The 262,732-nt window shown below is 40.4% G+C and overlaps 34 protein-coding genes across 39 annotated transcripts; 23 read left to right on the forward strand and 11 right to left on the reverse strand.

Moving 5' to 3' along the window:
- Nucleotides 1–2,772: 2,772 nt before the first annotated feature.
- LOC145890579 (uncharacterized) lies at nucleotides 2,773–3,599 on the forward strand. Its single transcript, XM_082981693.1, has one exon. The coding sequence runs from the start codon at nucleotides 2,912–2,914 to the stop codon at nucleotides 3,461–3,463; it is 552 nt and encodes a 183-aa protein (XP_082837819.1). The 5' UTR covers nucleotides 2,773–2,911; the 3' UTR covers nucleotides 3,464–3,599.
- Nucleotides 3,558–4,463, forward strand: LOC145890578 (uncharacterized). Its single transcript, XM_082981692.1, has one exon. The coding sequence runs from the start codon at nucleotides 3,677–3,679 to the stop codon at nucleotides 4,256–4,258; it is 582 nt and encodes a 193-aa protein (XP_082837818.1). The 5' UTR covers nucleotides 3,558–3,676; the 3' UTR covers nucleotides 4,259–4,463.
- LOC145890568 (acyl-CoA dehydrogenase family member 11-like) lies at nucleotides 4,463–10,319 on the forward strand. The gene is made up of 13 exons (XM_082981681.1): nucleotides 4,463–4,608; nucleotides 4,665–4,795; nucleotides 5,145–5,377; nucleotides 5,532–5,687; nucleotides 6,075–6,154; nucleotides 6,486–6,612; nucleotides 6,665–6,845; nucleotides 7,131–7,318; nucleotides 7,879–8,032; nucleotides 8,376–8,546; nucleotides 8,960–9,091; nucleotides 9,377–9,522; nucleotides 10,077–10,319. Exons 1-13 carry the CDS (start codon nucleotides 4,494–4,496, stop codon nucleotides 10,186–10,188), a joined length of 1,926 nt encoding a protein of 641 aa, XP_082837807.1. The 5' UTR covers nucleotides 4,463–4,493; the 3' UTR covers nucleotides 10,189–10,319.
- A 778-nt stretch (nucleotides 10,320–11,097) lies between these two features.
- Nucleotides 11,098–42,369, reverse strand: LOC145890563 (cytospin-A-like). Of its 4 annotated transcripts, XM_082981671.1 has the most exons (20): nucleotides 42,170–42,369; nucleotides 41,769–41,837; nucleotides 36,980–37,138; nucleotides 36,688–36,781; nucleotides 35,969–36,185; nucleotides 22,177–22,285; nucleotides 21,942–22,097; nucleotides 21,417–21,556; nucleotides 20,491–20,634; nucleotides 16,373–16,624; nucleotides 15,888–16,055; nucleotides 15,505–15,624; nucleotides 13,934–14,128; nucleotides 13,725–13,854; nucleotides 13,292–13,497; nucleotides 12,802–13,213; nucleotides 12,621–12,722; nucleotides 12,244–12,452; nucleotides 11,899–12,060; nucleotides 11,098–11,674 (listed from the first exon to the last, which is right to left on the reverse strand). In XM_082981671.1, exons 1-20 carry the CDS (start codon nucleotides 42,321–42,323, stop codon nucleotides 11,525–11,527), a joined length of 3,348 nt encoding a protein of 1,115 aa, XP_082837797.1. In that variant the 5' UTR covers nucleotides 42,324–42,369; the 3' UTR covers nucleotides 11,098–11,524. The 4 variants fall into 4 exon arrangements, with proteins under 4 accessions (XP_082837797.1, XP_082837799.1, XP_082837798.1 ...); XM_082981673.1 differs by lacking the exons at nucleotides 41,769–41,837; nucleotides 42,170–42,369 and adding an exon at nucleotides 40,711–40,883; XM_082981672.1 differs by lacking the exons at nucleotides 41,769–41,837; nucleotides 42,170–42,369 and adding an exon at nucleotides 38,727–39,164.
- A 1,551-nt stretch (nucleotides 42,370–43,920) lies between these two features.
- On the reverse strand, nucleotides 43,921–45,252 carry LOC145890575 (U5 small nuclear ribonucleoprotein 40 kDa protein-like). The gene has a single exon (XM_082981688.1). The coding sequence runs from the start codon at nucleotides 45,189–45,191 to the stop codon at nucleotides 44,154–44,156; it is 1,038 nt and encodes a 345-aa protein (XP_082837814.1). The 5' UTR covers nucleotides 45,192–45,252; the 3' UTR covers nucleotides 43,921–44,153.
- A 2,313-nt stretch (nucleotides 45,253–47,565) lies between these two features.
- On the forward strand, nucleotides 47,566–49,184 carry LOC145890574 (zinc finger and BTB domain-containing protein 44-like). Its single transcript, XM_082981687.1, has one exon. The coding sequence runs from the start codon at nucleotides 47,642–47,644 to the stop codon at nucleotides 48,731–48,733; it is 1,092 nt and encodes a 363-aa protein (XP_082837813.1). The 5' UTR covers nucleotides 47,566–47,641; the 3' UTR covers nucleotides 48,734–49,184.
- Nucleotides 49,185–49,742: 558 nt separating this feature from the next.
- Nucleotides 49,743–54,776, reverse strand: LOC145890570 (GTP-binding protein 2-like). The gene is made up of 10 exons (XM_082981682.1): nucleotides 54,506–54,776; nucleotides 54,101–54,312; nucleotides 53,926–54,037; nucleotides 53,609–53,806; nucleotides 53,159–53,333; nucleotides 52,752–52,968; nucleotides 52,486–52,627; nucleotides 51,792–52,022; nucleotides 51,254–51,424; nucleotides 49,743–50,946 (listed from the first exon to the last, which is right to left on the reverse strand). The coding sequence occupies exons 1-10, from the start codon at nucleotides 54,605–54,607 to the stop codon at nucleotides 50,659–50,661; spliced, it is 1,848 nt and encodes a 615-aa protein (XP_082837808.1). The 5' UTR covers nucleotides 54,608–54,776; the 3' UTR covers nucleotides 49,743–50,658.
- A 1,513-nt stretch (nucleotides 54,777–56,289) lies between these two features.
- Nucleotides 56,290–63,221, reverse strand: LOC145890566 (uncharacterized). Its single transcript, XM_082981679.1, has 17 exons — nucleotides 63,005–63,221; nucleotides 62,747–62,846; nucleotides 62,430–62,585; nucleotides 62,229–62,337; nucleotides 62,012–62,136; nucleotides 61,564–61,810; nucleotides 61,043–61,105; nucleotides 60,363–60,454; nucleotides 60,210–60,297; nucleotides 59,429–59,685; nucleotides 59,164–59,299; nucleotides 58,654–58,820; nucleotides 58,388–58,521; nucleotides 57,857–58,020; nucleotides 57,405–57,537; nucleotides 57,034–57,159; nucleotides 56,290–56,762 (listed from the first exon to the last, which is right to left on the reverse strand). Exons 1-17 carry the CDS (start codon nucleotides 63,175–63,177, stop codon nucleotides 56,525–56,527), a joined length of 2,508 nt encoding a protein of 835 aa, XP_082837805.1. The 5' UTR covers nucleotides 63,178–63,221; the 3' UTR covers nucleotides 56,290–56,524.
- Nucleotides 63,222–69,235: 6,014 nt separating this feature from the next.
- LOC145890581 (histone H3.3-like type 1) lies at nucleotides 69,236–71,278 on the reverse strand. Its single transcript, XM_082981694.1, has 5 exons — nucleotides 71,154–71,278; nucleotides 70,862–70,915; nucleotides 70,450–70,557; nucleotides 70,066–70,160; nucleotides 69,236–69,442 (listed from the first exon to the last, which is right to left on the reverse strand). The coding sequence occupies exons 1-5, from the start codon at nucleotides 71,206–71,208 to the stop codon at nucleotides 69,236–69,238; spliced, it is 519 nt and encodes a 172-aa protein (XP_082837820.1). The 5' UTR covers nucleotides 71,209–71,278.
- A 14,012-nt stretch (nucleotides 71,279–85,290) lies between these two features.
- On the forward strand, nucleotides 85,291–86,270 carry LOC145890583 (uncharacterized). The gene has a single exon (XM_082981696.1). The coding sequence runs from the start codon at nucleotides 85,389–85,391 to the stop codon at nucleotides 85,713–85,715; it is 327 nt and encodes a 108-aa protein (XP_082837822.1). The 5' UTR covers nucleotides 85,291–85,388; the 3' UTR covers nucleotides 85,716–86,270.
- Nucleotides 86,271–89,258: 2,988 nt separating this feature from the next.
- On the forward strand, nucleotides 89,259–89,585 carry LOC145890000 (uncharacterized). Its single transcript, XM_082981047.1, has one exon. It carries the CDS (start codon nucleotides 89,259–89,261, stop codon nucleotides 89,583–89,585), a length of 327 nt encoding a protein of 108 aa, XP_082837173.1.
- Nucleotides 89,586–91,478: 1,893 nt separating this feature from the next.
- On the forward strand, nucleotides 91,479–104,672 carry LOC145890567 (gephyrin-like). The gene is made up of 17 exons (XM_082981680.1): nucleotides 91,479–91,610; nucleotides 91,843–91,921; nucleotides 92,214–92,271; nucleotides 92,685–92,872; nucleotides 93,679–93,745; nucleotides 93,967–94,179; nucleotides 94,396–94,590; nucleotides 95,591–95,654; nucleotides 96,088–96,225; nucleotides 98,463–98,555; nucleotides 98,785–98,966; nucleotides 99,522–99,734; nucleotides 100,831–100,999; nucleotides 101,377–101,491; nucleotides 101,766–101,830; nucleotides 102,589–102,692; nucleotides 102,917–104,672. Exons 1-17 carry the CDS (start codon nucleotides 91,496–91,498, stop codon nucleotides 103,145–103,147), a joined length of 2,289 nt encoding a protein of 762 aa, XP_082837806.1. The 5' UTR covers nucleotides 91,479–91,495; the 3' UTR covers nucleotides 103,148–104,672.
- Nucleotides 104,673–105,599: 927 nt separating this feature from the next.
- LOC145890565 (uncharacterized) lies at nucleotides 105,600–120,039 on the forward strand. Of its 2 annotated transcripts, none has more exons than XM_082981678.1 (20): nucleotides 105,600–105,785; nucleotides 106,284–106,442; nucleotides 106,508–106,753; nucleotides 107,182–107,349; nucleotides 107,577–107,752; nucleotides 108,219–108,335; nucleotides 109,227–109,332; nucleotides 109,931–110,074; nucleotides 115,338–115,496; nucleotides 115,666–115,741; nucleotides 115,970–116,131; nucleotides 116,468–116,582; nucleotides 116,855–117,067; nucleotides 117,468–117,713; nucleotides 118,167–118,256; nucleotides 118,386–118,495; nucleotides 118,791–118,923; nucleotides 119,060–119,176; nucleotides 119,294–119,388; nucleotides 119,541–120,039. In XM_082981678.1, the coding sequence occupies exons 1-20, from the start codon at nucleotides 105,692–105,694 to the stop codon at nucleotides 119,698–119,700; spliced, it is 2,886 nt and encodes a 961-aa protein (XP_082837804.1). In that variant the 5' UTR covers nucleotides 105,600–105,691; the 3' UTR covers nucleotides 119,701–120,039. The 2 variants fall into 2 exon arrangements, with proteins under 2 accessions (XP_082837804.1, XP_082837803.1); XM_082981677.1 differs by having other exon boundaries at nucleotides 106,508–106,756; nucleotides 109,227–109,323; nucleotides 109,919–110,074; nucleotides 119,541–120,035.
- On the reverse strand, nucleotides 111,457–114,823 carry LOC145888899 (choline transporter-like protein 1). The gene is made up of 3 exons (XM_082979770.1): nucleotides 114,278–114,823; nucleotides 112,283–114,055; nucleotides 111,457–111,936 (listed from the first exon to the last, which is right to left on the reverse strand). Exons 1-3 carry the CDS (start codon nucleotides 114,821–114,823, stop codon nucleotides 111,457–111,459), a joined length of 2,799 nt encoding a protein of 932 aa, XP_082835896.1.
- A 9-nt stretch (nucleotides 120,040–120,048) lies between the features above and the next one.
- On the forward strand, nucleotides 120,049–121,454 carry LOC145890577 (uncharacterized). 2 transcript variants are annotated; one of them, XM_082981691.1, is made up of 5 exons: nucleotides 120,123–120,286; nucleotides 120,348–120,400; nucleotides 120,625–120,769; nucleotides 120,830–120,939; nucleotides 121,011–121,453. In XM_082981691.1, exons 1-5 carry the CDS (start codon nucleotides 120,268–120,270, stop codon nucleotides 121,269–121,271), a joined length of 588 nt encoding a protein of 195 aa, XP_082837817.1. In that variant the 5' UTR covers nucleotides 120,123–120,267; the 3' UTR covers nucleotides 121,272–121,453. The 2 variants fall into 2 exon arrangements, with proteins under 2 accessions (XP_082837816.1, XP_082837817.1); XM_082981690.1 differs by having other exon boundaries at nucleotides 120,049–120,400; nucleotides 121,011–121,454.
- Nucleotides 121,455–121,480: 26 nt separating this feature from the next.
- Nucleotides 121,481–124,680, reverse strand: LOC145890573 (uncharacterized). Its single transcript, XM_082981686.1, has 9 exons — nucleotides 124,562–124,680; nucleotides 124,335–124,475; nucleotides 123,681–123,805; nucleotides 123,244–123,453; nucleotides 122,882–123,119; nucleotides 122,541–122,690; nucleotides 122,148–122,278; nucleotides 121,833–121,916; nucleotides 121,481–121,754 (listed from the first exon to the last, which is right to left on the reverse strand). Exons 1-9 carry the CDS (start codon nucleotides 124,629–124,631, stop codon nucleotides 121,689–121,691), a joined length of 1,215 nt encoding a protein of 404 aa, XP_082837812.1. The 5' UTR covers nucleotides 124,632–124,680; the 3' UTR covers nucleotides 121,481–121,688.
- A 4,173-nt stretch (nucleotides 124,681–128,853) lies between these two features.
- Nucleotides 128,854–131,101, reverse strand: LOC145890001 (adhesion G-protein coupled receptor D1-like). The gene is made up of 4 exons (XM_082981048.1): nucleotides 130,307–131,101; nucleotides 129,798–130,029; nucleotides 129,085–129,594; nucleotides 128,854–129,008 (listed from the first exon to the last, which is right to left on the reverse strand). Exons 1-4 carry the CDS (start codon nucleotides 131,099–131,101, stop codon nucleotides 128,854–128,856), a joined length of 1,692 nt encoding a protein of 563 aa, XP_082837174.1.
- Nucleotides 131,102–141,957: 10,856 nt separating this feature from the next.
- Nucleotides 141,958–145,207, forward strand: LOC145889751 (adhesion G protein-coupled receptor E2-like). Its single transcript, XM_082980772.1, has 4 exons — nucleotides 141,958–142,480; nucleotides 142,824–143,055; nucleotides 143,735–144,244; nucleotides 144,591–145,207. Exons 1-4 carry the CDS (start codon nucleotides 142,031–142,033, stop codon nucleotides 144,782–144,784), a joined length of 1,386 nt encoding a protein of 461 aa, XP_082836898.1. The 5' UTR covers nucleotides 141,958–142,030; the 3' UTR covers nucleotides 144,785–145,207.
- An 821-nt stretch (nucleotides 145,208–146,028) lies between these two features.
- On the reverse strand, nucleotides 146,029–148,593 carry LOC145889860 (coagulation factor XIII B chain-like). The gene is made up of 6 exons (XM_082980907.1): nucleotides 148,438–148,593; nucleotides 147,948–148,118; nucleotides 147,707–147,829; nucleotides 146,694–146,879; nucleotides 146,305–146,491; nucleotides 146,029–146,130 (listed from the first exon to the last, which is right to left on the reverse strand). Exons 4-6 carry the CDS (start codon nucleotides 146,737–146,739, stop codon nucleotides 146,100–146,102), a joined length of 264 nt encoding a protein of 87 aa, XP_082837033.1. The 5' UTR covers nucleotides 146,740–146,879; nucleotides 147,707–147,829; nucleotides 147,948–148,118; nucleotides 148,438–148,593; the 3' UTR covers nucleotides 146,029–146,099.
- A 908-nt stretch (nucleotides 148,594–149,501) lies between these two features.
- Nucleotides 149,502–152,315, reverse strand: LOC145889589 (sushi, von Willebrand factor type A, EGF and pentraxin domain-containing protein 1-like). The gene is made up of 7 exons (XM_082980567.1): nucleotides 152,207–152,315; nucleotides 151,966–152,136; nucleotides 151,690–151,815; nucleotides 151,145–151,330; nucleotides 150,398–150,580; nucleotides 149,859–150,033; nucleotides 149,502–149,665 (listed from the first exon to the last, which is right to left on the reverse strand). The coding sequence occupies exons 1-7, from the start codon at nucleotides 152,295–152,297 to the stop codon at nucleotides 149,611–149,613; spliced, it is 987 nt and encodes a 328-aa protein (XP_082836693.1). The 5' UTR covers nucleotides 152,298–152,315; the 3' UTR covers nucleotides 149,502–149,610.
- Nucleotides 152,316–153,166: 851 nt separating this feature from the next.
- On the reverse strand, nucleotides 153,167–156,094 carry LOC145889588 (E-selectin-like). Its single transcript, XM_082980566.1, has 7 exons — nucleotides 155,986–156,094; nucleotides 155,607–155,780; nucleotides 155,319–155,441; nucleotides 154,785–154,970; nucleotides 153,953–154,135; nucleotides 153,535–153,709; nucleotides 153,167–153,300 (listed from the first exon to the last, which is right to left on the reverse strand). The coding sequence occupies exons 1-7, from the start codon at nucleotides 156,074–156,076 to the stop codon at nucleotides 153,243–153,245; spliced, it is 990 nt and encodes a 329-aa protein (XP_082836692.1). The 5' UTR covers nucleotides 156,077–156,094; the 3' UTR covers nucleotides 153,167–153,242.
- Nucleotides 156,095–158,616: 2,522 nt separating this feature from the next.
- LOC145890002 (sodium-coupled monocarboxylate transporter 1-like) lies at nucleotides 158,617–163,574 on the forward strand. The gene is made up of 11 exons (XM_082981049.1): nucleotides 158,617–158,821; nucleotides 159,026–159,165; nucleotides 159,227–159,344; nucleotides 159,973–160,195; nucleotides 160,452–160,592; nucleotides 160,850–161,068; nucleotides 161,467–161,569; nucleotides 162,194–162,355; nucleotides 162,426–162,594; nucleotides 162,957–163,100; nucleotides 163,372–163,574. Exons 1-11 carry the CDS (start codon nucleotides 158,617–158,619, stop codon nucleotides 163,572–163,574), a joined length of 1,827 nt encoding a protein of 608 aa, XP_082837175.1.
- Nucleotides 163,575–163,990: 416 nt separating this feature from the next.
- LOC145890003 (uncharacterized) lies at nucleotides 163,991–168,352 on the forward strand. The gene is made up of 9 exons (XM_082981050.1): nucleotides 163,991–164,072; nucleotides 164,465–164,539; nucleotides 164,599–164,655; nucleotides 164,876–164,941; nucleotides 165,004–165,312; nucleotides 165,871–166,622; nucleotides 166,891–167,122; nucleotides 167,261–167,776; nucleotides 168,129–168,352. The coding sequence occupies exons 1-9, from the start codon at nucleotides 163,991–163,993 to the stop codon at nucleotides 168,350–168,352; spliced, it is 2,313 nt and encodes a 770-aa protein (XP_082837176.1).
- A 9,202-nt stretch (nucleotides 168,353–177,554) lies between these two features.
- Nucleotides 177,555–180,050, forward strand: LOC145890004 (adhesion G protein-coupled receptor D2-like). Its single transcript, XM_082981051.1, has 5 exons — nucleotides 177,555–177,671; nucleotides 178,451–178,682; nucleotides 178,909–179,433; nucleotides 179,631–179,813; nucleotides 180,007–180,050. Exons 1-5 carry the CDS (start codon nucleotides 177,555–177,557, stop codon nucleotides 180,048–180,050), a joined length of 1,101 nt encoding a protein of 366 aa, XP_082837177.1.
- Nucleotides 180,051–181,501: 1,451 nt separating this feature from the next.
- LOC145888748 (uncharacterized) lies at nucleotides 181,502–188,732 on the forward strand. The gene is made up of 16 exons (XM_082979576.1): nucleotides 181,502–181,760; nucleotides 181,912–182,056; nucleotides 182,127–182,297; nucleotides 182,786–182,965; nucleotides 183,473–183,588; nucleotides 183,759–183,847; nucleotides 184,043–184,087; nucleotides 185,101–185,148; nucleotides 185,217–185,246; nucleotides 185,512–185,538; nucleotides 185,765–185,818; nucleotides 186,221–186,316; nucleotides 186,381–186,410; nucleotides 186,623–186,704; nucleotides 186,761–186,871; nucleotides 186,950–188,732. The coding sequence occupies exons 1-16, from the start codon at nucleotides 181,610–181,612 to the stop codon at nucleotides 187,444–187,446; spliced, it is 1,872 nt and encodes a 623-aa protein (XP_082835702.1). The 5' UTR covers nucleotides 181,502–181,609; the 3' UTR covers nucleotides 187,447–188,732.
- Nucleotides 188,733–189,797: 1,065 nt separating this feature from the next.
- On the forward strand, nucleotides 189,798–193,045 carry LOC145889554 (uncharacterized). Its single transcript, XM_082980532.1, has 7 exons — nucleotides 189,798–189,989; nucleotides 190,918–191,037; nucleotides 191,434–191,573; nucleotides 191,723–191,823; nucleotides 191,884–191,959; nucleotides 192,041–192,181; nucleotides 192,242–193,045. Exons 1-7 carry the CDS (start codon nucleotides 189,817–189,819, stop codon nucleotides 192,532–192,534), a joined length of 1,044 nt encoding a protein of 347 aa, XP_082836658.1. The 5' UTR covers nucleotides 189,798–189,816; the 3' UTR covers nucleotides 192,535–193,045.
- Nucleotides 193,046–195,375: 2,330 nt separating this feature from the next.
- Nucleotides 195,376–199,909, forward strand: LOC145889210 (uncharacterized). The gene is made up of 11 exons (XM_082980110.1): nucleotides 195,376–195,486; nucleotides 195,560–195,627; nucleotides 195,700–195,816; nucleotides 195,877–195,944; nucleotides 196,019–196,143; nucleotides 197,047–197,131; nucleotides 197,194–197,301; nucleotides 197,510–197,655; nucleotides 197,826–197,889; nucleotides 198,173–198,283; nucleotides 198,748–199,909. Exons 1-11 carry the CDS (start codon nucleotides 195,460–195,462, stop codon nucleotides 198,936–198,938), a joined length of 1,110 nt encoding a protein of 369 aa, XP_082836236.1. The 5' UTR covers nucleotides 195,376–195,459; the 3' UTR covers nucleotides 198,939–199,909.
- Nucleotides 199,910–201,454: 1,545 nt separating this feature from the next.
- LOC145889023 (uncharacterized) lies at nucleotides 201,455–204,294 on the forward strand. Its single transcript, XM_082979896.1, has 11 exons — nucleotides 201,455–201,567; nucleotides 201,651–201,727; nucleotides 201,813–201,929; nucleotides 201,987–202,063; nucleotides 202,130–202,182; nucleotides 202,240–202,309; nucleotides 202,378–202,485; nucleotides 202,670–202,815; nucleotides 203,252–203,315; nucleotides 203,371–203,481; nucleotides 203,552–204,294. Exons 1-11 carry the CDS (start codon nucleotides 201,538–201,540, stop codon nucleotides 203,737–203,739), a joined length of 1,041 nt encoding a protein of 346 aa, XP_082836022.1. The 5' UTR covers nucleotides 201,455–201,537; the 3' UTR covers nucleotides 203,740–204,294.
- On the forward strand, nucleotides 204,249–206,886 carry LOC145889020 (beta-1,3-galactosyltransferase 5-like). Its single transcript, XM_082979894.1, has 5 exons — nucleotides 204,249–204,441; nucleotides 204,703–204,874; nucleotides 205,153–205,274; nucleotides 205,451–205,697; nucleotides 205,937–206,886. The coding sequence occupies exons 1-5, from the start codon at nucleotides 204,249–204,251 to the stop codon at nucleotides 206,487–206,489; spliced, it is 1,287 nt and encodes a 428-aa protein (XP_082836020.1). The 3' UTR covers nucleotides 206,490–206,886.
- A 907-nt stretch (nucleotides 206,887–207,793) lies between these two features.
- LOC145889024 (beta-1,3-galactosyltransferase 5-like) lies at nucleotides 207,794–209,419 on the forward strand. The gene is made up of 4 exons (XM_082979897.1): nucleotides 207,794–208,036; nucleotides 208,104–208,261; nucleotides 208,434–208,680; nucleotides 208,765–209,419. The coding sequence occupies exons 1-4, from the start codon at nucleotides 207,999–208,001 to the stop codon at nucleotides 209,333–209,335; spliced, it is 1,014 nt and encodes a 337-aa protein (XP_082836023.1). The 5' UTR covers nucleotides 207,794–207,998; the 3' UTR covers nucleotides 209,336–209,419.
- A 2,707-nt stretch (nucleotides 209,420–212,126) lies between these two features.
- Nucleotides 212,127–218,554, forward strand: LOC145889022 (beta-1,4-mannosylglycolipid beta-1,3-N-acetylglucosaminyltransferase brn-like). The gene is made up of 5 exons (XM_082979895.1): nucleotides 212,127–212,408; nucleotides 212,484–212,612; nucleotides 216,045–216,169; nucleotides 216,543–216,768; nucleotides 217,259–218,554. The coding sequence occupies exons 1-5, from the start codon at nucleotides 212,386–212,388 to the stop codon at nucleotides 217,821–217,823; spliced, it is 1,068 nt and encodes a 355-aa protein (XP_082836021.1). The 5' UTR covers nucleotides 212,127–212,385; the 3' UTR covers nucleotides 217,824–218,554.
- A 2,914-nt stretch (nucleotides 218,555–221,468) lies between these two features.
- LOC145889286 (beta-1,3-galactosyltransferase 5-like) lies at nucleotides 221,469–224,344 on the forward strand. Its single transcript, XM_082980220.1, has 4 exons — nucleotides 221,469–221,611; nucleotides 221,795–221,952; nucleotides 223,023–223,245; nucleotides 223,359–224,344. Exons 1-4 carry the CDS (start codon nucleotides 221,517–221,519, stop codon nucleotides 223,921–223,923), a joined length of 1,041 nt encoding a protein of 346 aa, XP_082836346.1. The 5' UTR covers nucleotides 221,469–221,516; the 3' UTR covers nucleotides 223,924–224,344.
- LOC145890005 (beta-1,4-mannosylglycolipid beta-1,3-N-acetylglucosaminyltransferase brn-like) lies at nucleotides 224,057–225,489 on the forward strand. Its single transcript, XM_082981052.1, has 2 exons — nucleotides 224,057–224,061; nucleotides 224,925–225,489. The coding sequence occupies exons 1-2, from the start codon at nucleotides 224,057–224,059 to the stop codon at nucleotides 225,487–225,489; spliced, it is 570 nt and encodes a 189-aa protein (XP_082837178.1).
- A 7,909-nt stretch (nucleotides 225,490–233,398) lies between these two features.
- Nucleotides 233,399–237,967, forward strand: LOC145889553 (beta-1,3-galactosyltransferase 5-like). The gene is made up of 4 exons (XM_082980531.1): nucleotides 233,399–233,533; nucleotides 235,393–235,550; nucleotides 236,099–236,321; nucleotides 236,912–237,967. Exons 1-4 carry the CDS (start codon nucleotides 233,439–233,441, stop codon nucleotides 237,474–237,476), a joined length of 1,041 nt encoding a protein of 346 aa, XP_082836657.1. The 5' UTR covers nucleotides 233,399–233,438; the 3' UTR covers nucleotides 237,477–237,967.
- Nucleotides 237,968–262,732: the final 24,765 nt, after the last annotated feature.

Genomic DNA, 262,732 nt, shown 5'->3' on the forward strand with positions numbered 1-262,732 from the left:
ATCCTGACGGTTTGTTGCCGCCGTATTGAATAGAGCATAATCACCATCGCTGTTTGCATACAAAAATAAGGTGCGTTTAGTAGGTGCATCGTGCGCCACTGTCCTTCTCGTAAAGCTCTATTGTCACGTTGCAAGTCAATTCGACGCTTTCTAAAGTGCATTAGGCGCACTTTCTATGCAGTGAACGCCTTCATTTCTGCTACAGCGCAAATTTTGTTCGATGCCACAGCTTAGTGGTCGCAATTGAACGCTGTAGAAGTCGGGGAAGGACTTTCTAAGGCGAGTTGCGACGTAATTACAACGTTGACGATGCCGTCTTCCTCATGATAGCGAATAAGTCGTTTTTACTCGCCCCCAATTAGCGAAATTTCGATAGAAGTCCCTAGGCTGGTTACCATTGTAGGGAGTGGCGCGAAGCCTAAATGGGAGGTTGCCGTATCCTGACAACGCATCAGAGCGTCAAAAATCGAACAATTAAGTTTCGCCGATCAGGAGGTCTTAACACTGCCCCAGCCGCAAGCACGAAAACACGATGTGACGTCATCGCGGTCCCCCTTGTCTCAGAAGCGAACACGTCGCCATATCCTCCGTCATGCCTTGGGTTGAGGCTCACACACATATGCAGATCGCATTTTCGATCCGTTTGATAAAAGGCGATGTGTTTGCGCGCACGTGCGAGAAAAAAGGTGTTGTCATCACCGGATGGCATAGGACTTAACTACAGGTTTTTTCTCCTATCTTATGTTACTATTTTGTAAACCGACTTAAAACTGGCTTTCTTTGTAACAGTAGCGTACAGTCCCATTAACCAGGCTGTTTAAGTTTATCTGTTTTTTGAATCCCGCAACGAATATTTGTCGATCGATGTAAGTTGAAGACACAATTTTTTAGAAATAATTAGACAGATTTTTGCGTTTGGAATGAACCAGATTTTCTGCCACATTTTTATACATGTCGTTTAAATATCGTGGGAATGTCTAAGATGTTTTACAAAAAACAATTATCAGGTTGCTTTGATTATTAAGTGTCCACACAGATTTCCATAATTCACCCTCCTAAGAGTTTACGCCTTCACTTTGTCAACACAAACCTCTTGCACATTCCGACTTAACCGAGTCAAGTCAACACCTGAACGTGTGCAAGATCACGAGCTCAGATTTCGCTGCTTTAATTAGTTTCCTTTGTGCAGTCGCATTGTATCAGAAGGCAGGTATAGCCTGGGGGCTTCAAGCCATCTTATGGCGGATGTTGCTGCTTGGATGGATCACCAACGGCTAAAGTTTTACAAGTTCTTACTTTATATGATTTCTATGTTGTTGTCTTGTTCCTGTGACTGACACTCTCTTATAGTTTGCTAGCAGATAAATTTGGCAGACAAACAAAATATCGAAGGATAAAATGAAATAAACATTGCTAATTGGCTAATATCATATAGCACTTTGACCATACGTAATACACCTGCTGTTGGTAACTCCACGAAAAAAAAAACAACTTTACCTAAAACCACTTTTGTATTTTGTAACCCTCAATGGGCTTTTAATTAAACATGCTTGAATGCTGATAAGAAGATATATGCTACATAAATTTAATCAACAGTTTCAACAAATTAGTCTAAATATTATTTGTTTTTCAATAAATGCGCACAAAGCGAAATCCTAAAAATCTCAATTAACTTCACTGTTCAAAGACACGCCTCCAACCTGTTCAAGCTTAAATAAGTTTCGACTCCTAACTGTTGGCTCCGCGGAGGAAACACCCACAACAACGACCTAATTTTAACCAATCACAAATCGCCGTTCGCATGCCCACGGGCGATCAAATAACGCCATGAAAAAGGAGGAACAAGTAATTCGCATATTTGTTATTTCGCGGTAAAACTGACGTATGAAGAATGCGGATCGCCGCCGTGGCGGTTATGCACAGGAAATATGTGAGACCTTTTGTTAGAACCATGTACAAAGTAATTAGTTACCTCATCAAAAATGTATATCGTTTCCTTGAACTGTGAATTCAAGGACAAAAAACGAATGGATAAAATTATTTTAACCACAAACATTCGAATCAGCGCGTGGCATGACTTTTCTTCCGTGACATACAAACTGATAGCTTGAACATTAACTTTTATATTTTCGTAACGTAAATGCTATTGCGGAACGGGAACGAGGACCAAACTTTTAATTGGGAGCGAATAAATTATGTAAACGCATCCTTAAGATATATATTGACCGGTTGTTTAGCTTATAAATAAATGAGATTGCCCTGGTTTCACCAAACATAAATGATCCACTTTATCATGGTAATTGTACCTTTGCATCTTTTAATCGCTGTAATTTCTGTCACCTAATTCCTAAATCAATGGTATCAGTAACAAAGTGTCTGGGTTTGTCTTCTTTTGCTTAACTTTAGAACTTTAGAAACGCTAAACTCCTCACAGTTAGGCCTCGTTAACACGAACTAACTTGCTGGCTACTTGGTTTTGTAATTCACAGAAAGAGTTCACAAGGTTTTGAATTTTGACCTTTCACACAAACCACTTTGTTGTAGTTTATCCTTACATGAACTTTGTAGTTAAATATGGTTGGGGAGTAAAAAATATAATTTGCAAATGTTGAGTCAAAGTAACTCACATGTGACAACAAACGCCATAGAAATCATAATGATACATATATTTAAAACAGTAATAACAAAAGAGGAACTTCCTAAACAAAGAAGTTTAACTTTATATTTGTTTTTGTAAAACCCACAACCTTTTGTCGTTTGGTTGAATCTGTATATGTGTTTGCTAAAATATGTTTTGTTTTAAGTGTACGTAATAACGTAAATTCTTTGTTAAAAAGGAAAAAAAGTCTCTCCTAAATCCGTAATAGTGCTTGAATGAATTTTCATTGCAAATTGCCCTCAAAAGTGAATAATGGCAAACAATGAAAATGTGCATGGAAGACCCTCAGGAGACGCATCGACCTCCAGTTCCATGGGCGCTCATTCAATCCAACGGATGATCCAACGTCCTGAAGGTGATGCATCGACCACCAGTTCATCAGGTGACGTAGAAAGGCAAGTGGAGGAATCACTGCAAGTTGTCCAAGGTTCTGGGGAGGGTCGACCAGTTGAGGCTCAGGCCAATTACGCAGGAAGAACATATGCATCACCTGGTCCATCTGTGGAGCAATCTCCACTTCCACCAAATCGACCGGTTGATGAAATGCATTTGAACCTTGTTGCCTCTGAATGTGGGAAACCTCTTTTGAATGCCCTTTTAGCAACAACAAACTTATCTGAACTAGAACTTCAAGAATGTAGGAGTATTAAAAATAGAGAGTTGAGCTGTTCGAAGCTGCTGGAATATTGGAAGAATCAAGGAGACAATGCAAAATCATTTTCGGACCTTATTAATTTGTTACAACAGACTCAATGTGATAATGTGCCCTCCCTTGTACGGCGCCTTAATGATATCAGAGTTTAGGGTTTGCCATATATTCTGTATGCAAGTTGTGTGAATTCAAACAAATCAGTTATTGTTTTTATGTCATAAATGGTTCTTGTCTTACAAAATACAAATGTTGTTAATGTCAAGATTTTGTCTGCATTGTTTTGAATTTGTACAGGTGCTTCATCAAAGGAACATCTGTAGGTATTTTCCCAAATCCGGTTTTGCCACTTAGTTGTACTTTTGTAAATGTCACAAAAGCATGGAATGCCAAGTGGAGATGACTCCAGTAGCACACGTGCTGTAGTTCCTGCTACAACACCCCATGCACCGGCAGGTGACCTTACCTCAACAAGTGGTGAAAGTTCATGCAAGTCTCAAGTTACTGAAAACACACAGCTGGTTGCTGGGCCTGCTGAAACACCAGTAAACAAAGCATCTGCATTCACAAACTCCAGGGAGTTTGAGGAAGGAAGCAGCGGGGTGACTGTCCCTGAACCAGAGCCACATTTAGTGGTATGTGACCTACACAGGTCTATCGTGGCCTCAAACACATGGAAAGACTTCAACAAACTGCTTTTGGAACAGTTAGGTTCAACTTTTGCTGATAAACAAAAGCAGCAATGCAAAGGTATCAGTGCAAGACCAGCACAATGTGCAAAGATTCTGGAGATTTGGACCTTACAAGCCTCTCCCCTCACTCCAAGGTTGGTCACTGATTTAATCATTCTGCTCGAAAACCTGAAACTTCAGTTACCAGCAGAAAAGCAGTGTAAGATTGATGAAACAGTGGAAAAACTTCGTTTGACTATTTCGGAGTCAGGGTCTTAAACACAAAGATTATTAGTATATACTGGTTGGTAAAGATGTTTTTAATAAAGTGATATGCAAGAAGTGTAAATCACAGCCACTTTCATGTAGTATATAATGTGTTTTATCATTTATGTTTTTGTGTGCTAGATTATGCTATGTATTGTGGCCATGCACTTTTGAGTGTGAATCCTGTTTGATTTTTATTGCAATTTGTCAATTTTAGTTTGGTAAAAATGATTCAAAACTTATTGCCATGAAGTTGCAAAAATTTGCTGCTCATCTGTCTGTGGCAAGAAAAAACTATGCAAGTTTGCTACTAAGGGCCTCATCCAGCCAAGTTCCTGCCAGTGAACAACCTCAGACTAATGGTAAGTTGTTGCTGATAGCTAATTGCAAGAAAATTAATCAAAAAAACATTGCCCAGGAGAATACACTGCTCCAGTATACCAACATGCAAAATGTGGAGTTTTTAATCAAGAGTCACCCAGGCTGCATAATCCCTACTTGCACGACTCTCTGCTCAAGTCTTATCTGAGGCGATGGATTCCCGAAAAGGTCTTACAAGGAAATTGCTGATTTGCAACTGAATTTAAAAATTGTATCAAGACTAATAACTGTTGCACTATGCTTTTCTTTGTGGTCAATGTTATGTAAAACATGTTTATGTACTTTCTGTGAGCTACAGACAGATGGCCACTGTTTTGGCCTACGTTCGTGTGCCTCTTTTAGACCAAGCTGCAATGTGAGAAAGGCCTCTGTTGCCATCTGTCTGCATCTAACAGAGATCATTTTATTGGCTCCATTTTGCTTATGGCTGGTGTACGTTTCCATTGTTTAGTTATGTGCATCTGTAAATTATAAATTGTCCATGTTTATAGGACAATTTTTTTTTTTAATTTAACAGTACCACAAGGACATGGAACAAGATCTGTCACGATTTGGTGACGACATTGTGGCCAACATCGACCGAATGGGTCGTCACATCGAATGCCACCCTCCAGCACTGACACAGTTCGATGCTTGGGGAAACCGAATTGATCAGGTGACTACATGTGACGAATGGAAAAACATGAAAAGCATTGCTGCCACTGAGGGACTTATTGCCAACGGTTATGAGCGGAAATATGGTGAATGGAGGTATGTTAGGTGACTTCCATTTGTGTAGCCACACTAATGCAGACATACAATGATTTCTTTTCTCAGGATGATTTAGTCAGGTTACAAAGAGAGTGTAGAACAATTGGATGAAGTTTCCACTAGCCTGACAAAATTTTGTATTGTGGTTTTGCAGTCGACTGTTTCAAATGGCAAAGTTGTATCTTTTTTCACCATCTTCGGGTATGTATTCCTGCCCCTTAGCAATGGTGGATGGTGCAGCGAAAGTGTTGGAAAACTGCTGTAAGGACCCCAGCATTCAACCTGATGACAGACTTGTTACTGCATTTAAGTAAGTTAAGAGTATAGAAAATCATTAACACCCTGACTTTTTTGGAATCACCATTTTGATTTTATAAGGTATGCTGAAAGCACTACTTCTGTATTCAAAATTACTTATGAATAGTGATTGACGATCAGCATCAGTTTGATCTTTTATTTTGAAATCTCACAGAAATATTAGTTTTAGCATAATGGCATCATCAGTTTTTGTGGTAAAATAAATAGACCACCTAGCAAGAACATTCTGATTCCTGTTGTCTGAATGACATTTTTCAGTTTGTAACAAACGACGAATATGTTACCCAGCCTTTTGTTGGCTGTAAAGATAACAGGAGATTCCGATAATACAAACTTTCATTTTTCTGTTGTGTGTTTAAATGTATAGATGTATTTTAAGGCATCTGACAAGTCGAGATCCTCAACAGTTTTGGACATCTGGACAGTGGATGACTGAAAAGGGTGGAGGCTCAGATGTTGGTGAGTCAAGGGTGGCTGTACTTATTCCCCCTGTTTCATGCTTTTCGATTTTCATGCTTTATGTTAAGTGACTCAGGTTGCCCCCTTTTTAATTTGGGTTTGCATTAACGCCATATACAAGAACTTGCATAAGTACGAGGTTTGTGTGTGGATAGGTTTATACATACATTTCTTTTTAAAAGGTGGAATTTATGACATTAATTGCTTAAAAATTACCCAAAATGCTACCATTGGTGTGGAAACTTGTTTAGTTTTACAGCCTAGAGTTCTGTGGTGTACACATAAATTAACAAAGACTGATTTTTTTCCACTCACACTGTAAACCTTGCAGCCAGTGGCACTGATACCGTCGCCTACAAGCAGACTGACGGGAGCTTTAAACTCCACGGCTACAAATGGTTTACATCGGCAACTGACGCCGACATAGCTCTTACCTTGGCAAGAATCGTTGATGAAACGCAAGTTATTTCATTTCTAAATTTTCGCGTTTATGACGTCACTTTCTTTCAGAGGTCACGTGGCTCCCGGCAGCAAGGGTCTGTCCCTTTTTTATTTGGAAACCCGTGATCCCGCTAACGCGGATTCTTCCTCGGGGTTGAATGGGATTCAGATCCAGCGTTTAAAGGACAAGCTTGGCACGAGGCAGTTGCCGACCGGAGAACTTCTTTTGGACGGAACAGTGGCGCATTTAGTAAGCTATACCAGTAGGGATTTCCAAACTAGGGCTCTCACGGGGAATTTTACGGGTCGCAAGGAGTTCAGCAATGACGTCACACAAACTACAACTTATAATTGTATTATTTTACAAACTGCTCCTCCAGACCCTTGCGCTAGGCCACTATCATAGGGTCGTAATTTTTTTTTTTATTGGTTCATTAAAGTTTCCATTGAATAAGCATCTAAAAATGGGACGATTGTCAAACAAGTCGCGGAAAATTTTACTGTGTGAACCCAACATTATACTTTTTATGTACAGGTGGGACAGCCGTCGTCTGGTGTCCGACTCATTTCTGGTATGCTGACTTTAACTCGAATTCACAACTCTATGTCTTCAGCGTCATCTATGCGACGCCTTTTGTTGCTGTCCAGGGATTACGCAACTAAGAGAAAGGTGTTTGGAGCTTTGCTGAAAGACCACCCCCTGCATGTTCAGACCATGGCCAGGTAAAACTGTTTAAAGAACTTGATCATAGATTCTTATATATTTCTGGCAGTTCAATAACACTCAAAACCCAAGAAATCGTGCCGGGTGATATAAGATGACAGTATCGCCATGAAGATTCGTTGGAAAACGGCCCAAAACATCATGTAAAATTTTTTTTTCGGCCGGGGTAGTTTTTCAAATTAATTAAAATTTTAGTTTTACACTTAATGGTATGAACAAAATTTGGTTAATTCAGGTCAGGTATTAAACCTATACACGGTGCTTGAAGTTACGTTCGGCCTATCTATGTACAGCCATAAGTATCGCTCGGCAAGTTTCTGTTACGTTAAAAAATACGTTACGCAAAATCTACCGTGTTATTAAGCTGGTGGTTAATTTAAACAGCACTGCTCTTCAAGCATAAACTAACGTATATACCTTATTTTTCCGAAACTTCGTCTGCCGTACTGCAAGACTTCATCAGGGTTTATGCATTAAGAGCAGCCCTGTTTATATTGTAGTATGCCCGGCAGCAAACTTAGCATAATACTGATGTTTAATTTTCAATCTCTACATGTAGATGGGATATGGAAAGCAGGGCGGCTTTTCTTCTCACATTTGAGGTCGTTCGGTTGCTCGGAATCACCGAAGCGACATCTGGTGGTGGAAGCGATGAAGAAAAGGACCTACTGCGTCTAATCACTCCCCTATGCAAACTGTATACAGCAAAACAGGTGGACATTTTTGATAGTTAGCTTGATTTGAACCCCTGAATATTATGTAAATTTTATGATGATGTCACACAACTCCCGTGCTATAGTATGAATAATAACGTACTGCAGAATAATGTTTTTGTGTTGACTGTTGAAAAGAGTACATATATTATATGATCTATTAAAACCAAAAGATTTTTTTATAAAAATTACAGTGGGTTTGTCTTTGTGGGGTTTTGAGTAAAATATGCCTTAAATAGTTAACTAACCAATGCGATCGCGTTACCGTAAAATTTCAATTGCTTTCTTCAAGTATAGTTATTTGATTCGTTTGACGTACAACATTATAATGTTTCTTAATCAGGCGGTTGCTGCGGCCTCTGAGGGTTTGGAAAGCTTTGGTGGCGCTGGTTATTTGGAAGATACCGGCCTCCCAACATTTCTACGCGACGCTCAGGTGTTAAGTATATGGGAGGGAACAACTAATGTTCTGTCGCTCGACACACTACGAGCTATCGCCAAATCCAGGGGACAGGTGTGATGTGTTTAAGATGAAATTTTGTATGTATACGGAAACAATGCCTTTCTAAATTTCAAGACCAGTTTCATAGTCGATAAATTGGTTGTATGAAAAATCTTCTACAAAAAGCGTTATCGCAGCATTTTTTTCAGTGGTGTTTTTGTAACGTTCATAATCTTGAATATTGACTGGAATCAATGTAAAAAGGGGAAAATCTCGCAGAAGCAGTAGCACCGATAATGGTCACTTGTCACTGCTAGGTGGAATTGTCATTGCCCTGGTTAGTTAGCCGGCATCACCACACTAGCTTAACTGATGAGGCTTAATAGGCCGAAAATGCGTTATCAAAGTAGGATATGTTTTTCAAACACATATTTACCGTTTGTTGACAGAAAAACACAACTAACTTTGTCCGTTTGTCCGTACAGGTGCTCAATTCGTTTTTCGAATCGGTGAACCGCAGACTGAGCGAAGTGAGCGAAACGGGAAGGAAAGATCTTCGTAACGCAACAGCGAAAGTTCACATTGCATCTGGTGACCTTCGTGCCTTCATTAGTCAGGTAAACATTAACCAAAAATGCTGTCAGTTCCAACTTGCAAAATATTTTGAGATCACCCCACAACACCCTGTTGTTATTTAGACCAACGGAATATTTAATTGCTGTCACAAAATAGTTAAGTAAATTTCTTGAAAGCTGACATGACTTCAAGCCCATTCAAACCGTGTTGTGGCATTACATCTACTACGTCGCCCTCGTAGTATAGTCCCCGTATTGCAGCTATATTACACATTCAACGAAGTAGTCGAATTTACCAAACGTTGAACGTATCTCCACGCAACGCAGACCTCGTCGTCCGAAGAATCAGATACAATGTTCGTGGCTGCGCGTGATTTCTCATACAGCATGGCGAGGATTTTCGCAGCGGTATTGATGCTGGAACAGGCAGCTTGGAATGGAGCTACCGACGCCGATGCGCACGCGGCTGTCATGTAAGTCCGAAGGATTCTATTTACAATGCAATAAATAAACGTACTGTTGTCCTCCTGTGTCTGTTTACGATGGAGCTTCCTCAACCATTCTATTCTGCCAGAGCACTTGAACGGCAAAAATGTGCCGGTGCGCCACCTTTTTGACTCAATTATCACAAGAATACTGCTTAATATTAGAATTATGGTTCGCCTGACACAACTGCAGTGACCCACAAATATCTGGCAACTTTTTCCTGCGTAATGCAGTGTTTTTCTTTTCAAAAATAAGGTTCACAAATCCCTTTAGGTTCACGAATATTTTTTAACATTTTTCAGTGAAATGAGCTTTGCCAGCTTAGCCAGCTTAGCTGTACGTTCCTAATTAAGTGTGGTAAATTCTCTGCGAAGAAATTACCTTTGGGTTTCAGATATTGGAGGGGAAACGTTTGGAGTTGGTGTGAAAAATGAAATTAAAATCTGTGAAAAATGTCTTTTTTTAGCACTGATGATCAACTAAGTAGTGTTTAAAACGCCTGCTTCAACATGACTACCATATTAGCTTTCCCAATTTGCAGGTGGTGTTCGCAAGATCTCTGTCCAGTCGCCACCCAATTCAGAGCGAGTGCTTACACGTCTAAATCAACCAAACTCGAATATGAGATGGTGTTTGGGGAAGTGAAAAAATGAACTCGCCGCCTCAAGCAATTATTTATACCTATTTTTTGTGCTTCAATTGAAATACGATTTATTTGGTTTCTGATTTTTAAGCAAGCGTAATTGCGGATCGTGTTTCCTGCAATACATTCATGTTGCCCGTATGTTTTTGAAGAGGATACGTTTATTTCAGTCAACCGAACCTGCTTGAGGGACGCCCTGGCACATGGCTCCCAACCTTTTTGCAGCCACAAACCCGTTTCATAAAATTATTGGGTCTGTATAGACCCCCAAGTATAATTTATACCGGGCGTTCTTATGATGATGTGAAAGGAGTTGTTCATTAATTTGAATAAAACAAATGGTGATCAGAAACCACAACTTAACAAAACGGTTGAACAAAATGTAAACTTGAATTCAAATGAGGTTCTCTTGCCTATTCACGGACTCGAAAGAAAATGCATTGTTTTCTCGTATGTTAGCGGAGATAACCTTAATAAGTGATTAAATTTATTGAATTTAAGTTTCTTACAACTATTTGTGACACACCAGTCGTTGAATTCTTACCGAAACGGCCTTACCCACAAGAACCATCTCATGAACGCCTTGTGATTGGGAATCACAACCTTAGGTATATTTGAAATAATTTTCTCTTGTTTGCAAAAAGTAAGCATGTTGCAGTTGCTATAACATCGTATAAAACCTACATAATTTTGTCAGCATCGCAGCTGTTGATAACTTGGGTTAGATTGAAGGACTGAACTCGTTAAATTCGGTTTATCCAAGCAACCTTTCAAACTCCGGGCGTTAGTTTACAAGTTACGTCAAAACATTTATTAGTTTTGCGTGCCATATTGTCACGAATATCACCTCCCGTGTAAGGGGTTCTTATCTTAGGGTTTTATAAATAAAAACTGTCTGTCAATTAAACACTCTTATGCATAAGCGCCGCACGTACAGTTTATTAATAAAAGGATTCCAATAAGGAGGCGGCAAAATTTCACTTGCGAAAAAAGCAAATTGAGCGTAGAAGCGAGGCAGCGTACGACCGAAAAAGTACGATTGCTGTTGGCGATTGAGAGAAAGTCCAGTTAAGAGTATTCACAGTGGGATTTTAGAGCTCCGTAAGAGCCTGGATTTAAACGGTGAGAAAGTTGAAAATAAGTTCTGAATCCAGTAGATTGGGTTTTCGAGTGTTTGCGTCTAGGCGTGTATAGAAATTGGCGATAACTGATAAAACTTTGTGATCATCGGTTTTGTTTCGAAGGAAAAACAAAAGAAATAGCTGCAAAACGACAGATACACCAGCGCGATATAGAACCAATACAATATATCTCGTCTTTTCCACACCGGCAAGAACTTCGCACTTTCACGTCTCGAAATATTTGTAAATCTGTGTGACGTACGTCATGACGCGTTGCCAGTCTGGTCGCTCCTTGGCGGAAAGTTCGTCGGAGGTTAAGGTTGGCTCGATTCCCACGCTCTCTGCTGCCGCAAACGCCAAGCGGAAGTTTTTAGCCTGCGGGGGAAAAGAAACAATTTACCACATGAAATTTGCAAAACGTATCAGGTGAATCCTATATTCAATATGAATTCTTGAGATTACGCTTGACTTTGAAAACTCTTTGGGTTATTTCAGCGTCTCCCTGCCCATACATTCACAACCGTAAGCTCGGTATTTCCTCAAATATTTCAAATTATGTGGGGCAAAATAAACGAATGAATGAAATGAAAATGAATTACCTGTAGCTGCGAGCGTGCTTTCTCATCAGAAGCTGTGATGAACGTCTGTTGCAGGGAGTCGTACGGAATGTGGGCTGGTAGATAGGAATGCAGAAGGGCACAAAACGCCAAACCGTCGGACCAACTACTGCTGAAGTTGGTGATATCGATGCCGTTGTAATTCTGCAAAAAAACAGGTTGATTAAAATAACGAGTGTTTCGAGGGTCATTTTTTAAACAAAATGGATACAGCGAGACAAAATGATTGTCTATCTTTCAGGTTACACGCGAAATTTTGGGTTTACTGTCAAGAGTTTTACTCAAGAGTTTAACTTTATCTCCGCCACCTAATTACTTTAAACTTACTTGTGTTTTTTCCTGGCACCACTTGAGGAGGGCGTTCCTCTTCGAACCTCCGTATCGCCTCGCCAGCGACACCAAGGGGTCGCCAACCGGGGTGGAGGTGACGTGGGGGCGGTGTTTACCGGTAGCAGGGGTCACCGGAGTACTGGGGGGAATTGAGGAATTGGGATGGCGTGGTCCTGGGGTTGATGGACCCAAACGGTCTAGAATTCCTTCGAAAAAAGAATTACTTTGTTTACAGCCTTGTTTTGCTATCGGAGATGAAAAAGGTTGAAGCCAAACTATATCTTTATATCAGGACAGGGATTGTTAACTACGTGCAATGATTATCTCTTGTGAAATTTGCACACATTTTTAATATAGCGGGAAGGTTTGCTTACCGGGCATGGGAGCTTTTCTCCCGTCAGTCGAGGTTTTCCTCTGTTCTTGCGAAGAGTTGCGACGAAGCAACGTTGAGAGTTGTGATAGGTCGGTGCCGGCCACTGCAAAACGCACAAATTCACGATTACTCGTCATATCCTTCACCACGCAATCTACAGCCTACAAAGCAACTAAACCTACCTCCACGGTTGCTGTCCGGTGTACCGGGCTTGCTGCTGGCCGCCGAGTCGCCGTTCGAACTCGTCTGCAGTTTGGTGGCGAACGAGGCCGAGGGAGGGGTGCCACCTTGCGACATGGACGTCGTGATAGCGCTCATCGATTGGTGGCGCTGCATCGGGCTTACAGTAGCAGTGATGGGGCTCGAACCGCCCCGTACTGGGACTTGGGCAAGTTTTGGGGCTTGGGTCTTGACTGGACTAAACGGCGCGGCACCCAGGTCTGCCGGGACGCTGTTGGAGGGGACCAGTGGCGGTTGCACGCGGGTGGGTGATGAAGGGGCTTCCCCGGGAGTTGGAGTGGACGCCTGGCTGTCGAAGGACTTGATGAGGCTCTGGACTCCGGGTGAAGTTTCACCTGTGCGTCGTTTGTAACTCTGCGAAAATCGACGAGGTCGTGAATAAAGCGCATGAAAGCGAATTAATGTTAATTACACATCGAGCCTGACGCTTACCTCGCGAAGTACGGCGATGTTGTTTTCAACCGTGTTGCGTCCCACGCCCTGGCGGAGAGCGGCGGCCTCCAATATGGCAGCGGATGATGCGGACACAGATGACACCCGTCTCCTCCTCAACTGTTCGTTCTCCACGCGGAGTTTGGTAACGGTTTCGTCGAGAGATTGGTTGTCCTCCCGCAGCCTTGCGACTTCGGCTTGGGTTTCTGTGCATAGAAGATTACGTTAGACACAAGCAAGAGTCTCATTATATTGCCATCATATAGTCTCATTAGATGCATTTACAACAGTTCGGAGAAGCATTTTGTTTTGACCAGGTACTGTTCACCTACTTTCCTCATCAACTCAATGGTTTATATGAAGAAATCAAGTTATTGCTGCATGTGTATTCACGTCCATGCAAAACTACGCTACAATGATACGAAGATCTCACCAGCTTTCATGTCATTGGCAATCATGACAGCCATCTGAAGGTCAGCCTGGAACTGCTTCCATTCCTCAGTTTGTGTTCGTTGTTCTTTTTTCAGCTGCTGTATCTCCTTTTCCAGACGGAATCGCTCCTCCTACACAGGAAACGGAACATTCAATCCATATTTCTTTTTAAATCTTTCGCGAATTAATATTTCCAGAGTGGAAACGTACCTTGAGCCCCGATATCTGGTTGTTAAGTTGCTGGATGATATGGTTGTCGTGTTTCTTAACAGCGATGTGTTGTTCCACCGAGTCTTCCATCACAAACAGCGTTTCGTTCATCTCATCCAAGTTGGCTTGTTTAAGTCGCAAATCCTCTTGAAGGCGGTCGATTAAGTCCGAAAGTTCAGAAAGGTCTTTCTTCGACTGTAAAAAAATTGCCAATGTTTAGTTGTCATGTCATAGTTATATTGTGTCGAGTTTGCCACAAACAGGACTAACGACAGTGGAACCGCTTGTTCTGCTCCATTTTAGTTACGACCACCACTGATTGTTGTACTGACAAAAAAATCTGCTCGTAATAGTGTTGTAATATTGTTTTGCTATTGCCGAGCGTTGAGAAAATGGTGCAGAACACCTGGATCAAGTGATTAAAACGCTTACGCAAGGTTTTATCAATAAACCACCGCGACTATACTTTATCTGCTGAGATTGCGGAAATGACATAATTTAACTACGCACGGCTATGACGTCGTATATAGCGCAGGCGTAGTGAAACATACTTTATAACGCACGGTATATCTTTAATAAAAACCGTTATCGGCAATTTATGACTTCTAATTTCTGTGATCAAGGTATTGCGTCATTGCTTAAGGGAGCAGTTATGACGTTCGTACCAACACATTAGACCATTTCTTATTTCTATGTTCGTAAGCCGGTGATTAAAATTACCATTTTTTGATTTTCAATAGTAGGCGCGCTGTTCTAAATAAAAACGTCACCAAATTTTAAGACTACGCATTTATGCAATTAAAATAACCATTCACTATAAATTTATGGTAATCAAAACACGAATTTAGCAGCTTTGCTAAAATTAAAGTAAAGCATAATAGCAGTAAGCACATTATACTGCTTGGCCTTATTTCGGAAAAGCTTCAAAACGAGCTCGTTTATAAATACCACCCGGAAATCACACATTCGCAAAACCGCTTTGGCAGCAAAAACAAAGGGCGATACTCAAGATTCTTAAACGGTACTTTGCCCTTCTTCGAAATATCCTTATGGACCTGAATCATGGGTGGCGGCCCGCCTATTTTCGGATCGCCCCGTGACCAAAATTCAGTCACCAGGTCGTGTTGGAGAATATGTTCCCATGTGCGTGTCAAGTTTTTTACACAAACCAACGCAAAAAGCGACTCGTGACTTACACAGGGAATATGGGCTCCAAAGCATTGGGAGTTAATTTAAATATAATCTGTCTGGGCGACAAAGATGCCAAGCTAGCAAACTGCTCGGCTTTCCAATGCCAAAGGCGAGGCGATTTAAGTTGACGAACAATCTAATGACTTCATAAACATCTTTCGGAACGTGGACCGTTTGGTTATTTGGGGAAAATTTAAAACGCCGTGCGCAAGATTGCCTTCTTTTTCACATGGCGGTTGCAAATATGAATAGAATATATTTTTTGTTCAACAATTCAGCAGACCAAAATATATTTTGCCCGTTCCACTTCCACAATATGTCTATTTTAATGTATGAAGTGAGTGAAGCAAGTGTTTAAAGCAATCAAGATTACCACTTACCCGTGCGTTAGTTGCTTCTAGTTCTTCCTCTAATTCGGCGACCCTAGCATCAAACTTCTCATTCTCGTGCTGGCACTGAACAAGGTCGTCCTCCATCCTTAGGAAGTTGTCTTCCAACTCCTTCATAACAACAACAGATAAATGTTGTGACCTTGTTATGCTGTTCAGCCTAGTATCGCTGCTATAGCTTCGCTTTAATTGTTGCCCTTATGAGCATGGTATTTCAACGTGTAGCATTTAATTTACGTCTAAAAAAAATTAAATTTACGATTCTATTACGACACAGGCCCTTTGGACGTCAGCAACATGTACACGATATAATACAACAACATATATATATCAACACTCTATGATGTTTCATGACAAAAACGTTTTGCTCGTACCTGTTTTTCGTTCTGCAGAGCGTCCATCAGTTCGAGCATGTTCTTGGCGGAGTCCTCGCCCTGTAAGGATCCGGTGATGCTGATGATTCGCTGCCTCTCCTTGCGCAACTCTTCTTCGAGCTTTTGGATCGCGTCGTTGTGTTCTTCTTCCATGCATGCCTTGGTTTCCTGTGAGAGGATGCAGGTTTGCGTTAAAACAACACGAAAACTGGAACAAACATGCGTATTTACATGCTTTATAAATTAGAGATTAAAAACTAGGCTTCTCATAAAGACCCAAAACGACTGTATTCAGTTACAACAAGTGTTTAATTCTCAGGAGAAGGACAATTGGCCAGCTTATTAACACACAACAACAGATAAAAAACAAAACGGCAACGAAAACTATTGTTTGTTCTGCATTTATACCCAATGACAAGCGGTGTGAGGCCCAAATCTTTCATACCGAACATTATTCTAGCCAGTTTATTATCCCAACCCCCTACCTTTAAGCGCTTTTCCAAGATAGATCTCTCGGTATTAGATTGCGACAGTTCCCGTTCCAGATGACGCAGTCGCTCCTTGAGGGCATCACTGAGCTCCTGGGACTTCTTGCGCTCCTCCTCTGATACGCGGAGCTCCTTGTTCATGGACTCCTGGATCTGGATGAGCTGCTCGCGCTCGTTGAGCAAGTGTACGTACTGTTCCTTAAGATCACTGTGGTTCGTGTCGTCGTTCAGGTGGTCCGACACCAAGGCCTGTGAAAATAAAGAGTTGTTTACCATGAGTTTGTGTTGTTCATAATCGCCTAAACGTTGCTTTTAGGCGTAATGAGGATAATAGATTCCCGATGTTATAAACTTTTATGCATCTTCGAAAATTCAGTTCGTTGTTTTACATTTTTTCAGAGCTATGGTATTTTGGTTCAGATCGACTCACTTTCTGTGAGGTGGAGACATGCAATGGGCTTTGCAGCACCGTTCCTTCAGTTAGTATCATCGCAGCAAAAGAATCAGGAAGAGTTACACAAGCCTAAGTCTCTAAGCAACCCACACACAAAAAATACATTTATAACATTTCGTTTCGAAATCGTCTCTTACATCTGCATTGCAATTTTGCAACTGTAACAACTGGCAGCCTGTTGCACGACTAAGTACCTGCAACAATGTCGACAAACACAGTAATCGTTGCTCGCGCAAACTTCGACCGTTTAATGAGATTTAATGAGCTTGGGTCAGCAAACGGAAGGTCGCGACAAACAACACAGGTTGTGGAATGTCACTGGACACTCAACCCGTTGGCGTATCTTTGGCGCAAATAAGCTAGCATACAGACTAACGAACCACTGACCTTCCAAGAGCACCTTTTCACCGTTAACATGATTTACAATCTACGTGAACTGGTCGCATTGGACTGCTACATAAAATTTGCCATACGTTGGTTAAAAAAATATTGAGACTTTTGGTAGCACCAAATAAGCTGAAAGGGCACCTGCGCCCAATGTTTGCGCTTGCGCAAAGTAATTTTCCACTTGACGTTATCTTATAGGGCAAACAAGCAATAAGAACCGATGTTGCGTCCGGTCGGCACAAAATCACGCCTTTGGCGCGTGACTAGTGGAGCGCAGTGCGCAAAAACACTCAAGTTGCTGCTGCCTAGGAAGCTACATGTCAAGAGTTAACCATTAACTCACACGCCGAGAGATAATGCCACGCTTGTGAAACACTCTCCAGTTATGGGAAGAACAACGACCGGGCATTAGACCAAACGTTTACTCTTGTGACGTAGTATCTGAGTACGTCGACCCACTACTGGTTGTCCCGGGCCACCAAATATGCATAGAATACTGGCGGATGCGGATTAAGCCACCCACGTTTTAATATGCGGTGCATGTAAATTAACACACAAAAAACAGGCACACTGAGTGCAGATACGCGATTTTATACTCTGGAGGATTTTGGTGAAATTACCAAAGGTTGCGCTGCGGCTGCACTGCATGCAGGTAGCTGGATATTTTCTTGCTGGATGTTTGCAGCAACAGCAACAGCAGCAGGAAGAGCCGATCGATCGAGCTGTTGCAGTGAACACTGGCCCGATCGATCGAGCTTCAAGTTTGCGAGATTGCACGGGAAATAATTGCGCAGCGCACGTTTTTAACCTGATGAAAACCCCATTTGGCAACCTGCAGCGTCGCGTGATTAAACCGCGGTGTTCTGGCTTACCCAACAACCTTGGCTCATGACCCTGGGCAATTTATGTACTAAACACAATTTGGTGAATACAAGACCACCGAAGACCTTTATTAGTTGTATGGGTGACCTAAGGTTCGTTTTTATGCTATAATTTTGATAAAACATGTCTTAATCGCGCTTAATGTGCTTCAACAGTTTAACAACAGCCCAGTTATTCCAAAATCCTAACTACATGAGACGGTTTGACGTTGCCAGAAATAATTTCCACATTTGCATCGAAACAATACTGCCCATGAATTAACGTAATAAACAGGTCCACTTAGTTCGTCGCTGTTTAGGCTTCTACACCACGCCTGTCAACATCTTGCGCAACGCATTGAACGATTTCACCAAATAAACTTCCACCGGGCTTTCACTCTGTCGCAAGAAAGTTGGCAGGGCCGGTAGTGTAGCCATGACAATCCCTGGACAACTGCCCGATTCTGCGCCAGTTCGTGAAATGTCATTCCAATGTACTCCGCGAACCCCTTGCTGGACGCTAAGTCGTCTGCGGGGGTCAAACCGGTTCGTTTCCACTTACTCGGTCTTAATCCACGAAAACAACGAACAACGCTTGTATTGTTTTGCTGCAAGTGGACGACCCGGTTAGCCCAGCTTGGGAATTCCACGATCTATACTTACTGTAAACAACATCGGCGACGGGGCAACTCCTGTCACTACACGTTTGCTTTAACTGAGGCCGAGCGCGGAGCCGGCTTTTGTCGCTTGCGCTAACTCGCTTTGGCGAAGTAGGGTTGCTGCTGTAAGCTGCGCTTAACTGAATACGCTTTCAGTTTTTAACGCATCACATCACACAAGATTATTAATTTATATCATTCGCTGCAAAATTCGAAACATAGAGGTCTGTGCTGAAAACGTAATGTTCAACTTTGCGTAGCATCTGTTTACAAGATTGCAGGCGAGTAACAAGTAGAGATAATCCGTTGTGAAGCTCAAACTTCGATAAACAACAACATGAGCAATCACGCTAGGTTTCGAAACGCTCGCTTTGACGGCTTTCCTCTCTACCAAAAACAACAACGCGTACCAAGCCCGCACGGATTGCCTAATGACTCAACAGCGGGGGCGAGAGCGATACATAATTCCCAGCGCGAGAGAAAAAGAAAAAAGGGAACGCGTTCACCGCGAGAGAGAGCGACCAGTCATTGGCCGGTGTCTCAGCGCACGCTTCGTTCAATAAATAATGGTAGGCGTCTTGTGTCGGCTCGGGGTTGACCAAATGGCCGTATCTACGTCAAGAGCCTGGGAAAGCGGCCTGAGAACGGTCCTTGCTTGGTGAGTAATGCCTCACTCCCCACCTGCAGTCCCTGCACTGGCAGGAAACGAGCTGATGTGACGTTTTTCACACTGCGCTTGCGTTCGCGCGAAACATTTACTCGCTTGTTTGTGTTTTTGATGAGTAATATACACTTTGTGGTCGCTGTCAATGCATTGCCATGTAAAGCGTGCTTCTGCGGAGGTACTATGCTTCTTGGATGCATGCGGGCAACTTATTTCATAGAAACGCACGATCTCGTACCCATGTATAGGCGAATGAACCTATCTGATACACGGTGTTAAGTGGAAATGCAGACGAGGTTAAGGAGTACGCCGGCCGGCCTCATTTTACATTAATGCACTCAATCGTTACCAGGCAACTACTGTATACAATGCCGTAAAATTCGAAGTATAACTTCAAAGTAACAATGTGGAGTGCATTAACTCACTCTATAAAAATATAACGCACGTGGAGCGGTTGACCTTGCGGGCAATCTCGATTCAAAGCGAAAGACCATAAACCACGCAAAGTGAACTAGTAATAAAATGTGTGCACTCGCAACGTGGCAATTGCGCAACGCAAGCGCACTTTATGTTCTCTCGTTAAAAATCTATTCCGAGCGTCGGCGCCATTGTTTGTTTAACAGTTTGGCGAATGCATTACGGATGGGGATAAATCACGTCAGGCTGGGCAGGGTTGATGTATGGCTTTGTAGTGGGACATCAGGACACTTACTACACGTAAATAGCATATGGGGTGAAGCTGCGTTTAAAAGTGTGTAGCATTAATAGATCAACGTGTGACACGAGCCTTTTAGAGTCAAGAATAATACCAACTCATAAACGGATGTTTACAAAAGCAAATATTTTTTTCAAATTTCGCCTTTAGAACAGTGCAGTTAAAGACGTTGTTTGTGAGGCAAACTTCCAGGTAATGATGTCATGCCAACGTGTTTCCTCAATCAACCCACAACGACCCGAACTTACCACAGCTGCGAACGCGCAACACACTAAACTCAACGCTGAAAGATGGATTGACAAGTCGGACGCAACCGACCCGTAATACGTCGTGCCAGCATGAACGAATGACCAGATATATGGAAACTGTGACTTACTCTTAAATGTTCGGACTCGGCAGCTTGTTCGGACAACTTCTTCTCGGCGATGGCGAGTTTTTCGAGCAAATAGTCCTTTTCCTTCTGCAGGCGGTCGTTGTCGATCGTCAGCTCGGGGACCGACTTCTGCAGGTCTGTCAGCTCCTTTAACAATTAACCCGAAACGTTTACTTCTGTTGTGTAATTTATTTAACTTCTAGTATCTTTATAAAGAGGCTAAATATGATTAAGGGTGTTTGCTTTGTAACTGCAGAGCATGCGGCGTTTTTAAAACGAATGGAATTCAAATTTCCATGTAAAAATACTGTGCATGCTAGAAAATCTATTCCTCATAAGATGCGAATTTAAGGCTATGAACAGAATGCAAAGCGTGAATGTCGTTGCACACGGCGACATTAAGCCATGTGGATGAATAACCTATCCGAAACCAAAACGCATTGTGCTGTGAGGTCATGACATTCTATTTCTGGAAGAACAAAATGCCAGGCTCACATGCGAGAATCAAAACATTTCCGGATGATTTCACATTATCTGATGTACGTCTGGTATTGTTATTTGTCAACACATTATTCCACAAGAAAAGTTACCGCTATATCCGTACAACGAATGCGCAGGAATATTGTTAAATGAATGGTGCACTATGCAGCTATTTTAGGTTGATTTTTAAATTTTTGATTCGGGTGTTATGGGAGCAATATAACAGGAGAGACGAAGAAGATTACCTAATAAGTGTTTTTTTCTTGTTATAAAGGGTTGCAAATACATGACAAAATTAAATTCAAAGATATTAAATGATTTGAAATGCTTCAGCTCCATTCAATGCAATTATTCATTTCTTCAGTGTCCAGTCTTCGCGAACGGCGTTGCTTACAAAACACACAGGGTGCTGCGTACTGAATGTGACGAAATACACAGGGTGTATGTACCTGCACGGTGGCCTCCAACTCCTCGTTGGTGCTGATGTGACTCTCCTCCATTCGATGGATGCGCTCGGTGAGGCAAGCAACCGTGACCGACGAAGACTCGCTCACGCAACCCTCTGACGTTTTATCATCGGACCGTGACGCTGATGAGTTTGAAAGACAACAAGTTGATTTTCGGGCGGAAGACTTGCATTTTGCGGCCGGTTTGAAAATCGGGAGAATCGCGCGGCCCGAGGCGGAATTTGCGGCATTTTTTGCGAGCCGAGCGGTTAAGTCACGGCATTATTTCTAAAGCGTGGGGTTTTGTGCGTGGGCAGGGTTGCGCGTACAGAAGACAATAGCTGACACCCTTCTTATTACCCAAAATCCCTTCTGTGAGATACGAGACTGACTCAAGGATTTATCGGGTTTACAAATCAGCAACAATTTTACCACGGTTACAAAACGCAACTTGTATCAGGTTTAGTCCGCCCCTGTACAAAACGGGCTATTGCTTTCACACATGCATACCAACGCCATGACAATCACCTGCGTGTATGTATGAGACAGACCCATCGTCCAGCAGATTCTCGGTGGAGGTGGATCGCGACACTGATGTGGATTGCAGAGCGTCGCCGCTGGTTCCAGACGCGAGGTCGTCCAATGAAGAACTGAGACCGTCGTCGTTCGAGAGGGTGTCGATGTCTGTTAGATTATACATGTAAATTGGTTTTATTGTTTGCAACATTCGTTGTTACTTAATGCAACATTCGTTGTTACTTACCCTGGGCGAATTTATTCTGTCGACTAAGCAAAAGCGACTTGTCTGTGTCTTTCTGCTTCATGGTGATCATCATAACGTCCATCTGTTCACGCAGTTTTGTGTTCTCATCCTAGAAAAAAACATTTAAACATTAAAAAAACGCATATCCCTAAGTATCATATCAGAGAAAAGTCAGTGCAACGCGCAATCGCAATATCTGCAACAGATTGCGAGGCGATGGATAGACTGGAGATAAACTCAAAGCCACCGCGGGAAGTCTTATCGCGACGTGAAGAGCCCAATCGAGGGCGACCGTCAATCTTCTCGGCGGCCAGAGCAAATATTTGTTCGGCTCTGGAGCTTCCGAATGTCACGACAATCTCTCCACACATGTCAGGAACGTGGTATCGTTGTGCAAACGGTATTTGTATGCGACATGCCTTAGCACTAAATCGAGTTTGCTTTGCAAGGCGTTGGCGTATATTTTTTCTGCGCCCAATCATATATCGCCTGATAGATACCCGACCCTTTTCTGTCATATACCATTGCCCTTAGTCACGATGCTTCACTTAAACCTGTTGAATTAGCAACAGCGTGCCTCAAAGATGCACAGACCATATCAAAAGCAGGCGCCGTGCCGAAACCACCTTTGATTTTAATCCCATTCAGATTATAAGCTGTTGCCAGTGGAACTGTTAACGCTCCTTGACCTCGACCAGAACCAACATCGGCCGACTGGAGACGTGACGCTGTGCATACGTACCTTGATATCAAGTACCACTGGATCGCCTTTGAGAGACAAATTTCCATCAGAGTGGTGGTCAACGGCCACAAGGTGCTTCATGGCTTTGATGCCGCGATGAATTATGCAAACGCGGAGAGAATACTTAATGTGTACAGGAGATATGTTTGTATCCCTATAGCTTATGTGCGGAAAATCTGCTGAAAACAAGCGAACATGTTCTGAATATTTTTGAAATACTGTTTGAAATAAAGTGGAACAAATAACTGATACTGCTGCTGAACACTTTGACTGTTCGACTTTTCAATACGACAAAAACACACATAATGAGATACCCTTTCACTATTCATTCATTGTAAGCTACGGTCCTGCATCTAATTTCCTGCATTTAGACAAAGCAACGAAACATTTTGCGCGAATGCTTCCACACTCAAGCACGGCGATCCATTTTACCTCCACCGACCGCAAGCCCCGGGGTCTAATAATAAATCTTGTGCGCTGCGCAACGACGCCGTTCAATGCCAGGCAGAAAGGTGCGCGGCCTTCTTCGGCAAGCGCATAAGTCACAGTCCGCTACACACGCGCGGCGATGCGAGTCCGCCCGGACGGGCAACATCCGATCGGCTACGACAGCTATTGACACCAATGGTGTTGTCTTGTCGCCCGTACACAGGTGTGAAAAGCGACGGGACAAATGGGACCCAGCGGTGGATGTCACTCGTGAATGTAAGACATGTTTTGATAGCGGTGCGAGCGTTTTTCCATCTGGGATCTCGCTACGAAAGAACTGGAGCGATAAGACGCAAGCGGGCGATACGGGCCAGCGCATTGTTTATTTACGACCCAGAGTAATTGCTCGACCAAAGAGCAATTCGCAAAAATTAGGCTCGCGATTCTCGCGCGATTTCCAATCTTCCCAGCATGTTGGTATTCATTTTCTTGGATTGCCCGTCTTACTAAAACTTGGACCAGGCCCATGAGTTGCAAATCAGGTCTCCCGCGAAAGAAAATATCACGACATAACTTCCCATTATGCAAACATTACCAACGTTTGTGCTGCACTGGCCGTGTTGCGTACAAAACACAGGCCGACCACAGGGTAGCGGACAAGCTCGCAATTATACGCGGCTTACGGCGAGGCCGTTAATTAACGCAGGTAATTGTTCGGGCAACGACGATACGCTAGAGCGACAAATTACAGGCGACCCTGTAAGGAGCTTAGCAGCGTTTGCAGACTGAATTCCACGAAGCTTGGAGCTATGGTAACCAGTGCGAGATTACCGATCTATTCTCGGGGCCTCGCGTCTGTTTAAACGGACACAGGGAACCCGGCAATTCCGGGCGCCAACCGGTTTAGAATGCCTCCGGTTGGAATCGACAAATAACGGGTTCCAGGGATTCTTGGGGAACGCCTAATGGTCTGTTTGACTGCGCCCACAGAAGGAGAAATGCGAAACCCTATTTTACCAAACACCATCTGGGTTGAAGGCTTCCGTCGAACCTCATTTACTTTCCTTATTTCGGACTGTTTACAAACAAAATCCCTGTTAAGATCGTCTAAATGTCTTCTTGTAACTGCATCTGATCAATTACTATCCAAAACTAGCATCTGTTCAAACTAGCCTGGGTGATCTACGCAGAAAACGATGCGCGCCAGTGCTGGGCGACAGGCATGACACACAAGCCTGTCGATCAGCTATATCTTTATTCAAATATGTCAGGTTTTTAGGTCAATTCAGAGACAGACGCGTATGTAAAGGCCATCAAGACGCGCATGAAGACTGTATCTAAACTCGACAGGCCGGCCTATATATGAGTAACTACTACAACACTGTCTGTACGGTTCACTAACACAAGGTTTAGGTTGCGTAAGCCACAATGAAATAGTTGTATTTAAAAGGAACTCCTAAAAACGCAACGTCATATTACGAGAGCGCATGACGTCACACTCGAATATCGCAAGATTTCGACATGACCATGACAAGATGACTGACATGTTTACTCCGGGTCCGTCACAGTAACAAGTGCCTGTGTATTGGACATATTTAGCTGTAGGCTATTTTAAGTTCACCAGGGATATGAGAAATGGTTGGTGAAATTTTTTGCGCCCTGTGACCACGTGCACTTCTCATTACTACAACAGTAAAAAGACAACATCGACGTATGCTGACAACGTGGTGTTTAGTGGAACAAGATTTCCCGACAGAACATTAGTGTTTTGATCGTTTGGTTTTTGCCTCTTGAGTGTTTTAACGCACGATATTGATGCACAAGTGACAATGGTTCAAGCATTAGGTGGATTAAAATCGCATGACCTTTTTCAAACAAAGCTTGTCGACTCCTAACCGGTGTGACAGCAACATAACATGCCCTTTCTGCCTATTTCACAAAGTTACCTTTTATCAGTAAAGCCACAAAATCCCAAAAACTGAAAGTCGTTGCCTGCCTTCACTTCGCTGCGACATAGCGCCCGTACTAAAATAGCTCGCTAAAACCGTTCCAGGCTCCATCGTTAAACTGAACAACACCTGTCGTTTCAACGACGTTCTCACTGACGATCCATGCTCCACAACAACGTTCCAAGTGGTTACAGTGTTTGTAGATTATCAGTGATAATTGATTGGATCGCGTTTGATGTCCATCAATTTCGACTGATCCCAGAGTGCCTATGGAGGCTTTTGTTACTTAAACCCCCGCGCCAACGCGTTGGTATCGTAACCTTTGCGATCGATCTTGTCAGGCAGCATGAGTACGTGGCGATATGGCGGCTCCCACGCGGTTCGACACTTACTGTTGTTCTTTGGCATCAGCTTATCGTCAAACTGAGCTCACTGCAATAAATACTCACGCATTTCGGATGTTTGTTTAAAAAAAGTATAACCTCTTTCACTATAAGTCAAGAATCTGCAATACTGAGGGCATTATGAACTTGTAACCAAAGCATGCTACTTCTGGTAGTTGAGCATCATTGGGAATTGTTTAAATGCTGCTCTCTCCACTATAGAGAAACCCTACCTACTGGCATGATCTTCATCAAACCTTCACATGTTCGGCTCCAGTAAGGGAACAAAAAAATATAAAGGTATTAACGACAATACGAACCCTAATCTACGTCGGCTATCGTTCACAATAGAGCGAAAGCTGAAGGTCGTAGTTACGAGCTAGATAACCGCTCGTCAAACTTACGACGCCCAAGACGACGATTCAAGTTGCAACAATTGCAGCCGATAAAGAATGCCAACACCAGCGCAAGGGTTATTTTATTGCCTTTGTGACGCGTTCGCTCCAGCGACGACGGCAACTGATATGTTACACAATGGCACGATTTTGAGCAGCAGTATCATGCAGACGATATTATCTATTTCTATCTGGCCTGGCGCTGGCGAATACGTTTAGGTGTAAATTATTTAAAAGGTGAACTATTTTTGTTTCACATATTTGCCTGGTGGGATTTCAAACAAAAAACTGTTCTGTGGGAGACCACGCCTTGTAAACAAGAAAACATCATTTAAAATCTACCAAAATTGTGCATGCCAAGTCAACGATCAGTTACAAACCAGATAACAAAAGAGTTTGCAATTTCATATTTAATGACGCTTGGAAACTATTGATTTAGCCAAACGCGCGAATGTAAAAAGACGGCCAACTTTGGCCAAGAACAATAGACTTATTGTGGGTAAGCTCCATCATTCCAAAACAATCTTCCTTATCTTTCCAAAATCAACAACTCGAAATACTGCCGAACACACGTCCAAAATATCACAAAGCCCTCTTTCTGTTTCCACAAGACCGCTAAGCGTGGAACTGAAGTAGCGGCGCGGGAAACAGCTACTCGGGCGTTCGCGAGTCGGTTAGTTTGCTCAGGAATCGCGCGAGGTGAAGTTCTCCCTTCTCTGCAACGTAACGACTGATCTGGCGTCGCTCAATACACACCTTACGCAAACTGACTTGTTAAACCGTTATTGCGCACTCGTACGAGGCGCCGGTAGTCTATAAAACTATTGACAGGCGTCGACAGCGAGCGTCCTTACATGGCGATTTTAAAAATGGTCATGGGTTTGTTTTTCCCGCTATAGTAGCGACGCCTTGCAGGTGACGACACTAGTACGTTCAAGTGAGGTTCGAACGATCGCCTGACAGCTTCCTGCCAAGCTCCTCTTGCCAATTTCACACCTGCGCCCATTGAGTCGCTTCCAATGACTGTCGTAAGACTTCGGTCTTGCGAATCTTGGAAGCGACCTGCGAGGTTGTCTGCAATGCCAACTTAAAGCCGGAAATGTCCTTGAATGACTTGAGGTTCAGTAAAAGGTGCGATGCACCCACGAACTAAGTTTATCGGACGGTTTTCTAATCACTTAATGCTTGCTTAGTCACACCATTTAACTAATAACACAAACTGAAACCCCCAAACCCGTTCTGATTTGACGTGGCAAAGTAACAGTAACACAAACGCACAAAAGTAAGAATTAGTTAACGGTGATCCCACGCCATACAGCCGGCCACCCACACAACTAAAACAGTCATCGTTGGAACAGCACACAGGCGTACAATTACGATAAGCGCTCAGGTATTCGGCAGTTAACTGCTACCACAAGTACAACGTCCGCTTCGACTCGGGCTAATCGCCACAAATTGACCCCAATTTTGGCAGGATCGTGGTATTGAGCCGATCGCCGGCCACTGAACGACAGGGCACGACATGACGTAATCGGCTCGTGGTGGACGCGGTCGCGCTTGAGCGAGCAGCGGAATTTATCTGGCGACAATAATTTTTAGGCTGACGCGTTTGTGGCAACAATTAAAAGCGTCCGTGCGGTGATTTGTAGCGTAGATCAAACGCAGTTTAATGACAAGCAAAATACCTCCACTGGTCAGTGCACCATTAACGTAGTCGTTTTCGTATTACGCCACTGTCCGCCAATGGCGAGTCACACAAAGCGGCTGTTTCCGCGTGTGTCGGGAATACAGTGGAGTTTATGACGACCGAGACAGAAAAACAGATGGCGGGACCAAAACCTTCTGAAAAATTTTAAGGGTTTCCCATGTACGTCACTGCAGCACGTTACACATTGTCCCAGACTTTTGTCGCGCCTACTCACGAAAAGGTAAGACTATACTTATTTTTTAAATAACTACAGCCGATGTTATTGCACGCCTTAACCAACGACTGCGGGATATCGATTTAGCATGTACTTTGTACATTACGCCGATGTCAACACTTCAAATTCATAAATTGATCCACTTAAAAACGCACAGGGCACTGTAAGAACGGGACAGACTAACCCTGAAAGGAAACAACATGTAGCATGTTTGTCTCACGACGAATTAAATCCACTTTTTACGTCCACATGCCTTGACAAGGGTCACTGTCACACAACATATAAAAAGTTTCTCCTGTTTTCGACCCAACCGCGGCATTTCCGTTATTCGGATGCGGTCACTCCCTAAACGAGCAGAGAATGGGGCGGGGGTGACGATCCTTGGCGCGTCTGCGACCAAATACTAAGGAAAAGGGGCGTTTATGCCGATGAATGCATAAACCGATAGAAAACAAATGCCTTTCCGTTCGTTCATACCTCTCTTACTGCTATTGGCAATTCACAACAACACGCAATACTTTCCGCAAGGCATTACGCACAGGCAGAGAGCATATTCATAGTCTCAGTACTGTCTCATCGCAAAGTACATACTAGGCCTGAAAACCACGTCGCGTTACTAACTCGGCAAAGCACGCGAGATGATATGGGTTCACACCATAACGCACATAATCCTCACGACGAATGCTCACTGCGTCGTCCGTATTTCGCAACCCATTTCGCGACGCAATAATTCACAAACGCGCGACAGGCGCTGACGTGGGATCGATGACGTCAGTTAGGGCGTCCGAGTGAATGGCAAGAATATGGCTTCCGCAGCTGAACGCGAAAACGACATTCGCGTTCCTTGCACTTGCGTTCATATCGATTGAGAAGCTCTGGGACCCTTGACATGCCGAGTGTGCGTTTCACCTGCTTCGCTGCGCTGCCAAAGGTCGGTGAAAAGGCAGCTGACGTGCGACAGGATTAAATTTAGACGAGGCCCAGTGCTGACCGACTAACTATTGACAGGGAAGCAATATGAGCAGCTTGATGAGGAATTGCTTAAGCTGCAAACCTGTCCTTGTGGCAGCATGCGTTTGGGGTTATTTTGATTGAACGCATCGCAGCCCCTATGGTGACGCATTCGAGGCGTTACAGCAACAAATTGCAAACAAACCATTTGTCATCTTCGGCCATTATGAGATTGCCGTGCCTACCACTGTGCAATAAACGGGCGCGTGAATTTGAGTTTCAAAATTCCGTATGTAAATGCACATATATTTAAAGAAAGCAATCTTACAGACACAGTATAGAGAATATTCTGCATAACGAAATGAACAAAATGTCGCGGAGACGGCGAATTTAAAACGCACCTAACGAAAGTTTTATTACAAATTGTTGAAAGTCATTTATGTTTAAGTTCAAGATAGCCCTGACCGAAATAACTCTTATAGTCACCAACTTCCATACAAAAGCACGAAACCTCAAGGCTTAAACATCCAGAGACAAAGCACAAAAACTGTCCTACAACCTTCGGCACACACGGTCAGTGCCCATTTAAACAGGACAAATCCAAACCACAAAAACGCAGCCGCTTTCATCTGAGCCTCGCCCTCTACAAACTGAGAGCTGAACAAACAGAAATGGAGCTGTTTGGTGCGGGGCAATGCCCTTCTGGGCCAAAAGATCTCCGACTCGTCGTAAAAAACGGCGGACGCAGTGAAATCAACGTCGGACGATCGTAAACCGCAGGGCTGAAGCCCGGACGACCGGCCCTAAACGATCAGGGATGTTGAACTGGTTTGAGGCCACGAGTGGCATTTCTCATCGTTCGTTGCAAACTCACGGGACCGTGCGACCTTATTGAGTTTACAGTTTAAGTTCATTAGTTTCCTCCAACAACAAGATTTCTTTTAAATGTAAGAAACAATTGCGATCGTTTCTGAGCAGACTTGAGAGAACTGAATGATACAGGAACGGGGTTTGGAAATCTTTATTCTGATGAAAATTCCTTTTAAAAGCCATTAAAAGGCTCCTTGTGGGTTGGGTTATTTGTAACATGCTGCGATCAACAATTTCTAATAACCTGCAATATTTGCACGTCGATCAGTATTTTACAAAGAAATGTGTTGGAGTTTACGCCAATCACGCTCATCAAACATTAAACCTGGCTGCACCCACACCAGTATAATGAGACATCGCTACAACTGCAATCACCTTGTCCTATCTACTACAGTCTGAATGAATCCGTACTACGCGGCTAAGACGTCGTTCCGATTTGTTTCAGGTTGATTGTTTATAAATTCGGGATCGTTTAGAAGTGATGCCAACAGAAACAAACCGGTTTGGGCGTTCAGGTGAGTGATCGATCGAAAGCAATTGATGGCGATGCAAACAAAACAAATGCGTTCATTGGTGGTGAAAGATATTAAGCGCGAACAGTTTCACATATAGGGAAGCGATAAGCTCCTTGCTGTGTACATAGGAGACTTTTTTATCTTTGTTAATTTGTCTTTGGCAAGGCGCCATGGACATGCAGTGGAAAATTTCTGCTCGAGAGAAAAGATAACACATGTGTTTATGTTTTTAGGCAAAATGTTAATAATTCGAGTCAAGCAACTTGTGAATACATAGATCTGAACATACACCACATTAATTACTGTTTTGTGACAAGTCAAGATAATCCTGATCAATACTGTTTGCGCCACTCTTAGTTTTTGAAAACTAAACGGTGTTTTGAGTTGGGGATAATGGTTTTACTGATTACAGTAAACGACGCCAACTTTGCAATTCAAACGCTATGCAAAGATCCCGTATTCCAAACCTTCTTTAGTTGTCTGAAAAAGATCAAACCTTTTACACTCAAAAGAACACAACAAATTCAAGCGCGCAAAACAATCGACCTTGGCGATCGTGGGTCACGACCCAAGTATGGCGGAGGAACAACAGCTCGCTGGGTCTTGCACACGGCGACAACAACACAATTACGATCGTTGGGCACTTTACCGAGCCAGACCTGTAATCTGAGACCGTGATAGAGCAGTGACGTCACAAGAAAATTTGACACCGGTATTGTGGCGTTGGGTCGTTGACTCGAGCTGACGTAAGCGAATTGGCGATTGTGGTGGTAGATATCGTTGACAGACTGGTCGGGACGAAATTTGAGGTTTGTTCAATGCCCGGTTTGGTGCCTCGGCGGCCAAAAAACAGAGGTGCGCGTTTTTTTAATTTACGGCCTTGGCGACCCGCACTACCTTGCAAACAAGTTGCGTAGTGCGGCTAAAAATAGAGCGTTGAGCTGACCTGCGATGCCTCATGCACCTAAGGCTGATAAGCTGACGTTTGCCGCTGACCCGCCCTGCCTAATCTTGCCCTTCTGCCGTGAGCTTGTATTACAAAAAACAATGCTTCGTTTCTATGGACTGTTTGCATTCTTTCAAGCCCAAACGCCGCTGAACCGAAAACACTGAAGTAAACAAGTTGGGGGAGTGGGCGGCTTGCTTTCATTCCTACTACACAAAAGGGTTTTGCGGACGGCAAGAATAGATTTGATGGAGCGCGCATGACTGCGGGGATGAACTTGAGTGACAGCTTAATCCCATCCTATTGTCCATGCTGCAAAGCCGCTTGCGAGCGCTGCACAGGAGGCAGAAAATCGATTGCGCCGGGAAGCAATGCCTTGACTAAACCCAATAATCCGCGGCGCACACAGCGTTGTCCGTTGCACGTTAAAATCGAAGGCCTGTCAAGCACTGAAGGCATTTCCTACAGGAACATGGGTGCAAGGCCAAATAGGGAATCATCCATTACCGAGATACAGGCAACAACACGGGTTGCCTGGAAATACTAGTTCGCCAAACAGTCGTTCGCGGCGTCCTACGACGGCAATAGGACGGTTCGCAAAGGGGTTGCGGCATCTTCGGCTTCCGCTACACAGTTTTTCCTTAAATAGTTTGATGGTGTTTGCAAAATTGGGTTGTTGCCATAAAAGGTTTCATGTTAGGTCACAAAAATGCGCATCGAAAAATCACTTCGGCAGCTGGTGCTATTAGCCACGAGTGTTTACGTTTTGCCTCACGGAGCGTGAACGATAATAATTCCAGCTCTCCGCTAGAAGCGAACAACTCTATACACCTTGGAATCTCTATTCTACCCAAAAAGGCTTATTGTTGAAGCAGCAACACACACAAAAATAGACTGATATCTTCTGGCAAAGCGATGCTACTTCAGTATTGCAACTTAATCTGGGTATAACAACAATAGAAGTATGATTTCATTATCACTCCATAACTAAAAAATGTATCCACAACCTTTCACCGAAAAACTCTAATTGCAGACTTAAACTATACCAAATAACGCCAATCAACTGACACGATCTTGCATCACAATCAACGCAAAAGTCCCTAGAGTTGATATCTTACACGTTATGGTGTTCCTAGCGTCTGGTTGTGAGTTTGAGTTTGGGGAAAGTTTCTATAAATACGTGGATGCGTTTAAAGACGCCCAGTGGCGCTGCCAAGGAGAGGCAATGATCAGGCAAATATTTGCCTCACGCGAACAGCCTGGAAGCATTCATGATCACGCAACGTGGTGTAAATGCTGCGGGAGAAATGAGGTTATACGATGCAGTCAGATGATCATTGTAGTAATTACGCAAGAAACGCCAAAGTGGACACGAAATGAAAACATGAATTTCCGAGATGATTTGTGTTTGTGTTACATGGAAATATCCCATAAATTTCCCGACGCCCGAATTAAATGGTTATACGTGTGATGGATAACGGTAAGTTGTATGTTCAAGTAGTACATGGTTTCTTTGTAATTTTAATATGCAAGTATATCCAAGTAGCATACATATGTAATTCCAACCTCTAGAAACAATTGCATCATCTTAAAAACAGAATTAATAACTTTGAGGGTTCTTATATTTTCAGTGAAGGGAATCAAAGCGGCGAAGCAAAGTAACAGCCAAGCATGATTTGATGATTTTTCTCGAACGTGATATGAAATCTCCAAAAAAGGCAACTTCGCCTCATGAAAACAATTCTTGATCGTGACAAGCAGCTCACGACCACAAACGTAATCTCGACAAGCCTTTATCATACGACTCGTGACTGGTGTTACGGCGGTTTGAAATCGGCCAAAACAACATCATCATTGTTTTCGCTCAGCACGAGTGGGCATCGAAATAGCGGCCCAAGAACTTCACACACAATTAACGTGAGGGCCCGACCCGAGGGGAACAACAAAAAAGAGCACCTGTAAAACTTTGATCGCCTGTAAAGGACTTGTTTTGAAGGTAATTGGCGAAGACGAGGCGTCGAGATCACACGGCCGGGAGAAACTGCCCGATTCAATTTCCCCAGTGACGTGTGTTACGTCATACGATTTTGCGCGCGAAAAACAATGGACTTCGTTGCGGGTTAATTTGGTAACAATGGAAAGGCAGATCAGGTGATCATGGAATGAACGGCGAAGGTTTCTTCTTGCCGCCCGCGGGCTTCGTCGTTTTCTGTTGCGAATTATTTCAGGAAAATGCAATCGAAATCTGTTGCGAGTCCACGGGAGTCTAAATTAGGACCGCGAACTTTGAACAGATACGGGTCGGAAAATTTCGAAACCGCCCGGTACGCTGATGGGATTATTTTTTTAAATAAATGAATGTTTAGGCAACACATGTGTAGCAATATAGATTGTGACAACGAAGTCCACTTTGGTTGCCGGGTTCCCAAAAAAATGTTCTGTTCCCAAAACCATGTCAGTAACTGTTTCATGGGTCGAAAAGCAACCAAAGGAATTGCACATACAGCATACATTGACGTCTTCATTAAATCACATCAGTTCTAGCCTTAAGTTTAATGGTTGCGAAAAACCCAAATGCGTCACATAACAGCCATGCGGTCATTGGGCAAAAAGGAAATTGTTTGGCAATTTCAAATGCACCGGAAGTATTTAATATTATAAAGATGCAACCCGATGCGTCAGCGCCCCTGGTATTTTTACCCTGAAATCAAATGACATAATTTGACACGAACAACGCCCAGCCAATTTCCGTCACAAACATCGCACAGTGTTGTCACGGAAGTTGTACTATTTTCTGGCGTTGTTTTTGGTGCATTTGTACCGAGGAGAAAACCTGGCCGTTTCGTTATTTCGTGTTTTCAGTCACGATTTTAATGGGTGACAACCGTTTATTCGGCAACCTTAGCACATGTTAAAAGTATAAAAGCCGTGACTCGCGAAACCTTGATGTGTTTTGACGCACAAAGTTGTCGAAAATAGCACCACGATGACCAACGAATTGGAACAAAACAAGTACTACATTGGAGATCAAACCACGAAGGCACCCAAAGAACTTTCGACGAAGTGAAACTACGTCAACAACGCGTAACCCAACTTTTACCAGCTGTTATGAGTTGTAACTCGTAGCGGCAAAGGAGGTCGTCTAAACGGGACTGACGCCTAAAACTCCCTCGAGGAATAACAAGGTTAAACCAGCAAGGCGTGAGAAACGCGTGTCGGGTTACTCGGGGTCAGCGACCTCTGCAGGGACGAGGTCATGCCGGTTCACTTTTCCAGAAACATCAAGGACTGCATGACGCAGCAACGCATATATGCTTGTGGTGGGAATTCTTCGAGACGTTGTGTGATTTCATTCCGTTTCGAAGGAATCTTATGGTATTAATGGATGTGCAGCGGATGTATGTAATGCGTTTGTTGCCATGTTTGCGGGGCAATAGAAGCTGAATAATGATGAATGAAACGTGTTTCCGGGCTGATTTGGTAAAAAGGATTGCTGCGACATGCTTAAACTGATCTATCCTTAACAAGTCAAAAGTCAAAGCCAGTGGGATTCGGAATCGTGCAAAAACTAAACTACTGAAATCTTGTAACATTCTTTTCCTATTTTCACAGAAAGATGCACCTTTCTAAACCACACAACGCTACAAGGCACCATTGCAGAAAAAATAATGCAGTAGCAAATGAGCCAACAACCATAAGAGAGCAGCATGTTAAGTTTCCTTTATATAGGCCTGTTGAAGTATATCAGTTGGTTATGCCAGAGTGTTTAATACAGAAACAGACGACAACGCTGATATTTATGGTAATTCACTCTTCAAGGCATCCAAATATCCAATAAACTATTTGACCATGTATGTAGAGTTGTAGTGCATACCAGCCGGTGACAAGCTTTAATTAAGATATCGATGTGAGACAAGCTGCTGATTAAACAAGACCGATAACAGATAAGTGGTTGCACAAATACCTCCAATGCATGAGGTGGCAACCAATCATATCAGATGTCAACAAATCCCAGGCGACCTCTGCGCTATGTTAGCGCTGCATTGGGGATAAGTGGTTAGTCAAGGTAGACAAATCCACTGCCATGCAAGACAAACAATTCAAACTAAATTAAGTCGTAACACAAACACGCTGCGTGTAATTCTGTTGTGCCTGTGCTAATAGGCGTTGCAGTCCCGATAAGGTTGTTTGCACAGGCCGGATATTACACGAAAAACAAAGAGGTGATTTAATAAGGTCTTGCGTAGGCGGCCGGTAACAACTAACCGCGCTTCATTGATATCGTTGGTGTTATAAGCAAGCTTTATTAAACGTCAATCATGCAGATCCGGTTTAGGGGTTCAGGCTTAAATAAATGTAAACAATTTAGAATCGAAAGCTCGTTGGCTGCCTCGTGAGTGCAAAGATTCCGAAACTGACGATTAAGTAACTTTGAACGCCAAAGCAAACGCAACTCGTTTCGTCGAATGTGATATCACTACCTGTATCATTGAGTGTGTTGTCTATTTACCTTTTAAACTGCAAGTGCGAGTTCTCTACTACACATTATAACTCGAGTAGTTCGAATTAAAAGAATCTTATATAAAATACGATATTACGACACAGATACGAAAGTGGCCCAATTCGATAGCGGACTAGATTCCAACAGACACAAAAACTTCCGCAAAATTAGATTCATATCGTCACAAACCTGAAGCCTCGACAATTCCACCTCAACATCGCCTATCGACCCGGGGTTATCCTCGCCGGAGTTGTCGTCCCCGGAGAGTTTGACGAGCGAACTGAAGGAGGGGGCGTGTGAGGTGGACGGTTTAGGCGAGGAAGTCGCGACGGCCGAGAAATCGTCCCCCTCTTGCTGTTGCCGCTTCAGGAGGTGCATCATCTGATCCAGTTTCGACTTGAGCGAGCTGCGAATTAGAATAAGTGTAAGTGTTACGTTGATTTGAAGATAAAACCTCATTTTTTTCTAATTTTTAAAAAACCCAAAAGTGAATGGTTTGAAAACACCAGAAACCACCGCAAGTAGCAAACAGGGATTATTTGATTCATGGCGTAAAAGCCACAGACACTGTAGTAAACAATGTCAGTTATTGTATTCTTGTATACGAATGAAGCATCAGACAATAGCACGTACAAATTAAAACTGCCCATTGGGAAATACAACCGTGGTTATATAAGGAACGCGGCTAATCACATTCCTATACAATCAACGTTGGAATGTTTCACAGGGTGCGAAATGATACGATACAGGGTACATGTCACACCTCCCCAACAAGATAAAAATAATTTAACACTTATATTAGATTTGAAATAACTGTCGCGGTTTGCGATTGGAACGCCGAAGGTTCAAAGGTCCATACTCCGGTAGTTTTGTCAGATAAATCAGAGCATTTGTTATAGTTCCTATACCTTATTTCCGAGTCTTTTGCCTTGGCCAACGACATCAGGTCTTTTATTTTGCTCTCTAGCGCCACCTTGTCGACGTCTGATTTTCCCTTCGAGCCTGAAGTATTCAATCAATCCTTGCATTAATATTACAAGCCCAAGACAAAACAAACGCGTGCCCATTTCAATAAAACACTAAATATGTGTAAAAACTAAAAACTTTTGCGAAAATGAACAACAGAAAAATGGTTTGTTACGTTCAGGGTTTACCTACTTTTGTCTAGGTTTTAAACAGAATTTAACAAGCATTGTATACCTGAGGCATCTTTTTGCCTTCTGCTGACCGAAGCTGAGGAGCTGCGAGAACTACTAGTGGAAGTTTTGCTTTTTTCCCGCGTTTTCTCACCCGCCTTCGACGTGTCCTTTGTCGCCCCCATGCGGCGAGTGGTTGTCGTCGTACTGGTGGTGCCCGAACCTAAATGACAGAACACAATACAATATAGTTTATATTTATTTTCACTTGGAAATACGTAAACTTGGTGTAAAATAATTGGCAGACACGAAGGTTTTATTGCAAGTACATTTTTTTTTGTATATTTTATTAGATATATATTTTTTTTTTATTAGAGGAGCCAGCATTTTTGCAAAAGTCAAAGTTAAACTGATAACAGAAATAGAAAATTAGCGAATAAATTGCGGTTTTTGCCGCTTTTACCAAACCATAAAAATTTTTGTGTATTGTGATGTAATAAAACGGGTCAATAAAATGCATAAACGGATTAATCTTCGCTAAAAAAAACTTGGGTGGGGAAAATGGATCGCTTTATTCGCCGCGATACGTGAAAAGTTCTCTAAACAAAACAGAAACAACTGAAATCATGACAACAGCACCAGTGAGAGCTTCAAATGCTAACTTTCACCGCACAGTCGGGTTACAACCGCCCACACACTAATCACCCCACGGCGCCAAGTTGCACAACACTCCCATCATAAAGTATTAATCTCTAATACGGGTTGTATGACCGCATATCATGGTAACCACCATTACTTAATTATAGAGAACTGCTCGTAGTAAATCGTATGTGACTGACAGCAAGGTTAGGAGAAAATGAAAGTCGGGTGGCATGTTTATGAAGACCGAGGACAGCGCCATGCTGATGTCTCGCAGCGGCGCTGAAAACACAGCACATGGTGTTGGGATGAATCATATTGGCTGTTAACCTCACTGCAGGCGATCGTGGAAGATTTATTAGATCAATGTTGGCTGTGAAGACAGCGAATTAGCCATAAATGGACTAAAGCATCTTTCACATGAAACCTAACAGTGTACAACTGTTTACGTAGTATTTTGCTGAGGTATAGGTTTAATTGCAACGCTCTAGCCGCGAATTAGGTTTCGGAGTAGAGCTCTACAAATCCTCTGGCCGATTTTTCCTCATAGCAACTGAGCGCATAGTACGATCTGCAGCAGTTTCCTGTACACGCCGTTGTCAATTGTTCCGACTTTTAGCAGAACGCACATGTCAGTCTGCGAAGTAGGATGGGCGCCTTAGTACAGCTATGCGCTCCTCACAAACAAGCACCGTCCAAACATTGGATGATAAGGGTTGTGGGAAAACACGTTCACCAACACTGCACCTTTTCATACCAAGGGGACACAAAGCCAGCTTGTTCAACCCCAGCCCTTTCATAGGAGAAAAATAAATTCGACTGTTTTTAAATACGTAACAACAGTAGCACATTGTTAATTTGTCAACATCATATATTGTAATCTGCAACGGCCATGCAAGCAACTGAAAGATTTCAGAAATATTGCCTTGTTGCAATCTTGGATACGTTTTTTTGGCGGCAGTACTTTTTCCGGGTTAGCGAGAAATTATCGACAAGGTTTACATTTTTAGGACAATATCCCAAATTTTCGGGAAATTTTGAAACGAAAGCAACATAGCTGCACAGAAATATGTTATAGTTTGACGTTGCTAAGAATAGACACAGAAGAAACACATGCGCACGAAATTTGGTTGAAAAACAACCAACCTCAAAGGGAAGAATACTTCACTTACTTAAGGTTTTTGGTGAAAAGCATCTTTTGAACATTATGATATCGTCCGGTGGAACAAGGCCGAGAAAATGAGGACAAACCCGCAGGCCGGAGGGCAAATATTTCGCGCAAGCCGAGATAAAAAAGCGTGCTTCAATCAAATTCTAAACAAACATTTGCTTGACGAGCTAAAGAGTTCAAGATGTCGATCACGATCGTGCTGCCCTCATCGGATTTCTCAGATTAAGTTGCCTTTCGCGTTTAAGTTCACCGATAACAATCGTCTTCACAGGTTAAGGTTACTGCTGGGGCAATGTGGTCAGATTAGTTGTTTAAAAGTCTTTACATAACCTAAAATTTAACTTTCGTGCCTTGCGATACTCAACAATGCAATCGCTCGCCCTCGCATATCTAATATAAACCTTTAGTTTAAGCCTATAAACCTTGGCTTTGATGCTTTGCCAACGCTAAACGTGCCTAAATTCTCAGGCATCAGGCCAGACACCTCGGCTGGTAGCGCTTTAAACACTCATGCGACGCTCCTGTACTCAGCCACGTGCAAGTGCCCAGTGGAGAGGCCAAAAACAATCGGGCGATTTTGTTTTTTCCATCACGGCGTGGCGACAAGCGCTTGCTCTCTTTCTCTCAATGCGGTCGGCGGTGAAGCATCCCCGGGCGCCTTCTATATACCGTATATGCCAAACTTTTGGCGTCGACGATGCCTGTACGCAATTGCGTGCCCACGCACCACATTGTATGTAAAAGGCCCCTTCCAGCTAAACCAATGACAGATTCCGAAACGCTGTCCATGCCCAACTACAGGGCGACTTTGAGATCGGGTTTGCAAAACATTTCACATTATCAGACCTTAAGAAATTCTAAACAACGGTGGGACTGTGCTTGGTAGGCCGTGACCGTCTTTAGCCTAATCTAGAAAACTAAACACGGCTTAGCCGGAGGTTCAACAATGTTTTTTTATCGCTACGTAGGCGAACTCTTCGATGCATTTGCGCAGAACCGATGACGTACGTAGACAAGCGCCGTTGGTGTCGACACGAAGATCAAAGGCAGATCTGAGGTATTCGAGGGCGGAGTGCTGTTTTGCAATACGTTGTGCGGGAGGCAGACGGTGTTGTTTTCGCAAAGATGAAAGAAAAGTCATTCTGGATTAGGTTTCACCGCAAGAGGCGTGCTGTTGCTGTTTTCAATTTAAATGCTACAGAATAACTGCGGACCCACGTAAGGTGTCTGGAAAGTGTTTCGGCACCAGTACTTACAACCGGTATTTACATAATCCGTTAATAGCGCGGCCACACACAATTAAACAAGCCGCGAAACCTCAAACGCAAACACATGAAAGTACGCAAAGGCTAAAAACTGAACGCGCTTCATATTTTCTCTCGCAAGTGAAATCATACTGGGCTTTATTCATCCTGGAATGAAAGTTCTTTCTTAGATAAAAAATTCTCAAAATGTTCAGAACAAAATAGGAAATTTTTCCACGCAGCAAGTTCCACACAACTTATAACCGACCGTAAACAAATCGTATTGCCGAGCATCAGCCACATAATATGTGCAAACAAGACAGTTATTACGCCATTTAGGGCATGCCGACAGCGTCACGATACCCATCCTCGCACAACCAAAACACAGCCGGTTACACAGGTTTCAAAAGAGCAGTATTGGCCCCCAAGGCCCAACACTGCGCTCGCCTAGGCGTACGCCCACAATATGCTGTTAGATCTAATATTCCATGTTCTGGCGTTTTAATCCATTTAAAATGAACTAAAATTCTACAGACGATGGCAAATGAATAGTTGCAAGTCAAAATATCAACAACCGTTAGCTTAAAAGCAATTGGAAGACAAAATGTTACAACGTGTAGCAGTGGTGATTGATATACAAAAGACAGTTTCACGTGTTTGGACGCAAAATAAAGCAAATGCGCCTCAAAAGCTGCCTTCGACATATCTGGTTCCAACATGTACACAAAACCAGCAACTTACGTCAAGGCGTTCTTCGATCTCTCGCAGGTGGAATTTTCGTCGAGGAAAACTTTACCTAACAAGCGTAAATCCAAAAAATAACGTACGGGTAGCCTCCAAAATTTCCCTTTGACAGTTTCCGTCTGCAGCCACTCTTGTGCAAAACTTGTATCCGTCTCAAGTAAGTTAAGCAAGCATTAAAGTGTTGCTACTTGTCCTATAGTGCGGCAACTGGTCGCCTGCATCCGCCTCGAAAGGTGAAAGGCTGAGCATATACGTTACGTGACGCCAACACAGGAAGCAATGAGCTCACCGCTTGTTCAAAAGGCCCTAGACACATAGTCGGAAAATATCGTACTCCCTCAAATAACGAAGCAGCAATACACAGCGGTCTGTGTCCGGATATGATACTTTTTGTACCCTAAATGTTTATACGATTTGTACGCATTACCTGAACTACACTTTTCTCACAGCTGACGTCCTTGGTAATAACATAAGCAGTCGGCCCAGGGCCAACCATGTCTAAATTTCTTTAGCCCAGTCTCTTTTCTTGGTCCCATACATCACTAGCCGTCGTGTGGGTGGGCATGCTTATAAATCATTCCTGTAGTTCGCCTGTCTGGCTCAGCAAACAAGTTGTTCGACTAACCTTTGCTGCGTTAAAGCCAAATTTCGCCACCCTGATTGCAGACGAAGGCAATCAGAAACATCCCATACAGTAAACCACTGCCTTGTGGCGACGTGCCACGGGTGTTGGCGAAAGCAGATCTCCTAACAATGCCGTCTTGAGAACCACGACGCGCAGATGTCGTTGGGACTCGGCGCAGCGTGATTGCCATTCAGACCGAGGGTGTCCGAAAGCCGTGGGTCGAATACAATTACGAGGCTTGCCCTTTGTTCACGCAAATTAAATTTGGCTCACAGGGTAATCACTGTTACACTGAGATGGCACGTTTTGAACAGCGATTGTAATTAAGTGCACGATGATTGGGGCTGTGAAAGAATCTCAGCACTGTTGGCTCAAACATATCACTTTGCTACAGACAAAAATTCAATACAAAGGATAAAAATGTTATTACCTGGTGTGTATTTGCTTCGAGTTGGACGTTCCTTTGATTTGGTCAAGTCTTCCTGGCTTTGACTGCGAGCTTCAAAATATACAATAACTGAAAATTTATATTACTGTACTAGTTTCCCACACGTTTAGTGTTGATTCAAATCTTACCAACTTTGCAATGTCAAATCAGTGGCTTTTTTGTGAAATGGGATCTATAGAAAGATCAGGTGGTATTTCGATTCAGATGTTGTTCGAACATAGTGTCACTAATAAGTACCCAAAGGCAGTAAAGAGACTAAAATTTTCCACAATATATATGATGCTGGTTTGGGTGCTACACCAACGATAAGGTGGGTTTTGTGGCAACTAGTATCATTGTACAACAACACACACGATTACATAATCTTAGGTTTGCAAACAAACCTGAACTTGAGAGTGATGAACCTGTTGTCGAAGTATGATTGCTATTACGCAAAGGCCTTGATGTAGCTTTTATCCCAGAACTGCCAGATGAAGACTTTGAAGCCATGGATGAACTACCACCACCTTGCTGATTTCTTCTCGTTGCACTATACATAACTGGTTATGTTATTTGATACCAGTTTACTATGCTTTTTCCTTGCAACACTGGGAGCAAAAAAATAAGCAATGAAAAACAAAGCACAGATATCGCTGGCTGCAATTGCACTGCAAACATATAAAGGAACACAAGTCTCATATTTTTTTAAAACAAAAATCTAATTTTTACGACACACAATTAATTCACCAAACAAAATTGACAAATTTTATGTGGGCTTACATTCGTATTTAAACTGTAGGCTAATATACAATCAAAACAGCATACAGGCTACAAACTTTCTATTTTCTAGGACTTTCTATGGGTCAAAGCCAACACTTTGTCACGTTTCAGTCAGTTTTAAGTTAGGAAATAATGGATGGACATAATTTTTACCGAAATACAATAAACCTAAAAGACACCTACTCTACAAAAGTTTTAAGGTGCCATGTCCACATTCATTTTAGGATTACCTCAAAATTCAAACTAGTAAGTTAAAGTTGTATTCTCTTTCAAAAGACATTACAATAAGCTAACTTTTTACTGCCTTTGTTCCCAATTTCAACTTAACTTGAAGCTATTCACTAATCTGTATCTGTACAAAATTTAACTTTTAGGAAGATGAGCGCAAAGTTATAACCTATTAATTTGGAAATAAAATAAAATAAAGACGTTCGATTTTCTCACAAACAATAAAACGCTACCCTTTCGCTTTTAGAAAAATTCTGGCCAACATATTAATGTGATGAAATCTGCTTCTTCTTAAGATATCTTTATTTTTTGGTACAAAAGTTTGCATGTAAACAGAAGTTTTTAAGGGATCTTTCGACTCGGCGTGTGTCTTTTTGGGTCATGAGTGTAAAATTCGACGGAGAATTGAAAATGCTTTAAAGCTTTACTATGGACTCTAAAACTTCTCACGTAATTATTTAATTCGTTTGGTGTTATACCGGCAACTTTTGTAGAAGATAATGAAAATTGTATGTTATCGATTTTTACAGATCCGCTAGGTGTCTTGGTGCGCTATTATAAACAATACTAATATTAAGCACGGTTTTTCAAGGATTGTCTAATTGAAGGTTCATCATGTATGTCCGCTAGCCTTTCCTTCTGATCTGCCAAGAGTTTGTGGCTACTATCCACATACCAGTATCCCAAAACTTGTTCATTGCCGATGGTTTATCTGTTTTAGCTACTTTGCGTTTCCTCTAAGAGTGAACTTTAAATACCAAAGCACATTGGCATAGGCACCTCACTGATGAAACCGTAGATAGACGTTTAGGAGTCGGGCACTAATACGACCTGGTGCAGACAACACTAGCAAAATTAGGTTCTTCGCCTTCAGCGTGTGTAGACCCGACGTAGCAAACGAGGTATTTCACGGTTTTATGATTGCTTTGTCAATGGTGAGATGTTCCTTGCCGAAATTTGACATTACGTGTACGCTTGTTTCTTGTGGCGCACATATACAAAGACTTCTTTGGAAGATGTCGTTTACAACATATTTGCAAAACTAAACCTTAAGTTGCATAGTACTTGTAACATGAAACTGCCTTTACATCAATTTCAACACAAAATATCATATCAGTTTATTTATAGTCAAGAAATATTTGTTCAGAGTACAAAAAATGCATTTTAAGCAGAACAGAACTTTTAACCAAGTACAAAATTTGACAAGTAAACATGGATTTAATATGTCAAACTAATGACACCAACAGAAAGGTTACAGGTATGTTTGGTCACACATTCATTGCCAGCCTCGCCTGCTTTCAAACTCTGCACTTATTTCAAGTACAAAAAGTGATTTACTATTCAAAAAATCGTTTTCCTTCACATTGGTTCGTGAAACTGTCATTTGCTCAGCTCACCCAAGTATATTTGCTTGTCACTGGAGCAAGACATAAGTATAGGCTGGTTTGGATGAAATTGAACATCATTAACTGAACCATTGTGACCGGGAAGCTTGTACAAAATGTGTTGGTTTGGCACATCCCAAACTACCACATTTCTGTCAGCTGATCCACAAGTTACTTTTGAGTCATCTGGTGACCAACTGCACTTTAACAAATTCTTTTCGAAGTTGTGCTGGTGACCGGCAAAAACTTTAATGCACCTTTCCTGTGGAGCATAAGGTCTAATATCCCACACTCTCAGAGTGCAATCCATGGAGTTTGACAAAACATATGAACCATCGCTGTTGATGGCCAGACCAGTGATTGTGTCAGCATGACCACTTAACTGAAAGTTTGTCTTGCCTGTCCGAATATCAAAGATCTTGACATCATTGTCAATGCCACCAGTTATAACATTTGCACCAGTGTCATCAAAACACACAGCAGTGACCTGATATGTCATCTGAAGGGTTTTGATTGGTCCCCGATAGCGGGTATCCCAAATTTTCACTGTACAATCATCACTGGCCGAAGCCACCAACTGATCTCCACGTCTGGTCGAAGAACACGCATTTACAATTGCATTGTGTCCTTTCATGCGTTTTATTCTTTCTCCTGTCTCAGAATCAAACATTCCGACAGTTTTGTCGGTACTGGCAGTGAATATGTTGCTTCCGTCGGTGCTAAACTGCAAGTCCAGAATTGATCCATTGTGTCCACCCTTGATCACATGATAGTTTTCACATTCCCCAAACACCATCCAGAAATAAATCATTCGATCATGACCTGCTGAAGCCAAAATATTGCCTTCTGGATGAAACTTGGCACTGTAAACGTCCCCATCATGCCCTGATAGAAGCATTATAGGGGCAAGGAGGTTTGAAGTCCTTGGCCTTTGTCCAGATTCGTCGTAAGGTGTTACAGCATAGTTGTTTTGATTTCCTGCTGGAACAACAGCTCCATAGTTTGAAGAATGTGGCTGTACTGCCATTGACATGATGACAGGTCACTGATTACACTACTTCTGTAAAACCCATAGACTATATAGATTACAATATTATGTGATAGAGATTTGAACAAAAAAAAGTGATAAGCAAAGTGGAGCCAATAATATGAATTGTGTAAACTGCAGACAGGTGGTCTGAAATAGGGTTCCTCTATTTCCCGGATTTTTTACTTCCCGGGATCCCGACAAAAAATTGGCATTTTTTTTGTGCGTAATTGCATTATTTAAATGACTAAAATTTGTCTATTTCAACCGCAAACATTTAATTTAGCAAGTTCACATCAAGTAATATCACATTCGCCAAGGTTAAGCTACAAAACGTAAAAAAAATAAACAGAATTTTTGTACCGCTAGGTTGCGCCCTAAAAAATTTTTACGTTGTGCTTACAAATGCGTACCAACGTCGTTTTTAGTGTAAGTTTCCGCCATAAAAACTGATTGAAAAACACAAAACAGGGTCATCATTTTGGTTCATATGATCCAAAAAAGGAAAATTTATTCACTTCTTAATCTATTTTGCTTTGTTGCCATATTCCCGGGAAGTGAAATCAAAATTCCCGGGATTCGGGAACGGAATATTGTCGAGAAATCCCGGGAATTTCCCGTCGAGGCATTCCCGGGAAGGAACCCTAGTCTGAAAGTCATACCAGCTGCACTGAATCACTGATGAGACCTATTAGGTCGAAACAGTGGCCATCTGTCTGCAGCTTACATAAAAAAGTGAATTTAAACACTAGCTAGGTTATAATATTGTAAACATACGTGCTTTTTAGCATAAATCATCATGTCATTTTAGTTGAATGTTAAAGTTCAGTAGGCTATCTAAAATGAAATTTATGTAATTAAATCAAAAGGAATTCTTGTTTTGAGTGAAAAACACAAGTTTACACGTATAACATATTTCAAATTGTATGTTGGAATTGAACCAAACAAATTAACAAATCATATACAAGTTTTGAACAACACAAATTTTTACGACCGCAATACTTTATAAAGAGACAAGAAACACTTGAGATTTTGGTTAACCTACAGCTACGGTTTCTCCAAATATACAGGATTAGGTAGGCAAGGTTTAACATTATGTCCACTTAAGCCAAACTCTTAACTCTGATTCCTAACCACTCTTGATTGAAAGAAATCGGTCAATGAACAAGTTGGAAAGTGGGCCACGATACCTTTTCATCATTCGTTTCGAAACAATAGCCCATAAAGTTCATGCATCATTGCACATAATTTTTAAATCTGAAACAGTGACATTTTGGCATTTGTCGACCTCATTTTTCTCTTACTACAATGACATATTATTCATTACACCAAAACAAATGTCTCTCACCGATCCGTACTTCAGTAACCTGCTTTGTTTCAAAATACCAATGTAGATTTTGTTAAAAACATACCATCGGGTAAGTTTGTTTAATCATCCGTAAAATATTTTATTTGTCTGTAGCAGTGTTTCCCAAATATTTTTGTTCGCGTTTGATCAATAACCACCAAAACGCCAGAAACGTCAGGTAAACATATGAGGTTTTTTACACCACAATCATTCTGGCAGAATCAAATTACAGGGATGAGCAAGCAGTTCGAACCTCAAAAAACATTTAAACAAAATTTTTCGCAGCTGTATCAATCAAAAAAATCGCGAATTAAAAAAATCGCCTGGTTTTGCGATTTAGCACAATGGCGGCATACGAAAAACCTCCCTAATACAAAGAATTCTGCTCGGCGTTCTTGTAATAGGTGACAACATTGACCAATATCAAGAGAACGGAAATTTAATGCTCTACAACATGCAATTAACAAATTTGAAATTAAGGTGCCGGATGATCTTCAAATCGCCCATTGAACGCGACCCGCTTTTCGCGAATCAGCATAATGGCGCAATGTCGGCATGCGAAAAACTTCCCTAATTAAACCAATTCTGCTGGGCGTTCTTGTAATAGGTGCCAATATTGATCAACCAATTCAATTCAATTCATTTTATTTCTCGCAAACGTCAGCGAATACGCACAACAACTTGCAGCAATCATTTCGACTGGTGACGTGACGACCAATTTAAATTTATTTGACACAAGACCAGTTGATACACTAGTCAATAAAATAAGAGTCTTTCATATTCTGTGCAAATGTTATATAGTGGTTTACTCAGCGATTATAATGCAGTCTTGCTAGGATGGCAGATCCCAGTTAAAGGCATTTAACTGAGAGTAAATTGTATGTAGCTTTTTGCAATGTGTTTTTGCTCTTTAGTAATTTGAAAATGTAAATATTTATCGGTCCAACCACATAAGTTAATGGTTTTGAAATAGCAAACCTGTGTAGGCTCTGCTACTTGTTATTCACCTTATATTCTTTCTGATATAGGTGCATTGCCTTCAGGGTTGTGTCAAAGGTCTTTGTGTTTTGGGGGGGTTTGCTACATAGTACTGCATATACATGAAATCATGAAAGTTGATGACTACCCAACAGAATTGCTGAAAAACCTTAGGCACCAGGCAGTTCAGGAAAAATTTTGTGACATTGAAGTTGTTGTTGATGATCAAGTTTTTCATGGACATAAGATAATTCTGTCCTCAGCAAGTTCCCAGCTGCAAGCTTTAATTGAATCAACAGATGAAAAACATTCCACCACAAAGTCCAAACTGCAGCTTTCTGGAATATCAGCAGTTGGATTTGGAGCCCTGTTCGATTTTATGTACTCTGGAGAAATCAACCTTAACGACACAAACATTCATGATGTGTCCATGTCTGCCATGGTACTTGGTGTGCACAGTGCTTTGGAGGCCTGCACAATGTTCCAGAGACAAAAACTAACTGCATGTAACCTTGCCTCAAAATCCTTTGCCATTGCATCCACAGAAAAATCAAAAGATTTGTCCCAGTGTTCAGCAAGTGAGAAGAGCTTCTGTCAGCTGAATGAAGCTAAGCAGGAGGTGATAGAAGTTAGCAATGATGCCCTTTCTCCCGAGAGTTCTGAACTGCAAATAAGTCCACCTCCAGTTTCACGTTCCCCATCATTTTCAGACTCATCAATGCCAAAAGACTCTAGCGGCATTACCATGCAGTTATTTGGCCAACCAGGTCAAACAGAACCACAAATATCATCAAGTTTTTCATTGGGTGCGGACAGTGAACCACTAGATCAATCAAATAACGATCAACAGCTAGAAACTGATGCTGATCAGTCAGTTGTTGATGCGTACCCTTCTTTGCCACTGATAGATGACTCAATTGACTTTGAATATACGAAGGAAAGGGATTCTACTGGAGTAGTTTGGAGATGCAAGCATTGCCAAAAAACCTTCAGGACCCTGTCCTATTTAAAGAACAATCATATACCTTTGCACACTGGAACGAAATACTGGTGCAAGCACTGTAAGAGACCTTTTTCCACAAAAACAAGTTTACACAATCACGTCAAACTGCACCTGGCCAAGCAGGGTTTCGAACCATTTAAATGCAGAATATGTCAAAAAAGTTTTGCATCATTAAAATTATGCCAACAACATCAAAACACACACTTTAATAACACTTAGGCTAATGTTTCAAGGACATGTTGTGGTGTAACTTTGGGTTTAAAAACTTGAGTTTGTAAATTCCTGTACATTTGTAAATGTTTTATTGTCAAACTGACCCATATTTGTGTGTATTTTTTTTTTATGTTTTAGTAATGTGTAGTAGGCTACTCCACCAAACAATGCAAAATGCATCATTCCTAAGTATCTTGTGGGATCCTTGTCCAGTTTTATTAAAATTATTTTAGTGAACCCACTTTTTGGGAATTTCTGCAAACAGACATAGTTCAGCAACATAAATTTCTGCTTACCATTCGTGGAACATTTTATTTCACGTTTTTACATAAATATTTGTATTACATTTGTCATCAGGGTTTTACATTTGGTACATGCTATTGTTTTACTTTCTAGTTTTAAAACCCAAGTTTGGGATATCAATGGTGTTTATAAGAACAATGTTTTGTGTTTCTGTTGTCACTCCATGCTTTTAACTCTTTGTACTATGTGTCTTACATCAGCAATACAAACATGACAATCTTTGTTAATGATGTTCGGAGTAGTAGAAAGATCAGAAAACCTAACCTGCAGCTTGTTGTCTTAATTTTTTTCATGCCACTGGCCTACACTGCGTTTTCACCTCTAAAACATGTTTGTCAGAGTATCAGCTAGTAGCTGTTGGTCTTTTTTGCAAAAATATTACACTATTATTGCATTGGTGTTTTTGCCTTTAGTTTTGTTTTTGCTATCAGTTCAGTTACCAAACAGATCCGTTTGGCCATAGTGCGCTCCACAGTGGTTCGTCTCTGTTCTTTGGTACTCAGTATAAGGTACCCAACAGATCGACGTTGACCGCAACGGTACCACAAAGTGGAATTTAGTTTGCCTGCTAGCACAGTGCCACTGCAACAGCTGCACTGATGAGACCTTAAAGGTGGAAACAGTGCATGTACACACCCTGTCTGTCTGCAGCTCGCCTATTACACTATTATTGTAGAGCATTGGACATCTTTTCAGTGTGACAATATTCTCCTTGGCCACTTTTTATTCACATCTCGTCAAAGACGGCAACACAACAAAAATATCTTTTACTAATACGTAAAGCCAGGGCAGTGAAAATGCATTGCTAACAAATAGCAAATTACATTCATTTCACATGCAATGAAGGTCAATTTAACAAAACAAAGTGAAGAAGTACACACAACAGAGGGTGACTTTACACTAAGTTTTTCACAGTAGAAACTAACTACAAATGTACAAACCACACATACTAAAACAACTTTACAAACATGTACGTACAACAAAAAAACATACACAACTACTGTGGACAAGTTTTGTTTAAAACAACAACATCTCAACCAACATTACCCTATGGATGTACTTGTGGCAAACAACTATATACAACAGTTCAAAAATAAAATTCTTTTTATGTGCAGGTTTTTACACAAAGCAGAATCCACCTGCAAGTTCCATTATCTGCAGTAAAATTATCTAAAATCAGAGCACAGAAAAACAAACACAGAGAAAAAAAATTGTCGTAAACTTGTCATATTTACATGGTTACAATTGTTTTCCTGTTTCTTTTGGAATTTACCTGGGCAGTTCAGTAGACTTATGTATGTTTTTTTCCTAATTTTAGGTGCAAATTTGGATCTTTTTAAATGAAATCAATGCATACATCACAAAATAACAGTGATTTCTATGAAATGCAAGTAAGTCATTTGTGCTGTAACACAAACTACAATAATATACCAATTGCCACAACAAAGATATTTTGGTTGACATTAGTCATAGTCATGCTTGTAGTTAACAGAAACAGAAATTATTTGCAATTTACAACTCTAAAAGCATGTAACAAGTTGACTAAATCGATGCCCCAAACAATTTACAAAGGTTAAAAATACAAGATATTCAAAGTTTACAACTGTGCAAAATATAACAAACTCTTTTCAACGCTCAATGTGTTGACGCTTGGGAGAAAACGGCTGCGTAGGAGAATCCTCCGAACTGGAGGACGAGCTTGGGCTGGAAAAGGAACCCGAGCTGCCATTGCGTCGTCTGTTCTTGTAGCCTAGCGAGCGGTAGTCGGCAGAACTGAACGGTATTACCTTGGTGACCTGGCCGATGCCCTTGGTGGAACGCTCCCGAAAGATCAAGGTCGCACCAGTTCTGATGTACTCCGGAGAGCAGACGAAGCAGAAAGTGACCCGGGCTTGCTCGTTCAAACGCAGTGATTCCTACCGTCATAATGCGTTTAGCGATTTCACAATGTTAAGAAAGTTTTTTTTGCCCCCAAGGCATAGATTTCAAATGATGTCATGTCAATGTTTACCAACAGGTACGTGTAGTTTTCTAGTTTAAAATTTCAGGTCTATTGCAATATCAACAGCTACGTTACATCTAGGTCGCTGTGACGTGCTAGTCACAGTGTGTGTAGCCTGAAATCGCATCAGTCGCAAGGCGTAGTAAACATGACATCACCAAAAAACAAGCACCGCTACCAACGCAAACGCGGCAAAGTGACAAACGATGCAAGCCACATACCTCATCATTGTGAATGCTCTCCACCACAGCAGTTCTACGTACATTGCCTACGTGTACAGTACACTGAAATCCCACGGACAGTGCGTTCGTCGGATGGTAAAGCAGGTATGCTGTGGCCTGAAAGCGTAGGCAGCAGCCAGGCTGCAAGCTTTCACTCACTATCACCATACCCTGCGAGTTTAGAAAGGTTAAAAGGAGGTGGCATTGATACGTATTTCATGTTATTATGTGTATGAGAGTTGTGTACCTACCACAACACATAATACGCACGTGCACATAATGAATAAACTTAGCTTGATTTTGCGAGGCAATATGTAAATTAGGCTATATATGGCAACATTTTCGACGTTATTATTACCAGCAAAAAAGGCCATTTTACCGCCACCAAGCACCGCGTCCAAAGGTTTATTAAAGTTTAATCAGCACAAATGGATTTGATCCTGCGTTCCAGGGATCAGTTTCAAAAGACTCAAAAACATATGATACACAAACAACGTGACAGAAAGCACAAAATAGGGCTATCAGGTTACGCCCTGACCTTTCTGATGCGATCTTTGTCCACTTCGTCGAGAGACAAGGATGCTGCTTGGCCTGCGCGCACGACTCGACACGGCGCACGGTTTCTTTGTATTGTTGTGACCCGCACCGGCAAATATCGTCCCTCTGTGGTGGGCCCAATCAATAGTTTGTCCCTTTCGGCAAGGGTGCCGTGGTACAAGGTACCGCCCACAACGGCGCCGACTTCAGGTACTGAAAATACTTCGTCCACCTGTGCAAAGAATTGGTTTTAAATGATATTTTGTGGGTAGTTTGGGAAGGGGTAACATGGTTCATGCAAATGCACATGACCCTGTAGCAGCATGTAATGGAATTATGTGCTGTCTTTTTGTGTAACTCAACTGTTCATTGATTGTTTGAAGTATTTGTCAATCAGGGCCATTGTTTGCATTAAAGTAACAAACTGCTGAAGTGGCAGTAAGTAGGACAAAACACAAACATAAACATCTCTGTGTTTATGCAAAGTCTGGCAGCTAGCATAAAATGTGATCAGCTATCATGACAGGAAATTACCACTGGGTACACCCTCAGTAACATCATAAACTACACAAGTTACATTGTTAAAATTTGACTACATTTAAATTTTATACCCTCAAAGCAAGAATCTTTTAAAAAGTGGCAGTGATAAATCCTTGTAAAAATTCGGATTGATAAGTTATTTAAGAAGGCATTACTTGAAATTCAGCAGGCTTTTGCATTAACTTTTCTTGCTCGCGGACATTTTTCTGTGGCATAAGAACATTGAAAAATGTTGTCAGCAGAGGAAGATTTTTTCTGGAGACGCTGGACACTTTGAACAGTGGTACAACCTTGTTGCTGGAATAAAACAATTTTAACCTTTCAAACAATAATGTCCACACAAGCAACAAGATGGGACTTAACAAGATGTTTGTCGACAGTTGTTTTGTCAACTGATTTAATTCACTCACAAAAAACATACTTTTCCCCAGCCATGGCTGCTGCAGCTGTGTAAGCATCGTCCTCCGATCTGACTCGAAATGGAACTTTCCCACAAACAGCAGAGGTGAGAAGCTGCTCAAGTTGTCGACAAGCACGTTCAGACACCGACTCTGGGCAGAGGTCGATCTTTGTTACTACGGCAATCAGAGGCACACCCAAGGCCATGGCAAGTCCAAGGTGCTCTCTGGTTGTTCCAGCTTCACAAAAAAAAACAACATTTTTAAAGCAAAGCGAACTAGAATATATATTAGCATTTTGATTTGAGACAAAACAAAAATCTAATGTTATAATGAAAACATTAAAATACATTCCACCCCTATTATGATTAACAAAGAAGGTCATTTATTATGCCAACAATGGCACTTACAATGTTGTATAGGATCTTACCTACACCACGGTTTGCGCTAACAACAATCACTGCAAAGTCAGGGTGATGTGAGGTCAATCCAAATATAGTTGTCTTCAGGTACTTGTGGTGACCAGCCAAATCAATAAACGTAATGATTTTGGATGCTGAAGAACAAATATCCTCTGCAGTTCGTGATTCACTGTAGTTGATAACCTACACAATCAACAAATTTTGGGTTATTTTTCAAAATCAGTTGTTTAATTGTTTTAACACAAGAAACTTCAGTTTAAATTTCAGATTACCGTTTTACATAATGACAAACAAATTGTGACAGTACACCAGTACAACAACAGTTACATTGTGTCAACTCATAAATTATGAATGATTCATGTTCCACTAGTAGCTATAGAGCATACCAAAATATGTTTAGATTTACAATCAAAAAATTTTAGGACAAAAACATGCTTTTGAAATGCAAGCACTCTTACATTTCCTTTGCTGTCAAAGCCAAGAATTTCATGGCTAATGCAAGAGGTCCTCCCAGACTGTATTTCATGCAAGTGGCGAAATAAATTGAGACGGGCCCGACCCCTTCCATTGTCCTGCTCTCCGTGAGTTAGAACTCCCAGAAGGGTGGACTTTCCTGCATCGGCATTGCCCAGGACAGAAATCCGTATGTCCAAAAACTACAGAAAACATTGTTTTATTGTATACATAAATAGTTTAGTTTACCAGCACGACACCAGTACAAAAACAATAACACAGATTTAAATCACAAATTGTCAAATTTCAGGGGTATTGTAACCTGTTGGTCGTCTGGCACTTTCCTGACCAGAATTTCAGCAATCTGCTTTCTAGTACCCAAAGCCTCAGAACTCACTTCACGTTTTCTTAGTACAGTCAAGTCAGCCCCAATTCTGTGTACATTATACAAGCATAGTTTTGACAAAAGATCAGGCAAAAAAATACTTTTCAGTTACTTTTGAGACATGCTCTCCAGTGTGGTCATGGTTGATTCCATTTCGCTGTCGGTGAGGCCACTACAAACGCCATTGTCTTCAACACCAATCTTGTAAATGGCCTCACCTTGGCCTTCTTGCAGTCGCCACTTCATTTGGGTGACAAGGTGTTCCAAACGTGAAGCAGTTGGGTTGATCAACTTCAGCTTGTACTCAATGTTGCCCTCCTCTTCCTGGTAGAAGACAAAACTGTGTTTTTAAGAAAAAATCAAACATATATTGTCAACTCTGAAAACAAACTTATATATACTTGTTGCAAATTGGTTTAAACAGTCAAAATATATATCTATGTATATTTCATAAATATTGTATTTTGAAACAATACACAAATGTTTACTGTTTTTGATTTTCTGACAATGGGTGTACCTCTGGAGGAAGGTTGTTTAAATCCAAGTTAAGCATTTTTTTCGTCTTTTTAATTCTTGTTATATTACAATTGGCATCCACTAAATTAGAATTCTCTGCCATATTTCTGTACAGAAACTAAGCCTTTTGCTTAGTTATTTGACTTTCAGTTCATTGTCCTTAATAACATCTTCTCTTTTTGTGTTCTTTAGTGCTGGATAGCCATTGGCAGCTTTACTTGTTTCTAAATCAGTGTGTATGTGGTTCCATTGCTGAAAGGATTTAAACATTAAAAATCATTTCAATAAAAGTCCTGTTTATACCATTACTACGTTGTACCGGTATGCAGTTTTAGAAAGTATTTTTTAACAACATTGTTAACTTAACAACGTCCACAGCAGTGAACTTGGCTTGCTGCCAAACATTTTTGTTTCTCGACATCTCAATTGTCTGTGATGGCTTGACAAAAAATGCAGGTTTATTCGAATTTATTCAACTGAGCAACATTGCAACTAACTGTTTTATCCAATATCGGAACAATGTTTAAGCAACCGCAGCCTCCGAACAAAACCAGCTGATTGTAAATTGTAAACAATGAGCAACTGCGCACCGTAGCGGCTATCGAACACGTATATATGACGTCGAAGGGTCAGAGGTCATTCTCTGGCGCAATCTGAAATTTGAAATTTCTTCTGCACAGTCTCTTATTGCATCATGCTTAAACCGAAAGTATGTGTGAGCGATAGCTTGTGTGTACGAAAGTGATTAAATTGAATTGTGTCATCGCCCAAATAAAAATCTGCCTCTGTGCCGGTGGTTTCACCAGACCCAATGAGATAAGGGTGCAGTCGGTTAGGAGCCCTATAGGGCCTGTACGAGTCCTAATGAACATTATTGTTTGCTTTGTGAGGAATTTCCGCCTCAAAAGGCCTTGGGTTTCGCTTGCGGTTGATAGTTTGTTGCTGATATGAGTTGTGACCCGAATACAGCCCAGGGATCAACTATTACATTTGCATGATGCAACATTGCGAGAAAAGAATTCCTTTGTGCGACACAAAGATACCAGACGATCACAAAGGAAATAGAAGATCACAAAGGATATCGTGCCTTGCGTCCGGCTGCATTGGGTGCTTTGTGGTCAAATACACTGCCCCAGGTTTTATCCAACTTGTACCACGGACCGTTAACTTAGGCAGGGAGGAACTAACTGACGGGACAACGAACGACCCCTATAATGTATCTAAGTTTTAGAATTGCATGCTTTAGGTTTCGAAATATCCAATCTAAAGTTTTTATTAAAATAAACACGCCAAATCGTTTTAGGTTTTTTGTGGCGGTGTTGGAATTACAAAAACTCTTACACGTTCAAAATATGTTGTTCCCACAAATAAACTTGAGTTCGCTACTCTGTTGCCACGGACGTTTAGCTCGGTTTCCGTCGAGAAACGGAATAAAAATTTGTGTCCCAATCTCTGATCGACACTTTGGGACAGAGAAAGAATTTATTTTAGACAAGATCAGCCACAGTGCCGCAACACTACAGGAGTATTAAAACATTTCGAAATCCTAAACATTTCCGAAAATCGACCAATTTCCGCTTGTTTGAAACAGTTTCATTTTCGAGGATAAAAAAACAGATTCGAAAATTTTCCGGGAAATATTTGTCTGGCAATTGTGACCTGTGGATGTTTTTTTTGTGCGTATTTTCCCAATCAGACGATTTTCAGCAAATGAACCACGTTTTGATCAAGCTTGGAAAAGTACAGTAATGATGTTCAGCAAATAAACCATACACGAAATCCGTATCAGTATTCGATGCAAAATTTATTATACACAAACAAACCATTAGACATTGTAGTAAGATAGGAGAGAATCACACAAAAAGCAACAACGAAGTGACCTGACACAAACCTTTCTATATACGCTTTGCTAGAGTTGCAATAAAAGCCTCATAATTTCACAATTTTATAATGTGTACAATTACAATGCGCAAGGCAGTGTTAATTTCTGCAACGCCAAAAACCAAGAAAGGGTCAGCTTTTAGCGGTTGCCATGCAACCCCAACAAGCGGAATTGCCGATTTTGATCAGTGAGAGTGTCAATTTGGTGACAGAGTGAGCGGACTTTTTCTTGCTGGGCCTCCACCTCATTCGCATAACGATCCTTTTCGTCGTTTACCTGGTGGAGGCGACGCCGCAGAGCGATTTCCACGTCGTCCCTTTCGTCTCTCGTGCAAGCTTGCCGCTTGAGGGCGTCGATGTTTTCGCGAAGACATTTGCTGCAAAAGGATCAACATTCAAAATTGAGTACTTTGCTAAAAAAAACTAGATGCCTGAAGGCTAAAACGAACAACAGATCCTCAAAAGATGCCCCCTTAACCTTACTAACATATTATGGAAAGACAACTTATGATAATACAATTTCTGCTGATTAGCATTCGCCTGAATGGAAATTAATACATTGATCTATTTGCCGAGTAAACGGTTTGCTGTTAATAAACTTAAGTATGTGACTATTTATTTGGGTTCAATAGTGCTCATTAGGCTTACTTGACAACTTTCATTTCTGTTAACTCATCTTGGTATTTGGAAGCCACTGCCTTCGAGGTTGAAAGAATCTTCCGCGTTAAAGTCTGGAGGTCGGAAACCCGAGTGAAAAGTGTTTCCTGCGGAATCCTGAAGAAAACTTACGACTTAAAGCAAAGTTTTTTTCACACGAAAAACATGGGTTTGCACATGACAATAATTTGTTTAAATTTTTAACTTTTGCTTTGGGATTGCTTCCAGTCAACCATACAACTTTAATAGATTCCAAACCGTTTATTTTTATTTCCACACAAAATACCTATAGATCGCAGTACTCTTAATTACTTTAGACAATAATAACTTGTGGGGGGAGAATAAGACCGTTTTGTACTCACAGACTGCCATCGTCAGGGCTGTCAACTGCTGTCGCGTTTTTGGCGCGAAGTGCGGACACAACCAGAGACTTTGAAGGTGTTTTAAGTGCAATTTCAACGGATCTTTGATGGTCAACTTGCTGGTTCGCTGATCCTAGTAAATAAATACATCAAGGTTGACTCTGAAGACCCAAAGGGTAAAATAATTCATTCACGTACACTATCAATCGCGTTTGTTTGACCGTATTTAGAAGTAGTGCCTTAAACCTAAGCAAAGTGGAGCCAATACTTGCAATAAAGCTTGATTGGGTCCTGAACAACAAACAATTTTAGGACCACTCTTGGAAAACGTTTTTCAACATTTTACATAAAAAAATCGTCCTATTTTGAAGCAATGGCGCACCAAATGTGCATAGATCAATTAATGATCATAATAATACTATAATGGTGGATATATAACACTCGTTTCCTACCTTCTATACGTTCGCACAACTGCCCGAGAAAACACTCCATGTCCTTGATTACGTCCCGTATTTTTACTTCGCAATCTACAACTTCTTGTTGTTGTTCCAGTATTTGGAGACGGCAAGTGTTCGTCGTCATATCCAATTCGCCCTGAAGGTCACAACATTCTTGTCTGTAAGGAAAGGTGGAATATATGGTTTTTCTCTCTTCCAAATATGTTTTGTGCAATTGTAACAAAACACGACAAAATTGCCTAACGCGAGTCGATCGTCTTCTCAGATGATGCATTCGCGTTTAAGATATGGGCATCGCACTGATATACGAATATTGCACATCTGCACCCAACAACAAGGTATTACAGTATGCTGGGAAAGAATTACTTTCCAGAATTAGTTTAATGTTCCTTTTTTTACTACAGCAGGATTCGAACCCAGGATGACCAGAGCAAGAATCCCGATCAGGTTTTTATATTCAGGAGCTTGACCGAAGTCGACAACTGCCCGCCCAGTTTAATGTTTCGTTTGATACAAAAATCTTACTTGCTAAGTTTAAGGTCGCCTGTGAGCGATAGTATCTGTTTTTGACTTTCGTCGGTCTTGAACTGAAGTTTTTGCATGTGTTCTGTTGTGTTCTTTAGTGCGTCCTCCGTCTTCTCGAGAATCTCTTCCAAAACCTGTTTAACAACATGGCTGTAATTCCACGAAAACACATCGCCGTACACCTATATAACAACTACCTTTGCTTGTACAAATGAATGGAGCTTTTCGTTATCGTGTTTAAAACATTAACTGGAGTTCGTTCTAACCTTCTTTTCGTTGGCAAACTCCGCTTGTTCGAATTCGCGCTCTTCGGCACTTCGCGAAATCGCTTCCTGGAGGTCCTCTTTTTCCGTGCATTCCCTTACGTACCCCTCCCGTATCTTGTTGCGGTCGGCTGATATCAACTCACAGTTGCGTCGGAGACTTATAATTTCTACAAACAAAAGTGCACTTAACATGTGAGTTTGTTTGGGAACAACATTTAGAGTTTCTAAATGCCCCAATTACAAGTGGTCATTTATGAGTAATGCAGTTTTTTTGTTGTAAACTAGACAGACATAGTCGTTTCCGCATTGTGGTAACATTGTAGGAAATCGGTTTGTTTCGCATGAAACTAAGCAACAGGCCAATTTGTTTGTAAAGTTTAAGACCAGATTCACTGTATAACTGTTTTTCTTACGATATAATTTATCACTATTTTTCTAATCATCAACGTTTAAACTAGATTTGAAGCGCGATTAAAATACAAGAAGAACACTTTAACAGTTTCACAATACCAGCAGACATCTGGTCGTTACATTCGACCAAGGTCTTAAGCTTGGTTGAAATTTCATCGTGGTCTGAAACTTTTTGCTGAAGTGACGAGACGAGTTCTTTTTGAGCTTGGTGGATTACCTTCAACTGCTTTAGCTCCTGTAAGACAAATGCGAGCAAGTATAAATATATCCTGTGTGTTTACATTTGGATTAGTTAACTATTGGCAAGATGACCATTGAGCAATAGTGGCAAGTTACTTTTATCTGATTATTCCCTTAAATTTACCCCATTTTCCTTGCTTTCCCTGGCATTCAAATCAGCTTCTCGTATCTGCAAGCGTTCCGCACATTCCCTTATTTCCTCAAACTTCTCGGTAATCGCCGCCTGCACTTTTACTACTTTCTCCATACTGTTTATCGCGGCTGGTTGAATTAGCTTGTATTGTTCCAATTCTGCCTCAATCACCCTTAATCTTGCGGATAGTCGCTTATAATGGGGTTCGTATGCATCCACAATTTGCGGTGAAGTTTTTGGGGAGCATCCTGTTCAACACGAGTAATAAATTTAGTTTATCAACAAAATATTTATTTCATTGCTGAAATATTGCCTAAAGGTTACAATTTTTTTCTGGCGTAATTTATTACAGGTAATTTCTGTGTTTTTTTTTTGAAAATACTGAATGGGTAAATTTACCAGCAGATTTTTTTTTTCTACAAGTGGTCAATTGAAATATTTGTTTGCAAACAAAAGAAGAAATGTAACTTGTTCGGTAATTTCTTTGTGAACTATAGTTATTGTACAATCGGTTACTTTCGCAGTATGAGAGGCGTTGAGTGGAAAATAAGTGCTTGAAATTTACAAAATAGTAGTCAACCCATTAGAAAGCGGAGGCACCAGTGAATGTTTCGCGCAACAAAACACCACCAGAAAGCTGCGATCATACGGACGTGAACTAGCGATATATTTCAAGTTAAATTATTGTTTTTTATATTCACCAAGTTAAGCTCCCCCTGAAATATGGCAAAAAATCACTGCAATACAGTTCAACAAGCCTGTAGTTTCTTACCTCTTGGGATTGAACTAGTTGGAGTTGAAGGAATGTTGCTCTTTTTCGGTATCTCCTGTCGTTCGCGCGGCGTATTTGGTAACGTAAACTGCATCACAGAAGCAGCAGTTCGTACAGTGCGAAAGTATGCGGTAGATCATTGACGCGGCTTACCGTTAGTGCCGATGACACATGTTCCCGTATGACGCGCAGTTGATCGTCGATCGTAAGAAGAGCGCTATTTACAACTTCATCGGTATGCGCATCTTCGGAATGTGTAAATGCAAAGACAAATGCTTTTAAGTGATAGCAATAGGAAATGTCTCAGAATGCGTTGGTACGATAATTATAACAGTGTTAAGAACATGGGTTTCCAAACTTTTTGGCCCGCGGATTCCTGTTTGTAAATTTATTTTTTCTCGAATTCAATCTTATGTCACTTATATTTTTTGCCCAATCGATGTGAAAGGTGTTGTGTAACAAAAAATTAAAAACATAACAAACTGGATTTTCGAATGGAAAAGCTCACGAAAACAGGTGAAACGTTTTTATCACATCGTCACCCACCCTAGTTTAAAAACTCCTTTTATGATAATGCTCATCTCGCTGGGCACACAAACAAGCATATGAACAGTCATAACCTTACGTCTTACGATTTATCCATTGCATTTGCAGATATTGCTAATACCCAATTGACATCACAACTAACACTTTAACAATTTTATTGAACTAAGCAACACGTACTGTACAAAAAAATTGAAACCAAGAAAGAAAACAGTCATTTATCTGATGCTGCAACGACAGTTATATCCACTGGCACGGTTAATTCTAGTAAAAAATGTTACAGGGCTGACCTGTTTGGCTTGCTTTATCAAGTGTTGCTAATGGCGAGGCGCGGGTACCAGTCGTTGCAGCATCTGTCAGATACATTTTTGCAATTAGTTTAACTCAATACGTTGGAAGCATGCATATAGTCGTAAGCAGGCAGGTTTGAACTTGGCTTGGAAATTTGGGACAAAATATTATGTACCGCAAAAATAATTGGATTGTGCACATATTTATGTATTTTGATACAATATCTGCCCAACTGCTGTTTATCGTGATAATGAAACAAGTACGAATTATATTTGGCCAACGTTGTTTGCAGAACGTCTATATAGACACTGCATCGAAAATAGCCTTTCGTTTATCTGTAATGTTCCAAAGACGTTGATGAATGGAAAAAAAAGGCACATTACTTTTGTTTGGGCATAAGTTTCTGAAAACTAATCATGTTAAATAACGAGAAGAGCCATTAATGAGCAGATGATTTCGCGTTCCTTGAAACGTTTGCAAAGTACCAGGTCCAACTGCAAGTCTACTTTCGAAATCTAACCTTCGCAGTTAAAAAATTTAGTCGAGGGTTCTTCTTTCTTGGGAGAAGGCTCAGACCCAGCAGCGTTGGCCTCTGCGGTTTCTTCCTCAAAGTCGAGGGTCTTTTTCAGACTCGAGGTGTTTTCAGTTGCGGTTTTCAGAAAACGGCCATGCATGAAGTTGCCTGAAGACGGAGTTGCCGGCTTGCGTCTCTCTTTACTGCATGGCGTTTTTGTGCGTTCTATGATGCTTCGAACAGGACTGTTGACCTGCAAAAAACATTGGGCTCTTTGGAATATATGAGACAGTTTAGTACATTTGATTGTTATGTAAACAGTGGTTATAAACAGACCATAATGCAAGTTTTAAAACCTGTTTAGAAACAAAAGACTATTACAGAAAAGAAAAATCTTTTTTAAATACAAGACAGTTAAAGATCACAAACTTTGTGCTTTCAACATTACGGCTACCTTAAAAAATCCAGCATCAAATGACAGGGGGAACTCAAGATCCTTCTTTGCTGCTGCCTTGGCAGCTGCCAATCGCTTTCGAGCTTGTTCACGTCTTTCCTGAGCTGCTTGACCTACCACTGACTCTGAATATTAAAAAAACACATCCAGATTGAAACTTAGAATAGCTATTGTTCCATGATTATTATGTCTACACAATTTAACAAGGAAATAATACTTTTCTTCACAAGTTTTCTCTTCTTTGGAACAGGTGGAAGAGTGACTGATTTCCAATCGTGTTTCTTTCGTGATTCCAAATCGACAAACTTTTTGTTAACATCCTCAACCTATCCATAAAACAAATGTAAGAAATGTAATAGTAGTTTTGCACATAAATATTTGTGTATATAATTAAAAACACAAAAGCCAACAGCTATACCTGAAAAAATATCATATCCCAAAATCCTTGTAAGTCCTGGTAGGTCACAGGCTTTTCACTGGTGCCAAACTCACAGTTGTTGACAAGTCCATTGAACTGGGAAAACCTCTCCTTCATGACCAATCGAGCTTGCCCAATTGTTGTGCGTATGTCACCCTGAAAAACAAGTATAATAAATGTTTTAAAATTAACTCAATAAACAAGAATCTTTATGGCTATGAAGATATCTTTCACTGAAGACATTTTTAAACAATGGAGTTTTTTATACAAACAATTTGGTTACAAGAAGTTAGGAACATTAAAATGTGTATACACACCATTATTTGATCAGCTTCTGAAATACTTTCGGGAAGTTGGTACTGCTCCCAAATGTTGCAAATCGAAGTAAGTTCATTAGTTGTTTCCTTCACCATATTCCTGTTAACAACACAATAAATATTTTATTTACAATATAACTCAATATACTGTTAAACTCAACATCTTAGGGACAAACTGAGATGATGAACATCAGTCAATAAAGAAAACAAAACAACATAAAACCACATTCATAAATTTTTTTTTTTACATTGTTGCACCTAAAATACTGGACATCATGCTGTGGGGGTGTCTCTTGCTTGGGTGACTTAGCCACACTTGGCGACACACATGTGGTAGCTTCAGATGACATTCTTTTGGAAGCAATCACATCTTTGCGGAGAGGCTGGTTGACATCATGTTCCATCAACGGAACACGAACTGGGGTGGACATAATTCTCTCTCAGCCAATTTCACAGAAATAGACGATAAAGCTTTGACCTTGAGGTAAAATACACTACATGTTGGTAAAGACGAAGGAAAATATTTAACTAATCTAAATAAAATCTCTGTTGAGATCTGATTTCGGATCAATAAATATGGTTAGGATAGGTGCGTCAGCTTAATATGTAGATCACAATCAGCCAAATTAGGTTCATACCAGTCAACATCTGCTAACAAGAGCATAATATGCCAAACAATTTTAACATGATAAGAAACAAAACAGGCAACCGCACGGCATTATAATTTTTACTAAACTTCAACTTTCCACTATTGTCATCCTGGCAGACTCCGAATATGTTTCATCGAAAAAAGAGTTCCGCATCAATGATCACCATTTCACGAGATGGTTTATAAGATACAAACGTGTTTGTTCTGCCTATAAATCACAGTACGTCTAATTATTTCAAGCAAAATCAAACTGGACGGTTAGTACACACAAATTAATGCCAGCAAATCCCACATTTCTCATCGGAATGTCTACAAACATCATCGATTTTACGTATTTCACTAAGGGGGGTATACGTCACATTCAACCGCGTGCCAAACTACTTTCCGCCCCCTATAATTTTTTTTAAATCTCTGTGTCTGTCAAGTATCTTGGTGCTGATTAACGAGAAAGTAATTAAAATCGGTACAAATCCCAGGTATTCCATCAGATGACTTCAAACACAGGCGATTTTGCGTGTTTGCTAAGTGGGGGTACGTCACATTCAATCGCGTGCCAAACTACTTTCCGCCCCCTATAATTTTTTTTAAATCTATGAGTCTGTCAAGTATCTAGTGCTGATTAACGGGAAAGTAATTAAAATCGGTACAAATCCCAGGTATTCCATCAGAATGACTTCAAACACAGGCGATTATGCGTGTTTTGCTTGGGGGTGTACGTCACATTCAACCGCGTGCCAAACTACTTTCCGCCCCCTATAATTTTTTTTAAATCTCCGCATCTGTCAAGTATGTAGTGCTGATTAACGGGAAAGTAATTAAAATCGGTACAAATCCCAGGTATTCCATCAGATGACTTCAAACACAGGCGATTTTGCGTGTTTTGCTAGGGGGGGTACGTCACATTCAACCGCGTGCCAAACTACTTTCCGCCCCCTATAATTTTTTTTAAATCTCTGCATCTGTCAAGTATCTAGTGCTGATTAACGGGAAAGTAATTAAAATCGGTACAAATCCCAGGTATTCCATCAGAATGACTTCAAACACAGGCGATTTTGCGTGTTTTGCTAGGGGGTATACGTCACATTCAACCGCGTGCCAAACTACTTTCCGCCCCCTATAATTTTTTTGAAATCTCTGCATCTGTCAAGTATCTAGTGCTGATTAACGGGAAAGTAATTAAAATCGGTACAAATCCCAGGTATTCCATCAGAATGCCTTCAAACACAGGCGATTTTGCGTGTTTAGCTAGGGGAGGTACGTCACATTCAACCGCGTGCCAAACTACTTTCCGCCCCCTATAATTTTTTTTAAATCTCTGTGTCTGTCAAGTATCTAGTGCTAATTAACGGGAAAGTAATTAAAATCGGTACAAATCCCAGGTATTCCATCAGAATGACTTCAAACACAGGCGATTTTGCGTGTTTTGCTAGGGGGGGTACGTCACATTCAACCGCGTGACAAACTACTTTCCGCCCCCTATAATTTTTTTAAATCTCTGCATCTGTCAAGTATCTAGTGCTGATTAACGGGAAAGTAATTAAAATCGGTACAAATCCCAGGTATTCCATCAGAATGACTTCAAACACAGGCGATTTTGCGTGTTTTGCTAGGGGGTATACGTCACATTCAACCGCGTGCCAAACTACTTTCCGCCCCCTATAATTTTTTTTAAATCTCTGCATCTGTCAAGTATCTAGTGCTGATTAACGGGAAAGTAATTAAAATCGGTACAAATCCCAGGTATTCCATCAGAATGCCTTCAAACACAGGCGATTTTGCGTGTTTAGCTAGGGGAGGTACGTCACATTCAACCGCGTGCCAAACTACTTTCCGCCCCCTATAATTTTTTTTAAATCTCTGCATCTGTCAAGTATCTAGTGCTGATTAACGGGAAAGTAATTAAAATCGGTACAAATCCCAGGTATTCCATCAGATGACTTCAAACACAGGCGATTTTGCGTGTTTTGCTTGGGGGGGTACGTCACATTCAACCGCGTGCCAAACTACTTTCCGCCCCCTATAATTTTTTTTAAATCTCTGCATCTGTCAAGTATCTAGTGCTGATTAACGGGAAAGTAATTAAAATCGGTACAAATCCCAGGTATTCCATCAGAATGATTTCTGTTTCAGTTATACGCAGGTTTTTCCCCCCTTGGCGTGAACGTGATTCATTCGTTTCTTAAAAACGTAATGCATTTGTATGGTGTTAAACCATTTAGTTGCAGAATTATTTACCTACCTAAATTGATGATCGTTAGCAATTTTTTTGTGTGTTGTACGTCAGGGATAACATATTCAAGGAAAAATCTCCACGTTTTTTTTCGAAAACTTAATGAAATCTTTTCGTTCGCCCACACTGTCTCAAATCTTTTTCTCGAATTTATTTTATTAGGGGCTTCTGGCAAAGACATATTTAGGCTTTTGACGTTGAAGTCGTGCTTTTTATTTCGCGGTTAAGGGTCTTATGGTGTAGTTTGTGTGCGTTAATTCTATTTATATGAGAACATTACAGATTCAAGGCGACTTGATTTGGTATGGCTGGCACTTTTTCGCAAATCTATTATATTTTGTTGGTGTTGCAGAGCAATTACGTTTTCCGTAATTTCTCCAGCATGCTGCTTTATCAAATAAACATGCACTCACAAGCAACTGCAAAGTTTTCTTGACGTATAAATATTATCAGCACAAATGCTAATAACAGCGCTAAATTTCAATGTAAACAACGTAAGTTTCCTCAATATACAACGAATTAAAAAGAAATGCCCATTGAAATCTTCGAACAAGATTACATTCAACAAATCTGTCACGTCTGACAATTTGCCACAAAACAGCTAGAAAATACGTATTTCCGCCTGTCGTTATATGGTTAATACTTGTAGTACAAGGATGAATGTCCACTTAACTCTACGAATAGAATTGAAAAAAAAATGGCGGAGAGAGTAAAATAGTTGATACTCGTTCATTAAACAAGTAGAAGGTTTGATATTATGTTTTATGGCAAGCCCGTTTAGTTTAAACAATATTTATATCGAAACAAACGCCCATGAAAAGGTGATTTCCGCACGGTAATTAACGTCTGACGTAGCATCGAAACTTAAGTGAAAGATCTGCTTTTCAGTTCCAAAAATATACATTCGACGAGCATATTAATTTATGTGTAAAAGAGAAATATAGGCAGTGGGCAATAATCCCTTTAACTACATTTTCATGTGTACAAAAAGCAGCATAAAATTTGTGTCAATTAGTGCACACATTGGAGGCAAACACAAGGAATACACAATTTTCTTCATAAACCCAAAATCTTACATCTTCAGTGAAATAGGGATACTCTACCACAATCATTCTGATGGAATACCTGAGATTTGTACCGATTTTAATTACTTTCCCGTTAATCAGCACTAGATACTTGACAGATACAGAGATTTAAAAAAAATTATAGGGGGCGGAAAGTAGTTTGGCACGCGGTTGAATGTGACGTACCCCCCCTAGCTAAACACGCAAAATCGCCTGTGTTTGAAGTCATTCTGATGGAATACCTGGGATTTGTACCGATTTTAATTACTTTCCCGTTAATCAGCACTAGATACTTGACAGATGCAGACATTTAAAAAAAATTATAGGGGGCGGAAAGTAGTTTGGCACGCGGTTGAATGTGACGTACCCCCCCAAGCTAAACACGCAAAATCGCCTGTGTTTGAAGTCATTCTGATGGAATACCTGGGATTTGTACTGATTTTAATTACTTTCCCGTTAATCAGCACTAGATACTTGACAGATGCAGATATTTAAAAAAAATTATAGGGGGCGGAAAGTAGTTTGGCACGCGGTTGAATGTGACGTACCCCCCCCTAGCAAAACACGCAAAATCGCCTGTGTTTGAAGTCATTCTGATGGAATACCTGGGATTTGTACTGATTTTAATTACTTTCCCGTTAATCAGCACTAGATACTTGACAGATGCAGAGATTTAAAAAAAATTATAGGGGGCGGAAAGTAGTTTGGCACGCGGTTGAATGTGACGTACCCCCCCTAGCTAAACACGCAAAATCGCCTGTGTTTGAAGTCATTCTGATGGAATACCTGGGATTTGTACCGATTTTAATTACTTTCCCGTTAATCAGCACTAGATACTTGACAGATGCAGAGATTTAAAAAAAATTATAGGGGGCGGAAAGTAGTTTGGCACGCGGTTGAATGTGACGTACCCCCCCTAGCAAAACACGCAAAATCGCCTGTGTTTGAAGTCATTCTGATGGAATACCTGGGATTTGTACCGATTTTAATTACTTTCCCGTTAATTAGCACTAGATACTTGACAGATGCAGAGATTAAAAAAAAATTATAGGGGGCGGAAAGTAGTTTGGCACGCGGTTGAATGTGACGTACCTCCCCTAGCTAAACACGCAAAATCGCCTGTGTTTGAAGGCATTCTGATGGAATACCTGGGATTTGTACCGATTTTAATTACTTTCCCGTTAATCAGCACTAGATACTTGACAGATGCAGAGATTTAAAAAAAATTATAGGGGGCGGAAAGTAGTTTGGCACGCGGTTGAATGTGACGTACCCCCCCTAGCAAAACACGCAAAATCGCCTGTGTTTGAAGTCATTCTGATGGAATACCTGGGATTTGTACCGATTTTAATTACTTTACCGTTAATTAGCACTAGATACTTGACAGATGCAGAGATTTAAAAAAAATTATAGGGGGCGGAAAGTAGTTTGGCACGCGGTTGAATGTGACGTACCCCCCCTAGCTAAACACGCAAAATCGCCTGTGTTTGAAGTCATTCTGATGGAATACCTGGGATTTGTACCGATTTTAATTACTTTCCCGTTAATCAGCACTAGATACTTGACAGATGCAGAGATTTAAAAAAAATTATAGGGGGCGGAAAGTAGTTTGTCACGCGGTTGAATGTGACGTACCCCCCCTAGCAAAACACGCAAAATCGCCTGTGTTTGAAGCCATTCTGAAATCAAATGTGGGATTTGCTGCCAGTAATTTGAGTGTACTAACCGTTCAGTTTGATTTTGGTTGAAATAATTAGACGTACCGTGATTTATAGGCAGAACAAACACGTTTGTATCTTATGAACCATCTCGTGAAATGGTGATCATTGATGCGGAACTCTTTTTTCGATGAAACATATTCGGAGTCTGCCAGGATGACAATAGTAACTTTCCCTCCAAAATTGCAAAACTTCTGTCCGGCTGTACAGAACCATAACCAAGCGCAGCTTCGGACGTAAAACAATTGATTTTGTCCCAACAATTTTTTAACGCACAGTTTTTCTGATGGCAACCGATGTATAAAGGCCATGTGACCAAGGCATGTGCTAGACTTTATCTGAAGAGTTTTTGTAGAACAAGGGATTCAAAAAGGTTTTTAAGAAGAGCAATATGCCCGATAGATCAATTCCATCTCAAAGCAAAATACTTTGCCCAATCTTGGGCTTTGGTCTTCTGCAAATCATCGTTGCTAATTTCTGTTTTCAATCCTGGAAAAATATTTTGCAAATTTATTCTGCTTAACGGCCTTCAACTACCTATCATTTTTGGATGATGATTGCTTTTTTGTCGCATCAAACTTTGTTAGTTATTTTTTTTTTGCGTGTTTGTTAAAACTCTTGAGCATGAACAAACTTTATAAAAACGTTTATTTTCAACAACGAAGCAAGTATGTTTGTAACAGTAAAAACATGTAAGATGACGTTTAATGGCATAAATCTCCAACATGATCGCGCCGCCGACGTGACTAAAAACGACGAATAAAAACCATGAGGTCTCCAACAGCGCGAAATATCCATGCCGACAATATCAAGATATCGACATATTCTTCAATTTATGCCATGGTTTCCTCGTATCCTTCGAACAAACTGCATGTCCTTTTCCATTACAGTAACGCGCCGCGCAAAAATGGCCGCCAGGTTGCAGTCTTCCAGAAAACGAACCAGGTAGGCTTCGCTCGCTTCCTGCAAGGCTTGGATGGCGTTGCTCTGCCAGTATGTGATATTAGGATTTAGCCGGTGTTGGATCTCGCGGACCTGCTCTTGGAAAAATGTATATATGGGGGATTAGGATTGAAACAGTAGATGTCACCACATATAGCATTGACGTTTTTTGCCCAAACGCGCTATTTATGTTCGGTTGAGGAAATTGAATAAAATTCGCCGATGGGACTTTGGTTGCATTACCACGTGTCAAAACACACGTTAAACTAAGTAAAAGTGCGGAGATAAAGTGAAGTTGCTTTTAATGTCCATTTTTACTTGAAGGACAAATGAGCTCATTTTTACGAAATAAACATTTTTCTCGCAAGACGTTTTCCGCTGTGCCAACGTGGATTAGGTTCATCTGGCAAAAAATCCCTGTTTTCGCTTTTGTGCTCTTTGCCAGTATTGCGTGTGTTGTATCCTGACGAAATTCTGCCGTTCTGTGACCGAAATGTCGATCGCAATGATTATCACTTTTTACCAGAAGAGCTCAATTGACATTATTTTGCTCTGTGTTATTAACTATAGGAAACAGAGTAATGACCAAAATTTCCAAATTTCTAATCTTGGTGTATAGACATATTATATTGAAGTGTTAAATCTGAGATATAAAAATGAAACCCTTCGTACGTAATTGATATGGAAATTAGCTCAGTCTGTGGGTTTCTACTTACCAATCTACCAAACGGTTGCTTACGTATACAAAGCTTCGTCGACCGTTGAAGTTGCCGGATTTCCCCTAATGCTTTTGAAGGACGGTAACGTTTTCCTGTTGGGTACAAACTTACTTTAAAGAAAGAAAACTTCTCATGGATATTATGCACTACAATAGGAAACTAAATTCAAAGACCAAGGCATATATTTTTATAACACTCTTCTAAAGATTAAGGTACTTTACTACCAAAAAAAGGCAGCGAACATGGGGACTGTAATGCAGATATTAATTAGTACAATCCAAAATCTCTACACAATCCAACAGCTCTACACAACCTTTCTCTTCTATCCTAACAGTAAATAACTTAGTTCTTTACATTTATTATGCTCATGTATTTTCATACTTTCTTTTGTTTGTTCTGTGATTATCTTTCTTGGGGTTGCACTTTTTCGCCTTCCGAAACCAGTTTTGGAAGCTTGTTTAGTTTTCTTAGGGGTCTGCGATGACGGGCCTATTTTTGGAAAATTTTTGTCACTTATCAGTAATTATATACTTCATAAGGAAGCAATCTTATTTTTTATTCTACTTCACAGAAGATAAATTACGCCACCACAGGCTACTTTAAGAATCAACTATATACTTTTTTTGTGTGAAAATTTTTCCAATATATTGGTAGCTTACTCATAAATTCGACGTTATCACATAAGTGTATATGTAGGTTTCACCGAAACAACAAACTTTAATCCAGGATCACCAAATACTTCATCATTCTGACTTTAATGCAAAACATATACACAACCATTTGGCTAAAATACCTGGCTGTTCTTCATCTGATGAAGGTTCAATGTCTGAAGAAGACTCTTCAGCACCTTTGAAATAAATATACAGCATTTATACACATGATTTTTTTGTAAAGGGCAACAAAATTACCCAATTATATGGCGAGGTATTATATAGCTTTTTTATAGCAAAAATTTATTATTAAAATTGCTTCGTAGACAATATATGCTGTTTTAAAGAAATAATTTAGTGTAGTGAAATACATATCATAAATGATTACCATAAAAGATGTCTTACTGTGCCTATACACAGAAGCTTCCTACTAACCTTGAGATTGTGAAACCTGTTTTTTCTGTTTTGTTGCTTGATGGTGTCGCGGCATGATGGAAAGTATGTATGTAAACACAAATTTTTTTTATAAAACTGAAGCATAATATAAAAACAGAAAATCTAGAAAACCAAAAACAATTTTTTTTTTGTAAAGTGATGTTTTTCAATAGTATTTGTTAATTATCATATACAAAAAATGTAACAAAGAAACTTATTGTAAATTATGGATAAAAGCAAGAATTAAATGAATTTGATAAGAGTCAGCTTGGAAAGTTAATGCAATTTGTGCAGAGTATTTCTTTAGCCAACCATAATCTAGAATGGAAAGTTTGCAATATGCTTTTTTTTTGCAAAATATTTTTTCAGCGAACGTTGGTTGTACCAACAAACGCTTTTATATGTTAATGCATTAGCTAACTGTATTTGTGTAAATTGCTGATAAAATTGCAAATATTTCTTATCCTCCACATAAGTAATAATTACATGGACTGGTCAAAAATCATCCAGAACTTATATTGGAACTGGAAGGGCAAAGGATATAGCCTATATTATAGACTACTACTGCTGTCACCTATTTGTAAAACCAGTGTCCAAGTAGTTTTTTCTCTTAAGACCAAAACTAATTCAAGTTTTTTCTAGTAGATTTCTTTCCAACTTAACTGCCCAAATAAATTTTGCCTTTGTGTATATTATGTTCTATATAAAAGGAAATGCCATATAATCCACATTTATATAACATGCGGTGAATACTAATACAGGTACAAGTATGCTTTAACATAAACACGTAAAACAACTTTTCCTAAAGTTCTGTTCATGGTTAAAAAAAGACGCGTTAAAGTTTTTTGTTGCAAAGATAAATACTACACTCTCATCCGAACAAACTAACAATTTCTAACTTTGCGTTTTGCTTAGACTTGAAATTTCCCGCCAATTTTGTTCGATATAATCCGTTCTACTAGAGTATTTAAAGACGATTTAAATCTGCTCACTTTCTTTACAAAACCAACAACGTATTAGACTTTAACATTTAGTTTTTACAAGCAATTTTGTGCGAAATATTCTTATGGTGGTTATGCTAAAAAGAAATAACAACAAAGGATAAATATTTGAAAGCCCGAAAGGAAATTTTACGGTGTCAATATTGAATCAAATATATCAGATAAATCAACAAATTATTTAGTTTCAGTATCCTCCCTGTACAATGATTTGATGCTTTACCACCGAACGACGCCCTACATATGTTAAAACCAATCGAGTTAGAAACGTTCATGTTACCATAAAACAAAACCCACTATTGTGTAAGCTGCAGACAGATGGCCACTGTTTCGACCTCAAAGGTCTACCCCACTAAGTTATGACCAAGTTAAAACGTTGCAATAATCTTCCCTATTAAGCAATATATGGATACAGTATTTTATAGTTTCTCTACACCAGTGTTTCTCTAACATTTTTTCCTAATTTACAACACAACTGTCAAGCAAAATATACGATTTCCCCTTAAATTGTCGCTTTTAAGTTCAACATCGCCACAACCATTGCCCAAGGACTCCATAAACATGATTAGAAGTTTTACGTAAAACTCAAGTCAGCCAATTGTAATTTTATGGAGCCTCATTTTTCTGAGGAACCTACTTTGGGAATCGATGTTGTATTCCTATAGTCTTTAATAGGTAGGCTAGCTAAATTGTTGGCTACATGCTTTAACAGCAAAATGCCACGATTAGGGGTAGCTGAATATTTGTAGACAGTGTGGGCGACTTATGTTAGATATGCCCTAAATACTTCAAACGACTTCCGCACTGTATAAGCACACATCTGGCGTTCATGACTTTATTTGCTTGTGAATGACGTAAGCATGTTTGCCATGTAGTTTTTACATGTCGAAACTTGAAAATCTTGTCTTGCCAAGTTGATCAAGTGGCAGAAGGCCTGCTGTGCGGTAATTTTTCGCCACATGTTTCGTCCTGATAAGTTGGATTTCGAGAAACAACTGAGGGAAGATAATTGCACAACTGTGTTTACGAGTCAACCCACGCACTTCGGCAAATATTTTCTCAAACAAATACCTTTTTAATGATTTACCACGCTAGAAATACGTTTCTATCAATAAGTTAAGCCCGAATAGATCTCAGTGTACGTACAGGATTACCACAATAAGGCACCGTGCACAATCCTCGACCGCTTGTGTGTCAGCTAGGTTGACCAAATTTGGAGGTCAAATGGTTTCAGGACGTTACAATGATGACCATTTTTAGTTAATATCAGCAAATCACAATGTGTTAGTGTTACACAAAGTAATATTTAAAGTTCAGCTCATTTGGGCCAAGCCACGCTTTCCATTGTTCCTAATGTAGAATACCTAAATCTCTGACATGTCAGGAAAAATCATAACGTACAACCCTAAGATATGTAAAAGCGTACCAACAAAAGCCTGCATCTATATTTTTGTACCAAAACGGGGGTTGTGGCAGCAAAGAATGTCTCAAACTTTACGACGCGCCATCAGTTTCAGCACGCGAATATGAAAGTTATGCATCCATGGCAACCACCAACTTAACATATTTAAAAAGACTTAAGGTTACTGAAGGTAACTGAAACTGTTTACCAAGAAAACAATAAATGTTGACCTGGTTAGTCATATTTAAGGTGCGTTATTTGCTCCAATAAAAGCGTGCACAATTCTCTTAACCTATATACACGCTCGTTATAGGCTGTTCGAAAACGACGTGTTTTCCTACAGTCACTGAACGATAGAATGGTAGTTTTTATTTCAACCAATTAAGAAAATAGTATACATACTTCTCTGGCGATCACATTGAAAAAAAACAACATCGGTATTATTGTAAATATTGCATTGCAAGTCATTAGCTACAACTCTTATACAGCCCAATTATAGTGGATATAAACTGCTAAACAACACGGTCAAATTAGCGCCTTTTCAAGACGACGAAATCACGTGATTAAGCCGTTGTGGTATAATTAGATTTAAATGTTGATGGGTATGGATTTTGATGGCATTGTTTCTATCAATTCAGAAACAACGCCCAGATGTGTCCGAAACGTTATACACGCGCAATGGACTGTCCGCTTGCTGCAGCTCCCTCCGAAAGCTCCCGGTTCATTTGAATGATAGTGCAGAAGGGACAGAACCAACTGACGAAGAAATCCCCAATCGAACCACCGTCAATTCCCTGCTTGGCTCGCACTTTTCCACGAACCAAACAGACTGGAATGCAAGCCGCAACAAAGATCAGCGCCCCACATAGACAGCAACTGTCCCCGACCATTCCGGCTGTATCTCCAAGTACTAAGCATGGACAGAAGTAGGCCTTGATACAGAGACCACAGTTACCAAAGCAGCCGAAGAGTCCGTACTGAAAATCGCCCATTTTTCTGTTGGTAAATTGCTTTGGAACCGAATAAAAAGTTTGTGCAACAAACAGTTAAACAGCTTATTTATCTGCAATAAAAAATAAACTAATAAAAAAAAACTAATAAATGTTTGGAGCGAAATTCATATGAAACTTTTCTTGTCAGTAAACCGCTCAGTATATTAAACCTTTTTTTTAACTAAGAAATGCATGCTAGAACCAAAACTCAACGTGGAGATAAGTCGCGTTCGTTACTAATTTACCCGTCTGAGGCCACTTGAAATACTAAAACTAACAACAAATAATTGGAAATGTGTGCTCAACTCAAAACTTATATGTGAAGAGTGGTATTGCTCCTGGCTACTATTTACCACTTGAAATATTTTGAATTACCTGCATAATGACTAACAGCCACTAACCTAACTTTCAAAAGGACTTCAATAAATAGGACTAATGCTTAATATTGAGTTCATGTTTTTAGTAGGACGAAACGCAGGTAAAGTATATGTGTAACAACCTCTACCCACACGCACAGATACAGCGGGTTTCCTGTGCGCTTGTTCAAACCCTGGATGTGTAAGTCTGACATGATACATTAATCACACCAATTTGGCGCATCTAGATAGTTCGAGACCTTACAATGTATACTTTGTTTGACACTTCACGTATCCTAACATAAAGTTTAATAATGCTAAACTTATTTGAAAGCATCACGCATAAGATAGAAGGTGACTTAAATTGTGTCATTTAAATACGCAATAAAAAAAGATTTTATTTTACAATCATACCAAGCTGACCAGAAGAACGAACGCATGCAAATCGCATTTCGAGCGTTAACATGTACAATTCCATTCAAAGGCACTCTTTCCTCAGACTATTCAAAATTCTATGGCTAACTTCCTTGTGTCAGACGCAAGAGGCTAACATCAGTGGTATACCCAGGGCACGGCAGGGAAAAGGTGCCTTTCATGTTCTGTGGTTACAACGCAGCAGGTATATGTTTATCTGAAACACACGCCTGTACCGCCCTCTGCTGATTAAAAACGAAAGGCGACGTCAAAAATAAGTTTGTAGAAGGTATTGGGAATAACAAAGGTGCGACAAAAAACCCTGTGTGTTAATATTAGCTTTACGACGTTGGACATATATGTGCGTCCATTTATCATATTTAAACCGCTTTGATTATGCTTCAATACGGTTATTGCGATATTTGGGCAAAGTTTCTTTGTTTAAACCTGTTTCTTTCTTGCCTGTGTTTTTGATACACAGTGCAAATACGGCCCTGTGGTTTTAACTTTTGCTTGCACACATTGTTTCCACTATGTTTGGTTTGCGGCGGGTTTATACACCTAGCTTGGTAACCAATGGTTCATGCTGGTGGCTGTATAGTCACCACAAAGTGTAAGTCTTGCAGACTATTTATCTGACAAGATCAATGTACGTCGCACCAGCTGTACTGATGAGACCTATTAGATCGAAACAGTGGCCCTTTCTGCGCTCGCGGTACGTTGTCAGAAGAAAATTGAGCTGTGTATTTTTTATATCTTCGGTATGACGCTTTCTCTGATAAAACAGACCCGGCATGCTTTTGTGTCCACTGCTTTTGTGTGCAAAAGCGGTCCTATTCATACAGTTATACGGATATATGCAAGGTTTATTTTAACGAATGATCGGAATAATTACCGTGTTTTTGCCGTTCAAGTGGTCATCGGCGAAGAGTGTGCTTATCATTGTATTATTGCAAAAAAAATTCCCGCGTTTTAAACGTATGTTTTTCTACTTCTGTGACAAACACTTGGGCGTTGCTGTGTGTTTTAGCAGTGCTTTAACACGCATAGTGATCCCAGTTCCAATTTATTCGGACGGCAGGATCCGAAAAAGTTATAATTAATTCTCCCCAGTCAAACTTTATCCAAGTCGTATCACTGAATCATTACTGGCGACAACTGCTATCTGTGATCTTTCCTAGTTTGTCATGAATAAGGCGTTATCACTGATTGTCGGTAATGAACATCGGAAGTTCATCATAACGTTGACACGCATATGACAAGTAAACTATCTTTTGTGATTTATTCCCAAAATATATCACAAGCCTTGTGGTAAGCTGACGAAATATGGGATAAATCTCGTAATATATAGTATTGACTGTTTGGCTGCGCAAACTTTATCTTTTGGGGGATTCGTTTCATTGGAGTAATGACGAATTTAGGCAATTCCTGACCATTTAATTCCATGCTCTTACTTATATTATGGGTCGTAGGGTTTGGACAATATAATATATTTAGGCCTTTCGTTCTCTCTGGGTACTGCACTCAAGGCATTGTAAAATAATAGAATGTATGCAATACATTGCACTACCAATTGTGCATTTTTGGCCATGGTGTCTCCATATGCAGCGCAAAGTTCCGATCGCCACAGACATTAGCGGCCGAATAAAGATGCTTCCCAACAAATGCACAACAATTCCTTTGTTCGCTATTGATATAACCGTGTGCGACGATTGCGATCATGAGTGCGACGGGGAGAATTCATACCGAAACATTTGTAAATGTAACAATCCAAATATTGGCACCACAAGACTGGAGTTTGTCGATTAAGCCGATTCTCATTTCCTTGTGAATAGATCAAAACACTACTTTCGATTCCCTACTGGGTCCACACATTATATCAGATAAGAAAGAACGGAAGGCAACCAACCAGTCGCATAGAACAGTGCCGCACAAAAAATAGCTTTGTCGCGCAACAGCTTAAGCAGTTCGAGGTACGTGGCATGGGAAGTTTCGATACAGAGACCAAAACCACAGGCCACATGACATTATCTTATGTCATATTTGTTTCTTGATATAACATCCAACATACACGACTGGCGACTGTAGGCCACTCTTTTGTTTTGTTTTCCAATAACAGCCGCGAAACCAGTCCAAAAGAGTTTAAGCGGCCTGCAACCGGATGTACAGCAGAGGCGGGTTATTTAACTGTCGCCAGTGCGTTTTAGTAACTGTTGTTTTCGGGTAATGGGCAGCATTGGTCAAGCGCCCGACCCATATGCTTAGAAGAAAACCTCATTAGTGTCCAGCATATCCTGGGTTCAAACCCCCCAAAAAAGTTAAAAAAAACTGTTGTTTTCATAATCCTCGTTTCGCAACCACTTAGCAGTACAGTGAAAACACCTTCAATTACAACCCTACAAGAACAAAGTTTCGAGGCACGCTCGTTGCGTATATTGCCACGCAAACACTTTGTCGGCCACTCCCACGCAACACAGCCACTAGAGGCGCAAATGCGCACCAATGACGCAAAACCAGCCAGTCAGAACTCTGCAAATACGACGCGATTGGTTCATAAAATTTCTCTGTGCGTGCTCGTAAAATTGATTGGTTGGCATCTCTGATATTCCTTACGTACATGTGAGTATACGCAGGATCCATATTGCTGTTGCTGGAAAGTATAATTTAGAGGCATTTCCGACAACATTGGTCTGCTGTCATGCAAGTGCGCACATTTTGCAAGAGGTCTTGGAATTTTAATTTCGACAAGAAGTCCATCTTACATCAATATGGTAATTGCTCACAAATACCGTTTGTCAATTTGACATGTTAAGAAAGTTGTTTTTGTTGATTACACGAAAATTACACTCTTGTAAATCAACGAATACAATTCACAACATCAGCAGCGACTGCCGCGTAGCTTTGTCAACAGATCAAATCGATAGAGCCACACCAACTCAGCCATTTCATGTGTAGGCTTTTCGCATTTTTTCGCCGCCAATCGTTGCATCAAACTGGCGCACCGCGTTATTGTTTTAGGAAATTCCCATAGACTCCAGGCACTCTGCGAAACTGTATTGTTCCTACAGGATATTAGCTAGCCTTTCGCTGTCTTTAAAGAAATATGATTTCAAACGGTTAATTTGCATTGCAGGCTTGGAGATAATGGTAAGCGGCACCTCACATCGTAACTTATCTCTTGGGTTTGCCAGGTGTCAATACCGAACATTGGAACTTTCACTTTCTCACAGAACGAAATTTTTTCACAGTTTATTTTCCTGACATGATGTTTCAAAAACCGATAATTCAATTCAATTCAGTTTATTTACATCATAATCCGAGAAAATAAAATGCGGAACAGTAAAACACAATAAATGATCCAGTTGGGATTAGATGAAGGGACGGTAGAAACCTCAATTGGTTATTTGAAACCGCCCCTGGGTTGTTACATGTGACAACTTGAATACGGGTAAACCAATTAAAATGACAAGCGTAAAGTTAGTTTATATGTACAAGGCAACGAAATTAAATGAACTCATGGATCTCCGTTTTTTATTTCTAATCAGTTTGTTGATTACACTCGAGTCATCGACATTCCCTGCGTGCCAGGACCGCCTTCCACCACCTCTCTGTGCATTTGTATGACCGAGCACATGGCACAGCACCAGCTTGAGAACAGATCTCCAACAGCACTTCCTTCAATCCCCTTCTGAGCCCGCACCTTGCCTCTCACAATACAGATCGGGATGCATCCAAGGAATACTACTGCAAGACCGCACATCACACAGCTCTCTCCGACCGCTTCAGCAGTTTGTCCAAGCACGAGGCATGGGCAAAAGTATGTTTTGCAACAGAGACCACAGTTGTCAAAGCAGCCGAAAAGTCCATAGCGAAACTCTCCCATTTTCAAAATTTCGACAAAGAGTATTTATTTGTAGATGTGTTAAAAAGCCTGAAAAAGATCATAAAAGTAAAAATGTATGACGGGAACAAAAACAAATAGGTTTAAAACTATGTTAAAACAAATTAATCCTCGACAATTAACCTTACAGCTGAACATATTACGTTAGGGTTATTCTAACTGCGTAATAAGCTTGGTATTTTTTAAACTTAGAATCCAACTCTTTTTAAGAACTAAAGTACACAAGCGGTGGCTGTATTCATAAACTAACAACGTAGCAGTTATAAAGTGTATTCCTTTCCACAAACCCACGCATCTGCCATATCCTTTGAAAAAAAACCTGGGTGGAAAGAGGATACGAAACCTCAGCACGCAAGCGGGAAGTTGGCAAATCATATTCGCTATTGTGTATGCAACTATGCCTATCTACTATGTTGCGGTTTTGGAAACTACCCTTTGTATATTAAGACGTTAGGATAGAGTGGTATTTGTAAACTGGGCGGTGGACGAATACAAACAATAAACAAATCTCCTGACTTCCTCTATATTGCTTATATAAGTGGAGGCGTTGAGTGCGGCAACCAGATTTCCAAAACAGGATGTTCCAACTATTTCCCTAACTGATCCGAGTCGTAGAGAGAGGTGATGTATTTAAAAGTGTTATTCGCATGAACTATGCCTGTTTCGATTCAATAATCACGCAACATAAGCAACAGCAAGTAAACGTCGAACACACCTAGGTTTTCCACCACACATTACACACTGTACACTAACCAGTCAAAGTAAAACCGAATGACGCCGTTAATTTAGGCTCTCCTTATCCACAACTTTCTTGGAGTCAAAAATTTTATGGTTGTGTGAAGTCAATGGTTAACTAAAAGACAATATTGTAACACATTACGAACCTAAAAACCCTTTGTCGTCGCAAACCCTTTGTCGTAAATGATCATTATTTAGTACAACGACAGAGGAATGGGTGTGTGCGCAATATTTCCAGTTTCGGAGTGCAGAGTAATATTTTTTTCTTATTTCGAAACTATACATTTTATGTAACACAGTACTTGTTGGTTGATTTGCGTGTGATCAAGGTACTGTTTTTCTTTGTGGTCTTTCTGTCAAGGACTGGTTCCCAGAAATTCGAATTGCTTGTCAATCTCCATACATATTTATCACAAAATCGCGAAATCAGTTATAACTGTATCAATGTAAGCCTGATTTAAAAAAAATCTAGCAAAAATGTAGTACACATTACTAGCACCACTGCTTAAACCTATTTGTATTGTATTTTTATCCCTTTGGAATAGTGCCGTCGTTAAACTGTTTTTCTCGTAAGTACACCCATGGATTACCTCGTCACGACCGCAGTGCGTATTTTGCCAAGAACCCATTGTTTAGCTACCATGGCCTGTGACGTTTACGCAGATATTTTTTTGGGCAACCAGCGAGAACAAATCCACGACGAAGACTTCAATATATAAGAAAATGGCATTTACTTTCAACCTTCTGAATAACTGAACCCGGGTTACGCAGGCCTCGAATATTTGACCGATTTGTTCTGCGTTTAAGAAAAATGGGTTTTAATGGAAAGCCACTAAAAAGTAACCACTGTGACAACTCCAAACAAACAAGACTTTTCTAATTCGGGCCCCACATTTTGTGCCCCCCAGATAACAAAACAACATCTGTTTTTGTTTTTTTGTTCGGTGGATGGACCTCTTCCATGAGGGTTGGTTTGAGTTGTCCTCTCGATGCCCCGTGATCGATGAAAGCAGGCACGCGGTTGGTGTAGCTCCATCACTATAAGGACCTGACCGACGTCACAGATAAGGCTCGGTGACGTCATTTTGTTATCGGCCACACACCACTAGAGGCGGAAAACGCGCAGTAAACGACGCAAAACGCAAAAATACACTTATAATGATTTGCTCACCAACCGCGTCATTCAAACTGATGATGGCATAAGTTCTTGCCGAAACGTTGTTTCAAACATGACAATGTTAATGACAGTATGGGCCAGTATTTTTGTTCTCAGAATTATCTGTTAATTGTATTGAAAACACTGCTGCTCTGAAGTACATCACCAGAATTATCTTTTCAAATTGAAAACGCAATTGGCGTTTTATGGAAAAGGTTTTTAGTTATTGTATAATTACGATAAATACCTGTAATTGCTTTTATCCTGAGCATAGTATGATCAGAGTTGTCACCAACCTTGGTGCTTTGAAATGTATCGTTGTAACCTGTCAAATATTAGTATTTTATTTATTTAATTTATTTGCAGACGCTTGGTGGCGCCCTGGAGGCTTCTTGTGTACGACTAGTAACATCGGGCAGGGCTCTCGAGCCACGTACCAAGTACAAACCCTGATAGGGCTTCTTGCCTAAGATAACCAAGGTTTGAATACCGGTGCGAAAAAAAACAGTAGTTGAAATAAATTGCTGAGCATGCAACTCGAACAATATAAATGAATTGTTGTTGCGAAAACCAAAGGAGGTTAAAAACGTGCAACGTTTTTTGTGGTACTGTTCTTATCGTGTACTGCTGAATATTTAATCTTTCTCTAACACTGTATCCAGACATTTACGCAGAACAACATGTCCTTGCAATAGAAGTACACTTACCTATTTTCAGTATATTAGGGAGTTACCAAAGTTGTGCGTTACGTTTTGACAACATCACAACGCCCCTGCTTTTTGGGTTGTTTAGTCATATACGGTTGAGTTGGACCGAACAATGTTGCTTTGAGCAAACAAGGCATTCGCTGCGCCAACAACATGACATCACAAAAGACGTCAGGCTTTTTTCCAAATTCCGCCCAAACTGTTGACGCGTAAAATTAATAAGAAACCATTGCTTAGCAACAAGGAATTGTGTGACACGCTTGAACGGACGAGCACGGCCGGGGAAACAGCAGCAGCGCTGGATTGGCGACTTTAGTTTGGTGTTGGTGGACAAGAAAAGAACCGCTCGTGTTTTGTTGTTCACACGCGCATTCAGGTGTATTTTGCCAATTGTTCCCAGCGACCGTAACCACATCCCCACGCACACTGGAAACTCGCCGAGCTACAAAACAGGAGAAAGAAACTTCTTTTGTGTTGAAAAAGTCCAACTAGGCCACAACGGTCCTCACAAACACAGCTTAAGAAAAGCTTTGAAAGGACTACTTTCAAAATATTTACTTTCGGGGTAGAATTTCGTACGAGGATGGAATACGTGTTTGATCTAGAAACAAAGGTCCATTTTAATAGTGCTTAACAAAACAGTTCATTTGTGATTTTGAAGATGCTTTACGTTGACCTGATCAAATACATTTCTTTTGTAGCGTGTGTGTTCAAAAATTAATGTGATAAAAAAAGTGGATACACAAGCACCTATAATCCAATACTACATAACTTGAATTCAGCTGCTATACTAAATATGTCGCGCCATCACCATATCTTCCTTACAGTAAACCACGGACAGTTAAAATTTTAATTTTTTGTAATTTAAACGCAATTCAAAAATATTTTTGTGTATTGTCAGTAGAGCTTTGTGGTTATTAACTGGAAACTAAACCTTTGTAGTTATTTAGCGAAACTGCAAAAAAAACTTCCACGCGCAAGGACATACTGACGTACATCCTACGCCGACCGGTAATCTCCAAGACGTGACCTAAGTGGTAGAAATCGTGATTTCAAAATGCTGAAATGCGATCGCGTCGTCGGATGTGGTTCGTTTGCTGGATTTCGCGTGCTTTGCGTCAACACAACGTTGCACATCCTTGTCAAAGAACAGGAAACTGTGTACGGCTTGGGGAAGCGTACAGACCACAAGGCTGGGCGTATGGAATTGTTGAGGCCTCTGATTGGAAATGATGTTTTGATTGTCAGTACAATAAAACCACCGTATGGTCTGCAGTAAGCGTACTCCCGCAGCTTAAACCGTATTGGAGTTTATAGCTGTTCTGAGCCACGGCGGCCGCGATGCGTGGGCGAATACGTAAAACCGCTTTTAAAACAGGAGAGAAAGAGAGTGAGCAAGGTCACAACCGTGATGAAGTCCAGGCATATAGCAACATCTATGGATACGAAGCATCCATTCGTCATCAGCAGCAAAGCGTTCAAGCGAATAAAACCAGCTAACGTGCAATGATAAAAGCGAATTAATCCTTCCAAAAAAATGACGAAAAATTATTTTTTGACCACGGGAGCGTTTCTGTTAAAAATCGCAGTTATTTTTAAATATGGCGTTTAAAACAGTCATGCGTTTCTGTTGAAATGATCTCAAGCAAAGCTTTCCAGGAAATTGTGTCGCGGGTTTTCCAAAGTAATAACGTTGTTTATCCAATTTCATTAAAGATAAGTCATATCATCCCCACTGGGCGATTGCCACTTCCCGGTTCGCTGTTTAAGTCTTCGCCCTTTTGCCCCCAATTCCTCGCGTATCGCTTGTGGTGTGAGTAAAACGAATGGTATTTAAGTCGCTTGAGTCGAAACTTTCTGGTTCAACCGCAAATTTTTCAGCTTTTCGCAACCGCGCCGCTCTCCCTTTGCGCCGATTTGATGAAAATTGTTCACTCTTTTTGGGCGCCTCGGGCTTTCTCTCTTCAAGTTTTTCGGAGCTGGCGTGATGGAATGTGAACCGAGCGTTGCTAGGAGCCCGCCAAGTGCGAAGAGTATTCCCTGTTTCTTTGAGACAGCGCGCCGTGGCCTGTTTGGTGCCGGCAAGAGAACAAAAAACTAAAGTTAAACTTGAGCGGAGTGGAACATCTCGTGTTGCGATAGGATAGTTTATAAACAGTCAGATCTTACACAGGGGGTGGAACCGCTGGTGCGCGACTGCCAAATGCAACCACTTGAACGGTTTGGAAAAGAGCGAGGGAGAAGCTCTCTCGCCTGCTTCAAATCCGGCGATGACGTACTCGTCCGAGTCAACGCCCTTACAGCAGTGCGGTACCCGAGCTAGAATGGTTCAAAAAAACACAGGTTGCTGTTTTTGTCCATAAATGCTTGCAACGCGGTGCACTGTAAGAGCTTAGAAGTGAAAAAATGTTTTTTGCAATGTTTGTGTATTTACGAGGAGCTTTGTATAAATAGTCAGTGAATTAGTTGTTTATTTTGTTGCGAACCACATATTCCACTTCGACGCCTCATATATACATTTGGACAATTTTTTTGAAAAAAGTATAGCATAAATATTCGCCGAAGTTGCAACATAATTAAGTACTTTATGATCTTTTATAATGTGAAAGTAGAAAACTGAGTTTTACATGGAAAAAATATTGTAATAGATTAATAGATTGCCATCGTTTTAGAGTAGTAGTTAGGGGGGTGTGTACAGCGGATAGCACACTATATCATATTTTAATTACAAGCGGATGTCATCCAGGCAGGGTGCATGAGTCACGGAGGTCTGTCGAAATAATTGTGCCTGTTCGTTACAGCACTAGGTATTAATATATACACAACACAACCATTTGCCGTTGTCAGCGGTAATGTAAGGTCGTGGCTGGCCTCAGGCTGTGAAAAAAACAGATTTTAGAACACTGCTGCTGGAATGGAACTGTACGTTGGCCAGTAGCCACGAACGATTTCGCAAGATCCACAGACAAAATAACGACTTGAAGAGGTTTTCTCAACTAATGAGGGGATCTTGGGCGAACTGATAGGTTGAAAAAGCTGCAGTTTTAAAACTACAGCCAGCTTTTATACAAAAGCGACTACTTACCGGATGTTTTTGTTGTTTTGGCGGCGGGGAAAGGTGTTGATTGATTACAAACTTAACCCGGAAGTCTATGCTCAGAAAACGTCTCTGCGTACGTAAAAGTCTGTTTACATGTTTGCGTTGCAAGCAGTCGCATTTTTTTTCTGTCACTGTAAACATTTATTTTATCTGTTGGCAAGCGAGGTAAAACTGCAACGCAAACTCAGTTAAAACAGTGAAAACTGAAGAATCAAAAAGTAAAGTATTAAAGAACTAATTGTGAACCTTACGTAGTTCTAAAACGAAAAACGCAAATGACACGCACATTCGCGTAATTTGGGACTTACAATTGGCTTACATTTGACATATAGTATACTAACGTGTCAGGTGCGTTTTGTTAACGCTTCTGTTTTCCAATGCTTTAAAAATATCACATATGTCGTTTACAGGTTTAAGAGATTGTATAATTTGTCCCTAACACAGTGTTGTAACCAATATCCATACATCAGCATGGGAGAATTCAAGCACGGTCTGTTCGGTTGCTTTGACAACTGCACCCTCTGTATCATCACCTACTTCGTGCCCTGCTACACCCTTGGCCAAACCGCCGAATCTGTGGGCGAGTCTTGTATGCTGTGCGGCTTGGCGTACATCTTCACCGGATGCATTGCTGGAGGAATAATCCGTGGCAAGGTGCGAGCTCAGAAAGGAATTGAGGGATCAGGACTTGGTGATTTCTGTATCCACTTGTGGTGCCCTCTGTGTGCTGTTATCCAGGATCGCCAAGAGACTCTGGATGGGGCTGGGGTTGCTGGGGAGTCCATAGCCCGCGTCTAGGCCACCCATAGTGGTATTGAACGAAATGTGTATCGCTAACGTTTACTCGTACATACTTTCTAACGCTTCGACATGATGTTACTGAACGTATTTGAACCAACTCACCCTATCGTAACTAACCATAACAGTCCAGATTAATGACCTGTTTGGTTCACACCCATTTGGCTTATATGCATGTCAACATCAACGTTTGTCAACTGATAGAATATGAACGTAGTCTGCCTGTGTATCTGTGTAATGCTTTGTAGGCAAACAAGTTTTTTGTGTAGCCCAGAAATTTTCACCAACTTTTGCGCATGTGTTTATCGTGTTTCAATATTGCAGAACAACTAAATTTCCGTGAAGTACCATCACGTCAGGTGTCACAAACTTCATATGTAAATACAACACTTACCTAAAAGCAACATATAGTCAGTATGCTCATGATGTATTTTGTTCCAAGAATTAACCCTGTTTTTGTTTCGGAAATTTTTTTTCAAACTCAAAAAGTTATTTTTCCTAATTGATGTGTTTACCAAGCGAAACTGGATAATAAAAAAACAGAATAACAACTGATAGCAACTCAGATTTTCGTATACGAACAAGCAATTGAGAGGCTTTATGCATTGCAGCTTTGCTTCATGATTCTAGATGTTTTCCTATCAACGTTTGCAGTCGATGTGGCTAGGTTTGATTTTTTAAACAGTTGCTCTGTCCAGGCGGACTGTATTGCAAAACATGCCAGAGGCATTTCTTATCAAGCGAAAAAGAATGTGTTTATTGGTTCGCGTTAAGTTCAACTGAAAGTAGCGGATGACTGGTCAGTGGTAAGTGCCATAACACAACCTTCGCATTAGCGACTATTCGTGACTTAACACATTTTGCGTGAGTCGTTTTGCAAAAGCCTGTCAAATTTAGGCTGTTGTTGACATGTGGCCTACAGTATTTAAGCGGATATAGGTACAATAGGTATCAGCCTATAAAAAAAACCTTAACTACTTTTATGTGCGGGAGAGCGTTCGATTTTTACTGCTATTGCTTTGAGTTGTGTTTGTACAGAGGCGCTCTACACATCGGTCCCATACGTAATTACAGTGGATGAGTAAGATAAGACACCGGTTCCTTTGTATGAAACCCCCGAGGGCTTACAAATTACCGCATGAATAAGCACCGTAAAGACCGAGGGAAGAAACAGATAAAGGCAAGGGTGTTGGTTTACAAATAACAGCACCCGTCGTTGCTGCATTCGCACTGCACTATTGCAACGCATTTATGGCTGTAAATTATGAAAACCATTAACATTGTGGTGTCATATTTCCTGTGACGGCAATAACGATGCACAAAACAATCAACAGCGTTACGCAGATTCAATCGTAGTTTGTTACTGTAGCTCAATAGCATCATCTACCGGATAAAGGTGAAGTTTGCATTCCGCACTGCGTTTCTGTGCATGTAAGGTATAAACGTTCTGTGGCACGCAGTCACGTAAGTGCGTAGATGAACATCTGTCATACTTATTCATTTTAATCGTACGCATCAAAATTTTCCATCTTCCTACACAAATTGTTTGTCGCTAATGTGTTGAAAAGTTGCATTTAACGCCTGAGGAAACTATTATAGGCACACAGAAAATTTATGGTGCCGACAACAGCAGAATGCTTGTGTATAGATGATGAAATTACCGGACAAATGAAACTCTACTCCGCCACACCCCGTTTCAGAAAAATAAACGAATTCTACACGTCGGAGTGGGTTATACCCAATAAAGAAATGTGAAACCAACGGAAGTCGGTATGGGAAACATGTAAACACATGTAACCGCGTGAAAAAATACCATAGCAATCCTGTTCATTTTTATGAAATATCATAAACATTCTCCAGTTTAACCCTATTGGTTCGTGCTGTGTAGCGCCGTTGAAATTAACACCGAGGATCTCTTTGAATTTCTACTCTTTCAGTTTCAATTGTTTATTGCTGTGATGATTCCACCACTCACCTTTAGAACACATTTAGTGAAACGTTTATGTCTAAGGGGAGAATCAGTCGCTTTCTATACAAGACAAATATTTCAGTTTTTCCGGTGTCTCATCCAATGCTCTTTTGTAAAAAATTTTAGCATTGGATATAATTGTACTAAGATTTGCGCTTCGTTTTGCGAGCGGTGTCCTGATAAAACAAATATATATACCAGCCGGGCATAAAACAAATTGTGTAAGCTGCAGACAGATGGCCACTGTTTCGACCTAAAAGGTCTCATCAGTGCAGCTGGTGTGACTTTCAGACGACTTTGCTGACCAAACGGCCAAGCAAAGACTTCCACTTTGTGGTGACTATGCAATCATCGTCATCCGTTGGGTACCAAAAAAGGTGCAACCTTACGGAGAAAACAAGGTGGAAACACTATGGCCAAGCAAAGCTCAACCAATAGTGCCGTTTCATATTATTGGCTCCACTTTGCTTATCTTATTGATTGGAATTATGTTCGACTCCAAAAAAGGTCAACATCTTGCAACCGTAATTCATACAATGTCCTCCAAAATCAGCTTCAAAATGCAACGTGCTCATTTATTGGTCCTAATCGTAACAACCCCGCCTGTATGAAGATACTCTTAAATGCATTAAAAGTGCCCCCCACCGCGGGTACACTCCTTTCGTGGGCGCTCCTGAAATTACTTTTTACGTGCATTGCATAATGTAGCGATATCCCTTTGCAGACCAATACAGCGTATTTCCTATGTGTTGTTTTGTAAATTGGTTTAGGTCACACCACAACTATTACTGATTGGATGGTCAACCTGGCGGCTAGTTGGTAAAAAATTTTAGGCCCTATAGTGGCAAGGCGGGACGTAGAAAATGTGAGACCCAATTTGAATAAGTGTATGGGAGAAGAAGTACTTTGTTCATATTTCTATGTACTACAGGGCAACTACACTTTACCTCTGCAATAATTATTCCTAGAGTAATACATGTTTACAATGTACTAGTTGGTAAACTGCGGTCGTTGAAAAGGGTGAGGTCCAATTTGGTGAACGTGACGAAATATGGAAAAAATGGCCCGGCCTATTGAAATGCATATGTAGATCGTGAAAAGTGTTATGCATAACTTTTCCCTCTGCAGTGTGGCATTAGAGTTGTAGGTCGCAATAATTTTGCATACAACATTTCAAATCTCTATACATCTACTGACAGTCTGCAGTGTTACACCCTTGTAACAAAGGAGAGCTGTTCACGATATTGTATACTGTCGTGTGATTGATCGTTGATAATTTGATCAATTCTGAGTTGGCATCGGAAGTTCGTGGTTCGCAGAGTGTCCTTTATGACGTCACAGGGATTGCATTATTGACCATCGTCGACGTTCTGTATTTTACCAAACAGTACAGAAAGAGGTTTCGATGATAGCACATACAGTTTACTGTGTCTAGGCTTTAAGCAGCTTGGTGATGCGCTCAAGGGATTGCTTTGATTTAGGCTGTGATTAGTACACAAACATAAACAAATAAAAAACAAAAGGTTTAAACGGGTTCTCGTTGTTTAACAGCTTAGAGACGTAAGACAAATACTATGGCTGATTTTAAATTTCCTCTATTCGGATGCTTCGAAAACCTGACTCTATGCGTGGTCAGTTACTTCGTCCCGTGCTACACAGTGGGTAAAACCGCGGAAGCAGTTGGGGAATCTTGTATGACCTGCGGCGTGGCGTACGCTTTCACTGGTTGCATTGCGGGTGGAATCGTTCGCGGAAAAGTGCGCGCTCAGTACGGAATTGCGGGAAGCGAGATGAGCGACTTCTGCGTTCACTGTTGGTGTCCGTTCTGCGCCGTTATCCAGGATCGCCAACAAACGTTGGAGGGAACCTCGTCAGTCGGGGCGTCGATGTCAAGAGTTTAGACTCCACAGCGAACCCAAATATTGTAATCAGTGAAGTTATCGTACTGCACAAATTTCGTGATATATTAAATACCTTATAGCTCATTTGTATTGTTATTTGGTGATATTTATTATAGTGTGTTTTGCTCAGTTCCATTTTCATTTTCGCGGAATCTTTATTCGATGTTGTTGGTAACTTCATTACAAACTGCATCGCTAGAAACGACCATTTGGCGCGCTGTTCCGAATGTAAGCTATCGTCTTGATGTCATACTTGCATGTATAGAGAAGAGAACGTTCTTTGAATGTCAACAATGACGCCACGTTTCAATGCACTATCTCTCAACAGATTTTGATGTCATTTGAATGCATGCCACGAAATTATATCATGTTAGTCGCGCATGATTTGCATGTACGTTTTTCGCAATTTAAGACCGTAGGGTCGCGCCCTTTTAAAAAGTTTAGTAATAATTGTAACAAAACGCACAAATAAAGTGGCAAGGTCCGAGAATGATACCTTTAGGGCAAGTGCTAGCGAGCACAATTACGCCAGTTACAATTACAGGTTATTTTCTTTGGGTAATAAAGTTAATGTGAAAAAAAGCACATATTGGGCTCCAAAAATCTCTTGTGGTGCAGTATCTTTGTAAGTGTTGTTCTCTTCGTTGACTTCCGCATGGTGTCAACAATGAGTAAAGTGGCACAAAACGTTTCAGATCAATGATTCAATCACCAGAAAATAGCAACAATTTGCACAAAGCTATTTTTTTCAAATTTATAACAAACAATAAATAAATATACAGGAATATCATATCGTCGTTTTGTTTGGAGAATAAATACGGTAACACTCCCCAAAGTACCAGCTTGGAACGGGTGTGCTTGAATAAAATCTACACGATTGGCCTATGTACAGTTAGAGATGTGTCGGATCGAATCCTATGTAGCGTCTTGGACGTGCGCAGAATTTTCCGATTCGTCCGAACAGTATGGATATTATTAATACATGTCCGAAACTAAATATTGACATAACAGCGAATCCCGATATTAGCTGCAAATCGTAATTGCGAATTTAACAACGTTGTCAAGGGACTGCACGAAACAAACACTGGCAAATTCAGCATTTGATAAAAAAAACTGAGGTAACTATTATGTCGCTACAGCTAAAATACAAAGGCCGTTACCGGCATTTGTAGTGAAAAAAGTTTACTCTTACGTCATAAAATGTTGCTGTTTTCCCACATGACTGGGTATAGCTACCACTTACGTAACTAAAAAGCTACCTCAAATGACAAATAACCATTTCCTTGAACACTTGGTAGGCTAAAACTAAACCCAAACTTCAGGCCAACGTTTTTCTTTCCATGCTCGCGACTTTTTTTCTGCGAAACATCGGCGCCGTTTTGTGGAACGCACCCTGCGGGTATTTGCAGTCATTGCCGATGCGTGGAGCAGCTTTGTCAAGGCAAAATTCGGTCGTTTCGCCTTGCGGTAAATTCATGAAAGATATGATTTGTGATGGGCTAAAGTCGACTGTTTAAAGATTCTAGGATTCTCTTGTTTGAATGTGTATTTTAATTTTAGCAAAACAGTGCCATTTGGAATTAAATTGTTTGAACAAAATGTTTTGAATTGAAGTCAGTGTGTTTTCAACAATAGAAAAACGGTTTTCATCTACATAGGTAGTGTCATTTATTTTGTTTGTAGTGTTTTTCTGAGGATTTTCAGAATGCACAAATCTTCATATTTTTATGAGCAGTTTTTACCCATTACAACCTATAAGCTAGGCTGCAACTTGTAGCGAACACAGTGTATATTAATATGAAAAAAGTTATCTTGCAAACACTGAATGTAATTTTCTAAAAAAAACAATCAAAATATCTTACTTAAAGAATATAATGCACTTCATTTAGAGATTATCAAATAGTCACAAAATGAGTGATGCTAGTTACTGGTTGAAGCTTGCAAAATTGGACCAGGGTACATTGGGCACTTCGTTGGCTATTGATGAAAAAAAGCAGGCAGTGATTTTCGTTGGAATTTTAACAGGTGAAAATTCTTGAGCATAAGCTATTGGTGTGGTATTGGCGAAGAACATTTAAATCATCTAAAATTTGGTTTATGTTCAGTGAATTTAACTTACAAGCAATGACCATAATTGTTTTGCATTAATCAATGTTAAAACTACTGAAACTAGATTAGATGACGATAAAGTTAGAATTGACAGCAGTCGGTAAAATTACTAAAAATCATTTCAAATCCATTTGTGTTCTATGTTTAGTGAGTACTGCATGTGCAGAGGGCCTTTCCAATGATGTCACTGGACAACAACTCCAAAACAGAATTTCAAATTTGTCTGGGTGGGTTGCCAAGCTTTTACAAATATGTGCTAATGTAATGGGTCCTGATCAGAGCACAGTGGCACTGCTAATTTACAATGACCTTGAAGCTGCTTTCTACCTGTCATTTATTATGTACTTCCAACATATTAAAAAAGTTTGTCTTTTTAATTTCAATATGTGTGTGTGTACTTGTTGTCCAACTGCATTTCTGTGCTGCTATGTTTCACATATTAATCTGATTAACATTGTATAAATATTTGAGAACTGGTTGCTATTGCCTAAATGTTCTTAACATATTCTCTTGGTTTAGATTTCGGGTTATCATTAAAGTCAGAAAAGTGGTTAAGGACAGCATCACTGAAATAAAGGTAAGAATGGTTTTTCATTACCAAATTTTCGAAGGTCTTGTATTTTTTTTTTTATTGTGCTTTGACCATGGTGATTCACATATATGTCTAAAACAAAAATATCAAATGGGAAGATTGTCCACCAGGACAGTTGAGACAAGGAACCTATCGCCAGTATGATGTTGCAAAATCTTGTTTGCGTTGAAATTAAACAGATGACCCAGAGGCTGGTCAAAGTAGTGATTTACTGCTCTGTATTTTTGGTTTCTATAAAAAATACTGCTGGCCTGAAAAAAAAAAAACATACCGTACCTTCTAAGCAAAATTCCTTGAAATAGCTTGCTGTATTGGGAATGTTGACTATGTTGCCTTTGTCAACTGCTCTAAGATAGTTTTCTTTGTCAGTGTGTTAAACAAAAAAATCCTTCCTTCAGAACACTTTATGCGATTGGACTGAATCGTTGGGATTGGATCTGATTCTCACTGCCGGCGGGTCTGGCTTTGCACCAGGTGACGTCACTCCTGAAGCAACAAAATCGGTTATCGAAAAGGAGGCGCCCGGTTTTACTGTAGCGTTGGTCGGCGGAGCTCTGAAATTGAATCCAGTGGCGATGCTTTTTCGGTAAGCAAGCTGGGTGTATACTTTTATGCCATTAGACGAGCACGCCCCTGCTTAGTGCGTCCTATGCGCACCGCTTCCTTTGCAGCATCTTCTCAGCCGTGTTGAATGAGGACCCTTCATCGAGAAGAAAATGGTTTCCAAACGTTCCACCGGCTGTCGGCTTACCGCAGTTCGGCGACGCGCTTACGTATCGGTAATACTGTTTATACTCGAATACAGAAATACAGAGCAGGCCAAGTTGTGCGCTAACGATAATTCGCGGTCTTTTAAGGAAGCGGTGCCTGTAAAGCTTGTGGAATTGTGTACCATAATACTATGTTAACGTAAAGTTAAGAATATCAGATATTGTTACTGAACATACGTTAGAAATGTCCAATTTAATATTCAAACATGCTGACTTTATGCGTATATTACAGACCAGACCAGCCAGGTCTAACCTTTACTAACCTGTTTAGTAATGTAGCAGGAAAATGAATAGAACACATTTCTCGAGCGTAAACTAAGGTACAGTAGCAATAAAAGAAGTTATTACATTTCGGGGCTGTCGTCTTGGAGTATTGGTACGAAACGCGATAAATTGACATCCTTGTTGTTTTTCCACTCAGCGTTTTTCTTTGATGATAAATATTTGCGCATTTTTAGTACCTGCAGGACTGTGCATGGTGTGCAGTTTACAAAGCATTAACCAAACTTTTAATCCACGAAATAACGTGTGAACTTCATGCCCCCGCACTCAAAACATTCCGTGCGACTGATCGAACTCTTTTTGTCAACATGGCTTGATAATGGCGCTGTTGTTTTCCCAGGGGAATATGTGGAATACGCCGCAACGTGGTTATTCTCAACTTGCCAGATGGTGCCCAGGCGTCTTGTGTAAGTTGCACATACCTACGATATCACAGAATTATATCCAGGCGACATTGCAAATCCGTCTATCGCCCTTTTATGCATTGCCAAAAGTCTGCGCTTATTACTCTTTGCAACTTCACAAAAAAAGTTTTTGTACTAAAAAAAACCTATACACACCCCTACACAACGGTTATTGGTTGATTAAAAAAGTCAGCACTTAACTAAAACATTCCTTCGAAACCAAGGACTTGCTCAACATTGCAATGCCCGTCTTGCCCTTTGCCATCCGACAACTTAAGACAGGCGGTAACCTACCAACCCCAGGTCTACAACCAAACCCTATCCCAACCATTCAAGGCCCGACACCAGTTCCCACCGCAACATCGACGCCTTTTCAGCCGGTCCACGCGGCTGCACCAGCTCATCACGCCGGCCTTGCACCAACCGCACTTGACGCCGTAAGTGACAAAATTTTGTTTTACTCCGAAGTTTTTTCACCCTACATTATGCCAAAAAAGGTCTTTAAGACAGTCAGACTATTTACAATAAAAGGTTGGGATACGGAATAAAAAAACAGCTAATATGCTTTGCTCATCTTCGGTGCTGTGCACTAAGGTGATACTTGTACATGAGCTTATAAGGCCCAAATTTGCACACTTTTTTCTGGCATTCAGCACGCGCCAACTCCTCACCATGCGCCGCCACCATCAGTAGACCACCATGCGGCACCATCCGCAGACCATCACGGACCTGTGGACACAGACCCACATCACGCAGCGGAAAGTGGTACCAGTCTTCTATCGCAGGTGGATCTAGACATGTTGGAAAGCGCCGAGATTGACAACGAAGTACAACTACCAAGTGAATCGGTATGGACGCGTTGTGTTGACGTTTAACGCGTACAAAGGATAGGAACGGGGTATTGACGGTGTAGACCGCCTTGGTTTCAATTTAGTGGCCAGCAGGGTTGTGTAAACTGGCTCGTTTGGCGTCCAAATGTCTGTTGCTGTTGTTTTTACGCCGTTTGCTCAAGGTTGCATGCACCTTAAATCGATGCGACCTCAATTTAATGAAGTTAAGTGCTGTCGTTTGGAATACTCGTGCGCAGACGCGACTTTAAGCGATCGAGATCTAGGACTTGGCGCGCAGAACTATTTTGTGCAGTATTCGATACGTTTGCTTTTGTTTCGCTTCGTAAGTTTATGTATCAGAAGCCATGTTTGAGGAGCCGGTAAGTTTATGTGATTTCTACGTTTGCTAACCACGTTTTAATTGCTAACCGTAAATGTAAACAGTTTTGTTGTGATAATTATTTTGGCCTAAACTAAATTGTTTGATGACAAGCAATGTGGAGCCAATAATATGAATTGTGTATAAGCTGCAGACAGACGACTTTGCTGACCAAACGGCAAAGTCGTCTTATAGTCACACCAGCTGCACTGATGAGACCTTATAGGTCGAAACAGTGGCCATCTGTCTGCAGCTTATACACAATAAATTGTTTTAGTCTGTGAAATTGAAGGGGAACGAATTATGTTAATATTGTCCAAAATGTAATATGGTTACCATGCGTTTGATCTAAATGTTCGGGGTGGTGTGGATAGTTTAAGATCTTTGACAAAGGTTTTTGGTGTAAATTTTGCTGAAAAATCATTGCTTAGGATAAGAAAGCTTAATGGTAATATATAGAAGCTCAGACTGTTTCTCGGAAAAGTCACATTAACCAACACGAAACCGCAAAATGGGCAGAAAATTTAGGTCGTTTTGTCGGGGACTTTGTAACCAACAAAATCCAGTATCGTAGTATAACAACAACGAAGAACTCACTGAATGTATGTTTTTTTCAAATATTACTACTGTTTATTGCAGCTTCGCATCGTGGGGTCACGACCGGCGAGCAGAGGCACGTTGGCAGATAGTGGAGTGAGCAGTGGTGAGACAATTTGTTTTGTTTTGTAAGATTACCCCCTTGGGCATGATCTACTGCAGGGTTTACGAAACGTTTTGGGGCGCAGAACACTATTTGTGCACATATTTTTTCTCGGACATCCAATTTAATGACACGTTGATTATCACAACCAGTGTGAAACGTAATAGAAAGAACAAACAGTAAATAACGCAGCGACTTGGATTTGTGATCGAAAAAGCTTACTAAGTAAAAAAAAAATGTCATAATATCACAGACCCCAGCATTATATGGAAAAGCCATGATCTACTGTCTCGCAGTGACCTTTTCCGTGTTTCACTTAATTATAACTTGAAAACGACCGGTGCATTTTGATTTATACATGCCCTTTCTTGGACTAGACCCCATAATATTATAAACATGGCGTGGTTTACTTTAACTCGTGCGTTTTACATGACAGGAATTGAATTAAATGACGTCACAAGGTTGACTCGGCGCCCGCGTGTTTCGCCTTACCCGCCTGCTACTGTCGATAAAGCCTACTCAACTATCATCGCCAACAGCAACGCGCTTCCAATCACCACAAAGTTCTTCAAGGGTGAGACAGTTTTCATTTCATGCATTTCGCGACGAAAACTATGTGACAACCCATGGTGTGCGAATGCCAGTGTTTTCTTTAACTTTAACTGATATCTTTAGTTTTATTAGCAATATCCTTTGCATCCCCACCGTAGTTTGTACTTCAACCTACTGAAATCCAACAATGAATTGTAACTCATTGTTTCGTATCGCGCGTGTTTACCATTGTCTACTGGATTTTGTATCGACGAAAATTGTGTTAATTTTCAACCATGCTTCTCCGCCTGAATTATATCGCGCACCGTTCACAATTGTTGCGAACAACCTACCTTTTATTGCAAAAGAAATTATGGCACAGATAACTATATTTAAGCCTTGTTGTGGTCGGGGACCGCACGGAACATGAGTGTATATGATTTCTAAATATTTTCAACTTGTTAGTGATAGGTTAGTTTGTCCGCACCAAACATTTTTCGCGTATCACCGGTTGGGAGCCCCTGATTTAAACGCATAAAATCATTGGTAAACGAAAACAAACATGTCCATCATAGCCTGCTAGATAAGATCAACGCGAAAGAAACGACAGACTTTATCCTAATTCCCTGTGCGTCACAAGCAAATTCCATCATGGATTGTTTACCAGCCGTGTTTGATGTTTGTGGAAAATCTACTTCACCTGCAGTTCCTGAGAAAGGTTTTCTACTGCTGTTGTTTTAGTTGGTTGACCATCGTTTACAAACCAGGGAATGCCGACCATTTAAAAACTGTTGGTGTGTTTCTTAACTCGTTGAGGTATTTGCCACGACAGTGAAACTGCCAATTTCAGTACCTGTTATGTTTGCGATATCTGGATTCCAGGCCAAGTTTTCGACCCCGGTCATACTTGTTAACTTTAGGCAAAAAACGAAACCAAACTTCTTTTACACGCAATAAAGACAATAATGCTTTATAGTGAGCTGCATACAGGGCCACTGTTCCGACCTGAAAGGTCTCATTAGTGCAGCTTTGGTGTGACTTACAACGATCTTGTCAGCTAAATACCTGGCCAGACTCTCTTTGTTTGAGAAATAAATCGCGCATGTCCATTGTGCATATTGCATTTCGTGTAGTTCGAGGTAACGGGTAACTTGTAAGACAAAGGCATTGAACCCGAAATCCACACGTTTGAAACAATGTTGCGGGATGTTGAATAAATACCCACGTAAGGTCTTAACTCTTAACCCTTTTAAAAAACAAAACGTGATTCTTGGTCCTTAAACCGAACAACGACAGTCTATACCATGGAGGTGTTACCGAAGCCTGCACCCAAACCCCTCTGCGGTTTGGAGGTTCGGTTTTGTTGGTTCTACTGCCGCTTTAAAACAAAACCACGAGGTGGCAACGGGTGTTATTGCTCTGTTTATTGAGTTTGATTCCATTAAAATCGACAGCGAAACGGTTTCGGGTTTTCAGCTATTAGATTAAACGCCAAGGGGTTTCGTGAAATAAGCGTAAAAACAAGCGTAAAAAGGGTTTCTTATCGATTACATGGTCCCTGCACATCTGGCAATTGTTTATATAGCGGACATTGGCAACAAATTGTTGAAAGCTTTTCAATTCCATGACATTTGCAGAAACGCTCCAAATCTGTCGCAGAAAAGGCTTAATTTTTCAACCCGATTCACACAGGCACTTAGCTTTCGCAGTAATTTTTGGCCTGCACGCTGCAGTAAGGTGGGTGTCGGAATTCGACTTGAAGTCGTTCCATGAATCCAGCTTCGGGCGAAGGTTCCAGCGACCGCAACTTGTCGGTAGTAGCCCGGGGCGTGCTTCACATTTCGCAAACATCGCCATATATATATATATACACACGCACGCGCGTTATTTGCCCGTAGCCTAGAGCTGTTTTCTTAGTTTTCTCCTATGCTCGTTGGTTTTGGTTCCTTCGTGAATTTAGACCTTAAGGAGTTTTTGTATTTGCAGTATTTGTGGTTAGCGCGTGGATCGTAACCAACGCCAAAAAGATGCGTTTTTATTGGTACATGAACGATTCAAAGCCACCGATTTCCAAATACAGCGCAGACAACACTTGCCAATAAGTGTTGAAGAAAATTTAAACTGCTGTGTATTTTCGCCGGTACTTCATCGTGTGCGCAAGATTCTGATTGGCAAAAGTTCCTGATCTTGCAAACATGAACCCACAATCGCCATAACATGAATATACACAACTCTATACAATAGGTTAAATTGTACATGTTGTTTTTTTATTTGCGACAGACGCTATTGACTTCGTGGTTGCTGAAGATGTGAAAGCCGGTAGTTCGGTGCCGCCTTGCGCAACTGCAATTAACGATGGCTACGCTGTCATTGGTAAGTATATACGCGAATTCCAGTCGCAGTATCTCACAAGTTATTAAAATGCTTAAATCCATATGAAGGCCTCTATGGCTCTATCACCATGTTGTTATCGCCCCGACGAATTAACAAGTTCACGTGATCAAAAATCCCTCCAGTGGTTCCGTTAAAGTGCCGATGTTGACCAAGCAAAATGGTGCGTCCCAATTAAATTAGGCTTTTATTCCCATACTGTCTTTTTCAGCCGCGGACATGCCCGGCGACGTTGAGGTTATCGGCGGTGCTTCACTTGGAAAGAAACTTTGCCCAGTTCCCTACGTAACCCTCGGCAAAGCTGTTCGTATCACGACTGGCGCACCGATGCCTGCTGGTGCCGACGCTGTTATTCTGGTTGAGCAGACGGTCATTTTGTCTGAGTCTAACGACGTAAGCCTTTGTTACATCACAACCATAGAATGTTAAATTCTTTTTTAAACATCCTGTTCCGTGAAATGCCTAATGGACCAATAAACCTCGTTTGACCTTCTTACGCGAGGTGCCTTGCTGCAATAAAACTAGCTGACGAACATGTGGGCGTGAATGCCGAGCGCTATCGGACAATTGCGGACTTTGTCGATGTTCAATGTGCTTAATTGTTCTGTATCGTTATACGTATGTTCATTTGCGCAAATTTATGTTTTGTTTTCAAACGGATACCAGGTATTTTTTGAAGGCATACGTATTTTGTCAACTAAATAATCGATACGTATGGACTAATGAATTTGATAGTTGCCTGATTTGGGGGTGGTACACAGGATGTTCCTGTAGTCATTTTTAGCATTTTCTCTCTAAATTTGATAGTTAAGGAAAAAAGGAAGTGTATTGACATAGAAGACACTGGCGTGTTTATAATGGTGTAAACGTCATTCTCCGCAATCCCGCCACTGTCCCATCCCTCCCTGCATCGCTCGCCCAAAACCACAACATGTGTATTTTCCACAGGGACAGACCGAGCTACGTATCCGTTGTAGGGATTCGACAAGTCCCGGAAAACACATCAGACAGGAAGGAAGCGACATCAAGGCTCAAGAGGTCGTCATTCGTGCTGGTACCAAACTTGACCACACGGCCATTGGTCTTCTGCCTACTGTAGACGTCTGCACTGTACGTGTTCACCGCTTGCCCGTGGTCGCCGTGCTTTCTATTGGGACAGAGGTAGGCGTTCACATTGGTTTTTCTCTTGGGTATTGTTGTGTGGGGGTCACATCCAGCTAGTTTAATTCTTCTACGTCAAAGGTTAAAATAATCCCAATCAACTTAAGTGTAGTGGCCTCGAGTGTGTTTAGTTAAGTGCAAAAGAGTGCCCAAGGCTCCCGACCTCTGCTTGGTTCCAGCACTGGGCGTAGCGACGCACGGTTACATGTCAACCACTTCTCATACATGTTTTTTTCGAAACATGAAGCACAGTTAATAAGACAGTGAAAATCTCCACAATATATAGGCGGTCTCAAATATAATCCCAAGACCAAAAACAATATTGGCAATTAGTCGCGTGCACCTGCTAACTGCACGCAAATAAACAATAAAACACCTTCTGTTCGTACGCAATTACCTGGTGAGAGTGCTAAAATCATCGAGGACGCGTTGACGGAGAATTTCGGGGCAGCAGGCAATTATCGGCAAAACAAGTCTGTCCTTCCATACACATCAGAAAAATTCCTAATTGACCGAAAATTTAACATCCAAAATCGATTTTTGTGGCAGCAAGACGTAAAAAAAAAATACCTGCTCTTTTCACTAGGCACGTGCTTTTCTTTTGTTCCCATTTGCAGTGGAACTTAAACTAAGCACTGCTTACGTAAGGTGTGACTGATTCACGGAATTTCGTTTAGTTTCGTAAGCATCACGTGCACATCGCGAAACAGAAGTCGTTTTTTCGTTCTTTTAACTCAATTTTCCGCTCGTTAAACCTATAATATGGAAATATACACGGCGCTGGTGTTGCGTAACAGCAGTTGGTTGCGTAACGGTAAATTTAATTTCACTCCGAGCAGCAAAACTGTGTATTCACAGGTTTTAGACTAAACTTTTATGCATATTTTGTACATATATTCGTGGAAACCACACGGTTGGAAGTGTATTATAGTGTATGGATTTCGGGCTTTCAAAAACATAAAAATAAACATCACCACCGTCGATTTTCATTCAAAACTATGTGATGTATTTGTGAATGTTATGTAATGGCTTCTCATTGGAATTAAGCGAACCTCAACCAACCTGTTACAGTTGGTTACTTTACTGCTTCCTACAGTTAGTCGAACCGGACACCCCGAGTATTTCGGATGGCCAGACACGCGACACCAACCGCATCACTCTGCTCACTGCAATCCGCAAACAAGGGATAACGGCTATCGACTGTGGAATTGTCGGCGACGGGCCGCGGGATTTCAAGAATGCGATCACACGTGCTTACAGTCAGGGTTAGTAATATATTATAACTGCTTTGTGCCGCAACGCAATTTATATACTGTATTTAATGCTATTCGATGTCATACAAAGGGACAGTGTTTTTTGCCGTACCTGGAATCGAACGTTTTCTTGTCCACAAATCCCGGGTTTTCTGGTTGGTATATTTTTTTGACCGCACCGGGAATTGAACTCAGGATATCCTGACCACGAATCCCGATCAGGTTTTTTTTCTTGGTATATGGGTCGGGCGCTTTCATTAATACTACCGACGTAGCTGCCCCGCGGCGCCACCTAATGGAAAGAAATCTTTGTTGAGCTCGTATTAGGAACGGGCAACACAAAGCAGTTAATCGGCTTGCCCTAAAATGAGGTTGTTTTTGATTGACAGCTGACGTTGTGATCACAACTGGTGGTTGTTCGGTTGGAGACAACGATTATGTGAAAGCTCTTATATCGGAGATTGGCGCCACCCTCCAGTTCGGCCGGGTTGCTTTTAAGCCTGGGTAATTTTTATTGTAATATTGCCCTGAAGCTGGAAAATTTGTACTAACAAGTTGCTATTATCCTTTTCCATGATTTTTAATTTGTTTTATTATTGCGTTTTCTTGACTGTTACGGACAAACTTTGGGAAAAAAATGACTTGTTTAGTTGCCCAAGGTATAAGTTGTAAGCATCTTATAACAGTTGACTTATCATTATTGGAACACAAACTTCATGATAGATGTTGCTTGTATTTAAGATCTTACAACTATCTTAAAATTCTAAAACTTCAACAGAGCCCCGACCGCGTTCGCAACGCTGGATACACAACGTGGCAAGAAGTTGTTCTTTGCATTGCCAGGTTTGTTATTTGTGCACGCATCGTTTTACAACTTTCGCCTATCTTTGAGAGCTGCAGATAGATGGCTACCGTTTTGACCTACCGTATTTACTCGATTGTAAGCCGCCCTCGAATGTAAGCCGCCCTCGATTGTAAGCCGCATGCGACGGTATGAAAAAAATAATATAAGCCGCCCTCGAATGTAGGCCGCATGTAAATGTTAAAGCCAAACGTAGGTGCCCTACAACAATAATTGTCAACATATCTGTCATTTAAAATTGTCAGATACGCAGACAATCTTGTGCGATGAAACGTATTGGTACGATGGAGCGAGTTGATGGTAAATTTCATTAAAACATAGAGCGTAGACAAAATATCGACGTGACATTAAATAATGTAAGCCGCCCTCGAATATAAGCCGCCCTCGATTGTAAGCCGAACAAATGGTAAGTTAAAAAAGTTTATAAGCCGCGGCTTACAATCGAGTAAATACGGTATACGGTCTCATTAGTGCAGCTTGCTGTGACTATGGACGATCCTGCCGGCCAAATGGCCAGGCAAAGACTTCCACTTTGTTAAGACTATATACAATCACCGTCATCCGTTGGGCACCAAATAGGTAACCATGCGGAGAAAACAAGGTGGAAACACTACGGCCAAGCAAAACTCAACCAATAGTGCCGTCAAGTCCCATGCCGACATTGTTAATATTATTTTAGCTCCATACCTATTTTCATGTAGCTGTCTACTTCTCTTTAACCTCCTTCTATTCTTTACAGGTGTTCCAAGCCCGGCGTTGGTCGCCTATTACGTCCTCGTGTGTCCATGTCTGAGAAAATTGAGCGGCTTCAGAGACCCATCACCAACAGTGATTAAAGTGAAGGTACGTAAGATGATCGCAGAAAGTTACACTTGCGTTTAACCCCAAAAAACGTTTTAGTGAAAGAGTGTGATAACCAAAACAGGTTTTAAGAATTTTACATTTGCATTAAGTGCTATAGACTCCACAGAGTTTGTTCGGTCTGGTGCCAAAAACGCTAAACTGCGGGATCGTCACAAGCATGCAACGAATCACGACCAAAAATAATTCACTTATTTCTCCTCCAGCTTTCGAGCGACGTTTACCTGTCCGACGTACCGGAGTACCAGCGCGCCACCTTGCGGTGGGAAGACAACGAGCCCGTGCCGTATGCTGACGTCACTGGGCGTCAAGCAATAAGTCGATTTTTGAGCATGGTGGGCGCCAACTCTCTGTTGCTGCTGCCAGCTCGCTCCGACGCTTGTCCATCAATTAAGCGTGGGTCATTGATTGATGCCATGGTTGTTGGTGAGATTTAAGGTGGTGAGGTGTCTTGTTGAATTGTATATGGCTTCTGTATTATAGCGCCTAAGCTTACCAGGCTCCACGTGTGCTTAGCTTGTGTGTGTGTGTGTGTAAAACTTGCCGATATGTTCCACGTGCGTGTATTTGTGGGAATTATTTTTGTTTTATCCACGAGAAGTTCTGGGTTTCATTTTTTGCTACCCGGGGTAGTTTCGTTCCCTGGCGATTTGCCATTTTTAATAGGTTTTATACATTTTCTATCAATTAAGGTTTTCACGCGGGTCCGTTTTTGTGAATCGTTTTCCCATCTCCTAAACTATTTCCTTATTTATCCCCCGACATAATGTTTTTTTGCCAATTTTTTATCAGCCTCATATACGTATGGGGAATCCCCGAATGAAATGTTTTTTCCGCACGGTTTACTGATGTTGCCGAGAGTAGCGCTTTCTCCGCTGTGTTGTGAGTACAGTTCTGGGTAACCTCTCCGTATCTAATCGTCGTGAATATCGTTGGGCTTTCCTGTTAATTTACGTTGTACGCTTCAGTGGTAAGTTCCGCAGCATTGGTACATGAAACCCTGTAGGTGAATTCTGTGTAAACGTTGTTTCGTCACCTTTATAGGCGCCATCTAATGTCAGCTTGGTTCCGTGATTTGACTATTAACAATAATGTTTGTTTTTTCATCGTGTTTGAGATATGATTGCTTTAGATTGTGTTCGTATATATTGCGTTAACACGCTAAACAACAGAGTGATAATACCTCGGTTAATCCGGATCTAGCTATTAAATCCGGATGAATTGAAGTTTACTGTATTAAGTTTAAGTTGCTTCCGAAAGCTAATAATCCACCATGTATAGTGATAGCTGTACGGCGTGGAACCGCTACGGTAAAATATAGCTGTGCGTATTCCTCTGCAGTTCTAACTTCTAATTATGTCCAATCCACCTTTTAATGCTTTTGGTTCATTTCGTGTCGCGTAACGTAGCCAGGCCTGTGAAACGCCCTTGACCGCACCTCATATACTTGAGCATTTGTACATGATGCTTTCGATCGAGATTTGTCTGCCGAGAACTTTTATTTAGCTCGCTGCATTGTACACGAAGTGTGACGTCATCTGCTGTTTTTACGTAACATGCGGTTTTGTTTATTGTCTGTGAGATTCAATGTTTCTGTTTGTAACGCAGGCCACACAAATAACGAGCAACGGGTTAATCTGTTTGTCCCGTTATATCAACTTTCACAATATATTCCTGCACAGTCGATTGAATACAGAACTTTTGTAATTTTATGTTTAAATGATATTACCTAAGCATCAAAACATTAAACTGCACCGTTAAGTTATGCGCACAGCGTTATAAGACTGGGATTTGATCCACCTCGTGCTTCGTATACTGTACCAGTGTACCTGGAGAGCTGATGTACATGCTGCCTATTCGGTACTTCAGAAATTGTTGTTTTTTAAGCTTTGTGTTATGTTGTAACCGCGCGACGTCTTTGTAGCTTTGCAAAATAAAAAAACGGGCTGTACATTTGCCAAACACTCACTTGTGTTCTTTCTGTGACGGTTTTTTTATGGGTACAAGGCGTCGAGTTCTGCATGCCTACACCAGATTGTTTAAAAGCTCTAATGATTAAATTTGTAATACCCGGAACAAATCACTGTAGGACAAATAATAACAAACTGAACGTCGATCTTTGTTTTCACACAATTGTGTCAGCTGCAGACAGATAGCCACTGTTTCGACCTATAGCGTCTCATCAGTGCAGCTTGGTGTGACTCTTAAGACGATCTTGCGGACCAAAAGGCCAGGCAAAGACTAACTGATTACATAATCACCGTCATCCGTTGGGCACCAAACAGTAATGACCAATTCGCATTCAAATGAACTTGACAAAATTGTGAGCAAATGATGAACAGACGTGCTACACGATTAATAACAAGATGCAGCCATAACCCGCCAAAAATATTCTGTAAGTTTCGTGTAATTCGATCTAATGGCCCGACGTCTGCGTTATTGTCGTCCTCAGCCAACCTCATAATCATTGATGTCGCAGGAGGGCAGAAGAGAGCAAGTCAGTGCAAAACAGGAAGCGTTTCATTTCCTGTGTTGTTACAACCACGCGTATGACGCATAAGCACGCCTTCGATGAGTTATATGCTAACGTTGATTCGTTTCACGGTTTCGAGTCTTTGCCCTGGAGATCACGTCAGCGGCTAGTTCCAGTTAGATGGTCGAAGGACCGCAGGACACGGAAGGTTTACTGTTCAGCGTGGTTTCATTTCACACCGTCAGACGGAACGATGCGTAGGGTTTTGAATGGGTTTCTTACTTTTTGGAGGCTTTAGAAAGAGAACCTCGCATTTGCACACTGGTCTTATGTGTTGTAGAACTCGACAAGGTTCAAAGGATTTAGCTATAGCGCCTGATGAAGTAACAAGCAGTGTTCTTTATTGTCTAGGTTTTTAGGCTAGCTAGGTGTACTTTGACAGAATGCAAAAATATTTCTGAAGAAAGGGTGCTGGAAACAGATTTCTCTCCGAGGAACAAACAGGAATATGTTGAGGTTGGTAGTAGCGATGTTTGTGCTGTCGACGGGGGCCACAGGAGCGCCCGGCCCGGCTAGTACGTGCAAAGCCGTTCATCGAACAGGTAAGAAAGTAAATGTTAAATTTTGCATGGCATATGTGCAAGTTGGTGCTCGCTCAATAGATTGTAAGCATGTAAAATCATCACAATATATATGTCAAGATACACGATTAAGGTAGCAATTACTTGGAGCGTATGATTCTAAAGATGAAAGCCAAAGCTAAAATTTTGCTGGTAAGCATGGACGAGGCAAACGTTTCTAACACTATACTGCGTTAATCATCAATACTTAGCACTGCATGATGATGATTATAGTGTTTGAAACGTCCAAGCGTACCGGTATACTTTTAGCCTGTTTAGATTTCCATTAGCGTAAATAACCATTATGTATTTTAAAGCATATTAATGTTTACAATGTAAAATAGACTGATTTTCTGGCATAAAATTAACGTACTGTATTCTCCCGACGTTTCGTCTGCCATACAGCCAGACTTCGTTAGGATATTAATGTTTAGTTAACACTGATGCTACTTAACTTTACCCTCCGGTCGTTATGTACAGTTATCAAAGACGCGTGTGAGCTGAGCTTGCATGTAAGCGCAAGTTCCTTTTTACCTTGCGATGAAACGCGGAATCTGACCCAGGAAGAGTGCCTCAGGCGCAAGTGCTGCTGGCACGACCCGCGCAACCCTCACGCCCCCAAGTGCTTCAAAAAGCCAAGTAAGTTTTTACCGTTGTTCCTGATGATCAAAAAGCGGCCTTTTTACATGTACGAACCTACGCAGTCAAGTGCTACGTTGACCTGCGCCGCGAGAAGTGCAACGTGTTGCTCGGAACTGGAATACAGGGAATATACACAGGCTACTCGGCGAACGGGACATATTGTCACGTCAGTGAAATTGCTCTCGCAAACGAGCGAGACCGGCAAGTTTTGGGATATCACCATGACGACGGCTACGAAATAAACCACACCATGGAGCCGTCCATATGCCGAAACTCTTGGAATTACACAGCTGTTCGGCTGCCAAACAGTAGTAAGTGAAGTCCTTACTTCCGAGTGTTTATTGTTCTTAAGCTAGAGCTAAAGCCCACAGGGCCTTATTTGCATTCGATTTGCATTACGAAAAGTAAGCGAGCTATACTGTGGAGTAGGAATTGTTAATATCAATACATTCTTATCCCTTGTCGGTGCTGTTTTTGCAATTTTTGTTTTATTGGTTCATACACGTTAATCCCTTGTTTCGTTTATCCCTGGACTGTTACGATGGGTAGAAAATTGTCCGTTTGATCAAAAGTGTTTCGTGCAGTTGCGTCAAACGCGTATTTCTCTTCCAATGTTTCAGTAAAATTCAACGAAAGTCAGTGGAGAAACAGAGAAATGAAATCAATCTTCTGTAAACAGCGACTGTTTCAAGGGTGCAGTGCTTATAGCCTACAAACAATTTTATCCTTCTTTCAGCCGATTGTAACGTGACGCTGAACAACAAAAAAAGTATGTCTGGAAAACTGCAGTTCAACGCGGCGTGTATAATAGAAGATCGCCAACACGGCAATTTGTACTCGTTTCTTCTTGAAAGACATTCGAGGTGCATGTGTCGTGTGGAAGCGTGGTTACAAAGCAAAAAAGGTAACACTCCTTTACACGAGTTTGTTACTGCATGTGTCAATTTACGGAATTCCTGCCATCCACTGTTAGCCGAACAGTTGTTCGGCTGAAGCTGCCAAATTGGGTGTTGTGTTCACGAAATAATTTAACTAGATGACGTGTTAAAATATCACGGCTAAAATTTGGACTTACAATATTTGTCACTGTTTTTTAAACTTTGAGGCCCAAAATTCCATGCATCTACGCAGAGACTTTGAACGTGTCTGCAAACGTCCTCAAGTACATCAGGAACCTCGAAAACCGGTCAAGTTGCACCCAAGTGCTTGGTAACATCATACGTAAGTCGTGGAGGAACAGAGTAGCTCCTGTCAACAGACAGGAAGTTGACGTGGTTCTCGACGTTCTTTCGAATCTCACCAACCAGGTATTTTAGGTTTTCAGCTAAGCATGCATAAAAATGCTTTTAAAAGTTTGGATGGATTTTTGTATTTTTGTGAGTTATGTTCAAGGTAGTTGAACAAAATGACAGGCCTGAAAAACTCCTATATCGTGGCAAATATGAATTTTGGTTCGTTTTGCAACTGTGGCCACGTCTTATTTTGATGAACATATTTTGATGTGTACCTTTCACGCTTTCGATTGAAAATACATCCGATTTTCGTAACCGCAAAATTTGAAGTAAAAATCGTAAAAGTCGTAAAAATTTAAAGATCTCCATTACGCCACGTTACACAATCGAAAGGCAATCTATGCAATGTAACATTGAAGGTTATTAAGCCTCTAACGCCACTTCGTTGTCTTAAACATGCGAACAACTAGAAACGCTGTACATGAGGTAACTTCCTCTTGTATGGATCACGAAGCTAAGGTGACGTATCGTTTGCTTGCAGGACGTGCGTGAATTTTCTTATGTAGACGCCGAGGTCCTCTTGCACAGCACTAGAAAAATATCCGACTATTCATTCTACGAAGGACTCCGACAGTCTTCCGCCACAGACATCGTTTCGGTAAGAATTTAACCGTCTGTGTTCAAATGTCATTGAATTCAGTTTTTTCCTGGCACCTTCGCCAGGTCTAAGCAGTCGCCATGCTTTCAACCTGTCAATGTGCGAAATAGTTTATCTGCCAATAGTTAACAAGGACATTTTGGGCAGGCAAGAAGGCGTATTGTGATCAACTTTTAGGTCCCACCAAATCGACCAAAGCATTTACTGGCATCCTTAAACCGTATGTATGGGGCCTACAACTGTAGAATTTGTTTCACTTTTTAGATGCGTTTAGATGCACCTGTTCCCTTTCAAAAACAACATGCGACAAGAGGGTCATTTTAAGGGCGTGCTATTATACGTCATGGGTACGTCATATCAGTTTTAACACATGGTGTATGTGGGCGGCGGAAATTGATCGTTTTGTGTGTGCCAGCTGTAATGTATTAGTGGGCTTCCGGGGCCACAGCGCTGATGGGTCTTCCGTTGTAATACTGTTTAAAGTTGGTAATTGTCACGTCTCTGCTCGTATACATACCCAACTACGTATATATCAGCTGCGTTTGACCTATTCTGCCTTATTCATAAATGCTTAAATCATCAAAGTTGTATATACCCTGTCAGACAACCTATTGGTTGGCGCAAGACATTACGTCGCATGGTATGGTCCCAAACGTTAATACTTAATGCACAGTTAGTATTTGACACACATTGCGCTTCATTAACAAGGCATTTTCACAGGCATAAAAAATTATTCGCTTTAAGCTTGTTACCCCCCAAAAATTATGTTTTTACAAAAATTTGTGTAAGCTCAGTAACGACCTTAAACCAACACCAAGGGCGCTGATTATAACCTTTAAATAACGAGCGGACAAGGAACCGTGTTGTTTACTAAATGAAACCTTTCCTCAGAAAACCACCACGGCCATGAGCAACTTGATTTGGAGATTTTCGCATACTGGGTCCGCAGAAGGAAGCAATTCGAACGAACGCGTGGCGGCCTTGCAAGGTATAAATAGTAAATTCCACTTATGACTTATAATAGAAACTTCAATGTGCGTTGCTAAGTATTGTTTTATTCCGAAGAAACACGCGGAAGTCAGTTGCGTTCATGGACCAACGTCTTTCAGTGCCTAAATTTGCTCTAGGCTAATTATGGGTGGTTTGACTCCTTAACGTCATATACAGTCGGGTTTTTTGTTTTACATTCGGTCCTCCAACTGACCTATTGTTTTATCGTGATTCATTTTCTCAGTAAAGGCCCCTCCATTATAGTTTCCGTGTCAATTAAGAGTAGTGGTGTCACTGTGGAGGTTTGTTGGTCTAACAGTTAGACTGCAACGGTTTCCTAACCTGGGGTACATGAGCCACTCTTTCTTTAGGGATTCATACAACGAAATAGCCCACAAAAACCACTTTTGTAATGAAATAATCACCACTTAACAGGGTACTAGTAAAATTATGTTCGCTTCTTATAGCAAATCAGCTGGAAAATACGGGAAAAGTTAAATCCTCTATTTCAAGCAATGTCAAAGAGAGTGTTTTCTTATAAAGTTCAGGAAAAACCATGCCTGCAACGACACTAATAACGCAACTTTGTATAGACTCGAGTAAAGAACCGATGGCTGAGAGCGCGCAGTCGAAACCGGGCACAGCGGAGTTCATCGAAAAGCAATCTCGAGTGAAGTTTGATATTTTCCAGACACTTGAAACTGTAACTGAGACGATCGCTCGGCACATTCAAACCCATGACAAGAAAGGTGAGTTTGAACTTATCAGGTTGTTATTATTTATGCACAAGACCCAGTTTTGTCAGCCTCAACTATATACGTTTCAGAAATGTTGCGTAGAGGTCAAATTTAAATGCACTATCACATTTGGTCTAGTCCAAAAAGTAAAGCCAGATCTAAAATGCTGTTGATCATATTAAGTAGACGTTTCGAACTTCAAAAGGCTTTTTGCAAGCAGTTCACTGTAGTACTGATGATGAACCCAGTAAGAGTTCGAAACGTCTACGTAATATGTTCAAGAGCATTTTAGCTCTGTCTTTCCTTTTTAGACTCGTCAACTCCACATATTTTGCACCCAAGTACATGCGGTCTATTTGTACCAAATAAAGACAAAAAACATTTATTAATCACAGTGGCGGAAGTACTGACTGGAATAAGTACAACAACAATGCGGTAAAATAAACAATACAGTAAGGCGATAAATCCAGATATGTGCAATTGCTTGGGATGCCGCCGCCAGTTATTGTGCCCACCACTACATCAAGATTTTTATTAAAACCCCTTTACATCTCTTAAACCGAAACTGGTCAACAATTTCTCTCCGCCCTTAATCCTGGAGTCTTCCTTAGTACCAGGCATTGTGAAAGGTTATGCACGTGACTCGATGGGACCAATCACCGAGCAGGCGCGTAACCTAACAAATGATTCTTCCTCTTCCACGCGTCATGATCTACGAAGAAGTCAACCCTAGGTTATGTGCGTGTCTTACGGGACCAATCGTAAGCAGACACGTAACCCAAGGTCTCCTGCCTCTAAGATAAACTGCGTTTCAATTAAACAAGTTGTTTTGGGGACTTTTTGGGGACCCTTCTTTTAAAAAAGTTAGGGACTTTCTTAAAAATATCTTCCAGCAAGCTCGCTACGTCCAAACTTTTTTAGCCTGGTATTTTATACCTGGTGTTAGCGCGTCATGCGTTTGGTAAGTGCACGAAAAAATTAAACAAAAAACAGATAAATACAACCACTCTCTGGCGACACCGTCAGTCATATTGGCCTATTACTCGAAGACCAACGACAGGTACGGCGGAGATACCTAAAGTTGTCTTTGCCTTTGCTTTTGAGGCACAGTTTGTCCCAGTATATGTATGGGTACAGTATGCCATAAGTGGATAATGGAAACAGAAATTAAGGGGTTTAATTCCCCCCGACTTACATATAAACGTAAACATGTCTCCCAACACTTTTGCCCGATTTATATAGACATATTACCCTCACCCATACTAAAATGTATCAAAGACAAGTTCGTTCCCCCAAATCAAACTTATGTACATTGACGTGCGATTAAACCCCATAAAATCAGAAATATCCAGACTAATATATAACGTCCCCCCTCCCCCCTGATATGTACCGAGTTATATGATGTAGCTCGGAAAACAAGCCTGCTGTGGCCTGTTGGCGGCCTTGTATGCCGCAAATGCCGCCGACTCGGGGTCCGCAGGCGGGTCACCCATCTCCTTTACACTGGTCTCTGATTCCTGACGCATGGGCTGGCCGTCAGCCATGTGTATCGTCATATCGCTTTCAGGACGAAAAACCTCTTCGTCGGATGCTTGGGTCTCGTTGATGGTAGGCATCGGTATGGGCATGGACCTACGTATCGGCTGCTGGACGTGAAACTCCTCGTTCTCGTCCAGTCTCTCGTACACGGGTTGCCCGGGCAACGGGGTGTAGGACATATCGACTGCAGTCGCTACGGTCGGTATCGCTTTGGCTCTTTTGTCAGCCGGAAGGTCAATTGGTGGAAATGGGGTTTGAGAGCGACGCTTTTGGTCGTATTTCACCTCCTTGTGGCAGATTTTCGCCAGGGGAGACTTTTCTCGCTCAATCATCACCTGGAAACGTTGTTGCGTGGAATGAAGTGACGCTACTTTGATGGTTATAGTTATGTAACTTCATATGATGTTTATAGTGTATTTCCTTAAATTCTATTTGAGTAGGCGATACTGACGATGCCTATGGTATGGGCAAAATAATAATGACTTTTCACTGATAAAAAGAAAGTTATTGATGAAAGACTTTTTACATAAAACTAGTCGAATCTCCTTAAAGAACAAATATATTATTATTCTTTCTCCTCACTTCGAAAAATGCCATGAGTTATCTGTATTCATGTGTCGCCGAAAAACACTTTGCTTTGGTAATTACACCCCGAAAGTTCAAAAATGTATATTATTTTACCTGATCCACGAATGTGTCAAACATATCCACAACCACCATATCTCCGCAGTCTTGGGGGCCAAAGTCATCGTCGGCCGACTTGGACCGAGGAAAAACTTCTTTTTTGCCATTCTTGTCAGTTCGCTTTCCTCTTGCTGCCCACGGCCTTTCCTGGCGTGAAAATCTTCGTTGCTTGCCGGTAGACTCTGCCGGCTCCTTCTTGGCCTTTCGTAACTTTTGAGCGCCTTCCATCATGTACTTCTGCAGTCGCAGGCTGCTGTAGTAAGGCCGCTCTCCGCCGTCGTTGCGCTGCTGATCGTCACAGAAGCACAGGAAAATGGTATCAATCGCCATACCGTACACGTTAAAGAAACAGGTGGATATAACCAGTCCCGCAAAGCATGCTACGATCATTGGTGCGAGGTATTCTGTATGCGGCACGCCTTTGCCAAGTTTAGCTACAAACCATGTGAAAGATATGAACCCTGTAAGTACCACCACCGCCACTTTGCCAAGGAGTATACAGAATCCCGTCATACAGTTGAGGGCCATCACGTGTTGAGCATTGCTGACCAATAAGGACAGTGCACGTTTTGCTCCACCGCAGAAACTATCTCCGTACACTGCTACGCATATGTAAGCGTTCCGGTTAATGTATTTTAGAAACTTCTCGAAACACGCCAGACAACAGGACAGGCATTTGATTGCGTACTTCGCTGCTTTGTTGTCGCTGCCTTTAAGTTTTCGCTGTGCGTAGGCGAGAACCAGCCTGATAAACTGGACAATTGCTATTATCAGTGACCCGAATGCCACTGATCCCATGTGGTAGAGAATCAGATCTTTAGTGGGTTTCAAGGTGGGACAGAGGTTACACTTGCATTTCTTCTTTGCCACACCGCGCGTAAAGAACCAACTGGAGACCGCGCCCGCCAGTATCACTTGCTGACAACTGGAAACGAATTGCAAGATCCAAAGGCCGCCGAACACGTGACCGGCAAGCAAACCGAGCACCGGCGTTTTCGGATTCTCCACAAATCGTACCATGCCATCAGAATCGATCCTCGGCCTTCCGACGGTAAACAAACATGCACCTATGAAGAGCATGTATGCGAGAACAGCCACCATGACCAGAAGAGTAATGAAAGGCTGCAGCAACATGCCCGGCATACTGAAAATGGACAGACTCGCCTCGTCAAAGAGGTTAACCACCAGACAGAGACTCTTGCGAGCCCAAATCATGATCAAGTAGATGATAATCGTGACTATCGACACTGCGATGCATAGAGGAAGCAGGTAGTCCGACTCCTGAAGCGCCGACACATTTAACGAATCGAGTAGGCTGCTAGTGTTGAACGCGCTTACGCCGGTCAAGTTTCCACCAACAGAGGAAATGGCGGTATCAGCCAATGGGATCGCTGAATTTATTGCTTCCGATACGTCACTACCGGTCACGGCCCCTATAGCCACTGCGTAGTTGAACCAGAGGAAGCCTGTCACAGCCGCACTGCCGAGACACGCGACCAAAATAATGCTGATGACGATCACACGGCTGAAAAACTGAAGAAAAATGATCATTGCCAAGGACACAGCGAGGGCGATAATCACCAAGTAGACTGTGTCCCTCCAATACTTGATCGCGCTGGTCACCAGTTGCTCAGCAACCACAGTGAGTGAAGACAAGTCACCTCGGGCTCCATCTATCGTTGTACCAGCCGTTGGATCGAAGGAAACATTTTGGTTGTTAATTTCGGGAACAGCTACTTGGACAGCCACGTCTGCTAGAGCCGATACGCCCTGCGAAATAGGATTTAGTTTTGTAGCCAGTAAGTTTATATGGCACTATATGAAGGTATACGTTTTTGGCTATAGCGTTTGATGTACATAACTATGAGCATAATGGTAGTAATATTGTTGTAATTCCATTTTATACAATATGCACATTTACGATGTCTTGATATTCCTAATAATTTTAACACAACAATTTCAAAAACACGTTTAATCGCAAGTAAAAATTACCTTGAGAAGCGTGGATGGAATGCAACGGTTCAACACGGGATGATGGGCCAATATGATTCCGTAGGGCATCGTACAGACGCGTTCAGCAACGAGCGTAGCGTTCAAATTGTAACCGTTAGCGGTGAGAAGATCAGCGCAGTTGGTTGGAGACGTTGGGCACTCACTCACACAAATGCTTGCCGGTCCACTTTCCATATTGATGTATTGCGTCGGGTCCAAGACCATCTTGATATCGGAGAAAGCCATTTCAAAGAGAAGCGCGCGTTCCGTGTGGTCTTTTCCCGAGTGTTCGACTCCAGCAATCGGTATATTGTTCTTCCGCCCGCACACATTACCCCATGAATCGACACCGTTCAAGTAACGGCCAATGTCCCCCTTTTGGAGGCCAAAATATGCCAAATAACCCATTCCACCGAGCATGGCGATGAAGAGCAGCAAAAATAAGACATCCCGGGGGCGTCGGACCTTCTCAGGAGTCGTGCTTGGCTCAGCGCCTGGCAGAGCTTCGACGTCATTGCTGTTTGCACCTCTTGAGCAGCAACCCATCCTGGGTGCCAGTTAACAGATCAAATACAGCCAAGGTGCAGAATAAGCAAACGTTCTGCGCGTCTAAAGGAATCTTACGCTTGTCGGAGTGCCAAATTATCGGTTTATGATGAAAAACCTCAAAAAACTGGAGAATCACTACGCACAAAGCGAGCGACTATCCAGTGAAATGCCCCAAATTTCCATTTTTTGTGCAAGCCAAATTTCTCCATTGTGACGTTGAACACAATGTTTAATTGTAACGTAACAATTAACTTGGTAGCATGTGTGTTTGCTAGTCTTCCTATTTTTACATTTACTATCAGGTAGTTTGGATAGCACACCGAGTATTTTAATTTAGAGTACATTTTTTTGGACAAAAAAAAGGTATGTTAGAACATACATTTTGCGACTTTTTTATTGTAATGGTCTCTCTCTGGGGTGGGTTAAAGGGGCACAGAAAAGTCGTCCGCTGCAACTGACAAAACTAAAAATGTACATTTTTCTCCATATACTAATTTAAATTATGTTTCAGAGTTTTATCTTCGGGCTGACGAGAGGTTTGTTGACTTGCAAATATCTGTGACAGACACCCTTGAAGCAAGCAACATACTAAACCGTTCCCACTCAATAAACAACACAAGCAAAGGCAAAAATCAAATGCTCATAACTAACTTCCCACCAAAAAGCAAGGGTAAGTATATTGACAGCACTAACAAGTCTTTACGTGACCGGTCAGCTGCAAGCTTTTGAACATTATAGCATAATATAACTTTACACTGGTAGGTATACACCATATGGCCAAGCGGCATGCCGAAATAAATTGCAAAGATACGCTTATAAATTGTATTCAATATTTGCAGATTCATCAGAAGATAGTGTTGCAGTCATGTCAGTCTTTTACAATTTTCCTGTTTCGGAAGAGGATCCAATAAAAAGGTTTTATTGACGTATAAATTTGCTAAAATGTTGTTTTATTTAGAATGTTTTTTTATGAAGTTGTCAAGTATTTCCGAATTTTCATGAGAAGAATTCCACTTTTCACGTTGATTTGATTCTGTGCTGTGGGCTATAGGCTACATATACGTCTACCATTTTTTTTACATTTTGCACTACGTAAATCCACCGTTTTCTCAATTCAAAACATTAAGGTTATTTCTTTGGCAGAGCAAGCGATTATTTGTCCGTTAACCTATGGAAGTTTCACCGTGGCAACGCTGATCACGTGTCTGTGCCAGTTGATTTCAAATTACAATGGAGGAACACAACCCAGCAAGCTTCTGTCCCAACTTGCCAGTTTCTCACTTCCAATATTTCCGCTACAGAAAAGTAAGTTACCCTGACGCAGATGCTTTTCTTTATCCGATAAACCAGAAGACAGCGCATTCACGACAAGTCTTGCTTTGAATGCAAGACTCAACTATTTGCAGAGTTTGTACAATGTTTAAATATTAATCGACACCTGCCCATACTGCTTTACGGACAAATACACTTTGTTATGTGATAAAGACACGCATTCACCCTTGAAACAGGATGTTTACCAAAATCGTAACCAACTGGAAGAGTGTACATGTTACTTATTATTGCTTAATAAGACAGTACGCATTGAATTGTTAATGTATTTTATGCTTCAGACGAAAATCAATGTTGCGTATTTATTTACAGCGAGACGTTTAGTGATTTTGGGTGTCACGTGGTAACCTGGGATAGCAACGAAGTCACGTGCCGGTGCAACCACACTACACACTTTGCTGTCCTGCTAAAGGCGACTGGAGATACGGTAAGAGTACATTAGGTTACTGAATTTGTATTACACAAAAGATACATAATTCAACGTCAATGTCTTTTAACTGAAATATATAGAATAGGCGTTGGCGATAATAATGTACAGTAACCTGTGAGGCAAAACAAAATTTGTAAATTTGAACCGATGTGGAATCAACCGCATCTTTCACAAAAAGTGCAATACAATATTTCAATGCGCAGTCGTAGACTTTGGTTGAAAGTAACCTGCTGCTAAGCCAAGCCAAAATCATTTGATTACTTCGACAGGTTTCACCTGTGCACAACAAAATCATGCGCGTTATGTCTCTGGTTTTGGGAGGTCTTTCGATCGCCTGTCTTGCTGTCACCGTTCTCGTGTTCATTGCATGCCGGGAGACCCTCATAAAAGACCGCATGCTCATCCACTTTCACCTTATCCTGGCATTATTGGGTGGTTACATATCACTACTCCTATCAACTCTCTTTACATCTCCGGATGAGGTAATAATGTATATTGTGCCTCGATCTGAGATGGTTGGTTGAATAAATATACAGTATTTGCTGTACATTTAAAACTAACACAAAAGTTGCCCACTTCTGCAATACCCTTTAATCTGACTTACGACTATTTGGTATTTATTTATATACCGAGGAAATTTTAATGAGTAATTGTACAGAATGAGTGAGGAAACGTGGTGATTGCACAGTATTTACTGTATATTTATATGCATAACATCAACTATTCTTTCTTAAACGAAGGTCGGTTGAACAGCGACCGCGTTATTACAACATATATAACATATATATTTTTTCACTCATAAATTGTGGTCATTACCATTTTTTTGTTATAATTTTGTACTTTCTAAACCAAAAAAAACACTGCTAAACCATTTGTTTTCAGGTGTGGAAAACATGCATAGGTTGCGCCGTGGTCAGCCATTTTTTCTTCCTGGCCGTCTTCTTCTGGTCTCTGGTCGAGGGCTTTTATCTCTTCTACAAGATTGTGTTGGTGTTTGAGCGTAAGTGGGTTGAGTGTCTCCCCACCTATGCCCCAGTTCTAGGCTGGGTTGTTCCTCTTATTCTGGTGGTCACTTCGTTTATTTTGTCTCGAACGACGATGGAGCCAGAACCAAACGACAACTACAAGGTAAAACCACATTTAAATCACTATCTTTAAGCATTGGAGATGACTTGGGTCGTCTACGCCATTTACGCTGTTTAGATTTGTGAATGGAGTGACTGACACCATATGGCTTGATGAATTATCTGTTAAATTATCGTGATTAGCCACAGATATAGAATCAGATAAAATACCGCCACCAAACCATATCATATTAGCTTCAGCTGTATTAATAACGTGGACAATGCATATATTGCAAGGTTTTAAATCTGTCACGCGTGTTTAAAAGTATTGTCTGAAAACAACTCAACAAGATTATACGAGCAACCTGATTTATTCAAGCGCTTATCTTAAAGGTAGAAAAAGCTAAGCGAGAAAAACAATTCCACGTAACCGGATTGTTTGCCAGTCCCCTTTTCCACTTCCACACACCACATTGTTTTTTCCGTTCTCTTACCAGAAATCGCGTGTATTTTCCAGGACTCCTACGTCAATCCTAATACGTGCTTCCTCAATGAACGCAGCGGAATGATATGGTTTTTCATGGGACCGGTGGTTGCTATAATTCTGGTGAATTTTGTTCAACAATATGACGTATATGTGTGTATGTGAGTGTTGTAACAGCGTTAGAGTAGTTTCGACTGCAAAGTTACGGCATGAGCTTCGTTAAAGTACAACTAAACTGTCTTTTTATCAAAGCTGAACCTCCTGATTCTGGTCAAAGTGATGACGGTCATCTACAAAGCCACCGCTTCCTCCACTCGTTTAGCATCCACAGATAAATCAACGCGGATCGCTGAATCAGTCAGGTTTGTTCAAGAAATGTCTTGCTTTCAAAATTAGCGGATATTTAAGAGTGCATGGGTTGCGTACAATCCTACAAGATTTTTGGAAATTTAAGGTTCTTATAGTTTTTTTGTACTTTAAACCTTTATAGTTGGTGGAAGATTTTTTTACATATATTTTTCGATTTCATACATTTGAGCAACTTCGTCTATGATTGAAGCAAATGAGCCATAATAACCAGTGAGCTGCAGACAGTACATACTGTTTCGACCTATATAGTCTCATCAATTTCATTCCACATATACCATGTTTTATCAGACGGTCCGCTAGAGGCGCCCTCATACTGATGCCCATTCTCAGTTTACCGTGGATTATCGGTTTCCTTTACAACTTTTACACTGCTGATTCCACTGTGGGAGTAATTGTTGGTACAACTGGTGCCTACATACAGGTAAAGTCCAGTCTAAGTCGTATTGATTTTATTTGGGTTTGTTCTGCATTTCAACGACATGTCCGTTTAAGCGATTTGACGGTTTTAGTTGGTCTACTTCTATGGAGGGATAATATTAGCATCTATTTTGATTCAGGTGTTCCTTGCCGGCACCCAAGGCATTTTCGTATTTCTCTTCTATTGCGTATATAACGCCGACGTGAAGAATGCATATCAGTTGTCCGCTAGACGGCGCAAGTCAGTCAGCAGTCTGGTATGTTTTGGTTCGAGCTTGCAGTGATCACTTGCTGCTTCATGGAACAAAATTCAAACATATTTCGCTTGAAGACCCTGAATTCTGACCAGGCTTGTGACACGCATTTACTTTTAGCAACCAACTGATACTCAACAACGAAAAAGAAGTCGGATTCCGCTCTTGTTCTCCAGTGGCGACACAATCGACTCAAACCGGTCGAACAACAAAAGGTATGAGCCACATATATTATTAAAAACACCGTTTTTTATTCGTAAGAAGTTTGAATCGTAGCTGTCGGTATCTTCTAGTTGGCATACTTATAAATACATACTATTTTTCTGGTATTGTAGCCTTAAATCATTTGTCATCTTTACAATATTAGGGCATCACAGCGTTCGCACAGCCAGAGCGTAAGCCGAGGTTACCAAACCCGACGGTCGACATCAGCCAGTGTTCACACTCTAACAGCCAATGGCCTCCCAGCGTACGGAAGGTCGACATCCAACGATTCGTACAAAATACAACAAATCGAACTTACCTAACAGAGACGTTCATCTATGCTGCCTTTGACGTACAGCATATTTTTTGTAATCGTTACTGTTGTCTATTTGATAGTTCGTGGCACTTCTCTTTATAAAACAATGTAACTTGAAATAGCATACTTGTTTAACTCGCATTCGCAGCATTTTTGTGATTCGCACTTAAAAGTGTTTTGTTGTTGTGTGAACTGATTACTTTCTGTGAGATCCGTTTCTTCTTTTTTTAGCACACGACTCCACACATATATTTGCATAGATTTTATAAGCTGTCCTGAACTTGAACCCAAGGAAACGAAGTGGGCGAGTATGCCCTGAACCCAGTTTAATAAATTGAAAAAACAACTGATAATACTTCTATTCGACAAAAAAGCCCCTGCAGGTGTACTACCATCGCTACGATTTTCAAGTTAAAAAAACAAGTTACTTGGATTACATCAATCAATATCACATCATGAAAGTTATAGTTGTTGGTTTTCCAAAAACGGGCACCAAGTCTATGGCCGACGCCCTTGAAAAACTAGGATACAAGGTTTATGATATTTTGGAAAATTTTCAATATCATGGCCAACAATGGGACAAACTGGTAAACGTAGGTGGAGATTACAAAAATTTTGTTGAAATGTACCAGGATGTTGATGTTATTCTTGAAGCCCCTGCATTTTACTTCTGGGAGGAGATTCTACGTGCATTTCCTGATGCCAAGGTAGTTTTTCTGCACTTTTTTAGTACTAAACACTGAATTGTAGTTAGTTTGCAGGTAATGGATTCTTATAGCAACAGTTTAATAAATGTGTTGTTGTATGAAGTTTGTACTAAACATTAACCTTAAATTTTGCAGGTACATTTGCCGATAGTGTGGGAATTCACCCTAATTGTATGACTTCCAAGAAAAAACTATATTTTAGGTTTTATTGTTGATCGAATTAGGTGATTCTTAACCTTAGAGATGAGGACTTGTGGGTTGCCAGTTGGAAAAGGCAAATTGACCAAGATAACAAAACGACAAAGCTAAAGATTTATGGAACACTTTCCCCAACTGGATGGTATTACCATAGATTTGTGGTTGATTTCCGTGAGTGAATTTAAGGATATTATGCTATAATCTTTGAAATTTTGATGGATTATGTTTTAGAAAGGGTAATTCATGGATTCCACCGATCTTATTGGCCATGGCAAAAAATAGTTTTTAATGAAATGGTACAGCGAAGAAATTATAGACAACACAATGCATATGTTCAAAATGTAAGTGTTGTTCTACGTCATAGTGTTTTTTGTTCCTGCAATTGTAACTGTACACTGTTTTCATGTTTCAGAAAGTGCCCAGGGACCAACTGCTAGTGTACAGTGTATGTGATGGATGGGAGCCATTATGCAAGTTTCTTGGCAAAGATATTCCAAAATGTTCATTTCCACATAAAAACAAATCAGCATCATTTTATGAAGACGTCATGGACAGTCACCCCATAATGGTGAAAATGAAAAGGGAAACAACAATGTCTGTTCTTCTTATAAGTTGCTTTGCAACATTTTTGGGGTATAAACTATTTACAACATTGAGTGGGAAAATAAGATAAGGAAGAAATCATCAATAAATTTGAACTTGATTTTTACCATTTTCTAAATAACACTCGTACTACTGCAATTAAACATGTTTGTAGTTTAGTTGTTATACTCTGTTTTTAGTAACTTCACTAATTTTTACTAACTTTGTTGACGTTTTCACTGCAATTTGGTTTACTACCTCAGCAAGCGTATTGCAATTTATTTGAATAACCTGAGCAAATATATTTGTTTTCCATTTTATTTGATAGAAACTCAGCAAAACAACATAGCAGCAAGTATATGCATATGACAACAAAGTATTTGTAAAATATAAAGATAGAACTGTGTTTACATAAGTGCATTAAGGTTTACCATCCAACGTATAATGGTGCAGGCATTTACAGCAGGTAAAGTATCAGGTGGGCAAAACAAAACTTGTCCGAATCTATTTAAAACACGCAGAAGTGTTGGCTTCGGTCTTTGAAGTCAAAACCTAGCTCTTGCTCTGGTACATTCTGCAAAACAGATAACAGCATATTAGTTGGCTTGCTTTTAGTTTGTTGAATCAATACAGGGAATGACCGATTCTTTACCTGCAGCATTGCCTCCAGGGCGTTTCCGGACAGGTCGGCGTAGTAAACTCCAGGCTTGCGACAGATAATTCCTATTGCTTGGATCTGTTTGATAAACGCAGTGGTTATTTATTGTGAAGTTCATAAAAACGCGTTTCGTGTAAAGGACCGCACAAAAAATCAGTGTGTTATTCGTTTTCCGGGGAGTAATAAAGCCCACTCTAGACGTTCATGGTGTTAAGCTACTCTTTTATATGAGTACTTGCTGTGCAATGCATTTTGTGAGGTTTTTTTACAAGCCAACAGACAATTTTTAATCTTTCGTTCATTTCTCACCAGTTTGGATCTCGGTTCTTCGAACTGCGGTTCAGTAGAAAGGGCAACTTGTTGCATCCAGTTGTCGGCGGCGTTGAATGAGTTTATGTTGATCATTCCGATTAACATTCCTCTGTTGAGAGTAGACAATCCTGCACAAACATAACTAGAGTTGAATAAAGAACTTTTAATAATTTATTGGTGATAAAGTTTTACTAATGTGAAGACAGTTCGCTGTTAACATTCGAAGCAAAACGATTACTGTAAATTAGTCACATAATTTTATGTGCGGCATAATTTGTATTTGACGTCACTCGAACCAACATGCATCGTTTAAACTGTTGGTCAATGCCGTAAAATTTAAGGCCAGCATTAATGACGTAAGACACTTTTCAGGCTGCCTCATTCATGTACCATTATGCGATATGTCGAGTTCCTGCATCATTGGCATATGAGCGAACGCCCTGTCATCAATCGTCCTTATGACGTTGTTTCGAAGGTTCAGGGTTTTCAATGACGTCAATCCGCTAAATGTTTGTGACGTAATCTCCGTCAGTTGATTACCTGTCAATATAAATGAGTTGACATGATTGATGTCCAGAAATCCCCCCAAATGGCACAATGTAACCACTTTCTACTCGATTGTAAGCCAACAACTTTGAATCGAGCTTTAAAATATTCGCAATAGAAATAACCTTTCGAATTTAATCTTTATCGAAGCAAAAGGAATCTGCATTTCACCATGGCATGCTTACCGGACAAGTCAAGGGTCTCTAGTTTCGGTTTGCCGTTGAATGCTCCGTCAGCTATCTTGGAAATTACGTTTCCACTAAGGGAAAGGTATTTCAGAGCGTTCATGCCGGCCAATTTGGCGCCATCTAGCGAATCAATGCGGTTGTACGAAAGATGAAGATACTCGAGCCTCCAGAGTGGCGCAAATGCGGCGCTGGACCAAACGCTGATATTGTTGTTTGTAAGGCTGATAAAGTTGACCTAATATATGTAAGGTTTGACGCTTTTACAAAAATATGCAATTTAACTCAAAATGTGTGTATTGTTTTTTTTAATTACATATTCTTTGTATTGTTCACAATTTGCGTGATGACCAAAAGCTTACCCGGCCGAGCCCAAGGAAAGTGAAATAGTTGAGTGTTGTGAGTTGATTGTGGTCCATCGTCAAAGTGTTCAGGCTACGTAGTGGAACGAACGATCGCAATTGCACCGTGGTGATTGAATTCTCAGCTAAGTCGAGGTTTTCCAGCCCCGACAACCCCACAAACGTGAAACGTCCAATATTGGATAGGTCGTTTCCGCGAAGCCTGAGTTCCTGCAGGGGAAAATAAGGTCTTGTAGGATTTTCACGTTTCTGTTCAGCGGGTAAACAACAGCTTTTACTCATGTTGTGTTACTATTTAAATGGAACCGATTTTCTGGCATGAATTAATGTAGTTTATTTCTCCGACGTTTCGTCTACCAAACAGCAGGACTTCATCAGGGTTTAATACCGCAATAAAAACGTAAACCACACAACTTTAAAATTTTTCTTTAGCTTACCTTTAGGTTGGGTTCGTATCCAAAACCAGCATAGTCGATATCCGTAACACCGGAGCTTTCTATGATCAAACGGTAGATTGTCTGACGGGGTGCCGACGACGCTTCATCGGCCGAGGCATCTTCCTCTGTAAAAATAGATATTTTTATCACGCTGGAATATCCAACCCTTGACCGCAGCACAGTGTGAAGGATTTCAGATTTTTTTCTTGTAAATCTGATGCGGAATTTATGCGTAGGCAGTCTAGACTCCGTAGAGAGGATAATAATCGAGATATGAGTGAGTTATACATCGTTAGACCATCCATCAACCCGCCTACGCGTTAGGCTTTAAGTGTGTGTTTGTGTAAGCGGAGGTCTTGTTATCGCGAAACTGCCTTTTTAATGCCGTGTTTCTTTCGCCACATGCGGTAAACAGATTTAAATGATGAAGGTCATTCGGGCCCAAAGTTTTTCGGCTGAATTAGTTTATTTTGATAAAACCATAAATGCGTGATACCAGTACTAAATCATTGTCTGTGTCTTTATAAACAATAGTTTCAAGCATAGCAGAGCAACCATACATCTAATCCATGTCACACTGTTTTTGTAATTTTTCGTTACACTCTCTTCAGGTTAAATATCAGGTTGAATGATTTGCAAACAACTATTACTTACTTTCCTTGGCGATGTTACGGACACCGTGGAGCGCAGCATAAGTCAAATCTTCCGTCATCGTGATTGGTCCATTAAACTGACACGTGACCGTCACAGAGGTGGTGAGACCGAGGTGGTAGGGTACTCTGGTGCACTGATCGGCTGAAAAAACATGCAAGTTTTGTATTTTGCTAATGCGCGGTTGTGTGTACTGCTCTGCCACACACAATTTTATAAGCAACGTTTACCTTGGTTTGCCTGGGAGAAGACGAGCACGGCACACATCGACAAGATGACAACAGCAGTAATTTGCGTCATTTTGCAAATTGATTTAGAATTAGAGTTTAGAAATAATATCTTAAACCTGTAGGACATAAATTTGTATTTTTGCATAAAACGTTGCAACAAAAAACACGCCGTCATCAACAGCTTCCCCAGAAAAACCTTTTGGTTGAGAACCTTTAACTGCACACATTGTGTCGGCCTTCGACTAACGAGGAATCAGACCTCCTCTTTTCCCAACCCCTTCCACCGACGTATGTAAGTCTTTGCCCAACCGCGGTCCGTATTTATGTGATTCTGTGCGTGCCTTGCAGCCATTTGTGATGCGGCGTGCCTCTGACGTGTACGAAAGCCCAGAAATGATCCGATATACGATGTTAAATGCGGCAGACGCGGGCGAAATGCTCTGCGGCACCCTATGCTATTTATAGTACGAAGCCTTATTGTCGTGGCATTACGCCTTGCGGTACGTCGCATTTAGCCTGTAAGTGTGCATGTATCTTGGTTTAATACGAAGGCTTGCTGAATTCTGCTTTGTTGACGAGTGGTGCTGAGCCCTTTTGTGGGCACAGACTGCTCCGTGATGCCGCGATTACGGCAGAGACATCGTTGCTAAGTTGCCTCAAGCTAAATCACCCTACGAAAATATCTGAAATCTTGCAAAAGAATTTTGAGTCCACTTGGCACTAAGAAGATACTGTAAACAAAATACACCAGTGGAGATTGTGCCAACGTGCCAACAACGTGTGTGTTGTCGTTTGTATGACATTCAAAAGACTTTCAAGAAGGTTAAATAACGTCGTTTAAATTATCAATGAAATTTCTCTATTTGTCCGGGTCAGACTGGTAAACATTCTTTTGACAAGTGACGAAGCACAAATCTGGATTCAAATATTGCCCACAAATTCCTTTTTCGTCCGCCTGGCCGGGAATGTTATGGCAATGAAAGCATATGTAAAGAAACGAAGAATAATTTTAAAATCACGTGGGTATAGGAGAGGTAATTTAATTTAAATTTGAACCGAGGATTACCATCAAAACTTTATTTCGGTGTAGCGTTAGGGAGAAAATGTGCAGTTCTTTCTAAACGTAACATAAACAGTAACCTGCGCGTGATTGTAGGCAAGCCACAGGGCCGCGGGTGTTTTTGCGTTGCTCGTGTTCGGCCAGCCTAAACCGACCAATATTCCTTGAAGAGATTTTCTCTGCACCCAATGCCACCACTTCGGGAATAATTCTGACCAATTTTAAAACTCTGTTTGGGCAACATAAATGACGTCGTGTTGTGCTTTGGTGATGCACGATTAGGGAAAGTCTGCCCAAACAATGCGCCCTACCTTTGTTTCTGACCAGATATGTAGCTGTTCCTGGTACCTTACGTGGTGTAGGTTTTATAAGCGGACGTTACAAATTCTAGGTCTCGTTTTTAAACCTTCGGCATGTATATATTTAACCAGCTAAACACATGCGACATGACAAGCCTTAAAAAAACGAGAATGAATCCGTAGATAATCCATTTAAGCAATGTCATGGCCAATATACCTTTGCACTGATTTTATCGATAGTCGCGTATTTTTACAGACGTCACATAACACATATGCTAAATAATAAGCAGCACACATTGCCATAATAGTTGGGATAAGAAGGCGGAAAATTTGTCAGGAATTTTGGGGCCCGCTAAAATTTGAATAATTGCTAATCGATTTTCAGTCTCCCCTCCATCAGTAAAGTGTGCCAAAATCATTATTTCTGTCATCCGAAATGTATATAGACCATGGAAATTTTTTGCAATAAACGTTTTAATCGTCGTGACGGTATCAGCGCTTCCCAATTTGGGATAATGCGTGCTCATTAACAATGCGTTGCCCAACTAAAATATACTTTCAACTGACGTCGCCTATTTGCGAGCGTCCGCTAATTGCCGAAGTGTTCCTTCGTCTCGCAATCTCCTGACGAAAATAGGCGAAACGTTGCATTAGACTTGATGACTTTGCTTTTCGTTCTCTGTTTAGAGCGTGCCGTCCGCGCAAACGTGACTGCCCGATGCAGATATACACGGCCTTGCAAACCCGGAGTTACATAAAGCTTATCTGTTGCATTCCTCGTGCGGTGATAGTGGCATAGACTTTGGCACGATTTGTTTGCCTACGTGCAGCGTTATGGAATTATAGTCGTTGCGGTATCACTTATGTTGCCAATCGTGTTTTAGGATGCCAAAGTTAGATTACCTTCAGTGTGGTGCGCACAAACACACTACCCATTCCATATTTAACTCTTGGATGGTCTGAAACCTTTAGTTTTTTGATTAAAAGAAAATTGTACAGAAATAAAACTGCAGTTTAATTTCTGTTGAAGTTATGCTGTTATATTTTAGGTATGGATGTGTTCCATCGACTCCAACATGCAACATGCAACACGTCGAATGTCAACCGCTGTGGTTTTTGATACAAGTTAGATTGAAAATTAAGATGTATCGCAGGTTTTTTTACGTTTTTATCTTTTACTGTTTGTGAAACTAGTTATATTCCTATGTATATTTCAAAAGATGGTAATAAATAAAAGTTCAATTAAAAATTGTACGACTGAAGTGGTAGTTTTGCTATTGGACATTACTACAGCTAGTCTCAGACAGGACGCGTATTACAGAAAGTTAATGTTGTCTGTGTGCCGGTTGAGAATCTATTAGGCGCGATTCAAAGTTGGCTAAAACTCTGTCATCTATTAACCTTACTTTCTTACTTGCTCTTGAGTCAGATAGTCAGATTTGACCTATGCGCAAATACCATTATACACCCTACGACTGGAGGCAATTTTACTTTCGTAATTCTTGAAACGAGCACAAAACCAGTTTGTAGTGATTCACCTCTATTATTATCGATCTCCAAGACGCGTTATAATAAGCGGCGTCGTGCCACCAAATTTCTTTCAAGCTCTTGAAAACCATATACGGCATGGAATTCCGAGAAATGCTTATTGACAGGCGTCGGTTATTGGGTCAGGCGTCGGTCCTCTTTCTTTATTCGATAGCTACTCTCGTTGTGTTGTGTCTGGATATTTTAACCCGCAAATATATTTTTGGTATTTTTCAATTTTTTGCATTAAACCTAATTTGGTATTTTTCAAATCTGGTCGTTTTAGAACTTTTTTGTATCCTTATTTTGTGTTAGGTTGTGTTCTTGGGCAAAATTGCCTTGTTAAGGTCGATATGGGCTACCAAATGAAAGCTTAGATTAAACCTTCGCTATGTTCCTCTTATATTTCTTTGCAACGACCTCCAGAAACTAAATGCTGAGATCGCCCAAATAATGGTAAACGTTCACATAAATAATAGTAATGTATGTTGTAAATCAGTCACGTGCACTAAACGGTTTATCACGGGTCAAAAAATAAAAAATAAATATCCCGCTACTAAAACGGGTCATTCATAGTGCAAACTACTATGTTACAAGGCTGAGTTCTTCAGACTGAGGGTGGTGGTCTGCGGCAATTTTGCAGACATTCCCATGTGCGTCAAGTCTCCGTTTCACAATTTCTCCACCGTCGGATGGCGTTGGCATTTAACGAAACCTTAGCTCATCGCGCGTGATGTTGTTGTTTAAAATTCCGATTTGACAGACGCAACGTTTTATGGCCTGACGCAAGCGCTGCTGAAGTTTCCTTTCATTTGTCCTTGTATAGCGTTCTGCTTGCGTCTTAGGGCGTGTCAAAATTTTGTTTCACCATCACTATGCGTCGTTTAATTGCTTTCCTATCGCGACAATTGAAAAGTAAAGACGACATTTGGTAATGGGCTTAGGGCGTGTTATGTCTCGCAACATGCGCCATACGAGCATGTTTTCCTACTTTGCTGCAACCTCGTTAGTATTAAATATCACGTGATCCTCAACTCTGGTATTTTAAATATGGCATTTATGCAGTGACTCATAAAAACGAAAAGGCACAAACCGTACATCTTAAATCAATAAATAACCAAATGTTCAAAGGGGCGAGGCTTTGATGAATTTGTATTTGGGAGAAGCGAAAACAGAATGTCTTCTGTAACATTTCTCCAACGTGCATTCCGGAATGACACACAACGTTTAGATCAGTGATAATTTGATCCGAATCCACTTGCTTAGATAATATGAGATTGTTTGTTTACCAAATTTTATTACATATAAAAGTTGTACTAGAAAATTAACATGACTTGTATTGGTGATTGGCAAATTGGCATTGGATGTGGATAGGCAAACTTCAAGTAGCAAAGAATACAACAGTGTCATTTCAAACAAGTAACTTGAAAACGGCGTTTAACCAGTTTCCGAACTGTTGAATTGAATATGCAATACACCAGAAACAACATAAATCCCTGCAAACCGGTAAAGCATGCGTTAAGGTACATAAAAATTTCTGAAGCGAGCCTGTCTTCAGAACCTGTTAATAAACAAGACAGAATGTCAATAAAGTTGTCGATTGATTCTCGCGGCAGTGAAAATATGAAATAACTTACCTGCTAGGAATGCAAATATCCATGGGATGCCCAAGGCAGGTATCAGCATGCAGAGAGCTTTTGTGGCGGCTACAACCTCGTCCAGATCCACTTTCCCGAACGCGAAGGGCGAACACTGCTGGCTTTGCGGAACGTAATTCCGTTCCTCTTCCCGCTTTTTCGCCACGAAGAAAGATACTTTAATCGCCACAACAAAGTTAAACAATGAGCTGACCGCGAGCGGTAGCAGAACAGCTGGGATTCGGAGGTTTGATTGAGTGCTTAACCAGCAGAAGTTGTATTTTGGTAGCCGCGGATACACTGCAAAGCTAGCGTGTGCATCGGACACGTCCATGTAAGTATCAGTAACAAATCCGGCAATGGTGGCTATCGCGACTATCAAACCAGGAATTCCCCAGCCTAAAAGATATTTTAGCTTTAATATGGCTTTCCTCTGCTTCGTTTGTAGCTGCAACGTCCGCTCTGAGGTTATCATGAGCAGGAAAATGCCCTCAACACTCATCCAGGCTCCTACACACAAAAAATAAAAATAAAAAATTAATATTAAGATATAATGTTTTTGTTGCTTGAGGAAGCCTTGTTGAATAACAGGCGAAACGTCGGTGAATAAAGTTACGTTTTATCTTTGCCAGAAGAACAGATTATTAAGTTATAATATTAAGATATGAGTCAAGTTTGATTACCGTCCCGCACTACTGCCGTACAAAACTTACCAGAAGCAAGAAGAAAGTAATGGATTACCACAGTAGCCAGTTCACAAGTCCGGCTGTTCTTAACAGCCACGTTCTGGAGCAGAAGGGAAATGTGCATGACAAGTAGGGCGATGCATAAGTTGATTTGAACCGACGTTCTGTCACTTTTGAGACTGCGGCGCAAGCTTCCCAGAATACATAATGTTATGAGCAGGCACAGAATTGAAATTGACTCAGTGACGAAGGAAATAATCTGAAATATTTATCAAGAATTTGTGTAACAATCCTTAACCCTCACAGCATTGGGGGTTTTCATTGGGTTATAAAGCGACAGCAACGTGGCTTTCAGCAGAGGCAAATAAGTTCAACACTATTTATCTACTTTGTAAGTCAATAGCCTGCTTGGATCTAACAAATGTAAACTGTTTGGCATAATTATAAATCCCTAATAATGCTCCTTGAAATGTTAACAATTTTAAATATAACCCAAATTTTCCGCCTCGTCTGGTTTACGTCATGATAAGAGTCACCTGCACGCTTGCCGGTATGTCGACAACGGACATGGTGAGCAGCACAGCGAACATGGTCGTATGGTTGCAGAAGCATGTGATATTCTTTCCGTCCGCGGACAATAAGTTGTAACAGCCGACCTGCGAAAACCAGGCTTTTGCCGGATCCACAAAACTGCACACAGGCTTCACATTCGTCACCATCTCTTGGCCGAACTCTAAGACTCCGAACTTGTAACGTGTTTTCATCTTACCAAGTGATGGCTGACGATTGTCGTCGTCCATGTGGTCAAGCCTAAAGGTGAAGTCGATGGACGTGGTACTGTTCGATTTGCCACCCCCGACATTTACTCCCCCAGCGCTTATGAAAGGGCCGTCGGGCAGCAGTGTGGTAACTTCGTGCTTGGAACCCCCTGTTGCTACGTAACGTTGTTCTGGAGGTATTAAGTACAACATAGGCTTTTCCGGCAAATCGACTTGAGCGGCGTACATACACGAACCCGTGCTGTAACCGTCGGACTTCATGCGCACTTGCGTTTCACCGATGTTCAGCGTCACTCCACTGTTTTGTGTCCATGATGACCGAGACACACTCGCCATTGTGAAACCCAGGGCGCTGTGGGCTGTTTGATTCGTTTTAGACACGTTGAGAGCTATAACCCTCAAGTCCTTCTCAATGGCGTTTAGGTTCTGGACAACTTCCTTCGACGTGTTTGAATATGTCGTGTTGATTATCGTCTCCACAATTAGTGTCTCCTCTGCGACTGGATTGTAGGAAACTGCAATGCAAACTTTTGGTGTAAATCCAGGTGACATTTGGAGTGCTTAAAAATTAGTATTAACATTTCTCAGTTAAGTTAGAGCCAAGATTGCAAGCAGTTGCCTGTAAAAAAGGCTTTTGTATTTAAATTGTATCATAGCAATTCATGATTCACAACGTCAGCAATGTACAATGTTTTTTCGCATACCTTGAGTCCCATTCCCTGCAACCGCGCTTGCTGTAGATATTTCCAAAAAGCAGTTTTTGTCTGTGCATCGTTAAAACGTGTTGCTTACTTATATGCTGGTGTTGTATGTTCGAGTTATATTCCTTGTAAACATTTGTTATGCGCTACTTACGGACATAGTATTCGCACATTTTGAGTTTCCGATCTGTCCTTCCGTGTTCACGTCCGGTCTTCGTTGGCATGCAATCGCAGCATTGTGTTTCTACGTAAAATAATGCACCAACGGTATAACCACTTACATGCCTTTGTGATAGATTATTGCACAAGCGCTAAGAACACTGTTATGCCTCCCAGGCCATCATCTAATAAAGCTGTAACGCAGTCACGCAAAAATCCTGGTTTCTTAACTTCAAAATTGTGAATGAACACTGTAATGTAACCGCAACATCGCAAAAACTAATTTTACACCAACGGTTTGGGCATAAGTAAGACGTTATAATTTCAGTTATTTGATCCTGTTGGGTTCTGTATTGTTGTAGTTTAATACACAACATAAACAGAACGGAACAGCGGTGCACATTAACGTATGTTACAATAGAATGCCTTTGACGGCACAGAGGAACACTCATATAGGAGGGGGTCACGTGAAACTACCACTTTGTACAAGCACTCATGCAAAACACACCACAGGTTCCATGGTGGGTGCTGCATAGCATGGTGCTTATCAACGTGCGCTGACGTACTGCACATATGGCCGATTGTAACCTCAGCTGCTATTGGCTGATCAAGAACGATGTCGGAAGCTTCCGCTGGAGCTTCACGTCACGGTATGATACACCAAGCATAGGTAACAGCAATGATTAAACTTACTTTCACACAAGCGCTTGTTTGCTTCAAGTGAGTGGATTGTAATTTCGTTGTTTTTGCTGTCCTCTAGAAGAAAATTAAAAAAATTAGGACAATTATATCGACTTTAACTGACAATCAGCGTCATATACCTAAAACCCACTGAAAGTCCTCACATTCGTATTCCAGCTCGTATAAGTCTTCCCACTTACGCTGCCAAAGGCAATATGCCGCACCTATACATTCAGAAGTGAATATGGGTTTATATTAATTATGAAAATTAAGTTTAATGTATGTTAGTTCATGGTTAACGTTGTTTTAATTCTACTGTAATTTACCTGTCCAAGACTTCCAAGTACATGTCCCGTTGGTTCTTTCCAAAAGTGAAAACCTCTTCCACCAGTTCTTTTTATTAGAACACCCCTGCGTCAAGAAGTGCTGTCGACCTGATAAAATCATTTCAATGTAAAGCGAATGCACAACGGTTTAATGTTTATTTTTACCTTCCGCAAAAAGCACAAAAGTGACCAAAAGGAGGAGTCTCATCGGAAACCTTCAGTCGTCTGACTCCAACTTGGTGAATAAAACTTAATGCTAAAAGTTGTTAGCACCCACGGAGCTGCCCTGCTTATACTATAATCTTAGACCTATGTGCTGAAGTAGGTTGTTATGGCATTAGCGGAAGTTGGGTTAATAAGCGGTGTGATATATTCTTAATGACTTTCCCCTGATGTGCGTGATCAAACTGGGTTACGTACATCCTCTTCTAGATATAAACGTCGCTGATCTAATTATTTGTGATGTATTTCACAAGAAACACTCAGAAATTTCATGTCCGAAATACGTTCGACCGAAACAAGTTTGTAACAAATCACCAGCTGAGCGACACTTAAGTGATGGCGAAAAGTAGTTTTTCATTTCTGTGCCAATAATTTAATTTAATTGTACCGGTTTTTAGAACTAGCTTTTAAATTTGGTGATCATTGTTTCAGCATTTCTACATCCCTTCGGAATCTTATGTAAGTCCTCGCATCGTCACGTTTACGAGTTTTTAGAACAGGGTTCTTGTGATTTTGAACGCAGTAGGAACTAAATGATTTTACACAATGTTGATTTTACACCTTACACGGTTTTTTGTTTTGAGATGTTGATTTTCTGCTTCCCATTGCATGATCAAGGTCACTCTAATTTCACTTGATTGTTTTGTACGTTATGTCAACCCGCCCTGTGCTAATAATGTTCATTACTTTCGACATCAGGCGCTTTTCTATTATCTTGACTGTGACAAGCGTAAGTTTTTTTGCTAATCACGTGACTATTTTAGTCGATCACGATCTTTGATGTATCACGTGACTTTTCGTTTGTCATCTCCTATGTTCGATTGCCATAGGTGACATTTCCTGGGTATGTACCAACAAATATATCCATTGACACAAACTTCGCTTATGTTAGTAAACAAATAAATGTCCACGTGCAAAAATGTAGTCAGTTTTTGATATATATAGTCGTTTTAAAGCAAAATTGCGTTTCAAAAACACATGAAGTCACAATGTTTTCGACGTATGGTTTCGTGTTTGCTGCATTTACTACTACAACAACCACGTGACTTGAAATAACTCAATTTACGGACGTATGTAGACAACATATGTCTAATAGCAGACTTGCCCTGATGGGAATATACAACGAAAGAGGAAAAGAGCTGTCGGGAAACAAAGGGAAGTACATGTGTGAAAGAAGCACTGCAGTGACCGGTAAATTAGGCAATTAAATCGTGGGATCTATGTCCTATCGAAGTGCAGTACAGCGCGTGTCTAGCTACAACTGTCGCTATTATGGCAGTGATGATGCTATCATCAGCCACAAACCCCAATGTTTTTCCCGTGAACTTTACTGCGTGATAATCACTTGCATGTTAAATGAAATTCAGGACACCATGAACAAAACAACATGGTTTCTTGGACTGCTCGGTTTGTCGGCATGTCACAAGTTTTCAGTGAGTCACGTGATGTTGTGCCTTTATCCAATCACACGCTCAAGTTTAATCACGTGTTGTGACAAGCACCAATGAAATCCGCTTTTTCGACAAAGTAATGCAGTGCTACGACATTGTGCTTGACAGTATAGTTTTAGGTTGGATGTCCTGACGTACTCGACTCTATACAGCTGTACATGTTTTTGTATGTAGCGTGGACTAAATTTGCGTGCCGACACGTTTTCTGGATTCTTTGCAGTTTGGACATTCATGTAAAAACAAAAAAAGAGGCAATTCAAAAACTGGTAAGGATAAAAAAACACAAATCAGCTCGGCCAACAAGCATCGTTAAATAGGTTAAGCTTTACATTTGCTTGTGAAACACAAATCATGTGATTCGAATATTCTGCATTCCATTTCACATAGTTTAAGTTCATTCAGAAGCGAAAAACAGCTGTTCCAGAGCGGATTTGTAGCGCTTTGATTGATTGGGTAACAACGCCACGCTCTTTCCTGGCAATATGTTTCGAAGTCTATAAATACCATGAAGTTCGTCGTCCACTTTGCCATTGACGCAAAGAATAATAAACAAGGTATGTGCAAATAATTTTTTTATCATAATATAACAAAATTAACCCATTTTGTATTTCAGATGAACAAGCTTCTGATTGCTCTCCTAATTGCTGCTGTGATCTTCACCATGGTTGAAGAATCTGAAGGTTGGTGGAGTCGCCGCCGACGCCCTTTTGTTGTGGCCATGTTCTGTTTTTTTTTTATATATATATAAAGTCATGCACCAAACCCGCTAAAATATTCCTTAACGTGAACGGTTTTATTTGTCCAAATCTCACCCAGAAAGAGTTTTTTTTGTTTCTCGCTCGGGTTTATCGGGTAAAGTCAAGTGGTTTGTATGTGAAATATTTACGATCTCACTCCGTCATTTTTATCATTCTCTAGTTTCCATAAACCTGTATATTAAATGCCTTCACTATGTTACAACTGTCAAATCGTTGCTTTATTTTAGTCACGGTGTGATTTTTTAAGGTGCTCAAAGGAATGTGATGGACATGAACGATATGGAGTTTGAGCAAATGAACGCACCTCCCAATCAACAGTAACCCAGGGTGTCGATTTATTCGAAAGGTTGCAAGGGACAATCAAATAAAACAAACTAAGCTTTATTGTGTACCCTTTTTCATGTTAGAAAAACTAAGTTCATATGCTGCAAGTTTTTATTGCTTAATTTTATTGAGCATAAAAAACAAAAAAATTCCCAATTACAGGAATACGCATACAATAAATGCCCATACGCGCTATGGAAAAGCTTCTGTCTAACAAGAAACGTTTTGCAACTGCAAAAGCCAAGTTTTGCTAACATTGTTATTAGTGCAACTCAAGAGTCAAAATGGCCTCAATCAGCAACACCAAAAACAACTTTCAGGTTGCAATGTGTTAATAAAGGCAATTCCAACCAATACTGTCCAAAGCGTAAAAACTGACCGTTGCGATGTAGAAATGGGACATTAAAACTGTTTGATTTCAAAGGAAATTTAAAACGCACGAGCCATAGCACCTTGCAATGTACTAATTATCCAATTGTCAGACGTCATCACTTCACCAGTTTTAAAACAATCACACTTTGTCGCAATATTTAAGGGCAGAATTTTGAAATTAGGGTTTTGCGATGCAAAGAATAATTATGGCAGGTCTCTATCTATGTTTGTGGCTACGTAATCGAAATTATAATCTTAAATGCGTTGAATTGAATATAAAGGAACCTTCTAGGACGAGAGCTTTGATTTTTAGGCTTCTTTTTTGTATAAAAGTGTTCACACCGCTTTTGCACTTTGCCGCGAGTGCTCGTGTTAAATTCTCTTGTTTAGAAATTGTAAATTAGAAAGCCCAACACTTCGCGAGGTTCAGGGTACATTTTAAAATTTGGCACAGCTTTCAAAATGAATCAATTTATACCACCTTTCAAATTGGCAGGCAGTAATTATCTGTCAGTATGTACGAATAGCAGACAATCTATCACAACAACTACTTTCATCTGAATGTTCTCATGTCGTTTCCTGTTAGTTTTTCATCACCTGTCGCCCTAATCTCATTGTATTCGTGTTACATTTTTGCCAAATGTCCACTTTACACTAATAGTGGCATTACACTAAAACGTGGACACCAAACTAAAAACCGCAAGGCTCATTCGGCCATTTTTAACACTGAAATTATAGGAAACATTGGTTTGAAATGGCGTGTACAGGGACAAATTATTGATAAAAATATTCTCGCCTTGAACAATTACCCCGTGGCCGTTTGTTATTACTCACGTATGTATTATGGCCCCTGGGGAAAAGATTGGTGACCCCTGTTCAAGGCATTACAACTGATTCTTTTGTTTTATCATAAAATTTGCTCGGGACAGGTTTGTGCGTTGTTTTGTCTGTGGTTGGAACATACAGAATATCCGCGCGTTGCGTTCGTGTGGTGTCGGTGTATAGTTCAGTGGTATTTAATGGGATGTTTGTTATCATAGGAATGAGAGGAGCGTTTAAACGAAAGGAAACCACATGACTTTTTTCGAAGGTTGATTAGCAATATTTATCAAAGCGCCTTGCCCGACCCCATCTATTAGGAAACTTGATCAGTCCAGGAAAACATGGGTTCGAATCCCGTCGTGGCAAAACACATGTAGATTTTTAGGCCTGTAAACCCCTTATGTGCTTATGGGAATGGCTTCACCTGCCCTCACACAACTAATCTAAACAGAGATACAGTTAAAGTCGCTTGTTACATAATTGTATTGATCGTGAAACCTACACAATTCACAACTAATTACAATTAAATTTTAGACAATAACCGAATCGGAGGCCCGAAATATGGCTTTGTTCAGTTGTGACTGTCGAAGTCATCGTTCGTATCCATTTCAATATCTTCCGGCCCAAAATCATCTGGAACAAAAATTAACAAACCAAGCATTTTTTTCCGGTCGGTCGAATTAAGTCCGCACCAAAAAGTTTTTTTACAAAAAATGTCCACTTCATTTCTGCTCCCGTTATAACGTATTAGTACCTTTGGTGTAATGGTGATTTCTGCAATTAGAAATTCGACGTCGCCTGTAGTAGTGGCGCCGACGTCTTCTACATCCGCACTGTGCCTCCGCCTCATTAACTATTGTGCAAAGCACCGCAACAAGGAGAGCTAGATAAAGTCCTTTCATCTGTAAAACAAATCACACGATATTTTCTAAAGCCCAGATTTCTTTTCTTTATTAAAACTACCAGCTGCAAGTGAATTGGCTATACGTGCTTGTCTGCAAACTGATTATCTAATTTTTGGATGTGAATTTTGTCCAATTCTGAGCCCTCCACAACCATATTGTGTACATCGAAACCAGATACGTCGTACTGCAGATTTTGTATACACAGGAAGTTGAGCACTATTTAAATGGCAATGTGAACAAATTGTTCATGAACGTATAAGGACAATACGAACGGAAGGAAAAATGCAATATGGAAGCTCGTTGCTTTGCAGCATCAGCTGGTTGGCAAAGCTGTAACAGTTCGGCAAAGGAAGCCCATTTCCACAAGTTCAGTTATTCCACCACTGTTTACGTCGTTTGCCGTTAGGCAAATCTCTGCAGCATTATTTTATAATTCAAAAGCATTTCAGCTCAATGCTGTCGTCACACTGCGCTCAACACAATGACACAGGTCTCATGGCATGTCTAAAAACCAGATTTGATGAGGTCTCTACACGTAAAACGTTTTTGCAGGTATTTGTAAACGCTTTTTGTGATTATGGTTATGACCAGGCTTGTAATCTGTTAAAATCCGAAACTCCTGTGATTTCCATGCCCTTTCCCCATTTCCTATCTCCCAGGGGGCGAAATTTAAACATTGTTGCTTTGCTTTATTCCACGGCCGTTCTGCAAAGTCGACGATTAAACTATGCAGTGTCGCAAAAATTTTAAAATACACGAGTTATAGTTTTGAAATCTTTGCTTACTTTCCGTCCTATTTTGTTTGTTGTTATTTTGTATGTGTATCAGCTCATGTATACACTTATGAATAAGCTTAATCGATTAGAACGATTTCCATCATAATCCTTTCGATGCGTTTTCGAAGTACGAAATATCGTCATTCTAGAAACAATTGCAACAAAAGTAGCATAGGTATGCATTTTGTTAGAAAAGCGAGAGACATGCAAATAAACGGCTTTTACTACAGTTGCGAAATGGAGCGGAACCTTGCTGCTTTCACTGTAAAAGTACAAACGTTCGGTACGAGTGCGGACCTCATCTGCAATAATTCACATTTGGCGTTTCGTTACTAGGAAGACGTCTATTTTTGCTGGCTGATTCCTACTGTAGACTGGCTCCTGCACTGTGGTTATTGCAAGACGAACTAAGGTCACAAACCGCAACTGCTGAATGAAAGCAGATCGCGTTTGAGTCCTTTCTTCAACCAGAAACAATTAAGGTTTATCATAGGCTTCAAAGCAGGAAAATATGAAGGGTGAGATTTTATACGTTGCGCTGTTGGCCGTTGTTTTTTGGGGATCTGTTTCTTTCGGCAAAGATACGGATTGCAAATTGGCCAAAACCAGTAAGATATATAAATTTGTGATATTGATGATAGCTTACCGTTGTATATTTTGCAAGAAATCAACTGGTATAACAACACTTACCGATTGAGCGAGAAAATGAAAATGAACGAGTGCAAAAAATGCCGCGATGGTGGCGCGTGCGAATTGATGACAAAATCTCAACTCCCAGAAAAAGTTTTGAGCAGTAAGTCAGTGAAATTCCGAAGCTTCACGCACATGAAAAGCCAGTACTTGAATTTTTTTAACCGTGCAGAGTCCAATTTGATTTTCAATGGGAGTTCGACGACTGCAACATGCTTTCGTCTCAAATCCGACACAAAAGACTACGCTTACATAGTACGATGTCCTCGTAAGTAACTCAGGGGGTTTGTATATTCTTTTAGCCTGATGCAAATGTTTCAAAACGTGGTAGTACGCAATACAAAAATCGTAGATTCGCAAATAAATAAACTAATATTAAAGCAACAATCCTGTCACGAAATATTATCATTACCGTTTAATAAAACTCGCCCACTTTGGACAGGTGGTAACATTGTGCGCCACAGGATCGGTGAAACATTTTAACCAATCAATCCCTAAAATAAGGATACCAGATTAATTGGCCCTTTTGCTGCGACATTTTCTCGTGTTTTCCCTTATAGTCGTTTCATAAACCGTATTTTCGGAGACGTTGGTAAAAAGATGGGACTATTTATATTATCCAGTTTAATGGATTATCTTTATTGGCCTGGGTGTTGGGAACAGCGCATATGCAAACCTAGCCCATTTTCTTTCAGTCGAACCTGTGTGGATACAAGGCCTCTTGTGGCAGTACACTCTTCTGGACGTGGCAAATGTGTCTTATGACGTCACGGAGCCATGTCAGTCGGTAAATGCGAAGTGGACGGTGGCAATTAACAAAACGTGGAGAGCAAACGTCTTTGCAGATTTGAGTAACGGCAGTAAGTTACACACTTGTCCGATACAACAAAGTCTTTAGAAAGCCTTATAATGCTGAAACATGCAGAGTGTTTTCGTTTTTTCGCCACAAAAATTCTTAATTGTTGAAATGTATAAAATCAATAGGTAATGATTTTTTTCACATCTATAAACCTTACGTAAGTTGACAGGGTGATTATAAAGCACATTAAAAAGTGAAACTGACTGAACAAACAGTGCAATTTTAGAATTATAATGCATGGAAATATGTATTTCTAATAAGCAGGCTGTGCTCGTTTTATGCAAATATTTGTCTGGGGGTGAATGTTGTCCATCAGATAGAAAAAGACTTAACTTGTAATATTCATTATACACCATACAGGTACGATACCAGTGCTCGTGGCGGACAATGACGAGTTGACGAACATTGGAATATCCTCACAGAACGAAACATCACTCGCGGGTGAAGTCCAAGTTGTCTGCATGCAGCTGACCAGTGAGTAAATGGCGAAGCCCTTGAGGGCTAAAATGTACAGCGGTGCAAGGTCATTTTTTTGGAAATCACATGTGATTATAGGCGCGATCCAGCCATTACGACAGAAATCCCTTAGTTTTAAAGCAAATAACGGTGTTTGTGGGCCCCTTACTGCTATTCATGGCCCACTTAGACTGGCATAGGCCCTAGTGCACTGCACCGACTGCACCCCCTCTCGTGGGGGATGGTGAATGAAGCGTAACGTTGTTCCGATTTTGGAATCGTTGTTCCCATTTTGCAAAAATTATAATGAACACGGGCGTCCACGCAATCTCTTAGCATGTTCCTACCCCTTAAACTTACCATACTGTGCCCCAAGTTAAACATAACCTGCTGGCCTAAAAAAATTAGGCGCTTTTACAATCACCAATGCGAATTCGTTGAATTAACGAGATAGTTAAGCGGCTAAAGCGGACATGCACGTCAGTTCAAATGAGTTACACCTGAAAAGACACGTTTTAATGTTCCTTTTTTTTAAATCTCTTTAAGGTAACATTTTTCTGTCTTTTCTCCAACGCGGCAGAGAACAGCTGTGGCGTAACAGATTACACTAACGTAGCGGTTGTCATGTCGTTCCAATCAATGGTGTGACAAATTTAACCCGCGTACCGTGTGTTGAGCATAACCAAATGTAATCTTTATTTCTAGAATCGTGGTGGCCGTGCGGTAGTTATGAGTACATCGCTGGCGGAACATACGCTGTAAATGATTCGGAATCTGTCTGTGAAGAACTTAATGCAACCATGCTACAGCTGCCTGACTGCAACACGACGAGATGCTACACTGCTTTTCGAAATGACAGTAAATACATTATACTGCACAATTTATATGGTCTATACCAAGGGTACACATCCTGAAGCCCACCGGGTATTTTCTGAATTTGTGATGTGGCAAAAACTCATTTATATTAACGTTAACTTGCATTCGTAAGTGATAATTTCGGCATGATGATTCAGTCTGTTAAAGCACCAAGGTAGATTCAGAAAGCAATAGCTAAATTCCGTATGAAATCAGCGGCGAAATCATTATAGCCAAGAAGATTGAACGCCCCAACTCTATACCGGTACCATCACTTTCAACTAACCAATCCTTGTTCAGGTGGATTGGGTAAGAAGGTGAATGTTTCCGTTTTGTATTCGAATGAAGAATCATCCGCGTTCAAGCTTCCTCCGCACAACTACAAAGGAAATCCTAAAACGCAAGTAGTTGTCGTCGACCACGATCTCAATTGGAATGCAATACCAGTTGAAAACAAAGTTTATTTAGTTTGCCAACGTAAAACCGGTAAGCTTTGTTGTGTGATATTTTATGTAACAATATTTTTAAACTTTTACCGTTTCGATTTTAGATGAGAAAAGCCCCGTTAAAGAGTGGGGACCAAAGGGCAAACCCACCTACTGCAGGACCGCAAGTAAATTGTTATTGTGTTAGATGAGTTGTAATAAAGAACGGTGAAGAACGGCCGCTCTACAAAAATATGGGAAAAAGTGCAATTTTTGGCCGCAATAGTTGTGTTTTCATATCCGGCAAGCTAAACAGCTGATCAGTAATTCGAACACTAAAGCCGCAAAGGATATCATTAATCGAATAACACTTTTTTCATATATCGAAATAAAGAAGTTTGTGGATAAATGGAAGTGGCTTGTTCATGGTTTTTTAATGTTCCGTTATTATTTTGTTCAGGTGAACTTTCTGTCTCTCTTGCTCACGACGCTTTTGCGACCAGTGCTTTGCCAGCGCTCGAGAACCGTCTTCAGGATATTAGCTTCAATTTTCCCCTAATAGGAATCCAAGGACCTGTACAGGCCTCAACTTGCAACGTAAATTTCCACAGTCGGAATACAACACAGTGTGAAGGCATAAACACTAGTCGGGCATCGATAAGTGACGTAAACATCAGTGTTTCGCTTGCGGGTCCCCGCATGGCCATATCCTTCGCTCAGGCCCGGTTGCCACACAATATGACGAAGCATTGGCTTGGAGATGCAGGCACCGACCAGGACAGCAGGGTGGTGCTGATGAACTTTGTGTCGGACGAAGATTACCTACTGCTCGACGTCCACGACCCCCAGGCTAAAAAAAAGATCCAAGCCGGAGCATCTTTCGCTTTGGAGCCCTCGGCAGTTATTGATGACCAGGTTCTTCCTGCTATCACTAAAGCTGCACAAGGAGCCAGCTTCTACATTGAACAACTCTATTATGAATGCGTGTTTCTCAAAGGCACAGGCGCGAGTGAGTCCAGGCTGAAACCGACTGGATGTCGTACCAATGCAAAGGTTTTCAACGGAAGTGTGACATGTACCTGCAATCACACTTCGGTGTTTACTGCATTGCTTGCGGTGCGCACGGTTGTCATTTCTAACACAGTTAAGGTATAGTGAAATTGCAGAACTATAGAGTTAAATTTAGGAACATATTTGACGGTTTTGTAAATCTTCAATACAAACTCGCTTGCATCTTACACTGAAAATAATTGCAATAATTGAAACGTCTGTATCATGAAATTCTCGACTATTACATTGGCTGTTTTGTTTGTATCATAGTTAAATTAAATTAAAGTCAAATGACCGCGATTTTTATTTTTGTGTCACTTTTAAATCCCCCCCCCAAAAAAAATGTATTCTGTTGTTGGTGTAATGCGGCTAAGCCCTGATCCAATCACTCATAGGTATCAGATGTGTTCGGCACTTAAATGTGGCATTTTTTACGTTGCAGTACATGTCGTATGCGACCCAAGGTTTGACCATCGTTTTTCTGCTGGTCACCACAACAGCGCTGCTTAAGGTTCGTCGCACGGTCAACAATGACCGCACCTTCGTGCAAATCAACCTCTGTCTTGCCCTTATCTTCCTCCATACTGTCAGCATCTTCCATGACATTTTCGTGCGGAATCCACTGCTGTGCGAGATAGCCACTGCCACATTGCACTTCTTTCTGCTTGCATCTGGTTAGTGTTTACGTTTGTGGTTTGCTTGCAGTTAATTGTAACTAAGACGCTTCAGACAGGAATTGATGGTAAAGTCAAACGCGCATTCGCTGGGTTACTTATTCAAACTGAATCATATGTCTACTATGCCTCTACAAATTGAAATTTTTTAATAGCTTAGAGATGGAACTAATCACACACAAATCTGTTATCAACGACTACCATTAAGCCATAAGTTAATTGGTACAAATGAAAAAGATATTTGTCATTAAACAAAGCCAAGCAATTCTACAACAGCAATGCATAGGCCAATAACGCCCTTGCATATTTTGTTAGGCAAACAAAAAATTATTCAAATAAGCTAAGGTTACAAATTATGCTGTGGGGAATGCTGTTCTACTGTTGTCGTCATTGCGTGCTGCAGGTGCAATGAAAAGGTGTGACGCTACGTAGAACGTTTCGACGGGACAGAAAGGTTCATTTCCTTCATTTTAGGCTGTAAACGCAGGCATGATATCAAAACGCAGAATAACAGATTAGCAGCTCCTGCATGGCATTTAAGATGTAGCGACTGTGAAGTGCTTTTCGCATAAGCAAACGCGTGCCCGTAAAATTTTTCCTCGCCCACCAAGGATGGTTTGGCAGAAAAACAGTTAATTAAATACTTCTATATCAATACGCACTCTCCTGTTCTATATAGGCTTTTGGATGCTACTGGAAGGCATCACCCTGGCAGTGAAGACCTCCAAACTTGCGATAAGCTATGCACAGCGCAACGTACGAGTCATGAACGCGCAGAGGGTGCTGGTGGGATGGGGAATCCCCGCGGCGATAACCGGAGCGTCGGCTGCAGTTGGCATGACGAACAACGCCTACATAAAGACGCACCCGATTCAACAGTTCGCAAGCAATGTGACGTCGCAGTGGAAGTACCGCCAATGTTGGATCGACAGTTCGACCAATATCTACTATTGGGGCGTTTTGGGACCGATGGGACTCACCGTATTGATTAACATCATCATCGCGATTCGGGTCGGTTGTCTGGTCTACACCATGAAGAAAAGCGAGCATGTGCCACCAGTTACGAATGGATGGCTGGTGATGGTGGTTGAACAGGTGGTGAAACCTGTCGCTGTTAGAGAAGCGTTCAGGTCGTTTGTATCTCTTTGTCCCGTGCTCGGAATACCGTGGGTTCTTCCCTTTTTCATTGGTAAGTAATGGAATGATGTTTAATGTGTCAAGCAAGCAACACCGGTGGTTCGAGATGCATTAGAGTGAGTTGCTTGCAATTACAAAACTTTTTCCCAACAACAATAGTTTCAATATAATTTAGTCAGACCTCGGTAATCTGTCTCCGGACACATGGCAACTTAGGGATAGCTTATGTAGCCGGAATTTTATTTCACTAGTCCGGATGCTCTTTTGAAACGATATTATGTAAAGAAACAAATAGTCAAAGGCCGTAAATTACAATAGAATTTGAATAAAAACAGCAAAACCAACTGAAAAAACAAGTGTGACCTCTTGCCAGGAACCGTACTTTTACTTTTTTGCAGGCATAACCCCGTCCAGCAGTGCTGTTCTAGTGTACGTGAACCTGGCGCTGAACGGATTGCAAGGAGTCTTCCTTTTTCTCATCTACTGCATCAAGGGGGAAGAAGTGAGAAAGGCATTGAGCAGGGAGATGGAAAAGAGCGGCATCTACTTAACGAATTCACACGCCACGGAACCGAACCACGAAACTACGTGATTGACGTTGAAATTGTAGGGTTCGTATCAAACGATGTGGATTGTTTTGATTTTCTTCATATGGGGTCAGATTTCTTCACATCACAGATAGGTGGAGTTTATTGCTCAGCAGGGACAACGGCATTGTACATATCGTGTTAAACAAAATTTTTTCGTAACCTCCGTTAGACGACGCTTTATGCCTAGATTGCAATAAAACGTACTCTTTTAATGGTAATACAAAAAATCATCAACATTATTGATGCTGTGAGCTGATCTTGGCGAATAGGCCACACAAAAATGCTACGAACAAATGATCCTAGTGATTATGAATTTTGCAATGAGTTTCTTCGTGATTTGAATGTATTTAAATTGTTTACTTATGATTCCCGATAATCACGCTCACTGAATTTAATATGCATACAGTACGAATGTGTACAAACAATTACTGCTTATTTCGTTTCATATGTATTTGATCGCTGTTATGCGTGAAAGTAATTTTATCGAAAAATACATTTTAATATTTGTGTTTTTTAATGTTAACATCGTTTATTATCTTGCTTTTGAAAATAAAGTTGAGGCGGTCGCACAAACGTTTCTGCCTCATTGCATAACACCAGGAACAAACAAGGTTCTTGCTACAAGCACTTTGTGCGTTTTTTCTAAACCTCAGGCCGTGGTCTCGCGAGGAGTCAAAGTTTTTCTAAACCAGCAAGGAGCAAACCATGTTGTTGTCACGACACCGAGTGAATTTGTTGGGTTCATTTACTATTTAAATTTGTTTTTAAAACAGCTGTAAGTTATTTACATTTCACGTGTACTTGATTTATAAGCAATGTTAGCAATCCATGATGGCAGTGTTGAAACAGTCCAACGCTGGAGTTGCTTCAAGAAAACAACTGTGAACCACAACACAATACCATTGGTGTGTTGAAGCCAAATGATCTATGCAGCACTGACTTTGTGATATTCCTTGTTAAAGTGTTTTACCGTAGCCTGTTTGACTGCCTCTGTAACCATTTCCACACTTTCGACTTACCACGAGCCACGAAAAATAATCGCTTTTTTCGTGTACAAAAATGCGTTTTTAGTCTGAGATTTTTTTTGCTGTTAGCAAACTACATCGATCATTTTTGCTTTCTAGTGATGATTTCCTACTAACGTATATCACGGTCACGTCTCGACCTAATCACATTGCGAACAAATTCAATTGTATGCATACTGTGTTATTGTATATACATCTAAAAACAAAACAATTAGCAAAGGTCACGTCAAGTAGATTCCAGTTCTTGTTCACGCTGATGGTCGACCGAAACCTATTTCCAGTGTGATTGGGCCTACTTCCGGCCCAAAAAGATGTAGTGATATCTGAAATTTAAAAGAAAAAAAAATAAGATCGGATACATTTGCAACGATCCGTGCATAAACGAGCAGAAAACTATGTCCATATACATTGAACCTTTAACTCTTCAGAAGCCAACGAAATGAGCTGAACTTTCCTTTGACTATATTTTCCAAAGTGTAATGCGAATAAATCCTTACTTGCAAGTAACTTTAAAAGGTGGAACCCAATTTCCTCCAGTGCAAGTAGCCGTTGAATCTCCCATCAATCTAAAGTTCGTGTCACACCTCATAGTTGCTACATCGCCTTCCTTCCAGCTCTTCCCAGCATTAACCAACCTTCCGTTGACAGGAGCCACTGGCTCTTCGCATACATTTTGAATGCGGCCTTGATAGTAAGTATTTAGGATTGTAGATTCTGTCTTTTTGTTCGTATGTATTTAAACGCATGGAGCATAACAACATAGTAAGCAACACCAAATGCTGGATCTGGATAGGGTATGAGGCCAAAACCACCAATGGTTCACCCACAACTGAAACATACAGCATTGTGCATATCTTTCATGCTGCAACTCAGGCTTTCCACTTACGAATACAGACCGGCGGGATGCTGTAAAACCTCCCATTCAAGCACATGGCGGAGACTGTACCAGGGTCCCCGATGTATCCAGGTTCGCAGGAAAATGTTATGAAGGTGTATGCCCGGTAAGTCTTGCCATCAAGCGGGGGTGGGGAAACCAATCCATTTGTTGGGACCCTGGGCGGTGGACACCCCTCTGCGTGAGAAGGATACGTGTGCCTGTTTGTTGTGTAAACTGCACTGATTATGAGGGCCAGTGAACAAACAAAGAGCAAGCGTTTTAGGACCTATGTTTGCCATACCGTGCTTCTTTCAAAGACTTATGCTCAAAGCAGTGTCTTGGAAATGTGTTTATCACCAAGAAACGCGCTTATTATGGACTTGCATGCTCGGTATTCTCATCCATACGTCTTTATTTTTTATCAAATACGGGTTATTAGTATTAAATGCGCAAAAGAGCTATAATAATCAATGAGAGCTGCAGACAGGGTGCATACACGCACTGTTTCGACCTGTAAGGTCTCATCGGTGCAGCTTTTGATGTGGCACTGTGCTAGCTGGTAGACTAGCAGGCACACAGATTTCCACTTTGTGGTACCTTTCGGTCAATCGTCGATATGTTGGGTACCTAGTTTGGTACCAGCTAGCACAGTGCCACATCAACAGTTGCACTGATGAGACCTTACAGGTCGAAACAGTGCGTGTATACACCCTGTCTGCAGCTCTCACGGGTTATTAGTGATATGGTTAGGTGCAAGGCAGACCAGCGAAAACAAATCGCTATTCGAACCGAAAAAATTCCATTATCCTTGCATAATCTACAATCGGGGACAAAGTTTATGAAATAAATGTTATTTAGTCATCAAGTTGCACTTGTTTTTGTCACCACAGCGATATACAAAAAACATACAATTTTAACGAACAATACAAATTTTACAGGGAGGTTACGCAGAAAAGTCTTGAGTTTTTTGTATTTGTTCGTAAGCTATTTTAGCGAAGGTCTTATGAATCTGATAAACTCACCATTGCATCTTTTTCCGTCCCCGTGGTAGCCTTCATTGCACACGCATGTGAAACCGTTGAATTTCGGTGTGCACTTTGCATTTATGTCACAAGGTTGTATGGTGGTTAAGCATTTGTTTTCCTCTGAAAAAATAGAAATCAGCCCGTGACATAAATCCTGCTGAGTTGCATTATTCGGTTGTGGTACCTTAACCTCGATAGACCCGAGTTTATCTGTCACAAAGAAAAATGCACAAGAAACCTTTGCATGTTGGATGGCGGTAGCTCCACTATTGGTTGTCACATGAGTTAACGGGCAGTCTGGTGACCTTGTAGCCTTCATCGCACTTGTAGGTGATAATGGAACAACCGCAGATTGACCGTTTGCAAATGGCAACCAGTCCGTTGCGAAAAAATATGGGATACGTGCAACCTTAAACGAAAAGTCTGTCTTGATCTAGATCAGGGGTTCTTAACCTGGGGTCCATGAACCCCCAAGGGGTCCGAGAAGATGCATTAAGGGGTCCATGAAACAAAATACAATTATTCCGAAAATCCACGTATTTTCCTCTTTCCATAAGGTTTCGCTGTCCACGAATTTTAATTTTTCGACATTTGCAATGTGTTTCTTGCAAAGGGGTCCATGGCTTTTCAAAGAATGTTTTAGGGGTTCATGATCCAGAAAAGGTTAAGAAACACTGATCTAGATCTACTTTAGATTATGTTGTTAAAATATATTCAAAAAAACTCACAATGCGATAATATTATGTCGAAGGGTGAAGCATTTGTCACACCTAACCAGCTTACTGTAAGGATAGTCAGAAAACAAATTGCAGCCCTCATTTTTGCTCAGATGATGCTGCATAAAGAAACACTTTACGAGATTGCATTTTACATATTTTCAAAAACAAAACATATATACTCCATTGGAAACAAAAGGTATCAACAACACGGAAACCTACAAAATTTATGCCTCATGTTGCTTTGTGGCATAATTATACGTTTCAACACAACGCATCACGCCAACTACAATCCGTATCTGAATAGTTTCGCAAGCTAATGCATGTGCAGCCTGCACACCAACTTTTCATTCCGTTTTGTTTACCGACGAATTGCCAACGTACACGTGATAGCCGGCGGCAGTTTTTGAAGTTCGGATTCAAACCCACATGTCAGTTTTTAGTTGGTAGAAAGCATTTCTGCAGAAAGATTTCATTGGCTCTGTCATGGTAGTGCAATTCAATTTTAACATTTTTTTCACTCGGATGCAAATTTTAGAGAAAAGTTTTGGAAATAAGATTTCTGTTATGTGTCTTTGGAGTCTGTGACGTAGGGGATAAACATCAAATTGATAGATGGTTAACCTCATTCTCCATTAGCAAGGAGCAACCATGCTGTCATCAAGTAAATTGTTGTCGCTTTTTTTACTTACTAATTCAAACAGCTCTGTAATATATTTACGTTCCACGTGGGCCTATGATAAGCAGTACGTAGCAAAAAAGCTCTTGTTATTCATAAATATTATTGACAGAAGAGCATTTTTGCATTGATACCATTGGTATGTTGATAGCTAAATGATCTCTGTGGGGCTAAATTTAAGTTTTAATGTAACTTGTTCAACTGCCTCTGTAAGCACATTGCGTAACCACAGACTCACTCAAAGTTACAGAGTACGAAAAATAATTACCCTTTTTTGGTCTGACAATTTTTGCTGTTACATGGATGATTTTTGCTTCCTGGTGATGATTTGCCTAATAACGTATATCATAGTTACGTTTCGCGGTAATTCTACTATGACATTGCAAACATATTCAAATACATGTATGCTGTGTTTATTGTATATACATCTAACAAGAAAACAAATAAACAAGTCAGGTCAAGTAGATCAAAGTCAGGACAAGTAGAACAGAGTTCTGGATGTTTGTTCACGGTAATGGTTGGACAGAACCAATGTCCAGTATAATTGCAGTTACTTCTGGCCTGCAAGAAAGTAGTAAATCCTTGATTTAAAGTCCAAGATATTAAGGTCGGAGGCATTAGCAACGAACTACGCATAAACCTGCAGTAAACTTTGTCAATATACACTGAACCTTCGGTTCGTTTCCAAACTCAACGGAAGTAATTGAAAATGAATTATCCTTGAAATAAAAATGTAATGCGAATCAATCCTTACGTGCAAGTGACGTTAAACGGTGGAACCCAATTTCCTCCAGTGCAAGTAGCTGTCGAATCTCCCATCATTGTAAAGCCCACGCCACACGCCATGGTTGCTACATCGCCTTCTATCCAGCTCTTCCCAGCATTGACCAAAGTTCCGTTGCCAGGAGCGACTGGCTCCTCGCACACAACTGAATAATGCACAAAACCAAACAGCATAATTGTTGAATAGTTATATTTTCTTTTTTGAGGAACACCATTCAGTATGACATAATTTTCAACATTTTGGTGAATCGTGATACACATAATTTATTTTACAAATTACGCGCACGCATGTTGCCTAAATTACCTTTTTGTGTTGATGAAGAGGATTTATCAAGTTTATATTTATTAAGTTTAAAATTTTGTAATTGAAAATCGAATTCACGCATTGGCACACATCACATGTTTGCTAGTGAGGTATGGATGAAATTACTGGCCACACTTTGGGCACCAGTGAGTTAAAATTTTGTTAAGTTGAACTTATTTTGTGGCAACTCATTGTATACAACATACCAACGCAATTAGGAGGTGGGTTGGAATAGGTTTCATCACTCTGACATTCAGAAACGTTTTCGCCGATCAGAATAAAACCGGAGTTACACGAATACGTCACTGTGTGACCAGCAGCCCATGCATATCGGCTGGAGGGGCTCATGGTTCCGTTCTCAATCGCTTGAGGTGGTTCACAGTGTTTGCCTAAAAATCATTCTTTGCATTATACCGCGGCGTAATCCGTTTCAGTGAGGTTGCCTTATCCTCAGACCGCCAGTCTCGTGGGCTGCGTGCAGTATCAGCAACAAACTGGTGGTTGGCTAATCCCATCTCATCCAGCGAAAGTTACAAACACATCGGCCGTGTTACTGTGTAACTAAAGTTGTAGGTTCTGCCTCTTTCGTTTGTATGTATTTAAACACATATCGCACAAAAAACAATAAGTAATGCGTAATCATCAGAGTCAATAATGTTTTTACAGTGAGTTGTAAACAGGGCCACTGTTTCGTCTTATAGGTATCATCATTGCAGTTATGGTGTGACTATAGCCTCCACAAGTGGAAGTCTTGCCGGTGACAAGATCGTTGTAAGTCACACCTTAGCTATACTGATGAGACCTTTTTGGTTAAAACTGTGGCCATGTATATAGCTCACTGTAAAAAAAACTATGGATTCGGATAGGTTATAAAGCAACTACATGTTCTCCCACAAATGAAACATACAGCAGTATGCATATCTTTCATGTTGCAATTCAGACTATCCACTTACGAAGGCAAACTGGCGGGTAGTTGAAAAAGCTTCCATACAAACACGTTGATGTTCTTCTGCCATCCACACCGATGTACCCGGGTTTGCAGGAGAAATTAATGATGGCGTATTCCCGGTAAGTCTTTCCATCACGTGGTGGTGGGGAAACCAATACGTTTGTCGGGACCTTGGGTGGCGGACATCCCCCTGATTAAAGCAAATAAGACTGCCAATTTGTTGTGTAAACGTTGTTGGTCATGGGGTTCCTTAAGAAAACCAGTGTTAAAAAGGACCAGTGTTTTTAAAATAACACCCAGCAAGGTTGCCATATCGTGATTTTTTATGATTTTTATGAGCAGTGTCTTTTATGAGCAGAAAATAGAACTGTGCTTATTTCCAAGAATGTTTCTCATCATTTATACGTGCTTATTTTTTCATCAAATTCGGATTATCAGTGATATGGTGCGGTACTAGGCAAACCAATGCTAAAAAAACGCAGTTCACCCCCGAAAAAAACATGTTTTGCCAAATGTTTTACAAAGTACTTCTAAAGCAGCTGCACTCACTGTCACACCTCCTTTTACCATCCCCATGGTAGCCTTCCTTGCACTCACATGTGAAACCGTTGAATTTCGGTGTGCATTTTGCATTTCTGTTACAAGGTCTTGTGGTGGTCAAGCATTTGTTTTCCTCTGAAAAAAAAAAGAAATCAGCCCTGTCAGTCTACAGGCTTTTCCTCAACACAAGTCTTACTGGGTTGCATTATTCGGTCATGGTCTCTTATAATCGATACACCCGAGTTTATCTAATTGCTCTGTCGTAAAGCAAAATGCACAAGAAACCTTCGCATGTTGGATGGCGGTAGCTCCACCTTTGGTTTTCACATGAGTTAACGAGCGTGCCGGTGACCTTGTAACCTTCATCGCACTTGTAGGTGAGAATGGAACAAGCGCAGAGCGACCGTTTGCAAATGGCTCTTAATCCGTTGCGATAAAATATTGGATAAGAGCAACCTGAAAAAAAAGTCTGCCTTAATAGAAATCTACTTCAGATAGTTGTTAAAAAATATCAAAACAAACTCACACTTCGATATAATAAAGTCAAGCAATGAAGCGTCCGCCACACCTAACCAGCTTACTGCAAGGATAGTCAGCAAACAAATTGCAGCTTTCATTTCTGCTCAGATGATGCTACACAAAGATTTTACATTTGTGTTATGTGATGCAGGAACAGATAAACAAAAAATACAAACTTTCAAACACACAACATATATACTCCATTGGAACAAAACTATTAACAACCCTGAAACTTACAAAATCTATTCCTCATGTTGCTTTATAGCATAATTTTACATTTCAACATAACAATCAACAATCTCTTTGTGAATAGTTTCGCAGCTAATGCATGTGCAGCTTGCAGAACAACCTTTTTAACCTTAAATTCCGTTTCGTTTGCCGACGAATTATACGTATAGCCGGCGGCAGTTTTGAAGTTAGGATTTAAACCCACATGTTAGTTTTTAGTTGGTAGAAAGCATTTCTGCAGAAAGATTTCGTTGGCTTTGTCACGGTAGTGAAATTTAATTTTAATAGTTTTTTTCACCCGGATGCTAATTTTAGAGAGAAGTTTATAAAATAAGATTTCTGTTATGTGTCTTTGGTAGGCTCCTGCATTTCGCTTTTGACTTCACCCCCAAAAAAATTTCAAATGAAAGCGTTGCTGTTGCAAAACTCTATTGTTGAGTTGGCCACCATTGTTTTGATGTTTTTCACACGTTGTCAAATTTTAATTTGCTTTTTTTGTTTTGGCAATGTTCAGATTAGTTTTTGTCTGTGTAATTAGGGATAGAGATCTTAAAATTTAAAAATCTTTCTAAAAAAGGAAATTTAATTTTCCTCAGCGCCAAGACCGTCGCCCCGTAGATGTTTTTAAGTGTTTCTAAAACTCGCATTAAAAATGCCGCTAAAGCTATCGTTACTGACTAGACCTATGGTTAAGTTTCAAAGTAAACGTTTCTATCTTATTACGTAGAACTAAGAAATATATGCATGTAATGTGTTTATTGTACAATCAAAACTTAAAGTTGTCAGGTAAATCGGTTGCTGTTGTGGATGCTTGTCTAAGGTGAAGGCTGCTGACCGGAACCAATTTCCATTATGGTGCGGGCCACTTCTGGCCTGCAATCAAATTAGGTTGGTTAGATTTTCTACATCAGCAACTTTATATACAAGTGACAAGTACGACGAGCTCCTTTACAAAGGTTAAACGAAGGCACTGGACTGCACAAAAAACCTGTAATCACAACCAACCAAGCACATTAAATCATACAGTTAAACTTCGTTAAACTCGGATGTAACAGGCTGAATTCTCATCAAAATAGTTCGTAAAGTTTAATGCGAATGAACCCTTACGTGCAAGTGACGTTAAATGGTGGAACCCAATTTCCTCCAGTGCAAGTAGCCGTTGAATCTCCCATCATTGTGAAGCCCATGTTACATGTCATGCTTGCTACATCGCCTTCCATCCAGCTCTTCCCAGCATCGACCAACGTCCCGTTGCCAGGAGCGACTGGCTCCTCGCACACAGCTGAATAATGCTCAGTTTGAATGCGACTAATCTTGTCATTGTACAGGTGTATTTGCATGCTTGTTTGTTAAGTGAATTTAATAGTTTAATTACTCCTAAACGACATTTTAGGCGAAAAAAAGAACACTAGTTTTGCCAAGTCCCGAAGCAGACTCCATAAATTCCAAAATGTTTTATGTTAACTTAATCCGGTCTTATGCTAGTTTATAACTCTTTCAGGTCACGACTTTTCATAAAACATACCAACGCAGGTAGGAGGTGGGTTGGAATAGGTTCCATCACTCTGACATTCAGATACTTTTTCGCCGACCAGAACGAAACCGGAGTTACACGAATACGTCACTGTGTGACCATCGGCCCATGCAAGTCTGATGGAGGGGCTCATGGCGCCATTTTCGATCGCTTGAGGTGGTTCACAGTCTTTGCCTAAAAACCAAAGGCCGTTTGTTTACTTGGAACAAGTTCACTGTTATGGTATTATTACATGCAGAAAATCCCATCACCGATGCGTCAGCACAAAGTCTATTGGTGATTTACTGGAAAAACTGCCAGGTACCCGCGCCAGAGGCGTATGAGTCACAACCAGTTGGTTTACCCATTTTACGATTTACTTTTACTGAAACCAATGCACCTGAATAAATGCATACAATAGTTGTTCGATTCACGTATAGACAGAAATAATGTCGAAACTATTTGGATAAAAATAAAATCTTTATAGCATGACTTAGCATTACAAGTCACATCCCAACCGGCTTGGTGTGGTTTCGTTGTAGGAAGGCTTTGAGCCTCGTGATGTGCAGGATTACCACAGCACTGTCAATATGCTAACTTGTAGCAATGGACGAAGAGAGTGGCGCATTAAGCTTTGTTTATTATTAGAGTTTTTTTTGTGTTTATTGCTTTTCCACAGTTCATGTGTAATGTGTCAATATCATGCATGAATAAACTGCCCACACAGTAAAGTTCCACAGCAGTCAACGATAAAACGAAGACGTATCTTTCGGGATAACTGCAATCTTTAGTCGCCTGTGTTTTGCTTTTTTCACATATACTGCGATTCAGGCTTTGTACTCACGAATGCAAGTCGGCGGGTTGCTGTAAAATCTCCCATACAAACACGTTGAGGATTCCCTGCCATAGACCCCGATGTATCCAGGCTCGCAGGAGAAAGTTATTCTGGCGAATTCCTTGTAAGTCTTTCCGTCACGCGGTGGTGGCGAAACCAATCCGTTTGTTGGGACCCTGGGTGGCGGACATCCCTCTGCGAGAAACAAACACGTCTGTCGGTTGATTGTTTAAATTTTGTTGGTTATCGTGGACCCGTAAGAAAACAAGGGATTAGTTTTTTTTAAAAAACAAGGTTGTCGTATCATGTGGTTTGAGTTTTAAAACTTGCAACCAGGACATAGAAACAAATGCGCAAAGGCTTGTTGCTGAAATTGCAAAAGGCTAGCACTGTCGGGCTAGAGAAAAGAGCTTTGTTGTTTTGGCTTCGCAGAGAAGCGTCAACGCGTTATTTGTATGTTTGTAGCTGCATTTGCCGCAGGGCTTACAAACCGTAGAAAACGACCTCTTACAGAGAAATAATAAGCTTATCTGCTAAACTCACTATTGCAACGTTTTCCGCTGGCATGGTAGCCTTCATTGCACTCACATGTGAAACCGTTGAATTTCGGTGTGCACTTTGCATTTCTGTCGCAAGGTCGTCTGGTTGTCAAACACTTATTTTCCTCTGAACAAAAAGCGAAATCAGCCATTTTTTAGCCAACATACGTTCTACAAGTAAGACTCTAGGTGGGTTACACATTCGATTGTAGGGCTATATTAATTATCTGATCACAATATTTATAATCACGGTGCAACAAACTAAAATCAAAGCAATAAATCACAAGAAAACCTTCGCACGTTGGATGAGGAGAGACCCAGTTTCGGTTCCGGCATGTGTTGAAGGTCATACCGGTTACTTTGTACCCACTTCTACACTTGTACGTGATAACGGAACAACCGCAAGGTGTTCCTGTCTTGCAAACGGCTCTCATTCCATTGCGATAAAAAACCGGATATCTGCAACCTGAAATGTTTCAAAAATCATGCATTTGCTAATAATATCATAAGGTTCACAAGCTTCGCAGCCAAGCTGGATCAGTCACTTTTCCCGACAAGTCGGAGCGAGAACTGAAAAATCAAGCTGAACTCATGACCCTGCTATTCGAAAGCATGACTTCTGTTACTAAAAGTATCATTTAGTTTACTTGATTAAAAGTTAAGAAACTTACAATACTGCCGGATTATGTTGAAGTAAATGGCGTCCACGACACCAAGTTCACCAACTGCAACTATTGCCAAAAAACAAATCACTGCCTTCATTTTTTACTCCAAGTTGCTAGAAATTAAACAAAAAAGTACAAAATTAATGCCACCTTGCTTTCTGTGACATACCACCAGACACAAACTTTCCGCACCAAACATTCAGATTTATTCCAAAAATTTTAACACCGAACAAACTAATCCGAATCTATGCCATCGTTTCGTTACCCTTCTGGGCTTTTTCATGAACTAACCACCAAAAACCTTTTCTGAGTGGTTTTAAGGTTGCAGATTTTTGAATAGGAACTCATCAAACAAGTTTTTTCCAACCTTAATCCTGTTTATTGTTAGATGAATCACCGAAGCATACGTGACACCCGCGGGCCGAATTGACATTCTTTAGTCAGTGCAATTTGAAATCCTCAAAAATTTGACCGAATGTGTTTTTCATGGAACTTGCTTGCTCATTTGTCACGATGATACATCGCAATTTTAGTAGAATATCGTGATGATGATGATAGGTAACCTCAAACTTACTTCCGAAAATATGAATATATATTTTCACCGCGTGCACCTTTTGCTGTGATGGCGGTGTGTTTTCGACTTGCTTTTCGCATTTCGTTTCTCCTCACCTCGCTACTTGATCAGTTATTTTCCTGGAAAAACGCCTGTTTGTTTTGCACATATTTTCGGCTCTCGTCATCTTGTAATCATGAAAAACAAGGTTTGCGCTGCAATCCCAATCCCATGGACATCAATTTCCGCGATTGCTGTATTTGTTGCGACGCAGTCAGGACCACACATCGGCTCGTTCTGTACCACTAAAGGAAGTTTTAGTTCGTTACGTTATGGCTAACGGACCCTTTCGAGTCAGCGTTTGTGACAAATAAAGATTCCGTAAAGCGTGGTTGGTTATCTTGTTTTTGCTGTCCAAACAAGTTTTTTTTGAGTGTTCTGTCGTTTATGTGGCAATTCGTTAAAGTATAGTTATCAACTCCAAATATTTTGCACCCAAGTATAAAACATTTATTTAAAAGTTGGCGACGCCGCGGTTGTTCGGTCTTTATTTTACAACATGCATAATTTCAACGTTAGCGTACAAGTCCTTTGTATAAGAAAGACTTCTCAGTTTTCTATTAGGATCAATAACGTGGTGAACTTTAACAAACACCTATTGGTTCGCTGCTATCGTCGTCACAACGTAAAGAAAGATTTGCATCAGTAAATTTCCATTCCCGTCACGCATGACAGACGATGCAGGCGAAGCAAGTCTCGTTGATTCTGTGTTGTAGAAATGTTGCGTTTAGGCAATGTGGGGTGAAAATTTCAGCTGAGTCACAAATGTACAGCTGTGATAGCGATGGTATATATTAAATATTCTCCGCGAACGTAGGAAAAAAACAAAAAAGGCATTAACTTAACTTATACGCATGTGATAGTTTTGCCAGATTGACCACAGTTTTGACAAGCGCTTGAATCTTTTCAACGGGTAAACTGTTTTAATTAAGAAGCATTGTTTTGCTCTGAACAGTCGGTCTGAATGCCGCAACAAGGATACGATGACGCAGTGAAACGGAAAGAGACATATATCCAGACATGCTTCCGTTTCTACAGAAACGAAAACATATTTTGCCTGCCAACATGTACCCTTAAATATGTACTCCCATTTTGTTAGAAACCGATTACTGGTTTAGACCAACCATAATCACAACTATCGCTTAACAATAGCGCACAGTGTGGTTTGAAATTATAGGGAAGGCAGTAGTACAGTGTAGTGTATAGGGAAGGCACAGATATATTTTGCCATACCTCAGCTTTGTTTTATTCATCTGTTTATAATACTAATTCCAGTACAGTTTTCTGTGTTTACTTGCAATTTCGTATTTGCAGAAACTGTGGATGCCCGTGCAGGCGAAATCGATTTTTCAGTGTGTTTTAAAAAAAACCAGCTGACTTCAATCAAAAACCTTCTGAAAGTTTCGAATTATTGACATATAATCGGAATAAATTGGTGTCGCTGGAAATAATGACAATGCTCAGTAGATGGGATAGATTATGGCGAAGTTATGTAACCAGTCTTACAGCAGTTTTATACATGATAATGATATTTGTTAAATATTCTCCGCGAACGTACGAAAAGAAAACAAAAACAACATATAACTTAATTTACGCATATAGTTTTGCCAGATTGACAACGGTTTTAACAAGCTCCTAAATTAATGTTTAAATCGTTTAAATTAAGAAGCATGTCATCTTAAATTTATTGTTATGCTGTAAACAGTCTAAAACAGCCAGGAACGGAAAGAGACAAATTTCCAGACGTGCTTCCGTTTCTAGTGAAACGAAAACAGATTTTGCCTGCCAATATGGAACCCTTACTTTTCTGTTTTCCTATTTTGTTAGAAACCAGTTTGGTTTATTTAGACCAACTAGAATTGAAACCATCGCTTGACAATGGCATATACAGTGCTGCTTGAGATTAAGTTTAGGATAGTTTCAAACCGGCCCAAATTTCAGGATATAAACGGTTGCTTACCACAGTTTTACATACGATATTTATTTTAGAAACTTTGTTTGGCGATTGTCCGGATTTGTGTACGATGAAGAAATCAGAGTCGTATCTGATTGTGTGGGACTATGTAGTATTAGCATTACTGTTCGTTTTTTCATCGGCAATCGGCGTATTCTTCGCAATACGCGACCGCAAGAAAGGCAAGACTTCCAACTACTTGATTGGGGACAGAAGTATGCACGCTGTGCCAGTTGCCTTCTCTGCTACCTCTGGCTTTATGTCCGCCATATCAGGTGAGTAAATATAATCACAGTACATTGAATTACCTATTTATCTAATATAGGGAATAGCGCAAACAACGACAAGGGCAATATATCAATAAAACTGCAATATGATATGAAACATATTTCCTAGATGTTTCCATGGCAAGGCACCATTACACCGAACCAAACCGTTTCAAATAGAAGGCGTTCATGTTATATCGTTTTGTTGTACAGTGATTGGCACGCCAGCAGAATTCTATCGTTACGGAACCATGTACGTCTATTACGTAATTACATACCTCCTCAACGCTGTGATATGCTCGTCAATATATGTGCCTTTATTCTATCGTTTGGGAGTGAGCAGCACTTACGAGGTATTAGAAACGCGACAATTCTCACGGATTGCATTGAGTTTGACGCCTGTGAACGTTTCAGTATTTGGAGTTGCGGTTCAACCGAACGGTGCGGCTCCTGTTTAGCGCGGTTTTCGTCATTCAACAAATCATGTATTGTGCTCTGGTCATCTACGCCCCGGCTTTGGCTTTAAACGCAGGTACGTAATGCGGTAGGTGCAAGCAGTCGGCAAAATTTTAAAATTTTAGCGTTGTGGCGGTGCACCTGCAAGTGCGACAAAAAAACAAATCATCATTTTTCTATTTCCAAACCTTTTTACAACAATGTTGTTGCAACTGAGCTCAATCAAAGAGTACTTGGGCTATCCAAATATACATTCAACTGTCCCAAAGGGCCATTTCTGGCGCGTAAGCCGATGGTCGGCAATCCCACTTTGGAGGGTCTTCATGCAACTCAGTTTACCAAGGGATATTGGTTTCAGATAACAAGGCTATAAGTATTGTCACAATGTCTTTTTATAAATGTATTGAAAACTGCAGAGAGTTTTTTCATATATTATTACTAGCAAATAATACAAACTAAGCTATACTGCACTGCACAATACACATAAAGAAATAAGTTTTTTTTTTCATTTTAGTTGTCATAAGACTTACAAAGATTTTGCATTTATTTTGTGCGGTTTAAACAGTGTGTTCATTAATGTGCAGGTGATCGTTAATAAACCTTTAGCCGTCAAACTACAAATTAGTTAGTTGCTTTCATAGCATCAAGGATGACCTTTTAGATACCAAAGTTCATCGTTTATTATTTGACACATTTAATTTCAGTGACGGGTCTTAATTTGTGGACAGCTGTCATGGTAACGGGTGCAGTGTGTACGTTCTACACGACCACGGGCGGATTGCGAGGTGTGATATGGACGGATGTGTTCCAATGTACTGTGATGCTGGCCGGTTTTATTGCCGTTATCGCACGCGGATGCGTTCTCCTTGGCGGTTTTGGCAACGTTTGGAAAAAAGCCGAGCGTGGAGGGAGAATCGACTTCGTCCAGTGAGAATTTTTTACATCTATTTTACTTTTTCTCGTCTGCTCGAGTTAAGTATTTGATCAACATGAAGGTAGAAAATCCAACTAAACCGTGCTACTTTTGCTTCTAAATTGCGTTGGTTTCCGTGCGTTTGATACATACATTTGTCATGGAAGTGGTCTAATATGTGACCCAAAATGATACTTTTCTATCAAAACCTTGAATATAGCATTTCAGCACTATGTGTTAAAGTTTCACCAAAACGATTCAACATTTCAGCTTTGATGCTGATCCTCGTATACGTCATGCGTTCTGGTACATGATGATTGGAGGGACTATGCATTGGGCTGGGAGATATGGAACAATGCACACCTGCGTTCAACGTTATTTATGCTGCAAATCTGAGGCACACGCTAAATAGTAAGTGGTTGAAAAAGTGATACTAATTTGTTGAAATGTTCTGCGAAAAATGTGGTTATTGTTGTTGAAACTGTTTTCGTATTTCCAACACAATTTGTAATTACGAATGACAAATAAAAATATATTGATACGTATTGATAACTATCTTTTCCAGAACAATAAGTGATGGAACATTGCACAGATGTGACAATGTTCCCGTTTTATAAACTTGCATCGCTACGTTTTTTTTGCTAATTTTAAAAAAAACTTGTTTTCAGTGCCCTATATCTCAATTTCGTCGGTATTATAATTATTGACGTCCTCGCCGGCCTGGCAGGTATTACGATCTACGCCTACTACTCGGAATGTGATCCATACACAGCTGGCTGGGTGGCATCAAGTGACCAACTTGCCCCTTATACAGTGATGGACATTCTGTCGCAATTTCCCGGTCTGCCAGGCTTGTTCATCTGTAGTGCACTTAGTGGGAGTCTTAGGTAAAAAACGTTTTTCATGCATCTTGACACAGTTGACAACTCCTGTATAGAATCGTAGGTCATTTGTTTGACAAGTTTTTCCTTGATATAACGTTCATCTGTTTAGTTGTTTTTTTGGGCAAAATACACATGATTTGATTTTTTTTGATTTTGATAAATATATTTCAATATATGCTAGTAGGCATAATCAGAATCACTTATTCAAATAGAATAAGTTGTTCAAAAATCGGTTATAAAGTATTTGTTGGTTGTAAATATGTCAGGAGATCCCGATAATACAGACTTTCATTTGACACAATTACCTTTTTTTTTTTTTCAAGGCAACAAAAAAGAAGTTTTTGTTAGACTTTGCTTTTATGTTTGCGTAAATTACCACGGCCTGCGATGTTTATATGTAGTTCGATATCTTCGGGACTGAACGCGATGGCTGCCGTAGCGATGGAGGATTTTGTGAAACCATATAAACGTCTCAACGCTCGGGTTGCTCTTCTTTGCTCAAAAGTAAGTTTATGTTATGACAAGTTGTAAATTTACACAGAACGGAAAAATTATGTAATTTATTCTATTGATCGGTTACTGAGCTGCTGTCACAGTTGTTATGTGGTCACTGTTATTTGTCAAACTGGTTTCAATTAATAACATTGAAGTCTTGAAAAAGCAAAAAAGGTTTAAAGATGTTATTCAAAAGAAGTTAATTCGGCATTGCTCATGGCACAACATTTTCGAAAGAGTTGATGCACAAAATATGGTGAAATATTTTGGAACGAATATGGTTGCATTAACTGCAAAAAGCCGGCGATTTAACTGCAAAAAGCCAGCGATTGTGATTGTCTTTCCTGTATTTATTTGTGCGCTTTCGCACTGCTTGAATGCAGTGGTGGGATTCAAATATTTTAGCATCCGGTTCTCTCACTAGCAGCATGCCATAGTAACCGCGGGAATACATTGCTCGAAGTGCAACATACGCCTACATATGCGGTTGTCAACAACCGGTTCGCTTAGGTCGTTCAATTCCAAGAACAGGTTCGTGCGAATCGGCTAAATCCCTCCACTGCGTGAATGTCCACAAGATACGCCTTTAATGCTTCTAATTTGGACGAAAGTAAGCTATTTTGCATTACAAAGCTTCTCGTGGTGGCATTCGGTGCGGCTTGCATTGCAACGGTGGTGTTAGCTGCCAGCCTGGGTGAAATATTTCAGGCTACCATGAGTATCAACACGCTAGTTCTCGGACCCTCTTTGGCACTTTTCACCCTCGGTTGGGGATTCCCCTGGATAAATTCATGGGTGAGATTATTTCGCATTTGACTATGGGACGGGAAAAATCGATCAGAGAAATTTCAATTTTTCCTTGTAGGGTGCGCTGGCGGGTTTGCTGAGCGGTGTGGCGGGATCAACGTGGTGCCTTGTGGGAAAGCAAATATACCCTCCTATAGAAGAGTATGCCAGAAGGTTGGAGCTTGTCACCACGGCATGCGAGTTCGGCAATACGACGGCCATGTTGAATGAAACGACAGTCGCCGTTGGTAAATCATCCAGCTAGAAATGTGGCTGTAATAAATGTAAAATGTGTTAATACTACTATAATTATCTCCACTATTGCATTGTTCGCTTTTTTTCTATTTGTTAGTGTGCTTGGATGTCCAAAGCTTTACTTTAAGTGATGCACACTTAATGCTTTTATCGCGGACAAAATATATGCTTGTACTTTACATTGCGAACCCTATTCAACCCCCACACGTGTTACACATAAAGCTAGCTTTGCAACCTTATTTCACCCAGGTTTTGTTCACAAAAGTCTGTGACGAAACCGAACAGTAAAAACAAATACGTGTTATTCTGTGAGCTTGGTTTGTTTGGTTTATTATCAGTGTGATTTATAATGCAGGAATGATCACCAATTCCACAATGCCAACCAGCGATCCCAGCAGGCCTCCAATCGCTGAGTTCTACGCAATAAGTTACACGCTTTACGGAGTGTTCGGTTTCCTGGTGAACATCATTGTCGCACACTTAGTTTCACTGTTCACAGGTTTCGCTTATTTCATATTACTTTATTAAACGTGCCGTATCAGTCTATATGTGTTAAATTCTTTCTCTGATTGGCACTCTTTTGTAAAAGACTGATTACTTGTATTCTTACATATAAAACTAAATTCTTCCATTGTTTTGTGTAGCTTGTAATTTACAAGTATTTACGTGACAAGACATAAGCTGTGTCAATGCAAGACCTTTTAACGACATGGTCTCTCCCACATCCATTAGCATCCTTTCCAATAGCTTTCAACAAAATCTGCTTGTAGGCTTTCAGGTACCTAAGCAACTGCCGCGGGGTGTGACTATCGCTGTGTTTGATTTTGCAATCTTCCGTTGGACTCCCGAACGTTTCCGAAAGTTTATGCGATTCGGAATCGATTACAGCGAAGAAGTCAAGTTTTCTATGGGAAAACTTCCTACCAAAGCCGAACCTATGGAAAAAATCGTCGATGACGGACAATCAAATTAGAGAACTGTGTATGTTTACTTTTGTATCTTGTTAAGGTTGCATATATTGTCGTTAGCTTTCGCGAAAATTGCTTCTAGTTTACTGCAAACTGAGTGCTTTTTTACCTGAAGCCGAGGCATCCACTTGTAAACAAATTTACAATCGTCCCGATGCATTTCAGCGTTTTTATTGGTAAAAAGAAGTAAATGCACAGGTTGCAGTGAGCAATTACCAGTCAATGCCCTTCGGGGTCATTAGGCGTTCATTAACGTTCATTAACGACAATCCCATTACATTAACCTTTCTTTGATTGCGACAGCTCAGGTAAGCTATTTGAGAAGTCAGCAGTTAAGCAGAGTATAGTTATAAGTTAGCTGAACAACACAATTAAAATAATAAAAGACCGTTGAGAAAGACAGCAAATACAACAGATGAACATGGGGTCTTTCTATTGCAAAACTAGAATCTGGTCGATGATTATCATTCTTCTGCTCATGATCTTGAATATTGAGGCACAAGGTATAGCACGAGGCGATATGTAAACCCTATTCCCCCCATAGGACAAAATAGTTAAACGTTGGCTTGAAAATATTTCACCAACACCGTGTTTTGCAGTCGTTCGATTTTGGGGTTTATGCTCACATTTATTTTCGAACAATAACATTTATTCCTTATTTTGCCACAAATGCAAATAACTTGAACTATCTTCATGCAAGTTACTTGGTTGTCGCCAAGTTTTCAATATAGTGCATATACTGTAATATTAGTGCCAACAGGACAAGCTTTTCCGCGGATAAAGCAGCTTTACATGATTGTACGTAGCAGTCGCACGAACAAAGGCAGAAAAGTCTAAAATACATAAACAGCCGAGGGCCTTGAACTTGTTCTTAACTGATCAAATTGCTTTGCAGAAGAATGTTACTGGGCTCGGTGCCAGATAAAAAAAGTCAACAACGAGTGTTCGCTTGTCAGAAGAGAAATAACAAGTGAGTTTTTTTAAGGAATTTTAATCCATATTGTCGCATTTATACCTTGATGTTTCCAGGTTGCGCCACTGGGGTTTCCACCAAGTTTTTTCGATGGTCAATTGCGGGAGGCTCCCGTAAGTATAGCAAGCAAAAACCTGCCATAGCATAGAAAGGTTTTATGATAGCCATATTGTTCCTAAAATTTCAGAACAATGCCTAAATGGGACTTGTTGTCTTTCCGGGGAAACACCTTCGTACGCTGTTTGCGTTCGATTCGGCAAGTATTAAAACCCAACAATAGAGGTTTATGTGGTTTGTTTGTTTGTTTGCTGTAACTACTCTGTTTTGTTTTAGGCGGAACGTGTCGGTGTAATAAGTTATCGGCTTTTTCGTGTCTCATGTCGCCGAAAAAGAAAACATGTAAGATTCCAGTGGTCCGATTGATTTACGACATAGCGCAAGAACTGTATTTTGTCCTTCAGGTCCAGGCCCCACGACAAATTCTCCTGAAACTACATTTGGGGTGGAAGCAACCACATTAAATGAAGTCTCCTTCGCCCCGCCTTCATCAGCGTCTTACCTCACCAGCCTCGTACCTTCTGAACTGGCGTCAACAGCGGCCCGTTATTTTACTGAAGGTAATCTTTACTCAGCATCGACAGAGAAAGATACGACAATATCATACGACTCGTCGTGGATATATGGACAGACAGAGTACAACTTAACAGAGACAGAAGCGTACACAGCAATTACATTTGAGCAAACTTCGGGTTATGAAGATTATTCATCAAGTAGGTTTCACATGTGGGAGTGGGATAATCGAAATTCTATACGTTTATGCCTTTAATCAATTTCGTTATATTTTCATAACCAAATATTTCTTGTCGTTAAATATATTCCATTATGAAAAGCAATGTAGAGCCAATAAATCATATGATTTTTTTGACACGGGGCCTGACGGCACTATTGGTTGAGCTTTGCTTGGCCTTAGTGTTTCCTCCTTGTTTTCTCCGTAAGGTTGCACTTAGTTTGGTGCCCAACGAATGACGGTGATTGTATAGTCACCACAAAGTGGAAGTCTTTGCTTGGCCGTTTGGTCAGCAAAGTCGTCTGATAGTCACACCAGCTGCACTAATGAGACCTTTGGCCATCTGTATACAGCTTACACACAATTATATTTCATTAGTTGTATCTGCCAAAAAGACGCATTTTCATTTTATTTGGTACTGACTGATTGTAGGAGAGACACCATAAAAATGTTTTGTTAAGAACAAATAATGCCCTAAATATGCTGCAAATTACTTCTTTTTCTACATATTAGCAAAATGAATTTCGTATTGCATCTATAGGTGGGGAAACCGTCGAATCAACAGAAGAAATCGCTGCAACGAGTGCGGAAAGTATCCGCGGTATTTTAAATTCCAGGCACAACACAAAAGTGTTACTGGCAGTCGAGGAGAATCTGCGCAATATCGGAGCAAAACAGGCGCTGAAAATGAACGGGACAAGATACTACAAGGATGAAAACATAGAGTTCGTCACAAGGCATCCGAATTGCTCCGAGCGCGCGGATTCGTTAAGTGAGCTCAGCTCGTTTCGGATCAATTACACTGTAGCCCCGCCCGAGACTTTCGGCGCATGCCCAGGTTACTTTATTATGGCTTCGCAATTTGTCGGATCCCGTTTGCTTCGCCGAAATTTCACTTCGGCAAAAGCACCCGAAAGCCAATGGGACGCCAGGAGACAGTTTTTACTATTGCCGGAAGAATCAAATTTCCTCACCGTTTCTGCATACTCCACCCACGACCTGACCAAGTGGAAGGGACAAATTGTTTTCAAAGCTAATTTATCCGTAACAAAAGTTGTCATGAACCAGTTTGCAGGCGACGTTGCGGAGCTGGTACCAGGCGAGAAGATATTTTTGCACAATGCCGACTTTGTATGCGGATACTACGACAACGAAAAGAGCAAATTCTCCACATACGGCTGTGGCAGAGTGGACAAGAACTCGGCTGATTCAGTCACTTGTTCCAGCAACCACACGACCGCTTTTGCCATCATGCTTTCAATCCAGGCAACTGTGGTTCCCCAAGGAGTACAGGTGATATGTAACTTGACGTACGAGTACTGGTGGTGTGTATGTTACAACCTGAATGTCTACATAAAAGGCACCCTTTTATAAAGGGGCATAATAGTGCCTGGTGTAAAGTATAAATAAAAAAAATAAATAATGGGCTCCAGATACAACATTGTTACGTGATGCTTTTGTCTTGTATTTCATGTGGCGTTAAGGTGATTTAGTGCATTCACGTCACACCTCTTGAAACAAATTTCTCCACAGTTTCAACTATGTTTTGTCGATTTTACAGATATGTTCCTACGTCACGCAGTCCTTGTCTGTGTTTTTCCTTTGCCTCACCATCGTTTTGCTGGAATATGGACAAACAGCCTCCAACTCGGATCGACTGGTTGTGCAACGAAACACAGCCATATCTTTACTGCTTCTTCACCTCACCAGCTTGTTTCATGATGTGGCGCTCGAAAACAATACCGCTTGTTTCATCTTGGCGGTGTTGTCGCACTACTTCCTATGTACAACAGGTGGCCCTTTTTCGTTTGTGTGGACACTGAATACAATCCGCCCAATTAAAAATGTCATTTCTGAACTTCGCAGTTATTTTAATGTTGGCGAGTAACGCCTGGTTCAGTCAGAAAGAGTTAAAAAAAACATTTTTTCAGGTACCTGGATGTTGGTCGAAGGAATCCGCGTCTTAATCGTGACCTCAAAACACGCGCTACTCTACAGAGCCAAAAGCACTCGCCACAAACTCATCACCAGCCTTCTCCTGGGCTGGGGCGTACCAACACTAATTGTGTTTACTGCAGTTGTTGTTGGAATACTCACTGGAACGTACATGGACCCTTGCTTCTTGTACAAAAAGCAACAGGCCGCAAGCGAGCTCAATCCACAGGCGGAAATTGACTGGGTCCGAAAATACGACAAATGCTGGCTGGCACCCGGGACCAATCTCTTCATTGTTTCTGTAATTGTCCCTATCGCCACCGTGCTCGGTCTCAATGTGATTATCACAGCAAAAGTAACTGTAACTGTCATCAAAATCAAGAATCGGTCCAAAGCGCTCAGGAACGAAGAAGAAAAGAACACCATTAGAAACAACGTGCTTTCGGCGGTGCGCGCACTGTTGGTGCTGATTCCCGTTCTAGGTCTTCCGTGGATAATTGGATTTTTTACAGGTGCCTATGTTTTGAAAAACGCTTGAAAGCTGTATGTTTTAAATTCCACCTTGCGGATACAGTACAAAACAAACCGATGGAACCAAAAAATATTCCCACTGTACGATCAATCGTTTGTTATTAGCGCATCAACTGAAGGGAATATGAAATAACGTCCTTGCTGTGAATCGTCAAAATGTTGGTAACAAAACTGCACGTCATCGAGATTTCCTGTCTGTTTGGGACGATTCCATTTACTGAATAACAATTTACACTAGTATCCATTTAGCTGCAGCACTTATACAGTGCCAATCGTATTGGTCAGCCATTAGTAACAATAACACTAATTAACTGTATGTTTTGCTATTCGCAGGTTACGGGGACTACGAATCGTCTGTCATAGTGATGTACGTGAACGCTACTGTCAACGGGCTGCAAGGCATGTTCATATTCGTTTTATGTTGCTTGGTGAACCAAGAAGTGAGAGCTGCCATCAAGTGTTGCAAACCTCCAGTCGGACAAAGCAACGCTACCAGCAAGGGAGGCCACAAACTGGCTACTTTGTCGCACACAACAAGCACTAAACGACTCACTTAGTTGCTGTCGAGTTGCAGCAATGTATGTGTCACACACTGGAAAGGATATAAGTGAACGATTAACTTGGTGTTTGGGGCTTTTTGATTGCGTCATTCATCTTTCTAACCATTAGCCGTTGAACACATTTGACCAAGTGTCAATTTTAAACAAAAAAAAACTGTAGCTCAAAAGTATCTGATGTTTCGTCTTTGTTGGCCATTAAGCTGATCAGCGATACCGCTATCATGACTTTTCACCTACACAGCGCACCGTGTTGATATGCTTGGTTAAAGCCAGAGATTTGTATATGATTGTTTCCCTCTCGCTAAAAAGCAAAACATGTTTTGTACGCGTATTTGCAATTTCTATTGTAGAGTGTAAAATATGTCCTGCTGTAAATAGAAAAACAAATTTAATGACTTTTGCAAGCTTTTCGTTTTTCAAGCAAGGCGTAATCTATGTGAAGTACAACCACCCATTTCAGAAATGTATATCGGCCAAACTGTGACCTAATTACTAAAAAGCGTTTTTAAAAGAGATTATTTTTTCACTATATAGTGCATATAATACGCCTTGTAAAACAGCGGCGTTTCCTTTACACATCAAAACAAGTAAATGACTATTATATACCACAATAGATAATATCTTCTAGGTTGTCCCACAATAGCAACCACACGGCCACGGATTTTCATCTCTATATTTTTCAAATACGTTAATAACAGACTTGAAGCGGAGTCATAAAATATTCATGTCATGAATGCCGTTCCCATGGTCAGTAAGGTACCACTTAAAAAAACGTTCGTTTGTTGCTTGCCAACAAACCACAAGTCATTGAGAAGGTGTCATATTTTTCAAAGTCAGTTTTCTTGGTCAGGTCGTTGACCATAGGACAGAGGCAGGCATTTATAATACATATTTAGATTTTACGAAAATACAGGCAAGAAATTTAATGCTATATGTGTTTATTGCCGTAAAGGTACAAAAACAGTTTGCGTTAAAACAGTAAAAAAAAAACAGCTTAAGACAAAATGTTGCTTCTGGCATAAATTCGCCACAACGTTGTTTCAAGCATAGTTTAGCGTAGCCTGTTATAGGCTAAGTTTTAAAATGAATCTGTTCTACATTGTATTCGTAAAACTTGCATGTTTTTTATTCCTATACCGTCGAACAGAAGTAGCAGGTAAGCACGCTGAAAACCATACTTCAAAATTTTGATTTATTATAGTTCAGCATACTCTTACAGGTTGCCTCGTCCTTAAATGCGACCCACCATTCCAAGCAAGACTCAAATGCTGTAAGTATAAAATTTCACGTTGGTAACGCAATAAAACCGAATACAGATCGGCCAAAAATTAACAGCAAAAGCGGCTTTGGTATCTTGCATTTTTACAGGTATATCAAACCTGGAACCCCAGAAGTCTGTATGCAATTTTACTGGAATCTGTAAGTAGATTGAATATTCGCTATATTTTCATAAACAAGGTATAAATAGTTTCAATAATTACTAATGAATAGGGTTTACAACATCGACCATCTTTTTCCCAGCAACTGAGCCAGGTTAGGGTTTTGTTTTAAGCGATTTTGTTTTGCTCAACATTAGTTATTCTTACACCAAACTCTTTGTATTATTCAGCTACATGTGGCTTCGGGGAGGTCTGCATGTCCACTGTTTCACCAGCGACAGCAAAACCAAAGGTCGCGGTTCAAACCAACGGAGGTGAGTATGTGACGAGTCTATCATGGCGCAATTCTTTGAAATAATCAGAACACAAGCGTATCCTATAAGCTTAACACATATGTTAATATTGTGCTATAGTGTCTGGTGTACTTTCCTTTAATATCACACACTTTGTCGAGCTACTACTTCAACCCTTGCAAAGATCATCAAACATGATGATGTGTTGTACTTCAATTTCATTTGTTTTGATTTACTCAGACTTTCAGATCCCAGACATTCCGGCCAATTACGAAATATCGAGCACTTCTCAATGTAAGTTATTTTTCGTTGAATTTTTTTTTTGACCACGCCGGGATTTGAAACCAGGATGTCCTGGGCACGAATACCGATCAGGTTTTCTTCTTGGTATATGGGTCGGGCGCTTGACCAATGCTGCCAATCACCCGCCTTTGAAGTTTATCAAAATATGCAGACGGAAAGTAAAGGGTGCCACCAAGTGGTTCAAGAATGTATAGTATCGCTGCCTATGTATTTGTTGCTGAACTTACCAATAACAACACAAATAGGGTTGAACCCAACCTTACATTTATATGGCAGATCCATGCAGCTTGGCTGCGATTTCGATGAACCTCACTTTTTATACACACTATAACCAATCCATTCCTTTGCTCCAGGTTGCGACGGTGATCAGTTGAACTGGAACGAGCTGACGTGTCCTGGTGATGAACCGATAACGCAACGTCCGAACCAGGAACATACTGGTAATTTGTTTTTGACGTTCGCATTAAACAAATTCGAGACAGGCAAATTGTTGTTGTAGCCGTTGCCACGTCGAGCGACGCATACCAGAAAACAGCAACTTCTGCAGCAAACACACATTCGAGAACCACCCATCACCCAACCGACAACGCCATAGCCACCACTGCATATCACGAAAGTGAAACTACGCAAGGTCAGAATGCAGCAAACACACATTCGGGAACCACCTATCACCCAACCGACAACGCCATGGCAACCACTGTATATCACGAAAGTGAAACTACGCAAGGTCAGAATGCAGCAAACACACATTCGGGAACCACCCATCATCCAACCGACAACGCCATGGCAACCACTGCATATCACGAAAGTGAAACTACACAAGGTCACAACTCCCTTTCACCAATTATAAAAAAGATCCCGTTAAAAAGTTGACGCACAAAACAACAATCACAAATTAACCATGAATGACTGTAAAGTAGTAAATACATATGTCACCTACGTATAAAGAAGGGTTGTTTGTAGGTTTTCATTACCAAAGCATTGTGGATGAGTTCGTGCAGAAACTGAACCTACCTTCCAACAAGAGCAAGAGTGAACAGCTAAAAGACCTGTTTGAACTTACCGAGATCACAACAGAGAAACTCGCGTACATGGCTCCGGATGGTAAAACACGCATCACCCTCGGTAACGCGACTACCTTCATTATGAAAAGGAACGCCGAGTATTTCAAACGAAACAGTGAACTGGATCTCACACTGGAACAGGGCACCCTTCACGGGGTTGATTTCGAATCCGATGGCAGAACCTTCGCGGTTGTTTTTACCCAAATGCTCGTACCCGAGGAGCTCCACGAACCTGCAGTCCACGTCACCGACGGCGGAGATATACGCGAAAGACACGTGCCACTTCGAGGCGCTCCGTTTCTCTCAATTACTGTTTTGAACACGGACAGTAGGAAAGTGGTACAGTCCAAAGTTTCCTTTACAGTCAAAGGCGCAAGAGGGGGCACCGCTTTTGATTTTTCGCGCGGTTTGCTCGAAGACAAAAGCAACGTTCTGCTTCGTGTTAAGGATTTCAAGCACGTGTGCAAGTTTTACGATCCAGACAGGGGCCGGTTTATTTCCACCGGAACTTTTACTGTGGAGTCCAAGATGCAATCAGTAAGGTGCTATTGCAACCACACTACTATCTTTGCTGCGCTGCTTTCTCTTCGGAGCTACACCCTCCCCCACGCAGTAAAGGTAAGTTTCTACTAATGGATATTTTAAGGTTATCAAACGATAAAAACGGTGCCTATTCTTCAGTAATTTCTCAAAATATATTTCTAAATTTCGTCTGAAATAAACTCGCTAAAATGAAAATACGTTGAAGTCTTTTTCAATTTCTTTGTGGTCTTAAGGTCAAATACTAAACATGCTTTAGGCCAAAACGTTGGCAGAAACTGAACATCAATTCCAGCCGACATGCCATCATATAATATTTCTTCTTCGATAATGCAGGTGGTGTCCTTTGTCTGTGAGACGCTATCAGTGGTTTCCCTCTTCGCTATAATTGCGATTTTACTATTGCTGCGCAAGAGGTTGAGGTCAGAAAGGACGCTCATTCAACTTAACCTCTCGTTAGCTCTGCTTCTGTTGCATCTTCTCAACCTCCTACACGACCTCGCTGTTCGGAACAAGACGACGTGCGAGATTCTGGCGGCTGGATTACACTACACGCTTTTAGCAACAGGTCAGATCGATTGTCCATCAGTGCAGGTCAAGTCCCAAACTTTTGTGTTCTCTGTTTCCCCTTTTAAAAGGTAACATTTCTATGCAACCCATTGATCGGTAAATTCAACATGTTAATGATAATAAACTAGTATTTTATGTTTCTATTTTAAATCTTAGTGGCATTTTTGTGCAACGACCCTCAAATTATTTTTGGCGACCCGTAGTGTGAGAAGCTCTACGCTGAAGTACCACACAGACTTTTTTCAGCTTTTCTCAATTTAGATTAAAAATAAAATAACAAAACAACAAATTAGAAAAGTAAACAGGACAAGTTCACTTCATAGTAGGCTAACATCGGATTTCATTCTCATTAGAATGACCCATGACACGAAGTTATTTTAATTGCATATTGTTTGAGGTTTTGTTGATGCATAAAAGGTGTGTGGATGACCATGGAGGCGGTAATGCTGTTGCTGAAGACCACTGAAAATGCTTTGGCACTTCCAAATCAAAAAAGCCGAAAAGCGGTTGGAATCAAGCTCGCGTGTGGATGGGGTGTACCTGCTCTGATTGCTGGAATCGCTTGCGCCGTTGGAATCTCTCGCGGAACTTACTTGGACAATTACGGTTCCTTTGACTTGTCATCCATACAAGTCCACAGAAAATGCTGGCTCAGTGTCACGTGGTGGGCGGTTGGTCCCATGGTGGCGCTGCTGCTCGTCAACACGTTCGTTTTATTCCGAGTGACGTGCTTTGTGTACGCCATGAGCGCCAAGGCTGAAGACCTCAAACCGTCGCGGCAGAATCAGAAAACAACCTTGAATGTTGCGCATGCAAAATCCGCCTTGAAGTCATTCGTCCTTCTCCTGCCGGTCCTCGGGATTCCGTTAGTTTTCGGGTTTTTGGCAAGTAAGTGTGCGATAACCGTTTTTATCAAAACGACAACCAACTTTTCCAACGTTACTGGGTCTTGTTCACAAGCCGTTTGTAAGCATAATAAACTTGTTTTTAATTAGATGAGTTCAGGGCCACTGTTTTGACTTAAAGTATGGTTTTGACATAGTGGGCGGTTCTGCAACTCACTAAAAAATGTAATTTGCTTTTATACTCCAAATACATAACGAAGCTATTTTGAAACGCAGGCGTCGAACCATACGAAGCATCGGTAGCATTTCTGTACACCAGCGCCATCTTTAATGGTTTGCAAGGTGTATTTTTGCTGTTGATCTACTGTGTCCTGGGTACGGAAGTGCGAACAATTCTTCTGCGATCAATAAGACAAAGGTTTCCAGAGCTTCCAGGTACCAGCACGTTGGCAAGCCCAACTTCAAACCAAAAGACGAAGAAAACTGTCCTCAATGTCTACACCAGCAACTCTTCGGTGACCCCCATTTAGACGTTTTGAAGTGCGTGTTGCTCACATATGTGTATACAATAGGTGGAGGTTTATTTCACGCACCATGAACCTATACTGTACAAATACTGTAAAGTGTAAAATATGCTGTATCACGCGGTATTTTATTGTCGCAGTAGCGCTATTTCACTCAAACTTTGTAGCTACTTCCGCAAATACGAATTTTACTACTGTCCACGGTAAATCCAAAATTGTTTTGTCAACTACTGCAGCAGTTTTTTTAAAAAAAACAAGGAACAGTTTCAAAGCAACGCAAGATTGTGAGAAAACACAGCAGACAGTGTTTGCCGTCTGGAAAATTCAGATGTTTTTCATTCAGTTGCTAATCGCTTGACACGACAGGGAATCAATATTACTTGACAAAGGTTTAATTGACAAATTTACATTTATTTGCAGCACTGTTAAGGCGTAAGTCAGCACTGTAACGCAAAATATCAGCGCCGCCTTTACAATATTTAAAGAAAAAATATTTAATGCGCGCTAAAATTTGGAGCCAGGTAGGTTAGTACTAACCTCAGGTTTAGATATTTTGTGTTGAAAAGGTTGCAGTACAATCAGCAAACACAATCTTCATGATTCGGCGTCTGGGAAATAGAGATGTTTCCTGTCAGATGCGAATCGCGCAACACGACGGGGAATCAATAGCAATTGTGCCGGCACTTTTCAGAACAAACAAAACAATTACCAGGGTCAATCACCGTCGCGCGAAGCCATTTGAAAACACAACACTGGAGTCTTTCGACATTAAATGTGTGCGCTCAATTGAAAACACATCATTTCAACTTTACGATGTCGAGGGCGCGGAATATTTTGCTGTTGGTGATTCTGATGTTCGGCAATAAAGCCGCACCCCTCATATACGGTAAGTTTTTTTGCATTTCTCGAAAATTGCGCTCAGATGCAGTAGTTTTGTTTAACACGGAAACAAAGATACGACCATTACATAACATCACACATTTAGAGGTGATAAGATTAACTTTTTGGCCAATGTACTGTCGTTTAGCTAAAGGCCACCGAAATTACAAGCTTTTACTGCAGCCTATATACATCGTAATATAGAAAACCAAAAGCGATCAGCGAAAGTGCAATATTTTCTTCAGAATTTTCTTTTAAACATTTTAAACGTCGTCGCCTCGTCTTTAAAAGAATACAAATCATAAAAATTAAAGCTAATGATTTGGCAATTATAAAGTACGTCTGTAGTTGCTTCATTTACCTAAGGCTGCATGAGGTAAAACATCGCATTGTCAGGTCGTTACTTCGTTCACTGCATTGTGACGCCCATCGGATCAGCATGCGTTCCTAACACACTTGAAAGAGAAGGCAAGTATTACTTGTGTGTAAATATGAACAGCACGGGTCGCTGCTCTAATCTGATTTAATTTTAGACAGCGGCGGTCCAGCCATACGCGTGGAACGATGGAATCCAACAAATGGAGCCGGTAAAAAACAAGGCGCTATATAATATTTAGTTGATATATTGATTTAGGTAAGTAGAGCAAGCGCATTTATTGTGGACGTTTTCAGAAATCTGCAATGGTGGAGTGTGCTGCTTAACAACAGATGCTATTGTTCCGCCTGACCTTTGCGTATTATATTGTAAGTATCATGCCCCTTTATTTTTGTAATTAATGTTAATTTAAACATTATTTCTATAATGTCAGTGTTATCTATTCCCTTTTCCTTGTGTTTTCTTGCGTTTTTCCTGCGTTTTTAGTGTTTTATGTGCGTGATACTTCACTGTTGATATAACCCTAAAGAAGTCTCGCCGGATGGCAGACGAAACGTTGGTTTCCAATAAACACTTTAGAAACTAAGTGCCAGAAGAGCAATTCCGATTAATTAGTATGCCTGGCAACAAAAATAGCAGTATATTATTTCTATAAGTTAGCATCAATTAAAAAACGTTTATTTGCAACTCCTATAATTTACAATGTATAGCATGCATAGCTATCTTTTTGTACACAATGAAAACATTTAACTGAACCAAATCAAAACACGTGATAAGGAAAACTTTTACAAAATCCTTTAGTGCAAACTTTTTTTTTGTATTATTACCTTTTAGATCCCGGTTGCCAGGGACTTACCGCTCACCAAAACTCGTGCACGCCAAGTTTACCCTACGGTAGGAAACCTTTACGCCGTCGCAATCAAATGGTGAACCTTGATTATATGTCTGATGCAGAAAAAAACGATGTTACTTATATGCCGTCGACACAACTGACGGAAACGTCAACCAACATACCGGAATTCCTGAGAAACATTACAACAACTTCAAGAAACTTGTCTACGAGTTTTCCTCAAACTATCGTTGGTCACCACGTGTCCGTTGCCCCCAACTCCACGGCGGCCAAGCTTTTCCAGGAAGAGAGAGTGTTTTTGCCGTACGCTAATCCTCACTTGACCACAAACGCGTTTTTTCCTACCATGCTCAAACATTTGGTGACAAATGTAACTCCAATTGCACTTTCTTCAATCGCTGTGTATTTGCCAATCGCAAATACAACCCAGCTGGTTGAAAATAATGCTGCAAGCCCCACGAAAGCACCGGCATTCGCAACACCGTCAAGTTTGACGTCAAATCATGAAGTTACAACATTTGCAGTTACTTCATCACATCAAGGTCATGATCAAAATTTACACTCGTCAGTTGGATATATAACGAAGCAAATAACTCCGGTCACCGGACAGCAAAACACATATAATGAGGAAACAACCAAAGGTATTTTTGCACAAACCTTTGATAGTTTAATCAAACCATTTAAAGAAATTGTAAACTTTGCATGAGGTATATTTTTGCTACACCGGGATTCGAACCCTGGTTATCCTGTCTCCTATCCCTATAAGGTTTTCTTGTTTGTACATGGGCCGAGCGTCTGGAGCGATGTGAAGATTAACAAAGCCATACTTACTGTTGAAAATGTGTACTCACACGCTTGTCATGACCGCAAGTTAACAGTAACAGATAAAACATAGACCCGGAGCTTAAATTTTAAACTAAAAAGACCCCTTTTTTCAGCACACAACGTCAACAGTTTGGACTCGATAGCAACGACAATAAATAATTTGAACCTTTGCACTGCTACAACTTGCGACGCTGCCGAAACTTCGGAGCAGTTCAGAAACCTAGAAGCGGTTACAAAGCAATTTGCTTTGTCTACGTCGACAAACACGACAAGCAATTACAGTTCCACTTGGTTCGAAGTCGTCGCATACAACAGGCCGTGCTCTTCAAAAGACGCAGAGTCGACAGACTTTCACCAGTTGAACATTGCCCTGTTTTTGTCAACAAACACGTCAGATTGGGAAAGTAAATGTGAAACACGCTATGTTGTCGAACTATCACAGTTTTTTGTGAATCGAAGTCTCGGAAAACCACTTTTTAACGAATATAGTTTAAACCAATTCGACGCAGGTTTGGAATACCTTGTGGTACCAAAAACAAGTCCGTATTTCGGTGCCTCCGCGTACGCCATCGATACAGGAACACCTCTGAACGCAGAGGTGACATTCACAACTAATCAAAGTTTCCTTCAAATCGCTGGAAATCAGTTACTGGACTTCGTTTACGAAAGCGTGGATACTATTTTGGTTTACGACATAGAATTGCGATGTGTGTACATTGACACCGAGGCCAACAAGTTTTCGACGTTTGGAATGGAAAGAGTTGGAAAAAGAGCATTACTAGGATCGGTTACTTGCCGAAGCAATCACACAACCATATTTGCCGTGCTATTGGCTGTGAAGGCAGTTGCCGTGCCGTGGAGTGTTAAAGTAAGTTTTTCTCGGTAAAAAAGCAGTTTAAATTATTTGTACTCAATTAATGCACAAATGTTTGCCGTGATTTGGCTATTATAAAGGCAGTGGTTGTATCGCGATGTGTTAAAGTTTTATTCCTGTTTATGGCAGTTCAAAACATAAAGTTACTGTTTTAAACTGGCATGAACAGCCTCCACGAGGGAGGAGTGAAGTCGGTGAGGCGCACCAGGGCTCATGTGAGTTCAGCAAACCCATGAACACCACTGTTTGCTTTGAAACTGAGAACTTTTTGCTGCAAACACTTGGTGGACTCCGCTACAATCTAATGAGAATTCAGAAAAAAGATCCTCGCATAGGGCACATATTTGTTTCCTGGCCATAAACACTTCCCTTAATCCTAATTTGGCAGTTTTACAACATTTTATTTGTCGAACTATCTGACGTTCCTCTGGTGAAAAACAACAAATAAACACCTTTTGTTTAAAAAAGATTGCATTTTCTGACGTTTCGCCTGTACGTACGACTAGGCTTCTTCAGAGAATAAAACAAACACAGTAGCGAACCAACGGGTTTGTTTTATTCTCTGAAGAAGCCTAGTCGTACGTACAGGCGAAACGTCAGAAAATACAATCTTTTTTAAACAAAAGTTGTACATTTGTTGTTTTTCACCATGGTGAACGTCATATTCATAATTCATTATGATACCAGGTGGTCAAAACGTATTTTCAGTTTTCATTTTATGTATCGATAAGAAATTTGTGATCCTTATACTTTGAAGTGATTATTTTTTAAAGGTTTGTTCGTATATCACCGAGTGCATATCCATCGTGTTCCTTCTCTATACCGTTCTGATACTACACAAATACAAGGGCGTGATGAAAAGCGACAGAACGTTGATACAAATCAACTTGTCCATCTCGCTTCTTGCACTCCACTCAACCAATGTTCTGCATGATGTAGTGCTATCTAACGATATCGTATGTGTTGGATGGACCATATTGACTCATTACTTTCTGTTGACAACTGGTAAGTGTACTTAGTAACGTTTCATGCAATGGCGTGATAGGCAGGATCGCCTCACTGCGCAGGTCCTGCTAAGTATAAGTTTAAATACATTTGCTGAAACACTGCAACATTTTTACAATTTAGTTATAAATTTTAAATCCAATGTCAGACAATGTACATCATCATGTACTAAGAAACCTTTTGATATTGTCGAGTCACAATATAATGAGATATTTTTCTATACCAGGAATGTGGATGTTGCTTGAAGGTTTACGGCTCTCAGCCAGCATTTCTTCCCAAGTTCTTCAGAACTATTCACATAATCTGGAGAAAATCCAAAATATTCAGTTAGCTGTTGGATGGGGTCTGCCAACTCTTATAGTCGCAGCGGCAGCTGCTTACGGCTTAAGCACTAACACCTACCCCACTCCAAGTTACCTCTACCAGACGGTTATGGAAGCAATGGTTGAAACAGAAAGGAACGTGCCATTTCGCAGGAGTGTGCAAAAGTACGAAAAATGCTGGATTAAGCCAGATTCGACGCTCTTTTACATATCCGTGGCTAGCCCTGTCGCATTTATTTTATGTGTCAATACCATAATTACGGGAAGAGTGATTATCTTCCTGGCTCGGCTCAGACAAGAGTCCCTCAAGCTGCAACGTCATGTACAAGAACAATCTACTATTGCAAATAATATTGCGTCTGCGGCCAAAGCTATGACTGTACTTGTGCCCGTTCTTGGTTTACCTTGGGGCTTTGGTTTCTTAACAAGTAAGTAACTTAATATTATACCAACAATGAAGAGGTCCGTTTGTAAGAACGTGTATGTCTCCGATAAGATGTTATGTTATGTTTTTTCGCCTCACTGGCCACAAAGATATAATTTGGGACTATTTATTTAAATGTTTCGAAATTGTTTGTGTCATGAGCCCCAATCGTACGATTTACACGAAAAATCATCATTTTAGGCGTGGGAGGATTGAGGTTTTCGGCTACGCTGATGTACGTCAATGTTGTAGTGAATGGACTGCAGGGAGTAATAGTTTTTACCATCTACTGCATCCTAAACAAAACACTACGGAAGAAGATCCGGCCTTCCAGCATCCAAACGAAATCAGGCAGCACTGCTGTATCCAATGTGTTTACTGCAAGTAGTAAACGTGGTTCTAACATAAGGAAAGGCGTGCATAAAAGACAGTGTGTTGCTTTTAATGTTTAATACACTTCGTTGTGCTCTCAGTCATATCGTTGCACTGTATTGATTGCATCAAGTCTTATTGTGTATGAAGACGGGTTTAAAATGATGCGAAGTGCAGATTTGTTTGTTTGCTTTGTTTGATTTAGGCGAAAGACGCTTGTTTGTCCTTAATGTGTTTGAAGAAGTGTAACGGCAGAATTTACGCGTCTGGCACCGCGCCGTCGTCACACCAAGAAGGAATGTCAATTTCCAAAAACGCGTGTATTTGCCACACGGGCACAGGCACTTGATAACACGTACGAGGTACACGTACAAGAATAGGAACACGAGCACGTACACGGACACGAGCAAGAACACGAACACGGTTTTCTGTGAAGAAAACGTACACTAAGATTCCAGTTAAGCAATGTTAATAAAAATACCCTTACCGGAGTTTTGAGCCAGATTACACGAAACATCAACACACCAATCCGATTAATATATCTTACAGCAACTTATTCAACCTTATTCAAATAGAATCAAGGCAACTCTAGCTTTAGTAAAATAAGCTTGACATTAAATTCAGCACGCTACACGTGGTCCCTAACAACTCAGTTTTACGAAGCATGGCAGAAGGAAAAAAGTTCTCTTGCATTATGATGTCACATACAAGGCAAAATTGATATTGTGTTGAAATACAATTATATGTTTACTGTGTGACGCAGGGGTTGTGCATGAGTGATTTTCGATGTTACAAGAAGAAAGAAGTGTTTTTCAACTGACAATATACCGTGTGTTAGTGTGTTAGATATTACGTTCCTAAAAAAAGGAATGTGCTATCCTGTTTCATACTTCATAGAGTAGGACAGCCAAACAAGTGTAGGCCTATTGTTTATATGGAAAAAGTCATTGTAGACCACAAACGTTCCAAAAACACAAAATAGCAAACCATTGATATATATGTCCATTGATATATATAAGCAAGTGGAGCCAATAAAATGATTCCAGTGAGCTGCATTCACATTCATAAGGTCTCACCAGTGCAGCTTGGTCTGAATCTGTTTAGACGTCTATTAATTAAAAACATCGTTTTCTCGAAGTAGGCCAATATAGACAGAGTTACACGCGGCGCGCGTTTTTTCTCGCGAACAAGTTTAATATTTTTAGATAGTATGGACGAATGGACGCCAAAGAATATCTGCGCTTCAAGGAATTCATCGGGAATCGATGTTTACTTATGGTTATGACATAGCAAACATTTCATATTCATATTCGATTATGAATGTAATTTTTTTTTAATTTTTCTTTTGTTGCAAAGTTCAGCCTGTGATCTATTTTTGTGTGAAGAAAGTAAGTCGCTACCTCGTAAGAGGGCCGAGTAACCCACGTTCAAACTTTTGTCAACTGGCGATTTTTTTTTGGCAACTAACATCCCTCTGGTGGTTTAGTTTTTTACAACTAGTTTTGACAAGGCGTTGGTCAGTTTTAGAAAATTTTACCTGACAACACTGTATGCATCAATTATGTTGAAGCACTGATCACTGTAAGAAGCAGTATCTAGAATCTACTATCTAGTAGTCTGTGGATATTTATAAATATTAGTATACTTCGTTAGCTAAATGTTGTTCTGCAATAAACTTTGTTTTATATCTTTTCGTTTTCATCCTTTAGTTAAAAAATACTTCTGACATTTCTGGTTCTCTCGGGGTAAATTAGGGATATTGTGTACTCCAGCCTGCATCACCCATTGAATGAATACACTACAAAATTATGTTGGCTTCACGAGTTTGCGGAAATACCGCGGACCGTAAGGCTGGTGCAATAATCTCATCTACCAACAGACCCCAAGTTTCTGATTTCGAGAATTTATTAAACATGCTTCAATACGTTGGATTACTGGTTTGTTTCCTTACATTTCCATGTAAGTGCAAGAATAGCTTTGTTAGTCGATAAGTTAAAAAATGTTACTGAATCTTGGGTTAAATGAACACTCTTCTGGTTATGTAATTAGATAGTTTGTCATTTGGTTTGGGAACCAAAAAACGCATAATCCATGTACATTTTGTTTCTAGATTCGGTGGATGCAAGGCGGAATGAGACTGACACAAATATATGTAATGTGAAGCCCTCAGAATCTAATCCGTTTCCACTGGATATGGTTGAAGACACTTTGTGTTGCCTTTGTCCTGCAGGGACATTTCTAGAAGCTATCTGCACGTTCGTAACAACTCCATTTTGCATAATTTAATCCCCTGCTTAGTCCTAAAGTTATAAAATGTTTTGATAGGAACATAAAAACTGACACTAAATGCTCTCCATGCCAATTTGATGAAAGCGATGCAAGCAACCAGTTTTTTATGGATGAGGGACCCCACATGTTTAGAAAATGCAAACAAGCAATTGTGTCATGCCCACAAGGTCAATTTCGTGTGACAGGAAACAAGACAACAAATGCACAGTAGGTTATTTTAGAAGTGGGCTATATATATGTGTTTTTGGTGATATCCAATAATGTTAGTGTGATTTTCAATAGTGAAAGCTCTAAGCAGTGTTAATTTTACTGTTTTGTGGATTTTTAATTTACTTTGTGCAATGTTTGTTTGCATACAAATAATACATATTTAAAAATTCAAGGCAGTTATAAATGTGAAAAGTCTGCTATGCACTTGAAGCAAATTATCAGCACTTTGACTAAGCTTTCTCTTATACTGGTAAATGTTTGGGATTTAATTCTTTGTTATGTCGCCAAACATTAGGTATTTCAGGATTTCCTGTATTGCTCTGTTGCCGAAATGTTAACTAGAACAATGTCCGGTTTTGACCTCACAGAAGTGTGATAGAACCATTTATCACAAAAAGTTCATTCACAATTTAACAACTGTTTAACCTGTTATATACCTTTTCAAAAGTTGATTGCATATGGTACAAAACTGCTTTCATTTGTAGATGCTGTCCAGATTCATCTTACTTCAACCACACAACGTCAGTGTGTGTTCCCCATACCAAATGTAAGCCTGGTTTTGGTGTTCAATCGCTTGGAACTCAAACCAGTGATACTGAGTGTGTAAAGTGTGAAAACGGTTCCCAATCAACATCTGATTCTGCTACTGAGAAATGCAAAAAGTTGTGAGTAACCTTAAAATGTCTTGGCAATGTGAAAACCAACAGCCAATGTGTTGGTGTACAATTATATGTGTAGATATTTTTTAAACCAACTTTTCAAATACCCCAGCCCAGAAGACTAGATTTCAAACAAATTTGTGTTTTACTTGTTCCAAAAACTAGACTATAATGTAGTAAATTTGACTTCTCTTCGCATACTATATGTAGAAGGATAGATAAAAGGTATACTTGGTGCAAAGATTAACTCAAATATTCACATGAATGTGTGTGCATAGCATTACTATGATCTTGGTCAATATTTGTTAAGTGCTAGTATGTACAGCAGTACTTGAGAAACAGCAGTACTTGTGACGAAAACAGTTTATACAAAAAAGGCAATTTACAACCAGTTTATAAGTGTTTGACATTGCAATAAACGTGATAAGTCACTGTTTATTTTTTTAGTTTTTCATTCATTCCATAAAAAACATTTACAGATTTTTTGTTAACATTTTCTTCTGTGTGTGTAAGGGGCCCAACAACTTCAGGAGTTAGCCAAAGTACAAGCACGCCATTGATAAGTCCAAATTCAACAACGTTAACCTCCCCACACACAACTACAACTACCACCCCAGCTGCACAATCAGGTTTATTTAGTACAGAACTTGAAACCACATCAGTTGTTTGGTGTGCGTGTCTGACTGTCTGTTCATATCATATTAACTACTGTTAGTTAGATTCTTGCATAATTGCGTTGTTCTCTGAAATAGTGTAAAATCATTTTTAACTCATGAGATTATCTAATTATACTTTTTAGGTCTTCCAACTGAAGCAATTGTTGGCATTGTTATTGCGATTCTAGCTGTTTTTTGTGGTGTCCTGGGACTGGCATGCTGTAAAAAGAAGGTACATGCAAAGGACAGGGGCTTGCTTAATTTTATTTGCAGATTTTAATGTAAAATATTTGAGCATACTATTTTTTTATTTTTGAAAGTCTGAATGTAAGTGTCAATAAACTGACCGGACTGTAAACATAAAGTTAAATCTGTCATGCAAACAAGCATCGAAAAATCAAAAAGTATCATGTAACTTTTGTAACAGAAACTGTGTTGCTTCAAGGATATTGATGAAGACCGAGAAAACCAGGTATGGTTAAAATTAGGGGGTGCAACTTACTTAGCATATACATACCAAATGCACCTGACCAGTTGGACATGGGCCACTTTATGGTAAAAATTCATTCACAACATGTCACGTGAAATTTTCTCTTACAATTTTGGTGCCCATACATGGTTAAAGAAAGGTATAATTTCCACTGTGTCCAGTTTAAAATAAACGTGAAAAATTAAGATTTTAACTCACTGGTACAAGTGAGAGTCCATTGAGGCACAATGCGAATAATGAACAATATTCTGAAAAAAATTAAATTTCAAAGCTTGTGACAATTTTTGTTTGAGGTCATGTTTCTACCTGCAATTAAATTTCTCAATATTGCACATCATACTTCGCAGCATAAAAAAGCACATTTGTAGCCTGTGCTGTATTTTCACTTGAACCTATTCAAAAACAAAGGCCTTCTGTGGCTACAACATTTGAGTTTACATGCTGCAGGTCGCTCAACTCTGACATAAACAATGCTAAGAGTAGTTGTAAACAAAACCATGTGTAAGAATTGTACTGTATGTTGTTTAAAACAAGCTTTGTGTGGAAAAATATTATACAAATGGCACACCATTTGTTTTTTGTTGAAACAAAGATTAAGTACTTGTATCTAATGTAAGTTAATTCTTTGTGTCCAATAAAAAAAACATTCTTTGTGTATTTTTAATTCTTTGTGTGTGTTTGGCTTTCTAATACCTTTATATGATTTGATGTGATTTATGAGCTAATTCAATCATTTAATGTGTCTGGTCACATGATTTGTTGCTTTAAAACTATTCCACTACTACCCCAAAGCGCAATGAAACTTAAAAGTACCAAAAATCTGCATTTGTTTAAGTACAACAGTATACGTGTAGCTACGTAGGTTAGACTCCTGAAGGTTTGCTACATGTGAAACAAGCATTACATGTGACACTGCCACACTAGAGGACAATAAACATTATGACATGCATATTTGCATACGTATCATTCATTGTCTTTCTTATTGGTTTCGACAGGCAGGAGAAAATGATGAACCAAGGCAGGATGAAATGCTATTAAATCCGGTAAGTTTACGGAATTAAGGCGAACCTGTACCATATGTTGTAATTTTTTTGTTTTTCCAACTTTGCAGCGTAATGGTCAACATGAAAACCATGCATCGGTGAGTTTTTGATGATTGGGTTAATTTCAAAACTTGATATGTGTAAAACTTTTACAAAACAAAGGAAAGCTTTTATGTATATGGTACTTGGTTGGGCAGATTTATTCAAAATCATGTCATAGATTTATTGGGCAAAGGCACAATTTTGTTGGAATGCACAGTATATTTGAAGTGCGACGGCATGTTGTACCTAGAGCCATGGTATTGTTGGTTAATTTAGTTATTATTGTTGGTAATTCACACTTGTTGTTGCTTTTTGCTACAGGGGAGTAACAGACATCAATCTACGCGGGTAAGTTTTTATGAAATGATCAACAATAACTGATTCTGGTGCTAAAATTTGTCTTTTATGTGAAATATGCCATCCTGATTTAACATATTAACACAATTTAACATCATACCACATACCGGTTTCACAACTTGCTAAACATTTAAAATTTTGAATTTTGAAACATTGCTGTCATTTGAAATGGTGACTATTCCATTATATGTGCAATTAACCACATCATTTGTTGCAGCTAAATGACAGTGGCAGAGATAATGGCAGGGTGGAACAACAACCAGCACTACAGGTATGGTATATTGGAATAGTAAACCATGTGCAATGTATTGTGTTCTCCTCATTTAAAAGCTTTTTCCACTGCTCAAATATTTTACCAGAATAAACCGCAGTTTTTGTGATGGATTACTTTCAAAACCATAAACTAAACATTTGTGTCTATTTTGTTCTGTCCAAATCCGAGGAAATTACCTGCACATGCTTACGACTAATCAAGAAAAACATATGTACCTGTTTATAAAAAGTCTGCCTAATTCAGTTTTCTCATCCAAACAGGATTATTTTTGTTCAAAATATTGATAATTAGTGAAATAGTATGATGTTTGTAGATAGGCAGTGTGGCCACAAATGCAAATACCAAAGTGTAGTGAAACCAATTAAATTCTTGCATCAAAACCAGTATGCCTATTTTCAGGCCCAGGCTAATGGTAATCATGTCGATAGCGGCCATGAACCAGAACAGCCTGCTGACAGTGATTCAGAAAATGAGGAAGTGAAAAACCGACAACAGGTTTGTGCAAAACAGTGACATCCGGGCTATTTTTTTATTACTTCGTTTTTTATTTACTTTGCAGTCTGATGACCAACCTGGAACTAGTGGTGTGGTAAGTATGTATGAAACATTGTAATTAAACACATTTTGTATGAGAAAATAAGTGTGTAAGGAAGAAAATATGTTTAATTTCATGTGTCTAATACAACAATGGTTGTATAGACAGTACCAGTCAAAAGAATTTCTTATAAACTAGTTTGTCATCACAATCACAAAGCAGTCCTCATAACTTGTTTGCAATTGATATATTGACTGATTATTCAGAATGGGAACACAGCTTGCACTTCTACCACTTCCCTCCCTGATGTGAAGAAACCGGCAAGAGACCCCCTTTACAAAGAAAAAAGTGCGTTTATAACATTTGTGTGGTTCTACATATTTAAACATTTGCATCCCTTGCAGTGAAAGAGATCAGACGTTGCTTAGAAAATATTCCTAGCATGGATCTCATCCACAAGATGTTTCGGCACTTCCAAGACGATGAACAGTTTTTGACAAACTTGAACCGTTATAGTATGTACTGCAGTACTAACACTAACGGCTCTAGGATTTCTTTCACCTAAAAATGAATTTCTGTTCATTGTTTCGCAGTATCTACAGCCGAGCGGTTTAACCAGTGTTACAACGAATTGAAGACTTTGGGTCAAGATATATTTAACCCGGAAAGTCTCGTCAACTTCTTCAAACGAGAGAAAAAGCAAATGTACGTTGATGACATAATGGATTGCATCAAAAAGGTCGAAGAACAATGCAAGTCGAAACTATTTGTGGATGTTGTGCCAGAAACAGATAAACAAGTGGCACCATCCACCAGCAAGCTGTCCGATTCCTTGTATGTTGAAGAAATGAGTGACAAGCCTGTAGAGCAGGAAGCTCCTGGTGAAAATCAGAACTGTGATTCTAACAAAGACCCTGATGAGTCCAAACCGCTTTTATCTCAAAGCAAAAATGTAGCAACTGTTCCAGTAACATTTCCATCTGACAAGAAATCAAAAGGGCCGATATCCGATGTAACCTCACCCACTCACCATGCGAAGCATGCTGAAGCTTTAAACTGCTCACTTGAGACCACGAGCATGACCGTATAGTGTAAAGATTTACATAAAATCTTGGCATATCGGCATTAAGTGTTTTGAGATCATTTGCACTGGTACAATTTAAATGTCTGGTGCTTTGGTTGTGCTGTTGGCCACAGCATAAACAGGCACAAAACTGACTGAAGCAAATGATGAGCTTTCTTATATGTCGCTTTTTTATTCTCAATGAAATTATGTAATCATGTACACGTATCGTTCATGCGGCAAACACCCAAGAATGCATGAATCTGTTCGGTGATCAACAATTCCTTTGTACTTAAGTCCCAAGTGAAGAGATTTCTTAAAGTCATGTTTAAACCAATTTTAACCAAAATTCCGTTGCTTGAAGTATTACACTAAACATATTTGTTCGCTCAGATGTGTCCACAAATTAGGGCTTCCAGTTCTTCTGTATATGCTATTTACACTTTTTCTTCACAGCGTGAACCACGAATCACTGTAATCTCGATTAGCCTAATTTCGCAAACTTATTTATGTTTTCATAATTTAAACCTACGCAATCAAAAACAAAGATTCCAGATTAAATATGCAAGCTAATATTGTGCCAAAGTATGCTGATTTTGAACAAATCCGCTTTTGATAAGGAAAGTAGAGCCATTAATATGAATTGTGTAAGCTGCATACATATGGCCGCTGTTTCGACCTAAAAGGTCTCATCAGTGCAGCTTGGTCTGACTATCAAACGACTTTGCTGGCCAAACACTTGCTAAGCAAGGAATCTGCTTTTGTTTGTGTACTTTTTAGTGAAACTGTGGATTGCTTTTCAGGAACAAATTCTTCAACTAATTATCAACTTCTACTAACATTGTTCAAATGAAAACATCGTTACTGTTGGTTAAATACTGTGATGAAAATTTTTTTATTTCAATGACATTGCCTAATTATAGGTTCTGCTGTGTGCTGTGCAAATTTGTTACTTCAAAGTTCCGATTTCCTTGCTTTATATTACGCGCTTTTGTGAAAGAGTGATAATTTTTATTCAGGGCTACCAACCTCTTACTTTACATATGCCAATTTTTCCTTGAATTCAGGTGCACCACAACCGTTACCCCCCACCCCCAATATCTTAGTATGTTAATTTTAGATAATTTCAGTAAAACTCACCAGCTGCAAATGACCTAAAGTTTTTATATACTTTTATCATGAAAATCATTTTATTTTAGAGCATGTTTTTTGGGTATAATGTGCTACTTGCAATTGTGCAACGCGCAATAGGTTGGTCACCCTGAATATATACTCTTTTTTTTCTAAGAATTATGTCATGAGAGTTTTGCAATAAAAAATAGAAGTTTGAACATTTGTTTTTATTAGCTTGAATTCATAAACCAATCATTTTATAGTAGTAAACGGTATTGTTTTGTCTCGGGAAATTGTGGACCTGCAAAATTCTGGAAAAAAGTATTATAGTTAAATTGCATTCGATGACGAAAAATCACTGGTCTTAACAGAAAATGTAACAAATTTTCTGTAAAAATAAAGAGTTTCAACTGACGATATTTGTTGGCATCTCTTAAAAATGAGTACCAGGGGATTTACCTCCTGTAATTGGCCCTGGTGTTTTGTTATTCTAGTATTTCTAGAATTGCAGAAAAGTAAACGTTTCGCATCAATGAGCAGCAATTCGCATCCAAGTTTGAGCGATAAACTGGATTTTAAATAAGGTTTTAATGAATTTATTTATAATGAATAAGCAAACATTTTGAAAGTGAGTAGCCTGCCCTTTTAATCAGGTGATACGAATCCTATGTTAATCGATTAAAATGGCTTCAAACACTGGCCTTTTCACGACTTTTGCTGTGCGATTATATCACATTTAGACTGATCAAGACAGACTTTTGTTTAAAATACCAGCACATCTCTGATGAGCAAAACGTGTGAAAAGGCCCGTGTTTTGATGGAATGTAGAGAAGTTGTTAGTGTCGGAAATGTGACGTCACCTAAAAGCAAAAAAAACGTGAAAAGGCCAGTATTGAAGACATTTTGGTCGATTACCTCTGATTCGTGCCACGTAAAGGAACTAAATTTCAAAATGTGTGCTTGTTTATTATATCTAATCTTTATGTCGCCAAAACGATGTATAAAACTGAATGAATCGTCTAAAACTAATGCGAATCGCTGCTCTTCGATGCGAAATGTTTTTGAAAAAAAATTTTGTGAGGAGAATGGCAGGTATGGCTATGGCGTGACTGTCTCGTGATCTTGGTTCTCGAACCTTCCTAAATCAAGCAGAACGTCTTTACTGAAAAGTTTATGGCCACAGACAATGTTAGGAGTAAATTTATAGATGTTACGAAATATGCTGTAGCTCCAGTTTTAGGGTTTTTGTTTTATTTTTTAGGATATATAGGCTATATATCTGAAATGGCACCAAACATTAACAGAAAGAGTCAAATTGAAAAACAAGATGACCCATGCCCCAATACCATACAAGAACCTGGTCCAACTGGCCGAAAATTGAAAAGAATGCAGAAAAATGGATTTGAAAGACTGTGTTGTGGATGTAATGAAGGGGAATACTTGTTTGACTTGTGCAAGTATGTGATTTTTTCTTTCTAATAGTAGAAGAGACACATTAAATAAAATTGGTTTTGTGTTAATGTTGACTTGAAAATATGGTGCAAACTGCAACGGTGTAGTTGAAACCAGGTTTGTGCAGTCACAATAACATTCAACTCCTTTTGTTTGAAAGTGCCACCTCTAAAACAATTGTCACGATTATTCAAATTTAGCTGTAATTATTCAGATTGAACCCAGAGCAATTTTATTAGGCAACCTTCTAATACTACAGGTGCGCTAGGTCCACCAGGTCCACTAGGTGCCTTCTAATACTACAGGTCCGCTAGGTATTTCTAATACTGCAGGTGCGCTATATTTGACCTAATACTACAGGTCAGCTAGGGATAATACATTGACCTGAATTTGCATCGATAAGATTCTATGAACTGAAATGATAAGACGTTTTCAATTCACCGAAACAAATATTCGTTGTGACCAATACTATACAAAACCAGGTGACCTACCAATCGAGCCAACAGTGGTTGCATACAAAATTTGGCCGATAAACATAGATTTTTCTCTATACAAACTTTTATTTTTGAAGTGCCACCAAAATCTGTTACTCTAAAAAACGACAAACAAAATAACGATGCTTACTTCTGATGAAAAAAAGTTTGACGCAGTACGCTAAAACAAACAAGATATCTGCCAACGTTAGTAACTAATTAGGGGACCAAAAACCCAGCCAGAAAATGTAACAAACCCTCGTGTAATTAAAGGTTGGATAATGCGGACCTGTAACATTAGAATGTACCTAGTGCACCTGTAGTATTAGAAGGGACCTAGCGGACCGGTAGAAGGTACCAATTTTATTATGCTTCTCTAGAAATTTGACATAACTAAGTTGCTGCTATTAAACTCAGGTTGATACATTCCTGTTTCTTATAATCTGCATTATGTTCACAGTGATGGTAACTACGCATCCACAATATGTGGCATTTGCAGCAATGGAGGAAACCAAGGACTCTTTGTTCATTCACAAACTACTTGCAATCGTCCTCCAACAGTTTCCACCATCACTTCAATGTAAGTCATACTTGTGTTACTTGCTGGGTAGTCTTCTACACGGTAGCTGGAGTGCCTGGATAACTTAAAATTAACCAGATAGATTTTACAATATACAGAACTCTAAAATTTGGCAAATACTTCTCTTTTTTAGAACCCTGTGGCACAAAATGATACTTAGTGACTTCCATTTTTATGTTGTTTCTACAAAATTTTGTCATATGCATGTTGTTCCATACTTTGTAAGGTCACTGAGGAGTAGAAATTGTGCTGTAACTGGTTGGTTATTGTGCCAAGGGTTTTGAAAGGCTGTTTTAACAGAATTTGACTAGTAATTATCCAGAGCTGATAATTTGGAACTGAAAACATTACTAGTCACTCGTGATATCTGATGTTACATATAGTTTTGTGATGCAGCCCAGCCAAGACAGAACCTGTTACTACAAGGCCTCAACTACAAACATCATCTCACTTCACAACAACTGCTTCATTATCAACTTCGCAATCTTCAATATTGAATCATCCTGGTCTGCACATTTTTGCCATGTCTGCACTGGGTAGATGATTTTTATTATTTGCTCTATAGTATTGTTCTTATTGCTTGATAAACAACAACAGTTGTAGTTATAAGATATTGTTATCACACTTTACTGCTAAAGTCCATGATTTAGTGCAAATATAAATTCGGGATTTTGTGCACTTTTAGGTTGGTCAATGATTATCTTTGCATTTGTACTGATTTCTTTCGTTGGTTTTGTATGCTGGTGGAAATGCAGGAAATTAAATACACAGGAATCTGTGCCAACAGTAGGTGTACCATATATTACCTAATCATTTTTTGCTTTTATTCTCCTGCTTTACTTGCAGAAGAAGGACAATTATTCTCTGGGGCAGGATAAACTGGTGGAAACTCTTGATGAAAAGTCCATTTTTACCCAACAAGGTCAGTTTCAAAATAGACATTTCTGTTTCAAATTATAAAAAAAATACATGAGCATTCACATAATTTACCTTGGTGTTGCAGCTGATTTCACCGAACAGTTTTTCAAAAAGGAAATCAGATATTTACCAAATGTGCAAATTGACTCGGATTTTGTCATGGAATTGGCCAGACGTTTTGGCGTGGTTGGGGGCACAGAGTTAAACGATTTGTGGACCTCTGGAGGTAACAAAAACGTTAAGTGTTAATATAAGGTTCAATGCTAAACGGAAACATATTTTGCAGCGTCAACTTCGGAGGTTCTACTTAAAGTTAGCATACAGATACGAAATCGCATGCCGTCGGACGAGATATGGATGGATCAGCTGTTTAAGTATCTTTTGGATCGCTACGAGCGCCTTGCCTTTGTACTTGACAATCAACTGCTGTCAAATTTGCTGAACTATACAGCACGGCTCCATGAAGGAGGATCAGTTGTATCGTCCTCTGAAGAACAGTTTTTGCTAGAGGAAGATACTGAAGTCCGTAGCAGCCGATCAGACGGGGTGATCTTGATGTCACAATGCAACAGTACGTGATTTTTGAGAGTAGAAGTATGGGTCTGCCCTGTTCGCAATAGTTGTTTTTGTAAATGTGCAATATTGTATCTCTTTTTTGTTAAATATTGTACAAAAGTTTCTTGCTATAATTCACTTGAAGGAAATTTGTTTTTACTGTACTTTACTTCCAACCGCTGGCATATCATCTGTGTGCAGTCTTCCGCATAGTATTTATTTTATATTTATTGCTTAAGTGCCAAATTTGTTGTGCTTCCTCACATGCAACAAATGGTTTTAACAATTACTTCCTGCATTGCCCAAGCCTCTCCGATCAAACTTTGTTCAGTCGTGCCAACTATTAGTTGACAATCACTGACCGAAAATGGCCAACAACTAATGCCATCTCTACACAGTGTTCTAATGGCAATGTACACAACCCGGTTGTTTTATCTGCACAAAATGGTCAGTATTCTCATTTTTTGTGTGTTACCTTTTTAGCTTTGTTTGTATTTAATCGCATGCGATGCAAAACGCCGAATAAAAAAGATGTACGAAATATGTGGTCATTGTTTTGTTTCAAAAGATGTTTTGTTGTACTGTAGCTATGTTTTTTTTACTTTTGTTACAGCATTTCACTATATTTAAGAGTTACTATCGGCATGAACTAAGAAATAAGCACGCTGCTTTTTGATGCCGTAATATCGGATTTGTGCCAGAACTCCGTCCGATTTTGAGGATATTACAAAATTTTCATCAGAATGGTTAACCTTTTTTGAATGTCTCGATTTCAAAACGTTCATCAGTGCGCCATATAACCAATAATCTGTATTTTATGAATCTATCACGATTGGTGTCAAAATTAAGCACACATATCCAAACCAAGCTCGTCAATACCTGTAGTTCTAATCATTTGTTTATTTGTTTGACTTATATGTTAGTGAAAAAACAGCAATCCAGATGCATTAAACTGGGTAAGGCTGGTGGGTAAAATATCAATACTGATTACAGATTGCATTTCGTGTTTTGCAGAATAAAGATAATGATTTTGTGGTGCAGCATCAAGTTGTTGAAACCTGTGATGAAGAGACGTCCAGTTGTACCCAACAAGGTCAGTTACATAATCGCCATTTTTTATGTTGCATGTTGAAATTAACATAAGATATTGCACATAATTTACCTTTACTTGATGTTTTAGTCAAGTTCATTTAACGCTGTTTCGAGGAGAACATTTCATACTTACCAAATGTGCAAATTGACCAAGGTTTTGTCATGAAATTGGGCAGAAATTGTTCATTGGGAGCCACAGAATTAAACGATTTATGGACCTTAGGAGGTAGCTAACAATTAAGTTTCTAAGAACCCGTGCACTGTTAACAGAAATGTTTTTGCAGGGTCTTCTCCGAAGTTTTTGCTAAATGTTAGCAAACAAATCCGAAAAAACATGCCATCGGATGAAGTGTGGTTGGATGAGCTTTTCATGTTTCTTTCCAGCCCAGGCTGCCACCTGCTCCTTGCCGAGAATCTTGACAAGCAATTGAAATCTTATTTCCAGGAATATGAACTGCGCTTTCCCGAAAATGGATCCGTTAAATCGTACTCTGAAAACCAGCTTTTGCTAGAGGAAGACATTGAAGTCCGTAATAGTCGTTCAGAAGGGATAAACGTTTTATAGTGCAACAATACATGACCACAATGACAGGTCCCACTGGAGGGGATACAGTCGGTATTCCCTCTGGTGGTATCTTGACACATGATACAAAAGAGGGTCATTGTTGCTAAAAGGGATTTTCATGGCCTGTGGAATCTGTAGGAATTTTACATTGTAGGCTGCTCTGGGCCTCCTACAAGAAATATTTTGGACTAGCACATTTTTGCTCTGCTACGCAGCACTTTTCATATCAGCTTTTACCGTCACTGTGCCGTACTCTTTTAACCCTTTTAAGAAAAAGATATTCGCTACATTTGCTTGTGAACGAGCTGCCAGTTATGAACAGTGAATAACGTTTCTCGAGAGCTGAGGGTGGTTTTTATGCAGTATTCTGGACTTAACATGCCGGAAAGTTTGTGTGATATTTTACACAGGAACTTTTGTACGAAATTTTACCATCAAGCCTTTGCCTTCGTTTATTAAGGTAACAAGGATTCGATACATTTCGTTCTTTTTTGCTTGACTTTCCTTTCTTCCCTTCTGCTAACTTATCGCCTCTGTGTATTATTGTTTTGTGTTTAGTGCCAAATTTGCTCTTTACGATTGCTTCCTGTATTGCCTTCTCTACGCCCTCCGAACAAACAATTATCGCGGCAACGATTCGTTGACAATCAGGAACCGACGAAGATATTTATTATTTGTAGATATTATTTATTTATTTATACGCAATGTTATTTCCACGCTTCATTTTACCGCCGATGGTGATCAAAACTTCTTGCAAAATGTTCACCAAACACGTTTTTTTTATTTATTGTACTTATTTGTTGTATGTTCTGTATATATGCTTCCTAATTATTCGCCGTTTTTGTTGCTTTCATAATATACTAGAAAAACTGCCGAATAAAAAAAATTTAATTTGTGGTTATCATTCGAACTTATCATTTATTACTTTGTTCTGTTGCGTTTAGAGCCGAAATATAAAAATATCCAGCATTTAATCAACCCTAAAGAAATAAGGGCTTCGAAAACACGGAGTAAAACAAAGCACATTTCGAAGCTTCATATTTTACGGAACCCTTATCTCATAGATTTAAAAAAGATTTTTTGGTGGCGTCACATTTCCCTTTTACAGCCATTTCGCTATGCCTACTGGAAAAGTCAACACCAACTCTAACTTTTTAGCGGGCGGGGCTTGACACGTGACGTGTGACGTATTTATACCTTAGTTTGCCAGTCCAGTGCAAAAGCGGAACCATTTTCATTATACAGCTGCGCTGATCCAACGCTAACTTGTTTAAAGAAATCTATGTGAGACCATGCCATTTTTACGCGTAAATGTGAAGGTATGCTAGCAATATAACTTAGAATTGGTGTGTAGTTGTGGTGAAAAGTATAATACGAACTGTGTATTGACAGGCATACAGAAAATTGCTGAAGAAACTGCTTCTAAACACACGCAAGAAAAAGTCCGATGATGTTGGCAAGTAAGTTAATAAACCTTTTAAAGTGCTATATTAAGTGTTCCTTAGGAGTTAAATATTTGATATTCGTCACAGAAATTGCTCAACAAACGACCATTCGGTTTGCCAAACAACTCGTCACGCATCACTGGATTACAAAGCAGCATTCATTGGTAAAGTATCCAGACCATTTATCACTGGAATAAGTCTGTGGTAAATAGATATTTGAAATATCTGCAAAGCATGACTAGGCACAAACTTTGCCATTTTTAGGGACAAAGGCATAAAGCAACAGGTGGTCTACAAACTGCCAGAAGAAGGCTCAGTTGACAATGCAGCAAGTAGGGTCTAATAACCAGTGAAAATTGCTGTTGTCTTCATCACATTTCTTTCAATTGTAAATTTGTTTACATAGAAAAAATTCCTTCAATCCTGCCTTACCTTGTAAGAGCCGGCACTCTACATATGAGAACTCTGATAAAAACATGGATGCCATTGTACACCCATCAGTTTTCATACATAATGGTTCTTTCAAAAGCGGTAAGTTATCAAGACAAAGTGAAATAAACTCCCTAGCGGTCGTTAAACGTACATGTAGCGCTGGGTTTTTTTTTTCACCAACAAATTTATGTCAAATGACCAAAATGCCAGCAAAAATTTAGGACATTTTCAATTTATGTCCTAAAAGGTCTCATCAGTGCAGCTGGTGTGACTATCAGACGACTTTGCTGACCAATTCATATTATTGGCTCCACAGCTTATCATTTTCAATTTATTTTGGTCATTTACGATATAATATTTTTAATTTGTGGATATAACAAAAAGAAATAAGGAAACGCATTGTTTATTAACAACAACTTTGCAACATAAACAAACGCAACACATCAAAGACACAATATTACGCATCAGATTTATAGCGCAATCGTTTCGCGCTACTTGACCATTGCGCATATGCACTGTCGTAGTTAAATTCTTTAAAAAGTGTGTCGGAGGTGCAACACTGCAAACGGTTTCTTATTGGGGTTTTTAAGCGTGTTAATAGGCTAAACCCCCTTTCAACAGTTGCGTTTTCCGCATTAAAAACAAGTAACACATAAGCACTTTGCGCCAGTCATCTTCTGTTTGGCAATTGCGCATTACTTCAAATTTCAAGTTTGACCATTCTGATTCGATATCATTTGGTTCTAATTTATAAAATGCCGCCGAAGCTCTGATGCTATTATTGCCTACCGATGAGAAGCTCGAATAATGTACCAATCAATTTCCTTTCGGACATTGTGTCCGAAACGGCTTTTGTTTTTTGTGTCATTTATAAAAAAATTGTGTCAATGACCGACAAATGACACAAAAAAAAACCCAGATGTAGCGTGAGGTTCATACCACACTTTTGCCCCATTGAGCCTCGGTTGTGAGTAATTCCTTTTTCCTTGTTTTGATTTAAAGCTACCGGCTGGAGTAAGCAAATCTGAATGTACTGGACATCAACTGCCTGTAACAGCTGCAAACACAATTTCGATGGAAGAAAGGAGTTAGTGCTTAGTTAATCTAAAATCGTGGAAACGTTTTAATGTGAACAAAATGTATCTCCAGTGTCAAGTCTGAGAAGAATCCTCGAAGCAGAAATGAAGTTGAGTGATACTTGCCATATGGTCAGGTGGTTTACTGACGACGAACCACTGGTTGAATACGTCAAACAATGTAGGCACAATTTAACTTGTTTCTATTCGCAATTAAGATATTGAGGTTGTTTGAAAATAGCAGACGCACTTCTATTATGTTAAGCTTATGCCTGAAACCTCTGTTATGAAAGGGACAACCGTTTAGCCAAAGCAATATAACCGCGTGTTCTTGAACATAATCATGTTTATACAAAAAAAACTTGTCCTCATTTTAACCCTATTTGTAGGCAAAGAACCGTCTAAAAGAATGTTAATTGCATTTGAACAAATATCCATTCAGCTTGAAAGCGAATTCCATTTAACCGCATTTAAAAAATATTCAGTCGAGGTCGGAAATTTTCGTTTCCTCGAGTTTTTGGAAATCATGCTAAAGGTAAATATGATGGCAAAACATTTGTACCTAACTTAGAATAGTACGCCCAGTGGAAGCCTTGCTGAATAGCTGGCGAAACGCCGGGAACAAAGTGTTCGTTTAATTGTGCCAGAAGAATAAAGTAATTAAAGTACGCTTGGAGGTTTAATATGAGTTATTTTTGTTTTCAGGAGTGCAGCGACGGGCAAAAGGATTTGAGAAGGAGGCTTCATCTCCAAATTTACGACATTGCCAGTAAGGCGATTGTCTGAAATATGAATATTTATAGAATTCCGTTAAACGTTTGGACTTAAACTCGTAATATGGCGCAACAGTTTAAACACAGTTTGTGCAATTGTGGGCGGAGCTTTGTTTGCAAAGAGAAAAGTAAACCGCGCCCATAAGGTCAGAAATATAATTTCGTGTATTTGAGCTTGTGACGTGTTCACCTCGTTAAAAGCCCATATTTCCCAAGCTAGGGGAACCGGATTATTTTAACTGTAAGTTCCCCATGATAATTGTGAATACTTATTTTCAGTGCGCAGTATACGACATGGTTTGAGTCACGTGATGTCAAACAATGACACAAACCGGCTATTTCGCTACTTCAAGGACAATGAGCATTTGTTGGCAGTAACCGGCGAAAACGGTGAGTGTTGTTCAGATACAGCCTTATACATGAAAACATGACTAGGTTTGTGAGCTAACAACATGAAACTAAGGCAAACCCTTAGAACGCCAAAGTCGAGCGGTATACTGGGACAAGGTTTGTTTTTTGTCATTAAGTGATAACGCATACGCATCGAGAGTCAATGACTCCAAAAACAATCTCTTGTCCCTGCAAGACTCGCGTTCCCAAATCACCGTGTTTTTAAATTCCACCGTGCGACCTGTTCCGGCCTCATGATGATAGAGAGTCGTTTTTTCTTCGTGTTTGGTCACGCCCGGCTGGTGTTTGGTCACGCCCGACTGGTATTCCTTCAAATTCGTTATCATTTGCATGGTGAACTTTAAAATCAAGTTAATTTTATTGTTTGGCCATCCAAAAAAGCTGGAAATTTTGTGACATCGTCCTCAGAAGAAGTTATTTCTTTGTAAACTTCGTTTACGCAGAAATCAACTCAGTGGAGAGGTTTCATGCCGTTTTCGTGGAACTGATGAAATTGGGGAGAGTTCAGTTTAACCCCACAACGTTGAACAACTGCTTGGAAAGTTTTGCAAATGTAACAATCGTCGGGATACTCGACAAATCGCTCCACCCAACCTCGTTGTTGGGACATACTCGTTACGTCAGAAGTTACTGAATCCGCATTTTCTGGAGCTGGTGGCTTATAAAGCACATAACCCTGTATACACCATTTTTGACAGAAAATCTTCCAATTTTTATGTACATGTGGCTCACAATAGTAACATTGTTGCTGCTTTAATTTTTATTCGAACATTGCCTTGAGAGTTAATATCCACTTTTTTTATTAATCAGTCTTAATATTATATCTTCGACCTAATGCCGAACTACCTGTTAGGCCAACATATGCTTTAGAGCTAGCCTAATATCGAAGCCACCTAATAGAACATAATGACGTGGGTTTAGTATGGAAGAATTCAAACGTTAGAGCCTTATCACAGCATTGGCTGGACCGACATATATACCAGTATGGTTCGGTATTGCACCAGCAATAAAAAAAGAATGCACTTTTATTTAATTTTTCCTTATTTTTCTTAATTTTATACTGTGTGTGTGCGTAGTTGCTGCATTGCTCCATTTTTGCGCTTTACAAATAACCAAGTCCTCAAATTGGTTGAGAAGTGTCTTCAGTTACATTGCATGTATGTTAATATTTAGTGGTATTAGGCTTACGGCAAAATGTATTTAAAAATTGTGTTTTTCATCCACTCACTAAATAACTCAATTCAAATTGCGTAATTCTGTGATATGCAAAATGATTTAGCGATATTTTTACGTTTTTTAATTTATGATTGTTTGCGAGACCAGGAGGTGTGTTTTGACGCCTAATGCAGTGTGCAACGTTTCTCGCCTTTGCGATATTTGCGTACCCCCCTACAATCGCATCAATTCCAAGTTCAATCGGCTTTGATCTTACGACAGAGCGTAATGTGTCTTTACATGGGTGCTTGGCTCGACAACCTCTAAGGTTTTGTCATTACCGGCACAATTTTACCAACTCTATATACGCTGTTGTTCATTTATGTTGTATTCGTCCAAGCAAAAATAAAATGATTCGGGTTGATTGCAAATATGCACACGACAATAAAATTACCGTCAGGATTTGTATTTTTCATTTCAGCACTAAATTAATAAAACTTTGATCAAATGCATGTGGTTACAAATTGCAAACGAAGTTGAAATATTTGTATATCTTACTTACGTGCACGAAATCTGTATCCTTAGAAGTGTTTTATCGAATGTCTGTTTCGCCAATTTTGCACCTTCGAGGAAGGAAACGTTCGTCAACTTTCAAGCGATCTTTTACAATCGCATGATAATGACTTCGCCGCACGTGGTCGTCCCTAAGCTGTTTGAGTACATTTCACTCGATACATTGAACAAGCGCCCGAACCTTAGACAAGAAGAAACATGGGATTCCTGGTCAGGATCCTTGGTTTGAATCACGGTGTGCTAAAAAGGGGATTAAAAGTGTAAAAAAATATACATACAAATTTTAATTCATTTTAACTGGAAATCATTTTATTTATATTGCAGATAATACAATTCTTGCTTGATATATAGGACTTCCAGTAAGAATTCCTTGCTTCCTGTAATTGGTGTAAATAATTTTAGGCTGCTTTTTGCATTGCGAAGTATATAAGTTGTTATTTGTCGGGTGCGATGTCAGGAGAGCAATAAGTCACTACCGGAACAATGAATGCTGGCAAAACTATGCAAAAACGTGAACAAATGTTTTCCGAAATATCCGAGTATCAAAGTTAAACCAAGAAACAGCCCAATTATGCTAAAAATTGAAAATAGCCATTGTAAATGTTGCGCCAATTATCGTACTTCAGGAAATTACTCCCACTTGTAAAAATAGGCTACATGTGACCACTTCTGGTCCATAAAAAAAGGTGTTTTTCTTTCGGCGTAAACATGAATCGAAAATATCAGAAACGAAACAGCTGGCAAAGTATTTTTACGCTTTCTAATACACGACGTTGGTCTTCGTATCGTTTGGCCATTTAAAATCGTATCGCAATAATGGAAAGGAATTTGGTACCCCTCACCTTTGAGGTTTGGCAGTTTCCGTCCTTCAGTTAAAAAGGTTTATTCCCGAGACTTTACCACGAGGGTGCTCAGTGCCGCTGAAATATGATCTGCACAGCTTTGTTGCGAATTTTGTATGTTTATTAGCAACGGTAGTGAAACGCCCCCTTTTTGGATTTATCTTTCCCATGCAAGCTGCGCCATTACGAAGAACTTTATGTCAACTTACATGTTAAATGCACGGGGACTGTGAAGAGAGCTTGGAATCAAGTCTTTGTTTTAATTTTGTACGAAGTCTGTCGTGCGACTTATCGGAGAAATCTATCTCTATTATAGTTACTTACTGTAATGCTACTTTGATTTCAACTTAAGTCAACCGTATAACGTACTGCTAAACAGAAACTTGTGGAAATCAACATTTCCCAGACGCAACGCCCAAAAGACGCCTCGTAACGTTGCACGTGGGCTCCAATCCAAACACGCTACGCTTAATATAGCTCTGGCGCAATCGCACAAAAATGACGCAGTACTTTTTTCGCCCCATGTTTTACTGCTGGGCTTTGAGGTGGTCTCGCGAATGGATAACAATTGTCTTTGTTGTTAAAGTAGAACGCGCTGCGCTGTGTTCGGTGGAACCAACTGTGGATCTATAGTTTGCGAGATATTCAACGCTGTGAAGCGATATGTTTCGTACCAACCTCCTAAAAGGCAAGGTAATGGATGCTTGTTCGTTAAGAAACACAATGTTGAGAACGTGAAAACGTGCAATGTTGAATCAAGTTATATCAATTTGCAGGCTCTCAGAAAATTATTAAAGAAGCAGCCTATGGTCAAAAAATGCAAGTCAGCTAGCAAAGAAGAAGATGCTTCACGGTACGTTGGACCTGTTTAATAATGTATTGACAATTTAACTTTTCCTTTGGTTGACGGTGTATGGGTGTTTGATTACATGCTCCAGGGACCACGAACCGGGTCAACGTTCCATGTTGCGGAGAGACCCTGCTGCTGTTGGGAATGGTGAACAAAAAGAACGGCCGTCGCTGTTAAATATGCTGATTCATTTGCCCTGCACAAGGTTGTAAAACCAAGTTGAGTTTTCAATGCAAATAGGTGTAATTATACCCCTTTGCAGGACCCCTTATTTCAAACAAGGAGTTAATTCGATGCCCTCAAGTAAATTGATTGTGCACCAAAGCAGGAACGAACGAGGTAGGAAGTATGAAATTAGTTTTTGAGTTTATTCTTTCTACTGCATAAGCGTATTTTTTGTTACAGTTGGTTTCAGTTTCCTTCTGCAGTTTTTGGTGAAGAGATTACCGCCCGTACAAGTAAGAATTTTGTGAAGTTCATAATTTACGTAAAAAACATTTTTTCATTTTTCTCAGCTCGCGAAGAACGCAAGAAAGGAAGTTAAGAGGGAACAAAAGTTACAAAAGGAGTCATCCGCGAGAATAAGTAGTTCTACGATTGTAAATTGTCAATACTCCCGCATTGTCGAGCGTTACAAATTGTTTTCTTTTCAGTGCTGAAAGTCCAGAGGGTGCTTGAACACGAAATGACGAAACGTGACGTTTTGAAAATGGTCAGACATTTCACCAGCGACGAGCCTTTGGTTGAATATTTGAAGCACTGTAATAAAATATTACGTTGTCAGTCACTTGTTTGCCATATATGGCAATGTATCGTCACAATTTGAGAATTACGTCAACAAATAATGACTTGCATGTGTGTCACTTTGCACGACCGAATACTTATCGTTGTACGTTATATCGTTAGTCGGGTTTGAGTTAAATTAACATGAAGGCTTTATTGTAGACAAGGAGCCGGTAAAAAGAATGTCTCTCACCTTCGAACAGTTGTCTTCGCGCCTCAGAAAGAAGTTTAATCCAACTTCATTGGTTGAATATTTCAAAGAGACAGAATCTCTTCGATCTGCTGAAATGTTGTCCATTTTAATAAAGGTATGTCTTACACAAAAATTTTAATAATGTTTTTGGTTTCAAAAAACGTATACTTCATGTATTATCATCCTTTTAAAAGGTTAGACAATTATGCCTGGTTAAAATGCGTATTATACATAACAAAAAAGTTTATACTGCGACTGGGCATTTTACGAACTGTTGTGAAATCGAGGCAAGGAAAATGTTGTGCTTGGCTATGGCTGTATAGTGTTTTGCCGCCCCATGCTCTACGCCAGTTATACTTTCCACGTGTTCTGTCCAAGTGCAGTTCTCCGTTTGTAGTTAGCATGATGCACTGCTTCCCTTTGACGTTTATTTTACAGTTGTGCCTAAGTTACAGTTTCTTAAAGCCGCATGTATGTTAAAATATACGACTAATGCAAAAACTCGAACCATCGGCTACTTAAACAGAGATATTATGTTGATTTTTCAACAGGAAGAAATAAGCGGACGCTTTCAACCGAAACAACGACTAGTTTTCCAAATTTCTGACATAGCACGTATGTTTTATTACAGCTGCCATGGCCTATATACATGTACTATTTTTACCCACAGTGCACAGCATCCAAAATCATATATGCGGGAAAATGACAGTTGATGACGTGAACCGCTTCTTCCGTTACTTCAAGGACGACGAACATTTTCTGGCGGTTATTGGCGATAAAGGTTAAATAATCTTGTTCTATTGATTGATGTATGTTCATGTCGTAGTTGAATGTTCGCAATGTTAAAACAGGGGAACACCCCGAAGAGAGACTTCACGCTGTGTTTCAAGAGTTGAAGAAGTTGGGCTTCCGTGCTTTCAATCCGACGGTGGTCGTTTGCACTTTGCAAAACCTCGGACGCCATCGTCTCGAGGACGAAGTGGAAGTCGCCCTTCGTCCCAAAGCTCTTCTCCGACAAACCATGAGACAACACGGATAGACGCATAGATTGGCATCATGCTATGAAGTTTTGTGTTTTCTGGGAAACAGAGCTGTTGACAAAGAGGACGACTAAGAGTAAACGAGGGCGATCGCTGACGTAATGTTCGACATCATGATCGCATGCTAAAAGCGTAGGAAATCGTGCGGAATCACTTTCAAGTGTTGGAGTGTGTATGTGTGTGTGTTTGACCTTTGATGCAATGCAACGTGACGAGAAGCAAGCGCAGGGTTTGGACGAATTAAATGTTAACCTACGCGCTTTGTGATATAAATGAAGTGGCAAAGACAGTTACGGGTAATGAATTTTATCTAATATCAGTAAATTATTGAACGAAACAGCCCATCCAAGACAGCAAGATTAAATAGTGATGATGCGGTTCGTATTGATTAAACATAGTAGCACGCCGTGATACCGATTTGTTGTGCTAGGCTGTGCTAGGCTGACTAGTTGTTTGTTTCGCAGGCTTAAGCTTCAGCGGTAAATTTCACTGGAAATAATTCCTACCGATGTATCGGGTTTCAAATGGGATTAAATTACTATCTCTGCTTTTGATTTGTCGGTTACAAGGTTCCAAGACGCAGTGTCTGTCCCGATACACGTTTTGGCTTCACTTTGCTAGTAGTTACAATTCGGAAATTGTGACAATGAAGCACATGGAAAATCAAAAGTTGGAGGCATTGGATCTTCGCCGTTATTTGAGTAAGAAAAGTTAACCAGGACAATACGATGCAGACCCCGCACACCGTTTCCAAACATTAGGTCTCATCAGTTCAGCTTTGGTGACTGTGGCGGGTCCTGTCTGTCAACTAGTCAGTGGTACTGTCTGCAAGTCACTGCCTTATGTGATTCTACACCCACCAGAAAGTCTTTGCATTAAAGCGTAAATTTCGTGCCTGGTTTTAGGTCTTGCCCAAGCCTGCAGTATTGCGCCAATGTATACTTAAAATTTTCTCCACGCAGTTGCCACGAGGTACAGGGGTCGTCCCATGACGATCAGACGAATACGACGGACTAGACCTTTTCAGGAACCTCCTTGGCTTAGATGTGCGTTAATACAGATAATGGTGTTGGTGGTTTGCAGCTCGTTCATCTCCTTGTTGATGTACTCCGTCGTGTCTCGAAACAGAAATAGGTAGGGCTGTTGATTTATCAGATAGAGAGTTGCTTATAGTTAACGGGACATTACATCAAACATTATTTTTGTAGCCTTCTATGTTAAGCGTAGGCCCCTATTAAGCAAATAACAACTGCTAACAGTAATAAAAATTTCCCCTAAGGTAGGACTTCCACTCGATTGGTAAATTACATGTGAAAATAATATTTAATTTTCAAGGTATTAGTTAAAAAAACTTGAAATTCTCGGAAGAATGGTTTGTGATATTATTCCTTCATATGTTTGTGTTTACCCAGGGAATTTTACATTCTGCCGTCACCCCTAATCGTGGCGGCGATAAGACCTGTTGACATCGCATATATTGACCAGCCATGGTTGAATACAAGTTACGCAGAATTGAGTGGCTGCAACTTCCATAGTAAGTTCCAGCACGATTGTATGCTACAGTACTAACACAGAGAAAAATCTTCACAAGACAAATGTGATTCAAAAACTTGTGGAAATGTTGTTCTTCTAATCAATGCTAAGTACATATATATATATATATGTATATATATATTTGCAAACCGAAAGAATGCCCTTGTCGTTAATTAGATACATCGTGGAGCATGGTCATTTTTGTGAAATCCCAAGCGACCAACTTTAATCGCAGAGAAATGATTCGCCGCACGTGGGCGTCCCTGCGCCGCTTAGAAAGTGGAAACTTCACAACATTTTTTGTAGTGGGTAAGTCGGCATCCAGCGGACCCTATAAAGCCGACCAAACACAGAAAGCTCTCTTAGAAGAAGAAAAAGATCGATATCACGATATTCTACACTACGATGGGCCGGACGATTACAAGTCAGTGCTTGTTAGTCCTTTGTAATTTATAATTCATAATTTTATGTTTCCCGTCGTATAGTTGCGTTGTAAACGAGTACAATAAAATGGCGAGAATTGAACAGCTTTAAACCGAAGAGGCTGCCCGGAAAAGGTGTAACAGGGAAGCTAAAGAAATATCCACCTTAATGCAATATTCAATCCCAGGTTTTATTATTTTTCGAAATAAACAAAGAATAACCATGTTTTTCTCGTTGCAGAAATATTGGATTTAAAACCCTAACCGGAATGAGATGGGCATCAGAGAATCTACAACCCTACCAGTTATACGCAACAGCAGATGACGATTTCATGCTGAATATCGGGGAGTTGCAAGAAGTAGTAGATTGTCTGCTGGTTGAATACGGGAAGGACTTTCCTCTACTATGCGGTTTTAACATGTTTGAAAATGTCGCCCCTGTGCGGAATATATACAGCAAGTGGTTCGTGACAATTCCTGAGTACCCGAACGCTACATACCCCAAGTTCTGTCTCGGCGGAATGTATGTTATGAACGTAGACCTTGTCACACGACTTTGGCAGGTCGCGAAAACGCGTATACCGATGCGCGTGGACGATGTATGGATCACCGGGATTCTGCGAGAAGAAATCGGTGTTCACTCTTCCCAGTTGGTACTACCTTCGAAAAACATCTCAGTACATTTGGATAACTACAAGAAAGTCCAGTTTCGGGGAAGGCGCCACTTCATGTGGAAAGCATGGACGAAAATCTTTCAACAGTTTGTGGACAAGCCGATGTGTCAACAGGGTTAGCTGTGTGAAACTTAATCTAAACAAATGCATTTCCCCACTGCCTGCTGTTTGCAAGCAAACTCACGTTTCACATGGAACGATATCAGTGTGAATACAAAGTATGGTGCATTGTTTATCCATTATAAGTCATCCTCTGGCGTGTTTTACATGTGTGCGGTTCTGACCATTTGCTTTCTATTACATTTGGTGTATGTTGTTTGTTGACATTGCACGTTTCCGAGATTTGTTGAATGCCAGCTCACCAGTTTTCAACTGCAGCTTTATAAAAGCAGCTGAAATCCTAGGTAATGTACATATATAACTACAAAAATAAGTCCAAACAAGGTGCTTAATTAGACAAATATTAAAAAATATGTTTGTTTTATCTTTGATTTTTTCTATTGACAGTAGACAATAAATCTCAGTTATGTTTTGATACGTTTGGGCTGGAAATACTTGTCATCAATTAAGTACGCTCTAATAAAGTTGTGAAAGTGATGCAACACAAAACATGGCATTAACATAATAAAGTTTTTTAGATGAAGTCACTAAGAATAACATTAGCCTCTTTGTCATGTAGCCGTAATCACATCAAGGAATGTACGTATTTTGCTAGTTGCTCAAGCACCCCCAAAGAACGGTTTCCAGCGCACAACACGCAGTAAATTGCTCACCCATGCAGTGAAATTGAAATGCTCTATTTATTTGCATCGATGGCGTAAAACTTGAAGCATTTTTTTCGATTACAATCCCCGTTAAAACACGTGACAAAGAAGTAAACTGAAGGTTTATGATCCGTAAAACCAACGTAGAAAAAAAGGTTCATTTGTATTCGAACTTGTTTTGTGGTTTATTGTGTGAGCAGGTAACTTAATACCTTTTGTTCAAACAGCAACTTTCGTTGCTTTCAGCATCAGGACAAGCACTAACCTCAGTGAAACGGTAAATACCTGTTGATGTTCATTACCATCGGAATAGTTTTGTATTCTGTTTCTTGTGGTGAATTTACATGTTCTTAAACAGCGTCAACCTCTGAGATAGGTGATAGATCTAGTATCAGTGTTGCATTGCTGAAAACAATAATTTAGTAATAAAATCAAATTGCAGGAAGTTGTAGAAAATTGTGTAAGTGTTAAAACACAAACGCTTCATAATAATTTAAAACTAAGTCTTCATTTTATTGCGGGTAATCAAGGATACTACTGGAATATTTCTCATTTCAAGAAACTTATAAAAGCTATAAAACGAAATTAAGACAGATTGTTCAGTTGGAGATGTATTTATTTTAAATGACTCCCTTTTTTTGTTATATTTTACAGTTAATCCATGAACCAAAACAACAAACGCAATAGTTTAGGATACAACGATTAAATTCTTGTTGACTGCTTTATCAATTTCGCCGTTGCCACAAAACACAGGTTTCGCCACATGGCGAGCAAAAGACAGCGGTAAAGAAGAACAGGGTCTGGAGGCCCTCGCTGGCTGAAATGGGAGTTGATCGGCTTCATTGTTAGCTGTACATTTCTCTACATGTTAATGCGCTTTTCTTTGCCCCAATTCAGAGTCAAGTATGCAATGAAATTATTGCATTTTTATGCGTGTTCAATTAGAAATGAAAGCTTAGTAAACTTTCAGGATGGATAAATCAATATTACCACGAATGCAGCATTCTCACATCGAAGCAACGCCTGCGTCGCTTCTTGTGGCTGCTATAAAACCGGTGGACATAGCATATATTGACCAGCCATGGTTGAACAGAAGCATAATAGAATTAAATGACTGCAACTTTCGCAGTAAGTTTATTATTATGAATATAAATCCTGAGACGTACTTTTTCCATCACACATGTAGTCTGACCATGTATCATATCATTTTGCATTTTTAAAAAAACAGTTGTTTTTTTGTTTTTATCCAATCCATGCTAACTATATCTATATCTATGTACGTATCCTCTTTGACACTTAGATACAACGTGGAGCATGGTCATTTTTGTCAAATCAAAAATGTCCAATTTTTATTGTCGGGAAATAATTCGCCGCACGTGGGCATCGTTGCATCGATTGGGAAATGCGAATTTCACAACATTTTTTGTGGTGGGTCAATTGGCTCCCAGTGGAATCGATGTCACTGGACGAGTGACGAAAGCTCTTCTTGAAAAAGAAAAGGATCGTTACCACGATATCTTACATTACGACGGGCCAGACGATTACAGGTTAGTTGACAAAACTATGTTGAGTAATGCAACATATATCCCTTACTTGCATAGTGTAAACACGTTTACCAACAACCGTTTCAGGAACATAGGATTTAAAACCCTAACCGGAATGAGATGGGCGTCAGAGAATCTACAACCATACCAGTTATACGCAACTGCCGACGACGATTTCATGCTGAATATCGGGGAGCTGCAAGAAGTCGTTCATCGTCTACTGGCTGAAGACAGCAAGAATTTTCCTCTACTCTGCGGTTTTAACATGTTTGAAAATGTCGCCCCTGTGCGGAATATATACAGCAAGTGGTTCGTGACAATTCCTGAGTACCCGAACGCGACATACCACAAGTTCTGTCTCGGCGGAATGTATGTTATGAACGTAGACCTTGTCACACGACTTTGGCAGGTCGCAAAAACGCGTATACCGATGCGCGTGGATGATGTATGGATCACCGGGATTCTGCGAGAAGAAATCGGTGTTCACTCTTCCCAGTTGGTACTGCCTTCGAAAAACATCTCAGTACATTTGGATAACTACAAGAACATCAACTTTAGTGAAAGGCGCAACTTTATTTGGAAAGAATGGACAAAATTATTTCGAATGTTTGTGGACAAACCGATGTGCCAAAAGCGGTTTGATGATACATTGGCGTAAAATATAAAATTGATAAATATAAACTATATGTAACGGGTGACCACCGCGTTATGGGCCCATTTTCATACTTAATTGCCTTCTTTATCAGACTACTTATTCAATTTATGGAGCAGCCACAAGCAGAGTCTTCAAAGAAAGAAATTAAAATATTTCAAAAAAAAAAAATATATTTCTTTTAAAAAAATGCTTTATTTATCTTTTGATTTCCCGACTCGATCGTGGTTTATTGTGTGGCCATTCCATTTGGTTTCTTTATCTTTATTGTTCGTCCACGTAGCAGTTCAAAGCGCTAAATACAAACGATTTTATTTTATTTCCAAAGCCAGTAAACATCGCATCTCTGTTGTATTCCTAGATTGCTAAAGATTGCTTACATGACATGCCCTTGTTCAATAGAATAGTACAAGTATAGGTATCAGAGTAGAAAGGTTAACAGTGTTTGACAGTTTTTGAAATTAACAGAGTTTTTTACGTCACAAACCTTTAAAAGTCAACATTAGATTTTGTCCTGTAACTATTTTCAATGTTCCTCATAAAATGCATCCTTTGGCTACAGACGATGTGTAATAATGTCCTTCAGATGATCGAATACAATACATTGTGTACAGATCTGTTAATAACGAAACTGTATGCTTCTACTACCAAAACAATACACAAATAATATAAATGTACATAGCCGAAGCACTATAGGCACTCGCTAAGACCGGTGTCCACTAACTCAGCAGTGTCACAACACACAATAAATTGCTGTCGTGGAATTTACCACCCACGATTAGCAGTAAAAATGAAATCTTTTACTTAAATTTCGTCGAACTCTTAAAACTTCAAGCCCTTTCATCGAGTTTATACTATGGGAGGAACAGGCTATAACATTCGTGAAACCAACGTGAAACGAGAGTTTAACTGTTTTGAGCCAGCTCTGTATAGCTAGTGTGGGCTTGAATTACTAGCTCTGCTTTGAATTTGTCGGCAACTTTTCAAACATGTAGTGTTTTGACTGGCGTTTGGAGGTAGGTTGTAGCAATCAAAGCACCACAAAATTATGCGACTTCATGCAGGAAAAAGATATGGTTGGGCACATTTCAAAAAAAAATTTGCAAAATTGTGGAAAAAGTAGGAGTGAGTTGACTGGTGTTGGCTCAAAATTTAAACCAACACTTGTTCCGGATGGGGTGGTTGACGCACATACGATTTCTATCTTACGATGTCGTAAATCTATTTTAAAGAAAATTGAAGGCAATTGTTTCCTAAATTAATCGGTAATTTGCGGTTTATGGCTTTTTCTAGCCTTGACCGTACGTTACTCTGTCCGCCCAAAGTGATACAATGTGGAGTTGTCGAATTTGTCATTTAAATTGCGTCGATTTGTTATGAAATGTTCCCAAATTAAGAGTTTGCCGACTTGGTACGTATGTTTGTGATGTGTTTTCTTATTCGGAACGCGCTCATCAACGTATTTAACATTTGACAAAAACGTTTGTGGGCATCGATTCTCCTTAGTGCTGGCGAATAAAGTCAATCACTTCATTTCCTCGTGTATCGCGTAAACAGTAACTGAAAATTGCTCTGTGCTGTCGACTGATCAGGCCCCGGGCGTTCGTTCATCGGTCATTTCAACTTTGCACAAGAGTCTGAATATATTTATTTAAATTTGCGCTTTTGCTGAGCACATAAAACGCCACGACGCCCGGTGTTTGTCAGGTAGAAAGAGAAAACGTACTGTTGACTTTGTATGCTTGAAACCCTATACTTTCTTATAGTAGTTGATTTCACGCCTGGGCAGTAAAACTTTATAGGTGCAGCGCTATTTATACGGTTCATAGAGGTGAAACGGCGGCCGTAAAGGTGAATAAGAGTCCTGTTATGCACAATTGCATATTGGCATGCGGGTTACTCTTTGTGGCAGGTATATGCAGCTTAGTTAATGTGGATTGCATTTGCTTTTGGTTGTGCATTTGCTCTTGGCAGGTTAGTAAAAACGAGAGGCTTATACATTAAATTGCCAGGCCTTGGAGGAAAAATCCCCAAAATCAATTCACTGATGACTTCAACTGGCCCTTTATCGAGCGAAATAAATTAAATTCTTGTCATCGATTGGCAACGCAATTTGAGGGCAAGCGGCGCTTTATTAAAGTTGGGTAACAACCAGTCTTACGCGGTGCTGCCAGAAGTGGCCTTTACGTACATCACGCTTTGCACGATAGATTTGTGTCCATGCAGCGCAATTTGTGTGTTTGTGCGTGACGAGGCTCTGGGTGCGCACGTCGCAGCTGTGTTGGAGGCGCCAGTCTCCAACCTGGAACGTACCAGCAAAACTTACAGGCAAACCAGCACCGACATTGTTCGCCAGTCGAGTGCGGAGCTGTGTTGCCAGACGAGGGGTTACGTGTTTTGTTGGCTGGAAATTGTTGCAATGTAAACAAACTATGTTATGAGTGACTGGTGTTCTGCCTGTACTAACGAGTAGGCGCGCAACGCAATACTCTGTACGATGACTGAGTTTTGTCACTCTGCAATTAGGCTACAGTTTACAATCGCAGCGTAGGTGTCAGAAGTTAGGTCGGTAGTACAGGAACTGCGTAATATGCACGAGGAGGCAATGTGACTGGTAGAGGTCAGACCTTACGCAACTGCTGTCTTGAGTCTTCGTGGTCTACATGCATTTCCTACTTGTGCATCAATGGATTTTGCCAGCAGTTACTTACGACAGAATTTGTTCGCAAACAACTGTGAAAGTGCTTTGCTGAAGGAAGTGTGTGAGTCTGTAATTGGAAAAAGCTTTGAATTCCTTTAACTCTAACATATTTTGCAGGCCTTTTTTCTCTGATTACCAAAGTTGTGTGATTCTGTTTGTACTTCGAGGAATAGCAATATGTGTTGCACTTAAACTGGTGTGTAATTAAGTTAATCGGTACAAACGCTGCTGCGTTCAAGTTTCCAAAATAGAGTTCAAACTCCAATCAAAGTGCTACGCACAGGAAGTTGTGTTCAGGCAAGCCATGATGTATTCAACGCCGTTATGACTACCTGACAGCGAAAATCAGACTACTATGGCGCTGGGTCGCAGAAAAATGTAAGTATCTTTACCAAGAAATTGTATGTCGTTGGTAACATTAAAAGTTGTTCAAAATGTGGCTCCTGGTTTTAGACGAATGCGACGGAGGGTCAACCCTGCGATGCACCCCTCAGACTGGCAAATATTTAAAGTGTACATTATCTTGGTCTCAAGCTCGCTGCTCGGATGCTTTGCGTTGATAAGCTACGTCGTCCGCTCACAGTAAGTAGTCAATAATCCCTTACAATTTAAATTAGTTCCTCTTTAATCGTTGAAGGGAATTAAACGTACATGCAAGAGACTACAATAGGATAAAGGGCAAGTTTTACTACAGAGTAAAATAAGCTGCAATGACATCAAATACCACACGGGCTATTTTGTGAACGTTAATTAACATGTACATATAGTTGCGTTTTGTCAGTACACACGTTAAGGGTAAAATTCAACTTCGCAAGCCTATACAGTGGAATCGCGCTTTATGTCTGAGGTCGCGCCAAACCAGAGGCTTCAGGCGGCGAGTATCAATTGTGTTTTTGTAAGAATCAGGAAACAGGTGTCTGATTACCGAAACCTCCAGCCAGGCGGCTTCTGTCATTAATAAAATACTTTGTTGTAAGAATAATGGAAGGGATGGTTGCTTTGTGGCGAAAAATCGCTGGGTATTGAAGAAAACTGTCATATGCCATTGAATTGCCCTCAAACAAACGAGCCCAATTCACTAGAGAATTATGCACCAAAACTGTGTTGTAACTTACCTGAAATGGCATGCTGTTTCATATTCGGCGCGTTTTTTGGAAGATATCGTTTAGCTTAGTGGAAAATTGGTAGTTGACACGTTTAAGCAACCTTTGGTTTAAAAACCTTTGCACAAAAACGTTCACCAACAAGTTATTGTAGAGTCTATGGACTCGCAAAGTCTTTGTGGTAACCTTATGAACTGGTTGGTGACAATCCGTCGTCCAGGGCCACGTGGGTTTGGGAGAAAACCGTTTCAAACGCCAACAACTGAATGAGCTTGTTGGAAGTTCAATAGGAAATCCTGTTGATGGGGAACTGCCGAAAGACTGGAAACAGTTAAGGGAAAACTGAATGGAGAGTTTTTCTTGTACGACAAATTCTAGGGAATCTTTGCCCGCAGTCAGCGAATAACCAAACGCATTCGTTCGTAACTCGGGTCTGTCCCACAGTCAACCGTGATATTATCGAACACTACGGCACCGCTTACGACAAGCCGAGCTTAACTTTCTGAGAAAAGAGAGCAGTTTGTAGGATATCCTGTTACTCGCCGTCGAACAACCGTTTTCGATTAATGATCCGTCGCCTATTGACAGCAATATCAACCTGCCCTGCTGGTGCTGGATGGCTCACGTTCGGCTTTCAGTCCAGAACGCCCGTTTCCATTGTGTTGAAAGTAGGCGCAAACGCAGCGCACCCTATGGTGGTTTAGATTTTTCTCGTCGTATTTGACTGTACACCCGAAGGCTGAGTTTAATGAAAGTGGCATCAAACTTCGTCGCCTTGTGTTAAAATGTAAACATATCTACCGAGAGGTCATTTCTTGCATCTTCAAATTGTCTGGATTTATACGGATCTCATTGCGTTGTTTCACGCAAATCCAGCACAGACGGCCAAATCGTTTCATATCAAACAGCATGTATGGCCTGGAAACGCCGCGCTTCAATCAACACGAACAAAATTTATATTCTCTCAAATCCCACGTTTTTTATTTTTCGTGCCGGCAGCTAAGTGAGGTCCTCACGCGTCGTTGTTTCGCTGTGCCCGATTTCACCACAAAGGAGAAAACGGGTAGAGGGCCTTAGTTGCCCTTTACACAAACGATGGTTTCTACTACGGGGTTCCAACAGTTTCTTTGAACACACTTGTTTACGCCGTTAGGAAGGAACCAGTATTTTAATGGGCATTCACGACTGTTGTTGTATTCAATTAACCACAACCATTTAACAGCGACAATACAATGCTTAAAGCTGCGATAACAACGTTTACGGAACAACACTGGAATTGATTTAGGTGGTATGTAGCGGTACACACAACAGTGTTGTATGATGAATGCTGATCGTGCGTAGCGGAAGGATATTGTATTGTTGAAAGGACAAAAAAGTTAAAATATATCCCAAAAATTGCTTGCGTTCAGTCGCGTATCTCACGTTACCTTTCCGCATACGTCACTAAGTTCGAAGAAAAACGTCACCGATCCGTCGAAGGTGATACTCGCGTATGCATTTTTTATGTGCGGATTTCCCCACGCTTTCGTTTCGTCAAACTGCTGGCAGGGATTAGAAAACAGAACCATCGCCCAATTCCAACTGTCATTTTGCGCTGTCTATCGATCCACGAGGCGGCCTTCCTTTGACAAAGATTTTCATTTAGTCTTAGGGGACCATTTGCTTGTTTTGTTAAATGGTGGCGTATTTTTGATGTTGAATAAAAAACAGACCTATTTGATCCATAACATTTCCTTATTCTTGCAGTCATTGCTGGCTGCTGTATCACGTGTTAATATAACCGAATATTTTCGACCTAGGCATTTGTGCCAGTCAATTAAAATCCTGTTAAATGGCACCGTTTCTGGGTCTGTTGTGTTTTTCACAACATGTATAATTATACCAGCACAGACCTACAAGCTTCATCCAGCTTGTTCAGTAGGTAGCATTTTGTTGACTCTAGCTACAGGATGTTGACCGTTAGTGTTGTGGTAGTTCGGGGGGCGCACTGGCTAATGAACTAAGTGACGGTGTCTACCTAACTTGATGGTGTTTCTGCCTCTAAATGAACCGCCCATTCGCTCCGCATCTGCCCATTTTCCCTGAATTAATGATGAGAAACATCAAAACAGTTTGTAACTGGGTAGCATCTATTTTAGGTAGAACCCTACGCCAAGGGTAAAATAACATGAATCGTCGGCAAGGGTATAATATGTACGTTGTCGATCAATATAATGCTATTAAAAAACTATCTGTCAATCAAATTTAGTTATAGATCCACGTTGCTGGCATGAAGCCGTAACCTTTCTTTTCGGCAAGTCGCGGATTTACGGTGGTATGCGAGAACCGCACATGCTGTCACACCCATACGTGCGCATTAACACCCAATACAATGAATGCTAGCATTAGTCTGAAATCAAGTCAGTCTCGTTCTATACGTTATAGGTCTGTGGTTTCCTTTGCAGGAGATTGGTGAACTCGTGGGTTTAGTTCTTCAAGCTGTGTCCCAACCATCACCACGCAGTGAAAATCAATTTCTATCGATTTGTGCTCGTTGCACACATTTTCCTGACCTCACGACGCCTTTGTCGGCTCGCACGATCGTTAGATTTCGCGTTTCGGTCTGAGGCAGAATTTTTAGCTAATGTATTTGAACTTTTTACGTTCCGGTTGCGTTCTTTCTTCGCCGCCTAACATAACAACCGATATTGTAAATTTCGACAAAACACGCCCGAACAGAAACTTCGACGATTGTTTTGGTAAACTTACCCGGGAGTTAAAGAATTGCAAAGAACAAAGTTATGCTGTTCAAAAGTAGCCAGATAGCAAAGTTTCGGTTCACCGAAACACAAAATAAGTATAGTTTCGTGCGCTTGGACATTGTGCTTCATGTTGCTCTACACGGATGGTAAACGTATGATTTCTTCTCCAGCAACTTGGCGGAAGTACGAGCTCGACAGCTGGCCGACATCAACGCCACCGATATATCTTACATCACCGAACCTCAGCTGGTATTTCGCAACTCCTGTATTTCTGATTCGTGCCCTGGAGGAGGAAGTAAGTTGATTAATCCTTCTTATACCTCCGTAGGTCGATATTACAGATGCTTCCGAACTAGTTTGAGCCACTGCAAACTTAATTACTGGATATGGAATTGTGAATGCGTCAATCGCTGAACTTAAACAACGGACTCTGTGAGCTGAATATAGAGGGATGGCCAGTGTTTTGACCTATAAGGTCATCAGTGGCCATCAGTATGCAGCTCAGAAAAGTCAAACCATTGGATCAATGTTTATTTGAACAACAAAACTTATGCACAAAATATTTAACTCAAACAGTGACAAGCACAACGTCGGACCACTACGCTTAAATCAACAGTCTTAGCTGCCTGGTGACACATTCCATAACGCAATACGTTTGTCTGTTTTAGATGTGTCTTGGAATCTTGTCATTTTCGTGAAATCCTCTTCAGCCAACGGTCGCCACAGAGAAATCCTTCGCCGCACGTGGGCGCGCTGGGGCTACGTCGATGGCGGCCGGTTTACCACTGTGTTCGTGGTGGGTCACAGCGACGATACTCGCGTTAACGAACTTCTCTCGGAAGAAAAGGACCGCTACGTCGATATTTTGCATTACGACGGCCCCGACGACTACAAGTAAATACTCTTCAAAAACAATTTATGACTTACTACATTTAATAGGACTACGTATTAGAGTATTGTTTGTTGGAATCTTAATGCACAAAGCTCCATATAAGAACCGAAATGTGGTTTTCTCAGACGCTTGTTTAATGTTCGTTTCTAAAAGGCTGGCACATCAAAGCTTACTGAAGTTAATTTGCTTATTTGTGTTTACACACTTTCCAGACCATAGAGGGTTTTATGACAAGGTGAAAAACCTTTTTCGGCAAACACGTTATATAGCCCATTGCTTTTGAGGGTGCGTATCTCTTTGGCTCCTTAGCCGACCTTCCCATCTTTCTTTGTCGTTATTTGATACAGTGCATATTTAATTTATGCGCACGTCCTAAAGCAAGAACACAAAAGGTTATGAAGTCTGTGGTCCGTACGCAGCTGTTACAGCACCAAGTTCCCTCCCTTGTTATAGTTCTTATTTCTGAAATATAAACTTCTTTTTTAAACGCAGAAATATAGCCTTCAAGACGTTGATCGGCATGCGTTGGGCGACAGAAAACTTGCCCAGTACTTACTTCTACTCGTCAGCGGATGACGATTTCCTAATCGATCTTGCCAAGATGCAAGAGACGATAGACGATCATTTGGTTTGGATGGTTACAAACCGAACAAACATTTTCCCGATTATTTGCATGTTCGATGGACGCGACGACGCAAAACCTTTCCGCGATAAGATCAGCAAGTGGTACATTTCTATGGAGGAGTACAGGCACCCAAAGTACCCCAAGTTCTGCATGGGCGGCATGTACGTTACCTCCATGCCTATGGTTCGCGGCCTGTGGAACATATCGCAGTACCATCGTCCGATGCGAGTCGACGATGTCTGGATCACGGGCATTTTGCGCGAAAAACTTGGCGTTCCAGCTTGTCACGTTGCTCTGCTTGAAAAACGCGTCGCCCATCATTACGTGGGCTTTCAGGCTAGAGACGATCCACTGACTCTCGGCGGTATGATGAAAGAGGAATGGAATAAACTATTTACCGGATCCGAAAACAAGACTGTTTGCGCTTGCTGACGATTGTGAAATTTTTCATACTGCCTCAAGACTGCGACCAACATTATCAACATTTCCGCAGTTTTCGCATCCCTTGCTTTGCGAGATTTTCTAAGTTATATTTTTTGTTTTGTTGAACGTATTGCAGAACAACTTTCATACGCTCTGACTTTCTATTAGGATAATATTTTTTTATTTTTCTTTGCGATTACCGCGGCATGCGACGCTCAACAGGACCTTCCGCATGTACGTCGACAACTGTCCTAAAGTTAAAATGTTTTTTAACTTACAATGGTCGACTCAAACCCCTAGTTGAGAAATTGCAGCAATAATGTTTCAAAGAAAAGTATGTCTGTGAATCCTTTTCTGCCTTCCAGATATGTTTACCTTACGTTCTCGTCAATTATATTGTTTGCTGATACAAGTAATGTTTTTTTGCGCCGAAATTCACTGTTGCCAATGAACTTTGCTTGTGTATGTCCTACCTTTATATCACTTCGTCACCGACAAGTGTAGCGTGAAAAACAACGCCAAGGTTCTCGACCACACCGGTGCGCAATAACGAAACAAATTGAAAAAATATAAACGTCATCACAGAAAAGAGTTTGTGCTTACCAACGAATTCATGCCACTTGCCGCGTTCGCTTTCAATACTTTATAGTTCTCCGTTGTTCTGTTGTTAAATCACTCACTAAATACATGTCGAATGTCGTTGGGTGCAATAACTTTCGTGTTGACAAAAATAAACTATTTCAGCTTCAGACGGTGCCAATGTTCAAATACAACAGACGCACAAACCAGTTTACCATCGATTTCAACAAGCTTTGGGCACATTTGAATGAACCGAGTTTACGCGTATTCATTGCTTTTCCTGAAACGAAAGAAAGTACTCATTGAAAGAAATGATTTATTTAACAAAGAAAAACTTAGAAAACACAAAAATCGTATTTGGGTCTTCTTTTTCATTTGTCCAGAACTTTGGCAACGTAATGTACTTCTACGATGACGTACTTATTCGGAATTTGTACAGAAATTAGAACGCCCGCGTGAAGAAAAAGGCGTGTCCAACGAACCCCAGAGTAAATATTAAATATTTGTCAGTTAGGCACTTACGCATACACATCATGCAAAATGCTCATATTCATCAAAGATAAGTTTATTTCAAATTAACAATGCGGGATAGCACCATCGTTTTTGCAGCGGGTTCGTGGCACGCTTCTACCCGCTTTCCGCAATTATAGGAAAAAGCGATACGCATTACAGCCCAAGCTAGTTCGGAAGCGGTTTCGGCGAACTAGCTTAATAGGGGTGGGTTCGGAAGCTAGTTGAGCGAACTAGCTTCTTTTTGCATGTCAGCTAATGGAAAATGATGGCGGAAAATTTAAGTTTGGTTAGATTTCAATCACGAATTTTAATATAGTTGGATATTTAATGAGGTTCAATGCTTTTTTTCCAAATTTTGAATCAAAAAACAAATTTAAATGTAAGTAAAAATGGGCTGTGACTTGGACATTTTGAATCAATCACCTGAAGACAATTGACTGCAAAAGAATGCTGATGCTGTGATAAGAGGAAAATTTTTATGTGTGTGTTGTTGCATTTTTTGTGTTTCATAACTTCTCTAGCACACATGCAAAACAATTCAAAACAAATAAAGAACAATGTGTTTTCTTACCGGCAGTTTATAACAATTTGTTGTAACTGATGCGCCTCCTGCAGTGTTTGGTGTTTTTGCCTCTAGCACGCGATTTGACAAGCGGTGGCAACGTGTCCTTTTTTGTGCCCCTGAAGGTTTAGGTGTAGTTCACTTTGAAATTGCGTTATACCTGATAAAGTCTCGCCGCATGGCAGACGAAACGTCGAAGAAATACAGCACGTATATTTTATGCCAGAAGAGCAGTACATTTTTAAACTCAATTACAGTTTTTTTTTAAATCATGCTTTTAATTAACTATTAACTATGTCCAAAAAACAGCAAAAAGGAGTAGATAAAAAGTATTAAACAAATCTCTTGGTGATAAATTGTATGCAGTAAAGCACCACAACCAGCGTTTAGTTACATATTGCACAGACATGGACTGCGCATAATGACTTTTAGTCATTGAATAAGTTGGGTCTGATTCACGCATAAATTACGTTTTGTTTTCTCACAAACAAGTATATTTTGTTTATTTTGAAATTAAGAAATGACCTGATGTAAAACATAGGTAAATGTTTAACTACAGATCTGGAAAAGTACAGTCGTACCAATCAAATAATCCCCTTTGCCTACGAAAAGGTCGCCCAAATCTTCGACTTAGTCTTAGAGAATGCTATATGCACCAGGATGTAGCAAAAGAAAAAAACCTTTCTCAACCGGCATCGTTTTTATTGATTATGAACTACAACAGTCATTTCACTACAAACTCCATTTTGCGCATTTCGCAAGACAATCAGAGCATGTAAAACTAGGAAGAAGTAACAGACCATAACGAAGCTGTTAGTTCTTCCTAGTTCAACGGCGCAAGCTCGCTCGCAAACCATTTCATGTGAACAGGACTGTGATCAACCATCAACCATGAGGTCACGTTGCCAGTGTGTTTACGGAGCATTCCTCAGAGTGATGAGATTTTAATGTTCGCGGTAGCCTTAGCTATTTTTATTTGAAACGGCTGGAGTTGCCCACACGACTGTGAATCTCTAGACTTTACGTGGGGCTACGTCATCCGCCACCAGCGCAGCACCTGAAACCTAAGTCTGGGCAATGTCACGCCATGGTTCCCCCACAACGATTGTGGTTGCATGCTCAACTGAACTAACAGTGAAAGAAGACTACTGCAATAAAACAAAGCTTACGCACAAATAATTAAGATGAATAGCTTTATTGTGTTAGTTTACAGCACTGATGATGAGCACAGAAGTATTCGAAACGTTTTGGAATAATGATCAGCATATTAGCTTTGGCTTTTCTATTTCGTTGCGTTTGAAGGCGTCCAGGAGTATCACATATCGCTGATTCAACTTCATTCAGTTGCACTTAAATGAAAAAATAGAGCAAAGGTAAAAGGTGTCACCTTTGGTAGCGTCGAGTAGTTCCAAATAATAAAAATGTATATAAATTACTACTGATGCTGCCAGACATGCTTTCTTGCAGCAATACGGCTCTTCTGGCAATAATTTTAGCATCCTCAATAATATACTAATGAAGGCTGCTGCATGGTGGCCGAAACGTCAAAATAAAAATGTCAATATCTCTGAAGGCATTCCTGTACAAACCTATACCAATAAAAGAAAGCTATACAGAATTAGATATGACAAGTTAATTTTTTTAGAACGAAGGTTATAGAAAATTACTAGAATTACAGAACCGAATGTTGAGAGTACAAGTTAACTGCAAACAGATTGACAAAAATGTCTTAGGTTGGCTAACGGGGCCATAAGTTCACCACATGCTTGGCATCGTGCGCTTGTGTTTTGTAAGTAACAAGCAATGTTTTTGATATTCGTGTTTGTGAAATGTACAGCATAGCATATGTCAAACCAGGACATTGGAAAACAGCAACAGAGTTTCGTTTTCATCGCCATGCGTTTTATTCTCATTTTCTCCTATGTTTGTATAGTTCCTTTTTGAAGCAAGGGAAACCGGTAATAACCACAATTTGCAAAATGTTCTAATTTCAGATGGGCAGTATCATTTGTGTCAGTTATCGTAAGGTAAAACAACAAAAAATAAACATGCGACGATCCGTGGGATTTTACTTTACAATTGGTTGCGGGTGCTTGCTGCTGTATCTTTCTGTTCAACTTCTCTTCATGAAAGAGGCGAGAAGGTGGGAAACGGTTGCTTTTGTGTTTAAATAAATTTTTCGCCGCTTGTCCCAATATACTGACATGAACTAGAAACGGGGAAAGAAAGCACATACAAGTCATTTCTTGCTGTAACAGTATGCGAACCGATTAATTCCGAGCATATTGTTTTAAATCAGACTATTGTTTTAAATACGGTTGATCAGATCTGAGAAGAGCGAACGAAACCGAACAGAAACATCCCCAAACCGGTCTGATGCCAACATCAAGCCCAGGACCTCAACGCCAACAAACTACATTTATTTGAAAGAACCGCTGCTTTACAAACATTCGCCTGGAAGTGGAAAATGCATCGCCAAACACGGTGAGAAGGGAAACTAGCGGCGTGCAAAGCAATATACTTTATTTTCGCAGTGAATTACGTTTTTACAAACACTATAGAGCTTGTGGTTCCTGCTGGGTCAAATTATTGTGTGTGACATTTTATGACTATGTTTGTCAATAGAATGCAATCACACGAGAATTTGTTTAGTTTCTTTTACTATAGTTCTATTATCAGCATTTGATGTTGTCATTCAAAGTATCTAAAAGATCGTATCAATATTGCTTTTATGGCACACATACTGATGTACAAACGCAGCGAAAGAGTGCTAGAACTTGATCTACGTTCGTTAATTAACAGCAAAATGTACTGGCACTATATGTAAATAAACCCAACGCAGCGAGTGCGTCTCGTTTTTTTGTATTGTTCTCAGGTATGGGCAAAAATATAGGTTTGAGAACCGGCGTAGTATTCACAACGATAACCAAAGTTGAATCGTTTTCCCCTGACTAACAACATTTTCCCGATTATTTGCATGTTCGATGGACGCGACGACACGGTGAGAAGGGAAACTAGCGGCGTGCAAAGCAATATACTTTATTTTCGCAGTGAATTACGTTTTTACAAACACTATAGAGCTTGTGGTTCCTGCTGGGTCAAATTATTGTGTGTGACATTTTATGACTATGTTTGTCAATAGAATGCAATCACACGAGAATTTGTTTAGTTTCTTTTACTATAGTTCTATTATCAGCATTTGATGTTGTCATTCAAAGTATCTAAAAGATCGTATCAATATTGCTTTTATGGCACACATACTGATGTACAAACGCAGCGAAAGAGTGCTAGAACTTGATCTACGTTCGTTAATTAACAGCAAAATGTACTGGCACTATATGTAAATAAACCCAACGCAGCGAGTGCGTCTCGTTTTTTTGTATTGTTCTCAGGTATGGGCAAAAATATAGGTTTGAGAACCGGCGTAGTATTCACAACGATAACCAAAGTTGAATCGTTTTCCCCTGACTAACAAACCTCTGTTCTGTCCGGAAAAGTGACTGATCAAGCTTGGCTGCAGCAATGCTAACAAAAATCTTTATTAACTTGAACAGAAGTGAGGTGGAGAATGGCAATCTTTGTTAAATCTTCCGCCAACAACTTTCTTCGAAGAGAATTGTTTCGCCGCACGTGGGCGTTCTTCAGCTACGTGGATGGGCTCGCGATTCAGACCATTTTCATCTTAGGAAATTCAAACGTCAGCAATTCTACACTTATTGACGAGGAATTCAAAAGATATGGAGACTTACTACAATATGCGGGGCCTGACGACTACAGGTACCCAACATACATGTCACCTAGAAAACTTTTGCTATCACTTACATTGGCCTTATTCCAAATTTGCCTCATTTTATTATTATTTGCGTTTGAAACTGTGCCTCTTCCAACAGAAACGTCGCTCTCAAGTCGTTAGCCGGAATGAATTGGGCAGCGAACAACCTTCCGCCAGACACATTTTACTCAAGCATGGACGACGATGTGTTGGTGGACCTGGCAGCACTGGTGAAGGCTCTGAAGACATTCAACGATACGATGCTCACAAACGATTGGCCTGAATACCCGATAGTTTGCATGTACCAAGGAGCATTAGAAATTCACCTTTCGCCGGAACGCCGGAACAAGAGCAAGTACTACGTTCCTAAGTCTGAGTACATTTGGACGAAATGGCCCTATTTCTGTCTTGGTGGCATGTACACCTTGTCGGGCAGAGTAATGAGGAAACTCCGGGAAATATCAAAGCAGTGTAAACTTGTGCGTATGGACGATGTTTGGATAACTGGGATTCTGCGAGAAAAGCTAGGAATGCCTTTAGAAATGGTCGTGCAACCCAATTTCACCGTTGCGACGCATTGGGAAGGCTTTTCACAGCAAGAATCAAAAAATATTCGTGATTTTATGTCGGTAGAATGGAAAAAACTGAAAGAGAATTTTACCTCCAGCTCCCTTTGCCCATGATAAAATTTGTGCATGATCGAAACCACATTCCCTCATTTCTTCCGTATTGATGATAGTAATGTGACGGGAGCCTGGTTTTAACACATAAAATCACTTATTTTTGACTTGGTTACACTTTATTAAATAGAATAAGATGAGGTTTAAATAATCTTCCAAACTAAAGTATTCAAACACGTGGCACTAATCTTTCAAACTAAGTTTCCGACGAATGGCACAAAGAAAACCACTTCTACAGTATTATATGGTTATATGGAAAGAACTAACATTGTTTTGGAATTGAATTGCGTACGGTGTTAGCGATGCGGTGTTTCGGCGCTTTCTTTTAAACCACACCGGGATTTGAACCCAGGATATCCTGGCCACGAATCCCGATCAGATTTTCCTCTTATATGGGTCGGATGCTTGACCAATGCGATAAATAACATTAATAAAACTCTAGCGCCCTGGTGTGACTGACAGAACATTATTTTTTTGACACTTGATGTCGCAATTACACCTCAGATTTGCGGAATCATCAGCCTTATCAGTCGAAATGGAAAGCAGGGTAGATTGCATTCGAACACTGTGTGGCTTGGGTTTAAAACATGGTATTGTTTAAAAGCAAATTGGTTCTTGGTGTCTTCAGTTGTTTGCACTTACCTTTGAGTTTTTGCAAACCATATATTTTTGGAAAACCGTAGGATTTAATGTAAACCTTTGTTTATTTACAGTGCAAACGTTGGTAAAAGAACCATTATTTGCAATAACAAATCGCAAATTTGTAAATCGGGAAGTACTGCGTGTTTTCTTTTGAAGGTGCGTATCTTTTTCGCTCCTTAGCCGATCTCCCATCTTTCTTTGTCGTTATTTGATACAGTGCGCATTTAATTTATGCGCACGTCCTAAAGCTAGAACACAAAAGGTTATGAAGTCTGTGGTCCGTACGCAGCTGTTACAGCACCAAGTTCCCTCCCTTCTTATAATTCTTATTTCTAAAATATAAACTTCTTTTTTAAACGCAGAAATATTGCCTTCAAGACGTTGATCGGCATGCGTTGGGCGACAGAAAACTTGCCCAGTACTTACTTCTACTCGTCAGCGGATGACGATTTTCTAATCGATCTTGCCAAGATGCAAGAGACGATAGACGATCATTTGGTTTGGATGGTTACAAACCGAACAAACATTTTCCCGATTATTTGCATGTTCGATGGACGCGACGACGCAAAACCTTTCCGCGATAAGATCAGCAAGTGGTACATTTCTATGGAGGAGTACAGGCACCCAAAGTACCCCAAGTTCTGCATGGGCGGCATGTACGTTACCTCCATGCCTATGGTTCGTGGCCTGTGGAACATATCGCAGTACCATCGTCCGATGCGAGTCGACGATGTATGGATCACGGGCATTTTGCGCGAAAAATTTGGCGTTCCAGCATACCACGTTGCTCTGCTTGAAAAACGCGTCGCCCATCATTACGTGGGCTTTCAGGCTAGAGACGATCCGCTGACTCTCGGCGGTATGATGAAAGAGGAATGGAATAAACTATTTACCGGATCTGAAAATAAGACTGTTTGCGCTTGCTGACGATTGTGAAAATTTACCACCCTCATTCTGGCAGAATTCTGGCAGAATAATTTTGCAAATTTGCCACATTTTGCAAGGTACAACAGGCATTTACTCAAAAATTGGTTTCTTTTGGATTAGAATCAAATTACAGAGATGAGCAAGCAGTTCAAACCTCAAAAAACATTTAAACAAAATTTTTCGCAGCTGTATCAATCAAAAAAATCGCGAATTAAAAAAATCGCCTGGTTTTGCGATTCAGCATAATGGCGGCATGCAAAAAACTTCCCTAATACATAGATTTCTGCTCGGCGTTCTTGCAATAGGTGCCAATATTGACCAATATCACGAGAACGGAAATTTAATGCTCTACCACATGCAATTAACAAATTTGAAATTAAGGTGCCGGATGACCTTCAAATCGCCCATCGAAGACGACCCGCTTTTTGCGAATCAGCAGCATAATGGCGTAATGTCGGCATGCGAAAAACTTCCCTATTAAAACAATTCTGCTCGGCGTTCTTGCAATAGGTGCCAATATTGACCAATATCACGAAAACGGAAATTTAATGCACTACCACATGCAATTAACAAATTTGAAATTAAGGTGCCGGATGACCTTCAAATCGCCCATCGAAGACGACCCGCTTTTTGCGAATCAGCAGCATAATGGCGTAATGTTGGCATGCGAAAAACTTCTCCATTAAAACAATTCTGCTCGGCGTTCTTGCAATAGGTGCCAATATTGACCAATATCACGAGAACGGAAATTTAATGCTCTACCACATGCAATTAACAAATTTGAAATTAAGGTGCCGGATGACCTTCAAATCGCCCATCGAAGACGACCCGCTTTTTGCGAATCAGCAGCATAATGGCGTAATGTCGGCATGCGAAAAACTTCCCCATTAAAACAGTTCTGCTCGGCGTTCTTGCAATAGGTGCCAATATTGACCAATATCACGAGAACGGAAATTTAATGCTCTACCACATGCAATTAACAAATTTGAAATTAAGGTGCCGGATGACCTTCAAATCGCCCATCGAAGACGACCCGCTTTTTGCGAATCAGCAGCATAATGGCGTAATGTCGGCATGCGAAAAACTTCCCTATTAAAACAATTCTGCTCGGCGTTCTTGCAATAGGTGCCAATATTGACCAATATCACGAAAACGGAAATTTAATGCACTACCACATGTAATTAACAAATTTGAAATTAAGGTGCCGGATGACCTTCAAATCGCCCATCGAAGACGACCCGCTTTTTGCGAATCAGCAGCATAATGGCGTAATGTTGGCATGCGAAAAACTTCTCCATTAAAACAATTCTGCTCGGCGTTCTTGCAATAGGTGCCAATATTGACCAATATCACGAGAACGGAAATTTAATGCTCTACCACATGCAATTAACAAATTTGAAATTAAGGTGCCGGATGACCTTCAAATCGCCCATCGAAGACGACCCGCTTTTTGCGAATCAGCAGCATAATGGCGTAATGTCGGCATGCGAAAAACTTCCCTATTAAAACAATTCTGCTCGGCGTTCTTGCAATAGGTGCCAATAAAAGATTCAATTTTGTGCTTCATCCCCTTGAACATTTTGATGGTTTTTCAACTAAACTTTTCACAGCACCCTTCACCAAACGTCTGACTGACTGAGATGAGCAAAATTTGCACTAAAACTGCACTAAACACGCTGAAAATCGCCCTGGCTACACCACGTGACTTCTTGCTCATTAAACAGAAAATTGACCCCAATGCATCACCGGTTGCCTTGTGACGAAACTGAGACTCTCTATGACGCAGGAGTACAAGACGGGCATTCCCCGCGTGCAAAACTATTTTAATAGAATTGCTGACATGCGGTCGTTAGTCCTATTTTGATAAAATAAAGTTTGGTCCTGGCATTGAAATTCGTTTTGGTCGAAGATTGCCTTTCTTTCTGTTTGTCCCTTATGACGCAATGACGTTGATGTGGACATATTTCACGCGTTATCGTTTGACTGTATTGTTGCATTCTATTACGATTTGATCTCAGATACCGAAGGGTTTATCAACTCGCATGGATTCGTGGTACCTAACATGAAAATTTTATTAACCCCTCTCCTATTATCTCCTGACTCCCCTACCAATGACACATTTGCAGGAATTTGTCAGGTGTAGTATGGTAACTACACTACATTTTCAATTTTCTTTTCCCTCAAAAGTAACCATCACAATTCAACTTTTCCTTTTTTTCCATCTGAATACGACCTGCACAGAAAATAGAGCATATTTTTTTTACAGTATTTTGTCACAGAAATCAATTATGCAACACATGTCACAGGATAAACAGTACATACATATGTTTGTGTGTATTGGAAAAAATAGTATTTAGCGTTATATATGTCACATATCTCTAAAATTTGTTGCCATTTTATCCAAAGAGCACATGAAAAAGAAATGTAGAAAGCAATCCATCATCTAAACATGTAGCAAAAATGTTTTGTATTTGTTTACACCAAGGGTGTACAAACTGCAGTCCGCAAATCAACATTTTGTAGCATGTCGAAGGCTGCTACGTGGCCCGGCCCCGGAAGTTAACAAATACAATTTTTTACAAATAAAGTTGTGTATTATTGCCAAGTTTGCTGATATGTGCAAATGTACATGATTGAACACATGTTGTACTTGCATACTGCCAAAGTTATAAATTTAGAAGGCTTATTGGTCAATATGGTCAAATTTGGTCAATATTGGCACCTATTGCAAGAACGCCGAGCAGAAGTGTTTTAATAGGGAAGTTTTTCGCATGCCGACATTACGCCATTATGCTGCTGATTCGCAAAAAGCGGGTCGTCTTCGATGGGCGATTTGAAGGTCATCCGGCACCTTAATTTCAAATTTGTTAATTGCATGTAGTAGAGCATTAAATTTCCGTTCTCGTGATATTGGTCAATATTGGCACCTATTGCAAGAACGCCGAGCAGAACTGTTTTAATGGGGAAGTTTTTCGCATGCCGACATTACGCCATTATGCTGCTGATTCGCAAAAAGCGGGTCGTCTTCGATGGGCGATTTGAAGGTCATCCGGCACCTTAATTTCAAATTTGTTAATTGCATGTGGTAGAGCATTAAATTTCCGTTCTCGTGATATTGGTCAATATTGGCACCTATTGCAAGAACGCCGAGCAGAACTGTTTTAATAGGGAAGTTTTTCGCATGCCAACATTACGCCATTATGCTGCTGATTCGCAAAAAGCGGGTCGTCTTCGATGGGCGATTTGAAGGTCATCCGGCACCTTAATTTCAAATTTGTTAATTGCATGTGGTAGAGCATTAAATTTCCGTTCTCGTGATATTGGTCAATATTGGCACCTATTGCAAGAACGCCGAGCAGAATTCTTTGTATTAGGGAAGTTTTTTGCATGCCACCATTATGCTGAATCGCAAAACCAGGCGATTTTTTTATTCGCGATTGTTTTGATTGATACAGCTGCGAAAAAAATTTGTTTAAATTTTTTTTGAGGTTTGAACTGCTTGCTCATCTCTGTAATTTGATTCTAATCCAAAAGAAACCAATTTTTGAGTATATGCCTGTTGTACCTTGCAAAATGTGGCAAATTTGCAAAATTATTCTGCCAGAATTCTGCCAGAATGAGGGTGGTGAAAATTTTTCATACTGCCTCAAGACTGCGACCAACATTATCAACATTTCCGCATCAGTTTTCGCATCCCTTGCTTTGCGAGATTTTGTAAGTTATATTTTTTGTTTTGTTGAACGTATTGCAGAACAACTTTCATACGCTCTGACTTTCTATAAGGATAATATTTTTTTATCTTTCTTTGCGATTACCGAGACATGCGACGCTCAACAGGACCTTCCGCATGCACGTCGACAACTGTCCTAAAGTTAAAATGTTTTTTAACTTACAATGGTCGACTCAAACCCGTAGTTGAGAAATTGCAGCAATAATGTTTCAAAGAAAAGTATGTCTGTGAATCCTTTTTTGCCTTCCAGATATGTTTACCTTACGTTCTCGTCAATTATATTGTTTGCTGATACAAGTAATATTTTTTTGCGCCGAAACTCACTGTTGCCAATGAACTTTGCTTGTGTATGTCCTACCTTTATATCACTTCGTCACCGACAAGTGTAGCGTGAAAAACAACGCCAAGGTTCTCTGACCACACCGGTGCGCAATAACGAAACAAATTGAAAAAATATAAACGTCATCACAGAAAAGAGTTTGTGCTTACCAACGAATTCATGCCACTTGCCGCGTTCGCTTTCAATACTTTATAGTTCTCCGTTGTTCTGTTGTTAAATCACTCACTAAATACATGTCGAATGTCGTTGGGTGCAATAACTTTCGTGTTGACAAAAATAAAATATTTCAGCTTCAGACGGTGCCAATGTTCAAATACAACAGACGCACAAACCAGTTTATCATCGATTTCAACAAGCTTTGGGCACATTTGAATGAACCGAGTTTAGGCGTATTCATTGCTTTTCCTGAAACGAAAGAAAGTACTCATTGAAAGAAATGATTTATTTAACAAAGAAAAACTTAAGAGCACAAAAATCGTTTTTGGGTCTTCTTTTTCATTTGTCCTGAACTTTGGCAACGTAATGTACTTCTACGATGACATACTTATTCGGAATTTGTACAGAAATGAGAACGCCCGCGTGAAACAAAAGGATGCTGGCGTGTCCAACGAATCCCAGAGTAAATATTAAATATTTGTCAGTTAGGCACTTATGCATACACATCATGTAAAATGCTTATATTCATCAAAGATAAGTTTATTTCAAATTAACAATGCGGGATAGCACCATCGTTTTTGCAGCGGGTTCGCGGCACGCTTCTTACCCGCTTTCCGCAATTATAGGAAAAAGCGATACGCATTACAGCCCAAGCTAGTTCGGAAGCGGTTTCGGCGAACTAGCTTAATAGGGGTGGGTTCGGAAGCTAGTTGAGCGAACTAGCTTCTTTTTGCATGTCAGCTAATGGAAAATGATGGCGGAAAATTTAAGTTTGGTTAGATTTCAATCACGAATTTTAATATAGTTGGATATTTAATGAGGTTCAATGCTTTTTTTCCAAATTTTGAATCAAAAAACAAATTTAAATGTAAGTAAAAATGGGCTGTGACTTGGACATTTTGAATCAATCACCTGAAGACAATTGACTGCAAAAGAATGCTGATGCTGTGATAAGAGGAAAATTTTTATGTGTGTGTTGTTGCATTTTTTGTGTTTCATAACTTCTCTAGCATACATGCAAAACAATTCAAAACAAATAAAGAACAATGTGTTTTCTTACCGGCAGTTTATCACAATTTGTTGTAACTGATGCGCCTCCTGCAGTGTTTGGTGTTTTTGCCTCTAGCACGCGATTTGACAAGCGGTGGCAACGTGTCCTTTTTTTGTGCCCCTGAAGGTTTAGGTGTAGTTCACTTTGAAATTGCGTTATACCTGATAAAGTCTCGCCGCATGGCAGACGAAACGTCGAAGAAATACAGCACGTATATTTTATGCCAGAAGAGCAGTACATTTTTAAATTCAATTACCGTTTTTTTTAATAATGCTTTTAATTAACTATTAACTATGTCCAAAAGCCAGCAAAAAGGAGTAGATAAAAAGTATTAAACAAATCTCTCTCGTGATGAATTGCAGTAAAGCACCACCACCAGCGTTTAGTTACATATTGCACAGACATGGACTGCGCAAATAATGACTTTTGATCATTGAATAAGTTGGGTCTGATGCTTCACGCATAAATTACGTTTTGTTTCCTCACAAACAAGTGTTACGGAATTATTTCGGCAGCTTTGCAATTAAGCGGTTAGATGTTTTTGGGTGGCGATGTTATCCCCCAATTAACCCTTCTACCTAATTCGGTACTTTGCACAAAACTGCCTCCCTAATTCTGATACTGCCCAGAACCCTGCAATAACGGCTCACCACAAAGCCAAAGTAACCCAGGCTGATTTAACTTATTGGACGTCTTGTTAAAATCAAAGCGACTTAAAAACAATACAAGACGTTCTGGCAAAGATCCCGACAACTCACACAACACTGAGATGTTCACAACGCGACGCCCAGAAGAAGACTCGCCCGTTTTAGGGAAATCGTTCGTTACATGCAATCGCCAACCAATCAGGATGCGCCTTTCCGACACGCGGCACATCCGGGGCATACAAAAATAAACGGAGCGTAAAATAATAGGAAAGGGAGGGGAGACGAAGGTAATAAAATAGTGTGGTGAAAGTGAAGTGCGAGCCTTAAAAGCGATATACGTGGGTAAAACAATATGATAAATAAGTGGTAACAACGAAAGAAAACAGTTAAATTACAAGGTGCCAGGAAGATAGGTGAAAACAATGAAATACAAACAATAACCATAACTAACAAAAGTGTAAGGTGACGTGGAGGAAATAAAATTCGTTACACAAGCATATTTTTTTTGAAATTAACAAATGACCTGATGTAAAACATAGGTAAATGTTTAACTACAGATCTGGAAAAGTACAGTCGTACCAAGAAAATTATCCCCTTTGCCTACGAAAAGGTCGCCCAAATCTTCGGCTTAGCCTCTGTAGAATGCTATATGCAACAGGATGTGGTAAAGCAAAAAAAACTTTCTCACCCGGCATCGTTTTTATGATTATGAACTACAACAGTCATTTCACTACAAACTCCATTTTGCGCATTTCGCAAGAACATCAGAGCATGTAAATTGAGGCCCGAAGCTCGCTCATTTATGGTCTGTTAGTTCTTCATGGTTAATCGCGCAAGCTCACTCGCAAACCATGTCATGTGGACATGATCCCCCTATAGCTCAACCATGAGGTCACGTTGCCAGTGTGTTTACAGAGCTTTCCTCAGAGTCAGCTATTTGTATTTGAAACGGCTGGAATTCCCCACACGACTGTGAATCTGTAGACTTTATACGTGGGCTACGGGATCCGCCACCAGCGCAGCACCTGATCTTACCCACAAATAATAAAAAATGAATAGCTTCGTTTTGTTAGTTCACAGCACTGATGATGAGCATATAGCAGTGTTCGAAACGTTTTGGAATAATGATCAGCATATTAGCTTTGACTTTTCTATTTCGTTGTGTATGAAGGCATGATTAAGAAAAAGTGTAACAATATGTTTGTTTAAAGTCGCCCAGGAGTAACACATATCGCTGATTCAACTTCATTCAGTTGCACTAAAGTAAAAAAAATTAGAGCAAAGGTAAAAGGTGTCACCTTTGGTAGCGTCAAGTAGTTCCAAATGAAAAAAAATGTATATAAATTACTACTGATGCTGCCAGACATGCTTTCTTGCAGCGATACGGCTCTTCTGGCAATAATTTTAGCATCCTCAATAATATACTAATGAAGGCTGCTACATGGTGGCCGAAACGTCAAAATAATAAAACTATTGCCAGAAGAGCCGTATTACAGCAATAATGTATAGTTAGCAGCCAAATTTAACGCCGCTTTAGTCATAAACGAACAAAATCGCTTACCACAATGAATATCAATACGTCTGAGGGCATTTCTGTACAAAAGCTATACTAATAAAAGAAAGCTATACATAATTAGATGTGACGATTCAATTTTTTTAGAACGAGGGTTAGAGAAAATTACTAAATTTGAATTACAGAACCGAATGTTGAGAGTATAAGTTGACTGCAAACAGATTGACAAAAATGTCTACCACATGCTTGGCATCGTGCGCTTGTATTTTGTGAGTAACAAGCAATGTTTTCGATCTTCGTGTGTGTGAAATGTACAGCATAGCATATGTCAAACCAGGACATTGGAAAACAGCATCAGAGTTTCGTTTTCATCGCAATGCGTTTTATTCTCATTTTCTACTTTGTTTGTTTAGTTTCTTTTTGAAGCAAGGGTAACCGGTAATACCCGTAATTGGCTAAATGTTCTAATTTCAGATGGGCGGTATCATAAGGTAAAATAACAAAAAATAAACATGCGACGATCCTTGGGATGTTACCTTACAATTGGTTGCGGGTGCTTGCTGCTGTATCTTTCTGCTCAACTTTTCTTCATGGAAGAGGCGAGAAGGTGAGAAACGGTGGCTTTTGTGTTTGAATAAATTTTCCGCCGCTTGTCATAATATAACTTCAATTTTACTCAACCGTGAATATGTAGGCCATGAAATTGTGGCTGTACTTCGTTTTAAGGAGCCAACAGAAATATATTTTGTACATCTATAAACGGAAAGATATCTATCGCTATCGCCATACAAAAGTTGTACATTCAAAAAGACATATCGTTTGAACTTGCTGAAGGAACTCTTTTGTATACAGCAAATAAAGAGAAAGGGCAATTGTGGTCGAGTCCTAACCTTGTTTTGTGATGTCTTCCACGCATGGATGGCAAACAGCAACGTACACATCACATACAGAAGCAGCTATACTGTATGTGATGTGTGTTACGGTGCGTGACTGTTGAGTTTGGTCGAAATTTGACTCGGAGTGGCAAATGTGCGCGAGCCGATAAATCCGAGCATATTATCTAAAACAGACTTCTGCGTATTCCGGTTCTATCGCAAACCAAAAAGGGTTTACAAGTTATTGTAAATCCTCAATCTTAACACAAAACCAAGGGATTTGTTGATGTAATAATTTTAAATGGAACTATGTAAATCCGGTAATGTGTGCTCATGGATGGCATATTTTCAATGCTTTGTTTTCAGTTAAAGATCTCTCATCATATGTCACTAGTAAAGACACATACGGCGTGCCTATGAATCGGCAAAGTTTTTAATCAGTTACGGTTGATCAGGGGCGGCATGAGAAGAACACCTCGCTAAGTTTAGCGAGCTCACTATTGAAGCAAAACCTCGCTAACGCAACTTTTGGTATGACGAGCCACGTTCTCGCTAACTAACGGGGATCTCAGACCACTTGCTAAACTAATTTTTGTCGAAAATTTGCATTACAGCAGCTTATTTTGCAATTATTTGTCACAAAAATAACCAAGTATTCATGGGATATGTTACACTTCGGGGTATAGTTTAATTTTGCTTGCCTACATTTGTAATATCAGTATGTTTTAATATTTTTTCAAAGATTTGCAAAAGCTATAAAATGAAAGGTATTTAACAGCAAAACAATATACTATTTTAATACTAATAAGGAACAAAACCAAATTTAATCTTCAAAAGGTTTCAATTCGTTTAAATTTCGAAACGACGAAGAAACGGCCATTTATCAAAATGCCCAACACAACCAACGCAGCAGTTTGTTTTGCGGTTGCATTATAATACTCAGTGTTGTGAAAACGATCGACAGAACTACACCATTCGAGAATATATTAGTGTCAATTTTGCATGGGTTGTTTTCGTAACCTCGTAAACACAACATAGCGAATTGTAAATTCTCAAGTGCCTCTGACATAACTTGCATATTTTTCCGCCCAAATAAGGGAGAAAAATTTTGACAACATGAATCGGGAGACTATGGGTATTTCAACACCCATTGTGAGTTTCCGGCGTGTAAATGATTTTAATTGAAATGAGATTAAACAGTACAATGTTAGGGCATTTCCTCATCTGTTAACCCTATAAAATCAGAGCAACAATTTGATTTGTGATTTCGGTCTCATGTTATCGTAAACTTACCTAAATAATGTAAACGAACAAAAAATGTGGGGTAAATTCAAGATACCGCATATGCGCAAGATATGGCAAATTTCGCAACTCGTATTCAGAAACATGGGACTTAAGGCGATGCAAAAGTCCCTTTCTCCTGAAAATTGACGCATTCTCTCTTTTTCTTTGCGCGCTTGTACGAAGTCCTAACGAGATATGCTCGGCATACCATTTTCCGTACCGAGTTCCTCGCTCGTAAACACTTCGCTAAATTCAGTTTTAGCGAGCTCGACAGTTTAACGAGGAACTTCTTATCATGCCGTCCCAGATCTGTGAAGAACGAACGAACCCGAACAGAAACATTCCCAAACCGAACTGCAGCGAACACCAAGCCCAGGACCTCAACGCCAACAAACTTCATTTATTTGAAAGAACCGCTGCTTCACAAACATTCGGCTGGAAGTGGAAAATGCATCGCTAAACACGGTGAGAAGGAAATACTAGCGGCGTGCAAAGGAATATACTTTATTTCCGCACTGAATTACGTTCTTACGTGCACTATATAGCTTGTGGGTCCTGCTGGGTCAAATTATTGTGTGTGATATTATATTACTATGTTTGTCAATAGAATGTAGTCACACGAGAATTTGTTTAGTTTTTTTTACTATAGTTCTATTATCAGCATTTAATGTTGTCATTCAAAGAATGCTAAAAAGTCGTATCAATATTGCGTTAGTGGCACACATGATGTACAAACGCAGCGAAAGAGTACAAGAACTTGATCTACGTTCGTTAACCAACAGCAAAATGTACTGGCACTATATGTAAATAAACCCAGCGCAGCGAGAGCGTCTCGTTTTTTTGTATTGTTCTCAGGTATGGGCAAAAATATAGGTTTGAGAACCGGCGTAGTATTCACAACGATAAAGTTAAATCGTCTTTGCCTTACTAACAAACCTCCGTTCTGTCGGGAAAAGTGGCTGATCAAGCTTGGCTGCAGCAATGCTAACAAAAATCTTTATTAACTTGAACAGAAGTGAGGTGGAGAATGGCAATCTTTGTTAAATCTTCCGCCATCAACTTTTTTCGAAGAGAATTGTTTCGCCGCACGTGGGCGTCCTTCAGCTACGTTGATGGGCTCGAGTTTCAGACAATTTTCATCATAGGAAATTCAAAAGTCAACAAACCTGCACTTGTTGACGAGGAATTTAAAAGATATGGAGACTTACTACAATATGCAGGGCCTGATGACTACAGGTACCCAACATACACGCCACCTAGTAAACTTTTGCTATCACGTACGTTGGCCTTACACCAAATTTGCCTCGTTTTATTATGATTTGCGTTGGAAACTGTGCGTCTGTTTCAACCGATGTATCTTTGTGATTGGCCAAGGTTTAGTCAGCTAACTTAGGGTTTTCCATACTGGGTGTGTATCTGACCACGCCGGGGGGGGGGGGCAACAGAAAAGTTTTTTTGGTCGCAAAAAGTACATCAAAGTTAGAGGCAACACAACTTTTAGCTGTTTCGCAAACTTCCCCAGAAACGTATGCGGGGACACTCCATATACCAATGAAATTTTTCAGTCGTTGCATTAAAAATTGATGTTTAATAAATATCTGACAAGATTAAATGAACGTCAAACACTTTGGATAGTGGGATATTTGGTACAAATGAAAGGGTTGCGACCGACAAAAAATTGGGAATCTTTGGGCTAACTAAGACAAGGTGACGAAGCGGTAGAAACAGTGGTGAAGTCCGCAGCCAACATATTATTATCGAAACTATTGGTAATTTTAAAACTTGAAGTCATTTTTAACATAAGCTTTACTTTAACATTTAAACAGAAACGTCGCTCTTAAGACTTTAGCCGGAATGAATTGGGCAGCGAGCAATCTTCCGCCAGACACATTTTACTCAAGCATGGACGACGATGTGTGGGTAGACCTGGCAGCACTTGTGAAGGCTCTGAAGACATTCAACGATACGATGCTCACAAACGATTGGCCTGAATATCCGATAGTTTGCATGTACAAAGAAGCATTCAAAATTCACCTTTCGCCGGATCGCCGGAACGAGAGCAAGTATTTCGTTCCTAAGTCTGAGTACATTTGGACGAAATGGCCCTATTTCTGCCTTGGTGGCATGTACACCTTGTCGGGCAAAGTAATGAGGAAACTCCGGGAAATATCAAAGCAGTGTAAACTCGTGCGTATGGACGATGCTTGGATAACTGGGATTCTGCGAGAAAAGCTGGGAATGCCTTTAGAAATGGTCGTGAAACCCAATTTCACCGTTGCAACGCATTGGAAAGGCTTTAAAAAGCAAAAATCAAAAAATATACGTGATTTTATGTCGGTAGAATGGAAAAAACTAAAAGAGAGTTTTAACTCCAGCTCCCTTTGCCCGTGACAACATTTGTGCTTGATCGAAACCACATTCCCTAATTTTTTCCGTATTGAAGATAGTAATGAGACGGGAGCCTGGTTTTAACACATAAAATCACTTATTTTTGACTTGGTTACACTTTATTAAATAGAATAAGATGAGGTTTAAATAATCTTCCAAACTAAAGTATTCAAATACGTGGCACTAATCTTTCAAACTAAGTTTGCGACGAATGGCACAAAGAAAACCAATTCTACAGTATTATATGGTTATTTGGAAAGAACTAACATTGTTTTGGAATTGAATTACGTACGGTGTTAGCGATGCGGTGTTTCAGCGCTTTTTTTAAACCACGCCGGGATTTAAACCCAGGATATCCTGGCCACGAATCCCGATCAGATTTTCCTCTTATATGGGTCGGATGCTTGACCAATGCGATAAATAACATTAATAAAACTCTAGCGTCCTCGTGTGACTGACAGAACTTTATTTTTTCAACACTTGATGTCGCAATCACACCTCAAATTAGCGGAATCAGCCTTATCATTCGAAATGGAAAGCAGGGTAAATTGCATTCGAACACTGTGTGGCTTGGGTTTAAAACCTGGTATAGTTTAAATACAAATTGGTTCTTGGTGTCTTCAGTTGTTTGCACTTATCTTTGAGTTTTTGCAAACCATAATTTTTTGGAAAACCGTAGGATTTAATATGAACCTTTGTTTATTTACAGTGCAAACGTTGGTAAAAGAACCATTATTCGCAATAACAAATCGCAAATTTGTAAATCGGGAAGTACTGCGTGTTTCGCGCCGCTACACATCACACCTTGAGTTCTTGGAATCAAACGCTCGAGTTCATCGCGACACTTTCAAGCTCACCAAAGTGTGACATTCGCCGAATTAGCGACAGTCGTAATTTGTAATGTAACATGACCCCGGCCAGCAGGTGGTGTCCCAGGCTCGCGTAATTGCTACCCCGCTACTTTAAAATATCTAGTCTTTAATTGCACCAACGTGTAATATGTGGCCCTGTGTATACGCTTTCACAGTTTTATCGGTTGGTTCTTTTCGTGAGATATTAAGATTTTCAAAAGAAACTTACTTATTAGTAAGGTTTCCGCAAACATAAAAGCTGTCAATGTTTGTGTACGTAATTTATCCCTATACAAGTGGAATTTGACTAATGTTTTCTGTAGAAAGTAATGTTAGATGATTGGAGCTCTCAAAAATTACATGAGATTTGTGTGTTACACGCAAGGTCTGATAATACCAACCGCAACGGCTTTTTTTTCAGGTTTGACAAAGTTTTCTGGCGTGTTACGTAACACGGAAGAATACAAACCGCAATGAGGTTTCTCAATGAGTTGATGAGGTACTGCTGTCGTGTTACGTAATGCGGGTTATTACCCAATAAAACCTTCCAAAACGTCGTAATGGAACAACCATCTCCACTTTCCATCCCATGACAAAAATTCACCCGAAACAATTGAATCGTTACGGATAATGGAAAAGCTTTTCATTTTTCACACAGTTGCCAGCGTGACCGGAAAGTTTGCGAAAGAATGACTTATCCGCTGGTAGACTCATGAGAAAAGCAACAGAATGGAGTACAGAGGGTAATACTGACATTGTGTTATCGGTTTCTTTGTTACTCATGAAATTGTAAATTGTAAAATGACGAAGAAAACTATGAGCAACTTTTCTTTGCCAGTTCTCCTTACAGCTTTACACGATAACTTCCAAGCATCCAAATTTGAACCCTGGCCCTTGATATTTTACCCAACCTGACAGCACGTTGTTGACTTGTGTCTACGTTGCAAACTGATACGCACAACCGCCAAAGCCGGAAACTGCAACCACCAGGCCGAAAGAAAACCGGATAACCGGAGCAACTGCCCAGTGTCTGCGACCTGGAGAAGTGCGCTTTCCGGTCGATTTACGCAGAACGACAAGCAACCTGTCGCCTTAGTTATGCTCTGTTTCCCTAGGCGCCGCTACTACAAATTAAAGGCAAGGGGTTTCTTTGCGTCCGAAACGCAAGACTTCCAGACAGCTTGACGGGCTGGTGATTAACCCTAGCACAAACGTGTGCTGAATAGTTAATACTTGTTTGTTGTCGCCTGATTTCAAGCATGTTTGCCTAAATATGGTTGTTGTTTTGTAAATGATGTACGTGAAACATATTTCACTTAAGCATCTAAGCTCATTTTCGAAAGATTGGTTTCGAATCTTTTGGAATTGTCAGTACGTATTTTTATCTCAAACAAAGTTCCTGTAAGTCGTGTTATGCACTGAACACCTATTTTCCTACAACCCAATTCGGGCTCTTTAAGGCGTCAGAATCGCGAGTCTTACAACTTTACGTAAAACACGCGTCGTGACCGCCACTGATCCGCGTCTTGAAGGCAGTCGCGTATGTAAATCTGGTTTCTTTCTCAATAGCAGTATAGGAACATCACAGTTGTAAAACGAGCGTACCTTGAGGCTCAAGAGTGGTTATCAAGTGTATGTTGAATATGTGTTGGTTTCTGCAGAGAAAAGACATCTCGGCACACGACCAAAAACTAGTGCGCCCAAAGGCTTCAATTCACAAAATTGTCAAACACAGAATTTATTAAAGCAAGGTCAATGACCACGCAGTTTTTATACCCTAGAGCCAATGTGTCATAGGGTTATATGGGAGTTTGTACAAAGAAAATTTTTATTTAGTGACAAAGGCCTGTAATATTTATCTTGGAAAGTTCTATTTTTGACGGGTATTCTGGGCACACTTCTTTCAGGGCGTGAAGAAATAGGACGAATGAAATCACCGAACTGAGTGATGTACGAACAGTGTTTTCAGGTAAACAAGATGACGACTTCGAAAAGCGTGACTGAAAAAGGCGGAAAATTACACAAAAACGACCGAAACCTTTTTTTTACAGAACAATTACACACGAACATATGCTCTATCGCCGTCACAACAGTAAAGGGAAAACGGTAAACCAAACACACATTAAAACAGAACGGAAACAGAAAGAAAGGCGGTAAAACGACAATATGACCTTACGTGGCGTTGTTATCGTCTTTGTATTTTTTACATCATATTTGCATCGCGGTATGCTTTCGCCGTATGCGAAACGCGAAGGTTCGTTGCATCATTAAGCGTCTGTCCGCAAGCGCAAAGACCACATCAGCATAAGCGTGCACAATTAAGGCCGACTAACACAATTGTGCGCTGCATTCTCGTGTTTATACCACAGAGTTTGAATTCACACGCCCTGTCATCCCAGCCACAACAAAGTAAACGCAGAAATGCGGGTTGTATTTAATTTAATTTTATTCGAAGTCGATGAACGGGCAATACAAATCTTGCACGTGTTATTGCTACATAGAACTATTGTCATACGTTTTAAAGCATGCGCTTTTGGGCTGTAATCACCACATACGTTTTTGAAAAATTATTTCCGTCCGAAGAAAAAGGTTTACCCGATCTTGCAGGGCAACATTTTCTCCCTGAACTATTTTTAACTTGTAATCATGGTTTCGCAAATAACTTACACTATATATCTTTCCACGCAAAAAAAGAAAAATTACATTTGATTTGATTGTGGCTAAATATAACACTTACCCTTCACCACGCAAATTACAACTCTTGCGCAGAAGGTATGAACGGTTGCGTCATAAAAACCTTTATTCAAGGAAATCTCTTCGATGTTAATATTGACGTTTTTTGCGCACAAGGAATTCCCGCGCTGTCCAAACACTTTACGTCACCCGTGTGGCCACAAACGTCAATTTACAATGTTTGGACGAGACATAGTTAAAATTGAAGGGCCTCCATAGCAAATAGAGACGGGATACTTACACAGGAGTCTTCTACGGGGACGTACGACACACTTTGACACGAGATAATTCTGGTTACGGAAAAAAAGGTCCTTGCGCACGAAAACAGGCGTCACCAAGGTGACCAAATAAACATTAACGCAGCCTAAGAATTACGTTTTCAAAGTTCGTCTTCAGAGCGACAAACGCTGGAAGACGAATGAAACCTGCAAGGCTTGACAATGCTGACTGTCAATATTTTAGTGACACAAATATTTAAGTAAACCACAAGAATTAGGACGGGGCATAAAACAAACGGAACATGTTTTACATCCAAAAATATTCACAAAGAGTGATTGATGATTAGTAAGTAGTGCGATCTTCTATTTTGAAATATCGCAGAAACCTCAACTTGGCATTTTTCTCAACATTTTTTCATTTTAACAACTTTGAAACAGTAGTTCTACGTATAGTTCGATAATAACATCAGTATTATTACGGCTCAGTGGATTAAAAAGTGGAGCTATTCTATATGTTTCCGAATTGTGATATAAAATTGCATATTTTGTGCGTAAAACCATGCAAAAAGTAAAGCCAAGTCAGATCGCAGTTGTAGATGCGACATTCTACTTCGCTTATTTTCTGTATCCGCAACTAGGTTCATTTAATTTCCATCATTTTCAAGGTTATTTTTTGGGGGGAGGCCATTTGCAATAAACGCACCATATAACTTACTGCGAAGAAACGCACCTTTCTGTCGCCGCAAATTCCAACTGATTGACCGTGGCCGGATTTTCTGTTGTGAACGTTTTGAAAGTCTGTAACCAAGCAATTCCAACACAGCAAATGGTTAGTGGTCGTGAGGCACCGCACGATTTGCAACGCACACCCGTCAATCAAAGCACTTTCTCATTGCCCTATCAGACTGCACCAGAATGAAAGAGGGTCAAAACCGATGTGGTTTATTTCCAGGTGTGCATGTACACAAGCCAAAGCTTTTCCAGTGTTTTGACAAACTCTTTATCGCGCCACTATGACTCATCAATCGGATGTCGCAATGACGTCAGAGAGTGCTTTTCCCCACTACCCAAACTCTCCATCCAATGGAGGTTAAGAAAAGGGAAGTGTTTGAAGGACTTCTACGTCATTGTTTAACACATGATTTCATGCATCTGAGCCTTTAGGACTTTCCCATAAGTGTGAGAATGAGACATAAAGTAAAAAGACGCCCCATTGACATGCTTGATGTTAGATCACCACTTCACGAATTTTCAGATCATGACACTTACGTAACACCGAAACTGATTACTTTCGATTGCACGATATTATCGCTGGGTGATTTTCCGTTGACGGATTCCTCGTGATGATTTGCTGTTGAATAATAAATTGTCAGTTGGAATGCTCAAAAAGGCACTGATTGTGTCGTTTCACACTATGTTATCGCGTTTGATACTTGAACCCATTTCGACCCACTAAGTCAGCAATTCATATCCCCTGTCCTTGTAGGCACTCTATTGAAATCACCAACCAGTTCCCCACCCCTCTAATATAGACGTACTGCACTATTTATAACCAAACCACAAGATTATGTTTCTGGATTCAAGATTTGTTTATTTTGTCGTCATCACAAATTTCACAATTTTTCAAACGCTAATATGGGGGCCTTTTTGAGACGAAAAGGTACAGCTAAGAACCAAATTGGTTGTCGAGTAGCTGACCGGATAGGAGGCTGAAACTAAGTCAGATGTAGTGGTAGTGTACGAAAAGTTAAACGCAAGCATGAAAATGAAAACGTGACAAATTTCCCACCCCCTACCCTTGGTTAAGATCTTAGGTCACCGCTCTAATTGAACTCTAGTTGTGTCTGCGTTAAAAAACGCTGGAAAACGTAGCAGGAAATATTACAGACGTGAAGAGCAATAGATGACAAGGTGTAGTCTTGCGACGAAACCAACAAATCACCCAAAACTACACTGCCTGTTTACAGTCGCGCTTGCTTGAATGGTTCCGTGTACCAAATTTAGGCCAAAGTGTGACCATCATCGGATCCAACGACGACCTCGTGGCCACAAATAGTGGCTTGGTCACTTTCGGGACGCAAAAGGATTCCCTTTTTATCCCAGCACAGGTAAAATGAGATTTTTTTTCATCTTATTGTTTGCTTTTCGTTTCGAATCACGTCGTTTGTCCCAAATCGAAAATGGCCCTTCAGAAATTAAAACCTGGCGGGAGGGAACAATTTATTCATCGTTCCAACCAGACATCTCGAACACAATGTTGTAAGCACAGAGCTGTTGGAATTACGCCACACAGCCCCCAAACAACTGCAGGCTATTTTCTTTCAGTTGTGCGGCTAATTTTAGGGACCAACACTTGACCTTGCCGACAGTGAGTTGTTGCTACTTGTCACGTATACACGTTTCGAAAGCAAACTAAATCGATTAAATTTCATCAGAATCGATAAGGAAATAGTATAAATATACATTTTAGGGGTTGCTGTACAGAAAAATGTCCTTTCTATTTAATTTATAGCTTTTTGGTTTTAATTTACTTGCGTTTTGTATTAATGATCTCCATCCTATATTTGCCCGCAGATGGAACTCTCAACTGTTGCTATTATTAAATCATAAGTTTCGCTTCTTATTCGAAAAATAAATTTGATTTAATTAATGGGTGGTTTCTCAATGGAGTCGGAAAAGTTCTCCACGTACGTTACCATGTTGCGACAATTTAAACGGTTTCGTCATGAACCTGTTTTCACGGAATTTTCCGACCTTATACATCCGATTTTTTTTTGGGAAACGCGGTGCTGCTTAAACACTTTACGTCACCCTTTGTCCGATAAACATTGTTTGTACGAAACACAGTGAACATTTACGTAACTGTATGGCAAACAACGAACGAATAATAACCATATTCATAAAGGAATGTTGATCCAGTATATTAGGCTGAGATGATTTTCGGTCGGTGCAACACCTGCCCAAGTATTACGAAACGCGTTGCAATAGTTTATTGCCTCGCCCATGGAACAAAATACTTTGCCACTACAGTTAGTTGCCTTGGGTACTTCCTTAGTCACCGCATCACTGTCCAAAACAAAGCGATCTAAAATTACCACCCGAGTGCTTCTGTTGAGTGTGCTGTTATAGCGTTGCACGTGCGTCAAAACAACAATACCATTACGCAGCCGTGTTCCCCTAATACAGTTGTACCTGCGGTTTGGGCCAAGCCGAAGTAATGCTCGGAAGCGCGAACTGGCTCGAGTGGCAGGCGGATTAACAGTAGCGTCAAGTGGTTCATTATGAGCTTACGCAAGGCATGCTATGAATGTTAAGCCTTTTGAATCGTAATGTTTGCAACCTTAACGAATTCCATTGATCTACAAATATTTGGATGTTGTACCTGAATTGAGTTATTTGCTGACAATAGGGAGGAAAATGAACACTTTTCTCAGGTTTGTTCTCCACAGCCATTACCTCGCAGCAAAGTAATTTGAGAAGCCTTTATTACCGTTGAACTCATACTTAAAGCGTACACGTTATGTGGGCGGGATAGGGTAGCGCGAGGGGGAAAAATCCCTTCGTTTTACATTGATTGTTGTGAGAAAAGTTCGTCATCTTCTCATTGTGATCTGTGTGAATTGATGTATTACTTGTCCAAGTCCGCCGGCGTTTTCAATAGTTGCACAGTTCCTATGATTTGGCCTGGCTTTGTCCTGGACAGATAAAGGTTTTGTTTGCTTCCCTTTTGTTTAAATTAGTGTTTTATGGCAGCCTTTACAAGTCAGCATACGACGCTCGTTTCCGCACATAATCGCACAAATGGGCCACATAAAAATTTTGAAAATTTCACAACTGGAAACAACCAAAAAATATGCATGTTATCGCCACGGCCTCTGGGTTTCCAAGTCACGTGCTCGGGACGTAGACAGAACAACAAAACGTGATTGTCGATACGTCAGCGGCATTACAAAAATACGTCACCGATTTCGATGCGAAGAAACCTGGAATTTTTTTCCATCAATCTGAGTACAATGGAGAGCGATTAAAGTCTAGCTTCCTGGCGTTTGCGTCAGATCACAAAGAGCGAGACTGATTCAGAAACAAGAGTTTCACGTGACAGACCGAATGCTTTCGTTCAAGTACCGCGTGCAAATGATCAGCTTAGGGACATTACCCTTTTCGCCATAGTTCCTCACAAGGAATATCCTAATTGAAAGCAACTTATGCAACTCTGTACGGGACGCATCGTCACCGACGGCGTGAAGCAATATCCACATGACGGAGATCCATTTTTAGCAGTGATATTTGCACGAAGCAGAAAATCTGAATGTCACCATTATGACCGACGTCGCGTACGTCTCTTCGCGAGTGATTCGATGTTACGTGATGCGCGAACGAATCCTTAGGGTAGGGGAGGGGCGCTTGCTACTTAATTGTGCTCGGCTTCGTATTTACAAATCGAACGGAAATAGCTCCAGACACAAAAATAGCGCCCTTTCATGGAATTGTCTGGTCAACTTATTTGGTAAGGGTTCCGAATCAGCCCATATTCTGTCGTTACCATGCCACAACTGGGAAGTCCTTCCCGCAGTAAACTTGCGTTAATGGCAAAAAAGCAACAGGTGTGGAATATTTTTGATGAAATACTTTACCCACATGGCCTGTTTCTCAATACAAAACTGACACTGACGAAGTTGATGGAGAGAGTATTTGTCAAACGCGTGGAACCTAGCGCTTCGTACAATGTAACTGATACCAACGTTAAGTCATTTGCCACAAGATCGTTGGAATCTTACGTCGTAATAGCGCGATTTTGTCTAAGGGTTCTTAGTATCGTAGTCGAAAGGTTGTAAAACATGTTTCTTTCGCAAATATTAACATATGTGGCCATAACCTGGGGATAAAAGGGATTTTGGAATATATGTGATGGTCTTGCGTCATTATTGCGTTGACACACTGCGCATTTTATAAAGACGTTATTACACGTTTAGTCGCTAAAGAAAATGTCAAAAATGACTACAGCAATTGTTCAAAAATAAAGATTACGCACTGATGCTGATCGTCCTCTACTTCTGTTGGAGTCTCAAGAATAATTAGTACGTTTAGTTTAGGAAATTTTTGATAACTTTTAAATAAGAATATGAAACACGAACTCGATACTCTTTACGCGGTTGGCTATACCAGTTGAAACTGAAACCTCCACATAAAATATCTTTAAAACGCTTGCATTAACGCTGGGCATCCCCCTATCCATTAAAACACCATTGGCCTTGTAATTGTTGGTTTGCAAAGAAACCGATCGTGAAAGCCTAAAAATACACATTTCTTTTTCCCTCATCGATGGGCGTGCGAATTCATATTCCGGTGCGCCTATATATGCTGCAACGTGTGCGGCACGCAAAGGCCACAGGTCTGAGCACCCGCCGGGACATCCGGTTTTGGCAAGGTGCCTTTGAAAGCATGGCCGGCCGTCACGTGTCCCGGATGCTCAAATAAACAAGTGATCGTTTGACCCCGGTCTGCGGTTCGCCGAGGGGTCGCGAAACACAATATACCAAAAAGATCGATCGATCCAGAGCGATGTGCTGAACTTAATGAATCTCTAACGAGGCACGTTTTGATTTGTTTTTACTAACCTCGCCCGAGTAGCAACCGCCCATCTGTCGTCGATGGGCTGTGATTGGTCTGGCGTTATAATTTTCTGTTGCATCATCTTGCCTGGCTCGGTTTGTGTTGTTTCGTGTTTGTTTTTGTGCATTGCAAATGATGGAATTTCGTAACGCGACGCGCGACGACGCGCTCATTCCAAACGAGAGCCACATTTAGCTTCAGACATTTATATTTTGCAAATTCCGGCGTGTTCTTTTTTTGTAAGTTTCACTCTCCCCAATCAACGTCTAAGTACGTATATGTATCAAAATAAACAAACATAAAATAACTGCGAAGTATCAAAATCTACACGAAGCAGATGTAATCGTCGTGAATGAGATTGGTCCAAGTTTTGCCGACCACAGAACAATTGAAATCTGTCATCAACTTTGCGTTCATTTCATATGATTCCTGAGCCACAACGCAACTAATCGTGAACACTTTGTCAAGTCATTATGGAGTAACTGCGCCCAAATCTTCGCTGGTGCTCTCATGCCGTGAACAGTTACAACAAATGCTTCGTTCCAGGAAATGCACGCGGATATTTACCAGCCAAATACATTGTTGTTTGTTGACGAGCACGTATACCAGGCAGGAGAAAATTTCCCAGCCTTTATGGAAAGCAAAATTAAAATCATTTCACTTCAAATAAAGCCTTGGTGCTTGCTTCCATAACCAATTTCTGCGAAAAGCCATCTGGGTTTGTTTCAGTAATATCATATCACCACAAGCCGTAAGGCACACCAGGCATTTTTTTGTCGGATTAAGGTTGCGGTAAACCGAAAAGCTGCAAGTGTGCTGGTGGACTCATTAACAACTGCTGTGTCTGACAACAAAATTCTAGCAAAAACAACAGTGCATAGTGGTATTTACATGATGTATTTTTGCCAGAAAATGTGTGATTGTAATTTGACAAAAAGACGACAGAAATGTGTAAACATTCAAGTTTAAGCTGAGTTAAAAATTCTAATTTTAGGTTGCTATGCTTAATATAAATATTGAAACAACAATCTCGCAGGATTACTATATGTGGGATTAAAACTATAAATAATCTTGTACCAACTACGAACCTTAAGTTTACATTGTAAACCATCAACAACGCGACAAGCGATATCGGTACTGCAAACATATGAACCCAGACGTTGTCAGAATGTCGAACACTGTGCTTTTCTTTAAAAAAATCCCGCAGTGATATCAGTTCGTCTGGAATCAACGATACGGACCCTTTTGAACTTAATTGAGGACCTCAAATCGCGTGTTTTGCAGGGGTAAATAAGTGCAATACGTGGCCAAACAGTGGAAACGAATTGCACGCAATTGTAGCTATAATTATACAGGGAAAAACTACCAATAAACCAAATACCCGCTATTACTGCACGACCCGATATGTGTTGGGTTATTCCGCCGCCATTTCTGTGCGCTATCTTGTTTGCAGCATTTGCAGAATATTTTAAAAATAGAAAGCTTAATGAAAATTCGCTAAGTAGAGCAAAAAGTTTTTGTTTTCCATCCACTAAATCTATTTTGTCTGTGTCAACTCTGCAATCGGCCTCGAGGCAACATCGGCGAATTTTTTCGTCGACCTTAATGAGGCCGCTTTTAGGCGGAAAAAATATTCCCATGAGTAACAGCGGAAATTCTTGGCCACGAAAATCGCGCGTTAAAAAAACAAACCAAAAGTGACGAGGAAATAAATCCTCCCTCGAATTCGGTGACAAAATTAACCGACTGGATGTCTGTTCGATGGTGGGATTTTCCAAATATCTGTTTATTGCGAAATCTTCATTCCAGCCCCGTGTGCTGTTACAAAATAAGATGACAATCCTTATCGTGAGACCCACTTCCTCTAACGGTTAGTGGCTGCCGACCAAAAATCTCGAGTAGCGTCGTTGTATTCCGCCGCTTGCATCAGTCCATGCAATCCAATCGTTGGGAGAAAGCACCTTCCCGGAATTTCCCCGGTGCTTTTATAGCGCCGGTCGATTCATAAATTTTGCTTGACGAAAAAGAGACCAGAACCTGCAAGCGATGTTTAAGTGATGCCGGTGACGACATGGTTCACAGTTCGGTTTCGGGAATGGAGAATTCAACAATAATTTGCCTCCACGCCGCGTAGATGGGAGAATTTGCCCCACGTTAAGCCTCGGGCTTTGTTCGGCTATCCAATTGCTTTGTATGTGGGCTACCAAGACTTAGATACCTCGGTGGTTGAATCACAGGCCATTCCGTCGGTGCGGGGAGGCGTAAACTACAGAGTAGCAAAAATACTTTCCAAATTGCCGATCTTGGTCCTGATGTAATGTCCAAATACTCAGATTATGACGTAAACTGCTCTCATGTAACGCTTGTTTTTAATGTTTAAAGCTATAATCGTAGTCCTATAAAAGTGTACTTCGATTAATTTCTGACATGTTTTTGTGCATTTGGTAGTATTTGCCCTACGTCACCGATATAGTAGGTTCCTCATAATTTGTTTGGGTTTTTCCTTGTGCTATTAAGGACCGAATGGTGCTGCTGCATTAATAACAGCCCGCATAGTTTTTTTTCAAAAACATTAACAACAGCCCGCATTTTTTTCAGAATTCCGTCGCGATGTTCTTGATCGGTTCAATCACAAAAAATGACGTATGTTAGATGATGTAACAATCGTTCCGAAACAGAGTAACGGAAAACCCGGTCACCCCACTTTACATAACGTTGCAATTCATTGCAAACTATTTTAATTTGTCCTCTCGTGCACGTACTATATAGTGTATGAGCGTAACGCTGTGGCTCTATTTGGCAAGATATGAAATCAACAATGCTCTTGCATAACCCCGAAACCAACTAATTTTGTGTACTCTCATCTTCCCACGAACAAAAAGCCTAAAAATGAAACACGTGCTTCAAATAGCTTCCACGGAATATCGGGTAACAAAAATAGCGAATCAACAATGATGTGACGCGTTTGTCATTGTCTGATACACTCACGTATAACGACTATTCCACTCATTTAAGGATGTAGGGTATAGGATATAGGGGAGTTTTGAAGCGTCAAAAATGCGCCTCCTCAACGCGTGACAAGAGAAATCGCGTTGACTCGATCCAGGAAAGGGAAGTGCGCGTTGGCTCCGATGCATGTGGAGTTACTGCACGAAATCGATGCGCTACCGTTACGTAATAACTAAAATCCGGCAATCCTTACCTACAAAAAGCATTTGGCCGTTTCGAGGCGGAGTAATCGCACGCATCCCTGACCCGTATAGATCAATCGTGTGTATTTTTGTTTTCTCATTTCCGTGGAAAGTTCCAGATACGGTTTCCGGCCGAGGTTTATTGCCTGGCAGCTCAATTTTACGACGACGCAGTTTTCCTGTGACGTAGTTACGAGATTACAGTTCGTTTATATGAGTGCAGTCACTAAAGTTGTTATATTTTGAATGGGGCTTTGCGTATAACGGCAGTTTTCTTTTGCGTCCTCTCGAAAACATGGTTTCTGAGAAACCAGCGTGTTTTTATCAATAATTCGGGATTGTTGACCTTATATAGGAAACGTAAAGTGCGTGATTTAGATTCATCTAAATATAATTTCTAAAACGCGTAAAATCATTTGAATCCAAACTCATTCGGGTCACTTCGATCTAACATAGGATTAAGCAAGCTGTTACAAAATTTGAATCATCAACTTATAAAAGACCATTGGCATAACGATCCTATTCTAAAATACCGCGATCATGTGGTCACACATAAAACCACAGTAAGACAGGAGTTCAAAATTCATTAATTCGGGTCGTATAAGTTGCAACCGATTTCGTGTTCCTTAAATGACGAATAAATACCCACAACCGCGCTGTGAACCGCAACATTTCGAGGGCAATTACAATCTAATAACCTATGACAGCCGATGAACCGAGGAGCGCCCCCCGAATTCCGGTTACCGAGCGTCATTTTGTCTTCGCCAAATTATCATTCCACCTATATTGCATTGCTGCAGTTGATTGACGTAATTCGGGCACGAAGCTTCGGGTATTGCAGCAACGGGTAATGTACGATTACTTTTGCTGCATGGCATTTGAGTACATCATAGGTGTTTTTTAACGCAAAAGCACATTGTAATAGTTTAGCTTACGCTTTGATGAAAGCACTTCTTTACTTGTATTTAACTGCGAGAATCCAACCGCAACACTATAACTTAAAAGTGTTGTTTTTTCAGAGTTAAAATCAACTTCGAGCACGAACTGTTATTGTCAGTGTGGGTTATTGATCTGTTTGGGAAGTGCACCGATGTGGAAATTCGTGGAAATCGTTTTTACGTTTCTGAAAGTTCAAGCTACAAAATACCAGCCACGTTTCTTGAATTCACCCGCAATATTGAGGCACAGCCTTATGTTATTGATTACAGTTTCATTAATAAGGTGAACCATCGTAAAATTGTGGACATCTTTCGTTACAAATATTTAAATGATCAACCTTATTCCTGGTACAAATCAATTATACAGAAGTCAACGGGAAAAAAAACCTTTCGATTTTGGAGCCTGATTGTTTAGGAAATGACAATTTTTCTCATTGACGTTTTTACCAACCTTGTTTGGTGGCGGTTGAGTAATGTTTGAAAGCTGGCAATGATTGCTTATGGAAATAGCATAAAGTTGACTTTCGTCGAAAAAAACAACTTGTGCTAAACAACTCCGTACATGGCCTGGGGTTTGAAAATGACAATGAAAGTCGTCTAAGTCATTAAAACAGAAACTGCATCTGTCATGGTCTGTTGCGCAACGCCCTGTGATGATGTAACCGCCGCCAATGCTGGATGATTCCGCATTGCATTAGAGTCATTGAATTGGAATACGTAACACGGCGTGATGGACAACAGAACACGATTGATGCGACGAAGTTGGGCATTTGATTAAAATCCCGACTCCCACCCTTTAAAGGTTCTAAATATAAGGCAAGGAGGAAAATTTAGGTCGATATTGCATTGACTCACCGGGCATCGGCGCTGGCTGGCACAAAAATACTTTCGTTTGTACCACGTTCACTTGCCCCAGTGCAGTGCATGCAAATGAGTGATGTGGATATGGTCAAACCAATCGCAAGCGATCCGCAATCTAGGGCGGTTCCAACCGCTTGCATCCGCGCGTATGTTGTTGAGCTATTGCGCAAGTCGGCTGAGAAATAGTGACGATGCACAATCAATGTCCGAAGGCATCTTTAACACGTCGCGTGCCCGAACGCCGGAAGTCTTACATCCGATGTGGGTGACGTCATTAAGAGTTTCAGCGTGTGTTGAGTTTCATTGCCGACCCGACTGGTTGCCGTTTTCGCTTAGCTTTTTGCAGTTTGCAGGGATCGATTTTGCAATATGACGCGGGCGTGATAATAGCCCGAAAAACCTTTACCCTAGAAATACTTTCCTAGAATGCGAAATCGGATCAGTGCTGCGAAAATTAGGGGGCCCTTATTGGGGTTGTGGTTACCCACGGGCAACAGGCGCTCGCAAACAAAAAAGGATGCCAATTAAAACAAATACACGTGATTATATGCAATCCGTGATGCCAAATTGCCTGGCAACGGACCTCGGTGAAATCGTGATAGACCTTGCATCAACTGAAATTATAGGACACGCACGCAAGCAGGCGTTGGAGGCCCCTTATGAAGAAACGCTTCTAGCATTATGCGTTCGAAAGGTTGCATTTTTCGAGCGATTGTGTATCAGCTCTGAGCGGTGCTTAATTTGTACCACATTTCTGGGAAATGAATTCAGTGCTAACGTGTTGGTGACGTAAATGTGACAAGCACCCCTCGCATGATATTTTTAGGTGATAGGCAAAAGGCCGCTTTCGCGCTTAATTTAGCCCAAAACATATCACAGCGACGTTTGCAACAAAACGCAATGTCATCTTTAATTAATAATTGCCTCCTCGCATCTGATTGCTGACAGTTCAAATGCAAACGGCAAATCCCTTTATTGCATTAAAAGAGCCGCAACGCCCTGCAATGCACGATATGGTCGCACATGCAAAAGCAGCACGCGGGGTCAAAAATCGGCCGTTTTCGCGTGTAACTGCTTCTGTTTTTCATGCGTGCACCCAGTTTACCCAGCGTTCTGATACGCTGCTTTGCCTACACGTTTTTAAGGCATTTCACGGCAAAAGGTACGTAAACAACGTCCTGTGGCAACGTATGGATGATTGCGTAACACCTCTCGCACACTGTTGATTACAGTGAAGAAATTAAAACAAATTAACTGAATAGATATCTCGATCCCTTTAGACAGAAAACAAAATGTTTGGAATAGTTTAATTTTACGATAATGTTATTCTAGCAATGCCTCTCAAGCTGCAATTACAAGATGCGTGAGAACAAAATGAACAGAAATTTGTGAGTATTGTATAAACTGGGTTACCATCGACGTGGGCTGAATAAAGGAATTTGACCTTCAATGATGCAACATACACCTTAGAAATAAGCACGCACGTGCAGAGGTCGACCCTTAAAATAAGGACAGATTTTTGAAATAATCACGGTTTGCCAACCCCGGGTATAAAATAACAAAACACATGTTGACTGTCAGCTGCTCGGCACAATATTTGCTTTTACAAATGTAGGGGGTATTCTTGATGACGTAATACTTACAACTGTGTTAACTTCCGATTTCTGAATCTTCGTTCCGGGACATGCTGTAGCCATGCCAAAAGGACCCACGAAAGCGTTGCAAACCCAAAAAAACTACTTATTAGGGCACCTAATCGTTACTGCAAACCTGTTTGACACACGTTGTAGCGATTACCTCATTTGGGGTGATGAAAGGTAACTCTGCTTTGCATTTCGTTGATTTTGATGTCAAAAACCATTTTCAATAAATCGGCGATTTTTTTTAAAATCACATCAAACTTCAGATTGTAAATAATTAAGTTCCCTGATTGTCAGTTTAACCTAAAAGGTCGAGTAGAAAGTGCAAACAGAAAAGGTCAAGTAGAAAGGGCAAACAGCTTGAAGAAAAACGCTAGAAAATGTGATTGATGGTCCATAAACCAAAAACTTCGCGCATTATGGAGCAGCATTCACGCTGCGATTTTCAGACCTTTAACTCAGTTTGGTTTTCACGTTCTTCGGCAAAAAGGCGAGATCCAAGATTATTCCCAGTGCCTATCTCCGGAATCTAGCGCTCTATATAAGAAATCAATGTATTTACATCATGGTAAAGATCACAGCCAGCTTTATATGTTAGCGCTCAATGTGAGAACGAATTACGACGTGTAGCAACGTCGGGTCGAAGCTCGGCGACGTAAGGTTCTGTTCGAACCATTGACGTTTGGAATAGGTCAAGCCCTGCGCATACTCCCGCGCAACCTCCACGCTGTCTTTTCTTTCGCTGCGTGAATGCCTTTCGCGCGTGTCGTCGCATTACACGCCACCACGCAGCGGAAAAAACGACCAGATAATGTCGGGGTTAATTTGACGTTCCATTACGTTGCGTGCATCACATGTTACATGCACTATTTGAATGTCAGGGAAGACCGCCAATAACTGATCGTATTTTCAATGTGGTGGGGATTGCTTGATTAGCACCAAACCCATGACCATCCCCAGTGTTTTTCAATTTGCATTCAGGTTCCGATCACTTCCGATGAGTCAATTAGGAACCTGTTTACAAATTGCGTGTGGAGAAAAAGGCCTCACTGAGTCTACGCGTGAATTCGGGAGTATTTAGTATTCCATGCAATAAAATGCGTTTTATTAACCGCATGTAAGGTCAAATGCAAATGCTGGCCTTTGTTGAACCCGTTTCTTGTCAGAGGTCAGCATATGTACGCATGACAAAGGTTTTCCTTAACCAATTCGAACAATATCAAGTATGAGCAAGCATTGGTCATTACCGGTACGTCGTTCCTTATGTTAATTTGCACTGGAGTTTGCATTCCACTGTGCATACAGGATCCTTGCTACCAGGATGTTCTTTTCCTCAACTGCTTGCTCATCAATAAACGTCCGTCTTACTAAGCCATTAAACCGTATAGCGCCGTCACATTATTATTATTATAACACCGGCGCTTTATTGCTAGGTCCGTGTTTTAATCTACCATGGCATTAGCGTGGGCGATCGGCGTGTGATCAAAGCCTGTCGCTCGTGGCCATGCAGGCAATTTTCGAACCAAATTGCAGACACATGCTCATGTTTGTTGATCAGTAGCAGGAAGTTGATTCCTGCCCACGCTGTCTTGCTGTGCGACACCCGTCAAGGCTCAGTCTGATAAGGCTGAGGGAATCCCAGGGAATTCATAACTGCGGTCAAGTTTAATACGTTTCTGACTCATGTCACTTACATCTATCTTGATCTTGCGGACGCCCTCGAAACTCCAGAAAAGCTCGTTTCTTCAGCCACGCAGTTTCGCGAACATGTCGTGCGAACAATATACATCGATTTTTTTTATTTTATGGCAAAGTATGAAAACATGCCGACATGCTGAATAAATTACACACACCTTTGGCGTTAGCGCTTATCGACCCACTCAAAGTTGTCGCGCCAGCTCGAAACGACACATAAAAACTATACCTAATTCCAGCCCCAGTGAAAGTTTAGTGTCCAAACATTTTTCGTTTGTTTTGCAGAGTAGTATAAATGTTGCAAAATTTCATGAAAGTGTTGTAATTGTAAAATGTTGATGGTAATTATTGGCAATACAAACAATTTGCACAACTAAATAAAATAAATGAGCAATAACTTGCATCGAAATACGTTGCACTGTCCCAAGATTTGTTTAAAATGGCGTCCTGATTTTGTCCACTCAACAAACATCGTTTTTAGAAGGGAGGAGCAATTATGCCCGACAAAATCGATAAAACAAGAAAAATTTTACCCATAACTGAAGCAATTGTGGTTTGCATATGTTCGGGTAAAGTTTGGCAAACAACAAGTAGCGTTGCTTTCCAAAGTGACGTCGCTCGATACAGTCGCGGTTTAAATTGGCGCCCGGAAGTAATTGAGCATCAAATCAACGCAAAGTAGGAAATCCATTTGATTTGGTTGAGGCGGTTGGACAAGTGGCTCGCGTGCGCGAAAACGAACCGAAGACAAAACGAATTGTGACGGTCGTCTGGGAAAACGCGACGGGAGAGCGGGTTGCATGCAAAATCACAGCACTAATACGGCGCCGCGTTCCCGCCTCGTCCACGCTTCGGCAGTCGGTGTCTTCGACCGATCGTTGTTTCTGTTTACGGCCGGTTGGTAAAATTCCCTATCTGAAATCCTATTTCCAGCAATACCAAAGTCAAATTTTAAGCTCCTGTGTATTCGCAGCTCAGTTATACTCGACTGCGTACATGTTTGTCAAGCAATCGAGACATGAAGTATTATTATGCGTTAAGAATGAAAAATATGTCAAAATTCAGTGCACCACTTAATTGTCATGACAAACAATGTACTACCTTATATCATTTGAAACTTGGTCTTGGTCAAAATCGTTTTCGAGGGAAAGATGACTTCAAAATCAGGGGAGACCGTGGAACAAATGACCCGTGAAAATCCCTTCAAACCGACATATCCTGAACACCATTTGCACGTCAATCAAACGTGTGTGACTTTACAAACCGCCAGTTACTCAGCGAATTTTGTAAGATCGCATGATCCCCAGCGCAACTGACGTCATGCAAAGCTTGACGTATTTATTGTATGGACTTACCATTGATCAAAGTCCCCTGTTTTTTTACCTATCAAAAGTTATCGCAATCGTTCCAAAGCGAAATTCATTTGACGATTGTTTGTTGCCCTATGGTTTGGTTCCACGAACTGTTTGTTCATAAAACCAATGCGGTTTCATATGTTCGCAAAGTCGATTTCAAACTTTTGATTGCATAAGGTTCGTTTCAAGTTTAGGCTGTGTTTCGCTTCAGCTTTAGCCGATTGTTCGCCATGCTCTTATACATCTTGTTTGCGCCGAGAAGTTTACTGCCACAAAATTTACCAGCACGTGCCTTTAGAGATTTCACTATTTAGCCGTTCCCGGGCCTAACAAAAATAGCAACGATCGTACGAATTGTTCAGACTGGTGTTTTTTTCCTATCAGCTGACCGTCTGTCTAACCGCGCTGCAGCATTCAAATCACGTCCGTTATACCCTGGCTGCCTCATTACTTAACCAAAACGATCCAATTTATAAAAAGCGATATGTCATGTTAAATAATTTGCAGCATTGTATAAAACAAGTAAAGGGAACAGAACACAAAAGCAAGTGCATTTTGACAAAAACTGGAACACGGGTTCGACGAAATGGGAGAGGAAAGCATTGCTCTGAGCAGCACAGCTTGGTGGCCGTGAAAGTTGGCAGTGGCGGCGGCAATCCTGACGCACGCCAAAGGTAAAGCGAAATACGTGACACAGAGGGTAAATGGCAAGATGATTCTCCAGCGCGCACAATAACTTTAAAATAATCCAAGGTGGACACGCTAACACAACAGCAACACAATGACATGTGAAAGCACAGTGATGGCGGGGGCGCTAGGCAAAAACAACAATAACAACAACAACAACAGTAGTTAGATTAGCAGCATTAACAAGTCGATAATGTAAAAGCAGGACGGAGGGCCTGCATATGCGTCGACTCACAGCGGAAGAACCTATTACGGGAAGCGCTTGGTCACGACTCGAAGCCTCGTCCATGCCGCTAGCCCTAGTCGGGATGCGCAAGGAAATTAATTGGCCGCGAAGCAGCTGGATCAGGGGTCCCGGCCAAATTAAATCGCGCTTTTAACGACGCGTTTAGAAAAGCCATCGCGTGCAAGAGGTCCATTGCGCGACCGTTCGCAATATCTTCGCCGCCCAGTTAAGCGACACGTGCATGAAGAAACAAGTAAAAATCAGTAATACACAACAGTAGAAAAAAAGAGGCCTCCAAAAGAGCCCGACAACACAATAATAAATAAATAGATCTGCTCTGTTAAATAGTGATACATAAATATGCTTAGATTCGTATAAAAAATAAATACTAGATCTCGAAGTCTATGGAGCCGGAGCGTTCGGCGCGACAAACCTTGAGGTACATGCGAAGAAAACTTTTGAGCACCTCGTAGCAGGTGGCCCCGCATGTCAAGGAGGGCATTCCTAATGTTTTACGGTGGCGAAGCTCCAGTCTGCTCTGTTCACCCAGTTGGTCAACACGACCCGCAACGCGTATTTGTGATGAAGCCCTAGGTAAAGGCCCGAATTGAGATGCATCAAGGACAGTACTTGCGAGTGCGACGAACCCTCAATGTGAAAGTAACGGTCGTCGGGCTTGTCGAAGATGTCTTCTTGTGGCATTGGCCCGGTCAGACTCAAGCGCGTGTGCTTCTCGTTTTTTCTGAGCACGGTGAGGAAATGGAACGTGTCAGTTCCGTTGATTCGAATGCCAAACATCACCGTCTCGTTTCGTTTCCACATAGTCCAATTTCGCTCGTGTTTGCCTCCGACCAACGTAAGACGCGCGTCCTTGCGGATGTGACGGGGCCACATCTTGAGCAAGTACATCTGGTTGATAATCTCCGCCTTCAGTCGCCCCGTAACATCGCCGGCATTGGCTTGCTCCATGCCAGTGTAATGCGCGTTGCGTACGCTGCGACTTCTGCCGGTGCAGTCGTCGAAGGCGCACGCGATTCGTCTGAGCAGCGATTGTGCCCTTGCTCTCTCACCCACTGTCGGAGGTGCAACGGAAGCTGCTTCTGACAGACTGTCGGCGTTCCTTGGTATGGCGGCTGACTCGGCCAATCTGCAGCTTAACAACAACAGCATGAATTTACAGAGTAGTAGCGCCATTCCGCTACTCTTAGTTTTTCTTCTTCGCGTTGACTCGCTATTGGTGCCGGTGCGGCACAGAAAAAGCAGTAATAAAATATCGAGCAACATGGTTCTCGTGTGTGTTCGTGGTTCGGTCTCACATCAACTACTGTCCATGGCAACCCGCCGCCAGCCTTATTTATATTCCCCGCTTTCTCGCATAAAATCTTTTTATAGCCGCAAGATGCAGTGACTGAGTCGTACAGTTGACGCCTACGTAGTCAAATTTGTTGCTTGCGCGACGCAATACGTCGGCGTTTCCGTTTCTGTGCATGTTTCCGCCAAGCGCCGTTAACGGCTTTGTCACAAGCACCCTCCTACTACTGTACTTAAAAAAATGCACCTAAGGCGAGCGCGAGGTGAGAGTCTACACCGATCGGGAAAAAAAGGCGACACGCTCTAATACCCAGGTTTGAGAAAAGTCCTGCGCAGAGGCGTTAGCACGCGGCTGTTCTAGAAAGGGAAAAAATACCACGTTTGGTTGTCGTTGCTGGTGAGACCATGGAACGACGTTTTTCCCTTCGCGGCAAAAAAGCTCCCACGGACAATTGAGTGAAACCGACACCACAGTTAAAACCACGTTGCGCAGTTGTTATATAAGACTTCATGCAACACCTGACACATCCTGAATTAAAACTACAGCACATGCCCCGCGCTACGTTTCATAACACGCGCCAAGCGGGTGTAGTTGTGGCGCCGTTGCGTAAGGCCCCTTGCTGCCGTGCGTGGCTCAGTGCCCACTGCGTTAAATACTATTTTGCAAAGGGTGAACAACAACGTCACAGCGTACATTGCACGCGTCCCTACGCGTTACCCTCTCGGTCGACATTTCATTTATTGCACGCACGCTAGGACGAGAAATCTTAAATGCACGAAATCAGGGGTGTTTGTGCGTTGGAAATGGCCCCAACATTGCTGAATAAGGCGAACAATTGGATAAAAATTCCTGCGCCGCCACGGGCCGTGTAATCTTTAAAGCCACGGCACAGCAATAGTACTCACGAATATTACTTAAACGAACATGATTCGCAAAATCGGTAAATCTATTGCAATTCACCCGGGAGGTCACGAACCGAAAGCTGCATTATTGTCCCACGAAAGTTAAACACTTTCTTCGAAAATTCACACCGCCTTATCAATTTTATAAATAACTTGATCCGGTTAGACCATTTTTCGCAAAGGCCAACACAATTTAAATTAGCATCCGCTTTGCCCAAATTTGCAGCTCGTTTTGCAAAGGGCGTTCGAATCAAATTACAGCTTGGCAATGATTTTTTTTCAAACGACTCTATGCTTCAATTAAACTTTCTGGAGACAGTGCGACCCGAGTAATTGCGCACGCAATCTGGCACAAGTTTTTACAGAGTTCAACAAACTTCGTAATATCGAATGCTTCAATCGTTGTTTATTCAAGACATCGCCTCCGATTCCGAGATTATCACGACGCGATCCTACAGTAAAATATGCAAAACATGCGTTTTGCAATTCATGACCTTATAGGTACGGCACCAAAGTAGTTCTAAACAGAACGTGGCTTAACGCTCAACGTCTCGATCATTCCTTGCAATGGAGCGCACGTGCATTTTACTTTAGTCATCATCACTTTTGTCCTAGCTCAACTGTGCCGTTGTGCCTTGGTCGACGCTGCTTTATAAAAAAACAGCCGGTTGTCTAAAGGTCGAAGAAGGTGCCGCCCCCGAGGCGTGCACCCATTGGCATGTGGCAAGGTATATTCTCAACGGCCCGGTGCATGACGCCGGGCTACGCATGGCAAAGCACTACATAAGGACGCACATGGTGGAATTATTTCGGGCGTTACGTGGAATTCAAGTTGAATTTTTAACGTGCCAATTCACCCAATCTGTACGCAGATACTTCGAAATAATGGTTGCAGGTTGCAACACTCTAGCGCCACGCCTGTTTTAATTTACTTAATTATAAAATTCGTCAGGATTTAGCTCTTGTTTTGCAAGATACGTGCATAGTTCATTGTGATGTTAATTAATTTAAGAGATCATAAAAACCTTTCATGTATAATACATCCTTTTAGCAACAATTTGGTTAAAAAATAATGCTTCACAGGGGTTGCTCAAAGTTTAATTAAGGTAGGCTTATTATAGAAAAAAAATATTTCGGTTTGTGACAGAGTGAGCCGACATTTTTATCAAGTCACAATTACGCCCAAGGCAGGGCATGTTTTTTAGCACAAGTTGAATGTATAGCACAAATTATTTTAAGAATTCATGCCGTCAAAACTTTTGCAAAATCTTTTGCACTGAGTAACACAACGCTTGCCTACCTTTTGCAGTTTCCCATATCCAGCGGTGATTCGTTGCGGTAAGGTTGAGTAAAGATCGCAAACCAAACACCAAAAAAACAGTTCAATGCAATTGACCTTTCCTGATGACTCACAAAAGCCATTACAAAGCATTGTTACGTTAAATTACCTTGAAGCAAAACTCAAAAATACAAGGTTGGTGGTTGTGCTGTGAGCTCCAGGCGCAATAATTCGAGTCTTGCCGTTTTTATGAGTCATGCTGTGTCATTTGGGGGAAAAGACGAACTGTTTCGCAAATGAATGAAAACTTTTGTACTTTTGGTTGTGGTCGTCAATTATTTCTCGCATCTCAACCGCAGAAAGCTTTACTTACATGGATATGTGCCAAGATTTCTTGATAAACCAATTCAACCGCTTGCAACAAAACCGATTTTCTTGCTAATTGTATAATATTGGGCGTTGAAATATGGTTGCAAAATTAAAACCCTATTTTTGCATCAAAGTATATTACTAAAAACAGAATGAATAAAATGCAGTAGAAAGTGCCGGTTTATTCAGTCAAGTACGCCAACCTCACCCTGGGGGTCGCCGAGCGCTATGGTGGGGGTCGCGGATATTATACTTCTGCAATATTTGTTTGTCAGTAATTTCTAATGCTGTTTTAGTAAAATAACAAAAAAATACAAAACTAGTTGAGATGAACGGTTAAGCTAAAATGACCAACCCCTTTACAGTGATATTACCAACCGTTAGCAGTTATAAAGTTTGCAGCATTGAGAACATTGGGTGATTTTACGCATCAGGCAATTTTTTTGGTGTCTATTTCGGCCTAATGGGAAAATGCCTTAAAATTTGAAGCTTGACGCACATAACACCAAACAAGCAGTCAATGACTTGAAGCTTTAGTGCTGGAGTTGGGCGATGGTGATGTTTGCCAAACTGTGTTTCTCTTTTAGAATTGTTATTAAAAATGATTCCAATTTCTTGGTACTCGGGGACCGCGACTGCAGTTTTACCGTGGCATCATTGTTCTCATGCATTACAACATGATATTTATTTTCCACAGAGTGAAAGTGTGAGCCAAAATATGACCTGCGCCCCTTTGAGTGTGAAATCCAATCAACCCACAATTTAAACATTGCGTTGTTTAACACGATATTGGATATTGTGATAACGTGGAATCCCCGTGTAGTATACTGTATAGTCGCTGTTACTTTCTAAAACACACCAATGACTGTTTTATCAACAATCACGCTTTTAGTATCCTGCTGTTTTGTTCGAATGCTTTGTGGGGCGTACATGGCCAAAACAGCATCGGAACAGCGGCGTTACACATTTTGATGCCAAAGATCTATTCCCCTTTCAGACGTTCACGCTTTCGTGTTTGGAATGATTCATTATTGCTGTTTGTTCCACATCCATGGTTTATTTTGGACATCTTGTGGAAAATTAACATTGAAACTCGTGGATCACATTATGCTGCAAATACGGCGAACACATGCGAATACTAAAGCAGCGCAGTGACGTACAAGTGTTGACGGCATTCCATCCTACGCACGAACGCCTGGACGGTACATTGCTAGATAAATCAACTTTGATGGTGTCTTCTAAATGCGGTCGACCTGACCTGAAAAATAACGACGCGTAGCGGAGAAACTACACCCTGCGCGCGGGGAGCAGGAATTCTGCTTTTAACGCAGGTTCATGTTTCCTTCGATATAGTAGCCTGGGTGTGTTATGCATCGACCGGCGATGTGC

Source organism: Ascidia mentula, chromosome 2, assembly GCF_947561715.1.
Source record: "Ascidia mentula chromosome 2, kaAscMent1.1, whole genome shotgun sequence".
Classification (NCBI taxonomy): Eukaryota; Metazoa; Chordata; class Ascidiacea; order Phlebobranchia; family Ascidiidae; genus Ascidia; species Ascidia mentula.

Coding starts and splice junctions, on each gene's coding strand:
- LOC145890579 (XM_082981693.1), top strand. CDS start 2,912: ATGGCAAACAATGAAAATGTGCATGGAAGACCCTCAGGAGACGCATCG.
- LOC145890578 (XM_082981692.1), top strand. CDS start 3,677: ATGTCACAAAAGCATGGAATGCCAAGTGGAGATGACTCCAGTAGCACA.
- LOC145890568 (XM_082981681.1), top strand. CDS start 4,494: ATGAAGTTGCAAAAATTTGCTGCTCATCTGTCTGTGGCAAGAAAAAAC. Junction 4,796..5,144: donor GGCGATGGATTCCCGAAAAG/GTCTTACAAGGA, acceptor TTAATTTAACAG/TACCACAAGGACATGGAACA. Junction 6,155..6,485: donor GGGTGGAGGCTCAGATGTTG/GTGAGTCAAGGG, acceptor TAAACCTTGCAG/CCAGTGGCACTGATACCGTC.
- LOC145890563 (XM_082981671.1), bottom strand. CDS start 42,323: ATGTATAGTGCAACGAGAAGAAATCAGCAAGGTGGTGGTAGTTCATCC. Junction 13,498..13,724: donor TGCCAATGACATGAAAGCTG/GTGAGATCTTCG, acceptor TTCTATGCACAG/AAACCCAAGCCGAAGTCGCA. Junction 12,453..12,620: donor GAGAAAAGCTCCCATGCCCG/GTAAGCAAACCT, acceptor CTTTTTTCGAAG/GAATTCTAGACCGTTTGGGT.
- LOC145890575 (XM_082981688.1), bottom strand. CDS start 45,191: ATGTCAATGGCAGTACAGCCACATTCTTCAAACTATGGAGCTGTTGTT.
- LOC145890574 (XM_082981687.1), top strand. CDS start 47,642: ATGAAAGTTGATGACTACCCAACAGAATTGCTGAAAAACCTTAGGCAC.
- LOC145890570 (XM_082981682.1), bottom strand. CDS start 54,607: ATGGCAGAGAATTCTAATTTAGTGGATGCCAATTGTAATATAACAAGA. Junction 54,038..54,100: donor CTGGAGAGCATGTCTCAAAA/GTAACTGAAAAG, acceptor TAATGTACACAG/AATTGGGGCTGACTTGACTG. Junction 52,628..52,751: donor GCAGCCATGGCTGGGGAAAA/GTATGTTTTTTG, acceptor GTTTTATTCCAG/CAACAAGGTTGTACCACTGT.
- LOC145890566 (XM_082981679.1), bottom strand. CDS start 63,177: ATGTCCACCCCAGTTCGTGTTCCGTTGATGGAACATGATGTCAACCAG. Junction 62,847..63,004: donor CATGATGTCCAGTATTTTAG/GTGCAACAATGT, acceptor TGTTGTTAACAG/GAATATGGTGAAGGAAACAA. Junction 58,821..59,163: donor TAACGACCAGATGTCTGCTG/GTATTGTGAAAC, acceptor TTTTGTTTGTAG/AAATTATAAGTCTCCGACGC.
- LOC145890581 (XM_082981694.1), bottom strand. CDS start 71,208: ATGCCGCGACACCATCAAGCAACAAAACAGAAAAAACAGGTTTCACAA. Junction 70,161..70,449: donor CACAGAACAAACAAAAGAAA/GTATGAAAATAC, acceptor TGTACCCAACAG/GAAAACGTTACCGTCCTTCA. Junction 69,443..70,065: donor AGCAACCGTTTGGTAGATTG/GTAAGTAGAAAC, acceptor TTCCAAGAGCAG/GTCCGCGAGATCCAACACCG.
- LOC145890583 (XM_082981696.1), top strand. CDS start 85,389: ATGGGAGAATTCAAGCACGGTCTGTTCGGTTGCTTTGACAACTGCACC.
- LOC145890000 (XM_082981047.1), top strand. CDS start 89,259: ATGGCTGATTTTAAATTTCCTCTATTCGGATGCTTCGAAAACCTGACT.
- LOC145890567 (XM_082981680.1), top strand. CDS start 91,496: ATGAGTGATGCTAGTTACTGGTTGAAGCTTGCAAAATTGGACCAGGGT. Junction 95,655..96,087: donor AGATAGTGGAGTGAGCAGTG/GTGAGACAATTT, acceptor TTTACATGACAG/GAATTGAATTAAATGACGTC. Junction 96,226..98,462: donor CACCACAAAGTTCTTCAAGG/GTGAGACAGTTT, acceptor TATTTGCGACAG/ACGCTATTGACTTCGTGGTT.
- LOC145890565 (XM_082981677.1), top strand. CDS start 105,692: ATGTTGAGGTTGGTAGTAGCGATGTTTGTGCTGTCGACGGGGGCCACA. Junction 108,336..109,226: donor CCGCCACAGACATCGTTTCG/GTAAGAATTTAA, acceptor ACCTTTCCTCAG/AAAACCACCACGGCCATGAG. Junction 117,714..118,166: donor AACCAAACGACAACTACAAG/GTAAAACCACAT, acceptor TGTATTTTCCAG/GACTCCTACGTCAATCCTAA.
- LOC145888899 (XM_082979770.1), bottom strand. CDS start 114,823: ATGGGTTGCTGCTCAAGAGGTGCAAACAGCAATGACGTCGAAGCTCTG. Junction 114,056..114,277: donor TTCCATCCACGCTTCTCAAG/GTAATTTTTACT, acceptor CCTATTTCGCAG/GGCGTATCGGCTCTAGCAGA. Junction 111,937..112,282: donor TTGACACATTCGTGGATCAG/GTAAAATAATAT, acceptor CAACGTTTCCAG/GTGATGATTGAGCGAGAAAA.
- LOC145890577 (XM_082981690.1), top strand. CDS start 120,149: ATGAAAGTTATAGTTGTTGGTTTTCCAAAAACGGGCACCAAGTCTATG. Junction 120,770..120,829: donor TAGATTTGTGGTTGATTTCC/GTGAGTGAATTT, acceptor ATTATGTTTTAG/AAAGGGTAATTCATGGATTC. Junction 120,940..121,010: donor ACAATGCATATGTTCAAAAT/GTAAGTGTTGTT, acceptor TTCATGTTTCAG/AAAGTGCCCAGGGACCAACT.
- LOC145890573 (XM_082981686.1), bottom strand. CDS start 124,631: ATGACGCAAATTACTGCTGTTGTCATCTTGTCGATGTGTGCCGTGCTC. Junction 124,476..124,561: donor CTTCTCCCAGGCAAACCAAG/GTAAACGTTGCT, acceptor ATGTTTTTTCAG/CCGATCAGTGCACCAGAGTA. Junction 122,691..122,881: donor AGAGACCCTTGACTTGTCCG/GTAAGCATGCCA, acceptor TTATATTGACAG/GTAATCAACTGACGGAGATT.
- LOC145890001 (XM_082981048.1), bottom strand. CDS start 131,101: ATGTCACCTGGATTTACACCAAAAGTTTGCATTGCAGTTTCCTACAAT. Junction 130,030..130,306: donor ACATACCGGCAAGCGTGCAG/GTGACTCTTATC, acceptor TAAATATTTCAG/ATTATTTCCTTCGTCACTGA. Junction 129,009..129,084: donor GATATTTGCATTCCTAGCAG/GTAAGTTATTTC, acceptor GTTTATTAACAG/GTTCTGAAGACAGGCTCGCT.
- LOC145889751 (XM_082980772.1), top strand. CDS start 142,031: ATGGCCATATCCTTCGCTCAGGCCCGGTTGCCACACAATATGACGAAG. Junction 142,481..142,823: donor TCATTTCTAACACAGTTAAG/GTATAGTGAAAT, acceptor TTTACGTTGCAG/TACATGTCGTATGCGACCCA. Junction 143,056..143,734: donor CTTCTTTCTGCTTGCATCTG/GTTAGTGTTTAC, acceptor TGTTCTATATAG/GCTTTTGGATGCTACTGGAA.
- LOC145889860 (XM_082980907.1), bottom strand. CDS start 146,739: ATGTGCTTGAATGGGAGGTTTTACAGCATCCCGCCGGTCTGTATTC. Junction 146,492..146,693: donor CATCCCGCCGGTCTGTATTC/GTAAGTGGAAAG, acceptor CTTACTATCAAG/GCCGCATTCAAAATGTATGC. Junction 146,131..146,304: donor CCTTTTAAAGTTACTTGCAA/GTAAGGATTTAT, acceptor TTTAAATTTCAG/ATATCACTACATCTTTTTGG.
- LOC145889589 (XM_082980567.1), bottom strand. CDS start 152,297: ATGAAAGCTGCAATTTGTTTGCTGACTATCCTTGCAGTAAGCTGGTTA. Junction 152,137..152,206: donor TGACTTTATTATATCGAAGT/GTGAGTTTGTTT, acceptor CTTTTTTTTCAG/GTTGCTCTTATCCAATATTT. Junction 150,034..150,397: donor CCCACCTCCTAATTGCGTTG/GTATGTTGTATA, acceptor TGCATTATTCAG/TTGTGTGCGAGGAGCCAGTC.
- LOC145889588 (XM_082980566.1), bottom strand. CDS start 156,076: ATGAAGGCAGTGATTTGTTTTTTGGCAATAGTTGCAGTTGGTGAACTT. Junction 155,781..155,985: donor CAACATAATCCGGCAGTATT/GTAAGTTTCTTA, acceptor GAAACATTTCAG/GTTGCAGATATCCGGTTTTT. Junction 155,442..155,606: donor TCCTCATCCAACGTGCGAAG/GTTTTCTTGTGA, acceptor CTTTTTGTTCAG/AGGAAAATAAGTGTTTGACA.
- LOC145890002 (XM_082981049.1), top strand. CDS start 158,617: ATGAAGAAATCAGAGTCGTATCTGATTGTGTGGGACTATGTAGTATTA. Junction 159,166..159,226: donor GAGTGAGCAGCACTTACGAG/GTATTAGAAACG, acceptor TGAACGTTTCAG/TATTTGGAGTTGCGGTTCAA. Junction 162,356..162,425: donor TCCCCTGGATAAATTCATGG/GTGAGATTATTT, acceptor TTTTCCTTGTAG/GGTGCGCTGGCGGGTTTGCT.
- LOC145890003 (XM_082981050.1), top strand. CDS start 163,991: ATGGGGTCTTTCTATTGCAAAACTAGAATCTGGTCGATGATTATCATT. Junction 164,540..164,598: donor TGTCAGAAGAGAAATAACAA/GTGAGTTTTTTT, acceptor TGATGTTTCCAG/GTTGCGCCACTGGGGTTTCC. Junction 164,942..165,003: donor GTCGCCGAAAAAGAAAACAT/GTAAGATTCCAG, acceptor TTTGTCCTTCAG/GTCCAGGCCCCACGACAAAT.
- LOC145890004 (XM_082981051.1), top strand. CDS start 177,555: ATGGAAAGAGTTGGAAAAAGAGCATTACTAGGATCGGTTACTTGCCGA. Junction 177,672..178,450: donor CCGTGCCGTGGAGTGTTAAA/GTAAGTTTTTCT, acceptor TATTTTTTAAAG/GTTTGTTCGTATATCACCGA. Junction 179,434..179,630: donor GGGCTTTGGTTTCTTAACAA/GTAAGTAACTTA, acceptor TCATCATTTTAG/GCGTGGGAGGATTGAGGTTT.
- LOC145888748 (XM_082979576.1), top strand. CDS start 181,610: ATGTTGGCTTCACGAGTTTGCGGAAATACCGCGGACCGTAAGGCTGGT. Junction 182,966..183,472: donor ACTGAGAAATGCAAAAAGTT/GTGAGTAACCTT, acceptor TGTGTGTGTAAG/GGGCCCAACAACTTCAGGAG. Junction 184,088..185,100: donor ATGAAGACCGAGAAAACCAG/GTATGGTTAAAA, acceptor TGGTTTCGACAG/GCAGGAGAAAATGATGAACC.
- LOC145889554 (XM_082980532.1), top strand. CDS start 189,817: ATGGCACCAAACATTAACAGAAAGAGTCAAATTGAAAAACAAGATGAC. Junction 191,038..191,433: donor GTTTCCACCATCACTTCAAT/GTAAGTCATACT, acceptor TTTGTGATGCAG/CCCAGCCAAGACAGAACCTG. Junction 191,574..191,722: donor TTTTGCCATGTCTGCACTGG/GTAGATGATTTT, acceptor GTGCACTTTTAG/GTTGGTCAATGATTATCTTT.
- LOC145889210 (XM_082980110.1), top strand. CDS start 195,460: ATGCCATTTTTACGCGTAAATGTGAAG. Junction 195,945..196,018: donor CTCAGTTGACAATGCAGCAA/GTAGGGTCTAAT, acceptor TTGTTTACATAG/AAAAAATTCCTTCAATCCTG. Junction 197,132..197,193: donor AATTTCGATGGAAGAAAGGA/GTTAGTGCTTAG, acceptor ATGTATCTCCAG/TGTCAAGTCTGAGAAGAATC.
- LOC145889023 (XM_082979896.1), top strand. CDS start 201,538: ATGTTTCGTACCAACCTCCTAAAAGGCAAG. Junction 201,568..201,650: donor CCAACCTCCTAAAAGGCAAG/GTAATGGATGCT, acceptor ATCAATTTGCAG/GCTCTCAGAAAATTATTAAA. Junction 202,183..202,239: donor AGAGATTACCGCCCGTACAA/GTAAGAATTTTG, acceptor CATTTTTCTCAG/CTCGCGAAGAACGCAAGAAA.
- LOC145889020 (XM_082979894.1), top strand. CDS start 204,249: ATGTATCGGGTTTCAAATGGGATTAAATTACTATCTCTGCTTTTGATT. Junction 205,275..205,450: donor GAGTGGCTGCAACTTCCATA/GTAAGTTCCAGC, acceptor GTCGTTAATTAG/ATACATCGTGGAGCATGGTC. Junction 205,698..205,936: donor GATGGGCCGGACGATTACAA/GTCAGTGCTTGT, acceptor TTCTCGTTGCAG/AAATATTGGATTTAAAACCC.
- LOC145889024 (XM_082979897.1), top strand. CDS start 207,999: ATGTTAATGCGCTTTTCTTTGCCCCAATTCAGAGTCAA. Junction 208,262..208,433: donor AAATGACTGCAACTTTCGCA/GTAAGTTTATTA, acceptor TTTGACACTTAG/ATACAACGTGGAGCATGGTC. Junction 208,681..208,764: donor GACGGGCCAGACGATTACAG/GTTAGTTGACAA, acceptor CAACCGTTTCAG/GAACATAGGATTTAAAACCC.
- LOC145889022 (XM_082979895.1), top strand. CDS start 212,386: ATGGCGCTGGGTCGCAGAAAAAT. Junction 212,409..212,483: donor GCGCTGGGTCGCAGAAAAAT/GTAAGTATCTTT, acceptor TCCTGGTTTTAG/ACGAATGCGACGGAGGGTCA. Junction 212,613..216,044: donor AGCTACGTCGTCCGCTCACA/GTAAGTAGTCAA, acceptor TTTCTTCTCCAG/CAACTTGGCGGAAGTACGAG.
- LOC145889286 (XM_082980220.1), top strand. CDS start 221,517: ATGCGACGATCCGTGGGATTTTACTTTACAATTGGTTGCGGGTGCTTG. Junction 221,953..223,022: donor AAAATGCATCGCCAAACACG/GTGAGAAGGGAA, acceptor TAACTTGAACAG/AAGTGAGGTGGAGAATGGCA. Junction 223,246..223,358: donor GCGGGGCCTGACGACTACAG/GTACCCAACATA, acceptor CTCTTCCAACAG/AAACGTCGCTCTCAAGTCGT.
- LOC145889553 (XM_082980531.1), top strand. CDS start 233,439: ATGCGACGATCCTTGGGATGTTACCTTACAATTGGTTGCGGGTGCTTG. Junction 233,534..235,392: donor TTCATGGAAGAGGCGAGAAG/GTGAGAAACGGT, acceptor ATGCCGTCCCAG/ATCTGTGAAGAACGAACGAA. Junction 236,322..236,911: donor GCAGGGCCTGATGACTACAG/GTACCCAACATA, acceptor ACATTTAAACAG/AAACGTCGCTCTTAAGACTT.